Below are 245,006 nucleotides of genomic sequence, written 5' to 3' on the forward strand. Positions count from 1 at the left end.
ATGCTATCGAATTAGGATTGTTCTGTTATCGCAACATCCAGTTCGATTAGGCTACTCTATCTCCGTTAAATATTTTTGTCAGAGGACGAAAGGCTAAATTTATGTAGGAAGCTACATAAATGCACAAGCTGGAAAAAACTTACCATGTATGTAGGAACTGACTCAAATATCGAAAGCATTTTGATATTCAAACACAAATAAGTTTCCAGCCGGTAAAAATAAGATATTACGCTTCCTAACTGTGCAAGGTATACGTAGAATAGGAAGGACCCTGGTTGAGTTGTCTATGAAAGTCCTGTATAAAATATACAAGACCATATTCAGCCGCTTGACTTCAGCCTATTCCATTTTTCCATCCCGCGGTACAACTGAATGCGATTTAAGTTTAGTTTTCTTTTATACTTTCCCATTTGTTATTATTTTTCTGCAAAATCGGACGTATAAGGATTTAGGTTTTTCTTTTTAATTAAAATGTGAACATGCAAACGTCCGAACTGAAATGTTGATGTAATCTGAACAACCTTGCTTGCAGCCTACTTACACTGACTCAAATTAAGCATATGGGATATGGTAGTTGGTTCTTAAACATACGAGTTAATTTTAATGTAGCCTATGTTTTCGATTGGCCCAGACGGTTTTGTGTGCGATATGGGATACATTATTTACATTATTTCAGTGGCTTTCGGTGATAGGAGTCGATTCAGTTCACAAATAGCCTATTCATCTATTGAGTCGTTGTACTTGACGAACGTCTAGAACGACTCGATATGCAGCCAGCAAGTAGGCTGAAATGTTCGGTGATCCGTCAGGTTGCATGCATCATAGGGCACGCGTAGAGATTATAGTAAATGTAAATTTTGTAGAATAATCAGGAAATATACACACCAACAACCTCTGGAGACGCAATTGCACTGTATAGGCAGCTTTGGGGTTAATTTAAGTGCATTTTCTTGCTTGGGACTACAAACCCACACATCTCTATTTCACGGTCACTGAATGCTCGCTTTCGACCACCATTTCCAAACCTTTGTTGATGGCTTTCCCATAGTTCTAAATGCAGGTGTCACTGTTTTTATTGAAACACTAGCCAGTTGAACAGTCTTTGTGATTGAAGCTCCTGCCATCCATACCCCAATAATGAATCCTTTCAGTCGCTTAGATCTTTTCCTTTTGCCATCTTGATCCAAAATAGTTTAGCTGGGTCTGCTCAGCATTATTATACATGCCACTGAGCATGATAGGATGTTAATTGCTTAACTGTATCAGGCAGGTCCATCTGTATAGAAGCATCTGCATTTATGTTTCTCACCTCATTTATTCAGGATTTTCCCTTTTGTCACCCATTTGTATGTATAATGCAAAGTTCACTGCAGCAAAAATGCAAAACATTACAGGAAGACACCAAAAAAGGGACAAATAGAAAAGGAGCCACATCTATGGAGTTTGACTTGATTGCTCAAAATTCACAATTTGGAATTTTTTTTGTTTGGCTGAAACAAACCAAAAATCCACTGTCGTTGTACAATCACACCATTAGCCACAGATTTATGGCTATGACAATCTATCAAAATGGAAATTATTTAAACATGTAGCCATGTGGTGTATTGCACCTTGCTGATTATACTTGGCTATACACATTTTCAAGTTAATTGAATGGATGATTAAAAGAAAGCCATTACACCATCTTGTTCAGTCATTCCTGAAAATGTTTTTCACCCCTCAATCAAAAATACATTGTTTTCATTAAAAAGATACACCTACTGACAACATTACACTTCCCAGCTGAATGAAGAATGTACACAAATACAAACCATGCGCTGCATGTCTTCACGCCTTCAGATTTTTTCTGCTAACAAAGGTGATCATTCTCACGAAGAAATATGCAAAGCATGCGGCAAAATAATTAATAGAAAACTTTATACAAAATAGTTTACAAATATAATTTTAATACAATAATCCATCTTTGAAGGTCCAACTTTAACTAGTGAAATCTAGCACCCGATAAATCACAGCAACCTGTGATATCGAGAAACTTAAACAAGTCCCATTTAAACCACTACAGGTCTCCAAGCATCCTCATTTGAAATCTGTGTTGAAATCATATGCATCATCATCCTTCTGTGCCGAAGACAGGTCTATGGTGATAGGCTTGGGCTGGAACTTGACTTTTGTAGGGTGCTCTGTCACACAAACAAGAAAAGAATTTAAAACGTTACAGCATGTCATGAGACCATGATAAATATGTACGACGTGGCAATAAATGAGAAGTTTATCGGGCTGCTCTCTAATATACCTGCAAAACCTGGTGTTGTCTCTTGTGGCTCTTTTCCATTTTGAGATTGTTCCAACTGTCGTCCTTCAGCATGCACCAAGTCAGGCTGCAACAAGATATGACCCATGTTGCAGTGTAAGTCTTTGATTACAATGAGACCAAAATATTGTTCTTACCATTTACGGTTTCTGTAGGTCTCAAAAGCAGAGGGGGTAGGCCAAAAGGGGAGAGAAAAGTGAACGTTTTGTTCTTAAGTTTCTTAAAGATGGTTTGTGTTTTTTTCTCAAAAGTACCCATGGCCATTGCTCCAAGGTTACATTATGGGTGTCAAATATGTGAAAGATCCGAGGTCAAGATTGAAAAGGGGCCATTTCCCCCCAGAATAACCATAAAAATCAGACACATCACCCATCCACAACCACTTAAGAATTCTTGAAAATAGGCTTCTGCTGCAGTTTTTGCAGTCTAAAAATCAGTTTATGGGCCAACAATGTATGACTGCACTTTAACACTCCTCATACAACTGCTCTCACCTCATTATCAATAGCCTCTTCCTGGCATTCTTCCTCGTCCCCTAACTCCTTGGTCTCAAGGCCTTCGCTTACACTGAGGAGTCCAGACGTGGGACCCATGGAGCTCAGGATAATGGCAGTTGAATATCTGTGTAACTTCACACCTGGACAACAACAAGACCAGAACTTTCACAGCAACAAATCTCCCATACTGAGCCACCTTACCTTAATGGGTGGTTTTAAATTAGCTCTCTGTATGCCATCATTCTCTGAATGTACTTACTTTTAATGGTGTCTGAATTGCCTTTCTGCAATTTGTTCAGATCCCACCCCTTCTTCATTTCTGTTACCGTTTCATCCGAGAGATATGAAGGAACGTTGGGATTGTCGGGGGGTTTGGAATGATAGCTTAGTTTAGTCCTAGTAGGAAAAGCCGAAACAATATCATTCAGTTGATTACATAGAATGAGCAAAAAACACAGCAAAATGAAACCATTTACAATAATTTCAAGGATACATCCTTGAGAACGCTTAAATTAGGCACAGAATCCTTGGGAAACCTCTCACCTTTCCATGCAGTAATCCAATTCATCAATATGTTTACTGATCAGTGCTGGATGCATAAAAACATCCCTCTGAATAGACTGAAAGTGCTCAGAGATCAGGGTTGGATTAAAGTCTTCATTGTAACTCAAGACTTGTATTATTTTCCTCATTTCTCTGAGAGCCGCACGGAAGGCAGGATTTGACCTGGCTTGATAGCGAGTGATAATTCTTACCCGGTCCAATCGCTTAGAAATGTCTCAGCGGCTTGCGCAGTGTTCGGAACACCGCCTTTCTGCATGAGTCCCCGTTTCTTGGCTAAACATGTCAAGAATTCCAAGGAGTTCCTGAAATCAGGAACAGTGTACTGAAGCATTATCTAAAAGAAAAGAATTCAGTTATCAATTATAACTCAGTAACAGTCAGAGAAATGTATGTGCATGTAACAAAATATATTTTAAATGTAGTATAATTGCATTGTATAAAGAACAAAATGTTCTTTAACAGACATCCTGCGGTGGAAGTAAATTATATTTCCTGACCACATAATCAAACTTTATTACCCCTAGGGTACTGAAATATTTGTACTAAATTCATAAAGTGTCCCTCGAGTGTTACCTGCTGTTTGTCACAGTGCTTAAGTAAGGCTCTGACTGCATCCAGTGCGTTCCCCCCTTCCCCTGGTGTCGGCAGACTCCTCAGAGCCATGGCAAAAGCAGGGTTTGATGGCGCTGCCATTATGCTAGGGCTGTCGATCATCTTGACATTCTTCGCAACGAGCACTTCTTGAGTGCATCTGAAAGGAAGGTATACAAACCGTTTACTTAATCACATCTGCTGCAATGCAGCAAAACGGTTGTAAATGCAAAACACACAAGAACTTCTATCTACTTCCTGAAGCATTTCAAATGCAAAATAAAAGGGATTTTCAAGGATCCTCAGACAAGAATCGCATTTGTTAACGGACACATTCACAATGGTCAAGTAAATGCTTAATTTATACACCCTTGCACCACATCCAGTTCATTCACAGGTGAATGACAGACCCCAAACATGCATCCTACACCTCACTTAAACTGCTAGACTCTTACAAGAGAAATTCATGCTAAACGCCTCCCCGCAGAGTTAAACAGTGGTGTCTCTCATATGACAGGGACCACACTGCTGCTATTCACTGTGGTCCAATTGAACACAGAAATGAGAAATCGAGCAGCAACCTCTCTTTGCTATGCACTCACTTTGTTAATCCTCCCTGTGCTCCAGCGTTGCAGGCCCTGACGCCCTTCAGACTGTTGATTAGGCTGCTCTTCCCCACATTGGGAAAACCTGAGGGGGAATCATAAATGTGAGAGGCAGCATGGTCACGTACACCTCAACAGCCAGCAGGCGTGAGTTTTACTGACAAAACGATGAGATCAGAGTTGGATTATTGAAGTCTTCACTGATTTCAGAATCACAGAGTCATCCTTTCTCATCAGACCTGTATTAAACGTCACTGTATTGATGTACTGCTGGAAAGGCTTAATTACACTGTTAGGCTTGTCATGCTGTCTTTTAGCCTTCATTTTAATACTGAAAAGTAAGAAATCTGCATATTATCACAATGTTACCAGGTAAAATTATTCAATAGGAAACAAGTTAATCTTACCAACAATGCCAACTTTGAGTGTCTTTTCACCCTCCTGGGCTTCTGCATAATCCTGCAGAAACTGCAGAAGACAACTGCTCCCAAAGGATTCCGTTCCTTTACTCTGGTCAACTGCTCCTTGCCCAGCTCTTTTCTTCTTCTCTTGCTGTAAATCCATAACTATGGTAACTACATCAAATATTCCTTGATTTCACATAATGAATGAACAACACATGCAATTCACACAATACCTTGAACATAGAATGGTAGCAATCACTACATGTAGTTTTTACAAAATTCACAATGTTGCCCAATACCATGGTATACGTGATACCGTTTATGGTAAACACAGCAAGAGGATTTTGTTGTTAAGTGACAAACTGCACACACATACCACTGTTTTGTCTTGCAGATATACTGATGCTTTGAAGGCGACTGTAGGAAACTCATGCTGCAGGTAGCGTAACCACTTCTCCGCATTGCTTTTTGGTACAAGATCTGGGGGGGGGGGGGGGTGATTTCAGAGCAGTGAATAAAAAAGCCTTCCAATAAACGTTTCACTATAATTTGTACAAACAACATCTAACCAAAAGTGAATTGTGCAAAAATATTTCCTGGCAAAGTTTCTTTTTAAAACTGGAAACAATATTAAACATCTACAAAGATATAAAACAAGCCAAAGATGTTGACACAAATGAATGGTTTACCAATCTTATTCAAGACCAAGAGAAGCTTCTTGTTTCCTTCACTTTTCAAAACGGCTTCTTCCAGCTCTGGACAGCGGCAACCCAGGGGATCCCTGGCGTCCAGAACCTCAACAATGACACTGGAATCACTGATGACCTGTTGGACACAATATATATATATATGTTCACTGCAGTGTTGGTAATTAATGTAGGCATAGGAGAAAATACTCCTTTGGAGTTTTTATTTTGTGAATGTCCTTCACAATAAATAAATAAATAAAATAAAAAATCGAAATATTAATTATTTTTAGATGAGCTTTTGTAAGCACATTTACTTTCAGTAAGTGGATAGATATAATAGTCCTTCAATATTCCTGACAAAATTTAAACAAATTAATCATTGCTTCAGGGATTGCTTCTGTGAGGGAGTTCATTATGGAACACTGAGCTCCATTCATTGTGTAGACATACATTCTCAGGCATAGCAAAACAGAAAACAGAGCAAAATGAGGGAGACCATCTCTGTTGAACCTGAAGGCATTACTGTAAGAGTAAGCTTTTAAGTCAATGGTCATCCTTCAGTGCTGCAGCTACCGACTGGTCTGGCTCAGTCACTCACCTTGTTCAGCTCATCACAGAGGAACTTTCTGGAATATTTATCTTTGCCAGATGACTTCTGTGGACGATTCAAATTCCCCTCCTGCCAAAATTGAATGGCGTTTTTAAACAAACTTTAGCAGACATGAAAACACTCATGGCCTGTAAAACATACAAGAGAGTTTACTTCTCTTCATTGGTTCTCACCTTTTTTACTTTTTTGGCCTGGGTATTGGAGTCACTGCTTGTGGCCTCTCTCTTTCGCTTCTGTGCTCGCTCTCGCTCCTGTTGTTTCTCAAGTCTCTTTTTCTGTTTAAGTTCTTCTAGCTGGGAGGTGAAAGAAGTGTCAAATATGCATACAGTCCCAAAATGCTCTGATGCAGCAACTAACTAGGATAAGAATGATAATACTCATGCTAAGGCTACAATACCACAACAAAAGAATACCACAAAGCATTATCAAATATTAAAGTCAAATTTAAAATTTGTGCATTTTTACATTTACATTGATGACATTCTGTAACTGAGTTACTTGGATGAAAATGCCTTTGGCAACATTATTTTCAAAATAAAAGCTTGTGAATCCGCTCGGCAGTTACTGCTAATCACTTTTGACGAAAACATTATTGAAATATTTGACCAGGATACACAAAATTAAGACTTAATAGGATAGGGTTGTAAAAAAATTAAAATAAATAATGATTCTCACCTTCAATTTTCTCTGTTCTGCCTCCCGCAAAACTTCTTCTTTGAAAGGTGCGATATTAGGAACCCCAGGATCCTTCTTTACCCGCTTTGTTATACCTTTCTTTTTTGCTTCCTTCCGTAATTTTCGGTTGTGCTCCCGAACCTGATTTACAAAATAAAATAAAGAATGCATGTGCCAATAGTAACACAGTGGTATTAGATAATCAGTTAAGAAAAAAAGAACCAATTCTTCATTTAATTGCCAGCGCTACAGTTGAAACGGCTGGTGGCTACTGACGTATCCTTTTATTCTAATTTAGAAGAGCAGACCGATAGTTAACCAAAATATTGTTACATTCTACATTCCCCTGTTACATTCGCTTTCATGGGCCTGACATGAATTAATTAATACAACGATGTATCCAACTAAAATAACCCACACATAACACTGCACATTCAGGCCTACCCCACATGCTAAATAGCTTCACACACTTAACATTACGTCGCACGTAACTGATACCTAACAATAAGGTTAATTGCTGTGAAAATGCACTTACCTTTTTCTGTATTTTGTACCGTTTTGAACATGACATGCGTTTACTAGCTTTCTTCAGCTCTGGGGAAAAATAACATTGCTGTCATCGGCACGGTAGAATAAAAACACATTTTATCACCAAAACACTTGATACATGTTTAGAAAAAAAGTAACATTACTAAGACGCTCCTGATATTTCGACTGAGAGCACATTTGCAGAGTTAAATTAAAAGTAGCTGAACTGCTAGATCAGCTACTTACATTTGATAGAACCGCAGGTAGGCTAACTAGCTAGCGCATTGCTCATTTTTCGCTGGTAAAAAACAAGATACCCACACTGCAATCGTAAATTTAAAAAAGTCAATTCCTCAACAAACCATTAATCCGACGTGAAAAAATATTAGTTACCGACACTTGAACTTACTTGGGCGCTTCATGTTTTCATACAGGACACCTTTCTCCACGTGGTGCTACTAATCGGTGCCACAAGCAGAAAGGATGCAATGCGGGATAACATGTCGGACTTCCGTTTCCGCCACAGCTAGAGAGGGGGAGGAGCTAACCAGCAAGCTCTCTTAGCCTAGCAATCTAAAGCTAACACTATTGTCGAGAGTCCAGGTAAACCTTTACTAATTTGTGATCTAATTACATTTTTAGACGAATCATTCTGTTCTGTGTTCAGCTGCGGGTCAATGAAATATTTAGCTTGTTAAATTCATTCTGAATTATTGGTACATTAATTGCGATTTCCTGATTGCTTGCCAATACATTTGGGCTGGATCTGGATGCAGTTAGCTTCTTCAGCTGCCTTCCCATTTGTCTTTGTTTTTGTCACTAACCCGTCTGGTGGAGTTGTGCTTTTAAGAGCCGGTAGATAGCTAACGCTAGCTGAGTTAGCTGGAGACCAGGCACTCGCGATAAGAATGAACTAGCTAATGCTACACTAACGTTTCATTGCTATGCGCAAAGGTATTCGGAACTAATGTTATGGTTGGCTAGCTTTCCACGTCGTTGGAGTCATTAACTTAGGATGTTTTAGCGCGTTAGTTAGCTATCCATTTATTTGGAGTATTGAGTATAGCTCCCTAGCTAGTGTTCGTTTAAACCACATTGTATAATGTAGCTAACCGATTAAATGGAAGAAAAGTTCTTATCAGTATATCTATATGTGTTCTGGCCAATCGTGTGCGTGAAGCAACTCACACGAATAACCGCCTGTCAAACATACTTACAAACTTACTTTGTACTTAGGCTAATACAGTAGCCAGTTAGCTGGACAATTTAGCCACTTTGTTGGTCAGCTAAAATTATCTGAGTTAGCTAACCTGCACTAGCTGTGTATGAATGTGAAGTCCAGTGTCAGACCTCTTGACTGTTAGGGTTATTAGGTAGACTACACCTGTCATAGTGTAGCGAGCTTATTTCATGGAATGCATTTCGTTGTTTTGTTTTAATCAACTACGCGTCTTTTTTACGCGAAAATTGTATTAAACGACGCTGCTTCCTTTATCCACAACCATTTGTTAGACAGTATTATTTTTATGTGGTGGTAATCGCGAGTAATCTTGCTATATAGACGGACCATTGGGGACATTAGCTATCTGGCTTGCACCCGTAACGGTGAAACAAATGCACGTTACGTTTCATATCAGGGCGCAAAGTGGTAATCGAAATGCGTTAAACAGTCAAGCTCATCTGCCAGCACGGCCAAGTACCCATCCCGGTTTCTAAGTAAACTTTATGACTGCCCCTTGTTAAATCTTTTTAAGGCACTGCTCCGATGGGTTCCAAAAGACGGAGGGCCACTTCTCCTTCCAGTAGCGTTAGTGGCGGGGACTTTGAGGATGGCCTGTCGTCCTCCTCCACTCCCGTAAACAGCCGAAAAAGAAGAAGAGCTTCCAGCGTACCCACTGTAGATCCCGTAAGTGGATTTCCTAATATTTTCCACTTTTCCCACTGATAGTCATAACAGCATGATAAATATCAGAGTATATTAAGCTATGTGACCTAGCCCTCTAATAGGCTCATGCGAGTGGTACAAATGTGTGCTCCAAATGTTCGCCCAGTACCGTGAATGGTTTCCAAATATGTAGTTTGCCGCAATTACACTCTTATTTGTATTAAACTTGAAAAGAAAAAAAACATTTGGCTTATCCATATGACGTAGAAATTACCTGTATGTCTGACACGTCTTAGTTGCATACCAACCAGATAGCTGCAATCCAGAAAAAAAGTTAATTTTGGTGGGCAATGACAAGTGACAAGTTAACTGGTGATCGCCGGATGTTCTGTCGCTTAACATTTATACTGTTGTTATTGCTAATAATATCTCTAATAGTAATGGTTACTACCAGATGAGCCAGACACACTGCTGGTATGCCTGGGGCAACATGTTGCACATCTCAGGTCTTTGTTGGAGTATGTTTTTCTGTACATAGTTATGTATGCATGCATATGTTACTGAGATTGTGTCCTTATCGGCCTAGATTGCAGTGTGTCATGAGCTGTATAATACCATAAAAGATTACAAGGATGACCATGGCAGACAAATCTGTGAGCTGTTCATTAGAGCACCAAAGAGAAGGTACAGAACATCTCATTACAATCATATTGTCCGTGTTCAAATTAATTGACTTATCACACCAATTATGACACACAAGAAAGAGATCCCCTGTATTCATTTGTTTGTTTTCCTTTTGAAGAAACCAACCAGATTACTATGAAGTGGTCACCCAGCCCATAGATCTGATGAAGATCCAACAGAAACTGAAGCTGGAGGAGTACCAGGATGTGGAGCAGCTCACTGCTGATTTTCAGCTCATGTTCAACAATGCCAAGACGTACTATAAGGTACCACCTTTTAGAAGCTAGGCCTAAGTTTGCATCATACAAACACTAATTAGTAAAGTGTTACGGTGAAGGTTTATTCAAATTTTCAGTATAAGTAGCTTTGGTAGTCCAATGTTTATTTGTGTTTTCTTCATCTTCATTCTGTGCAAAAAATAATTCAAACATGTTTCCTGTTTACAGGTTGAGAGCCCAGAGTACAAAGCTGCCTGCAGACTGTGGGAGCTTTATCAGCGCACAAAGAATGAGTTTGTACAGCGAGGGGAATATGAGGAAGAGGATGAAGATGGAGAGGACACACTGGAAAACCCTGGAACCTCCACAGAAGAAGAGGTGGAGTTATTATTTTTCTCTCCATTGAAGCAATAATCTTACAGCTGGCAATTCACAAATTGCTTGTAATTGAATACTTTCTTGACCATACTGTATACATACCTGGTTAGAAAAGAGGAAAACTCTGACATGGAGAGTTAATATTTCTCACAATCAGTCCTGGGTTAATAGTCAACAGTTTCAAAAGTAGGTGACAGGTGGTCTTTACTGGGAACATTTGTAAACTTAAATGTGTTGTCCCTACATGTCAAAATTGCCAGGGGATTACCACTGACTATATAAAGCAATGTTTACACTTGGCTCATTGGATATCTTATTCTGTTGAGTGCTCAGGACATTTGATTAATATCTGGGTATTTCCCCCCATAATTGTGTCCATTTAGTCATATCTGTCAGACCATTAGTGTGATGCATGTGTTATGCCAGATTTACAGAGCCTATATTTGGCACTCGTCTAAGTGAAAACAAGTAGGCTTCCACTGTCTACTTGGAACCAGACATACCGTGTTTAGTTTCAGTGTCTGGTGGTTTTCTGTTCTGTGCTGTTTCTACCATTGTTGCCAAAAATACAAAGTAGGGAATTAAACATGGAAGGATCATGCTGCTATTGCTCATCAAAGCGAACTAAATTGCACAATTTCTTGCAAAAGTACATTTGAAATTGAGCTTTAGAAGTAAAATTATATTTGATTTGTTGATGGGACTTAATATACTATGGCTGTGGCAGTTGGTAATGCAATTGAGCTGTACAGCTAGCTTCACTTAGAGCTCTGGCCAGCCTCACTCTAGTGCTACAGTGGATAACTTTAATGAGGATAACAGCATTACTTTTTGTAGTCTCTTGTGGTCAGTTCCTATGTGTTCATGGTTTGATTGGCAGACTCCACCTAGTTGCCTGAAGGAGGTCCTGGAGCAGCTCTTAGAGGCCATTGTGACATTCACTGAACCCTCAGGGCGTGTGATCAGTGAGCTCTTCCAGAAGCTGCCCTCCAAAGTGGTGAGAACTGCAGCTGTATATATTACATGATGTTGACTTTGAGCAGTCATCTCATTATGCCTTTTTTTGTACATTATCTGATGTGCACCAGTCTTTAGTTTTTGAAATATATAGATTTCTTTGTTTCAAATGTTTTTTAAGTGATTAGACCATTATTATTGTTATTATATATTTTTTGTTATCTTGTCCTCTACAGCACTACCCGGACTATTACGCCATAATAAAAGAACCAATAGATTTGCGGGCAATTGCTCAGAGGATACAGGTATGCAGCAAGATGTAATGTGCTTTGATTGCTCACTTAAGCATGCACACACACACAAATTCAGATGCCATCGCTCTCTTTCTTCCCCTGCTACCCTCCTTCCCTGTCTCTTTCTCATAACACAAAAGCAAATGATCTATTGCATTTGTGTCCATTCTGTTTGAATCGTTTTATAGATTGGATACTACAAAAGTGTCAGTGCCATGGCCAAGGACGTAGACCTTTTAACAAAAAATGCCAAAACCTACAATGAACCTGGATCACAAGTTTTTAAGGTATTTCAATGCTTATGTTTTTTTTTTTAGACATTGTGTTTTAATTTTTGCTTTTTGTTATTTCTGAAACTATTTTCATATTTTGCGTACTGGATTGAATGATTTTTAGTTTGAGGATATTAAAGTCTACCATTCTTTTCATTATTGTAAATTAGGATGCTAATACCATCAAGAAGATCTTCCTTCAGAGAAAGACTGAAATTGAGCATGCTGAGCCCACTAAATCCAGCCTTCGCATAAGGTACTGTTTACTATTTCTGAAATCTGTTTTTCGGTTTATTTTTCTGTTAAAGAATTGTTGTATATGGAAAATATAACAGATTTTTCTGTTGAAACCACATGTTGTGTTTGTGGTTGTGTGTCAGGAACCGGAGGTCTGCCCAGGGAGACCGCCTGTCTGCCATCACCACAGCCCTGCAGTACGGATCTGAGAGCGATGAGGATGCCCTGCATGGTAAGCCTCACTATTCAGTCATTCGTGCATTTATTATGAAGCATTTCTCCACATGAGCGCAATTTGACGTTAGCAGTTAAAGGCATACTATGCAGAATTTCTTTAGCCTTGCTGTGGTCCTGTGTTTATAATCAAACAAGTCTTCTCCATCTTCACCTTCGCCCACTCAGCTCCGAGTACTGAACAGAATCGCTGATGCGCAAATTCATTCAACTACTGTTAAATTTATCTCATCAATTACTCAGACATTACATTGTAATTTGTAATAATTAAACTGAAGCACTTTGCATTAAATCTCGTACAGTTATGACAAATTCCAAATCCTAAGCATAAAGGATTAGTGAATGATAACAGTAGGTATTGTTTCTATATCATATGCTTTTCATTGATTCAAAATATTTGTTCAAATCTGAAAATTGAGGTCAGATTCTAAGGCAGATGAAATCACACAGTGTTATGAAATAAAGCCCCTCTGTCATATGAACGGTGTTCAAAGAAAAATGTTCCCAGTCTTCTTTTGAAGCTTTTTGGTTCTTATTCTTTCTTGCCATCGACAAATATGTGTCTGCGTGCGTGCGTACGTGCGTGTATTTGCGCATATATTCACGTGCGTGTGACCTTCGCAGGCACTGTCCGATACGATGAGGGCGAGTCCGAGGCAGAGTGCTTGCAGTCCTGCATGGACATGAGCAGTCCCATCTTCCAGCTGTACGAGGCGGTACGAGGCGGCCGCAACAGCCAGGGCCAGCTCATCGCCGAGCCCTTCCTCCAGCTGCCCTCCCGCAAGGAGTATCCCGACTACTACCAGCAGATCAAACAGCCCATCTCCCTTCAGCAGATCCGGTATGAATGTGTGTGAATGGCAGAACCATTCTTGGACACACACTTGCATTATTATGTATTCAGAAAAAAAAAAAAAAGCAGGGCTACTTAATGATGTGCAGACATTTAGTTTTTGGTTGCACGGGGAGAATTTCTATATTAACAGTGGCTATTGACAGTGCTTTTTTGTTTTGTGTATATACCTTGAGTTTGGCAAACAAAACAGCTATTTCTTTCCGCAGGGAGAAGATGAGGAACAACGAGTATGAGAACGTGGAGCAGATGGACGCCGATCTCACTCTCATGTTTGAGAATGCCAAGCGCTACAATGTCCCCAACTCGGGCATTTACAAACGTGTGCTGAAGCTGCAGCAGGTCCTGCAGGTTAGTGGATTGCAGGAAGCAAAGCAGCACTTGGCCATGGTTAAATTGTTTAAATCTTTAGTTTTAATTTTATTTCAGTCCATTTGTTTTAATCCATTTCTGCCCCCGCTTTAAACCATTTCTCTATTACAAATAGGCTTCTATATATATTGTTTGTGCTGGTTATGTAAATGCGCTTTCTATGTGTGTGGGCTGTTTCCCACGTATGGAAAAAAAACAACAATGTAGTACAACACTACAAAAATATGCTACTGCCAGATGTCTATGTTTCACACTGAATGCCGCACGTGGCAGTGTGGGAACATTGCTGTCATCATTATGAGGTAATTATCAACGGGGATCACTGAGGAGATGTGATAACTGCCTAAATGTGGGATCAAATAAGGCTCTATTGACCTCATGCTGAGGAATGACTAAAATGCAGGAACTGTTTTGGAAAAAAATTGTGAGCCTACTCATTTCCCATCTACCAAAGGTATACCTGGGTAACGCATGCATTAGTGAGTTTATGTCTATGTATTGCAGCTGAAAAAGAGGGAGCTGTTGAGAGAAGAGGAGGATGGTGACAGCATGCTCTCCTCCACCATGTCTGATGCCAACAGCGCAAAGAGGAAGAGGTACGCTCCCTCCCTCATCCCTTTATTCTTAGTGTACAGACTCTCATTGTGCTGGCCTGGACTCTTGACTTCCTGCCAAAATGTGCAGCTGGTGGTTTGAAAGCAATTAATCATTTTGAGCTACATTAGAAAACAGAATCAAATGCATGCGCCTACAAACTTCCCTGAAAGCTGATCTACCTGTTGTGTGCATATCATTCATGGTTATTTGGACGGAAGCTCATTACTGAATTTGTCCTTCTTTACGCTAAACAAATTCGTGAATGCTTTTGAATGAATGAATGTTAATTGAATGTTAATGCCTGGCTTTGTGATGCAACGATTGCAACAGCTAAGACAAAATTGGTGAAAATTTTAAAGCGTATTACAGCACCCTTGGCGAGATGCTAATGGTTTGGTCTCGTCCCTGGCAGCCACAAAAAGAACACGAAGAAGAACCGGATGAAGGTCCTGTACGCCGCGGTGACGGAGGCCAGGGACGTGGCCACCGGCCGCCGGCTCTGCGACCTCTTCATGGTCAAGCCCTCCAAGAAGGACTACCCCGACTACTACAAGATCATCCTGGAACCCGTGGACCTGCGGACCATCGAGCACAATATCCGCTCCGAGAAGTACCTCAACGAGGAGGCGCTGATGGACGACCTGAAGCTCATGTTCCGCAACGCGCGTCACTACAACGAGGAGGGGTCCCAGGTGGGTGGCCAACCGGAGAGCAGACTTTCACAAGTAGCTCTTGTGGAAAAAGGATGCAGTGTGGTTTCAGCTAGGTACCCGGGTTTTAGTAATAAGCCACTTCTTGCATCAAGTGTAGAAATATGTATTTTATAGAAGTAGTGCTGTTATGGGTGTTCTCCAACAATATTTTCTAATGAATGCATTTTCTTAAATGCATTTTGCTCAATTTGTATAGGCTCTGCTGTGATCACTGTTAGGGATTCCTGTATTAAAAGATAAATTTGTGAAAACATGTTATGTTTATATTTGGAAATGGTTAGGTCTATAATGATGCGAACATCCTGGAGAAGATTGTGAGAGACAAGAGGAAGGAGCTGGGGCCCCTTCCTGATGAAGATGATGTGGCTTCACCCAAGCTCAAATTAAGTATGTGCATATATAAATTAGCTGGTGCTGTAACTAATCATTATTCAAAAAGTAGTTGAAATACAACATTCCATCTTTTCAAGAAAGATCTTCTTCAGGATTAACTGTATTTCTCAGGTCTGTATGATTCTAAAGCTGCTTCCAGAGTCAAGGTTTCTCCTTGCAGAACTTCTGCAGACTCTACAAAAATTCTAGTTGTGTTTTGTTTACAATAAAATTGGAAGACAAATATATTAATGTGGCACACAGATGAGATCCTGTCCACGTACAACCATTTGTTCATCAGGATGTTACCACACACAGTTGTGCAAGTGATAATTTGCTTTTTTTTGTACTGAACTGATTCCCCAGGGAAGAGCGGCATCTCCCCTAAAAAGTCCAAGTACCTGACCCCCTTGCAGCAGAAGCTGAACGAGCTGTACGAGGCAGTGAAAAACTACGCCGACAGCCGCGGCCGCCGCCTCAGCACCATCTTCCTCCGCCTGCCCTCCCGCGCCGAGCTGCCCGACTACTACATCACCATCAAGAAGCCCGTCGACATGGAGAAGGTCAAGAGCCACATGATGGCCAACAAGTACCAGGACGTGGACTCCCTGGTGGAGGACTTCGTCCTGATGTTCAACAACGCCTGCACCTACAATGAGCCCGAGTCCCTGATCTACAAGGACGCCCTGGTGCTGCACAAGGTGCTGCTGGAGACGCGGCGGGACCTGGAGGGCGGGGAAGACAGCCATGTGCCCAACGTCCCGCTGCTCATCCAGGAGCTGGTCCACAACCTCTTCGTCTCGGTGCTGAGCCACCAGGACGACGAGGGCCGCTGCTACAGCGACTCGCTGGCCGAGATCCCTGCCCGTGACCCCGCCGCCCCAGCCAAGCCGCCGCTGAACTTCGAGATCATCAGGGCCAACGTGGACCATGGCCGCTACAAGAGGCTGGACGTCTTTCAGGAGCACATGTTCGAGGTGCTGGAGAAAGCCAGGCGGCTGCACAGGTGGGAGAGTGAAGCTAAAATAAATCAACAGCTCTATCTCCTGCACTCTCAGACCACTGAAAGCAGAACTATGTTACTATGTCAATATTACTGTTACTAATAGTAATTACTAAGATTAATAATATTGGTAATATTATTGTAATATTTCAGTTATATCACTATGTCTCAATATAATTGTTTTTTCATAATTTTTGTGATATATGTTCATGGGCGGGGCAAGAAACACTGTCTTCTTCTTGGTAGTGAACATTGTCATTTGAAAGATATTTTTAAATCCTAAAGCCAATTGTAAGACCTGTTCCATTAGGAAATAATTTAAAGCTAACACTGGTACTGTTTGGCAGCAGTGCTCAGATTCAGTCTAACTGCAATGCAACTTCCCATTTCTTGTGACTGAGAAGAGTAACCCTGTGGTGAATTCATTATGTCGGCTTGAGATGATCGGTTGTATGGAAGCTGTGCTAACTGCGCCCGTATCTCCTGCCTGCAGGACGGACTCCGAGATCTTCGAGGATGCTGTTGAGCTGCAGCAGTTCTTCATCAAGATCCGAGACGAACTGTGCAAGAACGGAGAAATCCTTCTCACGCCCGCGCTCAGCTACACCACCAAACACCTGCACAATGATGTGGAGAAAGAGAAGAAGGAGAAACTGCCCAAGGAGATAGAGGAGGACAAGCTGAAGAGAGAGGAGGAGAAGAAAGGTGAGTTCTCATCCACCAGCATTTTATCACCCCCACCCTTAAACAGATGGTTGAGCTTTCAGGGCTGGTCTGGGTCAATATTTAAAATACTTTTAAATCAAAAAGCATTCCAGCAGATCCCTGAGAAATTTCAACAAAATGTGTTACAAAACAAAATATACAACAGTACAAATGCAGGATTCTGTTCTGATGATTGGTCAAATATATCTTCCAGGACCTCTACTGGTATCTAAAGGGTTACAGTATTTTGAATATTTTTTCCATGTCTGTTTCCCTGCAGCAAGGACGATTATAAATAAATGAGCACAAGTTATGTTTGACTCAGCAGGGCTCTGAGGAGCACACTTGGTTATGAAGATGTATGCTTTCATTAAGTGCAGGCATAATTTTACACGGTCAACACTGCTAGTGAGGAAACAGTAGAATTTAGTTGGTTCATTACTGCAGTAGATTCATGCAGTCCGATTAATACCTGACCAAGTACAACTGCAGTCATTTGTAATAGTATAATTATTGGTTGATCCATCAAATTTGTTGCATCATTTAATGAATGTTTTCATGGGCTAGAATTCAGCTTGACTGCTGTTTTGCTGACTGATGAGCTGATGTTACCTGTGACTTGCAGAGGCAGAGAAGAGCGAGGACCCGGTGGGCGGGGCTTGGTCGTCAGGGCTACAGCGCACGTACAGCCAGGACTGCAGCTTTGAGAACAGCATGTACCACGTGGGAGACTACGTTTACGTGGAGCCAGCCGAGCAGAACCTGCAGCCGCACATCGTCTGCATTGAGCGCCTGTGGCAGGATGATGCAGGTAACCGAACCAGCACCGTTTCGCATCCTCCGACACCACGCAGGCCTCAATGTATGAAAAGGGAAGTTAAAGTGTTGAGTAGTTTTTGAAGTTATGGGATACTCATAAGTGCATAATGTAGGGGCCACTGTGATTGTATACACTGCCATATGCACGTAATGTGCAAAATATGGGACCATAACAAGCTGTGCTCCATTAAATGGATATTATGTATGTATCCAAGGATACTCCTGCAAAAACATCTTTTATAAAATATAACAATCCCAGTGTGACAATAATGGCAGATATAAATTTATTTTGTGTTTATTTTTACTTGATATGCTCTTTCCTAAAAGAATATGATTGTAATTAAATCCAGCCTAATTATATCTCCCCATTTAGGTGAAAAATGGCTGTATGGCTGCTGGTTCTACAGGCCCAATGAGACCTTTCATTTAGCCACACGCAAGTTTCTGGAGAAGGAGGTGTTCAAGAGTGACTACTATAACAAAGTCCCCGTCAGCAAAATACTGGGGAAATGTGTGGTTATGTTCGTGAAGGTACAGTCTCTATTTCATTGAGCCTACACAGTTTGTGTAATGTCACTGTTGTTTTTATGAGGGTGAACTGCATTTTTGGGAAAACACTGGGCTGAATTTTTTTTAACCTTAACCAAATAACATAACCTATAATAACACTGCCTAAATCTTGCTAGAAATGCTCATATTGCTGAAAGCCTGTCTTACAAACCATAACATCTCTTTCAAAATGCTGTAGAGAGCCCGTCTGGGGTTGAGACTAGAAAATATTTGCATAGGTCAAATAACAAACTTAAAACTTTCAATGGAAAGAGAATCTTTAATGATGTCTCAGAAGAGCCACTTACATCGTCATGTGATTCTCTAGGAGTACTTTAAGCTCCACCCAGAAGGCTTCAGGCCAGACGATGTCTTCGTCTGCGAGTCACGCTACTCTGCCAAGACCAAGTCCTTCAAGAAGATCAAAATGTGGACAATGCCGGTGAGCTCTACCAGGTTCGTCCCTCGCGACGTGCCACTGCCGGTGGTCAGAGTGGCGTCCATGTTTGCCAATGCCACCAAGCATGACAACGAGAAGCCCTTGGATTTGGAGGACGACAAGTCGTTCGACATCAATCGCGTCGTTGACAAGGTGAGCACTGGGGCAAGAGCAGAGACAATGGAATCATACTGCTTCCGAGCCAATTTTGTTGCTCGTTGGTTCATTTTTTTTTTTAAGATATGAATAGCCGGCAGTGCTATGCACCTTTCCACAAGATTTGTTTTATCTTGATCCACAAATAACACTTGGACAAGGCGATTGACCAGTTATGATGGAGTTTAAGTATGTGAAATTTAAGATTTCACATTATCAAAGGTTCCAATCAAAGATTCCAGCTGAACACCACCATACATTGAGCTCTATGTTTGTAAAGGCCTCTGTGCAGGTTCAGCGCACTGTTAGCGGGTTCAGGTAAAACAGATGATTCTACTGATTGTTTTGGTGTGTAGAAGAGAGAAGATGTGTACAGTATAATGTAGGATGTATATTGTAGCAGGCCTCTTTCCTGAGATTATCTGCTGATTATCTGTCCTGTGCAGGAGAAGGAGGACGTGCCTGTGGAATTGAGCAACGGTGAGCCGGGCTGTCAGTACTACGAGCAGCTCCGCTACAACGAAACATGGATGAAAGTTGGCGACTGCGTTTACATAAGGTCACACGGCCTAGTGCGGCCCAGAGTGGGCAGGTAGGTAGTTTCTTTCGTCAAACTTTTGTTTGTATTTATTCATTCATTCATTCATTATTTCATTAATGAAGAGTCTTTTAAGCTGGAACTCTTACTGGGCGTGTAGTTTGACGACCCCCACATTGACCAATCCATTTATACAGATGAATCGTTAGTGCAGCCAGTGGGATAAAGTGCTTTGCCCAAGGGGTTATTAGCTGGATATCTCTTGATTTCAACAGTCCTATATTCAGTCCCTGTGAAACTAATTAAGGTATTCTACAGATACCCATAGGAATTTTTGTAGTTTTGCAAGAGCTTTGACCACCCACTCAATTTGTCTAAGAATATTTTTGTTAAAATGGACATTATGATATTGTTCTTGTTTTTCCAGTTTGTCATATAAACTCTTCATGACGTTCATTTATAAATGGAGGTAGACTGGGTACCTGGTAGCTTTTTTTGTGTGATGGCGATTCTTTGTTTAATGGTCACGTGACTAAGCATGTCTGGTACTTGCTAGGATCGAGAAGATGTGGGTAAGAGACGGCGCGGCCTACTTCTTTGGACCCATCTTCATCCACCCAGAGGAGACGGAGCACGAGCCCACCAAGATGTTCTACAAGAAGGAGGTGTTTCTCAGCAACCTGGAGGAGTCCTGCCCCATGACTTGTGTCATAGGTACATGCCTGCGTGTGAAACATCCCAACACCTCTCTCAAGGGGCTAGAAGTCATTCAATCACCAGATTACCCCTGTCACAGGCATTTTGTGTTGCTATTATTTGTCGTAGTTAGACCCAGTACTTCATCTTGAGTGAATCTTAGCCTGACACCGTTGCTTGTTTAATATGTATATTATGTACATATGTGTTTGTGAGCTGTATCCTATACCAGTAAGTTTTGAAAACATTCCTCTTGATCCCTGAGACTTTTCAACAAAAATTAATCAAAGCTTATTGGTCAAAATTTTGGTTTCCTAAAATTAAACATGTAAGTAAGCGGAAAGAATTTTACTAGTGTCTAAACAGTTATTTATGTTATATTTGTCCCAGGTCTGTTGCATATACATATTTTGATTGAAAATATCTGCTGAAAAGTTTGTCCTAGCATGTTTTTTTGTAGTCCAGCCTAAAGCTCATTTTCTCTCCTTTCTGTCCTATTTGTTGTGGCATTAGGGAAATGTGCAGTCTCCTCTTTCAAGGACTACCTCTCATGCCGACCCACTGAGGTCCCCGAAGAGGACGTGCTACTGTGCGAGAGCCGCTACATCGAGAGTGAGAAGGTGATGAAGAAATTTAAGGGCCTGAAGCGCTTCTCCCTGTCCGCCAAGGTGGTCGATGACGAGATCTACTACTTCAGGTTAGCTGCTCCCATAGGCTGCCATTCAAGGAGACTAATTTCACACCCTGGTCCTAGAGGAGTCTCCATCAGCTTATATGTGACATGAATGATTATTGTCCTATTGTGCAATTAAAATGGGGGATTTACTGACCGCCTTGATGGAGTAGATTATGGATATCTTGTACAGAGGTCATAAGAGATGTACTTGGCTCAAGAGCACTTTTAGACCAAATTTAGTGCCTGTCCTCAAATTCTGCTCTTTTCATCCGCCACTTTCCTTTGAGACGGACAAATGGGACGGTTACACAACCAAATTGTTATGAACTGAATTTCTCTTCAGCTGAGGTGCAGTGAAAATCCACTTTCACTCGTTTCTCCCGTTCAGGAAGCTGATTGTACCGCAGAAGGAGCCATCTCCCCTGCTGGACAGGAAAATCCAGGAGCTGGAGGCCAAGTTTGCGGATATGGATGGGACGGAGGAAGACCTGGACGACCAAGGGGACGAGGATGGGGACGGGGGCGATACTCCTTCCATGCCCCAGATGCAGACGGCTATGTCGGGAGACATGGACATCATGCCCTATACCCCACCACAGGTTACAACCCGTACCTTTCCACACTAAAATCTGACCTCGCCGATCCAACTTTGATCTCCAAGTCTAACCTACAAGAATCAACCATTCATCTTTAAATCTCGCCTAGAATTTATCTCTAGTCTTGACTAGTGGAGTTTGCTGCTCTTTCCCAGATCTCATATCTCTGCTGTAACAGACCTACTTTACTTTGGATCTCCTGCACATCTATACAGACCTATATAGTGTACCTGCATCCAAAATTAAAGACAGCTGGTGGCTTTAAATAATCCACAGTTGTTCATTGCACCAAGTCCCACATTATTTGGTTAAATCAATAAAATGGAAACGTGAATGTGCAACCAAGATTGAGTGTCTGTATTGAGAGGAGGATTCCCAATGACTTTGCTTCACTTTGACCAACAGTTGACTCCAAAGTCAATAAAGGGGCTATCCAAGAAGGAAGGAGCAAAACGGAAGATCAACATGAGCGGCTACATCCTGTTCAGCAGTGAGATGCGGGCTGTCATCAAAGCCCAGCACCCCGACTTCTCCTTTGGAGAGCTGAGTCGCCTGGTGGGGACGGAGTGGAGGAACCTGGAGACCACGAAGAAGGCAGAATATGAAGGTGAGACATGGATTTCCCAGAACATCTCCCATTTCAGCTGGAGAAATGTGTGATGACCAGGACCATGGGTTAGAGGAAGGCCAGTAGCTGGGTTAGAGCATGATGTTAATTATGATAAAATGACTTGTACATTATTTTATGGTTTGATAGGACTATTGATTCCAATTCAGAAATAGACTACAAATACCATTTTCACTGTATAGGTAGAGACACTTTAAGTCTGTAAGCTGTAAGCTGTAAATGACATCATGACTAAAAAAAAAAAAAAAATTTCACTGTGAAAGTGATGGTCATGGATTCTGAAATTGTGCCAATATTGCAACGTTAATAAATCGCATTTGTGGGCAATGGGAGTTCGGATGTGGACATGTGACTGCCAGTAAATTTAGAAGCCATGTACTCACTGGTCACTTTGTGTAAGTTGTGTGTTTATGTGTTTTGCAGAGCGGGCAGCCAAAGTGGTGGAGCAGCAGGAGCGGGAGAGGGCAGCCCAGCAGCAGGGCAGTTCCCCAAGAGCAGGTACCCCAGTAGGGGCGCTCATGGGGGTGGTGCCTCCCCCAACCCCTATGGGGATGCTTAACCAGAACATGACGCCTGTGTCAGGTAACCCCTCACGGAAAAAGTAGAACCCTTTGGTGACTTTGGAGCGGTAATAAGAAGCTGAGCTGCTCAAAACTCCCCATCTCTTATACCCCTGCCCCACTCCCCTCCATCCACTCCAAGTTCATGACTCTGGAACCTCAGCCGTTACACCCCTTCCTCTCTTAATCGCATCCTCTGAAGCTGAAGACCAGCTTAGCATTATTAATCATCTTTATTTGGAATGTGTCAAATTTCTTTGAATGCATATGATCAAGCCTGTATAATCAAATCATCAACTGCATGAACATAAAATAACCATGTTTACTTTTGTTAACTTTAAGCACTCCTTGTGTGCGCATATTTTGATTTTTTTGTCAGCATGTCTTTGCACATAACCTCCGTCTACTTTATTACTAACTTTACTTGGATTTGATGTACTCTCTCTTCACTCATGGATAGTGCATGACTTGCAATAGCCAGCTGCATGATACTGATGCATGGATCTGTTGTGTTGTCCCCCCCCCCCTCCAAGGCATGATGGGTGGCTATGGCCCTCCCATGATGCCCATGCAGGGCCCTCATGAAGGCATGGTCGGTATGGGCAGCATGCCACCGCATCACATGGGGGTGCCTGTATTGCCCCACCATCTCCAGCCAGGTATGCCCGGGTTCCCTGGCATGCCATACCCGGGTAAGGACACCCCTACCATCCCCCCTCCTAGCCAGGCCCACGCAGTCGCTTCCTGTCTGCCACTCACCCGCTGGAGGGGCTACCTGTACCACAGGCTTAGGTACTAACCAGGCCGTGCCGTGGCCCGGGCAGGGTCAGGTCAGAGGTCAATGGCGTTGGCCAGTCGGGCCATCTCTGTACCTGGGGCTTTGACCTTGCTTAGCATCGGAGTTCAATTTGCACAGTTCCCCCCTTAATTTTCTTCCTCTGAGATCTTAGAAGGCATTCATTTGAACAATCGCATTAACTAATTAATGGCCTAATCCATTTGAGAGTGATAAATGTCCACCACTAACTTCATCACAGTTATTAACTTGGTTCACCCTTGAGTAGAAATTACATTTTATTCCACCAATTCCACTCGATGCTTTATCATATTTGCACCCCACATGTTTGCACATGTGTACAGGTAGGTATGGAATAATTTTATTCTATGATTGCATAGCTATAAATGCTAAAGCTAGTTATTTGCCATACAGTTTTTTTCTTTGTCTGTTGGTCAGTTTTTGATCATTCTACTACTGATTCTGGTCATTTAAATTAGCGTACGAAGATATATTTAAATGGTCTCAGTTAGGAAAAGTTAAATGATTAATTTTATGCATGGGTTCATCATTTAGCAGCTGACTTTAGAAGATGCTGTATGTGGTTTGATTAGCCTTAAATAGGCAGTATACTCCAAACGACGTACAAACTTTTTTTTAAAAAGAAAAAAACACCAGCAAACCGTGCCAGGAATTTGAGGACATTTTGTTGTCTTTAAAATCTCTGTGTAATCGATCATAAAAATGAAGATATTCTTGCAGACGATTGAGGAGTTCAGCAACTCTTCGTTCAACAGTATTAATCTCAAAAGTATCCACAACAATGATGCTACCACAGTCATGTCCAGGTGGGACGCAAGAGATTTCAGCAACTGGTGTCCTATCCGATAGGTTTGCCACAATAGAAGTTAAATTGAGGACATTTTTACCTTATTTTGTCAAACTGAGGATAAATCTTCTGGACAGAAAGGTAGCCAAATAAAAGATGTCTTTCTGTTTGTCTCTTGTTCAAAGCAACCAGTTATTTTCCATTTTGAGTATACTGGCGCCTTTGCTTTGTGTGTGAGTGCTCTGATGAAATGAAAGCCCTGTTACCTTTTGATCTGCAAAAGTGGCAATTAGGGCTCTTGTGAGGTGTTCCTTTGTCTCTTAACTATGGTTACTGTTGCTGTAGGTGTAATGGGGCCTGGTGTGAACGCAATGGCGGGAAGTCCTGGGGCTGGAAACCCCTACGGGCAGCAGGTAAACTCTTTCATGGTTAATGAGGCAATAAGATTTGTGATTTGATTGTTTTTTAAGGCCTCATATCAGGGTATCCCCCTCGTTGAAATGTCTTAGGCAGGCCACCTAAATGTTTTTTCAACTGTCTATAGGAGAAAAAACCTGCAATACAATTTTTTAAAAACCTGTAAAACCATTATGAATGGTCCTCAAATTCACTGGTACAATTTTCTCATGAATGATCCTGCATTTGAGGTTTTTTCAGTTTTGACTGTTTTTAAGTTTACTTTGTGATCAACATAGTTAGCCTGGGATTTTTCCTTTAAAAATTCAGCGTGTACCTGAATACTTGAATATGTGAGCAGAATAAAGGTTTCCTTAAAGAATGATGTTAATTTAAGCACACAATGGATATTTTATTGAATGTGTGACATATAATAGTTTTTTTGTGTGAATACCACCGATAATGCCCATTTCCTTCAGATGGGTATGATTGGTCAAGGTCAGCAGGCCCCACCACCTTACCCAGGACAGGTCTCACTTGGCCAGCCTGCGCTCCAACAGCCTTCCACACCCATGTTTGTGACCCCACCCCCAAAGACCCAGCGCTTACTCCACTCAGAGGCTTACCTGAAGTACATTGAGGGCCTCCAGGCTGAGTCTTCCACCGTCAGCAAATGGGACCAGACTCTCACGGGTGTGTGTATTCGTATCAATCCATTCATTCAAAGATACATTTTATTTTAAGACTGTGAGGAAATGGGAAAATATTGTGTCAGTTTAGCCAACACAAATACCACTGTATTTATTTTAGCTAGCTCATGTGCATGAGCTGAAGTTCAGCTTTATTTGAACTAAATTGGATTAGTAAAGCATTTGCAAGTTGGTAGCTACTTACAGAATGGTTTGAATGTGACACTAATGATATGGAATGCTTTCCATATGGCTTTTATAATTATTTGTACATTGAATATTCCCTCAGCTCAAAGGAGAGACGTTCACCTGTCCAAAGAGCAGGAAGGCCGTCTGCCTTCCCATTGGCTGAAAAGCAAAGGAGCCCACACAACCATGGCAGACGCACTGTGGCGACTGCGTGACCTGATGCTGCGAGACACACTGAACATCCGCCAGGCATACAACCTGTAACAGGCCTCGGCGCACATCCCCTCACGCTCCCATAATAAATTGCTAATTTGTGAAGAACACAAAAGGTCATGAGAAGCAGTAATATTTTGGTGTACATTAGATTTTCCAGGGTTTTTTTCTCCCAACATAGCAAAATAAGCTTAGTTTTGATGTTTTATTTTACTTTTTTTAATGGTTGTAAAAGATTTTGGTGGAAATTGGTCTAAGGCCAGTGTAAACACTTTCTTATTAAATTTGATTAGAAAAGTTATGTGGTTTCTTTACTTTTTTTTCTGTTCCATGCTAATGTTTTGCAAGGGATGCTATGTCACTTTTCATGAAGCCAACTGAATATTTGTGGTCAGACATATAAACCTTTAAAAAAATCATTGTTATATTTTTTTAATCGTGGAATTAAGTACCTTTCTATATTATTTTTCAGCATAGATTGACCTGAGGGTTGAACTGGAGGACAGGTTACATTAACAACTCCAAAACTCCAAACAATACAAACATCTTATTTAGAAATTAATCGACACTGCTCGGATTATGTATGAGGATCGATTCCTCTGATTGTTATCATCAGTGAAGTATAAACCCATGCAGTTAAAGTGAAACTCGAGCTAAAATAAGCGCTATTATTATTTCTTAATTTGCTAATTGTAAAGATGTATTGATAGAAAGACTGCATGTGTGCAGAACATAGAAATGAGGTGCAGTAACACTGCGACACTGCGCATAACAACGGATATGACATCAAAGCAGAGACTCCCAATCCAGTTTGCGGCTGCGTAGTGATGTAACCGCGCTGTTAACTGGTATTTTTGAAAGCGGGTGAACTAACGTTGGCTAGCCGCTATATTGTGGACGGTCTCTCCCCACGTCGGTGGCATTTCGCATAACCATTCAGTGCAAAAGGTAGGAAACTCAAGACAATTAATTTTCCACAACAACAGTAAAGGTTGTTATTCTTCTACAGATTTACATTTTTAGGCTGGTATGATTGCTAGTTAGCCAGACAGCAGTCTTGCAGCATAAGGATTCGACATAACCCAAGCGAACAGCTCTGTAATTTACTGGCTAATGTGTGAGGCTATCAAACAGTGTAGAATGCATCCCTGGCCTGAGGTACAAGCACACAAGCTAGTAGTGTGATGCACATAGAAAGCAGTAACGTTGTTAGGCGGGTAACTAACATTTTCACTAAGCAGAAGGATCTGCCCAAACTTGCCGGCAAAAGTTAGCCTCGTGCTGCTTTAGACTAGCTAGCTGAGCTTATCGAGCTGGCTAGACGTTCATACATCGGTATACCCCAGTCGGTTAGCTAGCGTATGCACCCGGGCCATTCATAAACAGTGGACATGTTTATACCCTTACCTTTCTATCCTTACACACAGTATTTGTACATTTATTTACAAAGTGGTTGATTTTGAGGAAAGCTAGCGGTAGCTATTTGGTCAGTGGTTTGCTTTGGCGTTTGAAGTATCGCAAATCGCATTGTTGGGCCTCTTTTGGGGCCTGTGCAACTTGGCCAGATAGCTGGCTAACGTTACCGTTAGTAATGTACTTGGTTCGCTAGCTAGGCATTTGTCAAAAAACCCGCCGTATAACTTCAGCCTTGTTTGAGCTCTTCCAAACAAGGCAAGTACATGTTTGTTAATTTAGTGATTAGTGTTTTGTCAATGGGTGTTCTCCATTCCATGACAATTGCTAATCTAGCTGTGACTCGCAGATTCAAATAGTTAGACATGAGCGGCGTATAAGTGAAATGTTTCGTCAAACATAATCGGAATGTGGTGTAAGTTACGAATCGTAGGTAAATCGGAATGGTTAGTCAAATTATCTACATTTCCATGGTAGAGCTAGTTGAAAACGCAGTCCAAAAATGACTGCCCACGCTTTACGTTAGTGTTCTTACAACATTCTGAGGGTGGGGTAACTCATAGTATAAACGGATTTCGTTAAATGAATCGTAGCCACGCTGATAAATCTTGCCAGCTTTGTTGAAGCGTCCTGCAATTATTTTAGCCAGCTATTAGTATCTGCTAGAATTTTTTTTTTAATATGCTAATTTTGCATGTTGTTGCTAAATCTAAAATTTCGCCATTCATCTCTGAATATCATTAGCTACAGCAGGTATGTAACTGTAGCTAGCATGTTGACAGTTATGGAGCAAGTTAAAACTACCTGTTCTTAATGTTATAGCAGACCTCGCCGTGCAGTTTGTATTGTTTTGGCCCGGGCGTGTTAAATTAGGTAACTGATAATTAAAGCGCAAACAAAATCGTCACCATACCTCTGGTACATCTAAATCGTATGGCACGTGATGTAGACTAAAGAGAATGTAGCTTGTAGAACCTATGGGTATGACCCAAAAAGTGACTAATCAATAGTGCCGTTTCTGGCTCCGTATATTATTATGCAGTGCATAAATTCTCTGTTATTGTCACTGATACAAAATGTGATTATTATGCGGGAATAAGTCGCACTTTCCTTTGCCAAACTATTGGGTCATTCTAACATGAGCAACTGGGTGAAAGTTTTCCAGGTTTCGGCATACTGAAACTAACAGAAAATAACGGTGCATTATGGTGTAACGTTACAGTAAACACGTTTTCGGGTTTTCTTTTTTTTTTTAGTCACTGAAAGATTCGTTTATTTATGAACAGTTATAGAAACAGTGGGCTATCGAAATGCCTAGTTCCGAACGAGCACCCAATTCCCCAATGGATCTTATATCTCCAGGATATACTGTACATTAATAAGGCTGAATGCCCGTAGTTGGCAACCTAGGAATTGAGGGTGGCAGGGATCTACAAGATGAGAAAAGTACATTTGCATCATAATTTTGTGACTGCATTATGTATTTATATTTATAGTTATATTATAGTGTAAATACATTTTTCATCAGGGGGCCATGGAGCTGACTGATGCCAACCTTCAAACTCTGACAGAGTTTCTGCGGAAAACATTAGACCCCGATCCAGCCGTCAGACGTCCAGGTAATAAAGGGAGGCTCTATGGGATGCCTTTTGAAACAAATTCATAGGACCTTACATTTGACATTTGTGAAGTGTGCTTCATTACCAAGCCTCTGAAATATGAAAGAAATGTGGGATTTGCTGTTTTTTTTTCTCCAGCTGAGAAATTTTTGGAGTCTGTGGAGGGGAGCCAGAACTACCCAATCCTGCTGCTAACACTCCTGGAGAAGTCCCAGGACACTGTGATCCGCGTGTGCGCCGCCGTAACATTCAAGAACTACATCAAGAGGAACTGGCGCATTGTGAGTTTATCTGGGGGCAGGTTTTTGGCGCAAGCTCTGCATCTCATTCAGTATTAACTCAAGAGAATGACTTGTATGCCTCAATACGTGTAACCTTTTCTGTTGCAGGTAGAGGATGAACCAAACAAAATCTCAGAGGCGGACCGAACTGCCATCAAAGCCAACATTGTCAATTTGATGCTGAGCAGTCCGGAGCAAATTCAGAAACAGGTTTGACAAGATGAAAATTTGTCTTTTCTCGTTGTGGTTGCAATTTAATGACTTGTCAAATACTGGTGAAATTTAGGAATAGGCCGCAAAAAGACCGATGCAGTGTTATTGGAAGACAATACCATGACCTGCAGACACCAGAGCCTTCCAGTATTTATTGGGTCATACAACTTTATTCTGTGTAACAGTCCCCTCACCCCCATCCGTTTACTTTTGCAGCTGAGTGATGCCATCAGTATTATTGGCAGAGAGGATTTCCCGCAGAAGTGGCCAGACCTGCTGACTGAGATGGTGAACCGCTTCCAGAGCGGTGACTTCCACATCATTAATGGGATCCTGCGCACAGCTCACTCCCTCTTCAAAAGGTCAGGGGTGCCCTGGGCAGAACCGCAGTGTTCACTACTGTCGGCCGCAGTTTAATTGGGGCTCGTGCCAGGCCATGGCTTCACAATCAGCGGCAAAGTCCCTGTGGTGTTTGAATGCATCTGTTCATGCATGTTTTTGTTGGGTAATTCAATTAAATTGCAGTTGACATGCATATGAGTAATTTCACAGGCCCCAGGGTATGGAAACCCACATGCTGTTGAATCCTCTCAAAGAAATGTTATGATGCAGATACCTTTAACTCGCAAAGGTCTTTGTTGGGTATAGCTGTTTAGTGTTGAGCTCTCAGTTGGATACTGTCAGCCTAGTAGTTTTTCAGTGCTCAAGTTATCTTTTTTGTCTTTGAATCCTTCATTATCTACCAAGTGTTTGTTTTCGTTGTCATGTGTCCATACTTTTGCTAATTATGAACCAACTGATTCACTTCCATCTTTAATTTGATAGTGTGGTACTGTCCAAGTGATTTGGCTTCTTACTGAGCCTGTGTTGCTCTCTCAGGTATCGCCACGAGTTCAAGTCTAACGAGCTGTGGCTGGAGATTAAACTGGTACTGGATACATTTGCTCAACCGCTGACAGAGCTGTTCAAAGTGAGTAATGCAGACCCTGCATAGGTTAGAAACAACTAAGCATCAGTATCATTTGACCACACATTTGTGATATTGCATTGTTTTAATGGCTGAAATCAGTAGCCTAATTAAGGTGCTTTCGCACTGCAGTTCAGGTCCCTTCACAGTTCATCATTTATTGAAACCATTGATCACTTATCTTTCAATAGCTTAAAATTTTTCTGTGTAACTGTTGGTTGCCCAGTTTCCCAAAAATAAAATTTAAAAAAAGTATATATTGCCAGTTTCACATGGAGATTGGAGAATGGAGATTCTCCATACAAAACTCAGTTTAGTCTGGGACTAAGCTTGATCGGTGTCTGTGAAACCAGCCCATTGTTTCAGTTTTTTTCACCCTGAGTTCATACCCTAACTAACTCATTTTGCCCATCTCGCCTGACACCAACAAGCACACACAGATGAGTCTAGCCTTCCATAGCATTACTGTTAAAATCAATGGGCCCACAGTCTTTAGTATATGCTACATAGGGTGTGAGAATGTCCTGTCCAGCATTCATCAAATCGCACAAGTCCATTCAGACCACAATCATTGGTGTGCCTTCACAGAACATAATGGCAAACATTCTAATGTTAGTGCCTCTGCAGTATGGCTTCGGTTTTACATTGGCCAGATGGCCCTTGCTTTGGAATGGCAGTTGGAAAGGGTTTGGTTATGTGAAGTCAGCTTGGTTTGGTCGTATTTATTTTGCCTTTTGGCCGTTTATGTGGTTATTCAACTTTCTCAGGCAACCATCGAGCTGTGTCATACCCACTCCGCGGACGTCAACGCCCTGAAGGTCCTCTTCTCCTCCCTCACGCTCATCTCTAAACTCTTCTACAGTCTCAACTTCCAAGTGAGTTTCTCCCTGCAGTACGTTAGTGTCTGTCTGTCTGTCTCCTGGAATTTGCTGGGAGTCTCCTGCTTGCTAACTGGCACAGTGCTGTGGAACTTGGCAACATCCTTCGGCTGTAACTGAAATATCCTGTAATGCGGATAGGGATTTTTATTATAATAAATGATGTCATTTCTTTAAATTAATTTGTTTGTAATTGGTTCCTTGCATTATGTCATGTTTTCTTGTATTTATTATTATTATTTTAAAATGTCATTTTCAGGATCTTCCAGAATTTTTTGAAGACAACATGGAAACATGGATGACAAATTTCCACAATTTATTGACTTTAGATAACAAGCTTCTCCAAACAGATGTAAGTGTACTAAAATTTTTTGGGGTGGTTTTAATATAAAATAGATACATAGATGGTGTATATTTGAATATTTCTCATGGACTGTGCCCCTTGCTTTTGCCGTGTTGCAGGTCAAGAACCTTTATTCAACACGTTGTTCTTGCAGTTTTTTAAAAGATGGTTTTTGTGTTGCAGAGTTGAAATGGCTTGGGCTGCGTTTCATTCAGCCCGTTCATTTGTTTCAATTGCCCCCTCCCAACTAGGATGAAGAGGAGGCTGGCCTGCTGGAGCTGTTGAAGTCTCAGATCTGTGATAATGCAGCCCTATATGCTCAGAAGTATGATGAGGAGTTCCAGCCCTACCTGCCCAGATTCGTCACTGCCATCTGGAACCTTCTGGTCACCACTGGGCAGGAGGTCAAATACGACTTGGTGAGGTCTCACTCCTTCCCTCTCTCTTTGTTCATGTCGCCGTGCTTTCCTACATTTCGTTCAGTGTGCAACAAGGACTGACGAACGTTGTTAAGCATTCATGTCCATTCTGTTTGGGGTGGTTCTCTGAGGCAGTGTTAGAGATACAGCTGGAACGCTGCCTTATTCAAGCCTTTTCTTTTCATGTTTAGCTTGTGAGCAATGCCATCCAGTTCCTGGCATCGGTGTGTGAGAGGCCACATTACAAGCACCTGTTTGAGGACCAGAACACGCTGACCAGCATCTGTGAGAAGGTCATCGTTCCCAACATGGAGTTCAGGAGTGAGTGTCGATGGTATCACTCAGCACAAGACTCGGGGAAATGGCACGCTGTATGTCTGCTCTGAAAGCAGGCCACTGGGAGATGCACACATGTTTAAATGCACTGTGCCAGCTTTTTTTGTTTACTTTTCATATTTTTCACCTGATTATCATGAAACTGACAGTAAGATGATGTCATTTAAGGGGCATCCTACTAAAATAAATTTTATTGGCATGCTGTTTTTCTCCCACAAATTTTAACAGTTCATTTCTTGTCTGTCTCCTCCACAGGTGCTGATGAGGAGGCTTTTGAGGACAACTCTGAAGAGTACATCAGGAGGGACCTGGAGGGCTCAGGTAACACAGTGCGTCGCTATGGCAATGCAGCTCACACCTGTGGCTTTCATTTTTAATTAATTTATTCTGGCTGAGGATTATTATAACATTTGATGAGCTTAACACTGCAATAAAGGAAACAGGATAGCAAATTCCAAATAGTCAGGGGCTTAGTGGTGAACCGAATATGCTTCATGACAGAGAGGACTGGATTGTGTGCCATCTGCACATTGATTCTAAAAATAATTACTATGCAAGTGCGGTCCCTAAGAAATGCCCTGTAGATCTAGTGTCAAATGGACCACATGGTATACCCTAAGTGTGTGTGCATTCATTAGAATTTCTTCGTATTTTTATTTTCCCCCTGACTCACTTCCAACACAAAAGTGATTATATTCTCTGGATTTTGAAGTTTTTTTTTTATTTTTATTGGGGGGTTGTTGTTTGTTGGCTCCCTTTTGAAAATGTTGAACGTTGTTGTGTTAAACTGAAGCAAGCCTTGTCAAGTACATACACATTCAACATAAGCCGCCCAGATGTTTTGAGGAAATGGCAGTGATTGATGGGTTCGGTACGGTTTCTCAGTTGTCCTGGTGCTGTGTCCCCTCTGTAGACATTGACACGCGGCGCAGGGCAGCCTGTGACTTGGTGCGCGGCCTGTGCAAGTTTTTCGAGGGCCCTGTCACTGGAATATTCTCCGGTTATGTCAACTCCATGCTGGTGGAGTATGCCAAGAACCCCGGGGTGAACTGGAAACACAAGGATGCTGCCATCTACCTGGTGACATCACTAGCCTCCAAAGCCCAGACACAGAAGGTACAGACAAGCTTTGGGGGAGTTAAAAAAAAAAAAAAAATTTAAAATTTTTTTTGAATGCTCAAAATAAGGAATGCCCACGGTCTTCTGTTTACCCAACATAAGGTTTGGTCACATGGGTTATAAATAGACTATAATAGTTTTTCAGTTTGCAGAAGAAAATGACCATGAAAAGTCAAAACACCAGTTCAGGGGTTTTATATGATGTGGACAATATTTGGTATTCATTTAATCTCTATATGCCTTTGTTTTCCAGCATGGGATAACACAAGCCAATGAGCTGGTGAATCTGACAGAATTCTTCGTTAACCACATCCTCACAGATTTGAAGTCATCCAATAGTAAGGATGCTTTTTACCCCCGGGACAATAAAATAAGAAGAGCCAGGTCTCTATTGTTTATGGGTGGTTTTCTTAAGTGCCCCATTTTAAATTTATTATTTTTATTTTTAAAAAGGTGCAAAGTTGCAAGCATTAAGTGACAAAGAAATGAATAGAAAGTTTTTACAGAAATTGATTGAAATACATAATTGTGGGCTAAAGGTTCTATTATGTATTATAAATAGATCTTAAAGGTGTGTTTTTGTCCTTTCAGTTAATGAATTTCCAGTATTAAAGGCAGATGCCATCAAATACGTCATGATCTTTAGGAGTCAGGTAAGTGGGTTTGTCTTGGGTCCCTCTTTGTGCGGGGGGGAGGCTGGCTAGCCACATCTTTTAAATGCCATGGTACATTTTAAATTGTATTTGACTGTAGAACATTTTTCTTAAAACTTAAAAAGCTGTTGACTTGTTTGAATGTTAAGTTTCCTCCTTTTCCTCTTTCTCACTCAGTTGTGCCTTTCCCCCCCTTGCTGTTCTCCCTCCCTCTCCTCCCCTCTCAGCTCCCGAAAGAGCAGCTCCTCCAGGCTATCCCACTGCTGATAGTTCACCTGCAGGCGGAGAGTACAGTGGAGCACACTTACGCTGCCCATGCCCTCGAGAGGCTCTTCACCATGAGGGGCGCCAACACACCTACACTGTGAGTACTGCGCACTGTTACATAGTGCACTACTGCACACTGTCGCATAATGCACTGCTGCACACTGTCATATAATGCACTACTGCACCCTTTACACATCTACACTGAGTACTGCACCTTGTCACATAGTACAGTGACTACTGAACCCCCAGCACGTCTGCATTGTGTCAGATATGTGGATTCCAGCTGGCCTTTGACCTCCTGTCTCTGGTGTCCTGCAGTATCACAGCAGCAGAGATGGCCCCCTTCACAGAGCAGCTCCTCACCAACCTGTTCAAGGCCCTCGCCCTGCCTGGCTCCTCCGAGAATGAGTACATCATGAAAGGTGCCCCGCACTTTCTCCGTTCTTTATACCCAAATCAGTTTTTCATTTTTTTTTCCTAATCTTCTCTCCACCTGTTTTAAATTCACATTTCAAGCTGGTTCTCTTTCTCCCTGCAGCGATCATGAGGAGCTTCTCCCTTCTACAGGAGGCCATTGTGCCTTACATCCCTACTCTGATAACCCAGCTCACACACAAGCTCCTGCTGGTTAGCAAGGTAGGCCACGCCCATTTGCTCTCGATGTCCAGCATAGCGTTTCTAACCATTTACTTATCAAACAAGTTTAGGTGTGCTGTGTATAAATAAATAAAGAAATAGGTTTTTCTCGTCACTTGGCTGAAATTTAGATCACTTAATTAAAACCCCAACAGTGTATTTAGAATATTGGCTTTTCTTGATCGCATCAAGTAGCTAGATGATGTGAGTTCAGACTCTTAATTAACCGCTTTAATTGATTACGTTCTGAATACCATTGTAAACCAGCATATTCTATACCTCTCCAAAAGTAGGGTTGGTCACCCTTAGCCTTGAGCAGGGGTGTCAAATTGAATCCCGAGGAGGCCGCAGTGTTTGCAGGTTTTTGTGTTTTCCTCTCACTCAGCTGCCGATTAAGGCCTTGCGAACACGGATTCCTTAGCCAATCAATGACTGAAAGGAAACGCTTGTGCCAAGAACACCCCAAAAACCAGCCAACACTGCGGCCCTCTAGGACTGGAGTTTGACACCTGTGGCCTAGATGTAATTTAGGCTGGGTTGTCGAGAGAAGGTAGCTGCTAAAGCTAACTGGTTTATTGTGAACCTGCATGCATCTCTTTCAGAACCCCAGCAAGCCGCACTTTAACCATTACCTGTTTGAGTCGCTGTGCCTGTCAGTCAGGATCACCTGCAAGGCCAACCCCGCCACCGTGGGCAGCTTCGAGGAGGCGCTCTTCCCCGTCTTCACTGAGATCCTGCAGAACGACGTGCAGGGTAGGGAACCGCAGCGCGTTCTGCACCAGCGCATGCCCGCATATCGCAGCCCAAACATGCAGACGAGGCTAGTAGGAGCAAACAACTTTTATAGGGAGTGTGCCTGGTAAGGAACTGCCTTGTACCATGTGCAGTTCGATTCCCAGAACGACTGCGTTGTACCTGGAGGAAACCGCATTGCTTCAGTATTATCCAGCTGTAATGGATACAATGAAATGCTATGTAAAAATTTGAACGAAAAAGCGTGTAAATCCAAAGTATATAATGCATTCCCTGAATTAACCTTAGAAACCATTTGTATGCACATTTTTGCTTTTCATCTGTCACCCATGAAGATTTACTGGATTAAGTGAGAACCAATATGATCTGTACTTGTGTCCAGTAATGTTGTATTCATCAAATGAATGTCTTTGTATGAAATTATGAACAGAGGATAAAATGTATTGAATGCTTGTGTTTCAATGTTTAGGGCACAGTGGGAATGGTAGGTGTCATGATATGGAGAATGATTTATTAATGTAATTTATATTGGGGACTGTAAGCTCCAGTTTGTATACCGCTTTAGTGTGGTAGGAGGTGGTGCATTGAGACCAGCTGGAGGACTCATTTGCTTGGCCTGTCGTCCTTCTGCAGAGTTCGTGCCGTACGTGTTCCAGGTGATGTCACTGCTGCTGGAGATCCACTCGGACTCCATCCCCGCCTCCTACATGGCCCTGTTCCCCCACCTCCTGCTGCCCGTCCTGTGGGAACGCACCGGAAACATCCCACCGCTGGTCCGCCTGCTGCAGGCCTACCTGGAGAAAGGGGGTGCCACCATCGCCGCCAATGCAGGCGACAAGATTGTGAGCGTCCCCTACCTTGTGAAGGGGTGGGAGGGACAAGTCGCATATCTGCCATTGTTGTTCAGTCCTGCTCGTTTTCTTTGGTTTAGTCTGGAATAAATCCTGAGACAGACCGGATTTTATCCTCCGCCCCCCAAAAAAATGTTATGTCTTGATTACACATTGCTCACGTAAACAAGTATTCAGTAAGGTTTCAAATTAATCTCTACTTAAAAATGCAGACCAGAGTTGATCGGCTAAGTGGTAGCTCAGTATCTTGTGCAGAATAGCATGTTTCAGTTCTCGCGTTCTCTCCACCCCTCCCACAGCCTGGACTTCTTGGCGTATTCCAGAAGCTCATCGCCTCTAAAACCAATGACCACCAGGGTTTCTACCTGCTTAACAGCATAATTGAGCACATGCCCCCGTGAGTGATGAGATCATTCAAAGTACAAACTGTAAACTCCTTCAGCACACTTTCACTGGTGAACTTCACCTTTCACGCTCACACCAATGTGCTTTACCTGCCACTTTTATCCTGACAAACCTGGGATCCTTTTTCAAATTAATTATGAGAATAAATTTACCGTACTTCAGTTTTCATACTGCATAAATAATGCAGTGAAATAGATTTCATGGAAAGTGAACATCTTGAAGGATGTGAAGGATGTCCTTATGGAGTAGCATTTTATATTTAACAGAAATTTGCTGCCAGACATTTAGCATTTTGTAATCACTGATGTTGCATCAGCCATACTGTGGATACACAGTGGTCTTAAAGCCTTGTCCTGTGTCTGCAGGGAATCCATCACTCAGTACAGGAAACAGATCTTCATTCTGCTGTTCCAGAGACTGCAAAGCTCCAAGACCACAAAGTTCATTAAGAGTGAGTTCATTCTTAATGAGGAAAAGTGCACTTGTCTAGCCTGGGCTTGACACAGCATAACGACTGACAAAGTGCAGATGTAGTGACTGGGCATTTTTTTAAATGTATTTGGGGTTGAAAGGAAAGTACGTCATTAAGTTTACACCATTGACTTGAAACCATTCCAAGTCCAGTTGGCCTGGCAGTTTGCCACAACATTGAGCTCTATGTCATACTTGATATATGTGTTTTTGAATGTCAGTCTTCTGTTTGCACTGCAGGTTTCCTGGTGTTTATCAACCTGTACTGTGTGAAGTATGGAGCAATCGCACTGCAGGAGATATTTGACAGCATACAGCCGAAGTAGGTCCTTAATGTCCTGTGTTCCATTGCACAAATCTGGCCTTTCAGATGGTGCCTTGTGCTCTTATTGAGGATAATTCAGACTGCAGCACAGTACTCTTGCTTGTCCTGTTTGGTTTTTGTTTTTTTTGTTGGTGCTGAGCAGTGTGTGATTGTTGTGACGCGAGCTTCCTTTCTGTCTGCCCCGTCTCAGGATGTTTAGCATGGTGCTGGAGAAGATTGTCATTCCGGAAGTGCAGAAGGTCTCTGGCCAGGTGGAGAAGAAGATCTGCGCTGTGGGCATCACCAAAGTGCTGACGGAGTGTCCAGCCATGATGGACACGGAGTACACCAAGCTCTGGTGAGGGAATGGTTTAGCACTTAGCGGGCAGTAGCAAAAAGGCGCATCCCCATACTAACAGGTAAAAAGCGAGTGGTCACAGCAGATTGAATTGCGTGATTTTTCTCATGCTTCCATGCCTTCCTTATGCGTTTTTTCTCTGGTGACCCTCCTGGTAAGGGACTGCATGTGAGCACATGCATTGTGGGTTGGACACAGCAATTTGAATGCAGTCTGTATCGTTGACAGTCTGGGTTGATGATCATCACTGTTTTACAGGACTCCCCTACTGCAGGCTCTGATTGGTCTCTTTGAGCTGCCACAGGATGACAGCATCCCTGACGATGAGCACTTCATCGACATTGAGGATACGCCTGGATACCAGACTGCCTTCTCTCAGCTTGCATTTGCTGGAAAGAAGGAGCACGACCCCATTGGAGATGCTGTCATCAACCCCAAAATTCTGCTTGCCCAGTCCCTGCACAAGCTGTCCACTGCATGCCCAGGACGGGTGAGTGAATTGACCCAATCCCACTCAAGTAAAAACAGTCTGCCAGCACAAGCTGCACATGAAGTGTACTCCTCCAACACAATGACTGTGCTGCTAACTGCAACATGAGAAAATAGCCTAACAGACAGTACAACTCAGTAATTTCTTGGCAAACAATTTGAAATAATTTGACTATTCATGTAGCAAAACAAGTATAGTTAAATACCAAAAGTTGGCTAACTAGTAGATGGCTGACAAAACGCTGGCGGTACCTTTTCTGTGTGGGAACAGGTGGATGTGGCTACTGAACCTGTGGTTTGTGATCGGATTTCAGCGGAGTGTTTACTAGCTCGCTAGTTGCTGTAATAGTAAATGAGACCACAGCAATAGTTTAAAAAATCCTGCATAGTATTCCTTTAGGTTTCAGAATATGCATGCAGACCCCACTGGAAAAAAAAACTGGGAATGCAACTAGGCTACTTAAACTGTCCTCCCCAATTAAATTTGCATAGCAGTGCACTAATTGTAGGTTATAAACAGGTTGAGCTCTCTCCATGGCGACTGTGTGTATTCAGGGAGTGATACCACAAAACTAGCTCATGAGCACACACAAACCTCGTCCCCTCCCATTTGAAGTTCGTTAACAAAAGCTAGTCAAGCAAATTGTTTTCAGTTGGCTATAGCTATTTTCCACATGATTGTAGCTATATGGGTAGGCTTCCGAATGCGAATAATATGGAAGAAATTTAGACTGAACAAATTTGCATGAAACACTTTGCCGAATATCGTTCGGATTCGGGAACTTCCCTACTGTAATGAGTTTCGCTCCTCCAACACAATGACTGCAGCTTCATTCCTCCAACACAATGACTTTGCAGTTTAGTTCCAACTGGTGGACTGTAGGGCTGTCAAAAAATATTCGAAAAAATGTTCGAAAACTATTCGGACGGAGTGTAGCACAGTGGGTAAGGAACTGGGCTTGTAACCGAAAGGTCGTAGGTTCGATTCCCGTGTAAGGACACTGCCGTTGTACCCTTGAGCAAGGTACTTAACCTGCATTGCTTCAGTATATATCCAGCTGTATAAATGGATACAATGTAAAATGCTATGTAAAAAATTGTGTAAGTCGCTCTGGATAAGAGCGTCTGCTAAATGCCTGTAATGTAATGTAATGTAATTCGAAAATCTTTTTTTTTTTTTTTTTTTTTAATTTCGAACCTAAATTTGAACATTCGAATATTAGTTCTGGATCCCGCGTTTCTGATTCCGCGTTTTGTAAGTAACATAAATATACAGGCTTTAATTTCATGCTGCAAATCATGTTCATGCAGGCAAAGTTCATTTCCTGTGCTAACGTTACTGGTCAGCTAACAGTTTAGGCTAAATAGTGTTCCCATGGCAGGCTGTTTTCTTTCTGTTCTGAAGATTTTGATAAAATTGGATAAAAGAAGTTAAACAAACTAAACCGAGTAAGTAATTTATGTTGTTTTAGGCTACAGGTATTAGCCGTTTGAATAGTTTTTGTGTGCTGAAATGAACAGGGATTTCCTATAAACAATCATTTCCCTATTATTGTGATTAATAAATGCCGAGTTGTGGCAAATTACATCCACGGGAAAGTGCTTCATTTGCAAATTTATTTGCGCATTAGGCTATAGAAACTGCAGGGGGCTTATTTATAAAATGAACTTGCGTGCATACGTCAAGTGAAGTCCTGGCGTAGAGTCACATCCGTTTCCACGGTCAAATTGAGTCATGTTGAAATTTTATAAATCACTACTTAGACGTGATTTTCTACGTACGCGCCACACAGTTGATCTAAAATACGTTTTATAAATGAGGCCCCAGATGTAGTAACCTAGTTTGAAAGTTCACCGATATCCTCTATTCTACTGCCCGCTTGTGGAAAATAACACGCAGGCCAGTTTAGAGGGAGCGTCACGTGCATATTGCGCCCGACTGTAAGCAGCTTATTTTTGTTAATTATAGGCAAATGATATTCGAATATATTCGAACGCTAACTAATTACAAAAGCTAATATTCAAACTCAATTTCATGGCACTTTTGACAGCCTTAGTGGACTGTAGAGAGAGGCTGTGAATGGCAGAACGTTTTTGAGGAGTGTGCTGATTTGGTCCGCACACTTAAATTAACAGAGGGCAATTAGAAAGTAAATACAATGTGACATTCCAAAGCTAAGGAGGAAAGAATGTGTTTTATTTCACATTTTAAGTAAATGTGGATTGCCTGAATTTTAATGAATCATTTTTTCTGCATTGTATTCATACATAATGCGTAGGTTTAATGCGGTGTGCTTTGGTGCAGTTTAAGAGTTGTAACGGTCTGTGTTGGGTATTCTGTTGCAGGTCCCTTCTATGTTGAGCACCAGCCTGAATTCCGAGGCCCTGCAGTACCTTCAGGGTTACCTGCAGGCCGCCAGTGTGCAGCTGGTGTAGCGAGGAGCGAGCGCAAGGCCCCACTCCACGGGGACCTCGTCACGGAGAGAGGCAAAGTGCTGTGCCACTTGGGAGGCCAGGGCTACACGGGACGCGCAAACGATCGACTGACTGACCAAACTCAGAAACCGCAATCATGGTTCACTCGGTTTCATTGGAACTGTGTATTTTTAAGGTTTTTAAATTAAGTTGTTTAACTAAATAAATACACAAGAAGGAAGCGGTAACTTTCTTACAAAAATGCTTAAATCTTTATCAGTTTCTCAAAGTACAGCTGTCTTTGTGCTCTCCTGATTTGGCTGGAAAATTTGATTAATTTGGAAGGGTGCAAATATGACAGAGCAGCAATCAGTGCATGCTCAGTGTGAGCTCCTATGCTGCAAGTGGATTGATGTCATCACCTATACATCTTAGCGTTGAAGCAGCACTTGGAAAAAACTAAGCACATCAACCCATTTTCCCAGCACTTTGGGAAAGGGTCCAGTATTGACGGTGACGGCGACAGTGAATTTTGGACTTGTTGGTCCCCTGGCCTAGAACTGTCCTGCACAGCTGTCTGCAGAACGAATGGGAAGCTGTTTTTTGTATGTTTCTCTGGTTATTGTGAACATCCGTTTTACGCCATTTGGAGGGCTTTAGTTGTGGAAAGCTTCTTAGCTGGGGAAGCATTTCCCCTCCCTCATCTGTGTTCAGCCAGCTTAGATATACTGTCATTGCTTTGTTTCGTCTTATTTTCTGCATATGTGAATAAATAAAAAAGCACTTGTATGAAGTATGTGGTTACATGTGAAATTGTTGTGAAAATGGTCTGTAGAATTGCACAATCACAATGGCACAGTAAGGGTTTATCCACTTTAACTGACAACTCCGAGCAGTACTTCAGTTAAGGAAATATATATTTCATACGCGTCTTGCAAACTGCCTTTGTAGTATTATCTGATGCCTTTGTAGTATTATCTGAACACCCCCTCCCCAGCTAGGAGCTTCCTTTCGATGTGATGTCACTTCCTGGAAGGGCGGCTGTGAGGCTGGGCCATTCTCTTTAGTGTTTGCCCTGTCTGCCTTTTACTCACCAACACTCACAAACATTTTAATTCCAATAATACGGGAAACGCTGCAGTCGGGGAGAAATCAAATGCAAGTACCCCAAGACCTGTAGCCCATGGAGTAATTAACAACTGGACTGAAAGATTAAAAGGTGAGGTTCAATATGATGTTTTCTAGGTCGTAAGCAAGCTACAGTTCATTGGTAGCAAACTGATACAGCGTTCTAACATTTTGTGCAATGCTTGTGATTAATGATAGCCAGCTAACGCTAATTGTATCACCAACAGGTAAAATACGACAGTTGTTAAGCACCTTCTCAGTACACGGACATTTTGTCAGGAGTTAAAATTCATAAACGTGGCTAACCATTGATTGCTGCTAGCCGGGTAGTTAAGGCTGCAGATTTTAGCTACGTGACAGCTAACGTGAGCGTTTATAAGGTATTCAGTTATTTTTACGAGCTAAATAGCTATGAACAAAAAGCTGTAAATCGGCTTCGATGTTAGGCAATTGCTTATGTCTATCTTGAAAGTTCCTCCATAGCCATAGTCATTTCTGGAAAATAAAGTGATTTGCAAAATGAAGTGCAAAAACCCTCCCCAAATTATTTATCTAGCATGCTCACTGTTGCCATTGCTAACCAGCACAGATTACAGTAAGGTTTGCTTGCCATTCTAGGTGCTAGTGTTATCGGTTTATGAGACTGATTTGTATGCATTTATGTCTTAATAATTTCACTTGCATTAGCAAGCTAGTTAAAACAAAGTATCGAGTTAGCTTGTATAATGGACTGTTTGTGATCTTGTCTCAATTTTCAGTTCTTTCTAGCGAGCAATTATATTGCGTGATTTATTTAATTGTGACTTGGCTAGCCGGCTAGATGGATTTTAACTGGCAAGAATTTTGCAAAGGTAGCCAGTGCTAAGTAGGTAGCTGGTTAATTAGCTAAAGATCCTCTTAGCAACATGGGATCATATTGCAACTGCCAGAAATGTTTTTTCTCATTTGTATCTATGATAATGATCATATCTAACGTTAGCGACTTCGTTATTTATCGGTTAAATCGTTTTGTGTAATGTATTTCTCCTTGTGGAGCTGATGTCTGACTGGAACAGGCTACGACAACAAATCTTAGCGTTCAGCGTTCATATTTGTGTTGTCTACGGCGATCAAGATCACTTGCCAAGCTCGGTGGATTTGTTAGGCCCCTTCCCCCAATCAGTCCTTGTCTTTGGGGTCGACCTAGCTGGTATATGAACGGGGGTCACCAAGTTGAGTAAAGAAGATGGTGTGCATCTTCTGGAGGCTAATACAGGCATACGTCGTTCTTATTTGGACACTGTATGTAACACGATTGCAGTCTGTAACGGGAATTCAGCATATTTAAATTCCAAGGAATCAAACTTTATATTGATTTGAAGATAGAGTTTTCAAGTTAGCATTCAGATGGCAACATCTCTCGATTGGCACCACCCCTGTTGCAGGGACGTTTACTGTGAGATTTATCGGCCTGCTTGAAAACGATGCAATTTACAAATTAATTTGCAGACAACCAGTGATGACCAATAATTTCCTCTGTCTTTGTCTTCCAATGAAGGCCTTTTCAGTCTCACCCCACACACGACTGCGCTGCTGCTCTGCACTCAATAGTCCCTCCCAGAACCCAGCCACCAGCCCATAAGGATGTCCCAGGTCCAGTTCCAACTGTCCCCAGGCGGCCCACTGTCTAGCACTGCACCCCTGCAGCTCCCCCACCCCGGCTACAGCATCCCCTGTGCCTCTGGGACCCTGCCCTCCGAGAGTGCCAGCCACCCCCTCCGGAGCTCCGCCCTTCCCTCTGCTTCGGCAACACCCTTCAGCGCACCCGCAGGTACAAGCTCATTGTTTTCTGAATGCTGGTCTGGTGGGATCTGGGGAGGAGCAGAGGGATTGGATACTAGTGAAATGCAAGTGAGGTTTCATGAGCCCACAATGGGTAGAGCTGCAATGAACTGCCAATCACTGACTTGCTGCAACAAGCAAACTTTTTTCTGTTCACAGTATCCCATAATGATTGGTTCCCTTCAGTGAGTCACTGATTTCACCACCCACTGATAGCCCCACGCATTTTCTCATTCTACCGTCATCAGTCGCGTTCTATCATCAGTTGTTGATGCTCTGTTCTGAGTTGACAGGTGCTGTGAAAAGAATCAGATTTTTATTGGCTACGTAAGTCTGCACATATAAGGAATTTGTCTCGATTTGTCTCATCAAAGGTCACATTGAAGAATGCGCAACAACAACCACAGTAAAAACTTTTGGAGTAAGGGTAGTTTAAATAAAGGAAAATAAAGTATGTAAAAATAAGTAAAAGTAGCTAGTCAGTCAAAAAAAAGCTCATCAGTAATCATGAGAATTGTGTTGTCACTTTCAGTACCTAACATGGCAAACCCTAAAGAGAAGACCCCAATGTGTCTGGTGAATGAGTTAGCCCGTTTCAACAAGATCCAACCTGAATATAAGCTGCTTAGTGAGCAGGGACCAGCTCACTCCAAGGTTTGTTATCTCTGTACAGATTTGTAACAAACATGTAAACAAGGAAGAACTAATGTTTTGATGTATTTATCTTAATTTTTATTTTATTATTTTTTGAGATCCTACGTGGATTCAGTGTCTGCAGTAGGTAAACTGGCATTATGTAACATGGTTGGCATTATTAGACTTAATGAACTGATGTTTGTGCTGAGTGTGCTGTGTTTCACTTTGAATATTCAGGTTCTTAGTAATCAAAATCTGTGGCACTCCAGTAGTTGCTAATGTTACCTGCTGTTCTATTGCAGTGCATATTCATTCATGTGAAACAGATTAATAAACATGTCAGCTGAGGTTTACTGTTGTATATTCTTCCCTGAATCTCATTTTAATGATCGTCTGTGACCCATAAAATGCGTATGGGACGTGTGAATGGGTAAGGTGAGAACTGGTGGTTGTATGCAGCAGTTGGTAGTGTGGTGTTCCTCCATGCTCTCTCTCTTCCCCGTGTACAGATTTTCTCAGTACGCTTAACGCTGGGCGATCAAAACTGGGACGCTGAGGGTACGAGCATCAAGAAGGCCCAACACTCTGCGGCTACCTCAGCCCTGGCCCAGACCGCGCTTCCCAAACCCAGTATACGCAGCCCCCGCAACACAGGCAAGAACCCAGGTGGGCTGTTCCAAGGGGGTCTGTGTGTGCGTGCGCCTCTGTCTGTCTGTCTGTCTGTCTGTCTGTCTGTGGGTGTGTGCCCGTGCTGACTGTAAGGGGGATGTCTCTCTGTTGGCTGCTGGTATATCGGATTCAATGCGATGTTTGTCTTAAATTTTTATCTATCACTTTAATGCAAGTGTTATTTATGTAACTTGCGTTTACTTAATTATTTATCATGAGCAAATGATGATTTTCGGCCTTGCACTAGGAATGATAATTCTTTTAAAATAAGCCGTTCAGCCTCTGTTGTTTCTGCCTGAGCTCTGAAATGGCCAGTTTCAGTATGAAAGACTGATACGTCATTTTCTGCGGGCGTGCGGAGCAGGCATCATGGGAGCACTGGCAATTGTATGTGTGAATCAGCAATCGAGTGTGTAGCTTTCCCTGTCTCTTTGATTGTCTTCTTCTACTGTCCTCAATTTCTGTTCTGTTCAGTATGAGTGTATCTGGTCTATGTTTTGAACCAGTCATTTGCTGCAATAGTTTAACCAGATTAGGTTTTTATCATAATTGTATAACTTGCATAGCCATGTATGTTCATGATTAAGATAGGGTGTTTATTTTATTCAGTTGTGTAATGTCCTACTGCCAGACAGGAATTAAATGTTTGTGGTACGCTGTAACAGAACCAGTGGTCTATTTGTGTTTCTTAGGCCTAATCCTTTTGTGGCCATGTTGCCCCCATGTTCAAGCTGAGCAGCATTATAGCTATATTTTTGTAATGCTGATGTACTTTTTTGATTCATGGTCATTGGTTTCTGCCATGGTCCTTTCTCGTGTGTTTAGACAGCATAACGCACACCGTAGAGCTAAACGCACTTTGTATGAAGCTGGGAAAGAAACCAATCTACAAGCCCATTGATCCATATCCTGGGATGAGGCCGAGCTTCAACTACAGCGTCCGTGCCCCCGGCCCTTACCCGCGGTACGTTCAGCCCAGCAGGCGCCGCCCGCTCCTTTAAAGATGCTCAAAGCTGAACAATGTTCACAGCTTGATTTTGATTTCATTTTCCCAACACACACATCACACACGCACCCACACACATACACACACACACAAACACAGCGACACACACGCACACACGCACACACACACACACAAGAGTAGTTATTTATTACCAGCAATTGTACTGTACAGTAAATCAGGGGGAGATAGTGCTCATTTATGAGAAGACTTTTTTGAGGCGCTAACCCTTGGGCAGCCGGGCAGTAAATTCACCGGAAAATTCTCTCCCCGGGGGCAGGTACTACTACCCGTTTCCACCGGTAGGGCCGGTCCTGTACCACATGGAGCTGTCAATCGGCGGGCAGCAGTTCCATGGGAAGGGGCGCACGCGGCAGGCAGCCAAACACGACGCCGCCTCCAAAGCCCTAAAGACCCTTCAGAAAGAGCCGCTACTGGAGCAGCTTCCACAGGCAAGAGCCTCCCACAGCCACCGCCTGCTGCCACACCCCTTCACCTACCCTGCTGTCACTCCCATACATCTCCCCTATGTACACACCTATACACCTACTGCCACACCCCTGTACCTAATACTGCCCCTACTGCCACACCCCTGTATCATACAGCCAGACTGATGCACTCTCTACTGCCTCATCACTGCAGCTCACCGTGTTAAAAGCCTAAAGACCTTCCATCTATATTCTGCTTTTTCTTCATTCAGTGGGTCTGATTGTAGAGTAACTCCTTTTCCCCTCTCAGTATTCAAAGCTGGAAATAGCTTGTTCATTTGCAATTAATTATTACCATTTGAGCTTGTGTACTGCCATTTTTAATTCATTAGGGATATGAGATATACAGTATATGTAAATACATATGTAACTATGTTTTGCTGGATAAATCTTAGCAAACTTGTAATAAGAATCTAATGTATTACAGATGAATGGAGAGCCATCAGAAGAAAACCTTAACAAATCAGAAATCAGTCAAGTTTTTGAAATTGCACTGAAGAGGAACATGCCTGTGAACTTTGAGGTACAGAATGTTCTGCCTGTGGGTCTGAGTCTTTGAGAGTATGACTGAATACAGTGAATAACCAGTGAATAGGTCTAATCAGAACGCTTGCATCTAATTAGTAGAATAATTTCAATCAATGTGAAGTTATTTTTGTCTGCAGTTTCCTCGTTTTCATTCCTGCTTTTCGTCTCTTTTCCTTCTCTCTACTCACTCTTTCTGTTCCCCTCCTCGTTCCTTCTCTCCCTCCCTTCAGGTGCTGAAGGAGGCGGGGCCTCCGCACATGAAGAGCTTTGTGGTGCGGGTGACGGTGGGCGAGTTCTCAGGGGAGGCTGAAGGGAAGAGCAAAAAGATCGCCAAGAAGTGCGCGGCGGCAGCGGTGCTGGAGCAGCTGCGCCAGCTGCCCCAGCTCCCCCTGGTGGAGAAGCTGCAGCCGCGCATCAAGAAGAAAACCAAGTCCATCGTCAAGGTCAGGAGGGGGGAAGGGAGGATGGAGCGGGTGGAGGATAAGGCATTATGTAGGGGAGATGGGAGGATGGAGGAAGGTGGAGGATAAGTCATTATGTAAGGGAGACAGCAGGATGGAGGGAGGTGGAGGATAAGTCATTATGTAGGGGAGACAGCAGGATGGAGGGAGGTGGAGGATAAGCCATTATGTAGAGGAGGTGTGGTGGGCTGGAGCATGGGAATGATAAATAATTGGTCAGATAGAAACGTAGCTGTAAACAAGGTGTCTAGACTGCAGGGTGGTGTTCTCGGTTACTGGCAGCAGTGAAAAGGAAGGAGGAGTTGGAAAACTATTGGCATGGGGACAGGTCAGGCGCTGTGAATATCACCGTGGTTAGATGCAAGAGGAAACAGGATATCCGGTCCGCATGCCAGGAGGGAAAAGGTTACTCTGCTGAAGGATGACCGCCATCAGCTTCCCTGTAGTGGTGCACTTTGGTTTCACCGCGACTGTGGCTGTGCTCCAGATCCCTGGTCGTGACACGCCCCCCTCCCCCTCCCCCTCCAGCTGCAGACCAGCCCGGAGTACGGCCAGGGCATGAACCCCATCAGCCGCCTGGCGCAGATCCAGCAGGCCAAGAAGGAGAAGGAGCCCGAGTACAGCCTGGTGACGGAGCGCGGGCTGCCGCGGCGCAGGGAGTTCATCATGCAGGTGGGCAAAGACGCTCAGCAACAGCCAGGTGCCCAGCTCCTGCTTCCTTGCTTTTTCCATGAAAAGTGGGTCCCTGAGGACAGAACATCTGTGCCACAGGGTGTTTCTTGGTCATACCTTTTCGTGAACATTCATAAACCACCCACTCGGCCCTGACTCAGCTGTGACGCGGCTCTGACTCAGTTCAGTCTCGGCTTTGACTCGGTTCTGACTCAGTTCAGTCTCGGCTCTGACGCGGCTCTGACTCAGTTCAGTCTCGGCTCTGATGCGGCTCTGACTCAGTTCAGTCTCGGCTCTGATGCGGCTCTGACTCAGCTCTCTCTGCTCCAGGTGAAGGTGTGCGGTCAGTGTGCGGAGGGCATGGGCCCCAGCAAGAAGGTGGCCAAACGCAACGCTGCTGAGAAGATGCTGGAGCTGATGGGATTCAAAGTGCCTCAGCCTCAACCCCCCAAACCGGCACTCAAAACCGACGAAAAGGTAAAAGTGGCAGTACTCTCCACTCTGGAGGCCTGTCAATCACAACAGGGGCAAATGCACTTCCATTTCTTAAGAATTAAAGCTCCTTTCCTTCTGCTTACTATTGGAGTACAATGCACTGTATCAGGGCTGCCAAACCCTGTTCCTGGAAATCTGCCGTCCTGTAGGTTTTCATTTCTGCCTTGATTTGTTGCACCTGATTCTACTAATTAGCAGTTCAATGAGACCTATAACTGTTGAATGAGGTGTGCTTTGTTAGAGTTAGAGTGAAAACCTTACCGGATGGTGGATCTCCAGGAACTGCACTGCATCCTAGTGCAATGCTGTATCACAGAGACCTTATTGTACAATAATGTGTGAAGAATCTCTCAGTACTCATTTGTTTTTTGTACATCTAATCAATTTGGGTGAAGTACCCAGCTCTTAGTGCACTTTTCATATTCAGTCTTTTGAAGGTTAGTTGCATATTTACTTTTGCTTCATGCTTGTAGCAACCATCATGATGCGTGTGTGCCCCCATGTGTTTTTTATATTTAAAGCCGCCAATGAAGAAGCCAGGGGATGGGCGGAAAGTGACCTTCTTTGAACCTGGCTCAGTGGAGGACAGTGCAGTGGGTGAGCGATTGAGGCCTGACACAGGAAATTGATTTAAGATCAGGGATCTATTACATCGGTCTAGACTGGAAGCACTGCGGCAATTAAACTGAAGTTCAAAACTGATACCAATTTGAGAAGTGCATTTTTATATGCTATTTTTACTATGAAATTGTCATGAAAAAACTGGGCTGTAATTGCCTTAATTACTTAACAGTACTGCACCATGTTTTGTTGCATACTGTGAAATGTGTTATCATTTCCCACAATTCCACAGGTGCCAAGGAAGACGAGTTCCGTCTGCCCTTCCTGAGTCATCAGCAGCTACCTGCGGGCATCCTGCCCATGGTGCCAGAGGTGGCACAGGCAGTTGGGGCCAACCAGGGTCCCCACGCCAAAGACTACAGCCGTGCCCCACCAAACCCGGCCAAGGCCACCCTCACTGCCATGATTGCCAACGAGCTGCTGTATGCCGGCACCTCCCTGACAGCAGAGACCATCCTGAAGAGCAACAACAGCCTGGCGCACCTGCCCCTGGGTCCCCTCACACGCCCATCTGAGCAGCTCAGCTACCTGGCTAATGTACAGAGCCTGCAGGTACACACACACACACACACACACACACGCACACACGCGCACACACACACATGCACATACACACACACACACACACACACGCACGTCTGAGCAGCTCAGCTACCTGGCTACTTTACAGGGCCTGCTGGTACACACACACACACATGCACGCACGCACGCACATGCACGCACACACACACATACACACACACGCACACACACACACGCGCACACACACACACACACACGCCCACACCCACGCCCGTCTGAAGCACCTCAGCTACCTGGCTACTATACAGGGCCTACAGGTAAACACACACACATACACACACGCACACACACGCACGCACACACACACCCGCTCAGCTACCTGGCTACTGTGCAGGGCCTGCAGGTAAACACATACACACACGCACACACACGCACGCACACACACACCCGCTCAGCTACCTGGCTACTGTGCAGGGCCTGCAGATACGCACACACGCATACACACACTCTATAGGGCCTGCAAGACACGTACATACCCATAGATACACAAACACGTACACACACTCATCCATCTATTTTGGCCGCCTACCACCTACCAACTAATATAGCTTCTGTGTGTTTTTTGCTTTTTCAGGTGGAATACAAAGACTTTCCCAAAAACAACAAGAATGAGTTTGTGTCTCTGATCAACTGCTCCTCCCAGCCGCCCCTCATCAGCCACGGGATTGGGAAGGACGTGGAGTCCTGTCACGACATGGTGAGTACAACTCCCTGTCCTGTCACGACATGGTGAGTACCATTCCATGTCCTGTCACGACATGGTGAGTACAACTCCCTGTCCTGTCACGACATGGTGAGTACAACTCCCTGTCCTGTCACGACATGGTGAGTACCATTCCATGTCCTGTCACAACATGGTCAGTACCATTCCATGTCCTGTCACAACATGGTCAGTACTATTAACTGTCCCATCACCAGCTCTCCAACTGCAAGCTGTATTTCACTTCACTTTTATGAATCAATATGCATATACGGGGAAATAAAATATGTTTATAATTCCCTATCAGTCCAGTCAGTGTATTTGTTTTGGAGTATTTTTACAGTCTAACTATTGTATGTCAAACTGCAGACTGCTGAGCTGGGAGTGTTTGTGGTGTGCTATCATAAAAATGTGAGCTGTTTACATGTGTTATATGTGATTGTGCAGACTGTAGCATGCAGGCAGGATGTGTGATAGCTTTTAGTGTGCTAAACTACCTGGATAGCTGTAGGCCATTGCTGTTATGTCTTATGCTGTGTCTGTAATCTGTAATGGCTGTTTGCACTGTACCATGGACAGTATCTTAAGTTGCTCCATACAGCGATGTCCGTAAAAGAATAAAGAATTGAGTCCAATATTGTTGTTTTATTTCTTTTGAGGCAGTTATTTTTTTCAGAATAATGATGAGTGATGGAGTGGTTGAAACCTCTCTTCGCAGGCTGCGCTGAACATACTGAAGTTACTGTCAGAGCTGGACCAACAGACCAATGAGAGGACGGGCAATGGACCAATCTCTGGGTGAGTTTAGACATCAGGGGGGTGGCCACATCGGAACTCAGGGATGTTCAGGATCTGGTCCATAATCTGACCTTCTGGATCACGTTGATATTGATGAGCATGTTGTAATTCATTTATGAATTTCCCTTTAGGGAAGCTCATATCAGATACACAGGAAAAGAGGATTGTCCTATTGAGTGAGTCCAAGAGAGGATTGTCCTAGAGAGTTGGGGTGGGGGTGGAAAAACCTGGTCCTTGTCACAGTTTTTAATGTTTTTCTGCATGCTTTAAGATAGAAAAAACGAAAAGGGTCATTACTTTAATGTTTTCATCACAGTTGGACCATCATCAGAGTATTATACTAATGTTCACCTAACGAAACTTAATTTAACTTTCCTCCTGCTTTAGAAATTGCCAGACAGGCTTGTACCATCACTGCAATGCTGTGATTTGAGAGAGTAAAGACTGGCATGCATGTACTCTTGGTACGCTGTTGACCAGAGGGGCACTGTTAAGGAATGAATGGGGCATAACCTGCTGACTGAGATGGGATTTAGTCATGTCTATCAAAACATTTGACCTTCGTCCAGATGTGCAACCCCACGAGACCAGTGAAGTGGAGTTTTAAGTGTAGGTAATTACATGAGAAGTCATGTTTGGGTTTGCCAGGGACTTTTGAGGCACCTGAAGCCCTGTGTCCATTTTGGGAACATGTGATAAACAGGTCGAGCAATACTCGATCAGTACTGTCATGTGATAATGTTAATGGGTGATCGTCAACTAATACGAATGTATTCTTTTTTTCCCATAGATGTGGCAAGCAGGAAATTGAAGGTGAATCTCTCCTGAAACAGGCTAACTCAAGCACGCTGGGACAGACTCTGGATGGCACTGTGTAGACACCGTTTGGGGAGGGGGGGGGGGGGGATTTGGGAAGCACCAGAGAAAATCACACTGTGTTTCTGTGTAACTCCGCTGTTTTAGAGGGCTACAGTTAGTTTGAAGTCACTGTAGTGTCTAAATCATCACAGTTGCTGTATGTTACAAAATGTTCACAGTTAAACAAGATTGATTGAAAAATATCCTTAATGTTGTTTAATTGTATACATTTTTTTTTCTAGAAAATAGTTTTAAGAAATTCTCATTCTCATTTCCTTTTCATGTTTCTTGAAGAGAGAAAGAACACTAAAAAAAAATTGTGTAGGTTTTGAGTAGATTGGTTTGTTTCATTAAGAATCAAACTGAAGTTTATCTCTTTTTTTTTTGTTTGTTTTGGGTTTTTTTTTTTTTTTTTTTAAACCCCAGTGTTAAGTTCCAGGAGGGGCAGATTGTGTTAGCATGTGTGCAGTGCAGTAAGACCCAATGGAAGGATATGACAATGATTGCAAACCACTGTTGATTTTCCTTGAGTGCTTTAACAAGAAAAGCAGTGTTTATCTACATTTCCATGTAGGGCTGAAAAGGTCTTGTGACTTCAGTGTACTGTGTGTAATGTCCTGTGATGTTGCCCCCTTCCTTGATGTTGGGGGGGGCAATAAAAGTTTGTTTGCGTACGGTCCAAGCACGATTCCCTTCGCTTCAGTCCCCCACCCCCGCACCCCGCCCACAGATGCTTCTGCTCATCATTGTAAACCATCAATTTTCTGCTCCCCATGGAATGTAAGTAAAACTTGTGTGCTGCTATGCACTGTATCAAACCCTCTGTGTTGTGTGTCTCTCCACTCATCCACACCGGAGTAAGGCTTTCTGCATGTAACAGGTTTCAAGTGCAAGATATGAATGGGAGCTTTACTTTCAAAACACGCAAAGAGTAGGTCTGGGGGTTGGAAGGTGTGACCCAAGGTGAAGCATCTGGGCAGGAACTTTAGTCATTTTCAATTACATTTATTTGTTTGGTTTAGAGTACATCAAGAATGATGAAATCTTGTGATCTGTTCACTGTTATTTTCATTAACTAGACACATATTTCAGTTGTACATCATAGTCTGCTGGCATGAGGGCCAATTAGCCAGCATGACCAAATGGTGCTCCAATCACGGTCTCCCTGTACAAATCCTTGATCATGTCAGAAAGGCCCATTTGGCAAGATTTTCAAGTTTCTTAAGTTATATTTTAAATCGAAGCAGGCTGGCACAGCGATTTAGGCTGCATTAGCTTGGCCAATGGCCACACGCTTTTCCATGGTTTTGATGAAGGAATACATGCACCTATCAGCTCCCATGAAACGGTAGGCCGCCACGTTGGCATCCCATGGCAACAGCCTGCATAGTGAAAAGGCACGGTTATTCCATGGTGAGAGGTCGAAGGTCAGAATGACCAGGGAGCTCTGTCAAACTGGGCAGAATGAGGAAGGTGTTATAGTGGATGGTGAACTTTTACTGTGTGTGCTGTTTGGTGCTTGCATTGGGTAAGAAAGCAATGTTGCGTGTCTATCATGATCTAATTGGGCCATTTACCGACAGAAAATGGTGCGTTTGGAGACTGAACACTAGTACTTACGCTCGTGACAAGAAGGGCAGGTACATCATGCGTGGAATGCACACCAGGGGCTGGTCTGTCAAGATGGCGTTCATGGCCTGCTGGATACAGTAATTGGGCTCTAGAGCTGGGAGGAAGTTCTCCAACTCGTTCCTGAGACGGTACCAGGGGGTAGAAATGAAAGGTCAGTACTTAGCTGAAAAAGGCCCTGTACTTTACACCCCCGAGCAACTGATCCAGAATCAACCACAGCCCTAACTTAAAACTATTGTGTGGAAAAAGGCTGAAGCCAATCTATGACTAGGGACATAATTCATAATCTATACATGTCAAAAACATGACACATTTGGGTCAACGTAAAAAAATATTTTTAAAAACTCTGGGCTCCCATTTTTGCTGTGGCTTTTTTGTGAGATTATGCCTTTTGATAGCAGACTGGGCTATTCATGGCACAACAAGCAGCTACATCCCATCTGACTTCATTGTTATTACATTCATTCCACAGCTACTTTTAAAAGCACGTTTGCGATCAATGGCAGGACGTGGGACAGGCGGGTGGACTCACCGAATCTTACACCCGGCAAACATGCCAGTGTCCACCAGGTAAGGGCAGACCAGCGTTGTCTTCACTCCTTCAAGCTCATCTTCTGTCCGCAACTCGTGACTCAGCGACTCGTGGAAACCCACTGCTGCGAACTTGCTGGCACAGTAGTCCTATTGGAAAGTAGGTTAAAAGGACTGCAGACGCCCAGCAGGCACTGCCTAAGGTAGTGGCTCCCAATCTCCAGTCCTGGGGACTGCCTGTGTGTGCTGATTTTCCCATTTTAACACGTTGCTATTAGTTATACGTCTTAATTTGATGCTTTTTGTGTTTTTTGAGAGATTATTTACTCTCTTAAGCCACGTGAATTAATAGGCTCCTAATTAAGTTGTTGAACGCATGTTTAAGTTTGTTCATAATTGTTTCTTTACAGTTAACACAATTATTATCATTTGCTAGGTCTTTGAATTCTTCATTATCTACCAAATGGTTAATTTTAGTGGCCATGTGTCCACACTTCCACCAATTTAGGGGTATATTGCTTTACCTCAGTCTTTAATTTGATCAGTTAATTTGTTACCTCTATTTATGTAATTGTTTGGAATATAACACAATAAGCACAATGTGAGCATGGGATTTTTGTTCTTAATGGCATGCATAGCTGTTTCTGACATAATGTGGCTTAAGAGGGTGAATAATCCCTCCAAACATAAAAAGTACCTAATTAGGAAAAATTAACAGCTTGTTGAAATTCTTGGATTGTAACTGGTTGGAATGAAAACCAGCATACACCGGCGGTCCCCAGGCCCGGAGGTCCACTGGTGTAAGGAACCCAGAATGCAATATATAAGTCTGCTGGTTATCAGAGTGATCTTGGACCCTTGTATGAGTACATTTGTAGCCGGGTTATGTTTCACAGCTGAAGACCATTTACTGAAGAGTGTTAGAAAATTTAATAAATTGTTCTTGTGTGCTTGTGTCCACCAGTGATTGCCTTCTGTGAATGCAATTGAGCAGCTATGGCATTCTGGGAATTCTTCACCTCCCCCCCCCCCTCCCCCCCATTCCCCACGGCCTCTCACCTCCACACAGGCAGTACTGAAGAGGCCCAGGGTGCTGGCAACGGTCACAAAGTGTCCGTGATTCTTAGCCTTCATCTGGGGCAGGAAGGCCTTCGTCATCTACTCCGAGACACAAAGAAGGGAGGGTGGGGGAGGGGAGGGGTGAGCTCGGATAAAGGGACTGCAGGCAAAGCAAGCAAGGTGACCTACAACTGCTATCCCAGCTGTTAAAAATAAGCCTGGAGACCACTGTTCCCAATAGGGTTTATTGAAGACATCATTAAAATGAAAAGAATGTAACTTTTCTGCAAGAGAATCACTGTTTAACATTATCTAGCTGTCAGGAATATCAATAATAATTTATGAAATATTGAACTATCACAGAGTTTGGGTTAGTTTTCGGTTGTGCTACTACGTAAGCTAATTTCAGTCTAATATTTTGAAGAACTATTGCTACGGGGTGTTGTTTACTGAGACAAGAAACACATTATAATGGGATGAAATCCCGGTCTCCCATCCTGGCTAAGCCAGTCTACACACATGGGGACTCTTACTACAGTAAGAGGATCAGGGGCAAATCACGTTCCCTTGTAATTGGTGGGCTTAACTGTTCTTTGAGATGGAGCGAGCCAAGTGGATCAAAACTGCACGTGCCTTTATGACTATTAAACTGCCAACAAAGACCCAAGCTTGCTGATTAGGGCTTGTGAATTATTAGAATTTTTTCTTAGTGTTTGAGAAATTGCTTTAAATAAATCTGAGTAGACACTGCATTCTCATTTCTCTGTCAAGTTCCCACATTTAGCTGAGATGTCATTCATTTCTAGTGCGTCCCACAAAATCACCTCATCTTTAATTTGCGTCATCTAATTTATTATGCACATCATGCAGCACACCTATTGCTACAGCTGTTTCATGCACGCACACTTACATTACATTACAGGCATTTAGCAGACACTCTTTATCCAGAGCAACTTACATTGTATCCAATTACACAGTTGCATATATACTGGAGCAATGCAGGCTAAGTATCTTGCTCAAGGGTACAACGGAAGTGTCCTACCGGGGAATCGAACCTGGGACCTTTAGGTTACAAGACCAACTCCTTAGCCATTATACACTGCCACCCACTTACTGTTGTTGTATTCACTTTAAAGTCAACATCTGCATGACACAATAGCATCACGTTTTGCCAGCCTTTACAAACTGCTGCAAACCTTCAGTCTGTCATACCAAATCTGCCATGCAAAAACACAGTGGTCTCACCCAGAAAAGGGCGTGGCAGTTGATGAGCAGGGTCCTCTCCAGCAGGGTGTCGGGGCACTCCAGCAGCCGGCGCCCCGCCACCACACCGGCGTTGTTGACCAGCACGGTGACATCGCGGCCCACCTCGCTCCGCACGCGGTCGGCCGTCTGGTAGATGGCGTCGCGGTTGGTCAGGTCGACGGTGTACGCGTGGGCCTTGACCCCCATCTCCCTCACCAGCTTGGCTGTCTGCTCGTTGGTGGCCGAATTGCAGTCCCACAGCACCAGCTCTGCGCCGCACTTAGCGAACTCCAGGGCAAAGAGGCGCCCCAGTACCCCACCCGAGCCAGTGATGAGCACCAGCTCCCCCTCGATGTACTTGAGCCGGGGGGGCATCACGGCGTGCAGCGTGGAGCGCAGGATGTGGTACGTCACATCCAGCAGCATCACCAGGAGGTCAACCAACACGATCATTGTGCTCAGATTGCAGAAGCTTGCATTTTGGTACTTATCCGTCTACTTGCACACGATTTGAGTACGTGTGTCTATGGGAAAGCACTACTTGGAATCCTGACAGCCAAGCTGGTTTTCCTCATCTATCCGAGCCTGGTGCAAAGTCTTTCTGAATTTATGCATTCTTAGCTGACTAGGATTAGTGAAAATTACTCAGAATCACCAATAGGAACCCTTCTGTCAGATTAATGTGGGAGCAGTTAACAAGGGCTTACTCATTTGAGAATGGATCACAAAGTACAAAAGTAGTGTTTTTACTTTTGTGAAGTAATGTTTCAATAGGGTCGATATGTCCCTACTATTTTAATGCTGTTATATTTCCCCTCTTGTATGGTTATGTTTCACAAAATGCTGTGCTGGTAGGTCGTTGAATATTTCTATGCATGTGGAGGATTTTGGTAAAATTAGCCCCTCTGACAATTTAATAGTGAATTGCTTCACATCCTTGCTCAAATCATGAAACAGATTACTCAGTTCTTCAGTGAGAAATTAATTTATACTTAAACCACCAGAATCTCAAACAAATGAACAAACAAATAAATAAATTCTCATATGCCTCTAATGAATTAAACACGAGCCCAGTTTTTAAAGTTCCATTTGAACAGTGGAAGATGAACTTGTGGAGGTACTATTGCGGTTGACATTAATATATTACTAGTGTAAAAGAAGAAACGTTTGAATTTGGACATTACTTGTCATAGTATTAGCACATCATTTTTGGAGCAACATACTTCAGTACCAAAATACAGTATACCTAATTTAATATGTAATGATGATACTACCTAAACAGGAGGTGACATCTGAGTTCTGAACAGTGGTAGTGTTGTGATGTGATGTGCATATTGGCACAGTTTTGACATATGTTGTGAAATGTTTCCATATTTAGCACTAGTAAGACTGCAATAGTTTCAGTCAATAACATATAATCTACATCTAATTAAGTCTGTTTTGGTTTTGCTAATAATGGGTCATAGGGATCACATGGACTATATGTTTTTAATCCGGCTTTGCCATTAAAGGAGGTTTTCGCGCAGATTTACATAATCACACCAATGAGACTAAATACTGGGATTCAGCTGAGATCAGTGGGTGAAGCATTACACAAATGAGAAGCGTACTCCACTACTTTGAAATATGTTAATTATTCACTCATTTATTTGAAATATTGCTCAACTTTTACTTGATTTTCACATTCCAGGTGACCACTGGATTCAGTCTGATAGCGGAATTGTGGCCCTCCAGGAAAAATGTTAAATATTGCCTAAGGACAAATAAAGTTATATTGCATTGTGTGACAGTAATTACAGTTATACTGCAAGTTAAATTGTGATGAATCTATTCTCACAGAAGCAATTTCCCTGTGCTGTCTAAAGCTACCGCTTAGAAATGTGCCTATGCATTGATTTATATAGATCTTTCTATTTGCCTTTATAACTATATGTTTATGTACTCTATTACCATTTAAATGCTTTTTATTATCCAATTATATGAAATCGAAATATCAAAATAATCCAACATTCTCTAAATTTCTTTATTGACTCTGCATTTGCATTACATGGACAATGAGACATAGTCACTGATAAAGCCAGTAACTGCTTAGCTTGCTCAAACATAGCTTTTTAACACTGAAAAGTATGACCCATCTGTTATTGTAGATCAATAACTGTTTATTATCAGTCTAAAAAAGCCAAACAGCTAGGAAGATCATTTCTTTAACTTGGCTACAAGCTCACTGTTTTTGCTAATGTTAAAATCCAATGATCGCAAATGAGTTTCAGCTCTTTATTTCACAGTTCACGTAGATGAAATTTATTAACTATATGTGTATGAATGTATGAATACAAACTAACAATTTTTATTAACAATGCCATGCTGCATTTCTAAACAGTGTTATTCTGATGATTTTAAAAAAGCTTTGATCAGACTAAGATGGAACAATTTTCTCCATAATTACACTGTGTACTGAAAAAACTTTGTTTTTTTCATGAAATTCGAGTTTTCAGTTAAGGGTTAATACACTATACTGAGGACAGAAAATAATTTTTAAAATATGCTGTGCTTCCCAATGACTAAGGCTGATGCTACTGAGAGACAGGACCTGGAGACGGTTGCTAATTAACTTCCCACTGAGCGAGAGGCCTCCTCTTAATCTTCTTTCATAAGAATAGTGAGAAATCCAAGAGACGTGAATTCTCAAAAACATGACGGATAAGTAATAAGATTACTCCGGAGCTGGGACAGGACGGCTAAGAAGCAGGATTTGTGCGTCTGTAAATTCACTTGCTTCTAAATTCACTGAATACTTGAATAAACACTGCCTGCCTTGTTGTTCCTCTCCCCTTGCAAAGAGAGCAAAAATTGACATAACCTCTGCCAACACAGGTATACGAGAAATGATTCTGTTTTATTGTTAAATACATTGTTTTCTTATAATAAGACTTGAAAATACGTCTAAGTGGATTCTATAGCTTGTATCTCCTGTTTAATTGATTTTTTCTTATTTAGCACTGAGAGTGTAAAACACTGAATTCGAACACTTATCAAATAATTTTGTGCTATAAAGGAACAAACATTCCCCTCTGCATGAAATGGTAATCTCACATTGCCCTGTTCTGTGTCCTATATAGTATATCAGAACTGACATCTCTTCTAATAAGCCAAGTCTTATCTGATGACATTCTTAAAACTGTAAAACTTGACTCATATTGAGATGAAAAAGTCTATGCTCTATAAACTGGTCCAGATATTGCAACAATGCTCTGTGTATAAGTTTTTCTGTACCGGTTCTATTACAGATCATTGTCGCATTACAGATGCTGGTATATCTTGGCCTAATGTCTGACTGTGCATTCTCCTACTACCAATGAGCACTAACATCGGTTTCTTTGAATGATAATGTCATCAGGCATTTTGCTTTATGTGAAATTTATTCAAATGGAGTATAAATCAGCCATTGGGCTATATGATATCTTTGTGCCATTTTGGCATTTAATATTTAATTATATTTAAATATCTTCATAAGTCAAATCTAATTTCAGCCCTTGGCTTGGGATTCAGCTGGTTTATTTTAAATGTCAGTCTCCCAGAGGCCTGACCATTGCCAAATTCTTTGATCCACACTAGAGAGCTTCCTGTACAGCTCAGGTTGAAATGCTTTAACATTTGATGAACCATAATAAAGAGTAACACATTAAATATCCTTAAATATATCAAGACATTCATGTGATGGCTGGACAATAATTTGGTTGTGAATTTGCAGATCTGTCTCACTATATTAATTTGCTCAATGGAATATGAACGCTAAGTGAAATTAAAATGTGGACAAGGTAGGACATTTCAGAATTATACCTGAATGGAGCAAATATTCCTGGCAGCTTGTGTTGATCAATCGGTTTTGGCTGCAACAGGCCAGGTTCAATATACTATGGCTTGAAAATACAGTTTGGAAAGTTTTTTTGGGTGATTGCTAAGCTTAAAAAACAAATGCTTCAGTTCAGAGCTCCCAAATTTTTCAAATTCTAGAGGAATCTAGGCATTCCTTTTAAATTATTATTTATAGGGTAATCAATGGCAAATCCTGACAGCTATGAGGACAGTTAGGTGTAGAACAGTTTGCGACTACAGTGCAGTTACAGCAGAGAACAGTAGAAGGTGCTGCTAACACACTCCATGCATTTGAATAAAGCTGTTGAGATTGGCGTGTGAGTGCAGACTAACAGGTATGATTTTGTGCTTCTTCGAAGTTTGTTTATCTGATGATACTTTCCTCTGAATTAAGTCTTTCTAGGTCTTTCTTAAGTCTTTTCTAAGTCTTTCTAGTGTCTGACGGCAAAAGTTACTTTTGTTTAATCATTCTATTTTCCATATAATGTTTAAAATGATTTTATATCACAAATTACTGTCATTTGCTTTTGAAAAATTGACCAAACTGCAACATATAAAAATATATTGTTTTTACTTAAGGTAAATTAATGATTAATAATTACCCTTTAGTATGATTCATAAATTTGAGTACAGGCAATGACTGTGTCTCTGTAATTGCCAGAATCAGATTTATTATAATTAAAGTCATAATTCAGACCCTGATCCATAAGTCATTGCCATTGCAACTTGAATTGTACCTGTGCACAATGAACAGGAATGAAAGTAACTGGATATAACAACAGAGTGAAAAATAAACTAATTCAAGGAGGTTCTTCCTACACTAAAATACATAAGCAGTGTTAAGAAATATAATACACTCTTTAGCACAGAGGAATTATCTTTCTGTCTGAGAATAGAGGTGTTATCTTTCCCAGAGCAGATTTCCCATGATCCTTCCAATGCCTGCCAGGATATGAGAGCAGACTCTGAAATGGAAGACACTGGGATAACCTTCACTTTCAGGCCCGCTCATTCAGTCCAAACCAGAAAACCCTACATGAGAACACTTTTTTTATTCTGGCACTCAGATCTTAGTATCAACCGTGCCATTTGTAGCTAGGCAATCTGAATGAAATCTCCAGTAGCATACTGCATCTGCCTGCCGCAGCTTGAATTAAGAGCAACCCATCGCATCATTCCCACCCCATCACACACAGACAGTAAGGGCAGGGGGTGTGGAAAACATGGGCAATCATATTCAGCTGGGAAAGAAGTGCTATGGTAATACTGAACCATGCATGTTTTGCATAATTAGACCCTTGCAGTACAAATCACAGCACAGAAGAATTCCTAATTTGCCTTCTTCTCATTTGATCTGTGACCCCAGCAAAGTGGTTTGCGTGTGTGTGCGTGTGCATGTGACGAAGGGCTATTTTTACATCTTACGTACTTAAGTATGTAAGATTTAACAATAGCCTTGTGTCAGCATTAACGTGATTCCATTGGGTCCTTATATGGTCATGCTCAACAATAGGGGGTAGCGCAGTGGCCAATCACAAAGTTTGGTCCCTAGCCATTGACAAACGAGCTGGTTTCCATGGCAACATATGCTGTTGACTGAGCAAATTGGTCAAATTGTTTCAGCTCCTTACAGAATGTGTGCGGCCATTGAGTGTGTGCCTCTGTGCACTCAAGTCTATTTATAATCCTCTGTTCACATCCAGCTGTGCTGTCGCCATATAATCTCGCGACAAATTAATTTAGCAATACATGAAGCAGGAATAGATATTGTTCTGCAAGGCAATTTACTGCTTGTCTTGTCTTTCATAGTTAAAGTTAAAGTGAATGAGTGGTGGTATCATAAGGGGAGGCAGCAGCCTAGTTATGTAGTTAAATGTTCACCGGAACAACTCCAAGTAATTCAGCAGTATATGCAATTGCTGTAGATTAGTTAGTAGTATACACCAGATGTAGAATTCATGACCCTTCTGTCATGATTCTAGCACCCAACCATAATCCAAAACATTGTTTCCCAAATCAATTTAAAAGCATTGATACTTATGTAGTGTCACCTGTTATTTTGTGCAGTTAAGCAGTATTTCTTTGCTTAGACCTACAGACACTTATCTCAGTTTCAACCTCTCAGTATTTTGTTGTATTGTTACCGTAAGTGCTCCACTATTAGTAGAAGCAATTTCATGAGGGAAAAATTATAATTATCCAGTTTGCAATTTCTTTATTTGAGTATAAATTACAATTATGTTTGCAATATATTTTTGCACAATGGATTGGGTGACTTTCTGCTTATTCATATGTAATTAATCAGCTGTATACAAGTAGGTACCACAGCAGCGCTTGAAAAACATTGTTAACTGTCAATATTGCTGAAATGCAAAAGCAACTTCACTGTGAATTTCATGACCACATAATTTAATGTAACCTAATTATAACCTTACTGTGAGTTCATCGTAGGAGTATTAGGAGCATAGTGTTCTTAGTCCCCATTTCATGGCAGGCTCTGATTTCAAGACTGTCAAACATCTTCCAAGCTTTCCAAAATCAATGTTAATGCAGTGCAAACAATCAAGACATTGACATGTATTGATTTGGTTAGGTGATCTTGGAACCTAGTGAGCAAGCTGAGGAAGAAGACGAAGACCCCCGGGCCAAACACCCCCCGCCCCCCCTCCCTCAGTTATTGATGAGCAGCAGAGAGAGTGGCAGCGTGTCAGCACGTGTAGCCCTGGGGAAATGTGGGGATGTGGTATCCCCTTACAATAGTTATACTTTCACGTGTTTACAGGTAGGAATGGCTGGAGTTAATGACAACTCCCAGCGCTATCGCTGTGCTGAATACTGACCGTGTTGTCAGAGGGTCACGATGCATCGGAGCCTTGCCAGTGGACAGTACAGTGTGTCTGTGTTGTGGAGGTTGGGTAGTCGTGTCAGGTCCTGGGAATCTGTTGAATGGCCATTCCTGCAGCTATGCTGCCCTTTATTGTTGTTTCTGCATGAATAGCTGTGAGCGGGAATTAAATTAATCCACTCTTTTCACGTGTTTGGACACAAATGGGCAGTGAGGCCAGCTGCTTAAACCAACCCAGTTAAAAGGGAAGGGCCAAGTAAAGCAAACAGTCCGTTGAAACTTCTATTAATTCAGCAGGCAAAAATGAACATGTGACCCCTGTGTGGACCATGGTCCTGAATATGTTAGATGGGATTTACAAAAAATAACACCAGTGGGTGAGAGGCCTCTTCTGCTAGACTGGAAAGATGCACACGTGCACACGGTACACATACTCACATGCTGGCATTTATACAGTACACGTTTGCATGAATATATGCATGTTCACAAGTACATGACTTACAATTACACACACGCAAACTCACATGCATGTGCACACACACATTAGTTTTGTATCTAACTAGAGCTCACTGTTGTTTTGAGCAAATGTTATATTTAAGATAAGGTTGTTCAGCAGTCAGAGGAATGCTATATATACAGTTAAATCCAAAAGTATTGGGACAGTGACAGAATTTTTGTTGTTTTGCCTCTGTACTCCAGAACATTGGATACAAAATAAAATGAATGAATGTAAGGTTAAAGTTCAGACTACTAGCTTTAACTTGAGGATATTTACTGTACATCAGATGGTCACTGTAGGAATTACAGCCTTTTTATACATACCCACTAAAAAAAGTCCCCTACAATTTGAAATAAATCTTCGTATTTAATGCTTGGTTACAAATCATTTGCATTAGATGACTGCCTGAAGTCCTGAAGTCTGTGATCCATAACCATCACCATATTCCCTGGTGAGGCTCTGCCACAGCATGTACTGCAGCCATCAGTTCCTGTTTGTTTCTGAGCGATTGCCTTCATTCTTATCTTCAGCAAGTGAAACGCAAGTTCAGTTTGATTCAGGACAGGGGATTCACTTAGCCAGTCAAGAACATCCCACTTTTTGGCCCTGAAAAACTTCTTTTCAATAATGCAATTAAAATGGTCTGGTGACCAGATTTGGGAAAAAAAGGCTGAAAATGAAGATTACAAAACAAATATGTTTTCACAAACATAACACCAGACACTTTTGAGAACATGAATGTTATGCTTATGGTTTTCTTGAGAATATATTCTAAATAGGCCTAGGTGTCCAAGCTCTAGATGTAATGAGAAATAGTTTGGCATCATGTCAAAAAACTTTTATTTGTTGAACCGTAACAGGCGGCGACAGGCGCTGTCTCTTTAAGGGAGATATGGCGTTATAATTGACAAGCGATGTGGGAAAGGTTAACTGGCAGAAACTGCCTGTTGGCACTTTGTCCTTCTGGGGTCCAGAAAGGTGCACTGTGAAACTATTCCAGTGAATGAACGAGGCTACTAGCTGACCGTATGCGAAGCGAGTCTTGCAATACTCTTTTTTTATTTTATGCGGCGTGTTAAACAAAAAACATCTAAAACTGAATGATACAGCTGCTTCGATCAAGCGACTTGAACATCAGTGATGTACAGAATTCTTTTGCATATGGGTATATGAGCGCCGTACGGGACTGCACGATAGTTTTAAGAGGGTGAAGCGCTCCGCATATTAGTTACAGATATGGCCTTACCCAGATGTGTATGGCTGTTGGGTTTGGTCACGCTGTCTCTTCAGGTTGGTAGAGGCATGGGAGGGTGTCAAGATTTGGGATTGTGCTGCAGTGGACGGGACTTCTCTTGCGTTAGCAAAGGATGGAAACCTGACCGTTCGTATGGCACCTGCTACTGCGACCAGGCGTGCACTTCTGCACTTGACTGCTGTCATGATTACCAACATGCTTGTCCAGGTATAGTTTTGAAACCTAACGGATTGCAAGTGTTTAGGTGAATTATACGACCGTTGGTTTATAATGGACTGTATGGGGACTTAAAATAAGTAAATAAATTGCGTTGTACTTCGTAAAATAGTACGGATTCAAAGAGGTTGTCGAAAAGTCTAAACACTTACCTCAATTTCTAGTCGCAAAACACATTTTGAAAAGATAACAGGTCACATTTTATTTATACAGTTTATTTATACTTTATTTGAACACTACCGTGAGTGCATGCTCTAAGTAATTAAAACAACTAATTAACGTTATGTAGGCTACTCGTTTTTAAAGGAGCTGATTATCTAAGAGTGTTTCAAAATAATCTATCCATTACATTTAGTAGCCTACTTTGTAATTGTAAATGGTTCAAATATTGTAAATTGTCCATTTCAGTTGCCATCAAATACATTTAGTTTTAACCATATTCTCAAACACAATACAATATTAAAAGATCTTGAATTTATTAATGATTATTAATCTGAAAGTAATCTGAAAGTAGCCTAATTGAAACTTAAAATTTCTTTATTCAGGTCTGACTATTGCTTAACAAAAACAAAATTACAAAAAAAAGTCTTTATTTGCAAGAATTATATGAAGAGACCAGTTGAAAGTTAGGGAAGTCGTGGTAATTGATTTTGAATGCTTACAAATTAAGCTTGAATTCAGTCTCATGGATCTAAACTGCAGTTGTACAAAATCATCTTTAAGGTGTTTGGTGGATACCTAAAATGAAAAATGTCTGGTTTTTGCCTTTTGGATAATGTGGAAATTTGGTTTTGTTTCACTGGCAAAGCTTGATTTTTGCCTTGGATTCTAGCACAAATGATCACAACCTGTATTTCTGCACAACTCTATTGCTATCATTCTGTGCGTAGTATTTAATGTTTATTTTTGTGTTGTTTTTGTAAATCAATGTGATCAATCCATTTTGTGGAACTTGTGCAAAGTGCATCAGGAGAAAGCTGAATAAAGGCATGAGTTGCTGGCGTTCGCCTTTCCTCGCCTCACCCCCCCCCCCCCTTTTTCTGTGCCCCAGCTGAGCCGTGTGTGGTGAGTGAGTGGAGCCACTGGTCTGGTTGTGCCGAGCCGTGCCGGGTGGCGGTGCGCATGCGGATCCGGGAGGTGCTGCGGGAAGCTCGGAATGGCGGGAAGCCTTGTCCCCCACTGCAGGAATTTGCTGGCTGTGCAGAATACTGGGACCAGTACGGGCAGTGTCGCAATTCACTGGGTGAGATCCACTCAAGATCAAGTTCAAGGCCAAACTAGTGTTATTGGCGTGAATCTCTTACACCACTACACACTTATGTTGCCACGCATCATGTGAAATGACACTAAAGCACATTGAAAAAAATGAATAAACCTACATTTTTACTTTAGTTTGTTACACCCATATTTTCTAGGTTTTCTCAATTGAAAATATTTAGGGTCATTTCAATGAACTGAGAGAAATTAAGATTAATTAAAATTAATTAGAAAAAATATAGGAGTAAATTGCATTTAAATTGATGAGGCATTATTTTCAGTTTGTGCTTGCAATTATTATTATTATTATTTATTTATTTTTTTTAGTAGTAGTAGTAGTATTAAGACATGCATAGTTAATAACAATAATTTTCATCATCATCATCATCTTCATAATCGTCATCATCATCATCATTTCTAAAGTGACTTTGCGCTCACTCTGTCCTTGTCTGAGTGCTGGAGGTTTGTATTAATGCTTTAGTGTACTATTATACAGTAGTGTAGTGTATTGTTTAAGGAACTGTTCTTGTAACCATGAGGTTGTGGGCTTGATTCCGAGGTGTGGTCCTATCATTGAACAAAGACCTGATTTGCATCAGTAAACTACTGGCTTCCAAAAAAAGTCCAGCTTCCACAAAATCTAAACTGCACAGGAATATTAATCTATTTGGGTTGACTGTGTAGCATAAGGCTCAGGAAACCGAGCTTTTATTTGGTTGTACGTAGGTTTGATTCCCAGGTGGGGCACTGGCATTTTCCCTAGCGAAAGGTATTCAACCTGAACTGCTTGGGTAAATATCCTGTTGTATAAATTTATTGTATCTACAATAATGTAAGTTGTGTAAGTCACTCAAGATAAGCGTGTCTGCAAAATGCCAAAGGTCATATAATCTTTGCTTTTGTGGGGACAATGTGGTGATGTCATCATAGAGATGACTTTCGTTCTCCCTTCAAATGCTTGCTTGTAGTACTGTGTGGGTCTAGGAATGTGCTGACAGTATAATTCTTTGTGTCTGTAGTTCCTGCCCTGATCACCACAGGTGGCTATGGCAATGCCAGAAAGAAGAGGGATATCTCCAGTAGCTCTGATGTCACAGGGTGAGAGGTCATGTGAGAATAATTTTATGAACGTCCTCCTGTACACACTTTTATTTTCTGAACACGCCTGGCTGATGTATATCCTCTCTATACATGACTGTATTTATTTCCTGTCTATAACTGACTACATTTTTATGTTGGGCACACCTACATGTATTTATCTTTTGAAGGCATGACTGTATTTGTCCTTTGCAAATACCTATCTGTATCTCTTCAAGACACCTGACTGTATTTATCTGTATTTAATCCATATCCTTGCTTACTGTTTTCAGCAAAGGCTGTGGGGGGCGGGGGGACCTAGCATGATTCCAAGGGCCCTGACTGACAGGGGCCCACAGAAAATACTAGAACATAGGATTTTCTGGGGTGGAGGGGGCCCAATGTGAGATCTTTTCACAGGGCCCTAAATCCCTGGTGGTGCCCCTGCATTATAGAAGCGCTACTCAACCCCAGGTCCTGTGGGCCACAGTGTCTGCAGGTCTTTCTTCCAACCGTGCACTACACCACCTGATTATTTTACCTCCCTGGTTCAGTAAGTACGCTCATTAGTGAAATCTGGTGGTGTAGTACACGGTTGGAGTAAATACCTGCCGACACTGGGGCCTGTAGAACCTGGAGTTGAGCAACCCTTTTTTACAGTAATTGTCTACAATGCAGGGTTACTCAACCCAGGTGCAGAATCGTGACTTTTCACTCCCTGTGTGGCTGCAGGTACTGCGTGGAGTTCCAGCTGACCTCCCTGACTGCAGGGTGTCTGCACAGCTCTCAGCCGCACACGCGGTGGATGCAGTACCTGCGTGAGGGTCACAGGGTTTGTGTGGAGTGCCAGCCCCCCGCCCTAGCTGCCGGACATCAGCATTGCTCAGGCGATGGGGAGGATGATGAGGAAGACAGGTGAAGATAGAGACAAGGTTTGGGGAGGGGACATATGCATTAGGTCAGGTAGGTGGTCTGGTCAGGTTGAGCAGGAGAGGAGATAATACGTAAGGGTGTAGTCAGGGTCTGAGGAGGAAATGGGACAGACATGTGAGGGCTATAGGGCTCATTCCAATAGCTTATTTTATCCGTCCACGTCCCCTCGATCCTTACATGACCCGGATGTCAATCAAGGTCCGCCATCTTTAAATCTGATCTGTTAAATGCTCCATGGAGGAGTGAGGAGACTCCCAGAGGATGCTTCAGCGACGATACAGAAGTGCATCTTTTCCAGAAGTATTTTTTCAGAATGTGTGAGGTATAAATGATATGGTGATCAGATTATTGTAGAAAATTGAGGAATTCTTGTGTATGGATATTACCAGATTAATATTTAAGTCAAGTTATTCCTAGCTGGAGTTCCTAGCCAGGAGGTAAAGTAACCTGGAATTTGCCGAGATTGTTTAGATTTCAATTAGTGTGGATCATACTATGGATTTGTTTTTTCCTATATAGACTTTTAGCTTGCTAACTATTTACAATTGTGTTTTTTTTTTTATATTCACTGCACATAGTGAATTAGACAGGATTGTTTAACCACATTTGCATTTGGACCGAAATGCATTTGGACATTTGGGAAGAGTGTCATAAAATACTACTTTATTTCAGTGAAGGACACAATGTACAGTCAGTGCAGTTATATGTTCTTCCAAGGGAAATACTGAAAGGTTAATATACAGTAATTTCCAATATGTGCAATAATTTCCATATTTAGAAGCACAGCAGTGGAGGTATTCAACCTGGTATGCTATAACCTATGGTGTGTTTTCAGCCAAGACTAAAGTAGCCACAATTTTAACCAGCTCTTGTAATATTCATTTAAAGATGTAAATTTAAAAGGCACATGTCTGAAATAACTCACACATCAGCATCAGATCTGTTGTTTATGGCCAGACTGACCAGTGGATTGTAGATTGGCCCTGTGGAATTCAGTCTTGTTTGTCTGCTATTATTCAAAATTCTCTTTTGTTATATTTTTCAATATGAATCGATTGGGGTTGGATATGCTTGAGGCCACTGGCTCTCAATGGTTAATCTGAGTTGTCAGGATGAAAGGAAAATCAATGTTTTTCCTAGGTCATTTGGCCATTTCCTTGAGGGAGAGAGAGAGACTAAAGCCTTTAATCAATAATGTATTAATGTATCATTCTTTCAGTGCTGTTGTGATTGCACTCAATCTGGACATTTGTTCACTATCTCAATGTGTACTAACCATTTTAGTGCTATTTCCCTTTTTTGTCATTATAGTTGATGTCAGAGTTGTAGAAATGACATGAAAATCATTTTAGGGTAATTAAAAAAACTATATATTGTGACTCTGTATTTTCAGGCATCAGTTACAGTGACTGTTCTGTCCTTGCGTGCTTTTTAAAGATGTGCAGGCAGAGGAATGTTAGTGGGGAACTCTTGCGTTTATTTCTCCAATTCTTTTCACACAGTTCACATAATGGGATTGTTACTTTATTTTTTTGGGATTGTAGAAGATCCAGTAAAGGTCAAGCAAGATTGAGCTGTTCCTGTGTAAGAAATGAACACCATTGACAATTCATTGACCCTTGTCATTCCCAATACAAAATATCTATAGCATGGAATGGTTTTATGTTGCCAGACTGGTAATCATTTTGGAGATAAAGCCCTACTCTGCTCTCCTTACTGATTTTGCTGAGATCTATTAAGTCCTGTTCTGTTGTTGAGAAGTTCCAATGATTAAATATTTGATTTGATGAAGTATACAGAGGCCATATTTTAGGAATGGATGTGTGAGCACTAGGTGGCGCTGTGAGACTGTCTGAGTTTGCCTCTCCCATCCAATTCTCTGCTGTGGTAAACTGACTTAAACAAGTTGGGAAAACAGCATGCCACATGTGACATTGACTGAAGAGTTTTAACAGGCTCTCTCTCTCTCTCTCTCTTTCAGGGAGCTCTCTCTTCAGTGGCAGGCAGTGGGGAACCCAAAGTGCAGGGGGGGTTGGAGGCGTGTCCGGCGACTGGACTCTTGCTCCTGTCCCACTGTCCACAGCTTTCTCTTCATTTAAAGGCATTTCCCTCAGGGACTCAGTCACATGCTAACATGCAAGCACACTTTGCTGTCCTCACAGAATTACATGGATTCAAATATGAGGCTCAGGGAGATGGAGAGGCGATGAGCTTCTCCACAATGTCAGCTTGTGGCTGTCTTCTGTACGTTTCAGTATTTCTGTTATTCGTGGTCATATGATTGTGCCGTTTCATAGTAACAGTCTTTTTACAGCACAGCCTTGAATATACCTTAGATGTTTACCAGGCTTTACGCTCTTATCTGCCCTTCGATCTGCATTATCCCATCAACAAGAGTCTTTTTGTGAAAGGCGTCTCATGAAAGCTGCATGAAGTTAAGTGAAGTTGAAATTTGTAAACTATAAATACATATTTATTTGAATATGAGTCATTGAGTTAAAATGAGGAAATCTTTTTTTCAATGTAAGATGCACAGTGTAAGAAAGTCACTTCATGTGCAAAATAAACATTCCTTATGTGTTGAATGATGGAGTCTTGAGTCAGAGATGCCTTGAGAGATGCCGCTGCCAGGTAATACACAATGTCATTAATAGTGTGCTAATAATATATCAAAGCATGTAGGGAATGTGTTCAACATCCTGGTTACCAGATACAATGAGTGTCACAGGCGTGGCCTTTCTGGGAGTTCCCGCAGTATCGACGTTATCTGCACTGAGGCCAGTCATTTGTCGATCACAATTAGGAAAGAGAATGAGCTCAGTTGCGAGATATCAATAATTCATGTAATTTCAGTAATTTATTTCATTTTAATTTGACCATGGGGAAACGTTGCTTTAAAAAGAAATAAAAATATCTTTAAACATTTAGACACGTTTTTTTTCCACAAGACAAGGTACAGGGTCTGTGTTTCACGTACAGTCACGGCTCCATAGTACAACATGCATCGAACGACAGAACGCCATACAGAAACGACGGCATAGAAAGTTGACAGGTAGAAACTTTACAAAACAAACAGCCTCGAGACCTACAAACAACGTCATAGAAGGGCAGGACGATGCAAATAGTGATTTATTTTAAAATTCCCTGGAGATAGAAGGATGTTGGTTTACAGTGGGTCTGGGGACATATTTATTCATTTACATTGCATTTGGCTGCACCCTTAATAATTGTTTTTTTTTTTTTTTTGCATTTTGTAATTTATGTATAAAAAAGAAAAACATAACAAACCAAATGAGCAAGTCACTTGTTTGTGCTTTCTGTTTGAAATATGACATTTACAAACCCTCTTTTTGACATTTACAAACCCTCTTTTTGAAGAAAAAAAAAACTAAATACTTGTTAAAGCTCTTTGTACTAATAAACGTGAAGCTCAGTACCGCCAATCGTGCTCTGAGGAGGATCGTGAGATATTTCAGATTTATATAAAGTGCCCTTAACGAAATCAAACAGACTGACACACGACAGCAGCAAAAAGGGTTCAGATTAGTTTTCTGTGGCCACAAAATCATCACAGTTTGTTGAAAAACAGGACCGAGTTTTTCCTCACCGGTGGGAAAACAGCCTTGTAGGTCATTGTGAGTGCTGGAAAGTTCTGTAAATACAGTGAAATTAGACTGGACTATTAAGAGTTGTCACCTACAGGACTGATTGCTCACACACATTACTCTTGGAATGAGAAGATTGGAAATATTTCTGCTTCTGGCCTGTTCCGTGGAGCCACAGAGAGGTGGGGGTGATCCTCCAGCTAGTGCTCCACTAGCTAGGAATACACTAGTGGGGATTACACGTGCTGATTAACTGATAGATAGACTTTCAGCACTTCAGCACGGTATCTGCATTTATTTCTTACTCTTCTACAGTCCCCCTCCTCAATGAGTTGACTGTACATATTTAGAAAAACAGAAAAAAAACAAACAAACAAAAAAAAAAATTCAAGGAAAGACGAACTGATTGTCATTTCTATTTCTAGGTTGCTGTGAAACGATGCTCGTCCACAGCCAGGTACCATGGTGTGTTCTGATACAGAAATACATCTGAACAAAACAAATAAGACAGCATGGAAACATGGAACGATACATGCAGGACACCATTGAGAATTCAGGTAGATGAATGAACAAAGGAACATGACACTACTCAGTTAATTTATTCAATTCGTTTCTTGATGTTGTACAAAGACTTTATTTGTTTTGTCACCAGAACTTGAATTAAGAATCTCACAATAGACATAGTGAGCTAAGGAATTATGTGAAACCTGTTTTGTAATAATATCTGAGTAAAAGGTTTCCTGTAGAGGTTAGAATCACATTCACACAAACCCCTTATATCTCCCCAGTCTGTTCAGCCTGACATGAAGAAAATCATACAGAGGAAGCTAACACCGCTTCAGTTTGAGTGAAGTTAACATTGATAGTGTCACACTTACCTGCACATGTTTGGTATTAGTGGAGTCAGATTGTGTGGTTTCTGTTAGAAGTGACCCAAGTGTTGGCTGGAGCAGCACCCTACTACGTCTCACCGCAGCAATCAAAACCCCCAAATTTAAGCCTGCAAAAGTTCAGGGACCTGGACACAGCCACTGGGTTTTCCATAGACTCTGCATTTAATGGAGTGGTTTAGGCAAGGCAGCATTGTCTAGGACTGCCACAGTTACTATTAGGAGTGTAACTGGATGGTGAATTCCATATTCTTAATACTCCATATTCTGTTTCCCTTCCATTAATGCCAATACATTCCAATTTCATGCATTTTGTGAAAATTTGTGACCAAGTGCACATGACAATTTCAATAGATTTCTTTTGGAAACTTCTGTTCCTGACCAGAACTAACCATTTATGCTTAGTAGATGATTCATTCCTATGCAGAGTCAACCTTGTAGTTAGTCCATAGCAATGTCTATGGTACTATTGCTGAGGTGCATTGTGGGTAAACGTCAGCAGCGTCAGCCGTGATTTTGTGCTGCAGCACCTCCCCTGCATTGTGTCTCCTCTCGGATTCTCTCAACCCTGCTTCCTCCGCCCTCCTGCCCCTTCATGCTAGGCCATCTGACAAAGTTAAGTTTTCAAGAACTCTGGGACACAAGCTGAAACTGAGCCCATCTGGGAGGGCCGGCGCTTCCTCCAGGCAGCCCAGGCCTCTATTTATAGAACCCAGAGCTGTATCAATAGAACAGAAGATACATTCAAAACCCGCTTTAACCTCTCTGCCATTGGCGCATTGTAAAGGCCCTGAAGAGGCCTGGTATGACTGCACACAAACACACTGACGGAAACATGGACACTTGCTCGAAAGCATGCACTCATGCTTATACACACACACACACACACAAACTCAATGCAGAGAAAAAGACTTCCATAGCATCCCCGGACATTGAAATTGAACATTTTTAATATCCATTGTAATTTTGTAATGTTTGTCCATCTAGGTACTGAGCAGACTCCAGTGAAGGCTGAGTTTGGAACAGGAAGAAGGAAAGTACTTGAAATATCCACAATCTTCGAATGCCCACAGCTGGATCCAACAGCTTTAGTTGCTCCCTATTAGATACCACAGTCTTCCTGTAGGACATTCCCCACAAAACCAACTATCGAGTGAAATTCCAAAGTAGGGAAATAAGGTGGGAAAAGGGGGCAAATCACACTCTTTTTAACCTGTGAGCACTAAGCTTTCACTGCCAGCAGTGGCAACCACCTTCCGAATTTCCTATCGTCAATATTATTATTTTGAGCGAATTCTCAGATGAAAATATGTGTTTCCTCCTATGGCACTGGGAACTGACCTCTGCCTGTCTCTCCCGCACAGGTGGAGCAGCGTGGGGGCTCGCAGCCCTCCCCCCCACTGATTTAGCGTCATTAGCCATCAAGCACACAGTGCTAATCAACAGCACACCACCGAGTTGTGCAGGCAGACCCTCCCGCAGTCATTGCTATTCTCTCCACTCCCCAAGTCCGCTCACTCACATCCAGCTGAGACTGGAATGAACCCCGCACTCTCCACCCCAGAGACACTGAATTCTATCTGAGAGAGCGTGTACGCGTCTAGGGAAGCATGCCGGCATTTGTATGCAGGTTTCTTGTGTGCATGTGTGTGTGTGGGTGTGTGTGATTGTGTATGTGTGTGTGTGTGCACAACAAAGACAACATACATACATGTTCATACAGTTTTATGGTAATGCATTTGCCTCCGTGTGAGGCATCGCTGTCTATTCTTCACGAGAGAAAAAAAGGAAAAGGTAGAGTGTTAGTGCATAAGTGTGTGCATGTGAGTATGCATGTGTGTGCGTGTGTGTGCAATTGGAAATGTCAGTCTTTACCCCGCCCCCCCTTCCCTCCCATCCTCACACACCTCCTCAATTAGACCAGCATTTGCTGCCAGAGCATCAGAATGGGGCTGCTGTCACCATGGAAACTGGCTGTAGTATGGGGTATACACACAGTCCTCCATACCTGCATGTATGTTATCCTCTGTGCATACACGGGGTTCTCTGCTGATCTGTTAATCTCTCATAGCACCACCAATATGTTTCTCTTATTATGTTTTTGTGTGCATTCCTTTGCAGTTAATGACAGGTCTTCCAAAGCATAAAAGATAATCACAAGTTAATCATGAATAAAGGCACATAAAATCAGCTTATATACCGTATACCATTCAATACATATACTGACCATGTAAAGAGCCAAAAATATTGAAAACAGTACAGCTAATTCATACAGCTAATGGTTTTCTCCCATTTTCAATTTAGTTTTTTTCTGTCCATTGAATATCCCTGTATATACTTAGAACCGTTCTAACAGCAAAGTAAATATCACACCTGATAAAGTGCTCGAGGAAAGCCGACATAAAGTGTAATTAGTGATGGATGTGCTCTAAAACAGTCAGACAGGGGGCATGTGGCAGAGGAGAAGATGCCTCTGTCTTGACGTGGATCCGGAAAATGGCAGCACAAGTGGGGGGAACGGCATGCTCCCCACCCTGCTCGCAATTACACTGTGCATGATGCAGAAAGAACTGCGTGCGTGTGAGTGTGTGTGCATGTGTCCGTATGTGTGTGCGTATGGTGTAAGTGTGTGTGTGTGTGTGCATGTGTGTTCGTAAGTGTGTGTGTGTGTGCATGCATGTGTATATGTGCGGTGCATGTGCGTGTGTCTGTCTGCGCATGTGTGTGCATATACATGTGTGTATGTGCGTGTGTGCATGCTTGTGTGCATGTGTGTGCGAGGGCTACCCGGTAGGAAGGATGTGCTGGACCACCTTTCTATCAAACATTGCCGGCTACTGGCCAGTGAGATGATGAATAATTCAGTCTCTGAGATAAAGTGCAGATTTCTGTGCTCCCTGTCTCTTTCTGTTCCCCCCTATTTCACGCACTGATGTGTCTGGTCACCCACGCCCACCCCACCCCCATCCACCTCGCCTGTGAGCATGGGCATGAGCCGCCCCCCCCCCCCCCCGCGCCCCCTCCCACTGTCGTCCATGCACCGCTGTTCAGCTGAGTGCATTGTGTGCTGAAATGACCACAGATAACCGCAGAGGTTCAATGCTATGGATGTATGTGGGTGTGGCGTGTGCTGTTATGCCATCCCCACGCCCCAGGCCTGGGCTACCACTGCCTACCCCAGCCAGCTGAAAGAATAGTCTTTGGCTCTTCACATAGAAAGAAAAATGATGCAGGAGGGAAGTCGGCAACACATACATTGGGATACAATGGCGAACAACGTCAGTCCCTTTCAACAATCTCTGGTACGTATAATCCTTTAAAATAAAGCTATGTATGGAAATGCAAAACTATGAGATATTTTGCTAATCTTATTTCCTAGAAAAATCTTAAAAATATACATTTCAACTCTATTTATGTCATTTTCCATCAATTTGTTATCGTCTCCACCATCATCAACACGTGATACAATGTTTTCATTGATGATACAATGTTTTCATATATATATATATATATATATATATATATATATATATATATATATGCAGTTCCAAATGATCTGAAGAAAGTGAAAGGCTTTCAGTGTGTCCCCTCATGAGTGTGTGAGTTCTGGGGGAATCGGAATGGAATGGAGGAAGAGTGACTCTTGTATGCATTTAAGAATTTCAGCAAAACATCTTTGATGATGGCGATTTTGTTTCTGATTCCTATGCATTTCTAGTGGTGGTTGACACCTCCTCCATCTGAACACGCCACAAAACAAAACAAAAAGCAAAAAACAAACAAACCACAAACAAAAGAGAACAGCAAAAGTATAAAAATAAAAAATAAAAACAGCCTGTTGTGCAGTCTGCACATGCTGAACATGATTGAGATAAAACGAAAACCTTTTGACAGACAGCAGAAAACCTTCTGACAGACAGCAAGTTATAGTGACTATGTTTCCCTCTGCTTCATCTGTCCACTGCCAGGATGGGATAACATTGAGTGGTAGTTAATTCAAGATGGAAGGAAAAGGAAAATAAAAGAGATATCTATAGATACTCTGTTATTAAAAAAAGTCAATCAATGAATATATTATGCGTACACATATTGGAGTGCATGTATGTGTACATTTCACTGTGAATCATTAGATATACATACACAAAAAAAAAAACGTATGTGTATATTTGCATATAATTAGGGTCATGAGTTTCTTGTGACCTGTCTGTTTTTTTTTCTGTCGCATTTTCATTCTCCACCTCCTGTTGATCAAGACAACTATTTGATTATTTTCGATTTCCACAACTCAGCTTATTTAATAAGATTTGGAAGAGACATCATCAAACTGTCAATTGATAACAATTTCCTTAGATTGTCAGGTTTTGCTCATCTACCTGATGGCGCTAAAAATAACGCTCGTCTCCACTTCAGAGCCACCCAGGAAGTATTTGAGGATTACAACTACATGGCTGCTTTATTAATAATAATAATAATAATAATAATAATAATAATAATAATAATAATATAATGATGAAATACACTGTACTATTGATGTTTTTTTAAGAACCTGATATATTTCTGCCTAGAAAGTTGATTGTCTTGATATACACTAGTGTTAGGCAATAAAACCCCCAAGATAAGAAGATGCAGTTTTTATGCATCATTTCAGTTAATGAAAACACATCATGCTGTCCACTTGGATTTAGTTACAGTGATCAAAGATTCAGAAATGTATTTTCTGAATGGGGAATTATAAAATTAAAACAATACGCCATCCAGAACGTACTGCATATGCAGATTATGCTGAAAATAGACTACTGGTCTTTGGGGTTCTGCGCATATTTAAATATCTCAGTTATGTCCCAAATTTTCTTTAATATGACCCTCCAACTCACAACTTTTAAATATCTTGAGGGTATAATCATCCTTACTTAGATGTCAGCATTTACATAGACAATTCATCTCTAAATAGTTATAGAGATCAGAGTTTAATTAACTGTTCATTCTAATGCCATGGCTACAGACAGGCCCGGTGGATATTTTGTAGGTTGCATCTTGAGAAACAAGGTCATGGAAAACTCATGACCCTAATATAAATAAGGCCAGTTATGAGGAAAACAAAAACTAGGCAGTAAACCTCTCACTTGAAAACCGCCTCAAACTCAATGTGTTTCTGTAATGCTTAAACTACAGTGAGTGATGGGGCTCGGTACAGCAGTGGCGAGCTTTCCTCAGGGGGTGGGGTGGGGGCTGCTGTCTCGTTCGAGCTAACTCGTGCTTATAGTTCTCTGCCTACACACTGACCGGCTCAGTTTACTTGGGATGTTCTAGGTCTCCCGCGCAAGCCCTGCCCCGACCCCGCCTCTCCCTGACCTTCTGCAACACTGCATGGCTATGCACAGGCACAGCCCTGCCCTGGGGTGGGCTCTGTTTAATGGGTGGGGAAAATGGAGGGAGGGGAGAAGTGGTTTCTTCGCAGCAAACACTTCAGCAGCTGTCTTCAGCAACACCTCATATCTCAACAGAACCAGTAGCTATTACTTGGATCCTTATTTTGTTTGTTCCATTGGCTTAGTCAGGCCATTCTACGTAGCTGTTGGCATTTTGGTTTAGTTTTTTCAGTCCATTGGTGTTACTCACTCACCCCTCCCTCCCGTCCTAGCTCCCCCTCCAGTCTGCAGGCCCTCCTGATTCAGATGCGGTCTTCGTAGTTGGTGGAGCGGCTCCTCTCACCCTGAGACATACGCAGATCTTGGGCCACATGGTTTTCCTGCCCATTCCCTGGCCGGCCTTCCAGGGGGAACACGCAATTCTGACCCAGCATTCTCTGAGACACCTCCAGATGGTTTATCCCCCGCTGGTAGCCGGCATTGATGTTGAACTTCGGGCTGCTGTTGTCCAGTAGGCGCTTGGAGGGGCTGGAGTTGGAACCATCCTGCAGGTGGTCCTCGTCATCCGTATCAGCATCGATGTACTTGCTGATGGACGCGTCATGGAAGGTGAAGATGGCAGGCATCAAGCTGAGACTCTCAGGAGACTTGGGAGGAGTCTTGCTGCTGGCCGTGGTGTAGATTGACACCTCGGGACTCAGGAGGGAGCGGTCGGAAAAGGCGGAGCTGTCTGACAGTGGGCCAGTGCCCATGTGCATGGTGGCACCGCCAGAGGAGGAGGAGGTACCTGACTCCCTGCCCCGGAAGTTCACCTTGAGCGATTGTGACTTCAGCGGGTTGCTGAAGTGCAGGCCACGTGGGCTGTCTGAGAAGAAGCTGTGCTTGGAGCCTTCCGGGTTGGAGATGAACTCCAGGATGGAGCCCTGCCCTGGTGGCTTGATGGTTCCACGAGGGGTCAGCATGGGCTCATGCTCCAGGGTGGTCTGCAGGCCGGGGTTGGCACTGACCCTCCCTGGAAGGGTCACGATGGGGCTATGGGGGAAGCGGGAGCTCTCGGGGAAGTCAGTGGCGCAGCTGATGTAGCTGTCAATGCTGGACAGGCTCTTCATGTCAATGATGCCCTCGTGGGCAGACAGTAGGGGGTCCACAGGCCCTGGGATGCTACCCATCTCAATTTCATCCCTGTGCTTGGCTTTTGAAGATGGTCCCCTCTCTTTGGTGTTCAGGTTTGGCTGGGACTGCGTCTTCGCCATTTTGCTGTACATCTCCTCCAGTTTCTGCACATTGAGGTGCTGCGGGCTGGACGTCCGGGTCTTCTCAGGAGAGCCTTGTTCATTTACATTGTAGGACTTATTAGAGCTTGTCTCTGAAGCCATGTGTTTGGGTGTCCATTTCCATCGGTTGGGGGAAAGGTGGTTGACCTGCACCTTCTCCTTCCTCTCTCCACCCTTTTCCACCACCACATCCATCAGCTCCACACTGCGAGCAAAGGCATCCTTCATGTTCATGGACACAATGCTGCCATTCCTCTTGGCCCTCTCCAGGGCCTCCCGGCGCTTGATAGCCTTCTCCTGCCTCTTCTGCTCCTTGTAGAACTCAGAGAAGTTGTTGACGATGATGGGGATAGGCAGAGCGATCACCAGCACACCAGCGATGCAGCACAATCCCCCAACAATCTTCCCCAGCAGGGTTTTGGGGTAAATGTCCCCGTAGCCCACTGTTGTCATAGTGATGGTGGCCCACCAGAAGGAGGCCGGGATGCTCTTGAACTTGGTGTCCTCTTCGTCCTTCTCAGCAAAGAATACCAGGCTGGAGAAGATCATGATGCCCATGGCCAGGAAGAGGATGAGCAGGCCCAGCTCATTGTAGCTGCGCCGCAGTGTGAACCCCAGCGACTGTAGGCCTGTGGAGTGGCGTGCAAGCTTCAATATGCGCAGTATGCGCATGATCCGGAAGATCTGCACCACCCGCCGCACATTCTGGAACTGCAGCACGCTCTTGTTGGACTCGGTCAGGAAGATGGTGACATAGTAGGGCAGGATGGCCAGCAGGTCAATGACATTCAGGGGCCCCTTGAAGAACTTCCACTTGTTGGGTGAGGAGAGGAAGCGCAGCAGGTACTCCATGGTGAACCACGCGATGCACACAGCCTCCACGTGGGCTAGCTGGGGGTTGTCGTTTGAGTGTCCAAGCTCATCTATGACCTGCAGCTCGGGCAGGGTATTTAGGGACAAGGCGATGGTCGACAGAACGATGAAGAGGATGGAGATGATCGCCAGGATCTAAAAGATAAACATAGACAAGCAAGTTGATAAGTCTTTCCCAGGAGCTACAGTATTTTCACTTTTGAAGTCTGTCATAATCACAGTTGATAACGGTAGAGAAAGTTCTAGTTTAACAATACTTCTGCTTGGCTGAAAATGGCTGGGAATTGTAATTAATTCACAACCCATTTATCTGACCACAAAAGCTTCCTCTCTCAGTGGGAAAGCTAATGCTAACTTGGCAATATAGTCAGAACTGACATTTAATACAACATAAAGGTCAAACAATCTGAGGAAACAGTGAGTTCACAGGCACGAGTGACCCTTGAAGAATTTTTGCAGCAGATTTTGATTTAAGAAAGCTCAGTGGAAATTAAATTATAATTTTAATAAAATATACTTGGCATGCACTTGTTTCATCTCTACAAACGTGAAAGGTCTTAATCACAAGCACAACCCCTTGATTTACCCAGCAAGCACTTCATTTCACATATTTATAGAGATGACCCAAATAGTGAAGCTGTAAAAATGAACATGCACTGTGGATGACTACTAGTACCTTTCAGTCTCACTTGGTGAGAATATAGTACTGTACAGATCCATTTATAATATATGCATAATGTACTCCTGGCACCACAATCAATGCCCATAGGTCAATGATATATCCCTCAGCTGCAGTCCTAACCACTTCCGATCCTGTAGTAGTGCTTTGCTGGACCCTACAGTCGAACACCCGCAGAGAGATTAAAGGGCTTTTCAAGGAGGGGAAGTGGTGGGAACATTCAGGGGGAAAACGCAATAGGGAAGACAGGCAAGAGAAAAAATCCCCTCAATGTAAAATAAGTTATTCCAAAAGCAAATATTTTACAAATATGAACATGAGCACAAAAAAGTATCCCAAAAATAGCTTTCAGATATACGACAATAGTAATGAAACAGCAATAATCATGAAAAATACTTTATTAGATACAATTGGCTTCTTTTCTCTCTGTTGAAATCGATAAACTGGTCAAGCTGTCTCAGACATAGAGATGGGCACAAGAGGACATACAACCCCAACAGACATCATCATTGAACATGATCAGAACAGATAGAACACTATAAGGTCAGAACCCCAATACCCAAACTTTAGCAGATGAGAATCAGTTATACTGCAAAAACCGAGAATGCTCCACAGTTTGTAGTTTTTGCTGTTCAGAGCCATATTTACACTGGCTAAATGTACCGGAATTTAGTGCTCTATCACTTGAAACCTAAAATTAGTCCTATAACTGTTGGTATATACTGAACATTATGTAAATAAACTCATGACCCTAGCTTTTTAAACACAAAAGCAGATCTCATTGAGTTCCAAAGAAATTGCATTTATGTGGCGAGTTGGAGACGAGTGGAACAAAGACATTTCTTTGATATATTATATTTATACTTCCTGATAATGGCATGATTAAGTCAAATATAAGTACAATTTCTACATTGCAATTCCAGCAATATCAGAACCCTAAACACCAGCCTGTGCAGAACCTTACAATGAACACAGGTAAGGCAGTGCAGGTGTGTATGTCCGGCCCACCCCATGTCTCCACTGGTTACCTTTGCACTTCAGAACATATTGTATCCATGGTAACCTAGCTGCAGTGCAAAGAGCTCTGCTTGTTGCTTGGGACTGAATGGTGACGTGAGGCAGTGTGTTTGTAAGAGAAAAGGGATGGTTGATGTTAGCTCTGTTTGTTGACACAAATGACCTTCTCACAGCCAAGCCCAGACATGCTGCATCCCAGAGAACTCTGCTCTATTGCTTTCTAGCCATGGCACTTTTCTCTCCTTCATTACAAACTTTTGTCCATCAGGTCTGACCAAAAACACAGCTGTGTTGTCTTTGGCTCCCTTTCTCTCTCACACACTTCTCTCTCTCTCTCTCTCTCTCTCTGTATTAGATGTATTAAATAGTGGGGAGTGTTCCTTTTGCTCTCAGGTAGAAATGGTAGTTTACATCTATTTACAAGATGTGAGCGGTTAAAGATGCTATGACAGGGCTTGGAGGACGTGTGTAGGAAACTGTTGATGGGGTTTACTCCTGAACTATTTATGAATGATTTTTAAATGTTGTGTGTTAGCTTGCTTGTGAGTAGAATATGCATATCCAGAGATGGTTTAATACTTTGAAGGGTTTAAGAGAACCTGATGGTTTGGGGAATCTATGTTGGGGGGTACATGTGTTTGATACATTTGTCATGGTTTTGGGTGATTACAGCAGTTCTTTTCCATCCTGCGTCATTCTTTTTTTTACCACGGCCATGGTTTTTTCCTGCGCCTTTTCTTCAGTTATTACGGCCTTTTAGTTGTCTTCTTTTCCTTGATTGAATTATACGTGTGCAAATCTCTTTTTACGATTTGCACCTGTTGGTGTTCTATTTAAACCCCTAGCAAACCGATAAGCTTTGCTTTAGTGTCAACTTGCGCTACACGAAAGCCGGTAACTTGGTCTGTTTTGGTAAAGTGTTAGTTGCTTGTTCAGTACTAGATCAGTCCCTCTTCTGTGTCCTTTGACTTACACGAAGAGTTACTGCGGAACTGAACTTTGAGGTTATTGGATTGTGGGCTACAAAGTTAGCACTGCTATCTTTACTCATTTCTACAACTCTCTCTTGGTTCTTTTGACAGTCCTCTGTGCGAGGGCTGTTTTCTTTAAGTTCTCACGTTACCACTCTTTTCAGACTGTTGTGTTTTGTTCTAGTATACTCAATACTCCATAAGCCTTAGTTTTTCACCTTGTACTCAGGTCATTAAAGCTTTTTCTTTGGGATAGTCTCCCATGGGAGTATTGTTTTTCTTTTCGTTTATTTTTTCCCTATCCTTTTGTCTCTAACGAGACTTAGTGGTTATTGCGCCCCAGGTGGTTAACTTAAAGTATCCTGCTCAGTCGCGTTTGGTCTCCCTAGTTCCCCACTCCCTCACAACATTAGGTGTCTAGAATTGTAATTTTTCGTTTCTTTTAAAAATTTTGTTTATCGTGCTTATTTTATTTTGTTTTTATTTGTGAAGTGTATGCATAGGCCTAGTTGATGGTCTGATTGGTTGTAATAAAAAAGTATCAAAGGTCTCCCTCGCTCAGCCCTGAAACAGAACATAAAATACAAATACTGTCTCTCTCAATTCAGGGGCAGAAAACAAAATAAAAATACCATCAACACTGAAGCAGAACATAATGCAAATATACTGCCCCAATCAACCCTGAGACAGAACACAGCATACATATACTGTGATGGTAACAGATACCCAGAGCGCTTATAGAGCTATAAAAATGAAATTTCGGTCGTGAATGGGGCTCTTTGGAAAGGTAGCTACATACAAAACAGACATTCTTTGTTTATTAAAAATACTGTCCCCCTGCCCCTGAGGCAGAACACCGTGTACACAGTGTGCATATCCACTGAAACAGAACACATTAGCGCTTTGTAAATGTACTGCCCATCATCCACACTGCAAGCAAGCCAGAGACTCCTAAAAGTGGGTGGAATTATCTGTTTGTAATGCATACGAGGACGTTAGGTGAGGAAAGGAGCCACAATGGCAGCATAAATGGCGACTGCATATCCAGGTGGATATCAGACACATATCAGCGCGATGGGCTGCCACACTTTGGTGTCTTTGCTAACAGAAGACGGGCCCATCCAGCCAGTGCAAGGTTGCAAAAGAGTCAGTGTCCCTGGTCATTTCAGTGTGACATTATTCCCTGGACACCACTCAGCGCTGATTAGCTATAATTAATGTCCCTAAAAAGACCTGCCATGTCATTTGAGGCCAAACACTAGCATTGGACATGTGGTGCTGACACAAAAAGCTAATATTAGGAGATACTAGAATAATGAAACCCATTGCTTACCATTACATGGCAGAAACACATAAGAATAGAAGAGAGGATTGCAGAGATGTGGTGCAACTTTGCATTGAATATTCATTTGTAATAATTAATCAGGCAACGATATCCTGTGTGAGAGAAGTAGCTTGCTAGCTTTTTTTTTTAGCAAATTCAGCAAATACAAGTGGAGTTTGAGTAAATGTTAAATATAATTTACTAAACTCCACATTTGTACAGATGTAATTAATGTTTTGTAACATGTTAACTGATGACATGTATTATATAAATGCAATAGCAATGTTTGTTTTCTCAATTCTGGGAGACTGTCCTAAATTGTGAGTACTTGGATGTGTGAAACTTTATCCAGCTGATTGGATAAAAGCGAACAAATGCAATTTTTGTATTTATTGTGTCATTCTGGCACAGGGATCTTTAGTCTAAGGGACATTTTGACCGATGGTGTTCGACATAGAGTTCTGTTTCACACATAACAGAGTTTGGCTGTGCAAGAATTGCTGTTGTTAATTAATCTGTTTATTGCCTGAAAGTTTGTTGATGGCTATATTTGAGTGGCTACTGCACAATGACAGAGGATTCCCTAATATACAGTAAGTATTACACACAGATCAGTTCTGCTCAGATCACACCACTGTGCAGAACCAGGAAGGAACTACAGAGGACTGTAAATCATAAAAGCAATTATGAGGTTCCCTCTGCAGACATGCTAGTTAAACATGTTAATGCACCCTCAACAAGAGCTTCATAGAATACTGCATGTAAAAACCCACCTTGTCACCCTCACTCTCAGTATCAATAGAGCAGGTAGAGACATGACAAGCAGGGGGACAAATGGTAAATGGACTGCATTTATATAGCGCTTTTATCCAAAGCGCTTTACAATTGATGCCTCTCATTTGCCAGAGCAGTTAGAGGTTAGGGGTTAGGTGTCTTGCTCAAGGACACTTTGACATGCCCAGGGCAGGGTTTGAACCGGCAACCCTCTGACTGCCAGACAATCGGTCTTACCTCCTGAGCTATATCGTCCTGGGATGGGGTTTCAGTGAGCTTCCTGTCCTCTAAAACTTCCTGTCCTGCATAGGTCTATTTAAATGAATGAAGTTTTCTCTTACACCATGCCATGCGCTAATTAAGAGCTGGAGCATTTAAGTCATGCTGCGTACTCGAATGTCCCGAAAACCGAAAAACCCTCCTCCTCCCTCCTCTTTCTCCACCCTGTCCTGGTGGCTTGTTAATTAGACCAGAGCACTTCCCCTGCTGCCAGAAGCCACCTGCATATTTAACGTCCTGCTGGAGAGCACTGTGAGGAGTGATACAGAGCGTGATGGGGCTGGAGGCAGAACAGCTCGCATCCCCACCATCATCACCACCCCCCCTCCCCCCCACCACCACCACCACCTGCACAAGACCATCCACGAGGCAGATCTGTGGGCCAAGGGATCCCCCCCCACCAGCCAGTCAGAGCCGGCTGAGCCGTCTGCTGCCTGTCCCAAGCCCCTTGGAGACAGAGAGGGAGAGGGGGGGAAGGAGCCCACTGTTGCCATAGCATTGTGGCAGAGACACGGTCCCTATCGGACTATATCGCCGCTCAGCTTTGCCTTCGTCTATGGGCTCTGAAATCTCACAACAGGATCATAGCCTCAGTCCAAGCCTCATAACCAGGAGGTCAACCCTTTGTGAGACGGGCTCGGGCCTGTCTCTCCAACCGAGATTCAAAATGAGCTGGCAATAAGGACAGCCTATTTACCACAGGGAACCTGTGCGCAGACCAAGTGCTCCATTTAGTGCAGCTCTCAGGGGCACAGGGAGGGATCTGTGTCAACAGCCTCCTTGTTTGTGCATTCTACAGTAATACAAAGAGAAGGACAAATCAGCAAATTTATGCATAGCAACCAAACGGGAATCAGAGATTGAGGGCAAAGTGAGGAGTACTGTGTGCATGAGAGAGAAAGAAGGAGAGAGAGGAGTGAGAGAGTGAGAGACAGAGAGAGGGATAAGGAAAGGGGATGTGTGTGAGAGAGAGAGAGAGAGAGAGATATGAGGTAGAAATTAGACCCAGGAAGCATGACAATTACTGGAAAGCTGAGGACAATAGAGGAGAATGAAAAAGGATTGTCTATATAAAGCTTGCTAAGACCGGAAGTGGTTCTGTGGGCCTCTACCAGGCCTTGGATCACAAACCCGCTTGTGCTAATGGCTCTGAGCTGGCAGGGAATTCCCTCGATTCTCTTCCGCCAACAAGCAAAATTTTCCAACAGAAGGGTGAACAGGCAGAGGGGTGTGAATAATCCTGTTATGTGTAGCAGTGCTGCATTCGTCTGATAAACCCTTTTCATTTTCCGTCTTTTCTGTACTTGACCCCAGTCTTTGTTGCCCTTAGTCTGCACTACTTTGTAGTTAAGAGGTCATAAATGACAGTGAAACTTCCCAAACTTTTACTCCTGAAGCGGAAAAAGCCACAGATGGCATCTCATACAAGGGCGTGGCAATTTGATATGACACAACACTTTTTTGTTGAATTCAGAGTTCCAGCCGGCAGAAAGCCCAAGGGTAATGGTGATAAAACAGTCTGCTTTAAAAATAGCGCCTTTGCCTACGGTGGTCTGGGTGTAAACAGAGGCAGGCTGTTGCTGTAATGGCAGTTTTCTGCTGGAAACACACTACGAAACATCCCTCCCTTTCTCCCCCCCCCCCTTCTCTTTCTCTCTTTTCCCTCCCTTCTCTGTCCGCTGTATGACTGCAGCCTTCAAACCTGTGATCTCCTGGACAGCCTTTTTGCAACCTTTTAACACCAACACAGACAAGTGCAGCAGTGCTGAGAGAGAGTGAGCAGGTACAAGCCCAGCTCACATTTCGGCCACTGCTTCCATAGTCAGATTTTCTGATTTTCTGATGCTTTCCAAGTATGTTGAACACTAGACAGGCCACCCTTGTTTGCAAACAACACAGCCACAGGCTGTCACTACAGTTAGTTGCATCTTGTACGGCCTCTCAAACAGGCAGTCCATCAAAACCTGACAGTTTAATGTGAATTAGAAACTGTGTCTTGTCACCAAAGCCTCTAATTCAATATGGCCACAATGTGTCACATTTTAGAGCTATTGTTTCCGAATGCAGCAATAAAATCTCTACAAATCATGTTGAATACAAATCATATATTATACACTACATTGATTTAACTGGCAGCTGCTTCAGAGACAAGACAGTGAAAGCGAGAGAGAGAGAGAGAGAGAGAGAGAGAAAGAGAGGGGGGAGGGGACATGAGAGAAAGAGAAAGAAAGAAAGCCTGTTTGAGTTACTGAGATGGAGGGCCTTTACCCTTAAAGATTAAAAATAGACAGGGCACAGGAAGATGATTTGGTGTTGATACACCAGAGTGGCAGCACCAAACAGTCACCACACACTCCAAACTCATTTCTGGAGGCACAAACTGTTCAGATGCCACACAAGGAGAACCCAGGCTGCTCTTAACCTTCATGTTGAGCAAGGTTGCATGAAGAATGACATTTGAATTAAGCAGATGATTCGAGAGGCAATCAAAAATCTACACTCACAGAAGGACTCAGAGTGCCCACAACTCTCTTCATATTGGCTAATATCATAATCTGCATGTAATCCTTTGATTGTCTTTAATTGGAAACATTCTTTGTGGGAAAAAAGCTGTTAGGGGGAAAAAGCATTTGTAATAATTCTTTTATTTCAGCAATATGTAAAAGTTGGCACTGTTATGTAAGACCTTTTCAATTCTAAATATAAAACCAGGGAGGCACAGACACTGCCTTGTTGTCACACTTTTCTCTTCTTCCTAGATTTTTAGAATGCTTACTGTCTCCTTTGTCTTGTTCCATGAATGGTCTTCCAGAACCATCAGCCATTAATCTCACAGTTTTGTGTTGCTGTCAGGATAGCTGGCTTGACTGCATGATCTCTTACTCAGACTCCAAACAGGAGCACAGACACTGCAAACAAAGCCTGCCTCTCTATTCCCAGGTCTTCATACACCTCAAGTCTCAAGCGCCAGGTGTGTGGCTCAGGTGTTGAGGACAAATATTTTTGGGTGCATGGGCTTACATGCCCAGCTCCCAAAAATATGATGCATTTCAACAAAAAGCAAAAGTGCTGGTTTTCTGGAATATAGTTTGGTGCTTCCTTAATTCCAACTCCTGTGTATGTGCATGATAAATATGCAAATGTATTCTTCCCCTCGATGAAAATAAAAAGGAAATTATGAATTAATTGGAGAAGCCCAAGTGTGAAAGAATCCTTTTCACAAGAACACCATATTGTAACATTGTGGATTCTAGCCAGATCAATAGCAAACATTTCACAAATATTCGCATGCTATTTAATTATGCAGTTTGAACGATATGGTTGAAACATCTGCAGCGCACTGGAATATGAGTTGAACTTTAACCTCTGAGTCAGACTGCTGGTGCCGTAGTGAAGGCACTGCAGGCACACACGCAAATGCAGTGGATAGCAGACTGGAAGCTGAAGCCACAGTGATGCTGTACACTGAGGGATGCACTTCCTGGAGAGCCATCCAGCAGTGTATCCCAGGTGGCCATGCAGGAACTCTCAGAGTCACCGTGCTCTGTTCTCCCAGGGAATCCTCATTAGCTGTTACTGTGGGGTGTGCCAGTCAGACTGATCCTACACTCAAATGCTCCTTTCAAGGAAAGACCCACCTGGCACCATACATCCCCGCAGGATAGCTGTTTGTTGGTAGAATTGTCTCTGGGGGTGTCTGTCAGGTGATGATATGTATTACTTCATTTACTTATCAAGGTAGGAACTGCTTAAAAATGGCTGACAATTCTTGCCGTTTTATTGCGTTTTCTAAACATTTTCGATATTGCATTGTAAACCAAGTACCGTAACTCATATGGGCCTCGTGTCGTAATTCCTTTCGGGTTCGTTAGCATTTTCAAGACTTCCAGATCAAAAAATTAGACAGACTATGGGAGAAAAGAATGTCGTTTTCCTAATTCCTTCAAAATAATTTATCACGTGTATTGTCATTTTATGACGTTTGTTTGTATATGAAAAAATACTTTTCACCCATTTTTTATAATCTAAAAAATAGATTCTGTGTAATGAAAAAAAAAATTTATTTGCCAACGGCTAAGTGGTTAGCAACCTGTCGCACAATTACAACATCACACACAGGGCTATATTTCCCGCTACCATTCACAAGCGAGCCATTCGCTATTCTCTGTTAGTGTAATAAATGCTAAGTTTAAAAAAATATATATAGTTTTGTATATTGCTGTATCTTTATTGTTGTTATTGTCACTCTTCTTATTGAAAAGCTGCCAGGCTACTTGAGATGTTAATAACATTTGCAGCAGTGTTAGGTTGATGTTAGCAAAATAATTATATTGGTTGGAAAGCAGCATCGAAATTCAATGGATCCAGTGGCATTTAAGAGAGAAATGTGTCCAGATAAAAACGTCAGTTTAAATCACAGACTGTGACAAGGACAGTTATGTGAAACTCCCATTTATTTTCTCTAAAGAGAAATTACCCATTGATCTGGAAATCCATATAAGGGTAAAGGTTTTGCTCTATGGTGCCTCAGACTTCTGAGGCCTATTGAGTTGTCTTACATTCCTTTAGAATGTCCTAGGCAGTAGGGTGGTTCTTTCATGTAAATGTGAATATTATGTAAATCATGATGTGGTATTTATTTTAGTCTGTTTATGGCTCTAATACTGTGACATTTAAAAGTGAAATAGAAATGCATTTTGAAAAAATGCTGTAGCTTCCCCTTAGTAAACCAAGGGCCCAGATAGTGAACTTTTTTGATACAAAAAATAAAAGTAATGCTAAAGGTGATTTTTTTTTATGGGTTGAGAAAAGAACCATTCATAAGTTTTCTCTGCACCTATTGTAAGAACAAAGTATGCATTGGTAGCCTGATAAATGTAAAAAAAATGTATTAAATTCCATTTAAATGGAATAAAATGGTTGACTCAACACAATGAGAAATTTATTCAGCCAATAACAGGCCCGGATTGTCAGTAGTTTGTATTGCTGCTCATATGCTAGAGCTGTTTATGAAGATATTGTATATTCACGCAGGGTACACTGCTGCATTTATTTGATGTGTTTCGCTCACATTGTAAAACGATTTCTGTTTCTGAAAACACGGTTTTACGGGGGAGCCAATGTCATATGCATGAAGAACAGAGTGAACTCATGCGTGTAAACACCCTGTTTCTTCACCCTGTCAATATCTTTTCTTCTGCTGGGGAACTAAACGTGGCTCAGTCTTCCCTATCGCATGTCTGCCAGCTATATGTTGAAAATGGTCTGTTGTCACGGTTTCTGTGCAGGTAGATCATTTTTCTGTGCCTGCACCGGCTCAGTGGTTAGCATTCCGATTAGCCACTCGGCTAATCGTTATTTTGGTGTGTGGGGACGATTAGTTCGAGCTTGCAGATTAGCCACTCGGCTAATCGTTATTTTTGGTTCCTGTGGGAGGATTGTTCCTGCTTGAACATTCCATGCATTCCTGCAGGGTTACCTCTGATCTGTTTCACCTGTGGGTTGCTCACTTCTTCCGCTGATTACCAGCCACACCTGTGGCTGGGTATTTAAAGCGTCAGTAGGCAGTGGAACGGTGCTTGAGTGTAACGTGTTTTGCTCTAGCCAGTTCCCTGTCGTATTTCTGAGGAAGGTGTAAGGATTTTAAGAACAAAGAAATTTAAAAGAATTCTGACTTCAGTTTGTTTGTTTTTTTTGGAGAAAGGTATTAGGACGGTATATGTCCAGATTCTGAGGCTGGTGGTTTTAAGGGGTTATTGTGTTGCCGTTGGGGCACAAACCTTTCTGCCTCTTACTAACCAGTTTCCCCCCTGGTTTTAGTTGGCCTCAGAACTTCTTCTGTTTGTTTTTTGAAAAGACATTTTCTTCCTCTCTGCTTCGGGTCGAAGTCGTTTTCTTTTCTTTTCCCTGTTCCTTTATTTTCTTTATATACTCCTTCTTCCTCAGTTACCCGTTTAGGGGTTTATTCATTTTTTGGGATACGTCCCTTAGGAGTATAGCACCCCCTTCTTATTTCGTCTCTCACAAGACTCAGTGGTTACTGGAGTGCCCCTTTGGTAACTTATAGGCCTAGATCCCCTGTTTGGTCGCGTCTGGTCTTCACACTTCCCCTCCCTCACAGTCTGTGATGTTTTTCTTGCAGAAACCATTATATTTTTTACACTACTCAGAGAGAATGAGACCTTCGTATAGAAGTCTCCAACCCTTTCCGGAATAGTGAATGATATATAAAAAAGAACTAGGATAGCTTTTGTTTGTTTTTTAGTGTCACTGCGTCTCCATCTGTGATCAATGGCCCTTTGCCATGGTCACCAACAGATGGGTGGTACAACAGTGAGGAAAGAAGTATATGAAGGATTGGTGAACACCATAGCCCAACCCAGGATAGAACAACTGAAAAGGAGGCAGGCACAGTATCAGAAAAGGATCCTGTACACTTGCATTTGATATTCAAGCAGGGCCTGTAAAACTGATGCACACACTGGCAACTTGCTTAAATAAGTTCCAATAAAATATTATTCTTTGCATATTTAATTTATGTGAGTTGAAAGATTCTTCTGTTGGTTTTAAATAGTGTTTTCCTTCACCACTGCAGATGGTGAAATTTGTGGATTGTGACTTCAACTGCTATAGTGTCAACCGGGGTTACAGCAAGGTCTTGGTGTTTGTTCAGAAGTGTTTGCTGGATGATACCAAAAAACAGTTAATGATGTCAGAGGCAGACTCTTAAAATGTAACCAGAATGTAGATAATATGCATCTGTTAAACATGCAGGTGCCTTTACAACGCTTTGTCTAAGTAACACTGAATTTTAATAACAAAATCTGCTGACTCCACCACAGTGAAAGGTTCACTTGTTTCAATTATAAAACACCCCTCAAGAAAAGGAATATTTTGATGAATGTCAATAGAAAAAGGTTAGTCTTTCAGACACCTGTGACCTAGTGAGCAATGGAAATCAGCTGGTTGAATGAGGAAGGTGAAAATGTCACAATTATAATAAATAACTCGAAAGAACTTGAAAGTACAAATCAATTTGTCCTTCCATTTGTCATCCGTTGACCAATCAGTGGTTCACCTAAAACATTATATTCAGATACCCCTTTATTCACGTTATTGTCCTCCATGATTTTCTCAGTTCAGGGGCTGTGAACAGTTCACATTCACATTCAGGCACACATGGCTAAAGGAACTGAGGACTGAGAATCTTAAAGAGACAAGTCTCTGCAGCAGTGTGACTGTGAGCCTAGCAGTTATCATCACTAAGGATTGTCTGGGGACTGGGGGGTTCACATCCCCGAGGATGTCAAAAAACATATTAGGGAATTATGAACGCAGCCCAAATAGAACAAATATGGCGGTGGCGAGATTAGGTCTCCTTTTGTGTGTGGCGGTATGAGCCTTGCAGTAATGAATATAAAATGGAGACTGTCAGAAAGTGAATCTTAAAGCTGTCAAGCACCAATGCAGTGGGCTGCTGCCGCCTAGCACAGGCATGGTGAGGGATTGGTCTTGAGCCAGTCAGTGTGGGTGCTCCTAGCATCGATGGATGGAGCAGAGATGCAGTCTGACATGCACACAGACATTGCTTTGTACTTTCGTACAGATTACCAAACAGAGCTGTGTGACATGGAACCAGTCTTGTGTAATCCAGATAGTGTCTAGAGAAGACAACTCCAAATGGCTATGAGTGTCTTGAAAGAGCTGCAGTGACTAGAGGTTTCTGTGGTTTAATTTCAATCTGCTGCACATTTAGCCAATTAGGAACTTAGCTGAATCACTCAAGCTCTAAAAATAACAAAAAGCCAGCAGACACTGTGGCCCACCAGGACAGGAGTCTGACCCCCCAGGTCTAAGCAAGTCAGGCGAATAACCAATTAATATACATCCAATTATTCTCTTGATGGTTCTCCACAGTTTGGGAGCTCAGTCCCTGGCATGGTTTGATTATCTTTTGGATGACCTTTAGCACACATTGACAATCTATAACCCATACAAGGCCTGGGAGGCCATTGGATATAGAACGAGTGTGAGACCCCCAAGCTCAGTGCGTCAATAGTAGGGATGTCCTCAATTCAACATTTTGGGATTGTCACAAATCATCAACCTACATAACATAATAAATGCACTAAGTGAACCTACTCAAATAAGTAGGTCATGTATTTATTTTATAAGTGTATTTTCCATAGTTTCCATAGGGCAGCAGATCGAGCATTGCGAGTATCTTTTGACTGCTGAAATTGTCATCATGTGTGGGGAAAGATGCACATAAGGAAAGGCTACAGTGCATAATTATTGCTACCTTGATCAGTAGCCACTACTGCCAACATAACCAGCCACCATCCCCTTTAGAGGGGAGTATATTTCTGAGTCAAGCTCCGGTTTCTTCACCGAAGCACTTAATGAAATCTGTGGAAGGCAGGGAAGCTGATATAATAGTACTGCATGCCTTAATTCTGAAAACTGGAACTGCCCAAAAAAGAAAAAGAGCAAAAACCCTGCCTGAAAATTCCAGAAGGTGCTGCGACCTTGACTGTCATTCAATAAATGGACAAAAAAAACCCATTTCAAATCACTGAGAAAAGTTAGCTGTTATGGCATCTTTTTTGGCTGGACGGCTACAGTGAGGCCAGCCCTACAAACGCAAATGTCTGTGACTGAGTGACTGAGTGATGAAGTTACGCCATTGGTCGGCCGGATGATGTGTGTTGGGTCCAGCCATATACTAGGTTTTGACCTGGTCTTGTTATGTTTTATTATGCCTTCTTATCCTTTATTGAAATTTGTATTATTTTACTGTTTGCACATTGTGTAGTAACAGTTACACCTCTGTTTCTGCACCCCCCAACACATCAATGTGACTAGGGTAGGCTGCCTGACTGAAACACATTCAACGTAATGTCACCTTACAATTTTACATAGGACACAACAATTAAATATGTATCATACAATTTATGCAGTAATAAGGCCGGTATAAAATGTTACATTTCCACACAAGTGCATCCACAGAAATGGGATTTGAATGGTTCAGTGGAAATACTCCAAGTTGCATTTATGCACAGCTAGCTAGATATGAGCTTGCTTTCAGAGCTACGCAGTATTTACTCAAACAGGGAAAATACTTTAATCTCGTTTTTATGATTATGAAGCTTGATATTGGGAATGCCACAGAAATGATAAGATGCACAATGGATGAGGGCTTTGAAACCTTGTTGCACCAAACTTGATGCCCGTTAACTTGTCCTTGTTTCTCATTGCACACTCTTCACAATCACCAGGCCGTTGTCCAGTTTAAAAAAAGGCAATGTCACTCGCATTGCTCGATTCTTGTACAGAAACCTGCAGAGCAAGGACAGACAGCTGCTCTGAGAAGTGACCCACCGGGTTTTTTTTAGCCTGAAACTGGAGCAGCGTTCCCACGCCACTGTTAGCCTCCTGTCTTTGGTGTGACTTTGCTTTGACTTCGCCGTGCTTTGAGGAGGGCCGAACCCCAGCACTGTGGGGATTTACCCCAGAGTGGTTCCTCCTGAGGCGCAGGCTGTACGTGTGGCAGGTTTCACCGACTGAACCGTAGACCGCGTGACCATGTCTCCTGAACTGAGGGGCACAGAAAGGCACCACTGCATGCACTGCTATCAGAGAAACGATCGTCAATGTAACAAGGGTACCCCGAGCACTTTCCCACGGCCTCACATGTTGGCTTGGGATGGGTGAACTCTGACCTCTTGCAGTCCCTTCTCCTGTTCTACGACCGTGAAGGTTGCAATGTCAAACGTGTATTTTGTGCTTCAATTACCACCGTGCTGTTGTCATGGCAACCCCTTTGCTGAACATGAAGTGGTGATTATGTGGAGTTGCCTGTCCAGAATAAGTCTGACAGTCTTTCTTCTCTCTTCCTGTTTTTTCCAGCAATCTCAACCTCCCCCTCTCATTATATTTCTCTCTCTCTTCCCTTTGTGTCTTGAAGCCTTGTTTTAACATTGAATACTTGTCGCTTTGAAGGAACAATTATTTTCATATTCGCAATTCAAAGGGTGCTATATTGCAATTGGTGTATTTAAGGGATTGTCTGTTAGACCAAATTTATGTTTCGACCTGAAAGAGTAACATTGACCTGCAACCTAGGGACATACCCATTGATGCTTTGTTTTTAATTGTATAAAAATGCCCTGGGTGCCACCCTTAGCCTTTGTCTCTGTTTTGAGTGTAAATATGCTGTACAGCCAAACAACTGTACAGACAAAGATAGAAGCCAAATGCACTGATAACTGCAGATACCGTGGAAGAGTCTGACAAAGCATAGCACACCAGCCTGTCTGCCACTCTGGAAGGAAGGAGGTTACCATGGTGATTGGAGGTAACCTCCATGTTCCACTCTCTCTGAGATACAGAGCATGTACACACAAACACACACACACATATATATGCACACCTGCACACTTTACACACCCACATATAGATGCACACCCACAACATTCACACACACACACACACACACACACCAGGGAATGCTGTTATCACATTACAATAGCACTTACTGTTGCATTACTGAGTACAGGCAGCCAAGGGATTGTCTTTGCAGTAACAAGTGTCATCGTTTGTGGATCAAGTGAGCCAGAGCACAGGGAGATGTGCTGCTGAACACTACCACCCCTTGGGCTGAATGAGAAATAGCTGTGACCAGGACGATAGGAGACCATCACAGCAGAGACTGTACTCACAGCAGCAGTGATTGGAGCTGAAGGCAGTATGATAGGGACCAGGGATTAGGGACATATGATTTTTCTTCTCTTTTTTTGTTCTGAACAAAATCAGTATAATAAAATTTTTCATTCCAGCATTCAGCCTGCATAAATAAATGGAATAATAGTTAGAGTAAAATTTTGATAATGAAATAATGAAGATCACAATGACATCTAAACAAGGAAATTGCAACATGACTGTGGAAGTGTTTTCATAGCTATAGTATGTGAGCAAAGGGAGTGTATAAGAGATAAAATAGGTGCATTGTAGGGACCTCAGCTCAGGGACAAAACATGAGACAAAAATTAAAGGTGCATTGTAGGTACATGCTCCATGAGTGTAATTGCTCAGTACAGGGCCCAGGTGGTCCTGTAGCTGTATTCCTCAGACTAGTGTCTCCTCCACTCACAGACTGCTCACAAAATAACTGGCTTGAGCAGGTTATACAGATTGATTGCATTAAAACAAATATAAGAAGCTTTCACGTAAGTGTGAGAGGACCGTAGCTTGCGTGCTGGAGCCAGCCCATCACTCTAACTGATTTTGTCTCTCTTTCACAGGCAACTTCCTCCAGCTTGTAATGAGGAAGATTAACCCACGCCGGCTGGGCAAAGCCAGCCAAAGAGGTCTCGCAGTGCGGCCTGGCCGCCGACCAGCTGACTGATTATCACTCCGTCTCTCTCTCCCTCCCTCTCTGTCCTCCCTCCCTCTCCTCCCTCTCTAGCGAGCCGCACAGAGGCACACTGACAGCATGTCAAAAAGCAAGCCAACCACGCGTGCTGACAGCATATCGGGAAAAAAAACAGCCAATTGCACGCATAGTCTGAATATTTCATCTTTGGAAAAAAAACGCGCATCTCGTCTCATCTTGCCACCCTTCTCGCTTCAATTATTCATGTTCTGGAGATAATAGCAGAGGAGGAAAATCCAGGCTCAGCGGCTATATTTAAATCCCAGCCTGCCCATCGGAGTTATAAATAGCAGTGAGGGTCTCTCTCCTGGGTGAACTTGATCTAATCTGGATGGCAATTACCTCACTGCTTGTATGAATACCATTGTCTCTGTCTATGAATAAGGTCAAAGGTCAGAAAACAAAGACTCACAAGCTGGAAGGAATCCTGGGAACGGCAAGGAGTGCAGTGCAGGCAGAGTACTGCTAAGCTTCGCCAGAGCTGTTTTTCAGTATTTACACAATGTGGGCTGACTTTATGTTCAGCTGTAGCGTATTACAGGCTTTACTTTGATGAGATCATGTTCTCTTAAATCTAAATTGAACATTGCGAATGAGATGCCTGATTGCATGCCAGGAATAACTGCAATGTTCTTCCGTTTCAGACATGCAACAAATGGGCAGACCCCTCCCCTCCAATTTTCACTGGTCTGAGAGGAGGTTGCAGGTTTGAGCATTGTCCACCAGTGCATACGTGACTAAATGTGTAAGTGAGGGTACATGCGAGGCATCAATTGTAAAACGCTTTGGATAAAAGCGCTATATAAATGCAGTCCATTTACCATTTACCATTACATGTGTACACGGAGGTGTGTGTGTGTGCCTGTGTATATGTACATGTGTGTGTGTGTGCATGACAGCGTGCGTGCGTGTGTGTGTATGTGTGCTCGCAGCTGGCCACAGAGGAGCTGGTGTCAGTACCAGCCCTCCAGCTTTGCGCTGGTGAGGGAGGGTGACAGAAGCAGCTTTTTGAACTGACCTATTTTTCTCTGTGAAAGACTTTACAAGAAATGCAGCTGACTAAAAACTAGAAAAAAATTCCTCCTCCTAAAAACCTAAATTTACTGAAGAAACTATTTCATGCTTTAGCTATGGCAATAAAATGACTAGAGAAGATAGATAGAAATAGAGAAGAGCAACAATAAAAAGTGACAATGGCCACCATAATGATATGGCATTACAACAAGGGTGTGTGTGTGGGGGGGAGGGGGGGGTGGTTCAGAGAAAATGAGTTCTAACAGAAAATAACAGACAGGATGTGTTTTGTGCAAAGATATTAATGAACTAATGTACCCAGAGATGTTGATTTTCCAAGGAGGAAATAATTAAGACTGAAGACTAGTTAAAGACTAAAACCAGGTTTTCCTTTGGTGGTTCAGGCCAGCGTCTAATGGCAGGGGAAGGGGTGGGAGAGGCATGTGTTCAGTCAAACATATGGTCATACATGGCTGAACGCCTACAGTTGACAGACTTGTGTTCAGCAGAGCCATGTCAGTGGGATAGCCTGATGAAGACACAGCTACTTTGCACAAATATAAGACCACATGTCCACTTGTCCAGGTGCATATAGTATTGGGAAGTTTTTTGCTATATATTTTACAAAATTCTTATTCCATGATGTTCCAGACATGGGTAAGCTTTTCTAGTCTTGCATAAATTCCTGAGTTTAAGCAATTGGCACATGCACATGCTCCATATTTGTTACCAGACACACTCGTGCACACATGCACACACAGTCTGACTCTGAAGGACACCTGTTCTACAGTCAAAATTGTATCATAGATAAGGAATGTACTGAGAATGTCATTGTTTTTAAACTGTGAAGGTAATCTAGCCTGGCACTACCTGGCCATATAGGACCCACAATAGGTTGGTGCCTTTTAAAAATACATTCCATGTAAACAGAAATGATGAATATACATAAAACATTCAAATTATGCGAAAAAGGTACATTTTTGACATAAAGAATACGCAAAATCCGAATTTGGCATATGCAAACATACATAAACTCATTCACACACACACACACACACACACACACACTCATAAAGATGAGCAGGCACGAGCAGACACAAACACGTCTTGGGGAAGACGGGCTGTATGTCCGCACATCACAGAGCTGACGGTTGCCATGGAGATGGCAGGCTTTTGTTTTGCTTTGCATTGCGGAGACAGCAGGGAAAAGGGAACGAAGGCAATCAGAAAAACAAAAACGTGAAAAGAGCGGTGCGTGGAGAGTCGCCAGCAGAGAAGCTGAAGAGGAGGCCGTGCGCCTTCCACACGGCCACCACGGGAACGTGAGGCGTGCGAGTATTAATGTGCCGCTGCTTTTGTTAGCTAGCGGCTGCAAGCGCGTTAGCAGGGCATCGGAAACTTTGCCTGATGGGAGATCTCTGGGTCACGAGATCTTCTAGCAGAGTTATTGGGTGATTAAAACCCTGGAGCGGGATGAAATGGAGGGATTTGATTTCTCAATCCACAAACAGCTCCAGCTGAATAATTAATAATTAATAATGGCATTGGAATGGTGAGCAGCGACGCCTCTTGAGCCAAAGGGACACGCCCCATTAGATCACAGCCCTGAAAGTTTATCAGACATGAGTTTCCATCATGGTGAAAATCAGGGACTGGATGAATCACTCATTGCTAATGTATGAGAGGAGTGCGACCTCATCACCGTGGTTCATATGAGTTGGATAAATGTTTGGAAAGGAATGGAAAAAGTATACAGAGTGTGAGCAAATTGGGAAGGGAACAACCTGACCTTGTCTTTCATTTGTGGCCAAAGATAGTTCCAGAATGTCTCTCACATACAGAAACAGACACAGTTGTAAGTACGGAGCCCCCCCCTAAGCACCCTAGGTGTAAAAAAAACAAAAAAAAAAAACATTTCAACCGCACTTTCTGTTTTGCAATCTGTGCGCTCAGTTTTGCAATCCATACCCTTGGTTTTAAAAATCCATTCTCTCGGTTTCGCAATCTGTGCACTCACTTTTGCAAGATGTGTGTACGGTTTTGTAATAGAAGCTAGCCAGCGTTCTAGTAAACAGCTAAACAGCTAACACAGTTTGTATGTAGCCAGTTAAAGTAAGGTCCAAACAAGAAATTATCGTTGCTTATAACTGAATACAACCGAATGACGTTAAAACAATATTTTTAAAATTGTTGTGTCTTTCTTTGGTGAATTATTAAAAGATGTATATATATTCACTGTTTTATATAAGCGATATGACACTCATACCCCTGGTGTACCATGAATATAGCGGGAGGCTAGGTGGTTTGCCAGGAACTCCACATCAAGTTGTCCCTCACATCAGCCCCTAGCTGCGCCAAAATTCATTATATAGGCTACCATGGGTTATAGTACCGTATCGCTTTAATAATATCCCATTTCCTCGTGTGTGAATTGTAGCTATGATGCTTTGTGTCTCAGTTTCCTTAATTTACAAACGGATTTAACATTGAAAATCTGAGTGATCTCACTCAAATCGTGTGCACGGATTACAAAACTGAGGTTACGGTTTGGCAAACCGAGCATACAGATTGCAAAACTGTGCGCACAAAATGCAAAACCGAGAGTACAAATTTCCACTTTGAATTTTTTTTGTTTTCCTAGGGTGCCTAGGGGGGCTTCGGACAAATGGGATCCGTCTCTCACTTTCTCATTTACTGCTTCACAGACCTCCCTCTAACCCGGCCAGCTCACGCCTCTCCTGCCCTTCACCCGGCACAGAGGGCCCAGTAGCACACGCCCACCACACTAGCAGGCACCCGCAGTAAAGTGGTTTACTGCCCGTAATGAGGAAGCAATCACTGACTGGCGAGAGAACGGCCGGCCTAATTTATGAAGCAAATCAATCAAGAATCTTTTCATCCGGGCCTGCAGTTCCATCTGCAGTCCCTCAGGACAGAGACCCACAATTCCCCTGTCTAGCTCCCTCAGACGCCAGGATCCTCAGTAAACCGGCAGCCCCTGCACGGAGTGGATGTGCAATGAAAAAAACTGCCTGTGTACAATTGGATTACATGCTTTGTATGTATACAGGCCCTCATCTGAAAGGGGCTGTATAAGTAACCCCATTGACTCCATCTGTCAAAATCCCACACCACCATATACTGACAAGTGACACTATGCCTACATCAATTTATAATTATGCATGGATGGAATGGATCACCTTTGTTATATGAAGTGCAGTGCAGAAGGGGGCAGCAGTAAAACATTACATGGTTGTTTCGTTTTTTAATTAAAGGGGAAAAGACAGTCTACCCCCTTTATGTATTTGGAAAGCAAAGACGGTCAGAGATAGAGATGGGATTACAGTAAAGTGCTATTGCAGTGACTCAGGAGGCTACAGGGGAATCTGTATTTGGGTCGAGACAGACTGTGCTACACAGTCTCCCCAGGATATTGTTAGCAGAACATATGTTTCATCTATACTGCCATTTTCCCTGTACAGTAAGTGAATGTTAATTTGGGAACAGATTGTCTCTGTATGGGAATGGCTAGAGGGGTGGCATCCCTGACAATTTTCCAAAACTGCGATCAGGCATTGGAAACAGTAATTCTATGACCAAATGGACAATACTGCGTGATATCAAACATCTACACGGCACATGCTGGCCTGAACATCCATGATGAATGTTATCCCACGCTCAGAACTAAATGATACTGTAAAACATCTGCCTAATGACATTCAATCCTCACAACTAGATCCTGGAAACTAGACATATATCAAAGCAGAACCAAAACAGAATCATGACAGTTTTTCTGTAGAATTACAGTAACAAGACATTTTTATGGATAGTGTTACATTCTATTTCTCAGAGCACACACCTGGAAATGACATTTTGTTTTAGATATTATAAAAAATACTACTTACTAGACTGTGGCCTGTATATGAGAATGTGTGACTGTTTGGTCTCTTATAGATCTCATAGGTTTGATAAGGTAATAGCGTTGGTCACACACCAATTTCTCTCTCTCTCTCTCTCTCTCTCTCTCTTTGTCTGTCTCTCATGGCATCATGTTTGATGGATGAGCTTCTTCAGGATGTTTTCCATGTATGCGACTGGGGGGGGGGTCTCCCCAGTGAATGGCCCGGAAGCCGCAGCCAGGCAGAGCCTTTTGCTCCTTGTGCGTTATCATTCATATGTGATTGCGGATTGTGTTGGTATTGATCACGTCGGCCCCTTAGGAGAACCCTGTGGAAGACACCATGACGATGATACACATGTGCCACCAATGGCAAGGAGGAAGCACCTGGGGGGATCCTTGGGTCTTAATGAGACATGATGTGGACTGATCCCATCTACCTTCGCTGTCCCTCAAGTCCCTTTCTCATGGCTCACAGAGGAGCAGAAAGAGACTACCAACCTCATCAATCGCTGCCATTCTTCCAAAGGGTGGGAGGGAAGGGGGGTTAGGGAGGGGGGGTTGGGGGGGGGGATTGACTGTACTGTAGGCAGACCTGGAAACATCCAATCACAGCTTCTCACCCCTCATAGAGAGCCTCCAGTGCATGCAGTGTCCATCTCCCTCTCCTCACCACGCTCTCTGATTTCTGTGATGCTCCACTTCCTGTGCAGAGCAACCCCCAGAGGCTATCCATCCCAATCCTCATTCCAGCACTCCAGCTGTCAGACCACAGCAGCCCTTCCCTTTGCCTACTACATTATTCAGCCTCTGAGGTTGATGGGAGCGGGGGGGGGGGGGTCAAATGATGGAGAGGAGGGAATGATGAAGACAGGAGGATGGACTCTCAGGAGTGTAGGAGGACTGCCTGCTTAGCTGCCCAAGACCGAAGGCAAAACACTCAGAGAAGTTGCATAGAAACTGAGAACATCTCACAACACTGATGTACAGTACAAATAATTTGCACAAGAAACAGCATTGCAATGGCACTTTAGGGGGCGGAGGGAAGAAAATCTGTCTTTCTTCAAATGTACAGTACTTGTCTGTTCCAATCAACTCTGTCAGTGCAAAAAGATGCATCTGTTCATATTGAAAAATTTACACCAAGCATTGTCAACGAGTGGCTACTGTCCAAATATTGACCATGATTAAATTCAATTACAAAGTCTTCTATATTCATTCCTGTTAACCTATTTTAATCCATTTATTTTTATTAACCTACCCTTTCTGCAGGTGATATGTCGCAACAACCTAGCACAACACTATAAAATATGCTGCTGCCACATGTCTGTGGGTATAATCACACCACTGAATGCAGCATGTGGCAGTGTGGGAAGATTGCTGTCAATAAGTGATAATTGACATATCATAACATAAAGGAATGGAAGGTGTAATATGGTGATTGACTAACACGTGAGATGAAAAAAGGTGCTTTAGGTCTCATTCTTAGTGATAATTGAAATGCTGATGAGAACGCTACTTTGTTAATGTAATGTCCATCAGTTAGTGTCATAATTTCTAAGATTGTACAAAGCTCATCATTATTGGTTTTCTTTAATTAATCACTGCTTCATCAGAGCCTATGACCTTTCATGTGTTCAACTATACAAGCAATAGAGACATGCAGTGCATTTCCACTGAATGACAGACAATAAATTCAGGACCTAACTCGTAAAGCCAATGTTCCAGGGCACAGGAGTCTACTACAAAGGTTTGTTCAATTCTAGGAATTAACACATGGGTATGATTTGTTGCCTCATCTGTAGCTGGTGGTGTTTCTAGCTGAAAGTTTTATTGTATGGTCAAAAGGGCTGTGGGTTTCATAACTGCTTGTACCACACCTATTGCACCAGAATTTTATGGGTAATCATTAAATGGCTCTTGGATAGTACTAGTGATAAAATAAACACTATAGGCATCTATCAGACATCAAATTGCTTTTTTATAATAGCTGATTCATTCATCAGACATCCTTGCAAACAGTATTTATTTATGTTTACATTATACACTTTTACTGTGAGTAGAATTAATAGACCTGGCACTAGTTTGAGCCCTGGTCTGCCGGGCCCAGTGACTCTAACAATGTCCTTGTTGAAAAAACAACCAAGGCCTGATGATGCTATGTCCTAGTATCACTAAAATAGCTGAATAGATATATAAAAGCAGGAAAACATTGTTTTTTGAAATTGTTCATGTATTCCTATTTCAAGCATCTTTCTGTCATTCCTACCTTTAAGAATTTATAAATAGAAATGCCTGCCTTATAACCGAGCTTCAAATAGGTTTGGAATCAGATACAGTATTGTTTTCTTGTGCTAAACTATAGACACATTTATTACCCGTTTAACTCTCTCACACACAAACGCACACACAGAGCTTGTGATGCATATGAAGTGTTAATCCCTAGCAATGGCCCGATAGACACATCTCTCAAATCATCCATTTGACCATTCAGACACACCACACAAGACAGACGCATCATGGCCGATGTGTGCTCTCCTAAACTCACATTTCATCCATAACAACACCCAAAGAAATTATCATTCCTGTCAGGTCTGTGTGTCTCTGTGTGCGCATGCATGTATGCGTGTGTTCTCACAGAAGCCTCAAGGGAGAACATGTCAGTACAAACAAGCATTGAGATATCTCAGGTAGGCTACTAAGGTGTCTAATCAGCTTATACTGTACACAGCATCAGTCAAATGCAGTCTTCATTATAATATTCCCTATTTCTTTACCCTACAGCAATATTTTATTCATTGCTTGCCAATCCCACAGTGAACAATGATAAGATATGCTCTGTGCAATACACTATACACCAATACATTTTAGAGACAAACTGATTACACTGTTATATTTCTTCTTACACTGATGGCACTGTTATATTTTTTTATCTAATTTTTCCTTCATGTTGCTCACGTTTTACTGTGCTCTTCTCAGGAGTCCCTACTCCCTTATTCCCACAGGGTTGACACCAACATATAAGTGAAGCCAGGAAATAGAAACTATTCTACAGTGCACTTTGACTCATCCGACTGTTACTTCCACACAAGCAAGCAGAGCATCACCGTGGAAACGTTTGTTCATCAGTCTCTATGGCAACTGCTGCTCTGCCTCTTGTCTGTGGAGGTGAATGGGAACAAAGTGATCAATAGGAGAATCTCTCGCATGGTTGCCAGCATCTGGTGCTGACATGCGGCTTGCAGCCACGCTGGCATTTAGAAGAAACACCAAGAGCTGAACTGAGACGTGGCTACCACTCGCACCTGCCCATAATGGGGAAGGGGACACGCAGTTCCCACAATCCACTGCACGGAGCCAGCGCTGATGGGTGCTCACGTTAAAGATGCTCATTTGAAATGGTCAATTTACTGGCAGCAGGCCACAGGAGCATATCCGTCTCATGAGCTACTGTACTTACATCACCTGTATCGCTTTTCAGCCACAACACTGTTATTTTCCACCCTGCTCTCTGTAAACTGAGACGGCCTGTCCCGCCCTCTCCACCAGTGGCCTTCCTGCACTGGTTTCTGGTGAATACCTTATCCTTGTTTGTTTTAGCTCTGTTTATACAAGAACAGACGCCACAGCGTGCGCCCATCTGGACAGCTATGTGTACAACTCTCAGCCTCACACTTGAGTCATGAATCTACACACCTTCTTGAATCTTTCCTCGGCCTTTCATTGTGTGAAATATGGTACTGTGTTCCTGCTTTAAAAAAACCAGGCCTGCAATGAAGTATTTTATGCTTTGTTGTTATCGTTGATGGCAATACAATATAACACAATAAAGAGCAAACAACATTCAGCTCTGACAAATTCATGAACAAGTAATACATTAATATCTAAAATAAAATGTTTTCAGATTATTCCTAGTTTAAAAAAAATCATGTTTTGTGAAACAAAAATTTGACCTTGGTCATTTATTAGTAAATATTTGTTGATTTGAGTCAACTGACAAATACTAATGAAAATTGCTACAACACAAGAATATGCATAGCTAATAAAATATCAGTGTCTTTGTATGAGAAAAAGCAAAAGAAAGGGATTGGAGCAATAAAACAAATACAAAAGGTTACTGGTACGTTCAGCCTGAGAAAGGGGACACACAATACCATAGCTGCTTTTCCATGGGGACTGACTTAGGCCAGACAAAGGCAGTATGGAGGCAATGCTAACAGACATCATGTGATATTATATGTTCAGATGCGTGGTACTCCAGCGCTTCCAAAACCAGACTAAAATGTCTGGAAGGATAAATGGGATACAATAAAGCATTTACCAAGAACGCCATAGCCGTGGATCGCACATCACAGGAAATGTGCTGAAAAATGTTAATCCATTTGATCCCATTATCCTGAAATATCAAAAAGGAAAGAACACCAAGCATCACCGCAGTGTTTTTGGAGTAGGCAGCGATGCTCTATATTAATCCCTCACACTTCCCTCTCACCAGATGCTCCTGCCTCCTATTTCAGTTTAAAACCAATACATCCTGTCTATACGTCAGCTAAAGCAATTAATAAGAAAGCCAAAGGTATTCCCAGTGCATTTTATTCTTAGTTCATGACAAAAAAGGTGGATGACAAGTCATTTTTGATTATGTGCGGAAACGTGCTGGGAGTCTGCGAGAGCCTTTTTTTAAATGGTAGGGTGGACAAACTCAGGATTCTCCCTGGCATGCTGCCACAGCCTCCCGCTACAGCGCTGAACTCTTCCTCCCCCCTGCACTCTGCTTTACCCTCAGTCTGCCTCACCTTCTCACTCCCCCACCCCCAACCTCCCTCACACGCAGCTCCTTCCTCACCCCACCTCCTTCACCCTGGACTCCCTCCATACACATGTAATAGTAGTGATGACCTGGTATTTTCCAACCACATTGGTCACATATAGCATTTACACTTTGTCATTTGTATCTGTGTTGAACTGGACATTGCCCTTCAGATTACACAAGCAGCGTTTTCAAAATCTACCTCCAACTGAATCCAAACTTTGACACAACTGCAAGAAGATGTTCCAGGAGGGACACAAGCCTCCCAACTTACTTGGCCTGGATGCATGGGGTAGCTGGTGTATACTGTACCAGTTCTCTCTTAATAATGAATGAAGCATCTGAGGAGCAGATTGACCTCTGCCTCTTCACCACTGGCCCCTCACTTGCTTAACTGTCACCTTAGAGTTTTCCAAATTTAAGTGGTCAGGCTCACTGTCCGCCTTGTCCAGCCATGAACAATGATGGTGGTAACTGAGACCCTGTCCACCACGCCGGGAATGAATAATGTATGGGAGTTTTGGGGTGGAATAAGACATCCTTCAATTCAATAATGGGTTCTCCTCCACCACCAAAATGTAATGGTGGGTCACAAATGACTCATGTACAGTCCGTGCATTGTCTCAGCAAAGCTGGGTCTTAAATAAGTTAGAGAGAGGAAATGGGTCAGGCTATGGAAGTTTACTATTGCTTACATGAAACCTGCCCCTGGGAGGGAGTGAACAGAGAGAAAGAGACCACACTCGCGTGTTGTCATTACTTTATTATCTGCTGTGTGTGTGCATGCTTGTGTGTGGGTATGTGTGTGCTAACATGGATGCGTGCATGTGTGTGTGTGTGTGTGTGTGTCTGTCTGTATGTGTGTCTCTGTGTGTAAACACCTTAGAAGGTAAGGTGAGGCGAGTGGTATAATTCAACATGTGATGTAATTCAAGTCATTGCTTGTAATTTCTCTCTTATTCCCATTGCCAAGCACACACAACCACTACCCTTTTAAAGTAATCTCACATTATCTGACCTGTATTTACATTAACAATTTTCTCACAAGTGCTTACAGTTGCTGTTTCAGATTGTACTAGAAAAAACTGCACTCTCAAGCAGGGCTGGCATTGCCCCTAAATCATAATGCAGCACAGTAAACTCCACATAGGTGGAACCTACGGTTAGATGAGATTGTATAGTCTTCTTCTGCCCTAGTTACATTATAAGGGTTTTTCTCCAAGTAATGAGTTTATGATGGTCACACATGTTCCCTAGCAACAAGAACAGACCACTGCGCTCTCTCAGTTGCCAAGTCCTATTCTTGTGATTTAACACCGCCCACGGTGAAAGGACAAACTTAGCTCCTGAAAGGCCATTGTGGACATTGTGTTTTTGACAATTTAAGTGGCCAAAATGGACTACTTAAAATGGATATGATTATTGGTACCTTTCCAGGTGCTTAAAAGTTCAACCCTTGTCTTAATTGAATTGCAGACTTCATCAGGGTAATTATGCAGGCGGTTTTTACATAATTAGGCCAATGAAATTTAAGACATTTTTTCACACACCTGTAATAAAACACATTTCATCTGAGCTACGCAGTGCATCACTCAATGTAGTCAAATGAATTGTGATCAGCAACGCAGAATGATTTGTGCTAAAAATATAATTCTTACTTAAATATTTTTGTTCCCAGTGGTGTATACTCTTTGTTGTGCAAGAGCCTGATATATTTATAGCAAGATTGATTTAGAAGCAATGCAAAATCACTGTAGAATGTGAGTGCATTAATTGCTGCCTCTAACAGACCACCCGGGGAATAGTTACCACAAAATACTACAGAAAAAGGTTTCTCCACAGTATCCACAAAGTTCAATCTGGGGACAGTGAACTTTTTTCTTAGTTCTTGTCTTTCAAAGTTCTGCAATTAGGGTGTATAATTGCTACATTATTCAAATTTTCTTAAACAAATTTCCATGACTTGTACCAACTGGTGAACAAATATTCCGAGAAACGAAAAGGTGTGAAATTTTAATTACAGTTACAAAAAAAGTTACCCCTGGTAAACCCCTCAGTGAACAGAATTTTGAATAATCTTAGTAGTACAATACTGCTTAATGTCATCCTTTGCAAAAGTTTTGAGAACTGGCCTCAGGCAAAGTGAACCTGACAGGTTTCATAATGCAACACAACGTGTTTCATAACCTACTCAGTCTTTGGTGCTGTGATGATGATGTGGTTATGTGATTGATCAGAGGCATGCCTCTTGGGGAATTTTTATAGTCTGAACTTTTGTCCTCCATCTCTATTTTGTTAATTGCCAATTGATCTGACTCAAAGACATTACGCTAAATCAATAATCTATAAGGTGAAACATTCCCTGCCGACTAGTGAAACAAAACGGCGTGCTATTTGGAAAGCGTCATCAGAAAATTTTGATTCAAATTGTGCATACATAATTAGTTTAGTATGATAGTGTTAATGTAGTAGTGTTAGACTGAAGGACCCCAAGCTAAATTTACATGACAGCAAAATTTTCTTAGACACATCAGATACTGCAGAGCTGCACTGATAGCAGCAGCAGAGATGTAGGCAGCGCGGGTAATGTGGCTGCACTGGGGCCCATGGTCTGGGTGAGCCTGAGATCCTCTCGCGGAAAGCTAGCCCTACATAAAAAAGTCTGTTCTTGCATGGACCCTTGCATTAGTGACACTTGTTAAACCTCTGAAAAAAAAAAAAAAAACATATGTTTATCTCAGTGCCACCTGTTTTATATATTGTTCAATAAGCAAACTCATCTCAATCACTTTTTTAGCTTTCTTTGCACAGATGTGATCATGCCAAACTTTTCCTATATGCCCATTCTACAGAAAACATATTGTTTAGATTATTATTAATTAAATAATTTGTGGTCATTTCTTTGCACAAGTGTTATTTTCTGATATGGATTGCCGGTAAATATGTCTGTGTATGTTGTCGTCCAATGTCAAGTGTCTTCATTTGATGATACAGAATGGCATAACTGTTAGCTAGTTTTGGATGTGAAATTTTGAGTTCAGCTAGCTAGCTGAGGAAGTGAGCAAAGAGGAGTCCTAGCTGCAGCTAAGCATGTATAAACACAAAAACTTGAATCTCAGAAGAGAAAAGAGAGAACGAGCCAGAAAGGTAGGTTCTTGAATGGAATTTTTTTAAGCAATTGCCAAACCCCCAACTGTATCAAAAACGTTTTTTCGACCACTATGATAGGGATAAACAATAACCTTCCCTGCTCAGCTGCCAACATTCAGGACATGTTTTAAAACTGAGATTGCTCAACATGTACCTCAGTCTCCTAGCGGAAATGCTAATGGTGGAATACCGTCCGGTAATGTCTACCTCTGGGGAGCTGTGTAGAATACTGCTGTTATTAATGGCATTGCCTGTCACCTTCAAACCAGCAGATCATTTTCATTTAATCATTTCTAAAATGAAATTAAATTACAATTATCAAGAACTACCTGAGGAGCAGCATTGGGCAGGAGAGACTGAATGGCCTGGCTATACATTCTGCTGAGAGGATCCGAGCTCCGGAGCTGAATTTGAAGGAGATTGCTGATGATTTTCTTCAATGTACTGTAAGGCTCCTTGGATGCCCATAAAATGAGTGAGTAGATAAAGTGCTTTTTAAGGGGATCAGTGTCGTGTTTCTGATGGGCCACTGTACCAGCCTGTTATAGTTTGAATCACACAGTGACTAAACTGTTGTTTTTGATTTATATAGCAAGGCCACAGCACTAAACAGTAAACCATTATCATAAAATTTTGGCTAAAGATAACCATAATCCAATTGCATTTCTTGAAGTGAAAACACCAGATAATTTTCAAGATCCAAAACTGTAAGCAGGAAGGATTAGGGTGTTTTAATAAAATAAACTCGAAAATTAACATGGATGAGATATGTTGTATGATGATGTTTTAATTATTCCTATATTTAGCCATCTTGGGGGTGTTTGTTTTTTTTTGTGATCTTGGTGTCCAGTAGTCAAGTCAAAGCAGGATTCAGCATTTTTTATGCAGATTTTTAATGCTAATTTCTGCAGACGTAAATACACTGCATTCAATAAACACATATCTACAGTTTTTATTTAGTTTTACAACAGACGATGACCCAGACATAAATCACAAAAATTACTCATGTTTCTTTGAGCTAATCATCTCTCGATGTCAGACATTTGCATTGTTTAATGATCATCACAGCTGATTTTATTTACATAGCCATTGGTAGCACCGTGAGGTTCAAAGAGAAAGCGCTTATTTTCTTAATTTGAATGAAAAACATTATTTGTAGCTTATTCCATTTTGCTAAATTGGCTGTTTCATCCTGCTTCAGTTGTACGTGTCATAAGAAAATTATGAATGACATACATTTGTGTTATTATTTTTCTCAGAATGCAAGTGAATGTGAATCTGTAAAATGCAGATTTTGAAATGTCCTGTGTTCCAAAGAAGCAGCATTCCATTGGCTAGCACGAGAACTGTTGTCGTGGATTCGGGGATATTGATTGTGCCCTGTAGCTTCTTAGATTTTGAGGAGAGTCAATAAGGTCAGGTCAGGTTATGGCTGTAACAATACTTGCTACCTCGCTAGCTGACAGGCAAACTGCTAGCACAGTGATGAGTTGGAAAAGCTGTAAATTAATAACACACAATCTAGGCATATGTGTAGTCTAGCCTACTACAATGTGAGCGGCTGTGCCCGACCGCACCTCTTTTCTGTGCTTTTTGTTCTGTTGTGTTGTGTTGTGTAATCCTAAGCAAGCCATCGACCTAGCCAGTTCGGATTTTGTTTGTTTTGGTGACCGTTTGTTAATGTCTCCACCAGCCTGCAGCCGAAAGCTCTCCAGGCTGAGGGAGAGGGGGTTCGTTAAAAAAATTGCACATGGGCGCATCATAACTAGCTTCTGCCACTGACTGATAGACATTTCCCTGAAGCTGAAATTTTACAGTTATTTCTATCTTCTGAAAATTAATCAAGAACTGTCCTGTAATTCAGCACCAGAAATGCTCACTACTCACCAGAACATCATTAAGAAGTAGGGAGGACTGAAAGAATGCAGCAGCTGACCTTTAGTTTCTCTGCTGATATTGAACCTAAAGGTATAGCTTGCCTGTCAAGACATCATGGAGCACCTAGTCAGCATAGAAGTCAGAATGGACTTGATAATACAGTTTAATCATTTTATGTCAAGGCTGACTTGTTGGCCATCCAGGACAAGCAAGTCATGCAAGAAAACACATCTAAAAAGCAAAATGTACTGCACTGGAAACAAATCTCTATGCTTGGGGAGAAGGTAGAGCCCCCAGGATCATTCAGTCTCATAGGTCAAATAGAACATTTTCTACTTTCAGGTGAGTGATCAGTAAGTAGGGCATGTCTGTTCCACATAGGCTTAAAATAGGCAGTGACCGTGGTGATGAGTGATGTTTTGCCCCTCAAACATGGGCTCATTGCAGATTCTGTCAGCCAATACTATCCTAGAAACCATTAGAGGAAGCTATGCCTTCATGTTGGAGATTTCAGTACAGAAGTCTGCCTTAGACTACATGATTTAAATGTAAGCAAGATCGTCGTGTCTCTCTTTGACTGGGGTAGCTCAGTCAGCAAGCCACCAGCTCTTTCTGCAGTCCAAATATAAATCTTTCCACTTATTTGCATGTCATATCCCTGAGGTCAGCTCAGAGGTTCTATGAGGACAGCAAATGACACATAGAATTATCTATGTAACTTTCCATACAAGCAATGTAGCATACACTAAGCAATGCAGAGATAAGGAGGTCATGGGCGATTGGCCAGCACTCAGTTCTGAATTGTTATTTGCCTGAGACAATCAAAGCAAAACACAAAGGAAATCTTTAGAGAGGATTTTGTGCAGGCAGCTAGAGTGAGTGAGTGAGAGAGAGAGAGAGAGAGAGAGAGGAAGAAGAAGAAGAAGAAGAAGAGGAGGAGGAAAGGCCATCACTATTTTTCCAGAAAGTTTGCTTTTAAAACCTGTCTGGGTAAATAACCCAATTGAATCAGCAAGGTAACAGAGAGGTTTTCCCATGGATTTACTGCAAAGCTGGTAAGAGCAAACTGTTTCTGTTAACTGCAGAAAGTTTGATGACATGCAATTACAGCTTGTACTAATAGGTCTGCAGAATAAAATTACACCTGGAAGTCAGCTTGTCCAATTCAGTTCCCACAAAAAATGTCAATTAACAGCAAGGAGAAATGTTTTCACCATTATATCTTGGCCACAGGATATAACATATACACATACAGTGAGCGCCATAATGGTTGGAGCAAAGAAATATTCTTTCTTGATTTTCTTGATCTGTGCTCCATAATTTTAGATTTGTAACCAAACAATCCATGTGTGGTGTTCATATTCTAAGCCTTTGATTGCCTTTGGAGTCTGTTAATGGTGTTTGTCTGCATAAGGAGCAGAGTTGTGCCAAAGAAAGTCAAGGAAGCCATCATGAGGCTGAGAAATATGACAAAGAAAACAGTCTGAGACATAGAACTTACCAAAATCAACTCATTAAGGGGAAAGAGAGCACTGGTAATCACAAAGGGTAGTCCAAGGAAGACCACTACAGTCTCATTTGTCAACAAGACCTTTTTCTATAACTCTGGGGGGTCTTTTAGGTTCTTCTTAACAAACTGGCACAACTCTAGTCCTTATGCTGACAAATGCCAATAACAGTCTCCAAATGCAGTCAACAACCTAGCATCAAGACTAGATACTGAACGCTCTCATATACTGCAGTAAAGAAGAAATTGAACACACATGACAAATCAGAACCACCTGTGAAGCCATCTGTCCGAACATTATGACGCCCTGAAATGGAAGGGGCTATGTATAAAAAGTGCCCTTACTTCTACATGGTGAAACCAAAATTAATTAAAACTCCCTTTATTAAAAGCTGACACTCTGCACTTTAGCCACATATTAAATATTTTTTACAAATTTAAAATTATGGAGTACGGAGCAAAATCAAGATATAATGGTTCTCACTGTATATACATTGGTTACTGTTTGATCATATCATTTCTTGATATAACATTAGAGTTTGCAAAAGTTGTTTGTGAAAATGACAATGCAATGAATAAAACATATTTATTGAAAGAGAAACAGTCAAGGCTATCTAATGGACATAAAACAGATAACCTGTTTATGGTGTGGCACAACAGTACTGTTGCACAGAAAATGAATGACAGTATAAATGAATGACAGTGTATGAGGAAAAGAAAAAGCTGTGGTTATTTGCTTGAATAAGGTTATCCGCTAAGCACATGAATAATGTAATATAATGAATAAATCACACGCACGCGCGCACACACACACGGTACACACACAAATCTTGACTCTGACAATAGGGCTATTTTTTGCATTCCATTATTTAAAATGCATGACAGGCCATCTGCTTATATTTACCAAGAGGATGTAGAATGCATTCAACATACTGGACATTTATAAGACATGATCAGCATTTAAGTTTGCTTTCTGAATGCAAGAAAATGTAGCCAGGGAAACTATTGCTGTGCTGCTGAAATGTTCTTTGTTCGAGTAATAATGTTCATAGATAAATGTAATTAACTTTATTTCAAAATTGAGTGGCTGCAATGAGGTCACTTCATGTCATTTTAAATGTTATACTTGCTCCTTACAGTACATGAAAACAGAGTTACTCACAGCTATAGGAAATACGTATGTATGTATTTTATGTACATCTGTGTGTGTGTGTGCATGTGCGTGTGCGTGCATGCTTGTGTGTGTGTGTGTGGGTGTATAAAAACCACTTGGAGATGCATTGCAGACAGCAAGTTTTGAATGTGCTTTTCAGTCAGAAATAATCTCATCATTGAATGCTGTACACCAAAATCTAATTTTGGAAGGAGACAGAGTGGCTTCTCACTGAAAATGTGAGGGTTGAGGGAAGGACCAAATCAGTCCCAGAGCCTCATCTAGAATAATTAATGTGACATTTCCCTGACATTTAGCTGAAGGTGTTGGGACCAGCCTTAGAGGGAACCAAAGTCCATGTGAATGCTCCACACTCTGAGATAAAAAATGACAGCAGGACAGTATCTACGGTTATCTTGAGCTAGTTCCCAACACGCAAGTGCACAAACACATGCATGCAAACACATGTACATACACGCACACAAAAAACCCCATGCATATGCATAAGTACATGTACAAACATGCATGAACATGCGCACACACAACACACATACAGTCCTGCCATACTTCATTTTCCTCAGATAATGTTGAGATTATAGTTATTTGTGCTACACTTTAAAAAACAGTGTAAAAAAAAATCAGTGTTTTCAAGTAACTGTTTACTTCACTCCCTGCTTCGCTGGCAGCATTCTGTTCTCAGGTCCTCTTAGCCAGAGTCGACACGTCTAATGTGGACTGGAGAACCAGGTGACATGCCAAATCACACCTGTTTTGGACACAGTCTGAGCTGAGCGGGATAGGCACTCTACTGGAGCAGCTCGTTGTTAATGATGCATCATACAAGATTTATGAAGATGTGATTGTGGGAGTGCCACTTACAACAATGCTTAACCTTACAGGTCCCTTTATAACTCTATCAAAATGTCTGAACCGCTAAATCTCCTAAAGCTCTTATGAATGGCAATTTGCAATCTTTACAGTGCTTGAGAATATGAAACAAAGCTTTATCCTGCTATAGCCCACTGAATACTAGGTGCAGTAAAATGTTTAAGTCTTTAGGTAAGAATGGAGTTCCACATATTCCTTTAAAGTCAATTACATATTGATAAATCAGCCTGCGTGATTGTGTAGAAACTGTTTTGTGGGATCAGCTTGGCATAGAAAGTGTTCACCGACAGAACTTGGGGTGTACAGGTTGCTCCTTCTTACCAAAACCCTTTTTTGTACTTGTATTAAAAATGTGAGAAACTCACCACCACTGTTGTGCTGTTAATCAAAAACTAGAATGTGTCACATGAAGGAAAGCACAAAATACTGGCAACAGCTGACATTGCAGTTTCTGAGCAAATTCAGCCAGTGCAATTTTCATAAAATGGAATGAGAAAATTGATAGGAAATGATGGGTTTCTAAGTACAAACATCAAGGGCAGGTATGGCTCCGGGAGTGGAGCTGTGAGTACAGCAGACAACAATATTAAAGCTTCATTCAAAGCCATAATCCTCCATTAACATAAAGAGCGCAATATGTATTGATTTTACTTCTCATGGCTAAAACGCTTGAGTGGATTATGCTAAAACACCCTGCTTCACAGCTCTCTGCTGCTGGTGAAAGAGACGCAGATGAGATTTGCCTGGAGGAGCTGAGCTTGTGGAAAGGTGGCCACAATTAATACACTGGGAGTGAATAACATCAGGCTTTTACCACACGTGCGGACTGCTTTAAGGATGCGTACATTCAGAACCCATGTACACCCTGCATCCCGCAGACCTTACTGTACAGTATATAGTGCATCTGAAGGAAGATCTGTGCCTCTCTGCGGTGTCAGTATTTCTGGCTTCTGCTGAGAGAACAATTAAAAGAATGTTCCATTCCCTGTAATTACACCTGGTTGTGTTGAGGTCATCAGCCTCCAGTTGACACAAAGGCAACCTGACTAGTGTCGCTCATGTTGCATTGTCAATACAGCCATCTGCTCATCTGCAAACAGGAGCAGGCGTCCACGTTGGGTTTGCATTCTGATCTGCCCTCACAGCTCACACACAAAATTTGACATGTATTTCTAATTCAGAAAGACGTTTTAGATATACATACGACTGGGTGTTACAAGCATGTAGTCTGTAACAATTCTGTGCATGTCAATGTCGAGGTTAATATTACAATCGTATGCCACCCCATGATATGATCCCGATTTTTGGAACACACTGGTCAGATATTTATAGCAAAGGGTAATATGCTAAAATGGTCTATAACATACCTTTAACTGGGTCTTTTCTGACAAGTGTACACAAGCTGTAATTAATTCAAAAATAAAAATGAATATGTTGCCAAGGAAGAAGAAAGATTTAAGAGGATTCATGGTTTAAATTATACGTGTTGAATCAGCTGTGGACCTGGACCGTTTTGAACTCATGTTGAAACTCCTGTCTGCGCAATGAGTCGGATATAACCCTAATCAAACCTTTCCTCAAACATCCATTTTGTTGGACTTGTCGCCTGCCTTAAAATGTCTGGATTAGCACCCAATTGAAAATCTGTGGGTGCCGCCCGCCTGGAGGCACGAACAGAAGGGTGAGCCAGCGTTCAGGACCTTTCTGAGGCTAAACGTTTGAGCTCATATCGAACCGATTTTTGTGTCCGTCTCAGAACAGCGGCATGGAAACAGCGTGAAGTAATCGTTTCCTGTGGGTCCAAATAGTCTCGGCCCGAGCCTTCCAAATGTTTGCTGTTTGGACATGACTCTTTGTTCCTTAATGAGGCTATAATATATAATATATATAGCTTAACTTTTGAACTGCATACTCACATGTTGATTGCATCAGAGTAACATGTGATCTATACTACTGCTAATAATGATAATTATATTTGTACTAATAGCCTAATTTAATTTTTGTCGTTTTGGTCATGTCAATAATTTGTGCAGCGTTGGCTTTGTGTTTCACATCTAAGGCGATTTTCCTGCTTCATGTTTTGTGTATAGACGGAAGTGCAAAGAGTGGTGGTACCCAACACAGAAGGCTTGCGCATGCAGTAGTGCAATAAACCCTGAGGACAAACCTAGGGACTTGCGCAAAAGTAGGCCAACACTCCTCCTTCCGAAGGAGCCCTTTCATTTTTAGTAGTTTTACAATTTATAAAAGAACCCACATAAACATGTCAGTTAGTTCTGACGATTACCGATGAAGATGGCCTCAATAACTGGATCAAATTAAGTGTTAAGCATTAATCAAGAATTTGATCCTTGACTAAACGCTATCCAATGACAGGTAGAAGATGGAAATCCTGACGTCTTGTATCTCAGCCAAGTACTCAGGATTCCCCAAGTCAAGTCAAGATATTATGCTTAGTGCTGGGTTAAAACACATCAGAAAACGTACCTTGGCTGCAACTGACGAACTCGGCTTTTCCAGAAGATCCCAAAGCTTCTTTCTTTTTTCTGAACAACATGTGTTATCAAATTCCTCTCCTTCTCTATCCTTCATATTATCAGCTTCACGTTTAAGCTCCTCGTTCATCTGTTCCTTTTTCTGGTGGTACCGAGCTTGACAGCACGACTCCAGGTAAATTTCATCGACTCCCCAATAGTCCAGTTCTTGACTGAAAGATAACGCGCACATCTCCTCCATCATGTGCAACTTGCCGGTGCGGTAAAAATTCAGTATAGAAGTGAACGCCCCCGGATGTCTGTCAAAAAAGTACTCATTTTCTTCTAAATTGTAGTCGTCGCAAATGTCCATTAGTGATTCGTGTGTGTTGCAATCTCTTAATTTCCCCAGTCGTGTGCGAGGTAACCTGTCCAATGTTCTCCACAGGACTTCATGTGGAAGACCCCCGACATTGAGTCTCACTCGGCGGTAGCACGCCTTGCTTCGGATGATCTCCACCGGCTCCGGGGGTAACGAGGAGGTCGATCGGAAGTCCGATTTATTTATCCCTACGGATGATTTTTCCATTTTTGAATAAATAAGGCCAGAGTTCCACTGAATTCAGTAGATCCAAAAGACAGAATGTCTGGGATAAGTTAGGGTCTACATCTGTGTTTGTTTTCTTCCATACCTGCTGCTGTGAGAGAAGAGGAGAGAAAGAATGTCAGCACCACTCACTAAAATGGAGACCAAACCCGGATGACCTACAGCACTGTGAACGAACATTTCTCACGCGGTGTCAGGTGGGTTATCCACTAATCAGAGTAGCAAATAGATAATTGAATCTGCTTTAGAACGCCCAGCAGCTTTTCTGGCTCTCGCACAGTGCAGCGGGTGGGGGATGCACAGCCCGGAAAGCAAAGCTCCCGATTGACCGCTGTCCACCCGAACAGTGCTGAAGCGGTAGCCCTCCCTGTTTTGAAACTGAGCTCACGCCGTCCTTCTTGGAAATAATCCGTTTGTTTCAGCGGCGTCTTGCTTTTTGGTGGTAAAATCATTTAAACTCTCCAGTTAAAGTGAAAGGTCGTTATTGCAAAAATGCAAACGAGAAAGAAATAGACAGCCAATTCCTTACGATTCACTTGCTATTATGTATTCTCGTACTTCTCGATCCCTCCGAAACATAAATATTTCTATTAAAACTCAGTAGGCATCTTATACTATAATAAGTAGAAACGCCTCCTACACGAAGGAGGTTTAAAGCGAGGAGCCGTTTGTTTCAGTGGGTGGTTCTGCTCAACTGGTACTGACCTGTTTTGTAACGAAAGTCACCAAAAGACTAAAGAAGGAGTGAGGTTTAGACAAAAACATCGAATACAAATCGAGTCAAATGTTGATATCTCTCATAACTGTAATGGTACTCTGAGCAAAAGGCGTAATTGTTCCCTCCAGTTATGATTGGTAGCTATTCAGGCATTTTGATCGTAGTAATGGCAGAACATTAGTTCTGCTCTTCGCGTTTTTGTTACAGCCTACCACGAACAAATCGTCGATAGGCTACTCTCTTTTGTATTTGGAGTACTGAATCTAAAACGTTGGGAATAATTAGTTAGGCTACTTATAATTTGCGTAAAACTGTATTATGTGGTCGATTACATGCGTAGATTCGACAGAACCAGTTTTGCAGCAATATCGCGGTCAATATGCTTGTGCAGAACCTTCCCTGACACAGGCCTATCCACTTTGTTTTGAGACGACGTAATCATTGACAAGCCCAATGGATTGCCGCCATACACAACATTTATTTATCCCATCATCGGTTGTAAACTAATATCACTTTATACCAGAAAACTTTTCCTCTAATCTCAGATTATTTATCATTTTTGGTGCCTCCGTTGGCTTCCAGAGCACCTGTGTGTTGTGAAACGAACTACTTGGAAACATAAGAAGCACAATCTGTTTACTTTTCAAATACCACACTTTTAACATTTGTTTTTGTTTACAAATCTTTTAAAAGAAAAAATATAATATAAAAAACAAACATGACGGTGTAGATTTTTGTAAATGGTACATAAAATTTACGAAATGGTAAATGGTGTGATTTTCTTTAAGTGGGTTGCATATCAGTATATGATTGAACCATTGTCACAGGTGAAACATATTCATACAAGAGCGAGAACATCAAATGGTAATTTCAAGGAATTATGACATTTCTGTTCTAGTCTATCAAGGGAACAAACCACACTGATCTGACAAAGTCATCCGTGATGCAATTCAATAGATATTGAAACATTAATTGGGATACAATCTTATTTTCAAAACTCCTGTATAGAGTAGCTTGACACCACAATCATGACAGTGGTGCTGATTTCAATAACCAATTTTTCAGGTCAGCCAATTGTTTTCTGGGGTGATTTCTGTCCTATGCATTGCATTTCACTCTGGATAAGGGCGTTTGTGAAGCACTAGTCTTTATCAACAACAACAGCATCAACAAGCACAACAACAACTAGGCTATTATTAGTATTATTATTATTATTATTATTATTATTAATAATAATAACAATAATAAGATGGTATTGTGTCCAGCAAGCCATAAAGCATGAATCATTTTCAAGAATGCACATACCTTTTTGGTAAGCTCAGTGAAGGAGGAGAAATTTAGTCACTGGTTTATTATTCCATGGATCGAGTTCCGCTTTTTCAGCGCCTTTCTCCGAATTATTCCCGTCTTCTCCAGACATCTTTGAAAGCGGTTGCTATATCGTTATCTGTTATCGCCAGTCCTCCTATCTTGTCGCTGCTTTTTTAACAGAGGCGATCAACAAGTTGACAAATGTTGTGAATCCACATGTTTTTCTGTACCTGATTTCACCAAGCTCCGCATGACGGGCGACACGGCTGCGTTCTGCGCAGAAGGCTGATTCGCTGCAGCTCTACCGAACGGCTCGAGCACGGCGACGTGTTTAACCCTTGCAGAGCAGGAACCAGCATCTCTCCAGAGAATTGGGCGCCTCCCAAACCCGTCCTTGACCACATATAACAGGTTTACCAATATATTCATCTGCCAATATGTATTGTACTTCCGGTGAATGTAGATATTTATCTCAATGTACAGCTGTAAAATAGGTTATAGACTGCAAACAGTGCAAACCGATATTCATTCCCATACCAACACTTATGGTATTACAAGTAAAGGCGTCCACATATTTCAGCATAGCTGTAAAATAAGGTATAAACAGACCAAAACAACAAGAAACACACATTTAAAGTTATGCATTTCACAGGGTACTGACAGAGGACCACCAGTCTCGTCTGGAAACGGCCTACTATCACACAATGCAACTGCTATGGAACTTGTCGGGAACACATTATTTTGGCATTTGTATTCAGCCAGCATAGAACCAATGTTGAGGAAATACTGAGAAAATAAAGTAAACAATATTTACATTTATTCACACAGTCAAGGGTGCCAGTGCAGTACAATGGTTTGAGAAACGGGGTTGTACCCTTGAGCAAGACACTTTGAATTGTGTGATGCCAGGTGGGGTGAGGCAGGGGACAGCTGCTTCTGCATTCATGGAAACATTGCCCATTCAGCACCTATAGTGATTCAATTACCTACAGGACCATGGACAGCACTAGCCTTACTCCCAGACAGGGTGCCAGCTGTGGCTAATTGACAATCACGTAGCTACTGCCCATTGCCTCATTACAGGCTCTATAAAAGAGCTTTGGGACCTAAAGCAAGATTATTTTCCTTTGCCCCCTGGACACTGACTGAGTTTGTCGCCTGACATGCCGACATTGTTTTTTTTTTTTTTTTTTTTGACAATGCATGTGTTTTGATTGTTTATTCACTCTCTTTTCCTGTGGCCTGATTGCTGGATTTTTCTCTGGCTTTCCTATTTACATGTGGCACAGTGGCCATTCCCAACACTGTGGCACAATTACTTCAAAATATCAAGCTGTAAATGATCTCTGTAAGAGAATCTGCTCCATACTGAAATGCAACGTGCAGTGTGCATTTAGTCCCTGCTTGTTTGTCATGTGGAGAGCCAACAATGTGCTTTCTTCTGCACAAACTTTTATTTTTGGACTACTTAAAATAGTACTGCCTTTGCGAAATGCATATTCTGTTGTAACAGCAGAGGCGACCATAGTATCAGACATATGGGGTACTAAGGTAAGAGTCTTATTTCAAGATTAGTAGCAGATTCTGAAGTATCCATTTATGGTAAATGAGGTGGGATAAGTGTCTGGAATGCTTCTTGGCTCAGTCATTTCCCTGTGACTTGTGTTCAGAGAAACCTGATTGTTAGTTTGATTTGTCTCAGCTCAGCTGAGCTTCAATGTGTATTCTTTTCATGGGGACGCCACACTATTTTTCATGTTCAAGTTTAATATTAGGCAGTGAAATGAATGAACAGATTGTGGAATACTCATTAAAAGCTGCCTTTCTCTGGCTTCAGAAAGGGTGCACCATGCAGAGACAGCCTGTCAAGTTCCAGCAACAAGCTTGCTCTAAAAGGAGCATGTCATGCAGCTGAATTACACTCTGCTTCTATGGTTGTAATAAAATGGACACGTCAATCATTTTGTCAATCACATCAATCATTCAGCTCAGGAGGTAAGACCGGTTGTCTGGCAGTCAGAGGGTTGCCGGTTTGAACCCCCGCCCTGGGCGTGTCGAAGTGTCCCTGAGCAAGACACCTAACCCCTAATTGCTCCCAACGAGCTGACTGGTACCTTGCATGGCAGCCTTTCACCATTGGTGTGTGAATGGGTGAATGAGAGGCATCAATTGTAAAGTGCTTTGGATTAAAACTCTATATAAATGCAGTCCATTTACCATTTATTTTGTTAACCAAAAAGGCACATTGTTCTTGGTATAACATGGCATAACAAACATTTCACCTGAAATAAATCTCTCAAAGATATATTTCAGTATTCTCTTAGAAAGTGAAGCACTGTGTAGTGGTTCTGAACTTCACTTCTGTTTCATACTGGATAATTATTGGAGGAAAATGGTCATCATCCCATTAACAATGTGTGCAATGTGATGTCTAATGGTCTATCCTCTAGTGACAAGATGCTAATAAAATGTCATAAATCCACTCATTCTCATTATCATTGTAGTGCATGAATTGTCTCAATTACCCATTTAATGATTGGCAATCCTGCTGCAGTTGCAGTTGCTCCCTAGGGACCAAGTCTTGCACCAACATGCACCTGCACCTGGATTTTGGAGAGATGAAGTCCAATCTGTCCCTGCTTTTAGGCTTCTGAGGTATGTTCTTCTGGAACTTCCTAAGCTTCAAGAACTTTTTAATGAAATATCAAACAGAAGCAACCTCGTTAATTTCTGAGGAAACAATTTAATTAAATTCAACAAGGTGATAGTTTATAATTAAAAAATAGTTATTATTTCCAGATGAAGATTTAGTGTATGGAAACGGATTATTCTTGTTTCAGATTTTTGAGTTTTATTAAATTCAAGTTAGAAATATGTGTATCAAAACTAATACACAGGGGACAATCAAAGCAATCCTGTATTGTATTTGATTCAATTTCTTGTCTTTTATCTTATAAATATCACTTTAAAAGATGCAACTCACAATGGTGTTATTCTGAAGTTAATTGAAATGTATATGTAAATTTATACACACACACACACACACACACACACACACATAATGCATTTAATTATACAGACATGTATATCTATATATCTAAATATAAATAAATAAATACATAAAACATGCCAGCAACCAGCTGTGAGACGAGATGGCTTTCTCCCTTATCCTGCATGGGATAGTACTCTACTGTCTGAAATGTGGGACATACATCTGTGTCTGAACAGGAAGAGGAAATGCTTCTATGCTTATCACAATGCCATGTAAAGCTGAGGCAAACTTATTCATGCAAGCAGACCAAAGAAATAACTCCTTTTTTGTGACAGTTTGTTTTAAGGATTATGGCTTCCATTCATTAGAAATACCTAAATAGAATTTCTGGTAAGAAAGGAAAACAATCTAAATTTACTTGCATCTAAGTTTACACACTGACATTGTTGCATTTAAAAAAAAATCATTTTACTTCATTTAATGATTTGATAGTAAAAGAAATGGTAAAATAAATGTATGTCCACTTACATCTAAAAACACGTTTGCTTCAAATTTTGATCAATTCAGCAGACCAAATATGTTTTGTGGTCACTTTAACTGAAACAAAGACAGAAATGCCTACTGCCTACTTAAAAATAAAAAATAAGACTATTTACTTCTGAAGCATCCAAAAATGAGCTGATGTTGAAAGAACTGAAATCTTCTTTTTTGATATATCAGGCTTTATAGGGTTAAGACGGCAACTACATGAACTCACTGACTTCATGACAAGGTATGCTTTAGCCATCAGGATTACTTCTGCTTTAGTTAACTTGATCAGCGTTTATGTTCGTCCCTCTGTCGTGTTCCTGTGTCTTTTCATCCTGTAGAGGATCTCCAGGTCCCCGTCTGGCTGAAGCATGCCGAATCCATAGCGGCTGGGGTTCACTGGTGGCATGCTGCAGTCCGGGTCACACAGCTCCAGGTCCAGGCAAGTCACCACCATAAATATGAACCTTCAGGGCAAAAAGAAAATGTCAGACTACACATTAACACACGGGCATCTTCAATGCTTACAACTGATAAAGGACTCCCACTATATTCTGTTTTTCAGTGCATTATTGGTGCTAATTTGGTTTCTATAATTGCAGCACATCTGCATAGACGCAGCTTTTAGTTTCCCTAACCTAGCCACAAACCCTTATTTCCAAAATCCATTCCAAACTCCTGCTCCCCCCTCTTTTTATAAAAAGGTACTTCTGTACACTTTAAATAACAGTTGAGTTGCAAGGTAATAGAAATAACACAAGAAGAAAAGCCACACCCAGTTTCCAATTGATCTTCTTAATTGGTGAAGACCAAGTGTTTAGACTACATCAGCTTGATTGATAGAGAATAATTAAGCCATGATCTTGTGGTTTTTTGGTGATAATTTACCCTGAATGTTTGTGACAACACGCAGGTTCTTTCCTTTTTTCTCTTTACATACATATATATATCAGTAGACTGGAATTAAATTGACATGCATGTCAGGGACAGGATCAAGAGTGTGTCTGTGGAAGTTGCATGTCAGTGCTCAAAATCTGTCATTTGGTAAAACATTTATTTCTTTTAGCCTTCTGTTTGTCACTCTTGATTTTTGGAAACTTTTCCTATCAGTGTGTCATCTCAGGCAACAACATATTCAAGATATGCAAATGTATGGTGATCACTAGTTAAAAATATATCCAAGCGTATTTGCAACATGCAAAGAATGAACGCCAATGTGCACCAGCCACGTCAGGGATATGCAAAATACACGACATCCGAATCACGGAATGACTCGCAGTATACTGTAACTTCTTGCACGTCATCTGAGGACATAGGATGAACTGTCTTTCTTAATGGCTTTTTCTCTTAGTGAGAATGAGAGGATTAGATTCTAACCTTCCTTATGAACCCAACTGTCTGCCATTAAGCCCGTCTCTGGAGACTGGGAGTGACCTCACAATTTAGACTTGGATCTGAGGGCACAGGGACGGGTGGAGGACTTGGGGACACTTACTCTTTGATTCCACTGACTGCAAAGTGCCTGCCGACACAAGTGTTACTCCCGGCACCCCACGGCATGGTGTAGTATTTCAGTCTCCTCCCGTTTTTGAAAAAGTCTGTCTTCTCTGTCCCGTCTGCGTTCAGGAACCTGTCGTACTTGAATTTCTACAACCACAAACATTCGCACCATGAAAGGTCGGTAGGAACTGGCAATCGTTCCCTTTTGAAATCATCCACTGACCTTACGAATGGAAATTAATATTGCATTTGTAAAATTTAGTTTGTCCTTATTGGTTTCTGTGGCCATGTAAGGAGTCGTAAGCGTGACGGGGATAGCTGAGGCCTGTGACGCAGCCATTCAGTTCGCTTTCTCACACCTGTTATCTCCACTCCTATTAGAGAGGCACCCAGCTAATCCCACGGTATCCTGCAGTTTAACTTTGAACCTTTCTGGCCGTAATCCCAGATCTATTAAAACTGTTCTTGTTTGTGTGCATAAGCAATGGGCTCGTGTTATGTAAAAGCAATCGGGTCTTTTGCCACTGGGCTGAGACTGATGGTGCGTCTCTGTGATCCTCGGGTGGGGGGGGGGGGGGGATGTTGTTATAAATGCTGAGGTATCAGAGACAGACTGAGAGCCTGGGTTAAGACGCAGCTAACTTGCTTTAACTCCCGCTGTCCTGACATGTCTGACCTCTTTGTCCTCCTGTTGGCCGTTGGGGTGCGGTGCGGTGCTCTGGGGTGGGCCCGGGTACGTACCTCTGGCTCCCGGTGGATCTCGGGGTCCATCTGGGGGCTGAGGTAGGGGAAGACAAGTACGCGATCCCCGCGCCTGAGGCCGTACTCCCGGCCGTCCGCCAGGCGCAGAGTCTTGGCCTGCAGAACCTCTCTGTTGATGGTGACTGCGGCGGTGAGCCTTAGCATCTCACTCAGGGCGCTGTCTATGAAGCGGACAACAGCATGCTATCAGGTCTCATGCCAGAACACTTATTTATTACACTGTTTTCAGGGGGAAGAGGAGAGTCGCAGGGAACAAACAAGTCTAAGGCAGTGATACAGTCCTGCAGGCCCACAGTGTCTGCAGCTTTTTGTGGGTTCCTTTCTATCAACAGCCAATTCAGCCCTCGGAAACAGCTTATTGTCACTGTGATCTTCTTTACATAGTACACTCATACAAAAAAAGTACTCAACAACTTCTATTTAGCATGATGTTTAGGAATGAGCTTTGCTCATTATTTTCTACAAACAATAAAGTTCATCTTTCAGGCCTGAGCAGCCTTATGGGTAATTCTGCAGTGTAAACAGCAAATGCGTAAACTGCACCTGACACCTACTTCCATAAGCAGGGATCAGTTTACCTCTGAGACCTACATTTCACTGCTGAAATGTTCTTATCCTATGACATCATTTATGGCCTTATGACCCTTTTTTGTACATTACTGGCTTGGGTTCCCAAAGTTATGGGCCCTGCTAATTAAAGGTGATATACTCATCTTTGCAGAACCCTAGATTAACCACAAAAAGAGTATCTTAATTATTTTAACACTTTTTAATCTTGTCTAGAGGCGAGGCCTTTTCATGCAGGTCAAACCAGGCCCTTATGGCCGGGGGGTTATTCAGTTTGGCCCTTATTTACTAACTTGAACTAGCTGTTCACAGCAGAGACTGAGACTGAGACTGAGACTGAGACTGAGACTGAGACTGAGACTGAGACTGAGACTGAGACTGAGACTGAGACTGAGACTGAGACTGAGACTGAGACTGAGACTGAGACTGAGACTGAGACTGAGACTGAGACTGAGACTGAGACTGGCTGGGAGCACTGTGCAACAAAAAAAAAATTGGTGTACCCTTATGATGTGCTTAAAGTGAAAAACTCAGCAAATGGCTTTTTAGACAAGCTACTGGTCACCCAGCAACTGAGCATATCTTAAGTGAATCTGTAAAAAAAACACCATCTGCACCATGGTTTCACAGCTTCTTTAACTGTCTGCCACAGCCCCACAGGAGTGATACCCATGAGAACAACACATTATGATTATTAGGGAGGTAGAGATGAGTCTCACCAAATACTGGTGTGTTCTGTAGTTTGTCCACGGGGAGACACGGTTGTGTTCCCGCCAGTAGCGAGAGGCTGTTGATTTCCCTCATCACTGCATCCATGGCCTCAGGGTTGGTCAGAAGGAACCCCAAAAACCAGAAGGCAGCAGGCCCTGCATTACACTGACAACAACACACAATTATGTCGCCTGTTGCAACCTTCCGAAACACTGAGACACACTATCCACCGTTTTCTTGCCTGTCGTTGAATAAATCTAATTTCCAGCATTATTATTATACATACACTATACTGTATGTAGGTGCTTATGACCAAGATGTGACCTTAGGCTGTAGAAAAAGATGGACAAAGTCACTGTGATGTCATCCATTGACTGTCCAAGGGCTTGGCGAAAAGTGTTTTGAAACCCGAGAAGTGCAGTTTGTGTGTGCTGCCATGTTGTACAAAATGGAGCCAGAGACGGAGTAGGGACATGAAGTCAGGTCATCCACTAAGCGCATGAGATACAATGGCTCGGTAGTGAAGCAAACTGTCCCTGACTCGTCCACAAAATAGTACAGTCTTGTCAAAATAACACAATAGTTTTACAAATTGGCACATATTGGGACTACATTTTCTTGTGAAATATAAAATTGACTTTATATTTTGACCGTATTGTTACCACGGACTTACATTGAAATGGGTGGCTGAAACACTTCTATTGGAGCCAACCGCACTGGTGCTCATGAGCAAAGTTTCTCAATAAGACAAGGAAGTGAGCTTTAAAAATGCAGCCAGGTTTTTTCCGCTTGGTCTTGACTAATACGAGACCAGTTTAGCACTAGTTTTAGGACTGGTTCCAATATCAGTATGGGTGATCACAGTGTCAAATAATGTTAAACAGCCCAGTATTTCGCAATGAACTAGCACAGTTCCCTTAGTCACTGAAGATGATGCATGTCTGAACCGTATGCCGACTGTCTATGTGAAGTGTCCTGGAGACAGTCAGCTGAGGAAGAATGAAAAGGATAATAAAGCAATGAAAACACTACGGATAAAGAGCAAAAAAGAACTGTTCTAAATCTCTCTCTTATAAGAACTACAAGGTATATATAAAATGCTTGGAGGTCTCTACCACTGACAGAAATGAAGACATTCCTTCACTTCCCCTTTGACTCTTTTTCACAAACACTTGTGCACAGCACCTCAGACTGATGGCCGTATTGTGTAATTGTTGACTTTCAGGTTTGTTCTCCATCAAGATAGTAGTATCAAGATAAGCATTGGACTTTTTTGGGTGTGTGTCTGTGCTGGCTGCCTCTGTATCTTGACTTCAAGTATTTCATTTTAGTTCATGGCATTATTGGTACTCCAAAAACAAACCATTAATTTCGATTTTAAAAATTTGTATATTAAAAATGGATGTCTGGACACTAGTCTGGGGGTGCACAGTTGCATATTAATGCAAACAAGGACTTTTTAAATGCATTGTATTTTTTGAAATGACACACCTTCTCTTTTTTTCTGTTTAAAGCAGGTTATGAGGGCCTGTTGTTACAAGCTGATAATTAAGCAGTTCTCTTGTGAGTTCACACATTTCTGAAGGTATGTGTTTCCCCACTGCCAAAAAACATATTGCACTCTCATTACATTTTTTCATTTTTCATTACATTGCAGCTATATGATTTGCAGCAACATTATGAAGTCGCTTGGAGACTGTTTGTGTGTGAGTACATCACTGAAACAGAAGCCAATACTGCACTCTTGTGGCAGACACAGTAATTGTATAATGGTAATTCAAGTATATCAGACAATAAATAATAAGAAAAGGCATTGATGCAATACAGTACAACTGTGATTTTGTATTTACTGCAATTTGGTGTCTTTGTGTCATTGCACAGTATGTGATTGACGTGTGTGTGCATCTGTGTAAGTGTGTGTGTGTGTGTGTGTGTGTGTTGCTCATGAGTTCATGTGACCTTGTTCCCTACATCTCAAACTACTGTTACTCACAAATTTCTTAGAACTTAAACAATTCACATTTACAAGTCAAAACAAAGCACTTTTTTCACTCATCCTGAGTTGGTCCAATCAGTGTTTAAAGTCTTGTTTGCATTAAATATATCTTATTTTTTAAATTCTCCTTTGGAATGTTGCAGCTGTTACTTCCTCCTCCAGCTATCTTATCTTAAGTACTGTCAAATTTATGTTTCTAAGAGATACTGTTGATGGGGTGAAGAAGGCAGGCAGCCAACCGTTGCCTCACTGAAAGGTGTGTTACACAGAAATACTATGACCCAGCATAGGGGATCATTTCACACAAAGCTTACACAGCAGAATATTATGATGTCATGGAAACAAAAGCCATCGGTGTCAGGTTTCACCACTCACACACAGAGCTGGGACATGAAAATTCCAGAAACAAGAGGCCTATTCATTTATCCACCGAAAAAGGGCGGAGGGCATTCCAACCCTCAGCAGAGCCGGGAGGAGGCTCCGGGAGGGCCGACCTCCTCCATTTATGAAACACGCGCGTACTCCACCTGTCGGAGGCTGGCGCGACTCACCTGTGTGGTCCAGAGCTGCAGCAGCATCGCCCTGGCCTGCGTCTCCTCGTCCGCCCCCTCCTCCCGCAGGAACTGACGGTAGCTCTGCTGCCAGCAGCCAGACTTCGCCTTCCCTGCCAACAGCCGGAGCCACAGCTGCTCACGCAGTTCACCGACCGTCTGCTTTTCACCTGGAAAAGGCAGAGGAGGAGGAGGAGAAGATGGGGGTCAGACAGGTATGATCTGAAGGGTCGGATACCACTCCTTTACACTGCTGGCTATTCCCCTGGATTGCGCTCCTTGCACAGCTGTGGCTGGTTGACCAGAGGAGATGCCGTTGGGCAATTAAGCAAGGAATGCCCTGCTTGCACCCTCCTCAGGCAACATTACAGAACATCCAGCTGTCACCTGAAGGAACACCTCACCGATGTTGGAATGGGGGGTACATCACTAGGCTTCAGTTGCACGCTCTGGAAGCTATAGGCCTATCTTTAGCTGCACACTTTTTCTAAGCTGGAAGGACAGACCAGCTCAGCCTTTACTCATGAATGAAGTAAAATATTTTTTATTCATATATGGATATTTTACAGTTGGAATATACTTATTCATTATGCATTATTATACCTGACTTAAGCGTTGACCGTACAATCTTTACCAGCAGGCTGTCAAATTTTCGGTATTCCTTATAGACTGCATTCAGCTCGTCACAGTTGTTGCCGTGTTCCTTGCCAAACAAGGTGAAATATCCAGCCCTGAAGAGAGAGAGTGAGAAAGACAGGAGGATGACATTGGGTTGAGCTTCCCATACACAAAGAATTTCCAAATTTCTATCATTAACTTCTATACAACTTAAAAACATCTTTTATGAACATATACATCTAAAACACAATGCATATACAGTATATATTATAAACCAAAGGCTTTTATGACTGTGACTAATCCCATTGTTGCCAGGCAGATGCATGTATTACTGTGACAACATATGAGTCTTTCCATATGTAAATATTAAAAATATTCACTTATTTTGCTACAATAAAAAATTAAATGGAACATTTTACCCTCAATCACATTTGCTAATTTCTTTGCCGGGTAAAACGGTGCACAAAATAAATATGATTTTCCATTTGAGTATGTGTAACATACATTTTATAACTATTACATTGTATATGTTAGTTATAAACATACAAATAAGTGTTTATTTGTTATTATTATTATTATTATTATTGTTTTATTATTTTATTTTGTGAAAGTTTATTTTCACGTGTATGCTCATTCTGTCAAAAACCAGTATGTGCTACACACAGTTTGATTCAGACTGTGTGCACTGACTTCCTGAAAACAGTCAGTTCACTAATTCTGAATTGGGAAAAATTGTTCAGAGATTGACAATCTCTGCAGCCCTTTGGCAGATGTGGCTTCTCTGGAAGGGTGCTGGAAGCCACTTCTGAGAAAGACCAACATTAAATCATGCCTGGAGTTTTTAGAATCCATGTGACAGACCCTGTGACCTTCTGGAAGAAGATTCTGTGGTCTGACAAGACTAAAATTGAGTTCAGTGGCCTGAAAAAAAGCCCTATTTTGGAGCTACTTTTCAGCAAGAGGGACTGGCAAGCCTGTTGACATCAGGGGAAAGATGGATAGAGCCAAACACAGGCATATCACTGAGGAGAACCGGCTGCTTCAGGGCGAAGCTTCATGCTCCAACAGGAACATGACCCAAAGCATACGGCGAAATTACAAAGGAATGGCTTCAAAGCCGAAAAGTCAGTGTCCTACAATGGTGGAGATTTGAATCCCATAGAAAATCGTTGGTATGACTTGAAAATTGTAGGAAGGAATTTTAATTCCAAAATCTAAACATGTAAAGTTCAAACAGACATATCTGAGAATAATAGCTGCCTAATAGCGGCCTTTAATGGCAGCCAGAGGCCTATGTGCAATAACTCTGGGGTGAATATATTTGTAAATGAGCTGGTAAAGGGGGAAAAACAAATATTACAATGCATAAAAATTATAAGTTCAAGTGGGACAAATACTTTCTGAAGGCACTGTATATTTTTTTTATAACTGACCCTAACTGACATTATGAATAGTACATAAACTATATGATGAACTCACTACAATAAAATACATATTTAAAATGAGTTATGTGATCAGCTGAGTAAGGCCATCATTGATACTGGCTGCACTGATAAAGAACAATGACTGTGTTTTATAAATAACAGGAAGAGCAGATGCTTCCTGTATCCTGACACATTAAATTTTTACCGTATCTGGCCCGAGATCTAAAGAACACTATAAAAACATCAATGGCAACTGCTGCCCAGATGACAGAATTAAACTTTTAAAAGTGTAAACAGCACAAAGATGCTTTGTCCTTAGATTTAAAAAAGCTACAAAACCCAAAGGTACATCTGCTGCAGCTTTCAGTTGGTTGCACAGCCAGATATATTTAACTTGAATTCCAACTTCTGCTTTATTCAACAATTTTTGTTTTGCCCACATTGTTTTACCCAATCTGTGTTTGCTGACAGTAAGATTTCTGAAGTATTTCCCCGGGGGCCTAGACTCAAGGGAGGTCATACTTGAAGAGCAGTCTATAACAGAAGCTGAAGAGGCCCTCCTTTTTCCAGTCCGTCGGGTTCTGGAGAATCTCAGGCGAGGAGAGCAGAGCACGGACGTTCTCTTGCATGATTTTGCCCAGGCGAGCCAGACCTTCTCCTTCAAAGTGTCTGAGTGGCACACACACACACACACACACACACACACACACAGCAGTGTCACCTTCTTGCGATTTTTACTGTCAAGCTGTATTGCGCAAAATTCCTCCTGACTCATTTGTCCCCATACAACCACAGAGAATGTACACTAGGTTGCCTTATTTCCATACGACACATAAAGCCATTTAATGTTATGCATTCAAATGTTGATGTTGTCTCTGTATGTTAAACAACGTTGTTTGATCTTGCACTGTTGTATTGTTGGATCAGACTAACCCTCCTATGTTCTGTAATATGAATGGCTAGCATTGGATAAATGACATTGTCAGGCTTAAACAATACTTCTGATATTCCAAACAAAACAAAGTATCTTTTCTCTTCATGGGAGCCTGCTCATTGTGCTGCAGTGCAAATAGCATCAAATGCAAAACAAACAAAAAGACACCATGCAAAAAATATCTGTGGTATAACCCCAACATGCACACGCGGTGATTGTTCCGGAAGGACCTGCAATGCCGTTTCAGACTCATGATCTAGACACCTACTGCTCCATCCAGGCTCTCTGTGCAGCAGCGCAGCTGCTGGGCAGACGCAGGCAGAAGACTTTCTGCGTCAGCACCTGGGCATAGCGGTGAAAGTCCAACGAAACGGTGTCCTGGAGGACAGCATCGTAAGAGCTTGGGTCCAGCAGCACAGTCACATAGTGCCCAGCAACACACACCTAGGGAACACAGCACTCTTATTATTATTATTATTATTATTATTATTATTATTATTATTATTATTAATAATAATTATGTCATTATTACTGTAATGTAATTTTATGAAGATAATAATGATGATAAAGATAAATATTTTTCACATCTTTTTATTGCAGTTAGTTTTGCAGGGGCGATTTAAAAAATATATACAAACTCAATCACATGCCGCATTCAGGGTTTCACTGTGACCTCACTGCAAATTATTCAGTTACAGGAACCAGGATTCGGTGGCACTCATGATTAATCTCCTTTTAAATAGTGTGAATCAACTAACGAAACTTCATCACTGAATGATGAGCAATTGATTGTGCAAAACATCAGATGGTCAGGTCATGTTTCTGTTTATTCTATTTCCATTCAGTATTAAAAGTCTGAAATAAGCATAAGCAAATTAAAACCTTAAAAATAATTTTGAACATGGTCAGTAGGTTGATAACAGTCAAGTGAAATGCATAGATCATAGTTTAATTCCAGCTGTGTTCTTACCGTGAAAATGTCACCATGTTTCTCCTTCATTCGCGTTAGAAACTTGGCAGCATCTTTTCCAAATTCAAGCGCATGGCCCAGCCAAGGAATACGGCCTTTGTCTAAAGGTGGTTCATTCTTTGATCTGGTATTAATAAGCAAATCAAAATACTTTTGAAATAAATGCAACAGCAACAGAGAACATAGCAGGTGAACAAGCATCATATCACAACTCTGAAAACTAGCTCTTGTTACAGAGGAAGACAGTATATTTTTAAATCAGTGTATATACAAAATTTCATATCAGTTAAAATACTTGTGACATGACAGCTTATTGTCAGCACATCCTCCACGTTGGACAGCTTATTTTTGGCCCCGGCTACTGTACGAACAACATACGCACCAGCTAAAACTCGAATCACAATATTCCAAGTCTTATAAGCCTTGTAATAGTAGAACCGCAATTAACTAAAAAAGAACGAACAAATTGCCTACTCACCTCGACCGAGTGCACGCAATTAAATAGAGAACGAGGAGTCCCGAGATTAGGATAAATGTCATAAAAATCATAATGCTATGCCTGGAAAAATATGCTCTGTGTGTGCTACCCTTGATAACTGAAATGTAAACTTCAGAAGGCGTCTATTTCATGACAAGTTAAGGAGGTGGGGTTTCAGCCGTGAGGTGTGGCATCTCGTTTCAGTGACTGTTCGAACAAGTCAAAACAAGTCAGAACTGCAGTAAGATACTATATTTCGCACGTGGTTTTTACATGGTGAGGTAATCAAACTTTGCTTTGTTTTTCCCATCCACGCTGTCGAACGCTGGTTTTCACGACAGTCAGCTATGAAGCGACACGCCTTCATGTGTATGTCATTGCGCACCTTCAAGATATTGTGGAATTGACAGTAGCTAATGTTATTGGCCCACCAGCGTATTAACGTTAGGTAGCCTAAGCTAACCCAATCAAAAATACGGTGTTATACCAGGATAATAATAAGGAAAATATTACTTCTAATAACACAACACAGTTAACGCAGTTGTCCGCAGAAAACGTTATAGCCTATTTCCGAAACTTGTGGTGTGTGGTTTGCGGGAAAAACTCCACTGCTTTGTACATTTCCCATTTGTGTAAATGACGACATCCACCCTAGTCATATACAAAAGTGAAGTTAGCTAATTAGACGGTTTCTGTTCCTTTTTTTCATTATTATTATTATTGTTATTGTTATTATTATTATTATTATTATTATTATTATTATTATTAATAATAATAATAATAATAATAATAATTGTTTTATTTTTGTAATCTTATAGCAGGAGTGACTAAGAAGTTATAAAGGTGTAGGCTAACGAAAGTATATATTTAAATTCATGGTGGGAAATCCTAAATTTATTTAAATCCATATATTAACAACATGTATTAAATATATTATATATAAGTATTATATTATTATATGTAAGCACATATAGGTCTATGTAAATAGCTTAGTACATGTCATAAATATGCAAAAGTGGTAAACTCATTTTTACTTTTTTAAGTATGCTATAATGTAAAAAAAAGCGCATTTCTAAAAAATATATATACATTTATTAAAATACATGTAGTACATGTCCTATATATTTCCATACATATTTCCATATATTTCCGCGTGGGTTAGGCAACGTCTTGTCAACTTTGCATAGCCAGGTATGTGCATGTGTAATGGTACTACTGTACTGTAAATTGAGAAACAATGTTAGAATTTTAGTCCGCTAATGTGGTTAATAACTTATCGATCTTCCCGGGGAACATTTTTGTGGTGAAGCTGGTGAAACACAGTCTAGATGTTCAGGTGAAAACCCAGCTGGGTCAACAGTGGGAAGTAAAAGTTATCTAGCCGACTAGTTGTAGCCTGGCTATATCCAGGTAAAATCTGAGCTGTACTGGTTAACCTCATCCCTTTAGCCTATGTCAAAATTTCTCTCAACCTAGATTTATTCACCTTTAGATATCTACATTCCTTCTTGCGCACTGGGTTCCCTCTGCTTTCAATCTTCACACAAAGACATACTCTCAGTCCAGGGAGTGATTGGAGTCGTGTTTCCATTAAGCTTACTTTAGTTATGTAGAAAGCAGTCTCTAAAGTAGCTTTATACTCTCAAAACAGATGTGTTAAAAAAACACATAATTTGTCTTTTTTTTTTTTTACACACCTCCACGACTAGTTGAGGACAACATTTTGTGGTACTTTCAACATAGTCTGCATTAAAGCATCACTTTGTAACAAATAAATTGCAGCCTATATTTGTAACACAAAGGTAGCAGCCAAACCATGACACAAAGCATAGGTTTGATATCGACACATCCTTTTAGAGAGTGTAGTTGTTTTTTTGTTTTTTTTTTAAAACAGTGGATATATGGAGAGCACTTTTTGCTCTTTTGGAGTGTGCGTGACAAAAAGAGTATAAAAAGTAAAAAACTTTTGTGACTTGTTTGTTTTAAAATGAGGGGGTGCTACAGAAGGGGATAAATGGCATTTATTTTGGTTTCACCCTGTAGAAATTACAGCACTTTTTATACATAGCCCCCCATTTCAGGGCACTATAATGTTTGGGACACATTAATGTTATGTAAATGAAAGTAGTCGTGTTTAGTACTTTGTTGGCTATGCTTTACATACAATGTTTGCTTGAAGTCTGTGACTCATAGACATCACCAGGTACTCTGGTGATTCTCTGCAAGACATGTTCTGCAGCCATCTTCAGCTCCTGTTTGTTTTGGGGGCTAATTGCCTTAAGTTTTCTGCATGTTCAATTGGATTCAGATTAGGTGACTGACTTGACCAGTCAATTTTTCAGTTAGCAGTATTTTTGGGGTCATTATCTTGCTGTCGGGTGAAGTGCAGTCCAATAAGTTGAGCCATTTTCTTGCACTTGAGCAGATGTTTATGTACACTTCAGAATTTATTCTGCTGCTACTATCAGCACACACACACACACAGACACACACATGCGCGCACGTGCAGGCACACACGCACATGCACACACTTGTTTGATTTGTGCAAGTTGTAAATACATCCTGATTCTTTATATATATATATATCAATAGGACATTGCTGTGTTCTGAAATTTCAACAGGGGGCGATAAAAGACTGGAATATTTCTCTCAGATTACTGAAAGAAAAACATACTCCACAATAATTCCCCCTGATGTATTCTCACATAATCAGCCTCCATTGATATTTTCATACTACTTGTCGGGAGGGTGGGGGTCAAAATAGTGGTATGCTTATTTCTCTCTTGTGCATTTTTTTCATAGGTATTTAAGTGCTAATGGATTGTAAAAAAAAAAAAATACATTTGTGTCTTCAGAAGTGAATGTGTCTTCAGAAGAGTGTGACCATATGCTATATCTGGGTGTCTTTTTTAGTGTTATGTCCCAATAAAAATAAATTGTGAATTAGATTCCCGGTACAAATGATTGTATTTTGTTTTTTAAATTATGTGCTGAATTGAATTTTCAAGTGGGCCTTATGTCATTTCACCATTATAACGTTTAGACTGTGATCCTCCTTCTAATTTTTTTTTTTTTTTTTGCATTATTTTCTATGCTTGGAAGTCCCAAGTGAACTCTTCCAAGCAAATATGTTTCCATTATTTTGGTACTATGGTGATAACCAAGATATTCTCAACAGTCAACATACAGAGACTGTATGGAATATATAGACTTAGAGGTATTCTTATGAACGGAAATCTTCAATCTTTTTTGAATGTCTTGTAATCCACGTGGCAGGGGACTGTTTAAACTATTAATATATCTAAAACCTTGGGATGATATACAATCTGTCGGAACTAGTCAGAGCCCAAGTACCTGGCTTTACTGATTCATCTATTGATTGGGCTTTGTTATTCTAATTATGCGCCTTGGCCAACACTGCTACAGGTAAACACAGCTTTAGAGACATTATTAGCATTTAAATAGGGAGCTATAATTAGTTTGCTTGTCCATGCAGTGCAGAGTGATTTCAAGGGGTAAATGCACGTAAGATAATATAAAATAACCTTCTTTAATTTGTGGTTGAATTCTACTTCCTGGCAGTTTCTTTGGATGCTTATAATGTTCTTTTGAGATAAGAGTGTCCAAGAACATAATCACACTGTGAATGCAACCAGTGTGATGAAAAAGGGCAGAATTTTTTTCTCCTGAATCCTTCCAAATATAAATACAATGTGCATTATTTGACAACCCAAATGTGGTTTTAGGATAACATTTTGCCATGTCTTGATCCCAGGATACAAAAGTCTTCACTCTGTGAATGAGCTTTTTAAAGGCTAACACCATGCAGGAGCACCTGAACCAATACCCCTTTATTGATTGAACAATTGGTACAGATCTTGCATTAATTAAATTAGCCATAATTCTTTGGTTCTATCCACCACAGTTTTAAACTGCACTTTAAAAAGGGCACATGTTATATTAAAAAGCAAGTCCCCACCTGGAGACATGAAGGTATTGGTGACTATGAGTCATCACCAACCTTAAGAGATCAAGAAGTGTCAAGTCTCAAGGACTTCGGCAGGAAAATTTGATACCACTCTTTCCCAAGAAAGTATGTCAAATCATGCTTCGTTGATAAAAGTTGGTAGATGCTGGGAAGCTCTTTTTTATTTAATGGATAAGTGATATCTTTGTGACAGCTTCATTGTGAAGTGGTGACTTCAGATCTGTTACTGTTAGAACTTAAAATAAATCACTGAATGTGATAAAAGCAAGGTTAGATGACCTGATCCTGGATCAGTGTTGCGAGACAATAAATACTGCTCTGAAGTTTTGGACTATAAGACTCACATTAGATTACTTTTACTTACATAGAGAAAAGTTTCATGAATAGTAATTTAAACCTGTGTAATGATTATTAGATTGCAAGTCTACAGAAGTTAGCCAACAGAAGTTGCATACCTGCATGTATGCAAACACTGACACACACAAATGCAGGCAGATACACACAAACGCATATATGCACACATATACATTACTGTAATGGTGAAGCATGTTCTTTAATTGAAGAAACAATGCCTAGAAAGCCTGAGTATGATAACAAGGGAAAGACAAGCCCATGCGTACTGTAAACCTACATTTAAAGAAACTAGCCATACAAAAGCATGGCTCTGAAGGATATACAGAGGGTGATTGCTATTTTTTCCTGTTAAGCTTATTAAATCCTTAATCCTGACCTCATCACACATCATTTCTCCCTAGAGCTAGTGAGAAATTATAAAAAATGCTCACTTGGCAAAATTAGTGCATAATATTTTTAAAGTGTGTAATTATAGGTTAACAAAAATAAACTAACATACATAGCCTTCCATGAAATACTTTATTTACATGTTTACCAGCGGTGTATACACATAGATTATGTAAAGAGCTTTTTGCACTTTTTGCACTTTTTGAAAGCTTGTGTCACATTGCTTGTTTTTCTTAGGCAAAAGACCATGCCATACCAAATACCTAGTTGGAAACCATTTTGTTTCAAATGTGGAGGAAAAGTAAATGGAAAAGAGGTCAGTAGCTTCAAAAACAAACCAAGCTTCTGCCTGGGCACTCAAATAAAACCCAGCAGAGCCAGAAGAGAGGGACAATGAGAGGGTTAAGTCATCTGTTTGTTTCTTGACTTCCCACTTATTAAAAATGCAACAAAAAAAGAAAGGAATAGCTCTATGTCTTGCTGTCCCTTATGTCTTCCTTGAGCTCCGGCTATAAATATGGAGTATAAAGATGATTTGAAGGGGGAAACTATGCAGTTTTCATGCAGTAATTAGCTGCAAGGCTCTGTGTCACATGACTTTCTGGGGTTCTGTGGCCCAGATGGAAGAGAGATTGTTGTTCCATTGTGGGTCGGGGGGGGGGGGGGGGGGGGGGGGGGCAATAGTACTAACACATGACTCCTTCTCCTCTGTTTTTAGCATGGAGCATGGCACCTTCACTGCCAGACTACACATGCTGAGTTCTCATCTCTCCTGCATGCTTGTGATAAAAGCCCCAGAGGTATAGTGGGGTGCTGCTTATCAGGCCTTAAGGATTCATATCACACAGCTCTCTGAGTAGCAAGAGCCGTGTGTTATTCCTTAAGTGTGTTTTATAATTAAGGGAAAGTGACAGACGTTGCCAGGGAAAGTTACTGTGGCAAGTTACTGGAGTGAAGAGAATGATGCCAATGTTTCTACTCTGCTCACCAAAAAGTCACTCAGCTCAGCAAAAATAAATGTTCTCACTTAAGGAACCAATAATGTTTATTTAGATCTTGGATTATATACTTTGTATTTGAGAATTAAAAATGACGGACTCAGGTCTAAACACCCAGGAATACTTGAACATCATTCTAAGAATATTGTACCAAAACAGTATTGCAGCCTCCATTCTGATGCAGCTGGTAAATCCAACAGAACGTACAGCACGCAAAGCTGTGCACAAATGGCTACTGATTCTCTTATCAGAGAGGGGAATCTCATTATCAGAGTTTAAATTTACTAAGAGCACCTACATTATAATTGCATTCTGGTTAGTATAGCGCTGAATATGTGTTTGGGGATAGGAAATAATGTGCTGGGATTTGGATGGCTGTGAGGGAGTTGGATGGCTGTGTGTTCCTCCCACCAAGTGCAGGGTGAAAACGATGGTCAAATAACAGATCAATGCTTCAGACTAAGCTGTCACCACTGAGCCAGTGGTAATGAAACTGGTTCTCCATTTATATATTAGAATAATATATTAAATAATTATTTTAATTGTGATTACAATACATTTGAATGTATTCACTTAGCAATTTATAGTAATAATATACATCATTAGATGGGAGGCAGGCATGGAAGTGTCAGTGACTACTATCAACAGAAGACTTCACGCACAGAAATAAGATGCAAACCAGATGCAAACCACTAGTTAGCTGCAAAAACAGAATAGCCAGGTTGCAGTTAAGTACAGTTAAGTTGCTAAGAAATGCTTGAAAGGGCCTGCCGAGTTCTGGAAAAAAGGGTCTTGTGGACAGATGACACCAAGATTCACATCTATCAGAGTAATGGAAAGAACAAAGTGTGGAGGCCAAGAAGAACTGCCCAAGATCCAAATCACCCCCTGCATCTGTGAAACATGGTGGTGAGGGTGTACGGTCTTGGGCATGTATGGCTGCCACATGTAGGCTCCTGGGTCACTTGTCTTCATTGATAATGTACTGGCTGATAGCAGCAGAATAAATTCTGAAGTGTATAGAAGCATCTTATCTGCTCAAGTTCAAGCAAATGCCTCCAAACTCATTGAATGGCACTTCATCCTGTAGTAGGACAATGGTCCCAAACATACTTCTGAAGCAACAAAGATGTTTTTCAAAGCCAAAAACTAGAAAATTCTCAACTAGCCAAATCATTCACCCGATGAATATGCACTTCATGCTGATGCGAATATTGTGACAGGCAACATAGAAATGTGTTTTCTTTCATGAGGTTGTGAATTCGTATAACCTGTTCTGTAGTTTATTCATACTTTCATACTGTATCCATAGAGGAAGTCCATGCTGAACACCCTAGTTGCTGTAGCAGTGATGGTATCTGTTATGGATTTATTGTTGGGGTATTTTTTGGTAACAGGGAACTTTTTCCCATCTTTGTTGTAATGTTTCTCTGATTTATCTTGTTTTAGGACAGAGAGAATCCAAAGACAGCCTAAATTTGGTCCCCTCAGAGTGGATGGGTGATTGAATGGGCACTTAGATAACAGCTCATTTATCATTAGACAGAAGGCTCTGCATACAGAGTCAGGGTTTGTCCTGCTGTGACTTTGTAGAGAATGCACAGTTCAAATGCACCACACATTTCCCTCACTCAAGATCAATATGTGACGGCTGCAGTTTGTGTATGCTTCCTTCTCTGTTCTGTTTGTTTGTGAAGTTCATACTCTTACTCCAGAGGTCAGGAAACTTAGAAACACAGACAAAGACAAATTTAAGTTTAGCACTCAAGTGATCGATATGGCTCTGAAAGAATGTCAATTTATGACTGTGGAGTGTCAAGGTGATATAGTTATAAAAAAAATCTAAAGGATACAAAATCAAGAAAGGTAGGAGGAGTAGTAAGACACAAACACGTCAAGAATACAGTTATACAAAAACTAGAAAGAAAGGAACAAGGTTTTCACTGATCTGTTTTTTTTTTATGGGCAACATCTTTTCACCAAATAATTTGGTGGAATTGGCTCCCACCTCTCCCACAAAGCACCCTTAGCTCATCATCCTGAGGGAAATTTAGACTCTGTTTGATTTCTTCATCCTAATCCAATCATTACATTGTCTCTTCTGCCCACAGCAAGCAAAGGATAGATTTTTATAAATGGCTAACTAATAAAATGAGGACAAGAAGTAATTTATTGCATACGTGCATGTTGAAATTATCTCAAAAACTCCCGCAGCCTTTTCTCATTATTAAAATTTTTCAGTATCGCCAAAAGCGTGTGCCTGGTGGAAAGTGCTGTTCTTTTTTTCCGAGCTGCTCTCTGCCCTACCAAAGATCAGAGATTATCCCATTAGCAAAAGCAAGCCCCAAAACGTCGCCTCTGAATTAGCAATGAGAAGGATGGGGCAGAATTGGAGTGCACCTACTCAAAATCCTTCTTTGTACATCCCTTAACGTGCTCTTCAATTACTGAGATCTGCTCAGAAGTCCCGATAAAAGGCCATTTAAAGTGAGTGCTTGCTGGCACACAACCCCTATATCCAGGAGATTAACTGAATTTCAAAGACATTCAATGGCAGTGCTTTTCTTATTCGACACGCTTCTGAGTTTGTGTGCGACATCAATGCGTGGAATCCTGGGGTGAGAGCTTGTTCAATAGGAGTCCTCATCACTTTAAGGGTGAGAAGGTCCACACTTCTAAGAACAGATTAAAAATGTTGTTAGCACTGTCCCTTTTTCTCTCTCTGAATTCAACTGCATGGCAGCCACCAGCTCAAATATCACTATATAGTACTGTATATAGTAAGTGTATTTGACTCTGCAATGTTAATGGACTGAATATAACAAGTTTCTGAATCTAAGTGAGGTATAGAATCACTTTTATTGATGAGAGGCCAGCCAAATGGAACACTGTAATACTGAATGCCTGGTTGAGGGATAGTGGGTGCCATATTTAAGGATATAGCTTATTGCCGTAAGTGAACTGGTCGCCTTCAGTTCAGTTCATTGTATTCAGGGCAAGACCATTAAATCAATGACTCTTTATTTTTATTTACTTACTTAAAATAAGCATTTTCTTCAGGCACAGTAAAAGACACTCTTTGATTTACTCCAAAAGACAAAAGCCCAGCCCCCATTTACATCTCACATGCTTACAATGGTACATGCTCATTGTCTGAATGAAAATATTATTATTTTATATTTTATTTTATTATCTTTAAGTATATGAAACATATACTCAGAGAAAGTTTAGTCATTGAAAGCAAAAATCAAGTGCTTGGTCAAAAAAGATACATGACTACTTGATGTGTACATGTGTTAGTATTATAATATTATACAGTTTTCATGCTCTGGTGGGGTCAAGCTGGTAGATATAGAATTAATACTTACATACATGTCTCAAGGTGTCCAGTTATTTACAGTAACAAATCAGATAGATTATTTCTTGTTTCTTGCCATCTCATAGATACTGTACAGTACTGCTTGATATCCATCTCAGAAATTTGAATGGACAGTGAAAACCTGAGAATAATTAAGGAATTATTATCCTAACCCTAACCCTAACAAATATCAGAATTTGTAATCTCAATTTTTGTGGAATTATGAGTTTCTAAGATACCAAATCCTATTTTTTCATAGATTTTTGAATACTTTTGTGGCTTTGGCTGGAATGATTTTCCTATACTTTGGTTTGTCAGGAGCTAACAGCTCTTGCTAACATTCATCCATGAATTACTGAGGGGTATTTACAATAGATCTTTGTGCCTAAAAACAGTGAAGTCATCGTTTCCCAGGCTTTTCCCTGAGATGCCTACCAATGAGGGGAGATGGTGGAGGACCATGCTGACTTTTTGTTGTAAACAAAGGACAGAAATCCCTCCAAGTGTCACAAAGGGCATCTGGAGGCCTATTCTGTTGTCTCAAGCCTCAGCTCAACTGTTACAGGTGAATTACAGAGAGGGTTCTTTTATGAGTTCATCGGGACTGCTATAGTTCGCAAGTTTGTCACTACTAAGAACAGAACAGAATCAATGCTCTGTAGGTTACAGACATATACGGGGAAGAAAATGTGAGAAACATTCACTGCTTCACTAAACTTTTTAGTTTTGAGTTTAACTTTTAACTTTAAAAATTTGCGTTCAAGTTATGCCAACATTAGTTCAGAAAACTCAATTTTAAGCTTTTCTAACAATGAAATGCAAGTTTTCTAAACAAAATAAGTAATTAATTTTAGCTGGCAAAATGACTGACTATTATTGGCCTTTGTAGCAAAAATTTGTTTTGATGAGAAAGCCAAAAACATTATTTGTAATGTTTTGGCTTTCATTCTGCTAATACCGCTAGATTCTGTAAATAATACTGTTTATAATATTATGAATGACATACATCTATTGTGCTATTATTGCGAGTAGGCATATGGTAAAAATTGTTCTTTTTCTCAGAATGCAAGCGGATTAGTGTATTTTCAAATGTCCTGCATTCAAAGAGGCAGTATTCCATGGGCTAGCACGAGCACTGGTGTCGTAGACTGGGGATATTTATCGTGCATTACCCCCTGTAGCGAACTGTTGCTCAGTGATGAGTTGGGAAATCTGTAAAGTAATAACATACACATTGTTGGCCTATACATAGCCTAGTCTACTACAATGCAAGCTGTGCCCAACCATGCCACTTTTCTGTGATTTTGGTCTGATGTGTTGTGTTGTGTCAGCCTAAGTAAGCTATCGGCCTGGCTAGTTATTATGTTGCTTCTTTCGATGACCATTTGTTAAAATTTCCACCACCCTGCAGTCGAGCACTGCCTGGGCTGTTCATGGTACTGGTGCGTTTGCGGGCGTCTGAGAGTGCAAGTGGGCCCGTAAAAAAATCTTTCCGGTATCTTTTGTGTTTAGGTTTTTGTCCTTTTAAATGAACAAAACAAATTGCTCAAATAAAAATAAAACACAAAGCCAAGAGAAAAGGCCTGGAGACTGGTCTGGTGTAAGAGGACAGCTTCCGGTATCTGGGTTGAGCCCTCTGTTTCTTTGTTTGGATTGTGGAAGTTACTTCACTGTAGTTTTCACTTCTTTTATTGTATAGTACATATTTGTTAGCCCTTTGCTTTTTGGTAGGAAACCATTGCGGTACACATCTTTAGGGTCTATAAGGAGGGTAACACTATAGGCAGGCAAGAAGCCTCATAATCTTAGTGTATGTTCTTTTTTGTGTTCATTGTACAAAACCTGTCCAGACAACTTTGGACTGGAGGGGTACGCCTATTATTAGCGTGTGCATTATTTCTGTGAAAACAAGAATGTGAATATCTTCCTGTGGTTAAAGAAATGCACCCAAATAGAGGCAGGCCAGTCATGCTGTGGCCAGGATGACTTTACTGTTCTTTCTTTCCTTAACAGGATCATATTTATTCCTCACCCTTGTGTCACCCACCACACCTATCATCTCTGATCTTGTTATTAATATGCGCTGGGGAGTTGCCGCACTACATTTTTCCAGTATAAAAGAAATATGAGTCACTGCAATTAACCACTGGTAGAAGTCAGCGGATCTAACTATAGTTTATACCCATATTTCATGGAATGATATTGTGTATTTATAAATACGTATATTTCTGAATTAATTGGATCACTTGTTTCTGTTGTAAAATAAATGTTAAATGGGTTTCATTTGTTGGATGTTCCATTTTTACACCATTGATCTGAGCCAGCAGTCAGCAAGGGCTTGTGTAGGCCAGCATCTCTTAGATTTAATGCTGCTGATTCTGAAAAGAGCCCAGCTAACACAAGCAGTAACTTTATTATTACCCTACATTTCTAAAATTCTGACTTTGCTCCAATCTCCAGATCTATCAGATCTGCTTCACACTGCCCTATGGGAGAAGCCAATTGATTAAAGTGGTTCCTAAAGGAAAGTTGCTTTGGACTTGCTTGAATTGTATTTTTTATTTTTTTTGCTTTAGACTTCAAACTTCTGAATGCCCCTATACCAGCCATTGCAAAGCCAGCAGATCATCAGAAACTTCAGTGGACAGCTGAAATATCCCTTGTCACACAACAAAACTGTTGGTCCCAATCAAAAATATACACTAAATTCACTAAAAACTGTCTTGGGCATAGTAGGAAAAAGGCAGGCCATGGGAGGAGATGACAGAACCTACAGACTTAGTATGGAGAGGGGTGTGTGCCATGACTATGAAAATAGAGCCCTTAGGCATACTGCTGTGTGATTCATCTGTAAATGAAAGTATACATTTACAGAGAAAAGTAACATATACTTACACATTTTGGATTGTTCATAGCATGTGAATTTGGTGAGATATTATCTTGGTCTTAGTCATGTTAAGTGGGTGTGGTGAATATTTTCACTGCCTCTGGACTAAGAAAACAGAATATTAAAAAAGAATATAAAAAAGATTAAGGCAATGTAAATTTTCTCTGATGAGTCTTTTTAAAATCCAGTCACCACTGCATCACGAAACAGCCAAAATAAAATTACATTCAACAATACTAAATTATTGCATGTTTCTTAGTTCAGTTGTCTTGTCCATGTTAACCCTCTGCCTAGTCTGATGTAATTAATGTCCTTTTTTTGCTGTGACATCTGAGAATCTAAAACAATATTACAAGTATGTCAATATGCCATGTCATTCTTATATTTTTGAGTCCTCTATTTTCTGTATTTTTCAAATTTCTGTCAGGGATTATAGTCATGTTCCTTCATGTCACATTTTCACTCCTTTCATGTGGACTAGCTGCTGCATGTGCAATAACTAATGGGGATGCAAATAAATTAAATTAAGCAGATATACAAGGCCATTCTTGGCTTAAATTACAGTGTGGGAAGAGGCTTATTGCAGTTGCATTTGTCCTATAAATGTGTGGAGTGAAATGCACAGGCCTATGTAGACTTTTAAAAAACTACTACTGAGACTACTGAGGTTGTGCTTCTGCTGTAATAAAGCTCATATATTTCTAGATGGATATTTTTATTCATTTTTTTTATTTTTATTTAACCAGTCTTTAAACAGGCAAGTTAATTGAGAACACATTCTTATTTATAATGATGGCCTGACAAGGGGGGCAAAACACAGCAGTCAGATAAGACAGCTACCCAGAAAGGCAATTGATACATATTATCCCTTGGCATGGCAGGAAGGCTCATTGCTCCCCTGAAAAGCCTTAATGGAGCAGAACATCTTGATAAATGATTTTTCTCTTTATTGGACAAAATGAAAATAACAACCAGGGGATCATAGATGGCATCACAAATGCACAGCTTTTGCCTCTGGTGTGTGCTTACTCTGAACCCCGGTGGCACACATTTACCATTTACTAGCTATATTTAGGCTGTACCCCGCAAGGTTTTGCGAAAAAAAAAAAAAAAAAGGTTACACTTTGGTACATTTGGCAGCCAACTGGGAATTTTAACGCAAACGATGAGAATGAATTTCAAATTTTATGAGATGAGCAGAAAGGAAGGAGAGGCATAAGGGGCGGAGTCTGGTGTGACGCTCGTCTCATATCATCTTCATTCTGCTGCAGAAAAACTTCAATGTGCAGAGCGACTGTGAAGAGTAGTGGTTGCAGTACTTCTGTTCTTTCAGACGCGGGCATTTAACGAAATATAAATAAACTAAGCAACTGTGTGGGATGTATGCAATCAGATCCTTCGCAAAACATTTATTTTCTTGTATTAAACAACGATTTTTCTCCGTAGCGTTTGATGTTTTCGGATGGCAGGCAATCGCAAGATAGGAGGAGCCCTCGTTTCTTACAGCGCCGACTAGCATTGCTTTGCGTGTAAGCATAAATAGCCTAGAATCCTAACGCAGGTGAGCATTAAAATTCATCTGCGAAGTTTATTCCAAACACTCGCGATTTTCTGTTTTGTTGTCAAGCGGAAAATGTAATGTTTGTACAACCTATTAACTGAGAATATAACGTCTGGTTTAACAGGAATTCCCTAGGCTTGGACATCTCACTACGCTCACCCGTTCATACCTCAAGAAACATGTCATCTCAAACTAAATATAAGAAGGACAAGGAGATCATTGGGGAGTACGAGACACAAGTGAAAGGTTTGTAGCATATTCCGCTTTCATCCTTTTTGTTTATTTCTGCGGTCTGGACTATTTGTGTAAGCGTTCGTGAAACACTTCAGAAATATAGCGTTTGTGTTGAAACTTCTTAGAAACAATGATGGAGCTCAAAGTCATTAGCAAACGGAGGCAGCCACTACTCTGGTTTTCGAGGCTGCATTGCAGAGTCGGGATTCCCAAGAAAAAAGCACAAGGGGATGGTGTATTTCTGCAATAAACCTACTACATCCCAGATTATGGCAGTGGAGGCATCAGAAATATCAGCTAAATCGCTGTACTCCAGTTACGATTTTTCTCAAATTGAGTGGAGGAAATCACTGTGTGGTTAATGCTAGTTTGATTTTGAAACCATCGTCCCAGTAAGCAGTCATGTTTTTAGCGTAGGCTACTGGCATATAAGGCAGGGCGACCTTTCATTCAATTTGAGGAAGGTAGAGAAGACCTTAATTGTTTTTGTTGATTAGGCCTCGACTATGTTGATTGCAGATGATCTGTAGACACACTGCAAAGTACGACGCCATAAATTGCAGGATTATATTGAGACGCAGGATAGAATGAGGAAATATAAACGTTCTAATAGTAAAGTGTTTTTTCATGCCACCAAAATATGGTCTACCTAATGCAGGATTTCAAATTGTTATAACGGAGTTATAAAAGTTAAAGGAACTGCGATATTTTGCCAGCTAAGGCACGCGCACGATTTATATTTCTCGTGACTTTAGTGGTGAAATCTGACAAATATGTGTGTTAGAATAGTGACAGAATAGTGTTCACCGAATATAGCCTGCACCACTGAAGGTACAATTTGTCAATTATGCGAGCGTCATGCTGCTCGCGCACGCTTTGTTCAGGGAAAGGTTCTTTGTAACGCAAGGTTGAGCGTGCGGACAGATGGGATGGGCTTGACTGGGAGATTTTAAATGCCTTCATAGATGCCTTCCAGAAATACGGGACGAATAAGAAATCAGATACTTACTTACTTACCTCATAGGCACAGTATAACTTTAGCGGTCTGTTCGTAAAATGGATGTGAAAACAATCACAAATTCCAACAAAACAGCCGCATCTGGACAACAGCTGTAGTGAGTTGAAGTGCTCCCTTAGGTTATTACGCCGCGAAAATTGTTTATAAATCAAACATCTGCCAACAAGGTCTCAGCTGAAACGTACCATTTGGTCTGCTAATGACAAACATGAAATAACATCCAGTTTTATCTCCAGTTTATTTTATATGTGCATGCCTATGTATATAGAGGCATACATGTCTTGTAAAATATGTTTAAAATGTAAAATATGTTCCCAAAAAGCATAGGCTATGTATGATGTGTACAATATAGCTACTTTTATATTCAGACCCATCTCCCATATCATATAAAACAATATATCATGAAGTTATGACCCAGGGGAAAGTAATATGGTATAAAAAAGTATAAAATGCTAACTCAGCAGTTTTGTGTCAAACTTTTGAGGCAAAGCTTTGATTGCCACAGAGCTTGATTGAAGTTTCATAAACGAGTTGGCAGATTTTCCACTATCTTGAGTGCAGATACAAATACCCCGGCTTTGCAATAAGCTATAATTGTTGACAGTGTCCTCAAGAAGAATGATACAGGGGCTCTAGATATTGTGTGGCTGAAGATTTATTGCCTCAGTTATATCAATCCTTTGGACTGTGAATTGGCAGGTTTAGTAATGGATAGGTTATGACCTCCTCCTTCACTACTTGCAGATATTTGGAAAGTCAAATACCTTAAAAGCTGCAGTTGTATTTTTGACACATTGCTGTCATGACATCAAACTAAATCACCTTTTTGTTTTCGTAGAAATCTCATACACTTTGTCTGCGCTACAGTGAGCTCAATGAGTTTATGGTTGAGTGGGAAAATTGTGCAGCTCAGGACTGTTTATGAAGTAAAAGCTTGCTCATTTCACAGAGCTGACAGGAGACAAAAATTGAAGTTTAGCAATTATTTAATGTCTAAGTGTGGACATCACTAATTTTCATTGATTCAAAATGTTGCTTGACGCTTATGTAATGAACTCACTTCAGTATTCGGAAAATATGCATGTTGTCATAATCACATGGTTGGAATAGTTTTCATGTCATTAAAGTGGCTTCGGAGTTTTCAGGTCTTAAGTTTTTTTTGTAAGTACAGGGTCTGGAAGTTCACTGCGGCTCTCCACATTAAGTAAATGGCTTCTGACTATTCTTCCCTTTGATACAGATAAATATAATCTTATAAAAGACTCCGTGATTGCCCATAATGCCCATCAAAGGTTAGTTTCCCATGCCAAAAAACATTTTGTTTTATTCTACGGACACCACCTTTAGCATTCCTTTGGCTGGTTGATATTCCAGTAGTCTTACTTGTCAGGTTCATAATCTTACAGTACTATGAGCCTGTCCAGGTTGCTACTCTGATGTGAGGTAACTCTGCCAAACTTCTGGGCACATGCTTTCAAAATAAATCAGTGGTCAGTTACATCTTCTGTCAAATCATATTTTTTTGTAGGTGGGGCTCCTTATGAAGGTGCTTGAAAATATCCTTTGACATATAACATCAATATAAATATAAAATATAACATAGCCTACAACTTTTTATGCAACTTGACAGACACAGTCTTGCAAGCATTTTCAAATGGAAAACAGATAGAGCTTCTGGTACTGGGGGAAATTTGTCAGTTTTTGATTCTACTCTGTTGAAACCTTCCTACAATTGCTGCAGACTAACTGATGTATATAAGAATGCATGGTTTGATTGAAGAGAACAACTTAGTCACTCTGGGGTTGTGGGGGAGAGACTTCTCATTGTTGTTTGGGAGATATTCTATAAACAGTGCTGTCCCATGGACCCATGAGTCTTTGTGGAAGAAAAGCATAGACATAACAGTTTAGCATACAGATGAGCTTGATGAAGTTCAGATGAAAAGGGAACTGCGCTCTTAAAATTGTCATGAATTATTTGTATTTTCTTCCTGTGAATTATTGGTCAAAGTTTCCACACTGACAAAGTTAAAAATGATGTTAGGACTAGAGAAGATTTAGGCCAATGGCACATGTAACTTCCTTGTGTGTGGAAGGCTCATGGTGCCTGGCATCAGCCTGCCAAGCAGCACTCGCATATAGCTGCTTGAGTAATTTCTTTCTTTTTCGAAAGAAAGACTAAAGGGGAGAAAAAGAGGAAGTTTTTTTTTTCTCAACTCAGCAGAAGCAGAACGTGTTGGATATTTCTTGCTTGTTTTTAAGTATCTACTATAAGCTGACAATTTCATTTAGAAAACCTGATGTTGCAAATTTATAGGTTTGCAGGCAAAACGGCGCAGATATTTTTATAGTAGAGCCAAAGTATAGCCAAATCCCATGATAATGGTTTTGTGCATTCCCATGCGGTCAAGGGTTTGGGGTTCAGGACCTTTACAGACTGTTATCTTATTTCTACCACTAATGGTGTGCACAGCAGGTCATTAAGGCTGTAAATAAGCCTGTAGTCAGAATGAAATAGGGATCTCAGTCAACCTCTAAAGAAGACGCCAAGTTGAAACGTCTCATTTTAAATGAACATGCTCCAGTGTCTACTTCGGGTAGTCTCTCTGAACAGCCTGGGTATACAGTTTTGTTATAAGCCTGTAGTAGTCAGGGTTATAAAGACAAGTTTGAATTCTAAGAATGTTCTATGCAGTTGCTTATTATCCCCAATATTTGCAGTGTTCTCCTACTCTTGTTTTTCCATTCTATAGATAAAATAAAATATTAACAGTAGACCAGCAAAAATACAAGCATATTGAGAGTTAATATTTCAAAATCATAAAATCAATCAAACAGCTTGAGCTCATGTGTTGTCTGGTATGGTGACCAATTAACAGGCCTAGATTTATATCACCAGGGTTTCCCCCAGAAAAGTTGTTAGGCCCGGTGGCAAGTATCTTTTGACAGGGCCCAGCGGCCTGGCGCGGCCCGCTCGCCAAGTGTCTTTTTTGATGGGGGCCTGGCGCGGGCCAGCGACAGACTGATGGCAGCATTAAGGTAGGGCCCTGTAGTTTATGTGATAACAGAATCACGGACGGAATCGCGGAATTGAGAATTTAAAAAAGCTATAACACAGATTCCATAGGGCCCTACATTAAGTCAGTGCTAAAAGCTGACTGGACATTTGAAAATATGACTACGTAATGTGAATGTTGTTATAAATAAGTCATTTATTCAACACACATTTAAAAAAATCAACAACTATTTACAGCATAGCAGAGTCTTACAAAGAATCTGACAACAATGTACAGTCTTGGAATGCTGTGGTTTCAACAACAACAAAATTAAATTAAATTTTAAAAAATAAGTTTTTGCACTCTACAAAAAACTTGAAAAAAGTCCTGATTGGCTACTGATTATTACAGCCTTGGAATGCTGGGCACATTTCAACAACAACAAAAGAAATTAAATTAAAATAAATAATATCAAGGTTTTTGCACTCTACAAAAAACGTGTATTCAAGTCCTGATTGGCTACTCAATCTTACAACAAGCCTTGGAATGCTGGGCACATTTAAACATTTAAAAAACTGTCTAAGGTTTTTTGGCTTTTACAGTAGGCTACCTTTCCTCCTTGACATTATCCCTAAATGGCACAAAGTAAGTATCTGTGTTACTGACTGTTTGGCTAGCTAGCTAAGTTAGCTACATGACCACGTTGTCATAAAAATTTTTGCCAACCGTGATAACTGCCTGACTTGTTTACATTTTAGACAGATGTGGTTCCTCAGTAAATCTATTGTTGTTTCCGTTGCAGCAATTTAGACACAAGCAATATAGAAAAAATCCTGAAATTTCTTCTTATCGTGAAGAGTGCCTGACCCTTAACCGTAGCATTTTTTCCCTAAAGATGGTATTTCTAGATATAGCCTAATTTTGCCGCTGTGTTAACACATACGGTTGCCGGTCAGGCACTCTTCACCATAAGAAGAAATTTTAGGATTTTTCTGATATTACTTGTGTCGAAAGTTCTGCGATGGAAACAACAATGGATTTACTCTGTAGCCACATCTGTCCAAAATGTAAACAAGTCAGGCAGTTTTCATGGTCGGGAAAAATTTTATGACAACGTTGTCCTGCACATCAATGTCATCAAACTAACGTTATTAATAAACAAGTGAAGTTGTTATTTCGATGCCGATTAATAAGTCATGTAATGTTACAATATATCGAACGTTACATTCATGCTACTATTTTAACGTTACCTACACACTGCTTAAGTTAATATAAAAAGAATGTACTTACCGACGAGATGAAGTGATAACGCAGTTTGTAACAAGGTTAGTTAAGCTCAAGGCTGAAGGGGCATATGAGGAAGCGTAATAAAATAATAACAACGCCAATTCATACTGCCGTATTTTTATTTAGTTTCCTCCGACTTAACATCTTTACACAGAAATCAGACCCGGCTCTGTTCCACCTATATCCCGGCTTTATTCCGATCAATATATTGATGAACTTGATGGAAATGTAAATAACTAAGGTTAATGCCAGTTCAGATCAATGATTCGCAACGAGACAAAACCGTTTTAGAATGTTGCAGAGAAAATTGCAGCGGTGTGAACTGGTTAGTTGCAGAGCGTCTGAAGCCGTTGCATGGGGTCTCAAAAGACCCACCTTGTCAAATCGCCAAGTGAAGTTTTAGAATGTTTTGCATCCAGTCTCGTTGCGAATCATTGATCTGAACTGGCCTTTAGTTAGTTACATTGCAACGTTGCAACAAGGTAGCATTGCATTCGAGAGACAGTTTGCGAGGTCAGTACCGGTTGGTAGCGTTAGCTAGCGTTTTTTCTAATTGTTAGCTGACATTAGATTGTGTTAATTACATTAGCTAGCTAGCTAACGCAACGTTACCTGATATGAGAGATGGATACTGTGCGCAACGTAGTCTAAACTAATGTTGCCTTTCTTGACATGGTCCGGTAGCTAGCGTAAGCTGTGCAAATAGCTATGTAATTTAGTAACGTTACATTGTCATCAAATGTAATACAAAATCTATATCAACAAATATGACCTCTCATGTTACACAAAAACTTTTTAGGGTTCCATAACCCCCCCCCCCCCCCTTTCTCTGTTATTGCAACGCTAGCAGACACCGTAAAAAACAGTACGCCGCTCCCACACAAGTGAGTTGAACAGCGAGCCTGTTGCGTTAGCTCCGCCTACCCTCTCTGGCGGAACAGCCACTGATGGGTGATGGAAAACACGTCACTAACTATGCGCCGCTTGTGAATTTTACCCGGGAATGTCGCCACAGACACCCAGTTCTTTAATCATAAATTATAATAATAATAATAATATAAATTAATATAATAATAGGCTCAATCACCATTGTGTTACCTAATTCAGCGATAGATAGTGACTTAACAGACATTTATTTTCATGAAAATTTTCAAGATTATTACTTTAACTCTGTTTGTGAAGAAAAACTAAGCACATGCATTTATTTGTAAATCAAAATGAAGGACTATTGCAAGAGTTTAAGCCTTATTTTCTATTGAATGACAGGCATTTGAATGAAAAGGTGACTGAAAACTAAAACTGTAAGCTAGCTAACATTCACACCTGCAGTTGGCAAGTTTACCTGCTTCTGTGCCCGTGGCACTAATGTTACCTGACATGTGGTACTCTAGCTGCTTAGTCCCATTATGTGGCTGCATTTGACATAGGATACAGCAACTCTGTCAATTGCAGTCATCTATTGGGCTAACTGCTATGTGAACTTGGCTAGCTAACCAGAACAATAGTCTCTCCGTATTTTGATGCAGCAAACTTACTTGTTCTAGCTTTAAAAAAAAAAAAAATATTAATAAGAATAATGATATGATAGTAATGAAATGTAAAGCCTCTTTGAGCTGAATGGCAGACACACTGAAATCACACACAAAACATCTTTTACATAAGTGCAAGATCTCACGGCTGGATAGTCCAAACACAAGAGCGATCGGTAGTTGAGTGCATAGATGCAGGCTACGTCAGTGGGTGGGATAATTTGATTGACACTTGTTGACTTGAATTGATAAGTGGTATTGAAAGCTGCATCAAATTGATAAACGTGGTGGCGAAAGCAGCAATGCACTGATAAAAGCGGTGGCGAATGAAATAGCAGTGCACAAATTGATTACTGCTACTAAATAAATAAATGCCATGGTGGTCAAATACAATGATAAAATTATTTTTATTTAAATAATTGTACTTCATCACTGAGGGATTATTTAATTTGATAGAATTTTAACACATCAGTATTTAATTTAATTCCTCCCCTCATATCCAGCAGTGCACAACGTATTGTGTCACGCTACAGTACTCAATGAAGACATGCTGCTACCAAAAGCTAGAGGATGACGAACAAGAGTTCTGATTCTTTGGCAGAATTATGCTGCTTCTCTGGCCCCGACTGTTTGTCTCCACCCAGTGTGTGTCTTCTTGTATATACTACATGAATTATGATTACTTTGTATTCGCTCAGAATCGAGGCACAATGGTAACTTTTGGACTCCCCAGATTTGGAGAGAAGTGTTTAGGATTGCATTACTGGCTTGCACCCAACTTGGCTCAATGTTCCAAACCCCTGAATAAGGCAGCAGTTGGATATTAGGGACAGACCCAACCACAATGAATCACCAGTCATTCTTTGGTCAAGCATCATTAACATTTCAAGTTTATGAAATTCCTTCGATTTTGAGGTATGGCGTGGAGTACAGTGTTCATATTTCATTGGTGTAGCTTCATATGTATAACGTACAGTACTTAAGAGCATTCAGAGGGCAGATACTATTAGATCGTTGAAAGTTCAACTGTTACATGATGCAATTTGCAATAATGCAGGAGAGTATGAGCCTGAACTGAGTTTTCATAAACCTGTAATCTTAGATAGATGATAAGGAGGTGGATAAATGCATTATTGATCCTCGAGGGGGAAATGAGTTGGAAAACAACAGCACAACAGAGAAACAATAAGACAAGATATATAATACATTTTATTATTTAATTCATATAAAAACAGTGCACCTCAATGCCTCTGAAAAACATCAAAACATACAGAAACTAGAAAGCCAGCCAAAGGTTCAGTAACAACAACAAGGCTAGTAAAATGGCTCACATTACTCTGATTACAATATCCCATCAGGTTACAAGTCCCACAATATAGCGAGCTTAACTAACAGGTAGTCCAGATGGCTGCATAAACAAACGGTAACAGGAGGTAGCTGAATATGGCTAAAATACATATGCTAACCAAAAACACGTTAACATAAGACAACTGGTGATAATTACAGGGTCACAGATCAGGTAAGTGGACCACACTTAAAATATTTATCGATCGACAACATCACGGGTAACTAGAAAATAAGGATAAACGTCAAAATTTCTAATGACCCTTATAAAATAAATTTGCATAGTATAATGCGGGCTAATTAAGGTTAGGTATACTGATGTTTGCTAACTAAGGCCTTCTTGGTGAGTGGTTTAGGTTACTACTGTGTGAGCCCACCAGCTTACCTTGCCTGATATAGAGCTATAGTGTCCATTTCACCGTATAGTGTTCCGGTTTCAAAAGGTGGTAATACATATGAGCTTGATCATGGCTTATGAGTTACGTGTTTATCAGGGGCAAAAACTTTCCTTGTGCTGCTGCCAAAACAGCGGTGTGAATAAAAATGATCACAGAGGGAATGATTTTGCTATGTGGCCCATAATTGTGTTTTTCAGCACTTAATGTGTCTGGGTGTGGCAAAATTACAGACAGGTTCTGATCAGTTATCCTCTGATAAAAAACCACAATGACTGAAATGTCATTGTTAAAGGGAGATGCAAATAGTGAAAAGGAACTCATAGAGGCAGTGAAGCATCTGAAGTTCTCAGAGAGAAACAAAGTGCCAGGTACTGTGCATACTTAATGGGAAAATGGTTGTTAATAATGTAAGCTATCTGCATGAATAATATAGGAAAGGAGATGACTGTAAGTGGTAGCGACAAGCACTAACCAAAAGGGGCCTTGAAAGGCCGCTGAAAAACCATGCAAGTCATTAACCCTATCAGTGTTGCTGAATGGAAAGTTAGCTATGGGTTTCTGCCTGCTTATTCTTTTCCATATTATTCCATACAGGATTTCCACACTCATAAGAGCTGAGCCATAAAACTGACTCCTTACAATTAAATGTAGCCTCACTGAGTCTCTCCCCTCAATTTAGCCTTACTTGTCAGGTTCATGTACTTATAGGGTGTCTGTCCAGTGAGTCTTCCCCCTCAGTATAGTCAAACGTGTCTTACTTTTACTGTACTATGAGCCACATCTACCTCTAATGTGTAACGTTATCTATATAACTTGATTTATCACTCTAATTTTGCTGTAATTAGGCCTTATAACACACACACACCATCTGATGATTCCAACAGTAAAACCCGTGTCTTATTTGAACCCTTTTAAATTCCAAGCTGCATTTTCAGCTCTGCAAGTTTCTGCAAGTTCCACTGTGTATGTTACTGAAGGGGTCGCTGCAAATTGGATTAGCTTTTTTTGCACAGGGAAATCTTATAGAGGAAGGTTACTGATTGGTAGAAGAGCCGTTGCAGTAGGCTTCAGTTATTATCAGTCTCCGTGTGCTGGTAATTACTGGTAAGACATTTTATTGACCTCTTTCACTCTGTGTAGACAAGGGGGTTGTCATTTATGAGGGCCCTTCTATGCCAGCCGAGGTCACAATGTGTTCTTACAACTTTCAAGAAAAGAGTGATGCTTAAAAAGTGCATGTAATCACTTTAAACAATCTTTAAGTACGCTGTCGTTCCTTGACCCAAGAGACACCGACATCGTAGCAGTATAATTTCCATTTGCATTTCCCCTTCCACGCAGGGCTTTTATAGCTGACTTGGGTAAATCTGGCAGATGATGATTCACGTAATTGCATTTTTGATCAGTCAGAACTCGTCTGTGCTGGCTGGCACCAGCTGCCTGATACGCTGCTCCTCTGACAATAAGCATTTTTGCTTAATGGTGCAACAGTTATGCCTGCATTATTGCATTTCTTACCTGGTAGTGCCGTTACATGCCTTCTCTGCCCACTACGGCTGCTTTATGAATTGAAGCTAATTTATTTCTGGTGCTCGTGACGGTTTAACGGGCAGTAAAAGCATCGTAAACCGGTTTTAGATTCACCCCTGAGAATTAGACCCCTGTGTAAACCCTGTGTTTCATGCCTGGCACACCTAGGCAAAATTTATTTTAGGTAATAATTGGTGAGATGAAGCTGCTGGAATGCTTCTTTGCTCCTTTAAAAATGTAAAAAGGGTACCCTCTTGGACATTTTGCCTAAATATCAGAAGCATGACAAAGAAGATAGTCAAGGAAAGGGAGTACTTTTGGGGTCGAATACCAATTTGTTTTGGCGCTGCTTGCCTCCATCAGGGTGCAGTTTAAAATGGGTTGACAGAATATATCTGTGACTGTACAATCAACTAAACAAACTGTCAGCAAAATGTTTTGCAGATGTTTTCATTAGTCATGCTGTCTCCTCAACCAAAAGCAAATAGCTGTTGGTACCAAAACACAATTAGGCTTTTTACTGTTAATTTGTATTTTTGAATACAAAATATTTTTACTAACATACAATTGTTAAATTAGTGTTATATTAGTGCAGACCAGCACACTTGAATGATTTGACAGTTTTTCCACATTGCTACAGCATATTTCCTTGATATTGTACTTTTTCATCTTAATGAATGCTCACTTTAATCATGTTCTCATTCTGTTATTGCTAGCAAAGTGATATCACACTTAATTTAAGAAATGTAATCAAATTACACCATCAAAGTTCTGCCAAGACACGTTGAATTTGGTTTAATGCTGTTCATGCAGTCGCACGCTAATCCTCGATCATCTGCCTTTAGCAGCTAAGCACAAAAATTAAGGTAGCCATTTTTTATATTATACTCAAGTTCTGTCTTGGGTGCAATAATGTGAGATTCCTTCTCTCCTCCAACATGCTTGTAGTTCCAAATGAGAAAAAAAAAATCACCTTCCATGTTATTCATGACATGTATTGTACTCTATCGCATTAACGAAAGAGCAGCGTTAGCACTATGTTGTAACTGCATTTTGCTTCACCTGTATCCCACTATGTACGTTGTTTTGCTCTTACATTGATTTCATGTAAGAGCAATGTTGCCACTGTCATAACCACATTTTGCATGCATCGTCTGCATACTGTCATATACAGTGTACATTATTGCGGTAATATTCCTACAGTGCTCTGAGAGAATAGAATGAGGAACCATCTAAATCCTGTTATTTCCCCCATACTGCAAATGTAGGTCAGTATTACATGATTGAATGCCAGAGAACACCCCTCTTCCCTGCTTACAGTGTACATAATGAGTAAAGAATGTAATGGAACTGCAAGTGCTTCAGTGTACTAAGGCTACAGGGCTTCACACAGACTGACAAAATGCATTTTTTACTCATAGTGTCACATGAATCGCAAATTGCAGTGACTTTACGTTAGTTTTTCCTTACACAAGTGTGAGCTGCGGGAACTTTTAAATGGTGCACTGGAACTGATCACATGATAGGAATTCTGTGCAGTTCTCCTCTTTCTTTTCTATAAATAACAAAAAAGGCATGGAAACAAAGGTGTTGATAAATAGTCATGGGAGGGGATGCTTGCTGCAACTGCTGTTCAGATGAAATCAGGGAACTTTTTCACCTCTCAGCTGAAACGTGCTATAATGCACGATTCACCTCACGTGAAATGGAGGGAAGTGTACTGTTTGTGTAACTGGCACAGAAATGTCTGCTTGCGTTAGCCTCCCACCAGCATTAGCTTTTAAATAGCATTTGATGGCGCTCCCAGGTGCGTCTTAACATTCGTGGAACTTGAGTAATGACGTGGTTTCAGAAAAGATGTCTGTCAATGTCCTCCATATACTGTATTTTTAATGTCAATTTCACTAAAAATGTCTTGCAGAAGGTTCAAACAGGGTGTGCCACATTTGGTGTGACTGAACATGCCTTGGGAAGTCTTTGAGTTGATATTAGTGATTCAGGGCAGTGTTTCTTCTTGGCTCTATCCTGAAAGTTATCCTGATGGGTAATTTTCCATTAAGCACTGGGTAAAAAAAAAAAAAAAACTCAGATTTTAATCCTCCCCCCTTCTCTGAAGAGAAGAAAGGCTTGTGGTCCTCTCACATGGCATGCACATTACTTATCACAGTTGCATTCTATTAATATTGCAATATGTTGTAAGGTGTGGTTGAGATTGCATGATGTACAAGCTTAGTGTGGGATAGGTTCTGCCTTCATGGCTCATTGTGTGTTTTCCACAGTTCCTTTTACACTGACGTGCGATCACAACTAGTCCCTTTATGGCAGAGGCTTGGGAAGTGGTGTGATGTTTCTGGAGTAGAAAAACTCTTCACTGGAGTTAAAGTCAGGCTGTATATAGCATGGTGAGTGGCCTGGTCATAGCATGTTGTTTTCCCACATGGGTCACTGCTGTTGGATGTGTCATCTGGCTTGTTCCATTTAAGTCCACTATATAAATGAAAACGTGTGGACTGAGATGTACAATGTAAGACTAGCTAGCACTGACAGTGCTGTTGGTTTAGGAAAATGACAAACGGCAAATAAATCAACATGTTCTATCCTGTTACAGTTTGGCCACTGCTGTGGAATGTCTGACAGAGTTCATACATTTCTAATGGTTCGGAGTGATTACAGGACTTGTAAGAAAGGCCATTTGTATTAAGGGAAGTGACATCCATTGACAAGAGAAAATAACTGGTAATCCCAATGCGTGGTTGAAGTTCACTGGATCAGTGGATAACAATGCCAGGATTGACTGGATATGTCTAGATTTAATTTGAAGTGTTTGCACCGTGATGTTGTTTCTGTCACTGCTGTTCTTTCTAATCTCTCTGAAGCACTCAATTGTGCATCCTGGCCATATGGTGTGCCTCGCACGGCACGGTCCCCGCTCATTGCATCGTTTTATTAGATCTGTCCATTATTCATCTTCCACACCCTGCTGAGACTGGCATGAGGACAGCAGGTTGCCTGCCCCATTGGCTGTGTGCCCTCAGGCAGGCCAATCAAAGCCAAGCCTCTGTAGAAGGGTTGTGCTATAGGATTTCTTCATCTCTCCCGCATTGTCAGCCAACTAAAGACTAAAGTCTGTTCCCCAAGAAGACCTAACAGGAGACATTTTGTTGTTTGTTATATCTTCATGCATTTTATTTTGTCCCTTGCACATATCTGAAAATCTCTTTACCACACTTTTTTTGTTTTGACTCTTTGCAGTGGTTTGTAATTATTGCTTACATTTTCGTTGTGTTAAGTGTTTTCATTTGTTTTGCTTTTAAGACCGTAAGTAACCAGGCTGAATTAGATTAGACTGGGGATTTGTGGGAATTTTGACTGTACGTTGACTTTTTTAATGACAATGCATGGGTCTTTTTTTACATTCTTTAAAGAGATAGCTGAAGTGTATATGTATAGGCAGAACAAATAGCATGCATGATGATATGAACGCAAAGGCATCCTACCGTCCCAGCATGGATATGGAGAAATTCAGCATGGAGTCATCTCACCAGTCATCTTTGACCGTTGCTCAGAGGAGATGCGATCCCCAGTGCTCTGAGGTCATTGCACATAGTCCCTTCTATGTGATGCTGTCCATTAGTTTCTCTGAACCACAGTACATTGTTCCCAGGAAGCAAGGTTTACCTCATGCCTTGAAAAACTGAAATCAGATCAGCAAAGACTCAGATCAGTGTGCTTGTTTGTTGGTGATAGGCTTAATGGTCCTGCTGGTGATACCCTTTGTCCTTTTTGGCCACAAAAATATGACTGTATGACTGTTGTCCTTTGGCTGCCTGCTGGCACTGATGGGACTCTTACTGAAACCATGGCCTTGACTGTAGTTTGACTTGGAGTCCATTCCAAGTGTTCGGTTAAGAGATTATTTAGTTGAGCCCCAGTACTTAGCTACTAGACAAATAGCTGACTTGGTATTAGACTGTAAGTCTCATAATAAGGGAATGACTACCCTTTTTCAATTGGCTATGCTTGAACAGGAAGTTCTTGCTATTGGTCAGTTCTGATGCCACATTCAAAACTTTTAGTTCTGATGTCACACAGTAATACTAATTCACAAGAAAGCAACAAGAATGCTACATATGCTGGCAGTCAAGTCCAGTTTGTCAAAATACACTGCTTCATTTATTATACACGAAAAACTGATTTAAATCTCTTTGCTTTATTCTGTACTTTGATCTTGACATCTCATTATTGGCTGAATGGGAACTTGATTTTGTTGACTAAGCAATATAGCCTCAAGCTGTTTTCCTTTAAGAGAAAATACACAATGCATAATCATTCCCTAATTGCTATTCTCAGAAAATGCAGTTCTACTTTATTGAAATATCATGGGTGTATCAACATGAATTTCTATTTCATATAGGCTAATTTGAATGTTCTGCAATACAGAGTAACAGCACCATGAACAAGCAATTCTAAGGATGAGCATCCTACATATGTCCTACTTCCTGAGAATGCTGACTAAACTAACCCTGACTCTAAGTAACTGCACTTTTATACTTTTTGTCCACCTAACACAACACACAACAGGCCATTCAGCCCAACATTGCTTGCCATTTTCCTGACAATACTGCCTACAAATTTCATGGCAGTACCTGCTCTGTTTTCAGTGTTCTGAGAGCACGACTGCAGTTTGGGGGAAAAGGGAAGACTTATGTGCTGGCAGAAGAGCGAGAACTAGTTTTCAGGATGGTTGCAATGATGATCACTTCACAGTACACAAACCTGATTGTGTGAGCACCAGATCAATGTGAACTTTTTTCTCTCTGCTCTTCACCACTGCTTAACTTCTTACCCTGCAGTGCTGTATTGTCAGGTAGTTTATTCATTTTTCAACCTGAATACTTTTTCTCTTTGTGGAGAAACTCCCAAAGTTTTGTTCATGCAATTATGATAAATAGTGATTTTTTTTAAATATCACTTTTGGAAATATGTGGTCTTTGTGTCATCCTGTACATGGCAATCCGAAAACAAAACGGAGGGAGGGAAGTGTCTAACTTTGTTTGAGTGAGAAAGGTACTAACTTGGGAGAGCAGTGGAGGAGTAATCACCATATTTAAGAGGCCGCACGCAGGGCTAAATGTGATGTGATTGTGTGTGTTTTAAAGAGTCCCCTGCAATGGCACTGGCCAAAGCACACAGGAATGCACTGCTGTGTTCACTAACGACACTGTTTCAGCTGCACCAACAGCTTTTCTTTTCCTTTGCAATTTAACAGCCATGCTATAAAACTAGGCTGAAAAGTGACCATTCAAAAGTGGTTTATGGTTCAGTCCATGTTTTTGTGCATTTTTTCAAGTTAACAAGACTCTATTTCATTAAAGAAATGGCTTAAAGTTGTGCAATGAATTTTATTTGTCTTTAGCAAAGAACCTATACAGACAATATCATTTTTCTTTTTTTCTTTTTTTTGGGGGGGGGGGGGGGGACATACGGTACACGTTAAAAATCAAGATTGGCTCAATGATGGATGATATTACACAATTTAGTTTTCATAAACAAAACGCATAATGTGCATTAATGTCCATACATTACACTGGGACATTCAAATCATAGTAAATTCCTTGGGCGCTCCAAAGGTACTGATTTAGATAAATTTCTATGCACATAAAAATATAAATAATGGTCCCTGTTTTCTAGCTGCTAGGTTGTCAACTGAGCAGCATCTTTTACAATTCAATGCAGTAAGCAAGAACTATTGAATCGCTCATCTTAATATAGGCTACAACAAAAATGAGTGTGGGTCTTTTTGTGTCATTTACATATCAGGCTGCTTTCCTTGTTACCTAATGTGTTTTCTTTGTTGATGATTCTTTGTGATTATGGGTTTGCGGGCAGCTTTGAAGCAAAGGAAGAAAAAGGAAAAAGCCCTTTTTACCTCAAAAAGAAACAAAAACAAACCACATCCCTCAGTGAGCATGAAGATCTGACACAGCTGGAGCTCGCCATGTGCAGCAACCCATGTTGTGCTTTTTCCCGCCACATTGGTCTCCTGGCCGATGGGTTTCCACAGGCAACGCAGAAGGGCTTCTCTATTGTTTAACTTCGCTGTCACCAGGGGCTGTGTGGAGACTGGCTTGCTGTGAAACACAACTGAACCCATACTGCCTATGAAACATATGAACTAATGTTCCAGGGGGAAAAAGCAGTGGATGTTAAAAATCATTAATAGGCGCTTGGTAACATCTGGGCCTATCTAATGAAATGTATTGTGTGCTAATATAACCCATTATGATGTGTCCCAGTGTACAGTCAGGCCAGAAGACTTGCCTGCAGGCAGGGAGGTACGTTTGATATCCCTGGAGAGTGTAAAGAATAAAGTTCCCCTGAGTCACGTTTCTTGTAGGTGTTTGGCAATAAGGGTTACTCCATATCTCACCCCGAACAGACTGTTTATTTAAGCAACCAGTATGATTGTATGTAGATTATCCAAGATCTCTTCTTCAACAAACAAGATTTATTTTCATCCCAAATGAAGTTCATTTCACGACCAGACTCCAGTCCATTTTGGTTTAAAAAAAAAAAAAAATGGAATAAAAATTATAGTGCCATAATTCATTAAAGCCGTTTCGCCATGCTGTGATGATGGAATATCTGAGTCATTAGGCAGCTTTCAGTGGGATATTAAAATCAGGTGTTATCGCAGGCCTGGTGCGGTGAGCTTGATTGACGTTTGGGTGGTGGACTTGCCAGCCTGTGTCTTATTGACATGTGCAGACCTGGAAAAGACTCGCGTATGTTAGGATCCTGTCATTCAAAGCTTTGCGCAAGCTTCCCTTTCCGTCTGCAGTGGCTAAATGGTCCTGTTGGGCGGCAGTCTGTACATTCCTGCAGACTGACATCTGGTAAGAGTTTAGCTGGGGAACTGCTTGCTCTCTCCTTAGCCCAGCTATCTGTTACCCAGGTCCTAAGTCATTCTTGGAAAGAGAGCTGTTGTAAATAATTAATGATGCCTTGGATGTGCAGTCTGTTTTCCTTAACAAAGGATAAATGAGGAATGAGCGCATATTTTTTTTCTTTCCAAATGACTCTGTTGTGTAGTATGACTGAGGAATTTGCCTGAGAGAGCAGTTAAAAAAAAATTGAAAATAAACAAACAGCTATTGCTGTGTTAACTGAATTCAAGAATGATGGAGGAGTTCCTATTCTTGATTAGGATATGTGAGTCTTCTGGTGCTATAGAGAAAAATGTTTCTCTTTTCTTTGTGTATTTTGTTTGCTTGTTTTTTGTTTTTTTTGCAGTTTGTGAGAAATGCCTTGTCGTAAACCAAGGTTGTCTTTTAGTTTGTTCATCACCTCTTTAATGTTGTGAGATGTACTGGCTTGCTCAGATGTGTACAAGCTGTGAAGATTTCTGATGTCTGACTTGCTTTTATTTTCTGGTCCTTGTTTTGGTCCCCTCTGATTGGTCTGGCTAATATATTGTTCCACAGTGTGGTCGGTGTTACTGTGGCCAGCCAGATCCCTTGATCAGTCTTGGAGAATCACTGGTTCAGTGGGAGGGAGAGGCTGGTATAGCACAGATAAGAGATGGAAAAAAATCTGAATTCCCAATAACCAATAAGGCTCACAAAGCCTTGCTCCACTTCTACAGTGGATGCATACCCCAGTGTCAAAAAACACATTGAACTGGACTATACATTTTAAGCAATACAGTCACGTAGCATGCAAAGCCTATATGGTAAAGCTTTACTTTGTGGTGTTTGCTGAAATTGCGAAAGGTTATACATTAAGCCATGAATGGAGACACTACTAAATGGCACAATATTGGTTTTTGACATGTTGGTTTGTACTGGATGTCAGTACATCATGTTTGTGTGAAGATTCGTGTTCTGGTTCTATCTGGAGTGATTTTCTATGTCGGTATTCTCAGTGTTTTCTACCAGGCCCTTTCCTATTCAGTGTGCTGCCGGGTGAAGGCTTTTATAGCTGTTCATAGGCTGGTCACTGCCCCTACCCCCACTCCACCCCCTGGCGATCTAGCTAGAGTCTGGGGCTGGGGCACTATAAATTAAGTTTTAATGGGTAGTTCATGAGCAGGGGAGACATCTGGCTGCCTGAAAAATCCTCGTAATATTGCACTGTGGAACAGTGGCTAATGAATATGTATCAACTAGACAATTGCATATTTAATTAATTTCTTGATGGGACACAAGCCTTGTCCATGGTATTTAACCAATATTTCTACAGTATATAGTTTTGTAAATTAGCAATGTGTAAAATGTGAGCTATAGCCTGCCCTCGTTTCAGGCATGTGTAAAGCAAATGAATATCATTAATAGACAATGTTAGTCATCTTTTTCAACATAAGCATATTGGTGTGCATGTGCTGTGTGAAGTATTTTTGAGAACCTGTTGTTCCAGGTGGTAAGGGTTCTGTTTGGAATCTCTTGCCTGCGTGTATCTTGGCTCTAGCCGTAAAGTGCCATGGCAATTTAATCGGGGCCCCAGTTGAAATGGCAAGCCCCAGGAGCTTTAACAGATGGCCTGCGCTCTGTCCCTCTAATGCGAAAGCCAGGTCCTTTCCCACATGCTCTCGGCTCGGCATGATTCCTCCATGTAGAGGGAAAAAAGGCTGGAGGCCTTCCTCAATGCAGCTTCATTTACCTGAACAGAAGCACGGTCTGCAGTGAATGAATGGATGATGCGACCATGTATTTGCAATTCTGGGGCAAATGCCAGTGCAACTTGAGGTGGGGAAAAATGTGTTTTTATGAAACACAGGGAAAGTATTCTGGTGGAAGTATTGTACCAAGCACTTCTTAAACTTTTTAAGTGGTATTCACCCTCTGTGTCAAGCTCAAATAAAATGTAGCCTATATCTTAGATGTTAAAATAAAAACTATTTTTTGAAGTGCCCACTAAGAGGTGGCACTTAAAGTACACAGATTATTTAATTAGAAAGTAAATACATCTCAACAGAATGTTCAAGAAATGCTACAGTAGTATTGTTTAACAGCATTGTATAATATAGCCTATATATTTACTGTAGATATTGTATGATGCCAAATCGTGTCACGTCATGTAAAATGCAGTTTTAAAGTTGGTCACTGTACTTTCTGTGAACACAGGGCACGCTGTGTCCTCCTAAGCAACATTCTAAAGGTGTTTGGCCTCACTGGTTTGACAGGCACCATGCCACTTTAGTAACACTGCTACTGAGCTCTGTAGTAACAGTGTGTAGTTAAAGTGCAAGATGCCATATTTTTCTGTGAAAGAAAAAAGAAATGGTAAAAAATACACATGCCATCTCTCTGCACGAACCCTGTGAGCACAGTCTTGCCTGGCCCAGCCTCAGCTGCGAGGCCTTCCCAAGGTGGGGGAAGGGCGGGGTCAGGGATGCAGAGGACCGTGCTTTTGGGGAGCTGACGCGTGGTGATCCCACTGTGGAGAACCCTCCGGCAGACGCTTCCACCGCACGCTCGGTCAAGGCCCACTGATTGATTTAAAGGCTCTGGTGTGCTGGGGGCTTTGGGTTGCCTTCAGCATCAGGCTTGTGTAACACGCTGTAGCGGTAATGATGATCGCATAGGAAAAATATCAAAGCAATGGAAAGGCCTCTGGAAATAAAGTCCTGCTCATTTATCCTTTCATAATGTGGATGCATTATTCCTTTCTGCCTCTGTGAGTCATTCAATCTGAAAGAGTGATTCTGGGTTTATATACGCTCATCATGCTAATGCAGTGCATTAAGCGAGGTACTAAAAAAATGTTTAAACTCTCTGTAAGTGGGTGTGGTTTGAGTCCTGATATTTTAATTGGTTAATTATGCTGGATGTTCATTTTGTTCTGTCAACAAAACATCTTTCCCAATTTAATTTACTTTTCCATTTTTGCTTACAGTATGTTCTGCTCTTATTTGTTGAGACCCAGGAACAGTGTGTTTCAATATGAACTCCTACATGCGATTTACATCATCTGGATCTTCCATTGCTTCAGTTATGTTTAATCACAACTAGTTAATGTGCAGTTTTTATATTTCTCTGTTGTGTGACACTGCACTGCAGTGGTGAAGCCATAATAAGAACAGGGAAGTCAAAGAATAGGGAAGTTAGATTTGGCAGTAGATGTGGCCTAAAATTCATATCACAATATTTTGCACTGTTATTGTGATAGCAGTGTGAGGTTAAGACATGACTCTGTGTACTCAATAATATATTTATTGTGAAATCGTTTTAAGTTCTCAACCAAAGCTAACATAAAAAGGATTTTTCTCATCCAATCAAGTTTAAATAAAAATTGATTTTAAAAAAGTGTTTTCAACATTTCAGTTATCTTCTTTCATCTTATTTTTCAGTTCAAATTTTTTCTTTATACTCTAAGTGCAATGAATTTATAATTCTGTGGCAGTCTTGTAGTTCATTCGCACTCTTCAAAAATTATGTACAAGGAACACAAGTCTGTTCACAGCTTCAGGTTTGAATGCTGGCCAATGATTTCATCACCTTACTGCCAGCAATGAAAGAACTTGTGGCAGGGATACACAAGGATATCTTGGCCAGACAACTTGTGTGTTATGGCAGTATCAGTCCTCTTTAGCAGGCATTTTACAGAAAGCAGGAACTTAAAATTATGCTACGGTTTGGCCAAACAATAAAAGTTTAAATGAACTTAATGGATACCAGTTAGCTATAACAAAAGCTTACAAAGTTGGACCTTGTGTTATATTTTGTTATAGATAGCTGTCTGGATGCTGTGCTTCAAATGATTTGCTATTTGTAATATGCATGCATAAGCTGTTTTGGACTGCTCAATGTTGTTTATTACTAGCTTTCTCGGAATATGAGTAAGCAAACTATTAATGTTGTAGCTGACTTCCCTTATTATTTATGGCTAGGTAGTGCAGTTTGAATTGGAACATATCTTTCTGGCCTGCCTTGCAATGGTAGGCAAACACAATGCCAATACAATGCTGATTCCCAAGCTTTGGTTTTAAGGTACTACCACCAAAGTAACATAAACAATTTTTTATACTAAGCACAGTATGCCATTATAACTGCAATATGGAAAAATCCATAACGTGATACTGTGTCATACTGTTATTCACATAAATACCAGTATTTGGCCTAATGATTTGTTTAGAGTTGACCGGAATTGGCACCAAGAATCCTATGCTTGGCCAAATTGATGTGTAACGGTGTGTGATCACAGATTGTGAACGTGGGAAGATGACATGAACTTCCCATCCTTCTCTTTGAGTGTGATGCAAAAGGAGAAGAGATGGAACAATGGAAAGCATGCAGTTATTGGCATGTGCAGGCCCATGCAGACACAGGGAGAAGGGTGGTCTCATCCTAGCTGTGGATTTCTTGATCCAGTCCAAGTTTTCATCCACTGTATTTAGATATTTATCAAAATCTCTCAAAACCTTACAAGCATGTAACAGTAACTGAAGTGTGCTCCGTTAACAAAACTGTACATTGTGTCTATGTACACTACTGTGTATGGGGCTGATTTGAAATGTCAATGCTTTTCTGTCTTGCATATCAAAAGGCCAATGAATGTGGTACATTTACATTTTTTTGTAAATCACTTAAAAATCAATATCTCATAAACCAGTATTGAAATGCTATTTAACGACTTGTAGTTGAACTTCGATTCAGCTGCTTTATTATTTCCCGTTTTAAAGGCACAAATAAAATACTGAGAAAATTCTTGGATTTTCATTGAATTTAATTACAATGGAGTGCTTGTATAGTCTGCATTGACTGGTGGCTCTTAGTCAGTACTTTCCCTTGGTAAAGATTATTGCGTATCCTTCTGAAAGGCAGAATCGCACGAAGAGCTGCTTCTCAATCCTGTCATTTAAGGTCATACAGAATGAGCTGTGAATCAGCATGACACAAATCCTGTCACCAGCTTCCTCTGAGCAGTGCTACACTGTTTTGTGTGCTGTGTTAAACAAAAGATGAATACATTGTACGTATATTATAGCTTCATTCAAAAATTTGGAGATGAGAAATTCCAGCAGCCTTGCTATGATGTCACTTGGTAGGTTTAGACTCCAATACAGCTGAATTTATGAATTGAAATATGCTAAAAATGCAGTTATAGGGTACAACAGGGATGAAACAAGTTGTCTGAATGTAGCAGAGGTTGCATGTCTAAAAGAGTTCACCAAAATTAGATTTTTTTTCTTTGCTACTATGCTGTTGCCAAGAGCTGAATCCAAGGCCAAGAGCTAAGTGAATTACAGCAGTTCTCCACATGAGTAAGGGAAGAAGGGGATGAGATGAGGTACATGCAAATGCATAAATCTAATTTCCTGAGGTCAAAGGTCATATAAAAAGAAGGTCCAGATTATAGTTACTTGCCTTGGCCAAACAAAGGTCATTTTGAAAATATTCAAGTGAGCACGAGAAAGCTAATCCTTTGGCAATATTTTAAACACTAGTGTGCTATGATGTATTTTAGGCCCCTACTGGCTCCTTCTAAAGCATTCTTCAAGGGTTGCCATTGGAGCGTGTCATTGGGTAATTTTTGTGTCACTACGTTGGTTTTTGTTCTCATTATAACGGGCATATGGAGAACCCACTAACTACTAGAACGTATTGGTGAAAAAGATCAAATACCCTTTCTGAGGGAAAAGTAAATGACGTTCAGCCAAACCTTTTCTTCCAGCATACACACTGCAGATTTGTGTTGACATGGAATTGAACAATATACAGCCTTGTGTAGTATTTTATTCTCCAGCTGTTGACCATTTTCCCTGTGAATGTAGGAAACCACAAAGGAAGATAAAAACAGCCCAGATTAAGTGAGATTTATTACTTGAGGGAACTACATTGTAAAGTCTTGGATTAACTCTTTAACAACCTTGGGTTGAGTCTGACTGTGCTCTATTAGCCAGTTAGGCCTCATGAGAGTTACTGCATGAAATAAACCCAGTGGCATTTAGTATGCTGATTTCTGGCTTTGGATATCTATATCCTGACATAATTGATTGGGTCATTTATAGTTCTGATTTATTGAAGTAAGAATTTGTGGCAGTTACTTTCACAGTGATCAATTTGAATCAGAATGGTATTATTGCCCCAAATTCTCATTTTTATCCATTTCATCGTAGCATGTCTTTAAGTCTTATGGTATTTGCAATTTCTAATGACTGCAGAAAGTGTGAACTATCACACCTAACATCCTCTCTTCTTTTAGATAACTGTATGATAACTCTTATCAAAGCCCAAAACCTTTGCTTCCTTTGTATGCCTTCTTTTTTTCTACTGCCTTTCCCGCTAATGTTGAAGAAGGCTTTTTCCTGGCAATGTGGTTATGCTAATGAGAGTGAAAGTAGGTGGAACTGACAGGAGGAGATCCAGGGAGACTCCTGCTTCCCAGCAGACACAGGGTCATCGTCTGTCTGAGGGGTGGGGGGGGGGGGTACATTTCCTCACAGCATTGCAGCACCAGTGCACACACCAAAGCTATTTTAGTAATACGTTTTTCATCCACACAGGAGAGGCATTCACATGTAAACAAGAGTTGTTGTTTTTTTGGAGGGAGAAAAATCTTGCCAATTGATGGGCTTGTACAAAGGCTTGACTGTCTGCTACTGAATTATGGAAAAGGCTGGCAACTCTCGAGGCATTTCGTTTTCAAATAGTGCTGCATCATCAGTTTTTCTAAAACATTCTAAATGCTAACTTTATTTGATAGACACATTGGTATTTTTTCTTCAGTTTAAGAAACTGAAAATACGACTTGTGAGCTCAATTTTTTAAATTGTTTTTGTCTACATTGTAGCAGAAGTTAAAAGGCTCAGAGTCAGACCATGTGATGCCGTGGAGCCTTACGTGTATCTGTTTTGAGAAGAGATGGTAATTATGGTGTTTTGAGTATGTGTCCCGTGTAATTGCCCATGTTAGTTCTCTCTTGCAAGTCAGAAATGGAATTTATGCTCCACTCACAGTGTGTGGTCAGTTGTTAATTGTAATGAGGCTGTGCGGTGGAGGATAGGCTTCCATGGATTCTCACTGTGTGGTGGAGGAGCTGGGTGGGGGCACTGTGAGAAGGGCTGCTTCATAACCAGAGGAATTGTCCATAACCACAGAGGGTCTTCATCCATAGCCCCCAGTTTCCACAACTCTTATTCTGTCTTCCCCCCCCCCCCACTCTCTCTCATAGTTCATCTGGCTTTATTGGCAGTTAGCCTTATATTTGCATGTTGCTAAATCGTAGACTGAATTGCAGATGGCCTTATTCTGCCTGTGTATTGCTCCTTCCCTTCCCTGCCTGGCTCTGTGCTGAATGAGGAGTTTCGTATTCCCTGCTCTGTCTCAGCTGGCTGTGGCCCAGGTGAAGCTGCAGAGGGAAGGGAGAAGGGAAGCGTCTGGCAGAACAGAGTATGACTGCGGCTCCGCCCCTCCTCGCCCCCAGATGGACCGCTTATCCCATCACGGGGCCTGTCGAAGTAAACCCAGAGCTAACGAAATGAAAACATTTTGTTTAAGGAGATGGAAAGCTTGCCCACCCGCACTTTCTCAATTGATTAAATTATGAAAAGAATGGTGGCTTCTAAATTTCAGGTTGAACTTTTGGCCTAGTCAACCATGCTACTACTATTTTCCTTGTTAAATTGTTAACCTTGCAGCCACTCCTGTGCTAATAATGCAAGTACATACAGTATTGGACAGCTATAGTGTTTGCTGTTAAGTTTATTTACATATGTCTACCTCTGTGATGGTTGCCATGCATACAGTAAAAGCAAACAACTTGATGAATTATGAAATCAAAATTTTATCTGTCCTCTTAGTGGGGGGTTGGGAAGTTGAATCTAATTCTCCTGATCTCAACCAATTTCAAGTCTCACATCCACCTGAAAAGAAAAAACAAACACACACACACACATGGCCATAACTGCAACTTTCAGACAAGAATTCACAGGATTTTTTGGCTCTCTGGGGATGAAAGTAACCACAGAATTTCAAAAAAGTTAGCCACAGAGAACTTGCTATTTCAAGAATGCAAAGTATTTCTAAATGATTTAAATGATTTCTTAAGGTTTCTCAGAGCAAACGCCTCCACAGGCTGACCTTTTTTGTCAATTTTTATGAATCTTCCTAAGAGATCTTCTGGCTGACATTCATGTGAAGGAGTGTGTATTTGACAGGCATGGTGCAGAGTGGTTCTGTGCCCTCTGTATTTCCACTGAATACTTGTTGAGGTATAAAATAAAGATGGAAAAGAATGGCTTTTTGTGGAAAAGTAGGGCTTTGTTGTAGGGCAGATCATTTGTAACACTCCTGGGAAGCTGGGATGGTCTTGGTCTCAGGGACATGATTTAAAAGTGGCAAGCATAGTTCCATATTCCTGGGGGATATGGAAGCCCTTTTCATGTGGAAGAAGTGGGAATGTTATGGTTCCACAGTGGTCTTATCACACTGATTTAGTGCACACCAGTCATGGACATCACATAAGACTGAGCTTCTGAGTGGTCCAAAATATACCACTTACACAGCTTATGCATTGCTGCAATTTAGCAGCTTTGTAATTCTGCACAAAGACTCATTCAGTCAGTATAAGCCTATTGAACATATTATGCTCATCCAACACATCTTAAATGTAATAACATGTAATATATTGTAGCAATGTAGTGAGAACTCATGTAAACTAGGAGGCCAGAACTTTGTTTAGGATTTGTGAATTCTTCACCCTTTTTGTGAATGGTTTGACTACTGAGTTACTGACTGGATATGTTACTGAGCTTTCTGTCATATGTTGCAAATTGTTCCAGATGCTGGGAATTTGATGTAGAAGAATGCATGATTCATGAAAATCATAAAATTATGCAAAATATGTTTTCATAACTGCTCCCTGGATGCTCTCAGTCCTGCTTTGAATTTAGAGAGGATTTAATCATCTTTAATCACTTTTTAGTATTCTTGATTGGCAGATTGTTCTAGTCAGTCACAGCATGCACACTGAGGAGGGGAGTACATCTGAAATATTAAATATGTAATGGTATTTCCACTGTTAACCTGTATTGCTGAATTGATTTATGTGTTTTATTGTAATGGGTGGGCAGTTTTCTTTTTGTGGACGGGGTTTGGCATTTTCCAGAAAGGGGGAAGTGTATGGTTCCTTTAAAGGGGCTTGTCCTTGGGTCCTTGACAAGTGCGCTCAAGGCATACTCTGCTGTCTGACATTTGAGCACATGATTGTGTGCCTCTTATGTGAGGAGCTGCTTCTCTGTTTGCTGAAACTGTAGACAGAGTTAAGCACGAATTGGAAGGTGACTGCAATAACAAACAGTATTTTTTATTTTCCAACTCCTTGTTCTCATATGCTGAGAGAACTTCAATGTCATTCTTTGGGGGAGGAAGCAAAAGTGAAACTGTAAATTTCAGATCAGGCGAAATGCACTTCAAGCCATTTGGAGATGGTATGTTCCTTATTTCCATGGCATACACAGAATGTCTGATTGGAATGTTACTCATTTTCTAGAAAAAAGAATATATTAATAGTTGTTAACATATATTCACATTTCAAGGTTTCTTAATGACTAAGATTTTGATAGTGAGCCTACATTTCTGCAAGCCAGTAATCCAAATAAAAAAGTTAGTAGGTTGTGGAATGCTCTGTACTGGGATTTTATTTTTTTACATTAGTTCTGAAGAAGCAGATTCTTGGTGCTAATAAGATTTGACTACTCCGATAATCAGATGCCATAGCTGGAAAAATAGCATGCTAAGGGTTGTTCTATATTGAATTACTTTTGCCTGCAGCAGCAGGCCTAGTGGTAATGGATCTTTATCTGCTATGGTTTTATTAGCCTATATGTTATCAGATCAGTGGAAGCTATAGTAAAATATACTCCAAGTATTGAGTATTGCCTTACTGACCATCAAGATTTAATTCAAATTATTGCTAATCTTTCTGAACCAACTGGATATATTCTGAGCATGAGTGCTGATAGAATTATTTAAATATCAGTTATTTCCACCTATAAGCTTTCTTGCAGATTGTTATCTACTTAATTTTGGCAGCTCAGCTGTTTTCTGTTGGTGGTAATGTCATTTCGCATCTTTGGGGCGCATTTCTGTCCCAGATTAAATGGACGCAAATGAAAGATAATGCAGTTCCATATTGTGGAGTGATAAGTCAAGAATGCAAAGCTCAGTGCAGAGGAATTTGTTCATTCTGTCATAGTGGATTGAAAGCCATTTTTCTTGGTAATGTTAGCAGCCTAGCCTGCTTGTCATGATTTCCATCTCTGATGAAAATGTGCAGTTGTTCTAATTTTAGTAGTGAATGGGGGGTTGCCTGTGTGCTGAGTCTGACTCAAGTAGTCCTTCTCATATTGGGCAAATCTTATTTTTCTTGCAAGACACACAATAGCGAGAGACCAATTACATGCTAACCAGTCAGTGCACCCAAACAATTTTTGGGTGAATATGTTTGTGTGCAGTATGTTTCGCTGATTGCTGTATCTGCACCAAACTTCCTGAATCAGACTTTTGATGGTGTTTTACATTATATTTTAAATACAGTTCAACCCATTTATGATGAAATTAGTTTTTCATACATGATCAGGGGTGCAAAGTAAAGTACTACAAAACGTAAAAATTCTAGGGTTGCACGTTGTGCTTCCTGCTGCATGCATTGTGTATGTAGCACTTTTTGTAAGCCCTCTTATCTGTGTGCCTTTGATTGCCAGAGATCCGGAACCAGCTGGTGGAGCAGTTTAAATGCCTGGAGCAGCAGTCCGAGTCACGCCTGCAGCTGCTGCAAGACCTGCAGGAGTTCTTCCGGCGCAAGGCCGAGATCGAGCTGGAGTACTCGCGCAGCCTGGAGAAGCTGGCCGAGCGCTTCTCCTCAAAGATCCGCAGCTCCCGGGAGCACCAGCAGTTCAGGTAAGGAAACGGGGAAAAGGCTAAATAAATAAAAACATTTCAATGAAGGAAAACTAACCTAGCACTCAACACACGGTCAGCTTTGCTGTTCTGTGTGCGTGTGCGTGTGGGTGTGTATGCTTGTGAGCATGTGCATGCATGCGTGTGTGTGTCTGGTTCATTTAGGTTTGTTTGTATCTTCTGTGCATTATTACTCAAGGTTAATGCAATTGCAGCTGTCTTGTCAGAAGACCAGTTTTTTAATCTCTTCTCAACATTCCTCCTCTGAGTTATATGTGCAGTATGGATGGTTCCATTTTTCATTTTCTGAAACCCATCTGAAGGAATTGAACTTACAGATAGGATTTATGTTTTATTATTATCCCTGTTTAAAGGGGCCTTGGTATTTTAGCAACATCTGTAAAGGCAATGTCCAGTAATCGTGGGGGAAATATCCTCGCAATATTTTTACAACACCGTAGTATCATTATTTTCCTGCAAGGTCTGAATGATGATTTACTGTCCTAGATTTGGCCCTCCACATTGTCCTTTGCTGTCATAGCTGTGCATTTAGGAAAAAGGGCATTTAATTCATAAACACTTCTGACAAAACTGACAAAGACTTAATTTGTCTGTATGTCTTACTAGTTTCTGCTTCCTGTTTGAGGGTACCCTCATTTCTTTTCTTGCTTCTTTTTTTCTGATGGGCACAGTAGGTATAGCAGTCCCCTTTTGGAAAATGCTTGTCTAAGACTTTGAGCTGGGTGCTGGCTACATAGGCTTTTTATGCTGCTGAACTGTTTAATATATGTAATCATTATAATATATGTTATACATGGATTTCCTCTCGCCCTATGTTGCAGTCGTTTAAAAAATAGTTAATTTCATTGTTGTTTTATTAAATTATTTTTTGTCTGTGAATGAAAAGGTTATTTAAATTTTGAATGTGCTCATCTGATGGACATGTAATCTAATGAAAGTAAAAGAGTTCATACTATTGTTTTAAATTATAGCATTCTGATTCGAGCTTGAGTTTAAGATTAAAATTGGCATTTTCTGGAAAAGGATAATGACTGAAAAATATTATTCCATGGAAATAGTCATGTGTTCATTACTTTATTACTAACTATACACATCACATCTCTTTAAAATGGCTGCTTGCAAATGCTTAAATACTTTCTGAAGAGCCTTCTATGCTGATTCTATTTGGATGGCTCTGATACTGTGTTGAATACAGTTCCTTGTTCCCACTAGTTCCTTGGTCCCATGGGTTGCTAAAGAAAGGTTTGCATTTACATGCAGATTTGCCCTTGACACTAGGGTGGTATAGGTGGTATCAAGCGGACCTTGACTGCTAAATGACTTGAACTACAACGGCATGCAATCAATCAGGGGATAAATCTCAGGGGTGGAAGTGTACCTGGCCAGTCACAGTGCTTCAGTTTGCTGGACTCAGCAGATATTCTGCCCACATTATGATTTTTGGTTACAGATACTGTAAACTGTAAAATACACATTTTCTGTCCAATTCATTTCCATCCATTCATCCATCCATCTATCCACCCATGGATGGATGGATGGATGGATGGATAGGTGGAGTTCTGAGGCACCAGTGTATAAATCAGTCAAAATAAATGAGGGTTAACAAATTATGTAAAGAGATGCACTGCATCCCTTCTCTGCCTTCTCTGAGCTCTGCCACTTATCTCCCTGGTGCTCTGCACCCTAATTTTCTACATATTGCGTTAATGCCATTGTTATCCATCTCTTTGATCTCAACACCCATACTTTCTTCTGTCTTTTGGACAAAATCAGAATGAATGCGCCTTGATTAGAAATTCACCTCAGACTGTTCATGACTTTTGAACTTGTGAAAAATGACTTGGCCTGGCTCTTGCAGTTGTCATTGGTATGTTCACTGTATGAAGCAGCCACACCATCTGCTGTAAAGACACTAGTCAGGTGAGAGCTGAATGGAAAACATCTGGTGAAATGTTCTTTTGCCAGTTTTGCAATGATAAGCAAACGTCGACAACACAAAAATGAATGTGATTCGTGTGCTGAGCTAAAGATTAAGATACCCAGCAATGGAAAATAATTGCATTCTTATGGTTTCTCGAAGTGCGATGTCAAATATTGTAGCCGATGTTCACGTTAACTTATCTCTCTGAGATTCGCAACATGTTCACACTCAAAGCAAGTGTTCTGTTCTGCCAGCTATTCAGTAGTAGGACGCTGTGGTAGATATCTGGAGCTTTTTAATAACAAAGCATTACACGTTTATTGCTGCCAACTCATTACAAAATAAGTTTTTTTTTACTGAAATCCTGACTGATAGCTTGATAAACCACAGTTAGTGTATAAAAAATCAATGTCGTGTAGAGCCTAAATTATGGCAAAAAGGAAAGCTTTTTGTCGCCAAATGGGTCTGAATATAATCACGCTCTGTTTTGACAGATTAGCCGTTCTTTTGAAGGTGTATAATATACAGTAAGATAAATAACTCACACTGATAAAGGGCAGTGTCTGTTATGATGGAGTGTAACTAACAAAAATGATAAAGTAGCTTTGTGATTCTAATACTTCTTCCCTTTCAGTCTCACAAAAGCTGCATAGATTTGCTTTCAGACCACAGAAAATATGCTAATGCAAATCCACACTTATAAAACATGCTAGTTTAGAAATCTGTGCTTGTAATTCAGGAGAAATACTGCACTTGACTCAGAGATAAGATATTGTTTATATTAATGAATTAAATTAGGCCCTGATCTAATGACAGGAGGAAGGGATTAAAGACCGCTCTTTATCTCTTGGTAGCAGACAGAGTCTGACTGCTTAATGCTTGTAGGAGAGGAACATTCTGTTCAGATATCTCCCTTTTTTCCCTGTATTCTGAGGTTTACCGAGGGATCTCTGTCTTTTTGCATATGTCATTATGCTGAAAAGCTGAAATGTTGGAAACGGATTGGGACTGAGCCATGGAGAAGTCCATATTTACAAGCCAGGGGAGCTCACTCTCCATCCACAGCACGCCCATAATAATACATTCAGGGCTATTTAGTAGATCTGTTTTATAAATTAATCATTAGTTTCTTTTATTATTTAAAGATCACTTTTATTAGAACATAAGAATGTATTGCACACAGAAATAAAGGCACAGTGAATGTACATTTTGTTCTTTAGGGAACAAATTTGCAAAATATACCTTGAATGTACAATGGTGTTCTATTTGGGTACTAAAGTACATTTTACAAGCAAAGAAGGTACAAATAAAGTATATTGCTGGCTAGGGGTATAATGTACCCCTTAGGGTAGCGCCCCAGTTACAAGCATTTGTACCTTTATAGATACTTTTTCATACATTTTTATGATAGTGTATGAAGAGAGTTATTAGATAATTTAGCCGATCTAGTCTGGCCACCTATACATCTATATAAAGTGGTAAATATTAAAATGAGGATGGCACATTTTAAATTTACTTAATCATCCATTGTTTTTTCTGCCTTCTCAGTCCAATAATTCCAGCTGTATATTAATAACTAAGATTTATGTGGGTTTATGCTAGCACACTACGATGCATCCTATTCCCTCATACAAAGACACAGCCTTTTTCCCAAGACATTTTTTTCCTTACGCTTGCTAAGATATATACTTAGGAATGACTCCATCATCACAGCAGCACTAGTTATTAATCATTCTCCTGCTCTTAACCACTTTGACAGGCTGACCAAATAGATTAACATAGCACTGGTGATGTATGTTTTTCAAGTATACTCAAATAAATATCAAATCAGGGTTGGAGTCTGACGAACCTGACACAGGCTTCAATTGCAGCTCCTCTATGTACAGTCCCTATGCCACGGCATGCATATAATTTTCTGTTCTCCTCTGCTAATTTTCAGCCACTTGCTGCACTATTTTGATATGTTATTAAATGGTTTTAGGCTGACATGAAATGTGAATGGGGGAAAGTGCTGTCTGGGAAGAAATGTGTGCAGCAAGCTAGTTGCTCTTATTTGGACTGCCTTTTGGCTGATAACATCCAGAAGGGCTGATGCTCTACTGCTCTGCAGCAGCTGACGGGCTTTTGTCCAGGCCCACGGCTGTAGCCAGAGCCTGAACATCCTACTATGACCGATCTGGTATTGAGTGGTGTCCGTTTTGGATATTTTCCCCTCTACGTTCATCCTGAAAGTCTGGGTAATTTATGGGACAGGCCAGGGGGCCCAGAGGCACAGATCACCATGTAAACAAATAGAAGCAGGACTGTAATTCAGTCCATTGGGCCTGAAATAGTGGCAGCACGTGCCAGTCCTGCGTTTCACTTCTACTTTGATTTTCCCTTTGAGACCAGCTCTATCTCCCACTGGATCACAGATATGGTAAAGCTTGCCACTAGAGAAGATCTTAAGCTTTTTTCAGTGGCATCTTGCTTGAAAGTGAATACTTTCACAAGCTGCTGAGGAGTTCAAGCTTTGGAGTTCAGGAATTTTCATTGAACAACCAGTGACAAAAGTGCATTTTTTTATCCTGCCATTGCATTCTGCCTGGATCAGGATCCGATCTGAACACAGAGGTTACTGCACATGACCCACCATACTTGCCTTGGGGGCCTGCTGCCAAGCAGTGGTTAAACAACTGAGCTTTCAGCTCGAAGGTCTTGAGTGCAGATCCCAGGACGGGGCACTGCTATTGTGCCCTTAAGCTAGATGCTTGTACTGAATGGCCGCCGTACATATCCAGCTGTGCCAATGTGAAATGGGTACATTCTAGGCTAAAGTGAATGTGCCTCGGAAGTGCCTAATGGGACAGTAGGATGGTTGTAGTTCAAGAGTAAAGCGGAAAAATGAACCTAAACTCGTTATTGATGAACGAGCTCTGGACTGCTCTTTCAGTAAATGCCCTCTGGGTCCTTTGCCTATTCTTTCAACCAATCAATTAATCAATTGGCAGTTATTTGTTGTCTCTGTTCATAGTACAATGTTGTTATTGATCACAACATAAGAACTGTTTGAAAAAGTGGACATGAGAACATTTAACATAAACCTCTCAGAATCATGCAGTTCTGATGTTCTTTGCGATTTTTTGTAATTATTTTTTTGATTATTTAATTCCAATTATGTTATTTTTCATATCTGCATTTATGTTCTCAAACCTTGAAATACAAAAGGGAAATTGTACAGTACTGAGGTTTTTTTCTGAACCCCCTGCATGGTGGTATTATGTTATAGGTCATACAGTAGTACCGTAGGTAACCTGAATTTTAGACCTGAAATTGAAACGGCAATAACGACTTGGTAAGGGATATATCTATACTATATCTACACTAATCAGAAAAAGAACCATTGTGTGCACAGAACAATAGCTCATATGATACACTCACCATTTCTGCAGTTGAATGCTGTGGGTTCATGGTTATCATTTTGTGGAACTGTAAATACAGTATCTTCCTCTTAGATTTCATGTGTCTTGGGATCTTAATCAAATGAAAGCTGGTAAATATCTAGGTAAATATCTAAATATCTATCACACATGTTGTTTTTAAAGTGCATATGAAATCATTGAGTTTAACAGAACAAAATTAATCTACAAGTCAAAGAGAAATGTTATGCTGCTGTTAAATTCTACATGTTTTTAATTATTGGGATGATATTGAATGCTTCATTACTGATCCTAGAATCCTTCTATCATTTTTTCGGAAAATCTGTCACGGTTATTGTCAGTGTACAGTGTGGCTAGAACATCATGATGCCAGAACAGTAGTCTTTAGTCGGAAAAGTATTTGATCTCATGAACTCCCTGCAGTATCTCTTTTAGATCCAAAAAAAGGCTGAGCTTATTGGAGTTAAAGGCCGTTGTCGACTGGCAAATGGTTATTGGTATTTGCGTCCCAGATCAAGGCTCAATGCTTACTCAGCATTTTACTTATGGAGAGATACACTTGCGAATTAGTAATTAGTGAGGGAGGATTTTAACGACAATGGCAGTTTGGTCATAAATTGTACTAATGTAAGATATTATGGCCTAAATGCTGTGGCTGCCTGTATTCACTTAGTGCTTTATCAGATGACGATCAGAGCAGTTCTGTGGCGTGGCTGAAAAGTGATATTTGATTGCTGAAAGTAAAACATAAGTATTTTGTTTCTTTTATGACTTATTTGTTTGCCTTCTCCTTACTTTATACAGCTCTCAATGAGTTTGTGGAAACCATTGTGGCAGCCCACACCGAATTTGAATCAGTGACTTTTAGGGTAGAGACATCCCGAAACGCAAGACAATGCGATTGGTCATTGGACTTTCAGTTCACTTGTGCTTTTTTCAAATGGGAAGTCTACACTGTCATATCAGCAAGCAAAGCCCTCTCTGTTTGATGTGAACATGCCCCATTAAAGACAAGATCTGCACTTACAAATCTGTATCTTTACCATCTTTGCATTTCTGCATATCTCACTTCTTCTTCCTCATTTAAAAAAACAGATGCCTCAAAGGTCAGCTGGTTTTCCAGCTGCTGTGTCAGCCTGTTTGCTGGAGTCAACATACTGAGCTTGTCTGTTTTATGTAAGATTGAGTGTTAACCTGCATTTGCTGTCTGTTAGATATCACGGTCACCTGTGTTGATGTATCTGAAATCCTGTGTTCCTTTTGCTGATAAGATGTGCCTTGGTGATATATGCATTGCATTATTTTCCTGTGTGTTACTTGTGTATTTGGGTGAGCATGTGTTTGCTGCGACGCAGCATTTGTTGGCCGCATATTTAGGTGTTACTATGGCTACATAGACCTTCTGCATGCAGCCGTATGTCAGGAATGGAAATTAAATTAACGTCAGCTAAAAAATGAATGCCATATTATTTCTGTCCTTATCTGTGTTTGCTGTGTCTTTATGCAGGGCTATGGTTATGATAAAAAAGAGGTTATTCCACATTCATGGTCTGTCAGGTGCTGGGTTGTTTGACCTGGGGGCATGTACTGTGCATTGTAGTTTGATGCGAGTGTGTGTGTGTGGGTTTGTGACATGTCTCTATAGCCTATGTCTAAAATTGGAGGGGAATCACCGTCAGTAAATGACTACCATGCACTGACACAATGTCAGCCATAGTTAAAGAGGGATGTTTGGAATTTCCTATGCTTGGTTAAACGAGGAAGCCCCTTGTGTTCCAGTTAAATGCTTTGTGTTCCCCTTGAACCCTAAACCTGGCATTTTAAGCTAGCCCCTATGGAGATATGACACAGACTGGCTGAGACACTTCAAGTGAAAGAGGTCCTTGAACACTGTTTATATTCAGCTGATAGCAAAGTCACATTTGGTACTATTTACCAAAAGTTATGTAATAGATGTAGACCGCTAAAAGCAGTGAGCCGTGTGTCTGGTTTTAATCAATCCTCAGTACAGAGAGAACTAGGGAAGTTGAGCTGGAATGGTATTATTGGACAATTGTTTGTTGAATTGTGAGCTATGAAACCAAGAAGTGGCAATGTTTTCAGTAAGACAGGTAACGTAAAGAAATGATCTCCTCAGAAATTACACTCGGTCATGTGCCCATGAAGGTGTATGCCCCTGCTCAGCAGCTGTCGTAAGGTCAAACTTCGCACAGGAAATGTCTGTGTTCTTCAGTCGCTTTGGAAAGTATCTCCAGATGCAGGAGGGTGAGTGGAAACAAGCTCTCAGTTTTGTGAAGTGAGAAAAATCAGCAACATTTAAAATGGTTCTTTATTGGCCCTGGCACGCAGAACAGCGTTCAAGACCTAAAAACCTAAAAATATGTTTTTTTTATCCTCTGCCCTCTCTTAGGAAGGACCAGCACCTCCTGTCCCCGGTGAACTGCTGGTACCTGGTGCTGAACCAGACGCGGCGCGAGAGCCGGGACCACGCCACGCTCAACGACATCTACACCAACAACGTCATCGTGCGCCTCTCCCAGGTGGGAGAGGATGTCATCAGACTCTTCAAGAAGGTCAGGCCTGGGGAAATCACCATTTAACTATTCCACTTGTCCTACTCCTCATTAGGGATGGGACTGTTCATTTGAGTAAACAAGGGCTTGCTAGCAGATTCTGAAATGTTTAGGAAAAAATGTCATTAGGAAATGTGGAATCTTTTTTTTTTTTTTTTTTGCATCTTTCAAAAATAATTGCTGTAGAAGTACAGTCTGAACATTTCAGTAGTCCTTTAAGTGTTGCAAATGTGTATAAAAAAATGAGACACCAGTTCTAAATTCAGACTTTTCTGGATTTCAGCTGAGGAAGCAATGCTTCTACTGAGTTAGGTGTGAAAGTGGGAAGGGAAAGAGCTTCCAGGTCTGTGTCCTGGCCTGCTTATAGCAATGAAGCACCTGCTTAACAAAGCTCGGTGACATTATCATGCTTCCCCCCCGGGCTTGTGCCCTTCCTGCAGGGTGACAACACTGTCAGCGCACTGCAGGGGTGACTGTGGAAGTTTACCAAACACGGCTGGGTGGTTTCTTCACCTGGCTGGGCATTGCGCTACAGAGGTGACAGAGTGCCAAGCTCGGCTATGTGCTGTTTTCACCTGGCTGGGTTTCGCTATGAATGGCTTCTCTCTGCTCATCGGCCTTAAACTGTCCTCCCCCACATCTCAGTGCAGTACACCCTAAATCAAGCACGAACAGGGACATAGTGGTACACTGCTCAGACACAGAGAAATCAGAATGTTACAACATGCCGTTGAGCCCCACACCCCATTCCCCCACCCCCTCATTTGTTTTTATTAGATAATGCTTGGTGTTCAGGTATAAACATGATTGGCAGACTTGCCCTTTCACGTGGAACTAAGGATATGCACTGTAATTTTCCTTGTAAGTTGATGTTTGAACTGAGTAAATTAATGTCACCACTGCTAGAAGTGCTTTCGGAGGTACTACGACTAGTCTAAGAGAATAACAGAGCTATTTTAGTATGCATTATTATACACTGCCCAGTACATGATACATGTTACGTTATATACAGTTAGAGTATTATGTCCAGGTCCATGATGTTTATGCCAGCATGTTTAAATATTTCCTGTATGCAAGTCCCCTCAATATTGTGACTGTGGTTTGGTGATTGACACAAACACATTTGAGATAAATTGTATCATAAAGACATTCTGTCTTCACATGTTCTGGCAAGTGTGAATTGACAATGGGATTAACAGCAAGCTCAGATAACCCTGTTAGTAGTAGTAGGGTAGTAGTACCCTAACGGTACTGAAGCAAACTATGGGAGAGATACAAAATGGCGAGCATGGCATTTATGGTGGTGCAGGCATTGTTGTAATGGCTCTATGTTTGTGGTGAGCAGTACCAATTCCATAGAGATGGTGGCAAGAATTTCACATGTTCATTCCAAGTACATGTAGTAATATTTCAGATTGCAAAACTGTGATGGCATCTATTGAGAATGAGAGAGTGAGAGTGTGAGTGAGAGATTTAAAGGGTACCTGATATTTTGTGAAGGACAGATTAGCTATTCATCTTACATTGCCCTGTCATTTAACATAGGCATTTGATTGAAGGTTGAAATTAAGTTCTCTCAGAAACCCCAAGTATTGTATAATGAACTCCAAAAGAGTTTTAGTTAGATGTACCAAACACAAGGTATTTTACTAGTTCTTGTAAGGCTGTTATATAAACCGGTTGTTATGCCCAATGGGACACTTGTGCTGGGGTTTTTTTCCCCACAAAAACACGCTATATGCACCTGGTATGTACCTGGTTACTTAATTGAGTGGGTAGTTTTCTGCCAGTTTGCAGTTGAACAACAGCATACATGAAATGATGCAAACTGTTAAAAAAAAAAAGGTGTGAACAAGGTAACAAAAGACACATTTTTAACTGCCTCTACCTCTGAGAACACAAACCATAAATATGAATATTCCCTCTACTAATTCTCAGAAATATTATTACCACTGCATTGTTTGTCTTCTGGGGAGGTGCAGCTCTACACAGAATAATTGACCTTCAGAAAGTTGTTAAAATGTTGAAAGTTTTTTTTTTTTTAAACAAGCAGCCCACAGATGGGAGGACCTTTCGTTCTTCCCATCTGTTTGGCAGTTATGCTCAGTTTTTGTCCTTCTTTTCAAATGAAATGCACAGAGTGAACAGTGCCAGCTTTTATTTCGCGTATTTATTTATTTTTGTCGTTGTCCTTTGTGTTGGTCTAAATCATCTAATGTCCAACTGTCCATAGTGGCCTGACATGCTGGAGAAAAACTGACCCGTGGGTCATTTCCAAGAGTCCAGTTCACCTTAATTATAGAGAAATGAGATAATTATATTGTCTCAGTAATTATTTTGAAATAACACTGAATTATAAGTAAGTGCAAGTGTTACATTTAAGTGCTTGTGCTTTATTAAAATTGACCTTTCAGGGATTTTTGAACTTGTCAGTGTTTGTGAAGAAAAAAAACTTTTATTTAAGAATCGTACGTGGCTTAAGTTTTTTGAATCCCACCAAAACATTTGCTGATTATTTTGCTCTAAAAATGCAGAGGCTGGGTAGAAAGGGCAATGTTTAACTCCCTCTTCTCTGCAATTACTTTCAGGACTGATACTAATGAAGGAGAATGACTAGGTTATTTGAGGTTATTAATCTGATCAAGATAGAAGTGATGGTCTATATATCATTTTACAGGTTCTACCATAAATGTATTTGACATTTTCACAGCCACACTGCTAAATGCAGAAGCGATTTGTGCATAATAGAGCGAAGACCATTGTGAACATAAAACCTATGACCCCAAACTTATTCCTTCTTTCAACAGCTGCATTTCAAAAAGAAAATGATGAGGGAAGTCCAACCATTGTCTGTTATACCACACTCCCAAACTGTCAGAATTGAAGAGTGCTGACAAAGTTTAAATTTCACTGTAAAATGTTCAGTGTTGAATAAACTGATATAATACATTTGATCCCTCTCGACCTCTGCTAGAGTTAAATACTGTGCAATTTACTGTGTTGACTTGATTTAACTTCTGGCCAGCAGAAAACCTTTATACCTGAGAAGTGGAGGTGGACTGAAAGTGATTATGCAGTCAGTGAACCATAGAGATTGTATGTGTACTGACTGCCACCAATTTACCGTTCATGTCCTTTGTGAATAGCACTGGAATACTGAATGACCAATTGTCCCTCTCTAGGATTTTTTATTTAATTTACTTTTTTCATGGGTTGGGATTGCATGGTGTCAAATGCCATGGATAAGTAAACTACATTTGATAAGCAGTACACATGTATTAAGAGGCCAGTCATATATTGTGTTCAATAGCCAATAACTGCTTTCAAAATTCCATATCTTTGCCCTTCGTTTTCAGAGCAAGGACATTGGGATACAGATGCACGAGGAGCTTGTGAAAGTTACAAATGAACTCTACACTGTGAGTAAACCATTTTCCTTTCATTTGCCGTTGGAAGGGATCTGAAGCGTCCCTCCGTTTCCTCCCCCCAACGCTTCTTCGCTCCCTCCATCCATCTCATTCTCGCCGCCTTAGGCCGTGTGAAAAAGCAATCTCTCAGCCGAGCCTTTCCATTTGCAGTGAGATGAGCTCCTGTGCCCGTGCTGGGGTGCCGTTTGATGATGACGGGCAGCACTGTTGCATATTTCTTGTCAACTGAATTTAACCCAGACCAGTGTTGCACAAGATCGTTGTGCTTGTCCAGACCTTGTGTTTGCAGAGACACAAATATTACCTCCTGTACTTGGAATAGTTACACATCTCTGGTACTGTATTTGGCTCATTGGCACAGGTCTGTGCTTTAACTAACTCTTAATCCAGCTTTTTTGTTGTTGTTGTTGTGGTTGCTAACTAGTTCCTGCGGACAAATGTTGATTGAATCCAGGCCTTTGTAGATCTCTTCCTCTTTTTTCTTTTTGTCTGTACTGGCTCTCTTTCTCTCTCATTCTGTTTATGTCTTTTTTACTCACTACCTCGATCCCTCTCTCTCTCTCTCTCTCTCTCTCTCTCTCTCCCAGAAGAGCATTGTACTATGATTGTGTTTCATTTATCTGAAAATGGATATTTCAGAATAGCCTTTGAATGCCGTCTCCCGTTTTACCTCAGCAAACCAACCGAAAGCAGAAAGGGCTGCTCCCGATAAGGGCGGGAGATTTAGCGCACGTGTGTGTCCGGTCATTCAGCCAGCCATTAATTCCCTCAGAAATAGCGATGCATTATTTATGAAAACGCCAGCCTAAATGTATGATGTTACACCGCCGTGCGTTCCTGGGTTAGCCTGCGGGGCTGGCAGCCGTTCTCATTTCAAGGTTGCTATTGAAGCTCGGCGTAGGTTAATGCTCCTGGGATCGAGGGACCAGCAATAGGCATGTTATTATTTCTTTTCTTTTTTCTTTCAAAGGGGTCTTGTTAAATATCCCTAGCCACGGAGACCAAAGTGAGCTTGTTATATTAGAGGTAAGCTGGCAGCAACTACGGAATCTCATGCCTTCTTTCCCTTATGCACACTGAAGTTGTATACGGATGTCTGGAGCAATTCCAGATCTGCAGTGGCTTACATCTTTCTTCAGGTACATTTTGGTGTGAGTTCAATCAAGTGTTTCTGGTACACTCTGATACACTCTATAGTTACTGTATGACACCATTGCCGTAGTAATGTTATTGATTTTAAGATGGAAGGGATTTCTTGCCCTGAGTTTAATTATGTGCCGAGGCTGAAATGAAAAACAGACAAAGAAAGAAACCGTTACTGGATAGGGAATCCTTTTCCTGCCTTAAATGCTTTCTCTAGATTTATTTTTTGTAGTGTTTAATTCCCTCACAAGGGCAGCAGCTCAAGTTCTTAAACCATTTTTTTGTCGTTTTTAAATGTAACGCAGCAAGTCGAAGCTGTTTAATATTTTCCTGCTTAGACAAGATGTGAAAATGTGCAGCCCCCTCTCCAGTAATGCCCAAGTCCCACAAAGGCATAGCTGTCCAATTTGGTGCACTTCTGTGTTGTGACAGGGAACAGGCAATTTGTGAAATGGACGAGCTGGAGCTGGGATCTATTTCTGGCTTGCCGTGGCATACGTCTTTTTGACAGACAGTGTAATGGCTTTATGTACTGCTGGTGTTTGAGAGGAAAGGATGAAAAACAATCTGCTGAGTAGGACTGTGCAGGACTGGAAACGTAATAGTGAGCTTGCAAAAACGGTTCTGTGGCCTCAGATCCTTTATTCATATTTATATTTATAGCTATTTGGGCTGTTCATTGTGTTTCCAGTGGTAACCTTTAATTGTTAATGTGCAATGTCACACCTCAGTCATAAATCCCATATATGTTAGTGCTACTGTTTGTAGAAGTCATTGTGGCATATATCAGCTAATATAAGGATTTATGCAGTGCTTCTCTGTACTTTGCAGTAGCTTTAGAGTAGTAGATAGATTCTTTAAAAAACAAAACACATTTCAGCCTCAGTAACTGGAAGCAAACCAATGCTGAAGTGCTATTGTAGCCATTATTGTCAGATAACAAAATGTTATGATCCTCCAATCGAGCATCTGGTTTAAGAATTGTTGTACTGCGTTTCATTATGTGTACTGAACAGAGAATAAGGGACATAGGCCCATCAGACGTACTCTCAATCACTGCTATAACAATAGTGATTTTGAAATAATATTCATTGTTGTTGCCAATTTATGAAGTAATACAGTGTTGAAAATGTTAAGATGTTTAATGTTTACGCATTTAAACAGATGTCTAAATCCCAAACCTGAAGATGCATCTTATGCTTACATCTCACTGTGCTGTGCTGTTGCAAGTTATGAAAATGTGTAATACATGGGCTGCTGGATGACTCATTTGGATAAGGCTCCACGCTGTGGTGCATGGATGAGCCTCATATCCTCAGAGCTAATTTGGGCTGTGCCAGTGCCGACTGTGGCCGGTAATTCCATAGAGTATGGGATAGTACAGTCAGTTAGGTGTCCACGCTCATTGCTATCTCGCGACCCCTGCTGGTTGATCTGGTGTCAGTGGACTGTGCACTAAAGCATGCACATGAAAACCTCCAATGTAGCTGTTAAAACCTCCAACTCAGCTGTATACGAGCATTGCCGTATTCTGCGCTGTGAACAGACACAGCTGGTGGCACCACGCTTCAGATAAGAACCATGGATATCTGCGCTTTCCGGAATTGGCACGGGGTTTGTGCATGAACACGGCTGTGGTTACAGACGATTGGGCATTCCAAATTGGGGTGGGAATTGGACATGCTCTGCACCATGTTGGGTGCCAGGTTTCTAATTGATAAAAAAAGTGTATAAAACATAATTTGGATGACATTTAATGTTTCCCAGAATGACTAGTTTTCAGATGTTTTGAATGAATGCTATCAGGGGTTGTTTTCTATGAGAGAGATCTTTGCTTGTTGAGCTGCTTGATCACTGGTTTGGCCTGCCTTTGGTAGCAGGTAGAGTGAGCATGCCCCTTCACAAATCCTCAGTAAGTATGCTTTAGAATGAGCCCACATACAGTAGCTGCCAGTACGGAGTGCAGAACAGGATTATGGTACTGGATGTTTTACTCAGAGATTGGGGATGCTATTCTGACCTGGGACACTGTCATTGCAAACTTGATCCATAAGTAATTTTGCCATAGTAGAAATTGTGATAATTCATAACATTTACATGAATGCCAATTACAGCCAACTAAACCAGAGCTTCAGCCTCGGGTATAAACATCTGAAGCGCCTGAGTGGTTTAAATCTGAGGACTCCATTGTTGCTTGCAATTGCCCAGAACTGTTTAAAGGAATTTACCTATGTGTGTTACATCATTGGTCATCATTGTATATTCATAAAATATGTGGTGAATAGCAGATCAGCTTGCAAAGACATGCATTTCATTGGAAAGCTAGCATCCAGAAAGAACAGCCCATTTTAGGGAGATTCTGCCTGGCATTTGTGCAGTTTCTTAAACAGTTTGTGTCTGTCTGCTTTCAGGTGATGAAGACATATCACATGTACCACACGGAAAGCATCAGCGCTGAGGGCAAGCTGAAGGAGGCGGAGAAACAGGAGGAGAAGCAGTTCAGTAAGTCGGGGGATGTCAACGTCCACCTCCTCCGTCACGAGGACCGGCCCCAGCGCCGCAGCTCCGTCCGCAAGATTGAGAAGATGAAGGAGAAGGTGAGGCCGCGAGGTGCAGGGATATGCCAAACTTTCATGCGGTTTTCTAAAGGATTAACGCATACAGTTTGGATTTCCACGTTGTGGAAACGCATTACAGGATGGGATGAATTAAAGATTAAATGGACCACATAACCTGTTTCAAGTTGTCAGCATTGTAAGAGATTTTTCACACCAAATTTCACACCAATACCTGAAAGTATTTTTAATAAAGGTTTTGTTTCAGGAGAGAGCCTTAGTGGAGAAACTCGTTTGATTGTTCAAGATCAAGCTTGATCAAGCTTGTGGTATCTGTGTTCTCACTATCAAACACTCAGATGTTACAATGAAGCAGATATCTTCTTTTTTTTTCTTTGAATCACACTCTTTGGTGGGGGCAGCATTTGAAGGTGTTTTGTAACTGATGTACAAAATAAATTTTGCTTCTAGAGTTTTAACTCCTAGTTACACTTTGCAATAGTATGCACCCTTATTTGGGGTGACTGTGCACAGGTAGCTGTACATGTGAAGCAGTTCAGGAGGTAGCTCAACAGGTCAACCACAGTGTCACACCTGGGATTTCAGCTTGAAGCATTCAACATGTAAGCCCTGCCCTAGTCCATACTGCTTTCCGGCTTACTGTGGGTCTTCAGGTGTCAATCACTTCCACTGTGCCTACTAAAATAAATAAAGCCATGCAAATATTTGGCAGGCTTGGAGGGTCCAGAGTGTGGCGCACAGCATTTCCTCCCGCTCAGATAGGGAAACTTATGGTAGAATGGCGATAAACCTGCAACCTGCACCACTCATATTTATGGCACCTCTGTCACCATGCAATTTCGTATCTTCCTATAAAAGCAGCTGACCTGATTTTCACATTACAGGAGGTAGTAATGGCTAAATGATATCAAATAAAAAGTTGCAGATGAAGCTAGAATCACGTAGAGCTTTAGAACTCTCTCTGTCAAATTGTTAGAGTATATCTTTGCCAAATTGTAAGTTTGAAACCAGCTTTATTTGCCCTTTTGGGTGTATTGTTCTTGGAATATTGTGTTGTCAAGCTTGTGCTTCTGCAACTGCTTATTTTACTCTTCATTTTATTTATTTTCAGTCTGTTGGGGTGACTAGTGGCAACATGATATTTAAAGACATTGTCACTTTTCAGATGGGAAGAGCAGTATGTTATTTAATGCTTCACAACTTCTTTTGTTTGCAATGTGTAGTTATAGTTTCAGCATAATATCTTTAGCATAATTTCTAGGCAATCACTTATTTTCTTCTGAATTTGGAATGAAGTAAACACAATATGCATTTAGGTAAATTTTTGTGTGAATTTATATCTGTGCTTGGCCTGGTTTCAAGTTAACATTTTTCTTCAACTTTGACAGTTAAATTAAGTTAAGTGTTTTTCTTTGCAAGTCATGCTCAGTGATTTTAGCGATCACCGAATTTAAAGGAGTGTGTGTGTGTGTGGCGGGGGGAAATTTGTTTGTGTCGATAGCGAATGCACTCTGCAGACCTGTACACATTAATCATTTAGATTTCATTACCCACTAATGGAGGGAGGCTAGAAGTGCATACTCAACTGCACACCATCACCACCTTTACTTTGTGTTCAAGAAGAATTTATTCTGAGCTGTGACATTTAATTTCCAGTTCTCCTTTGCTATAGAGATTCCTCACCTCAGTGGTACTTCCTGTTGGAATAAAGGTTAAATAAAACACAACATTCCCTTCAAGATCAGTGAGAAAAAAAAAAAACATTAGCTGTAATTGCAAAATATACCTATAAATGACAAGACAGTTCACACAATCGTGTGTTTTTGGGATTAGACATTGTATTGTCCAAAAGGGGGTTTTTGAAATATCGAGGATGCCCAGTAATTCTTAAAATTGTGTCTGTCCATAATAGACAGAACCAACTGATTCAGATTTACCCTTATCCAAGATAGCTTATACTGCTTGCATGTAAGATATAGCTGTACATTTATCCTGCAGCATAGTTATTGATTGAGTTTGGCCCCATTGCTCAAGGGTACGTCAGGGAAGAAACCCTGGAACCTGCTCTCCATTCTCTGCAAACCCGTGTTCTTAACCACCTCGCTGTTTCTTTAGCAGAATTTCATTCACAATGAATGTTTCCACACATGTTGAATTTCCACTTCTCTTTTCCCCTCCAGAGGCAAGCCAAGTACTCTGAAAACAAGCTGAAATGCACAAAAGCCCGGAATGACTATTTGTTGAATCTGGCAGCTACGAACTCCGTTGTGGCAAAGTATTACATCCACGACGTCTCCGATATGATAGATGTAAGTGTGTAAAATATTACGCCTGTTACCTCATCCCGAGGCTCTGCAGCTTTAACCTATCGTACACTGGAACAGCTTTTCATTTGTCTTGGGTTATGTGGTAGATGCAGAGTATGTATTACAGCTGTTCTCTTACTGTTTTCAAACTGAATCACTTGGTTTTTGTTAAAGTATTTCAGCTCTGCATGTTTGTGTTGTGAGATATACAAGAGTATGCAGAAGAGTATTCCTTCAATGCAGTAGCTGTTGTATTGCTGATTTATTTTAATTCTGGCAGGGGATATTGGAATTCAGTTTGTGCGTATAAGAAGTCATTCAGAAGTGTGCTCCTTATCAGACCTCCAAAAGAAAACACTGTTGCTGACAGAGCGTCGTTTGATGTATCTGAGGGGTTTCGTACATGTGTTTAAGATGTGTATGTTCAACTTTATTTCAATTAACTGTGTTTCTGTACTGACAACTGGTAAAGACGTGAGTACAGAAGTGAACAGGACTGGGGGGAATGGAATGGTTTAACGAGTGTTTGCGGAAGCCCTTTCTAAAGCTGAAGTTCACTGGAAATAAACTGCTGTGATTGGTCACTTACTCTTCACTGGCCCTTTCCTTGTCTGGAGTTAATATCAGTGTGTATTCCCAAACTGTAAATGGCTACAGTGAAAGTGTTAAAAGAGCCAGTGGCAGGGTTATACTGCTGTAACCACAGTAATCACTGAAGCTCTGCAAAGCATATCAGTCTAGTGCTGTGAAGTAATGTTCTGAAGTTTCTGTTATTGGAATTAGTTTGATCGGTTATCATAATAATATGAACAATCTTTGCAGTTCTTTCATGAATATGGGCCAAAGAACATTGTAGGGGCGACAACTCAGGAGGTAAGAGCGGTTGTCTGGCAGTCGGAGGGTTGTCGGTTCAATCCCTTGCCCTGAGCGTGTCGAAGTGTCCCTGAGCAAGACATGGCATGGCAGCCTTTCACCGTTGGTGTGTGAGTGTGTGTGTGAATGGGTGAATGAGAGACATCAATTGTAAAGCGCTTTGTATAAATGCAGTCCATTTACCATTTACGTTGTTTGTCATTTAAGCATTGGAAATTAATACATTCAGACTTGGCAGTAAAATATGCCATTTTGTAAAAAAAAAACTGTGTCATTAGAATTGAGTCTGAGGCTTTGTACCACACTTTTCTTTTCCTTGAGCACTGGAGAGCAGGTAGATTTGTGTGATTTACCAGTTCAATTTGTCTCAGAGGCATCTGCTGTGGTGTCTTTAGGGGGCAGATTTAATGACCAAGTCAGAGTGCTGTAGTAAATCTGGTGATTTACCCCTTTAATAACTACAAAGTACGAACGGTAGAGCCAGACCAACCACTGGACAGCATCGTGTTCAGTCTCTCATTGATCTTTCTAAAATGCTCCAGCAAAGGAATTTATTACCCAAGTGGGTTAACATGGTCCCAACTGTTTCTGTTCATTTAAGTTTAAAGCTCATTTAGTGAGTGAAGGAATGGGGATTTTGATACCCATAGCTCATTGGAATGGAGAGCTGTGCTTTGAAGTACTCTTACATTTCATTACAGTACATTAAAATCACTTAGCGGACACTCTTATCCAGAGGGATTACAGTAAGGAACATTAATGTTAGTCACAGAAATACAAGTGGGATATCACCTAGTGGTAGGGCCCATTTATAATCATTAAGTGTCAAGCTGAACTACCAACAGTCAGTATTGCAAACTGTACCTCTCACATTATTCCAAAAGAAGCATCAATTTTTATTCAAATCCTCTTACAGGTTTTATATCTATAATAATAAATGTAAGAATAAAATAAATCTCCACTGATTGGCAGTTAGTATTATTATTCTTTAACTACCTACCACGATATCATTTTAGAATCACAGCAATACAGTAAACCAGCTTTTTTTGGAAAATGAAGATTTTTGGTATATTCTTCATAATTTCTCATTTTGTTCATAAGGAAATCTTTGAGGTCCTTAAGTATGATATTGACTGCCAGTGAAAAGCTTTGGGCCTGCATATTATTGAACCCTCTGATTTCCTGAGACTGCAGTTTTTTATGGTGCCAAGGTCATATCTCAAGCTGAAGATATCTCCTTCCTCTCCAAGTGTTGTGACCTCGGTTACCATGCCAGCCTGGCCCGCACCTTCAGGACGTACTTGTCGGCGGAGTACAACCTGGAGACGTCCCGCCACGAGGGCTTGGACATCATCGAAAACGCCGTGGATAACCTGGACTCCCGCAGTGACAAGCACAAGATCATGGACATGCACAGCCAGGTCTTCTGCCCTCCTCTCCGCTTCGACTACCAGCCACACATGGGAGACGAGGTGAGTGTACTGTAGCCACTGAAAGACATATGCAGGTCATCTTGTACCATGGTTATGGAATCCTTTACACAGAGTTTAATGCTGTTAATGGGGAAGGGATGGGTTTTTCCGTGATATGAATGATGTTGTCATGATACTGCCAATCCATATTTATTTTTGATATAGTTAATACAATTTATAATGGAATGGAATTTATCTACTTTTTTTACTCAGATACCACAATGTTTCTGAAAAGTAATTTAGATCAGGCTAAATGTTTCTCTCAACTAATGTGTCCTTATTTTCCTGTCGTCATGGTATTCCCTGTGGAAAACTGTCAGAACAGCTGTGCTTTCCAGGCCCTGTGTGGCTGGTTTCATGTGCTCGTGCATGCTGTCCCCTCGCCCCCCTCCCCCAATCTCAGGTGTACCAGGTGAGCGCCCAGCAGCCCGTGCAGACAGAGCTCCTCATGCGCTATCACCAGCTGCAGTCTCGCCTGGCCACCCTGAGGATCGAGAACGAGGAGGTGAGATGGTCCGGGGGGATCGTGGAAGAGCTGTGGGGGGCGCAGGGGGGGAGGGTCTTTTCAGTCAAAGCTAGTGCTCTGTGTAAATGAACAGATATTGAAATTCTGTGGAATTCGGATATAGCCTACTGCTCATATGGTACCAGTACTCAGTATTGCCGATGGTGGCCTCTCTTCATCTAAAATTGATTCACGGTGTAAACAGTTTCAGGCAAAGGGTAGCAGCGTACACATATCGAGACATTAATGGGCTTGATCTTGTAAATGGCTGGTAATGGATGATGCCGTGGCATGGCTGGGGCAGGATGTTTTTGTCTCGCCGTAGGAGAGGCGTCCCCAGCAGCTGCAGGCAAACAGCCTGGACTGCTGCCACACTGCCTCCATATTCACCCGTTAGTCTGACAAATGTCTGACCCCAGGGGTCATCTCACGTTCAGCCACCGAATGATTACATCGCCTTCAGGGCACAAAAGGCTGACGAGGAGCCAGACCAGGATATTTAAAGGTCACATAACTGCGTTTTATGTGACTTTTATTTCCTCCAGTTCTCTCGCACACTTCCTCTCTATTGGGTACAGTTTCATTCAGACCTGGAGAACCAAGCACAGGAGAGTGGGTCAGATCGGTCTGTTTTTTGTTCATCGTTCACTCTTATCCAGGGCATATTACACAGCTTACATTTTTCTTTTCTTTTCATCTGTGTATGTAGCTGGATATTTACTGAAGCAATTCATGTTAAGTGAGGTGTTTAAGGGTTAAGTGACATCCAGCCTGCAGGTCCATTGAGTTGCAAACGTAGTCCTCTTCACTATCGTTTTAAACTGTGAACCTTTGATCTGAACGGTATCCCGGTCCTGCGTAGGTACGGAAAACTCTAGATGCCACCATGCAGACTCTGCAGGACATGCTGACGGTGGAGGACTTTGACGTGACCGACGCGTTCCAGCACAGCCGCTCCACCGAGTCTGTGAAATCCGCCGCCTGCGAATCCTACATGAGCAAGGTCAACATCGCCAAGAGGAGGGCCAACCAGCAGGAGACCGAGATGTTTTACTTCACTGTGAGTGGCAGCACTGCAACTCAATCAAGCCAAAATGCTTTGTTCAGTGGTGAAATTCACTACCAGTCATTGTCAGAGGTGCACAGATCATTGCCTTCTGTCATATTCTAAAGCCTTTGCTTTATCACCCATTCAGAACTTTAGATGAGCTTTCCATCTCTTATCATTCTGCAACTTACTGACTGGCTTTGATTTGTATTGGCTTGCTACATTTCTATGCTACATTTTCTTCCAAACTAAATGTTTTATTCAAATGAAATATATCATGTCTTATTTTTGTGGTGCGCTTATTTGTATATGGGATGCTGTATATGCGGATGTATCCTAAATCATCTGCAACTTGGTTATATTGGAGGTTTTGAACATGAAGTCCACATTTAACAGGCATATAGTCCTTTTTAAGCATATACTGTACCATGCTTGGCATTACAGAATGGGAGCATTTGTAATTTCTCTTTATTTTTTTAAAGTACTGATATGAAACACACCAGAATCCTGGTATATATGATTTGCTTATAGTCATTACAGCACATGGGTTCACTTGTACCTTCATCTCTTCACAGAAATTCAAAGAATTCCTGAATGGCAGTAACCTCATAACCAAACTGCAGGCGAAACACGAACTCCTCAAGCAGACGCTGGGGGAAGGTAAGCGCATCATGCTTATCGTCACCATCCTTGCCATGTCGCTGTGGAATTTCCCAGCGATGGTGTGTTCTCGGTGCTCTTAGGGAATGTGTTGACCAATATTCTGTGTGAGCAGAGACAAAAGAGGGAGGGTGTGCTTTGTCTTTGGGGAGGGGTCGTTTTATGGAACAGAGGCTCGTTCCTTTGTTGGAGAGAATAGAAGTGAAAACTCACATGGGTTCCTGTTTCCACCCTCCAAAACTGGCTTCATTTGTAATTGACACCTTGCCCTGTGCAGTTAAGGCCCAATCAATCAGAGGCCATTACAGAGACCCCTCAGCAGCTGCTGGGACACCGGGCCCTAATCTAATGGTGAAGGACTATGGGTGGGACCAGCTGGGTCCTCACAAACAGATGCAGTCATCCTCGCCAAGTAGGACTTTCCCCCCATCTGGTCAATTAGCCACTGTCTCGTCTCATAGACTGCTAAATCCTGGACATCTCTTTTGTGTTACAGCATACTCACACTTGCCCTAGGCCAGTAGCTAATAGGAAATGTGGTTTAATGTTAGCTCAGAATTCCAGTAAATATTTTTTTAGGTGCTTGCACAACATCGTGAGGTTGGTAGAATTCTAGGCTAGAATTCTAAATCATGGACAAATTACATTGAGGCTAGACTGAACAGAAGTGGTACACCTGCTGACAATTCAAACTAACATAAATGTTCAGTTTTAATTTAAGAGTTGTGCGACCCGGATGGATGAAATGTACTATCAAAATGTATTTGATTTGCAATGAACATTACTGTGAACAAAAAGTTGGAGAATTCAGCAGTGTGCGATTATTGAAATAAACAAGGTTACATTATTGTTTAAACAGAAGCAGCTAGCTGGCTTTGCAGTGTGAGACTCTGCTCTAGCCCAGTTGAGCTGACATGGTGGATTTTGAGAGCTCATCGCCCACCAGCCTCACGTTCTATGAGGCGCTGAACCCTGTTCTTCCCGGACGTCCTCTCAGGTCCTTTATCGCTCCCGCTCCATCCGCTCGGCCTGGGACAAAGAGCTCAGTGAGATGCAGCCGGCATCGCTCAGTGCCACCAGGATTAATTCCCCTGCTTGGCTCCCTCCCTCCCCCGGGGGCCCCCTCTTTCCGCTCCGAGCCACACTGCCTCCCACCAGGTCCCTTCTGAGGTTTCTACGGCGACCGCTGAATGTCATTGTGTCTGGAACAGTGCGCCGCTTGCGCCATTCACTGCCTTTCAAAAGTCTCCTGATTTTCTCCATTATATCCAGCAGGACGTCCTCCGGGCCAAGGGCCCGAACGTGGTGGGAGCGGTGTGTACTCGCCCGCTTTCCTAATGCCCGTCTTTTCTCTTCCTCTCCCTTTCACTCACTTTTCAGGAGAGCGGGCAGAATGCGGAACAACAAGGTAAGACGTTTAATGAAAATTAAGATTTATGAAAAAAAGGTCCTGCAATTTAAAAAGTGGAGTCATCTACAATAAGCATGCGGTATTCTTTCAGCTGCCAACTTGCAAATGCAGTGGAAGGTATCAAAAATATACTTTCGGCCCGTCTAAAAATGCCCTCACAATTAAGTATTGAAAGGTTCCCAAATGCTGCGGGCCAATCTGACTACTCCCTGTCCCAGTGCCACGAGAAGCTATTTATGCGCTGTGCCTCAGAGTTTAACGGAATAATCATATCATCAGTTCACTGCAGAGACACGGCGGCATGTGTATCAAACCTCAATTCTGTGCTCACATGCAGTCATGAGATATACTGTTGTCAGTAAAGTAGGATTTAGTCACAGTTTAAAGTGTGGGTGCTCTGAATCCAACTCTGTCTGCTGTTCACTATCCCCACTTAGCAGGTTGCCCCTCTGAATAATTACCCAGCTGCTGTGATATGTCTTTCGATATGTATAACTTCTCTGTGCACTTAGTAGGTACAACATAACATATGTGATTTTGAACTGACAAAAAAACCTCAGAAAACATAATTTACCTTAAACATACTTTTCAAAGAGTAAAATTAGAGGTATTGTTATTGTATGAAAATATATAGCAATTTGTGGTTTTGCTGTTTGAAATATCATCGTGATCAACCGGCTGTCCTGATGGAAAGCCACGCCTCTTATCCGAAGTCAGAAATGCCAAATGTTTGTTTCAAGTGAACAGTGAGGGGAATGTGTCACTGATCTGCAGTTAAACGTGATGAGCAGGTCCACAAAGCAGGAAACAGCAGCAGACGGTGCTTAGTGTGTGGTCAGCCTGTCGAAAAAAGCCAAAACAGTGTTGACTGCTCCGCTTCCAGCCGAAGCGGATGTGTGACTGGACTGAGCTCTGTAGCTAAGCACACCTCGTGTGCGAGCTGGATGAGGAAATTAATCGCATCTAAAGCAAATGGTGTGGGAAGAAAGCGGACATTTGCCACTTATTTCTTCAGTCTGTTTCTTTGATAGCCGAGCCTCTGTCTGTGACATCCTTCTCCACGCCCCTTAGCGTTAGTCCTTTCTGTGAATAAACTTGTTTTGCATCAAGTTAATCTGTTTTGGAGGGCAGTATCACCACACATCCCAACTGCATTCCAGTGAACGTTTCAAATATGTTGTGGCCTATTTTTAACCTGTGAATGCATTCATCAAAAATGCATACATTCACAGCTGCTTCAATGGTAGTCTTCAGCTTGTGAAAAGACTGCTGTCAATTGTAGTGAAAACAAAAGTTAAAAATATATCTATAAATATTTCTAAAATTACTGAAATACTTAGTTACTAGAACTTTCTTCAGCAACTCATACCACAAGTTGACCTACCCATCAGTTTTGTAAGGGCTTATATGGGCTTATATATAAGTGCTTATATGTATAGAGTTAAAATATTGAATGTTGTACATTAGCAATGAGAGATTTACTTTAGCATTTTTCCTTCATGTCAGTCCATAGTCCTGCTTAAACGGTATTGTTACCCTTTATGCCTCATTAACTAAAATAATGTTTTCCATAACTCGGGAGAAAGGTCATTATGTGGAGGCCCTGCTAAATATTTACACCAGGACCTGCAACGGTTATTATGGGTTAATTAGGGGTCAAACCAATTTGAAATAATAACAAACTGGAAACTCATTCTGAGTGCTGAGCCTTGCCATCAGCTTTCGACAAGCAAACAAGGTGTGTGGGGCACAGACGTCATCTGTCTCCTTGAGTTTGAGGACTGTGTGGATCCTGTTGACTGTGACTGGTGTTTGTTTCCCTCCTCCCTCACCATCTCCCCAGGCCCCCCACTCTCCCTCCTAAGCCCCAGAAAATGCGGAAGCCTAGGCCTCGCTCAGTGTATAACCATAAGCTGTTTAACGGTAACATGGAGACCTTCATCAAGGTACTCTCCCCTCCAGTGTGTGTGCGCGAGAGCCGCGAGTGCTCGACGGACTCTCTTTCATCGCTCTCACACGCAAGCTCGCTGCAAGCTCTGATTAATCTCACCTTGGCTCCTCACTTCCCTTTTTTCTGGCTCGGATGGTGCAGTCAATCAGGGTGACAGCAGGGGAGTTATAACACCTGAGGGGGGATCCGAATTGCAACAAGATGGCAGTTACAGTGCAGTGGAGATTTACTTATCTTTTCCCCTTTACCTGTACAGAATGAAAATGCACTCAAATGCTGTCTGGCCTTTGACACTCACTATGCATTGCACTTAAACCCTAACCAGTGACTTTTCTCAGTCTGTTGGAGTCTTGCCAGCATTGTTAACACACACACACAGCAAGGCCTGTAACAAACATAAGTGGCTATCATTTCTCCCTCACTGCAAATGAGTGCATATGGCCCAGAGTTTTGAGTTCATGCACAGTGGCTGCATTTTCTGTCACGGCTGCATGCCTTGTGGGATAGTCAAAATGGGTTTCCTGTGGGACTCCATTTGTTCCACTGCATTGTACGCCTGCAATCTTCCAGCTACCCTAAGCATCCTGAACCTCGGCTATGACTCTGGCTGCTCCGATGGGTGGGGTCTGTCCAGTTTGTGTGGTCTCCGCGGTAGGCGTGGCTTCTCTGGTGGGTCTTGCCTTTCTGCCGGCCGTGGCCTGTCTGTTGTGTGTGGCCAGTGATGGGTGTGGCTTCTCCTCTGGGCGTGGCCCCTCTGGTGGGCCTGTGTCCTGCTTTTCTCTAACAGTTATGGTTCTTGCTTCCCTGCCTCTCTGCTCGCCCGCTGCGCTGCTTTCTGTCCCAGGGGAAGACGGAATGCTCGTACCCGGAACCAGGTACTATCTAAGGGAGGAGAGGGGGAGGGGGGCTGGTCCAGAGAAGACCAGGCTTGGAACTTGTACACTAATGACCTCTATGTCTCTGTTTTTCCCGCCTCTCACTAACAAAAATAAAGCATACACAACTGCAATCTTAGTCAGCCCATCTGTTTCTTGGTAGAAGGGTGGGTTGCAAAAATGCATAGCTTCATTTTTGTTAGGAAAAAAAATCTAGATTTATTTCCCATAAATGTAAAGGTTTAGTGTGAAATTATTAAAATAATGACTTAAAAAATCAGAGAGCAGTGGTGTTCATATGATATGATAGTACTGGTACTGATCAAGGCCTGTTTCATTCAGGATTCAGGTCAAGCCATACCATTGGTGGTGGAGAGCTGCATTCGATACATCAATCTATATGGTAAGTAGACAACACTGTTTACACAAATTATTTTAAAAAGTTTTTTGTCTTGTTTTGTACGGCCTGCCTATTAAAGCAAACCAAATATAAATTAAAGCAGAAAAATGTATTGTGTGTGTATTGTGTCACATTATTTTATAGACATGAAGCTGGCTTGTATAGTATTGCGACAGGACCTTACTAAAGTAAAATGGGGAGGTTTGTGTCTACAACAAAATCTAATGTAGCATGCAGTCTGAACACTTGAGAATTGAGTCAAGAAAGTCCAAGTTGTCGTTCAAACCTTTGGGGTTAGTATGCACATATGGATCTACCATAAAATCAACATTAGGGCAGAATCATTTTGTGGGCTTAATGTGCTGCAGCCAGTTTGAAATTGAGCTTATTCCCACAATGCAACTGTTTGTAGTTTAAGACCCCCTGAGGGCTTGATAAACAGCAGTGTGACCACATGCTCAAATACAGCTGGGCTGTGGAAGGATGACAGTGTGATGGATTATTGGAAACCTTACAGCAGCTATTTTAGTATGAAATTCAGATACTGTTTGAAATCTTCCTGGTTATTTTGCTTCTGTTTTTCGTTACACCTTTGAGAAGAGGTTTTAGTGAGAGTAGATTGTGTTATTATCCTCAAAAAAAAATAGTCTGTCCACAGATTTTGTTGTTATCCCAAACAATTCTCCACACGATTCACAGAAATAAATCAATTTATGTTACACTATAACTGTGCTACAGTAGCCTATAGTGGTTATGAAAGTATGAGAGCCAGAAGTACAATACAGAAAGGCAACATAACAGTAATAACCGTAGTACTGTTTATGACCTTTGTGAACAAAAAAGTAAACCAAAGGTCTTTTATACAGGAGGCTTATAAAAACTGTGGTGAAGATGCAAGCTTACTGAAGTTTACTTTTTTGCAGTGTAAGGTATACTGAATTCTCAAATGTAATTTTTCATTAGTTGTGTGCAGGGTTATACCCTATAAGCTATTAAACAGGCTTCACTGCAGGGGAATTTTGGAACTATTTTGGTGCTGAGAGTGTTGATTTTAGTTGCATCTTGTTTGATTTGTTATAAGAAGCCTGGTTTGATTAGAAACAGACAGGTTGTAAAAATAACAAATTTCCGTACACATATATTAGCTCTGATCTGTTTCTTAACTGAAGAACCATTGGATTTAGGCTACGTTTTCACCACCTGGTAAAAGTTACCCAGTTCCGATTTTTTTGCTCACGTGGCACAGATCAGATATGTATTATGAATAGGAACAAAGCACATGGAATCGGATATCGAGATCCATTTTGGGCCACATTCATATGTGGAAATAAATCCGATAGTAATCTGATGTCTGCTTATGCGACTGTCATCCAAACGCACAGATCGGAATTTCTCGGTCATTGCGATTCGCACGTCATTCAAAATCCAATGTTCTCATATTGTTTTCGCATTTGAATGACGTGTAATGAAATTAGACACACAACCATTCTTTGCTGGTAATGTTAAATGTTGAGAGAAGTTAAATAGTGGATGAAGGCTTAGGCCAGTGGACGAATGCCTTTTAAACCTGTGGGGTGAAGAGTCGGTACAGGCCAAAATTCAGGGGATTTTTGTTGCGGACCTAAGATGCTTTGAAAAGCAATAGCTTTAATTATTTTTTCTGTCTCGCTTTGTGTCTATTGCGGATGGAAATATGGCTGTGGCAGCGTGGTTATTTACTTTCATTTGGTTAACCAAACCCTTGTACACATGTGGGTTGTTTCAGGTGTAAACCATGTTAACACTGGTATCGGATATGGGTCACTTTTAAACGTAGATAAAACAGGCGTAGAATAGTAAACAGGCGTTCAAAAAATAGGAATTAGGCAAAAAATCGGAACTGGGCAGGAAGACCTGCGGTGTGAATGTAGCCTTAAAGTGGAAGAATATTAATACTTCCACAATATATGAACATTTAAAGCTGAGGCACATACTTTGGATTTTCGCGTAGGTCCTTGATGCTTCCGGACATTTCAGTTGGTTCTATAGCAGAAATTCTGCCACGTCATCTGTACCTCTGCTGGGTTTAGTGGTGAACTGAAGAGGATACATGGGGTGAACTACCTAATGAAAAACCTGTGAACCCAGTCCTCAGTTATTTTTCCCAGACGTTAATTCTTTATAAGGTATTTCATAATAGAAGACACAAGCTACACCAGCATATGGGGCCTCAGCTCAGTTGGAAAATTGGCCATCGGCACGAGAGCGGATGGTTTCCTCAGTGTGGGTATAGAACCGTAGCCGTACTAAATGATTTTTATGAGACACTGGGCTTCCGTGCCATCTGGACCTGGTGCTTTGTAGAGGCGAGTCACATTTGTTCTGCAAATGATAAGTGGCAAAGCTAAGTGTACTGCAGTCCTCTATTCACTGAATTATCATGCACTGGAGTAGAGATAAAAGCCTTTTATTGTGTGGGGTATCTAAGTAGTTGATGCGCTGAGGTGATTGTGCTTCTCTTGTTTGCATTTGTGCTATGAAGAGTTCGGGCTGTCCTCTACAGGGTCATCAGAGTCAATGAAGTAACTTAAGGCAGTTTTGTAGCAATCAATGTATTAGTTATTTTCAGAGGGAATCCAAGTGAACACAGTAGAGCTAAGAACATCTGATTCGCTCGGTCTTGTATTAAGAATAGTCATTGAACGAACATTTGCAGCTACCCAGACAGCAATACTTCATAGTTTAAAGTGTGGTTCAAGCAGAAGACAAGTAAGCAAACTGTGGGACACTCAGACTGACCAGACTAGCATGCCACCATGTTTCTTGCCTGGTGTAATTGAGCCTGCCAGTAGGACCAGAAGACGGGGTTTGCTCATTTTGAGAGATTTCATTGGTTCCAATACACCAGACAAGATCAGTAAAGCGTAGCGAAGTATTTGAATCAAAAACAAATACGTATTTGACCAAGGTCTGTTTATAAGTGAGAGTTTAACACATGGCTTCACTCGACTCGCCGGAGATTGATAACGGGAAACACTGCGCAATGTTTAGCTCTTTTGATGGTAGAAGGTGAAGTCTTGTGTGAACTTACTTCACAGCTGCCACATAGTACAAAAAAATAGGATGGCGGTTTGCCTTTGACTGAGTCCAGATTGTATGAAGTCCAGGAGAATGAACAGGGCGTATGGTAATGAAGACCATGTGTTTCAACAGGCTCGCTTCAACAACAAGGGGCCTCTTTTAATGGACAACATTTCCTGTCCTGTCGTGTGCTTTCAGGTCGCTGTCATGCAGCGAGCACATCAGTTTGAAGGTAATAATGGGTTTTGACGTGAGCTCATATTTCTCCTCCTCCAGGGCTGCAGCAACAGGGTATATTCCGAGTTCCTGGATCTCAGGTCGAAGTCAATGATATTAAAAATTCATTCGAAAGAGGTCAGTCCCTGTGAGCCCAACCATTTTCTCTCCTAATTGTTTTGTAATTGAATTCCGTGTTTGTCTACACCAGCAACATATTTCCTTTTGGACTGTCAATATATATTAAGTACCAGGCCTCTGTTGGGTGAGTAAAAATAAAACACAATAATGAGAGAGTGGTAGGTGAAACAGAAGCTGACATTTATTTAATGTTTATGTACATTCTAAAGAATACTGGAATTTTTCAAAAATATTCAGCATTAATATTGGCCATACTATGCCTGGCAAAATAAAATTTAAAATATTTCATTCTATTGGTGTTATCATATTTAGAATCAAATGCAGTTGTTGTATTCCATAAATATGCACAAGGATTTTATTTTTAGGTGTAATTTTAAAACAGGTGATTGACAGGTTCTGGTCGCTGGAGCAGAGACTTAAATTATTAGCATATCCTGTGTCTGTTTCCCAGGTGAAGACCCCCTGACGGATGTTCAGAGTGACCATGATATCAACTCTGTGGCTGGGGTCCTGAAGCTGTACTTCAGGGGCCTGGAGAACCCACTCTTTCCTAAAGAGCGCTTCCTGGACCTACTGGCAACCATCAGTGAGCTTTCTCTTTACCTCACGTCACGTTTTACATTACATTTATTTAACAGACGCTTTTATCCATAACAAAGTACAAAAGTGCATACCAAAGGTAACTGGAACAAATACAAAACACAGGTCCGACAAGGTACAATACTCATTTACAGCTATTCATAGCCAAGAACACAAAGTCCAGTTCACAGAGTGAACGTTATTTTATTTTTGCTATGTGGGGATCAATGCTTATGGATAACTAACTCAAGCCCCAGCCACGAAGGGGTCCTGTAAATATCTGCTCAATTGCTCTTACAGCCCTGGGCCTGAAGTCCCGAGAGAAACTGTGGTCATATCTGAGGACAGAAAGAGAGGGCAAGAAATGGAGAGATGGAGAGAGGACCAGAAAGCTTTCCATGAATTTGCTGACAGTGGTTAATTTCCTTCTGCCCTGAGGAATATAATACAATAAGCTGTTATATAGCGCACTTCATGCAAACATCTCAGTGATTACATTACAACAGCATTAACATTATAATAAAGAATTGGAATTAGCTGAACTCCTAAACTAAGAGTAATAGACAACTGAGAACACGTCAGTCTTCAACCCATATGTAAAAGACGAATGATAACTGCACTGACTGCATTGCTCTAATAGAGAAAATGGAATTCCAAAGAACTGTGTTTAAATTTAAGTGAGGGATCATCAACAAGATTTAGACTGTGAGAGGGAGCAAAGAGACACCTACAGTATTCATTCATGTATGGAAAACGTGTATGTGCATGCACTTTTGTATTGTAAGTGTGAATGCGTGTATACAAATCAGCAGATTGTGGTATCAAATAACAGTGTTAACAGTGTCAAATAACAGTTTCAGTGCAAATGCTGTCACAAAAGCTTGTGATTTGATGGGAAGGAGATATTCAACACTTCACAAATTTTCCTCAGATGCAAATCACACTTAACAGAATGTCGAAATCTATTTTGATAAATATTACTTATACCGGTACTCCACTGTTTGCTTTATGAACAACTGTAACAGGGCCACCTTTTGATGCAGCTTTCTCCATTTTCTACAGCCACAAAAAAGTTGATGCTTGTATACCCCAAGGAATTCAAAGACAGTGCAATTGCTGTTCTACTTTAGATTGAAGGTGCATACTGTATGTGTTCCTATACGGTGTAGACTAGAGGGGCATTGCTCAAGGGTGCAGGTTACTAGGTTACGACACCTTTGACCTTTTTCAGAACTCGAATCAGGTGCCGAGAGAGCTCATCACATCCAACAGGTCGTTGTGACTCTTCCTCGTACCATCATCATTGTCATGAGATACCTGTTCGCGTTCCTTAATCAGTGAGTCTGACATTTTGTTTCACTTGCTTTGATGCTACAGCTGTATTTGATGCATAGCTCAATTTGCAAATGGATGGACATGGTGCCAATTGAATGTCTGGTGTGATTAATCTAGGGTAACAGCATTTCTATTCAACTCATTCTTTTTAAGAAAAGTCGAAATGCACGCACGCTGATGATTGAGGAAAAAATGAATCTCAGCTTGTTTGCAGTGAATCATTAAGATGATCTCCCTCCTGTGTGTAATGTATATGCATCTGTCAACAGAGGTTTACAGCTTATTTGTAAGCTGTGAAGCTCATTCTTCTTGTATGTAGTATACCTGTCATTTTTACTACCCTGTTACTGATGCTACCTCTGTGCAGTTTTTACAGTGCAAAGGATTTAATTCCCGCAGTTTTTCCCAAGTGTTTTTTTTTAACCATCTGTTGAAATGTATTTTTTACGACAGTCCTCCAGTCAATCAATCAAATCTAATTTTATAGTTTTTTGTTTTTTCCAAAGGAGGCTAATTGTCTCACAGTTCAACTCATTGCAGATTAACAGTGTGCTTTAACCGTGCCAAATAAATCACATAGAGTGATAGTAAGTATTTAGGTCTTAATCTTTAAAGGCCTCTTAACATTTTCTGCGGGGTATGGATACACATTGGACTTTAAAGAATGCAGCAATCCTATCGCAGTACAGAACTCAAAGACTTGTTCCAACTTAGGCTTTACCCGGTGATTAACAAGCCCCCTGTTCTCTCTATAAGTTAATGCGGGATTTAAATGAAGTGTTTTCAGTGGGCTTGTAGAAAAGCAAAAGTCTTATATTCTTTGAGGAAAACAAACATCTCTGCGCTTTGTCCCAGTTTGTCCCAGTACAGCGATGAGAACATGATGGACCCCTATAACCTGGCCATCTGCTTCGGCCCCACCCTCATGCCTATTCCGGACGGCCAGGACCCAGTGGCCTGTCAGGCCCACGTCAACGAGCTCATCAAGACCATCATCGTCCACCACGAGGCCATCTTCCCCGGCCCCCGAGAGCTGGAAGGGCCGGTCTATGAGAAGTGCATGACTGGAGGGGAGGAGTACTGGTTAGTGGGGCTATTCTAAGTTCTGTCATGTGATGATTGGCTATAGAGACTCAATTTGCAGTTTGCTTGCCAGGTGATTTGATCTTTGATCTTCATTTTGCCACCAGAGCAGGTATGAGAGAGTTTTCTGTATCTATTCTTCATTAAGATGAAAGAGTGCTCGTGAGCTCCGTAATAACAAAAGGCCTGGTGGGCCAAGGAAGACCTCTACAGTTGATGACCATAGAATTCTCACCATAATGAAGAAAAACTTCCTAACACCTGTCCAACAGATCAGAAACACTCTTCAGGAGGCAGGCGCGGATGTGCCAGTGTATAAAAATATACTTTAATAAAAGCTGTGATTCTGCACTTGAACCACATGCAAATTATTTCATTACAAATCTAAAACTAGAGCAAAAAAAAGGCTTTGTCCCAAACTTTATGGAGCTCACTATAGCTTGTGTTCCACCTCAGTTTCTGCATAGATAATTGGGAAATGTATTTTCACTCATTTGAATCATCAGTCATTTTAGCTATGCGTCAGTTGATAGGAATCTCCACATTCCGATGGTGAGTGTTTTTCCTGGGCTATGACCTTCACTGATCTAGAAAATAAATGTGTTTTCAGTCCTCTAACCACACTCACCCCCCTCTCGTTCCTTCTCTTTCCCTCTGTCTTTTATTTCAAAGAAATGGGGTGCGGGCTGGAAGCATTTTTCTATCTAGGGGGATAGTGCAGTGCAGTTTTTTGAATGACCGAATAAACTGTTTTGTTTGAACTCAAAATTGCTCTGTCTCTCCTCCCTCTTCCCTCTCTCTTCCTCCCTCAGTGACAGTCCTCACAGTGAGCCTGGCACCATTGATGAGGCAGACAATGGCACCGGGCCACACACCAGTGATGATGGTGAGTCCAGGCTTCAGCTCGGCGGCACAGGGGAGGTCACATTTCATTATATTCATTAAACAGACTCTCAAATCCAGAAGGACTTGCAGTGCAAGAGAATTGAAGTCTGTTTAACTGAGTAATCTGAGCAACAATGCCTGACGTGGCTAACGACTTTCCCAGACTAGCAATATGCAACATCACTAAAGCACTAAATGTAAGTTTCTAACTTATGACCATAGACATCCATGACAAGCCATAAAAAACCATAAAAATGTAAATTGCACATGCTTCTGCTGCATTGGGTCTTGTGTCATTCCTTTTACGGTTTCAAATTGGAGAGGGGAAAAAGCAGCATGGTCTATTTCTTCTCTGCCATTTTCTTCTCCTCTCGATCTTTGGCTCATGTGGTGACAGGCTCATTTAGTTAAAAGCCCACTGAAACTAGACCTGCATGTATGAAATGGCAACATTTGCATGCACTCCTCTAGTAGATCCCTGAGAATTTTCAATAAAACATTTTACCAACCAAAATGAGCATGGAATGTTCTGAACAATAGAAAATAGTTATTTATTTATTTATTTATCCAATTGTCTATAATCATCTGCCAGATCTGTACTGGTATATAAAGGCATTCAAAAGTAGATCAAGAGGCATTCAGTATGCCTCAGAATCCAGTTAAATTATATACAGCCCACTTAAAAACAAACAGGCATGTCTAGTATCTTTTTTTGCCCTTTTTCTTCCTAATTTGGAAATCCCAATCATGTTCACACTGTAATGCAGAATTCCACCTCTGTTGTCCATTGGAGAAAGCGCAGACAAGCATTTGCTCTTTTCCAAAGCATGTGATGTCAGCTATTGCTCCTTATCACACCACAGTTTGTGAGGCAGGCTCGCGCAGATGTGACTCGGTGGAAGACTTCATCTGCAGCTCAACAGATGAATGTCCCATTGCACAATTGACCAGCAGGTGTCACTGATGCACGATGAGACGCTGTCATCCTCAGCTGACTGAAACCTTCCTATCCCAGGGTGACGCTAGAGCCAGATGTGCATTGCACTGCAGGCGCCAGCCATAGTCAGTAATGGCATGGTCTGGATTTGACCACGACTTACCAAACCGTGGGGCCCATGCATGCTCTAGAGCAGGGGTGCACAAACCTTTTCTCCGATGACCCAGTCACATCAATCAAAAGCTTTTCACAACCCTATACTGATGTCATTTTCATTAATGACAATTCATTGATAATTAATAGTTAAACTGCTGACACTAGCCACATTTTAAATACCTAAAAGCTAGATGAAAGTACAAAGTTACTGAAATCAGCAGGCAATTAATCACAGAAAGCATAGTCAAATTAACAGAATTTAAGCCTTCATCGATGAAGCATAGTATAGGTAAAATGGTCAAAGCTGCCAGACAGAAAACCGTAGGAGGAAACATTTCTTCTCATTAACATTGCAGTCATTGTCACTGAGCCTGTTTGTAATGGGATGTATCAGCCACTTATCCATTTCCCAGTGGGAAATTTTAAACAAATTTCTAATGCTTATATTTCTAAATACCAAATTGTGATGATCAGCTAAAGCTGTTAACGATCTTACATAGTATGAGCAATAAACAAGTTCATTTGCTAGAATCGGTGCTATCTTGTGGAGTGGAGTAGAAATGATGCACCAGTCAATGTTAAAGCAGGCATTTACGTGATCGTATGAAACACACTGTCAATTGCAAACAATAAAAAATGCATTTTGTCTTGTTTTATTTTTTCTATTTAGCATTTATTTATTTTGACTATTATTGTAAGCAGTTTGGCAGAGTGCAGTGGGAATTACGTGGGCCGACTCTCTCTCCAATGAAAATGAAAGGCTTCCAGTGAGAGCGCGTTGGGAATGCTGTGTATGGTGTAAATCCGGGATAACTCATATTGATTTCACGACCCAATAAATATCTCCCATAACCAAAACTTGGGTCGCGACCCACAATTTGTGCAACGCTGGTCTAGAGCAGACCCCTACCTAATATCTTTCAATATAATACTATGCTTTTAAGTGTACCTTTTTAATGATGTTTAATACTCATTACACATACTCATTTAATCCGTAAAATAAAAATTTTACCCATTTCTGTTTACAGTGACTCCCCTAATGTGTTTGGGTATTTAAGTTTTAAGTGTTACTTACACACCTCTGATGAATTTCCTTGTTTTGGAGATGTGTTTCTTTCACTCTGTAAGCAATTTCACCCCTCACTGGAGGTCTCAATAGAATGGATTGGGCTTTGAGGTTGAAATTTCCTGCCCAGAGACCATTCACACATGTACTTAAAACCTTCTCTGATTCTCTCAGGAGACTAATTGGAAACACTGAGGCATGAAAATGTGGGTGTTCAGATAAAGGCCTTTCAGAGGGTGCTGTTTCCAATCAGGGTCTCTCAGAGGGCTAATCAAGGAGCCTTGTATGAAGGCTTGTGCTCACGGATGAAAGCTGCAGTCTAGTCTTGTGTGCCCATATGAAATGTTTCACTGTGGTCTTATCTACTAGTGTACCAGCTTCGGTGTATGAAGCTAATTAGCTGAACCATGGTAAATTGTGGGAACAGAAACCTGCATATACTGTACACTGGCAGTTCCCTGCCACTGTATGTGAACGCATATGCATATTGCAACACCGTGTTGCAAGCTGCTTAGAATAAGAGTCTGCTAAGCCAGCATGAATGATGAATGTGAATGTACACAGAGGTGGAGCAGATCGAGGCCATTGCCAAGTTCGACTACACCGGACGCACTCCACGGGAGCTGTCCTTCAAGAAGGGGGCATCGCTGCTGCTATACCTTCGCGCCTCAGAGGACTGGTGGGAGGGGCGGCACAACGGTGTGGACGGGCTGATACCTCACCAGTACATTGTGGTCCAAGACTTGTGAGCTCACGCCTTTTCGCTTTTATTAAGCTTTACTTTTTCCACCAAGCTGAGTTGACTATCAGTTCCAATTCAATTCCATCAGTTCACAAGTAGGAAATTCCTGACAGAATGTTTTGGCATTATGGCCACTATTCAGTTGTGTGAACTGAATTTCAATTAGTTTCCTGAATTGATTGTATTGAACTGAAATTTCCCACTGCTATGCTGAAACTGAGAACTGTACTGAGGGGACCTGTGCCAAGACATAGCAAGGATGGGTAAATAATGATTAAATGATTTGGGCGATCTAGTGGTTTACAGAGCTACATTTCACTTAGCTATTATAGTGTGGACCAGTGGCCCATGCTCTGGCTTCCAGACCATAATGGTATATTTTCTCAGTGTGATGCTGCGATGTTTTCTTTTTAGTGTTGAGGAACATATATTCCCTCACCTACACTAGCAAAATGTTAGGATTCCCTAACAATGTGGAATTACTCTTTCATAATGACTCTGGCAAAAGAATATAAATATTGTTTAAGGTAATTCATTTTAAATAAATGCATTCTGAAACTAAGGACGACAGCCAAGGTTAAACCTTAGCTAAGGTCTACCCTGCCATCCATCTGCTCCTGTCTAATGCTCCTATTGGTCATTTATCATAGTAAAGCCAGAATAATTATCTGCTAATTGAAATACATGCTTGTCTTTGCCTAATTTGAAACCAATTGATTGACATTGCGCAGGGTCTTTTGAAAGCCAACAAAAATGGCTTTGTGTGTCCTTTTTAATTAGTCCTGACAGAACAGAAGATCAGATTCAAGCCATGACACCATTTGTTGTTGTTTACTCATTATGAAGTCCAAATTAATAATAATTTAGTATTTTTGTAATCCTTCATGTCACAGTCAGCAGTGACTCCATGTCATCTTCACTTAAAGAGAAATATTACAGTTATTCCTACTATGAGGCTTCCCTGAGCCTCCTATTACAGTTTAACTGTTTTTCTGTTATCATTTATTTGGAATATAACACAGGAACATTTTGCTTCTTGTTGTATTGTCTGCAGAGTTCGATCTTTACTTAAAGCTCTCCAGTTGAATGAATATCTACATTTTTATACAGCACAAATATCTATAATACTGTCCATAATATTCCAAAAAAGTGGTAGAATTACCTGGGTTCTGAAGGATAATACATCTCAGGCTAATTTCTTTGTTTATTACTGTTTTAGACATAAAACAATTGATGTGCAAGCTAGAGTGCCATGTGATTTCCGCTCACTAACCAGACACATATTACACACCTCTCTTTTTTCTGCCTCTCTCCTTTCCCCCCTCCATCCTGGGCTGCTCCCACAGGGATGATGCTTTCTCAGACAGTCTCAGTCAGAAGGCAGACAGCGAGGCTAGCAGTGGGCCCCTCCTCGATGACAAGTCCTCATCTAAAAATGACATCCAGTCCCCCTGTGAGCCCCCGCTCGACTACAGCTTCGGAGGGGTCCTGGGACGGTGGGCTACCATCACAATCCAATTTCTCTTTGCCATTAATGCTTCTGAGAGTTTATCGATTTTTCACTGATTACTCTGATACAATAGAATAAGACATGGTCTGTTTGTGTACTGTGTTTGTGAAAACACTCTTTGAAATCAGTTTTCACAGAGTAGTGGATTATAAAGATCCAAATCCTTCCTGGAAAGCAGTTTGAAATTATTCCTCATTTGAGCTTGAAAAATATCTGGAATACCTCTTTCTAGCAATGTGCTACATGCATGTGAAATCAACCTTCAAACAAAGGTGCATTCTGAAACCATTGCCACAGAGATGTTCTCTTTCTCCCTCATTCTGAGTGAACTAATCCAGAATTTAATAGTCCTTTCTTTTTTAGTAACATTTTACTCATTCCTAAATGAAAAGGCGTGACTTAGGGTGAAGCTAAAAATGCAACATTCTTGCTGCTGCTGATGACAGTGTGACAGGTGTTGATGCCCTTCGTGATCGCTGGGTCCCTTCGCCCCGTCTTTGCAGGATGAGGTTACAGTCTGACGGAGCTGTGATCCCCCGCTGCCGCGGTGGCGATGCCGACACCCACAGCCCCTCCAGGGGGTTGGATACGCCCCCGCGGGCAGCGGCATGCCCCGGCAGCCCGCGCAAGATGGCTGTCAGCAGGGGGCGCCTGGAGAGTCCCGAGAAGCGGCGCCTGGCCATGTTCGGCAGCGCGGGCAACGTGAATTACCCCGAGAGGAAGGCCTACCCCGAGGGCCACCCCCTGAGGCCTGCCCCCTGCGCCACCCGCCACAGCAGCCTGGGTGATCACAAGTCCCTGGAAGCAGAGGCGCTCGCCGAGGTAGCCTCGCTTCTCAGGGCCATGTGTGTGTAGTGCTGTGGGCGTCACCGTGTTTACAGTGATGTGACTGATTGTCATCCTTGCCCAGCTTATGGGCATGTGCCTTGCTAATGAACCATCATCATCAGTCTTTCTGTGGATAAGTCAGTCAGCAGCACTCTGGAGGCTGCTACTGAAGTCAGCGCATCCATTGACTCATGATATAGCACTGGCTAAAACATGCTAGAACCATATTTCAGTAATCAAATGAAATCAATTTTATTTGTATAGTGCTTTTTACAGAAAACTGTCGCAATGATTCAGAGTTGCAGAAAAAGAGCAAAAACAGAGCAAAAGCCAGACATGAACCCCCAAATAGCAAGCACAGGAGGCAAAAAAAAAAAAACTTCCAGTGGGGAGTAAAACCCTCAAACAGTGCCGAGAAAAAACTCCTAGATGGTAAGAAATCTCTGGGGGATCCCAGCTATACAGGGGGAGCCCATCCTCCTCCAGTTGGCCTGGTATAAAGTAGCAGTAGAATAGATGTAACAGAAATGTGATAAGGGATCACAGCAAATAAAATGGGTTAAGTAGGTTACGGGTGAGGTAATAAACTAATTGAAATAGTAGAACTCGAAATTGTATAGTTCAGTATAGTGCAGTTTAGAGTGGCAGGGTGACGCATCTGGAGCTCCAGGCTGCGTCAAGGGATTGGCATGAACCACGGGAGAAACAGGGTTGCATTGGTCTCACAACCAAAGAGCGAGAGACAGGACTGGAGGGATCCCGTGAACTCAGGGCAAGGAAACAAGGCTGGATCAGTCTTTGAACTCAGGCCAAGGGAGGGGCTGGACCCCAGGGATAAAGACGGAGAGAAGACAAGGTTAGGCAATGTAAAGATTGTCAACACAATGAGTAAATGTAGTCTCTTTGCCAAAAAACTAGAACAAACACTTGGATAGAAGCTCCATCCAGCTAATACACAATCCTTGGTCACCAGTGTATAACCTATGATGACTACAGCAGCAACTACTGAGAGTCCTACTGGAGCCCCAACCCAATTTCAATTTATGTTTTGGCCTTGCAGGGCCAACTCAGACCATACATTTGTGGATTAGGCTGAACTTCTTTAATAGCTCTGTGCCTTAGCCCACAACAATGCCCTGGGCTAGGCTAATAAGCAAACATCTGGTCCTGCTGGCTTGTTACTACATATCAGAAAGGTACTGCCCTTTCAAGAATCAGGACTATCGCAATACCAGTATTCTAACAATGCGTTTAGCATTATATGTCTTCCATCCGTTCAAATATAGTCAAATACAGTTGTATTTCTCTGCTCTGAAAGAGGCGGCATCGCACAGTGTGAGATTGAGTGTGATTATGTGTCATGCATAATTGGATAATATTTTGAAGATGTGTCTACTGGCTGGAAGTGCATTTTCATGCATTCCATCTCACACTGTAATAATGAAGTGGGTGTCAGCCCAGAATGAATTGTGCCGGTTTTTAATAATGGCCAGGTCGGGCAACATCCTTGGTTAATGGAAAACAAATTTGCCCATGCGATGAGTACAGCTCGTGATAGCATGGAATTATAATCTCAGAGCTAATTAGAATATTCTCCGTTCTGCAGCGTTTCCGGCCAAGATGTGTTTTGTAGCGAAGCTAAGAGCCTGGGAAAACCGGGGCGGGGGGGCCTAGCAGCCTATTTCTAATCGCTAATTACTTTGTGTGTTCTTTGTCAGTCACTGATTAATTAGGTATTTAGATGTGAGGTGTTCTGAGGGAGTCTCGTTAAAAAGCCATATTTCTGAGAGCCCAGTGTCCGTTGTCCCTGGCTTTAAGAGTGATTGGGACAGCCTTGCAGGAAGGAACTCGCGGAAACCCAGGAATGAACGGACAGGATGCGGCGAGTGTGTCTAAAATGACTCAAACCAATACAAAGCCGAGTACCATCTCTAAATTGCCTAAATGACAGGGATTTTTACTGACCTCAGGAGAGAGGCTAACATTTTATTGAATTATTTGTGGCGGATTGAAACTTTCTGTCGGACCAGTGGTCAGACTGCCATTGTCTTTGCCATAACGACTTCATATTGTTGTTTTCTTTTATTTCATTTATCCAGTTTGACCATTGAGTAGTTTGTATGAATATCTTATGCCTTTCCAAACCATGTATTCCTGTGAAGTGTCTGGAAAGATTTGTTTAAGTGCATATGCCGCCATGTAACTGATTGTCCAGTAAGGAGGGATGTTGGCCTAACCCTCCCCTTCCGCTCCCTTACAGGACATTGAGAAGACCATGAGCACAGCGCTGCACGAGCTGCGGGAGCTGGAGAGGCAGAACACGGCCAAGCAGGCGCCCGACGTGGTGCTGGACACGCTGGAGCCGCTCAAGCACCCGCCCGGCTCCCAGCCGGCCAGCCCACTGCACACCATCGTGATCCGCGACCCAGATGCCGCAGCGCGCCGAGGCGGTGCCGGCTCCGCCCCCGAGACCATGAGCACCTTCAAGCCGGTCCTGTCGGCCCGCCTGGCCGGCGCCCAGCTGAGGCCCCCTCCCGCCAGGCCGGCCCGGCCCGCGCCCGCGCAGCTCCGGTCCAGCAGCTCCAGCTCGTCCGGCGTGGGCAGCCCCGCCGTCACCCCCACCGAGAAGCTCTTCCCCAGCAAGCTCTCCCCCGACATGTAGCCCCCGTACCCATCGCCCCACCGCCGCACCACTCTTAGTCCCCTCTGTCCTGAACCCTGTCCAGTCGCTGGGGCTCAGGGCTTGAGCCCTTACATGTAGTCTAGATATATTTAGCCTTACTTAAGATTTGACTTGAATTCATAACCGTGGCGACCAGCCCAGGAGAAGGTCAGTTGCCAGTAGGAGTACTGTAGCACAAAATTCCTGGCGCAAAACCACTGAGAGACACTGGAATTGAAGAAACGTGAAAAGAACAGAAAGACAATTTTCTTAGTTCTTGTAATTAGTTTCTTTTACCTCATAAAAAAATGACAGCATAAGATTTGTCTGTAGATGGCATCCTACTGGGATGAATGAACTGTAGATCTGAAGTCCTGCAGTACAGCCAGTATTCATTTCTACCCCGCACTGGTCAGCCACTTGACTGGACCGCGTTATCTCAGACTCCAGCAGCGGTCTGTTTGCAGAATGACCGTGGGCTATGCGCTGTCCTGTCGTTATGTTACCGGATGGCACATTCAGTTTAGCGGCTGTCCCTCGAATGCTGCGAGCAATTATAACTTGCAGCTTTAGGCTTGCAAAAAGATGCGGTGTGCTTACTTGAAGTGATATTTCTTCTGTCTATAGTATAAGGAATATACTGCGGAATTACAATATAACAAACAGAACATGGTGTATCGAACATGCAGACTGTAGTATGAATCTGAAATAAATGTACAAACTAATAATAAGGAAAATGTGTTGTACTTGTAGTTTAATGTGTATATTATTGATAGTCCTAACATTCTTCTAATCTTGTACAGTCCAAGACTTAACAGGCAAAAAATGAGAGCGAAATATGTTTAAAATCCAATCCATTAAAACATGCAAAAAAAAAGAAACGTAAACCCAATATATGTGTTATTATGTCTTCATTTCTGTTGTGCTCATTTTGCATGAAGTATACACCATACATTTCTGCGTTTTTTTTTTGGGTAATTCCATAAATTCACTTGTGCTGCACTGAATAGTTGTCTTTGCCAAGTGGTGGCATTAGGCAGGGTAAGGCAATTTACACAGGCAATTACTGGCAACTGGTTCATTGACCTATTCCTGGTGGCAGCCCTGGAATATTTGTAGCACATTAAAGCTCCAGGAAACTGAAATCTGTGAATTCTTTGCTGATGTGTTTTAATACTTTTTTTGCATTCACAAATGGCCCTGAAATATTTCAAAATTATTCTTGCGAATAGAAAAGCCTGTTCTGAGATTGCCTTGATTTCCCCTTTGGCTAAATGCAGAGTTCAGCAGGGTGCAATGTACATCTCTAAAACCTCCAGACCAGTGAAATTCTTTTTATTTGTATGGTGCTTGCGGCTCTTTTGTGCGAGCAAGCTAAGTTGGAAATAGCTCAGCATCTTCTCTGAATGCAGAAAACTAATATGCTTTTTTCTTTTCCAAAAAGTGAAGAGACCCGCAAGAAATGGGTTTCATTCCTGGAGGTCCGCGGGCAAAGCAATACTGCACTCGTACAGTTTATATTTGTAGTGCCCATTTTCGTGAGGAAGACTTCACCAACTATCTACAATAACAATGTAGCTTTGCCAAAAAAAAAGCTAGCGCTGGTCCATGATGCAGTGCCTTCTCTCCCTTCACCTCCCTCCCAACTGTTGCTGTCCAGGTTGCCGCAGAGCTGACACCTGATGGATCGGTAAGTCGGCATACCGTTAGCTAACAATACATAAATAGATTTCAAGCTGTGTGAATTCAAAGCCTTTCTTTATTCAGGTGTAATGTCCAGAGTTTGAGATTGCTGTCGAGTCTAATATTAGTGCACAGTAGGTCAGTGTTGGAACATTGTTACAGTACACACTGCAGGTTTGATCTGCAGGTTTAACTATACAATGGAAAAGCCTAGCTGATGTTGCTTTCTTTCGTGTTGTCCGGCAGTCCAAATATATGACACTGGACAGCCTGCTGTAACCTAGCGATGAGAAATGGGTGAACATAAGATATGTCTTACGGATATTAATATTAATGAGCGCGTGATTCATGCCCACCCTATCGTTATCTGCTGAAGAGGTCACAATAAAATAATAGTATTTATTACAAACGGTTATAATTTGGTTAAAAATTTGAAAGAAATATTAAGAAGACAATCAGTTCACTTCTGGGGGATATGACCACAATTTGAATCCAGTTTCCTGGACCTTTACAATTTCCACGTGTTTTCCCACATAAATCCTCTCCAGGTGGCATTGTTTGGGACACATCCAGCTGATCATTGTTACTCTCTAATCACAGGTGATGATCTTCGCTACCTAGCTACTCTGGTGTGTAAGTTTATCCTTCTTCTGTGTTTGTTAGCTTTAGCCAGCCAGATTATGAATTTGTGTCACTGCAATTCATCCATAGTCTGTGTTCCAGGAGAATGTAAATCCTATATTTTTTATTTTTTCTCTTTATTTTGATGCCACTTACTGCATTTTGCTTACGCAATACGCTTCTCAACCTTTCCTAAAATTGCTTAACATAGCAACAGTAACCCAGGAGGATCTGGCATGATGAATAGGTCCAGAGAGATTGTTTCCTTCCAATCCAATTCCTTCAAAATTATTACTAATAATATTAGTATGTTAGAATGCTCATTAGTTAGTGTCAGTTCAAACTGGTTAAATGGTTAAATTATGCAAGGATTCACACAAAAATGTTTTGAATTTGAAGTTTGCCTCAAACTGATTAAATTTCTTAATACCTATTAAACTTTGTTTTATTCACATTTCATTCATGTTTAAATTTTGTGTTTGTATGTATATATATATATGTATGAACTACAACATGTCACAGATACACAAAAATATATGTCACAAAAGGCTGGTGAGTGGAGAAACCTAACGAATGCAGATGCTTCCATACAGGTGTAGTGTACTGCATGATACAGTTAAGCAGTTGACAATATTTCATGCTCTGTGGCATGTACAAAAATGCTGAGCAGGCCCAGTTGACCTTGATTTTGGATCAACGTGGCAAGAGGAATATTGTAATTGGCACAGTAAATTGATGGGCCTACAAGTTGTGGAAAAACAATATATAAATTTAGAGAATGTAAGAATGAATTCAGTTTCAGTTTCCATGTTTATTTTTAATCTAATATTTGTAAAGTCAGCAAGGCCTACCCAGTTTCAAGTTTTATGCTTGCTCTTATGAATTGACATTAATGTAATTTGGAATTCACCCCAAGTCAACTGCAATTACTTACTTCTATCTCTTGCTTTTACAAGTGTGAGCATTTACTTAATGTGAACAGAGTAAATGTTCTCGCTTGCTTCCTGCTTAAAATGTCATATTTGCACGTGAATACTTTCTTAATTCTTTTAGCTTATGTCATTTCAAAAGCAATGATTTAAATGGCATTTGTTTACACTCTTAATGGGAGCTATTTTAGTGATAGTTGTAGTGCAGACATGCACCGGCCCATCCTTAGCCAACTGAATAAATTTCGCCTGCACCTGATTTTGGTCTACGATGAAGGGGGTTTGCATGATTGTGGGTTAGTTGTCACAACAGAAGGCATGCGATCTTCTGTATTTAAAAAAACATATCCAAAACTCTACAACATGCATTTGTTAAATTAATATACCGTATATGTTGGCCTACAGTAGAACTTGTAAGATGAAGATACATAAAGATATAAGCCTTATATAACTTTAATTTGAAATGAATTCATATTAAATGCATTTATATGAGAAAGCAGGGTGGGATTAGGGTATTAGAGAGAGCCCAGACTTAAGTTACCAACCAAACATTCTGCAATAATACAGTAATCTTGTAATCCATAGCAATAGTGTATCAATTGCTGCCACTTTTTTTGTCTTACCTGTAAATTTATGATTCATAAATGTATTTTCTGTTTAAAATATGTTGAACATCATATAATACAATTTGTAAGGATCTATTCTTTTTGCATAAGCATATATTCTAGCATGTATTCATACCATTTTGCCACTTTCATTTCAAGCATATTAGGCAGAATTAAGCTATGCTTTCTCGAACAAACGGAAAATTAAATGTTAATTCTGTAATATCAACATGTTTAGCATGTGGTATTTATAGATCATCATATGTTAAATATTTAAAACTTTGGTAATGTGCCTGAATCATGCGTGGTATTTTTGAAAATCTTGAATGCCATGTGTGGACATTGCCCTCCATAACGTTTTGGACTAAGACATATTTCTGTTTGATCTGGCTATGTACTCTACAAGTGTAGATCTGTAAACCACAAACCACTTGCATGGGATTAAAGAGCAGATTCTCTGCTTTTTATGAAAGGGTATTTTATACATTTTGAGGTTTAGTCACTTATATTTAGCCACTCATATCCACCACATTGATGTCTAGTTATGACAAATGACAAAGATGGAGGAAGCAGAACATAAGGCTATTCTACCATCTGGTGGCGAACATTGGTATTGCATCTTTATGATGATCTGAGCAAGGTGCCAGTAAAATCAACTTTTTTTTTTGTTTTGTTTTAACTATAATTACTATAATTATTTACTATTAAAATTACTGTTATTATTTCTATCATTAACTACACCAATGCGGGTAAGTTTTACTTTTTTTGTGATGACATTAATTATAAACTGAATTGGAGTACACTGTTTACGGCTTACATTATCATCAATGGAGTGTAATTATTTACCATAATATTTCACATATTTTGGCTGTTCACTGCACACATTCCCATTACTTTATATTTGCACCTGAGTGCAAAAACTAAAGCAACTATCATGTGAAAAAAGGCCTATACTGTGTCCTGCTTGGGTGGCTAACTGAATTAAAAATTAAATGAGTAAATTAATAATTAAATGAGCTCCATTGATTTGGCTCTGTACTGGACACACAATTTGAGATTTGTAATCAAGCCATTCTCGTGTGGTTAAAGTACAGATTCATAGCTTTTATTAAGGGTATTTTATACATTTTGGTTTAAACTCTGGTTTAAAGCACATTTCGTACATAGTCTTGTGTAAACTTGTGTACCATAATGCTTCATGAGTGTTTTTTGATTAATCAGCTGTGTTTACTTTACTGCAAGTATTAGTGAGCCATCAGTATCTAGTCTTGATTCTAGACTTTTTATTGCCTCTGGAGTCATTGGTGTTATTGGTGTTTGTCATGATCAGAGGATCAGAGTTACGCCCATGGAAGTCAAGGAAACCATTATCAGGCTGAGAAATAAAAAAAATAAAAATAAAAACTGTTAGGCATAGGCCAAACATTAGGCTTACCAAAATCAACATTTTGAAACATTATTATGAAAAAAGAGCGCGCTTGTGAGCTCAATAATTGTTAAAGGCCTGGTAGGCCAAGGAAGAGCTCTGAAGGAGACTTCTCACCACCTTCTCACCATGGATTATCACCATAATGACAGAAAACCCACAGACACCTGTCCAACAGATCAGAAACACACTTCCGGAGGTAGGCATTGATGTGTCATTGACAACTGTCTGCAGAAGAGTTCACATACAGAACTGCAGAGGCTACACTGCAAGATGAAAACAAGTATTTAGCTGCAATAACAAGATGGTACAGGTTACAATTTGCCAAGAAGAACCAAAAAGAGCCTGCAGAGTTCTGGGAAAAGGTGTTGTGGACAGATGAGACCAAGATTGACTTGTATCACTGTGATGGCAAGTGTGACGGCCGAAATGAACTGCCCAAGATCGAAGACGCCCCTCTCATCTGTGAAACATCATGGTGGGGGGGTTATGGTTTGGGCATGTATGGCTGCCACTGGCTCACTTTACTTCATTATAGATGTAATTGTTGATAGCAGCAGCTTGAATTAATTCTGAAGTATACAGATGCATCTTATCAGGGCTGCGTTGGTGGCTCAGTGGTAGAGCTCCCGCCTGCCATGCCGGCGGCCCGGGTTCCCAGCCAATGCCCCAAACCCAGCCACTGGGGATGTGCAAGCCAGTGCCTCCCTAGTGCCGGTCCCAAGCCCGGATAAAATGGGGAGGGTTGCGTCAGGATGATCCGCTGTGGCGACCCCTAACTGGAACAGCCGAAAGAAGAAGAAAAAGAAAAAGACAGATGCATCTTATCTGCTCAAGTTCAAGCAAATGCCTCTAAACTCATTGGACGGCTGCTTCATTCTACAAAAAGACTGATCTCAAACCAAGAACTGGAAAAATCATGACATTGTCATTCACCCAATTAAACATATGCTGAAGAGAAGATTTTAGGCTAACAACCCCCAAAACAAGCAGGAGCTGAAGATGGCTGCAGGAGCTGAAGATAGTACAGACCAGGCAGAGCATCACCAGAGGAGACACCACACCTGGTGATGTCTATGGGTCACAGACTTCCAGCAGTCACTGCATGCAAAAGATATGCAACAAAGTACTAAGCGTGACTACTTTCATTTGTGCCACATAATATGTTGCATTATTACATTATCTTGCCCTGAAATAGGGGGCTATGTATAAAACGTGCTGCAATTCCACATGGTGAAACCAAAAGGCCTTCATGTGAGGTCTGAAAAAGAGTTTCATGTATGCTATATGCTGGAAGTATGTGATTTTAATTATGCATTGCCCAGGAATTGACTTTGTGTCTGTTTGCTCTGAAAGTAGATTCTTAGCCAGCGAGCCAGCCATTGACAGGTGGGAGACATTGAAAATCATATAAGCAACTGAAGTAACAGTCTAGTTTGGGCATGAGCTCCCAGATTCAGACTTGGGGCCAGACTGAGGCATTGCTGTTGTCATGCCTATACTGTAAGGCAGGGACAGACTGCTGGTTCTGCTGTTTGGTTTTTTCCGAAATTGTTGCTCAGTTGGGAAAAAATTCAATGTGACATTGTCACTGAATGAGGAAAGATTTAATTGAGATCTGCCATCCATATAAATGTAAGCTCTGTTTGTTTTCTCAGTCATTTGTTATCATGTGTTTCCACCTTAACCCCCCCCCCCACCCCCACCCCCCACACACACACACACACTACTCCGTGGCAGCAATAACAACACCAAATTGCACGTCGTGTTAAGCCTCTAGTCTCTATTTTTTCTTGCTGTTGTCTGTCACCTCTGGGTTATTCACCTACAATAAATTGAGAAGTAATCCTCAAACAGCTTTTCTTTCCAAGTTGCACCAGAGTGAATCAAAACAAAACACTTTGAGTGTTTTTTTGAGTCCTACAGCAGTTTCAAGCATAATGCTCCCAAAAAGATAAATTGACTGACTTTAACAAACCAGGATAAGAGAATATTTCTTCTGTTGCTCTGAATTTTATATTTATGGAAATATTCATTTATCTCTCTATATCCAGTAGCTGCTCTCTTTCAGAGCCTACAGCAGAATCCATGATGCACCAGGTGTAAACATGGATAGCAGCCTGAATGCAGAGAAAATCTATCATTGAATGAATTGTGCACATGCGTGCATGCACGTACATACATTTAAACAAGATAGATGCTGAGTACATTTGCTAAACTAGACTATTTTTTTTTCTTTGGACTTTCTTCAGGCTGCAGGAGGAGAGCAAAGCCAGTGGAGCTGGTGCGTCTCTGTGGGGTGAATGGAAACCCACAACGACAGCTCGAGCGTGACTCCCACACCCTGAGATCAGCCAGGTGATATTGCGCTACCGACTGCTCCAGCTCATTTCCCTGAATCGATAAACAACTTACCTTTTATTTTTCATATTTTTAATAAAAAGCTTTTTGTACAATATCATTTACAGTCACATGGTGGCACAATTTCATCACCGGGAACTGTTGTGGGTTCAGAATGCACAGTAAGGCATGTCACGCTAACGTCATGTGAGAATCAACACACTGAAGTATTTAGCATCAATTTTTGGTAAATTTTACAGCAAACACGCATTCCTTGTATGATTGTCTTGTATAGTTTATTGCATACTTCCGATTTATCACTTGCACTCATTATAAATGATTTCTGCACAGGCCAATTATTTGGTAGCATTAAGTAACGCAGTTGTAAAATTTGCTTTAATCTCCATAACAGATTAAGCTGGCAATTCTTTCTGTTTCATCTCCAGATGAAAGCGACATTTTATATTTCTGTACTACCACTTGTTCACTGGCTCTGCACTGGTTAACAGCAACCATGTTTAATCAGTTTGCCTATGTTTCCTGGAGATGAAAGTGAGAATGCAATTAGATTATGTTCCTGGCTGGGCATTCACCGAAGCCCCAAGGGGACAGGCCACCCAAGACTAATACCAGGCTGGTCAAGCATTTGTACACAGTTCAAAGGTTGCTGCAATTAATTATCGGATGTCAGCCCCGGTGGCAGAATCAACATGGCAAGTAACCCTCGAGGCCTCTCGATGTCCTAAACTGGTCATGTGACGTTGCGTCATTGTTCACACTGACCAAATACAATTCTAAACTGATGCATTGTCTTGGTCGCACCATTCCTCTCCCCTCAGGTTACAATAAAACTGATCAGACAGAAACAGACAGAATCACCTGTTTTCCGTAGTGTCAGACATTGTTGCAATGGCATCTTTTAAATCTGTGATATGGTGGATGTTCAGATCCCAGTGGGTACCGCCCACACTGGAGTCAGCTGACAGGAGTGTCCTGAGTCTCCATGAGGAGTGCGGTTTATTTATATCTCCAGACACAGGTCACTCCACAGGAGTGCACGCTGCAATGCTCTGGATTACTCCTGAAAGAGGAGATTGTCTCCCTCAGGGCCAGAGGGTCATCCACTCCTCTCTAAATGAAGGAGGGCTGAACCACAGAGCAAACAGAGCATATGTGATGGGAGGGGGGTTGAACAATAAGGCTCATCCCCAAGTACCAAAGAAAAAAGGGCTCATAAGTGAGGTATGGTAAAACTGACAGATGCTACCAATGAGAGCGGAAAGTTTAAAAACGGCTCTGCTCACCTGCTAATCTGCATACTGCTTAACTCTTCCAACCAGGGGAGGTGCTAGGGTTTTAGTACAGGGGAGCAGAACACTTGCGGAGACACCCAAAAACGTATTCCTAAGTTTACAACGGATTGTTTTTTCATGATGTCATGAAGATATTAATTATCATTTTGTTCAGCAGTGTACCCAACCAGAGACTATCCTCTCTGACTTAAGGCCAAAGATTTTCAGTCACCTGGATCTTGGGATCTAAAAACACATCATTTACATATTATAATATTTCACATATTTATTTTCTTCTAAAATACCGTAACAGTAGTTAACAGTAGCCATGGTGGAGATCTTAAATCATCAAAGTGCATAATGAATTTTTTTTTCCTTTTTTTGTCTATGCAGTACCTATCTCTGTACCTGCCCACTCACATGGGTTATAAAATACTCATATGCAATGCACGTTTCTTCCTTGTATTTGGAGCGCTTAGCGACAGAATGGGAACTTTTTTATTCAGTCATTTAGCAGATGCTCTCACCCAGAGTGACTTGCACATCTTACATTTAATTCAGTCCATTTATACAGCTGGATATTTACTGGAGTAATTTAGGTTTGCTAAGTACTTTGCTCAAGGACACAGCTGGCATCTGGCAGTCCAACCTGTGACCTCTAGGCTGCTACACTACCACAATGATTAGGGAACTGGGCTTGCTTGACATAATTCAGAAGTTTTGGGCAAACAGATCAGCTGCAAATGTAACCAATGGCAAAATGTTTTTTTTTAGCTCGGTGACTGGCAAAGCCATCTGCTGTTTGTGTTGCAGTTTCACCATCAGTGTCCATTTGATAAAAATGCCATTGATTCAGCCAGAGCAAGTCACACTGCACATCCATGGCTTAGAGGCAGGAATCTCTGAGATGGTATTAAAGGCCGCTCCAAAAAAAGGTGGCTGAATTTTGGGGATTGGAATTGGATACCTTTCATAGTGCGAAAGTAAAGCCAACCTCAATGGCGAAGTGACAAAAAGGTTTTGGCCTACTGTCCGGTTGCAGGAAAAATATTTTAGACCTGCTTGCAAAGGACTGGAATTACCTCCTTGATATAATGACTGTTGGAGAGTGGGCCGAGAGTGTAATAAGAGGCGTTCATAGGGGAACCCTTTGCTAATTAGAATGGCACCATTCGTCTCCAGGATTCAGAAGTGTCTTTCCAGCAGGGACAGGACAAAGGAAATGAGTAAGAAGAGAGACTAATTTTTCAATGTGTTTGGAGTTTCGCCTGAGCCTGTGTAGAATAGTTCCATAATGAGAAAAAAACCCATACATCATCCTTTTGGTTATCCAATCTTCACCAAACACAACCAGAGAGAAAGGTCAACATTCATAACAAGAGTGGAGAGTTGAAAAGAAGCATTCATGGAGAATCAGCAGAGATTCCTTTTTTCCTACTCTCCTAAATCTGGGCAGAATTGGTGAAATGCTAAATCAACTGAAAATCCCAGAATGCACAGTGGAGTTCTACAGCTCTGACTTAGTGTGATTGTTTTACAAATCTTGCCCCATTTATGAGCTGGCAAGAATTGTGGGAACAAAAAGCAAATTGCAGTTAATTGATGGTTAAAAATCATCTGGCAGCACTAAATCTCTGAGGTCCAAAAACTGCGTGCCTGACATATCAATTTGAATGCAAGAAAACACTCGCTATTTGATTGAATGTAATTGCCTTTTGGTATGTTGTTGCAGGAAGCATTATTGTAATTTCAAAGATAAATGCATATTCCTTCCAAACCCACACTGACCAGAAATATGAAACATCAGAGAAAATCAGGAAACATAGTGAGTGGAATAAACTTAGATTAATAGTGGCATTAGCTATAATGAAAACCCTGTCTCAAAACTATATGAAACTATTATATACCATGTTGTCAATCCCCTGGGGTAAAACAAGGGCAAGGGGAATTTTCATGGTGAAACCATTGATGAATAGTGGAAATTTGTTTGACATGGTAATTCCCTGACCAAACTGTATCTTCTCAAGGTGTGTAATGTGATATAGCAAAGGTGCTGACATCAAAGCTACCAACTGACCAGCTAACTGAACAGGTTATGTATTATGTGTATTGATGCTTAAAATAGCACTTTTCTACACAGCTTTGCTCATTCAGGCTTCACATTCAAAGCCAGTGGGTAGCAGTGTAGCAGGTACAATCAATAAGTATGAGTATAAACAGTAGTATGAATTTGTGTAAGATGTGTGTTTCTGTAATACAATATTTTTTTAACTTCCATTCACAAAAGGCTTGTTGATTTTTCTCAATGCGACTCCAGCCAAATTGGAGTGTGTACAACAGGAGAGGCCAGCCTACGCAATCGGCAGAGAAAGGGACAGCGGGAATCCGCCTTAATCCTTTTTTTCCTCACCTGTGATTTTTAAACCTCAGCGGAGGCCTTGCACTCCAGTAGCGAAGCACAATATATTCCCGGCGTGGTGTCTGACTGGCTCTCCATCTGCTTTGTGAGTTGATGAATGGGTATGTGCCTGTGCATCCTGACAGCTCCCTCCAGATTGGACGTGTTGTTATTGATCTGGGACTTTGCAGCAGACCGTGACCGTGAAGCGTGAAAGTTTGCGTTGCAGGCCGAGGTGGCATTTACTTCAACAGGGTGGCACTAAAAAAGAGATCCACTGATTTAATAAAATCATGCATTTAAATGGGGTCTATTTGCTTTTAATCTGCCAAACGCGTTAAGAGAAAAAGAGTGACATTTCCGCCAAACAGTGTGACTTGAAGTAGGAGCGGCGACTTAGAGGAGTTAAGTGTGGAAAGGGCAGTTGGGAGCCTAAGAGCCCTGCTGGGAAGGCCAGATAATAGGCTGTTTGCGTGCAGAAAAACAACTGGTATTTAAGGAACTAGAATACACAGTGCAACTCTTTGGTATTGTAAGCAAATGCATGATACACCTAAGTATCAGGTCAGTTTTTAAGTCAGAAATTCATAGTATGCATTACCACCTGTCTTCAGTCACAACAACCTTCAGTTCTGCTTCTGTCTGGAACCTTTTCCTCCCATTGTTTCATGTATGGCTGCTGTTGTGTCTTTTTCCCATCCTGTGGGTCTCTTGGTGCTTTGCTGAGGTGCCACTGGCTAGAAGCAGCATCTGGAATGTGAACTCATTCAGTGTTCATTCCGTGCTCACGTCTTATTGGAAAGAAATTGAATCACAGCATGTAGGAGCTGAAGTTATTGTGGTTCATAAGAATGTGAAGTGATTGTGAGTTATGTTTAGATCTGTCCAGAACACCAGGCAGAGGAGAAATGTGAACTTGCAACATTTGGAGAAAATGTACTGATTGCTTATGTCAAAAAGAATTTTGTTTGCTTTCATTTACTTGTGGTAAATTCAAGCACGCAGATTTTAGAATGAAGTGGATAATTAAAGAAATGACAAGTCAACCCAGGCCTTCTTAATCTCACCCTGTATGAAATATTCAAGGGCTGGTGGCAGATCTTAAAACAGAATCAAACAACAAAAACCCAGATGATTGCTGTAGCTCTAGACTCAAACAATCCCTTGTGCTGCTTCCGTAATACAGCATAGCAGTCAAAAATGGTTATGCTTGTTAACTTATGCCCAAAATTGAATCTTGCCTGGAACAAGATTTTATTTTGGTGACTTGACACAAACTTGAACTGCACCAAAGAGCAACACAAGTGAAATTATGTGAAAATGTGAGTAAATTTGAAGTTTACATTTATGGTTTCCTTAATGAACATGTGGGAAGTTCAGCTGATGTTCTCTAAGGTTTTGTTGGAAATACTCATGTTGATGGTAATAATAAAATTTAAAGTAAATTCAGTCCAGATCCATATCACAACTATATCCTCTGAAGCTATTCACCAGAAATTGGCCACTGTTGTTACTGGCTGAGACCAGATTCAATAGTTGGCCATGGGGTCATCCACACACTGGAATAGTGCTTTAACATGATGAGCTACCCAGCTGCCTACCATAGTTTTTCCCATAGATCTGCATAGAATCAACTGTGTCCCAGTGGAATAGATACTAATTAAAGAATAAAGGCAATCTCAAGTGGTGTGATTAATAGCCAGAGTACTAATTTGAATGCACTTTGTAGCAATTAAACAGATGGACTCCTGCAATATTTACTTAAATGGCACACTATCTGAACAGAGAATTCTACACATAATTAGAAGAGAATCAGGACATTTTGTGAACACAAAGTTATAGGTATATGGTCAGCAGTTATAGGCGATGATTGGCCCAGTGTCTATTTTATGTTTATTTTTTAAATACATATTTTTGGGAATACAACTTTTGCAAAACTCTATTTACTCTATTGTTTTTTTGTTTGTTTGTTTGTTTTTTCAAAGCCTCCTGTGGACAAGTGATGACAATTCGCATGTATGCTAAAACACTTAAGCAATGCATCCGGGTTGTCCAATCTAATTGTGATGTCCATGTCAAATAAACTTAAACTTAACTTAAAAACAGCTCTAGTCATGATTATAGGTTTTTGATTGGCTCTGGAGTCTTTTATTGGCATTTGTCAGCGTAAGGAACAATGAAAGTCAAGGAAGCCATTATGAGGCCTTCCTTTGCCTACCAGGCTCTTGACAATTACTGAGCTCACCAGGGCTCTCTTTTTCTTAATGTTATTCCAAACAGTTGGTTTTGGTATGCCTAAGGTTTGGCCTGTGTCTCTGACTCTTTTCAGTCTCTGCTCTTAATCTAAAAAACCATATTCTACTATGCTGAAATCTACACCACAAGGAACATTCAATAAAAATAGAATAAATTATATTTTTGAAAATATTTTCACTGCAACATGTTCTTGTCATTCAAGACACTTGTATTATGTCACAAAAAACTCTGCCGGATCTCTGGAGGATATATACTTCCATATATTCATTTTCCTCTATCTCCTGCTTGCATAAGAGGAACCAATAAAAATAAATCAGACAGTGTTTTTGCAATGTCTGAGTGTTTTCCTTGTGATTACGGTAATTTCTTCCTGTGTAAATAAGATTAGCTGGTTATAACGTCATCCATAACTGGACCTGATCCAATCTGAGGACCATTGTTGATTTCTTTGTATGCTGTACTGATTGCCTCCATGCTTTTATGCTGGGAGAGTAATGTGCACCAGGTAATGTGTATGGTTTGTGATTGTGATGATAGAAAGGTCTAGAATGCACCTTGTGTCCATGTGAGTACAGGAGGGACTCAATTCCCATTGAAATAATATAAGTAATTGACCACGAGTGCATACAAGGTGGTGTATTTTTGCCACCAGCCAAGGCAATCGATTATGACAGGTGATGTATTTAGTGTGCTGTAAGTAGGCTTTTAAGCAACAAAAAGGGTAATGAGCATTTTAAAGTCAATCATTGCATATTTAATAATGACCTCAGATTTAGCGCTGTTTTGTGCAGAGGTAATTTACTGTGAAGATAGGGCTGCTGGCAGCCACAATGTGCTTCATAGCCAGCGTGGTATATAACAATTACCTCTGCTACATTAACCTAACTAGGGTGGCTAATGGATACCAGTTACATCACTTGTCTTTGGGGCATATTGCTGTTATGTAACAACCATTTCAACTGGCTGCATGGTGCCTGAAAAAACTCAAGATGAACTGCACGCATCAGTGTTATGTTGTACAAATGTGAACAAAATCCTGTCACAACGGTGATGTTTTCTGTATATATGTATTACAATCCTATTATGAGCGGTTTAAAAATGATCCTTTGGCTTTTTACCAGCAAGATTCAAAATGAGTAAGTAATGCATTGCAGTTGCATGTCAACATAAAAATTACAAAAAAAAATGTATTGAGTGTAAATGAAAAAACATCAGCTTGCAGGTGTAACCTTGAAATGCTTATGCATTTCATATTTAGAATTGGACGAAATTTGGAACTGCTACATGCTACATGGCTGTTTATAATGTTGTTTAAAACGCAACCTCCTTTGAGAAGGTTGCAGGAAGGTACTTTCCAAAGATTGTTTGTGCACCACAGAGAAAGCATATTGTGTGTCTGTTCTTTGAGGTACTCAAAGGTTCCCTAATTATTCCCTTGTCATGCGATTGTAAGATTTGCCTGCTTTTGTTTTATTTTTTTCAAAGTGCATGCGGTTGTTTACATGTCAAAGTTAAATGGTGAGTCTGCAGCTCGGAGACAGAGGAACAGATGGTAATTTTGCAAATTGAATCTGAGGTTAGGACATTGCCTGCTGGAGTGAGCAGGCAGCCCCATGAGCGGGCGTCTATGATCCTGCATCATAGGCAGCATCAGGGGGCTGGAGCATGGTCCTAGATGTGGTGAGAAAGCATGAACCACATAATCCCTCCCTGTCCTCATTAATCAGCAACTGGGCAAGGGGAAGCCAAGCACAATAAAACAAATGAATTCCGAGGCAATAAATGACAGGATGGGAAAGATGGGTGCATGACAATGGAGTGATTCAGCATAGACAGACTCCCAGACTGACAAGTGTGCCTCTGTCTCTCGTAAGTGAAATTAGCAGGAACACTGGGATGCACTGCATCTGGATGTGGTTAAAGACAGGCGGGAGTTGATGATGCGAAGGCTGTATACTGTACACATGAGGAGGTAAAGATTCAGAGGTTGCTTCCAAGGTTCACTGAAAAATATCTCAACACAATAAGTAATGGACTGAAGGACAAGTGACAATTCTGAACTTGAAGATACAAAATGTCCATTTTTTTCAAGCAGGAACTGAGTAACTCATGGATATGTGCAGAATACAGCATGAATGTGTCTTGTTGCACTTCATAAATATTCCCACATGAAACAATAGTGTTGAATGTGTAGGGCTTGCAATGTATTCTACAGCCTCTGCCAATGCAGTGGGAAAGTGCATTCAGTATTAACTGTGCAACTGACCAGGAAATTGCACCAAGAAATATAGTGTGTGTGTGTGTGTGTGTGTGTGTGTGTGTGTTCGTCTGTGTTTTCTATAATGTGCATATGACTGTGCATGCAGTTCAGAAATGGGATGAGTGTGCAACTCTCTCATATGCAACTAAGCACCAATCAAGATAAGTCCCTGTGTGGGGTTGAGCTGATGTATGAGTCAGAGACGAAATGCAGATATGGAGTTAGTGTGATGTTTCTTCTTATCTCGAAGCAGAAATGGAGAGAGGGGTTGGTCTTCTTATATTAGAAAAGTTTAGGGAGGGGACATCTCTGGTTCACAGTGGGCTTGTCATGTCAGTCATTTGCCCTTTTCAAAGCTTTGGTCAGGATTGATCTATTTCTCTTGCTTCATTAGGCAAACTCTTGCTTAGTGAGGAAAACAAACACGTATCTTGCATAATATGGCTATGTTAATGACTCAGGACCAGTTTAAAATGTTGATAGATGAGAGTGATGGTGAGGTTAATTGATTCTGAATCAGTGTTTGGATATTAAAAGTAGTCTGAGCCAGGTTTGGGAGTTCTCAGAGAAGCATGGAAATCATATTCATGGTATAGAAGCCAGACAGCAGAAACCCCTGTATTTTCTCAGTAGACCCACAAGGTATCCACTGAGACATTCTGCCAGTATCTTGCCACCCAGTGCATAATATGAATAGATATACCTTTTCAAATAAATCAACAAATACATTTTGTTCATTATGTTTATTAATAAATATGATTATATTGATATATTGTATTATGTAAAATAAAATATTGCTAAATTGTGTGTATTATAAACATGAAAAGGAAAGACAAGACTTTCCCATTTGTATTATATTACAGTGCTATTTATTCAAGTTTCTCAAAACTGAAGGTAGCAATTGGGCCTAGAGAAATAACCTGCTTTAAATACAGCATGGTAATACAGTCTGTGAAATATTTTGGCCTGTAAGTGATGTGAGGCAGATAAGAACTATAACCAGATTATATAAGGGGGTATCTCTGTATTCCCATAGTGGATTTCTGGAATCTGTTACCACCATGACAAGATTTGATACATTTAATAAACAGCAATTTCATGGGTATCAAATAGAAATTTTCCCACAATTGGTTTTGTATTCTAAATTCCATGCCTTTATTAAAGATGGCCTGTTTGTTTGTTCACCCTTTTCATAAGCAGCCTATCTTCCTGTATATATTGTGCATAGTATATTGCGGTGCATATATCTGTTTGCAGTATACACACACACACACACATATGCAGACACGCACACACAAAATAAAAAAAATACCCCCCTCCCCCCGCAACAAACCAAATCTGTTTTTCAGTTGAATGCGTTTTGGTGGCTGGTGGATAGGATTTGATTGATGTCATGTAAGAGTAAGAAATGGACTGATTCCTGGCCAGTGCCCTACAGAGCTATGTAGCGGAAAGAGTGCAGACTGCAATGTGATTGAGCTGTGGTGCCATGCTTTGTAGTGATGCAGGAGCCACCGAGAAATACCACAAAGCATTTTTAGGCACAGTAGTCCTTTGCAGGCAATGTTAGGTGATTGTGTTCTGACAGTTTCACCTGAAGCAAATGAGCTCTAGGTGTATTTGTCTTTAAACAGGTGCAATGCTGTGCCTTACACAGAAGTAATAAGCAATTCAAAACAAGTGCAACCCGCATGCTCTAGAACAACGTGGAGGGACTGCAATATTGACATACTTAAGCTGCAAAGACTGGAAACATGATTAACTATAATAAATGGAGGCATAAAAAAATAGGCAGGCCGTGTAAGTTTTGTAATTATGCCATTTTTAAAGTCATATTTCAACCTTTCATAGAAATGACATAAGGGAGCTGGAGTGAAAGCTGTTTGAATAAATTAGCATTTGCCCTTTATCCAAGTGACAAGGGATATCATATTAATCAAATTATAATTGTTCATCTTTTTATTTATCCAATTGATTTATGAAATGTCAGGGAGGTAACATGAACAATAGTGCAAGGTTTTGTATGTCTGTAACAGCACATCTGGATTTGGGGTAGTGTGAATACATTAGATGCATGTAAATCACAATGCAAAGGTTCATGCCATCTTCAAGGGAAATGTGTTTACACATTTTTATTGCACATGGTTTTGGCGGACACACCATTGATATAAACATGACATGTTAATGTCTATTTTCATGTTAGTGAGGAACTGATATGTGCAATGGCATTGTACTCACATTTCAAATTATTATAGAAAATGAATTATTCCAGTATATATTGTACTTTCAGGTTAAATCTAATATATGCGCGCCAATCCACCCTCTCATATTATACTATGCATACACTCACAGTGTATGTATGTGATGCAGACACATTTTCTCCATGCAGTCTCAGGAGGGTAACAAAAAAACCTAGAGGTGAAAAGGTAATGGCTTCTGCCATTGGTCAGTTCTGCAATTCTACAATTTTTTGTGTTCTGTCATTATACTATAAAATATAAGAAACCAGTCTGCTCATTCTGATCATATTTCTTTCGAAGTCTAATTTATGGGAATTGCTGTTTAAAATTAGAACATTCTGAGAAACCTGACAGATTTTGAACATTTGAAGCTTAAGAAGCACTACAGGAAGATGCTGGTGTCTGACATATTAACTGTTGGCTATTTTTGATGTAACTGATAAAATGCAACAATATGTCCAAATAACACAGCAGTTCATTGCTGAGTTAAAGTACAGATTTGATTCAGAAATGTATTTGTTCCCTTTACCCATGATAAAAACAAATGGGTTATCGGTTCAGTTATTAAAGGTCCTGGGATGTAATTTGATAAATAATGTGACTAGGTGGGATACATATTTCCACTCACTGAAAATATACCAAGAGCCCTGTTTTGAATACATACTCTTATTGCAGGCAAGGCATAATCAACAAGCTCTGTTCAAGGGAATTATTTCTGAATCAATACTGGTGATACTGTGCACTTGTAATGATTTTGAGGTGTGACTGTACTGGCTAATCAGGACACCTTCTGCATCATTTTCCCCTCTTTCACTGAGGATTATTATTTTGCATGCAGGCCGTGTAGGACCTATTCTGTGCCGCCAACACAAAACCTATCTACACAAAGAGACAGCTATATTACCACCCAACCTGTCTCTAACAAAGTATAATTTTAGCATTACCTCAGCTTGTTCACTAAAACAGTGTGTCACTGAAAGCTAATGATTGGTTTGTTTGCAGTCATTGGTTCCATCCAAGATACAGTTTCATAATGGTTAGTAGATGTATAAGTTGGCCTATACAGAGATTTAATTAAACCCAGGATATCTGGTGAACTCGTATGCATCATAAACCACCTGGATGTTGATAAAAATGAAATCGAATTTATCGAAACTGCACTTTACACTTTTTACACATACACATTTTGACAGCACCCTCTCCTGTAATATCCAAGGTAATGCTCATGTCTTAATGTAGGGTAGGACAAATTAAAAACTTCTTCTGAATAAATTGTCTTTTAGCACTCTTATTATCTATCTCATTCCTGACTTGAACCCAAAATTCTTCCTCAAATCAGTTTTTCTCTCTGACAAATTGTTGAGCCAGCTTTAGTACTTGGCTATAATTATATCACCTCTGTGATCCTCTTGTCTGCTAATGCACATAGTTGCTACTTGAATGAGCATGTGCTAATTTTAAATTCCAAAATGCATCTACAGCTCAGGAGGAGCCTTTATCTGAAGGGCTTATCATCAGAGCCTCACCCCGTGGTGTCCTGGTAATTACAAGCAATGAAGGAGGCAAAAGCTCCAAGGCTTGCAATACATTTGTGAGCGCCCTACTCTCTGACAAAGCTCTTCACACTGTTAAGTGCCATCAAAAGTTGCAGTATCCAACTGTAAAGTATGGTTCTCATCCAGAAGTTTTTCATGTAGCGGAATTGACTAGTACATTTGAAATGTACACTTTTGTGTGGGAAAAAGCTTTCCAATAAATAAATAAATAAAAGATCTCAACGTGAAGGGGCTTCTGGATGATTTATAATAATAATAATAATAATAATAATAATACCTTTCACAGACCGGCATGTCTTTATATGTCATCCAGCATTAATAGTTGGGAGAGCATCATTGATCTATTGAGCAGTCATCACAAGAGAATGAAATGTGGCCAAATGATTAGGAAACAATTTCAGGAAGAACATTACAAGGATATGCCTGTTTCTGGTTGCACTCTTGCTTAATTAGCTCATCACTTTTGAGTGGAAGGAGGATACACTATCCAAAAAGTGCAGAAGCAATCTCATTACTGTGATGATTTTCTGAATTATAATTCCCTCATGAATAAAACGTTTTACACTTGACGATTTAATATCTTCAAGGGCAGGTAAATTCCTGTCTCAGGTTTACCACAACTATTTGGACCAAGATTCATGATGTATGTACAATAACACAGTTGAATATGTTTATGTTTGCATCATATTCGGTAAAATCTGTTACATCACAATATTGAATGGCAAAGTGAGAGCTCACTCCAAAGATTATCAAATCAAAGCCATACAAAATGTGCATAAACACATAATTATGGAAAATACTATAATCCTAAAATTACCGCATCATCTTATGGCTTTTGACTTTCGAAAATTAAACTTGCATGCTCAATAGTATGATAATTCTTCAGAGCTTGTGCTTTGCAGCTTGGCTTACAGAAGGGGTTGGTTGGTGGTCTGTGCTACGGGTGCATCCCTCCAGCATATCCACAACTCAGATGTGGTGTGGGAAATATGTGAGTCATACCGATGACTTGATGTGAAATGGAGAGCATCCAGACTCACTCTTGCTACTTATCACTTTTATGTTGCCAAAACTGAGTTATGTTAAACACATAAAGGCACAGAATGAAACGTTTCACTTTAAAAAGAAGTATATAAATAAGCAACTGCCTGCCGTTTAACAGTCTAGCATGGAGAAACTTGAAAATATTTTTAAATTATACACTATGCTTTGAGGCAAGCTTTTTGTCAGAAGAAACAGTTACTATTGTATCATCTCAGCACCTTCCCAATAAATGATACTTTGTTGGCAATGTGAAAATCGAAGACACATATCACATACACCACAAGTATCACAGTGCTCACATACTGCCATGGACACCCCATATGGAAAACCTGTACTTGCATTTATTCTTGTCAACACCCAGATTTTAAAAAAACATTTTTTGTGACAATACGTTTTGAATGTCCCATAATTGGTGGTCTGTGGGCGTATAACTTGTCAGTTCATATGCGGCATGTGTATGATGTCTGCTGTTCTAGGATAAGAATAAAAAGGATCCTTTGTTAAATTACTGAACAATGCTTTCTATATATAAGCAGATTTGGTGTTCGTTCGTTTGTCAATTCACCATTTCTCAATTCTGATATAATTCTACTGATGACAATGCTTTGAGTGTCTCATTAGGCATCTCTTTTATGCAATTCCTTCCCTTTCTCTCCTTTTCTCTTCTGCAATAACCATGCAGCAGACCTCACCTGTGGCACTTGAGGAACACAGGAAAGTAAGTACCCACTTGCTGACCTACCATATCAAAATCTTTCACAAAATGAATTTTGGATTATATATTGACATTACCATTGATGAAAACAAACTAAAAAAAAACATTGTGAGTGTTGTAGAGCTGTCGATTCCTTGCAAACCTCCATAAAGTGAAAACAACTAACAAGCAGGTATCGCTAAACACTTTGTCAGTGGTTTTCATTGAGCAGGTCCCATTTAAGACTGTCTGATATGCAAGTGAATTGCTACGTTGATTTCCCTAGCAACACCATGATTATACCCACACCTGTTAAATGAGAGAGAAGAAACAAACAGAAACACTGATAAATGTCTGAATAGTCATTGGTTGATATGCTCTATACATCTGGCCTTAGATTTCATATGTATTATATAATATTATTGATTCTGGTGCGTTTGCTTATATTTAAGTCAATACAACCATACAATAATCTATACTGTAAAAAAACAAACAATGACTAATTCTGCAACTTCATAGCTGTTTATAGCTGTTTTCCTCTAGGATTTGTACTGAATACTAAAATATTGTGACCTGAGCAATAAACCAGCAATCTGTGGAAACTACAATTTGTTAACTATTTTGTTGATTTTGTTTTGGGGTATTGTAGTTTCTGCACATTAGCACCTAAATATTTCTATTTATTACATTTACCTATTACATTTAGCTCACTGTATATATATATATATATATATATATATATATATATATATATATATATATATATATATATATATATATATATATATATATATATATATATATATATATATATATACAAAGGGCTGATTCTCAGCTTTTATAAAAGACAGAGCTAACCACCTTTTGTCAGCATAAGGACCAGAGTTGTGCCAATGAAAGTCAATGAAGGCATTATAAGGCTGAGAAATATGGAGGGGGAAAGGGAGAGACATAGGCTAAACCTTAGGCTTACTAAAATCAACCATTTGGAACATCCTTAAGAAGGAAAATTCTGGTGAGCTCAGTAATTTGAAAGGTCCTGGGACCTACATTCCCAGTTATCAGATGAGCTTTGCTTTGAATAGTGCTGTTAGCCCTATAGAAAATCAATGGGAGGCATAATCTGAGTTTGCTTGCAAACAGATTGTTGCTTAGCTTGTTTTCACACTCGTAATAAAAGCGCTTCTATTTTTGTCTGTGTGTGACGTGTGCACCCATCTTGCAATTGCATCAATAGAGACTGTTACAATATGTTTCTTTCTTTTCTTTTTTTAAGTGCCCACCACCACCACCCCCCCAACTTTGGGGGACAACTTCTTTATTAATATATATATATATATTTTTTTTTTTGTGTTTATCTGTATGAAACAAAGAAACAAACACCCCCGTGGTCCCAACCCCCTCCTCCCAAGTGCATGGAGCTAAAGAATGGACCAAAAAATAAATGAAACTTACATCTCCCCCGTGCATAAGCAGCAGAGCCAGGCGTCATTACAATATGTTACCTGTGAGGGGTGGTTTTCAACCCATGGCCCATGTGCTGCATATGACCCAAGTTACATAAATGCAGTTCGGTTATCTACAAACAACTATCAAAGTAATGTTCTTTGTCCTGTCCGTTCAATGGGAAAAAAATCCAATGGCACTGCACCAGACACCTTCAGGGTAATTTTATTTTCCTTTTATTTATTTATTTATTTATTTTTTTAATTGACAGGAAAATAAATGGACCTGATTACCTTGCAAATCAGACTGCCCACTCATGCAATATGTTGACTGAGAACCATTTTGCATTTTGCCAAGGAGTCCCAATCATATCATTTAATTTGTTAAAGGGACAGGGACCAAACTTTCAATATAAGTATTCAGAGTCTGCAGGTTTTGTTAAGGTGAACAAAGCTACATACTAGAAATACACCGAGAGACAGAGAGGGAACACAAACAAAACTATTACCAGTGGTATGTTTAGAACATAAATATTTTTGTTTGCTATCAGTTTCCTTAGGATGTTTTTCAATGCAGCATTTCATTTTTCTTATCCATCCATTATCTATACCCACTTATCCTGGGCAGGCTTATGTGGGTGCTGGAGACTATACCAGTGTGCATTGAGCAAGAGCAGGAATGCACTCTGGACAGGCCGCCAATATTTCGCAGGGCACATACACCATTCACTCACACACTCATACCTATGAGCAATTTAGAGTATCCAATTAGCCTACCTGCATGTCTTCGGACTGTGGGAGGAAACCAGAATACTTGGAGGAAACCCACCTGAACACGAGCAGAATATGCTAACTCCACACAGAAAGGCCCAGGTTGGGGTTGAGCCCAGGACCTTCTTGCTGTAAGGTGACAGTGCTATTATTATCATTATAGTGCAACCAGAATAAGGTACAGTACAAAACCTAAATGGGGGATTGAACTGCAACAGTTTTGTCCCAATGCACAGACACATACTCTATCGTATCAAACAGGCCCAGTGAATGCTCAACCTTTTTGGCACTCCATCACATGTCTCGCGCCCCTGTTCTCCAGCCTATCAACTGCACTTTGTCCATGCATGGAATCAATGTTTTGAATAATCCCTTCTTTTCACTTGTGGCTTAGTGTAGTAGAATGGGTAAGAAACTGGTCTTGTAACCTAAAGGTCACAGGTTTGATTTCCAGGTATGACACTGCCATTGTATCCTTGAGCAAGGTACTTAACCTGCGTTGCTTCAGTATATATCCAGCGATATAAATCGATGCAGTGTAAACGCTAAATTGTGTAAGCGGCTCTGGATAAGAGCGTCTGCTAAATGCCAGTAATGTAATATACATGGTTATGACAGATAGAGCAGGAATACCCTGTGTGTGTGTTGAGGGTTTTAGTGATTTTGTGTCCACAGAGGATGGACACCATTTTGTGATGTGGACTCAGAGATTTAGGATGGATTTGTAGCCCCAGTTAATTAAATCATGCTGACCACATTTTTCACAATGTACCCATGCTAACTTTGGTTCACAGAAAGCAGTTGCAATTTACATGACGCACATGGACATGTTTCCTTCAAGGCATGTGCAACAGGCTGCAAGAGAGAGATAATGAAGCAATTAAGGGCATTTATCTCATTAGGCCAATGGGAAAATATGGCAAAGCATTATAGAGAATTCAATATAGAAGAGAAGCATAGCAATGCCCTTATATTGTTCTGCACACAGTGAGTAGGTAAAAAGTAATGACTACTTGTTTTTTTTATATGCTTTTCCATACATCTCTGTTCAAAAATAGTTAATAAGTAAAAACTCAATAACTCGTTAATAATAGTCAACTATTTGACTGATTACTAGACCCACTCATCAGGCAATAGCCTCACAATACAATAAGCATGACAAGGCGAACTCTGTTGTGAGATAAGTCTGCCCAATTTTACGGTGTTTGCTTTACTAACAAACAGGTGGTTAGTTACTTCTACTGACAAAACATGATCTTGTATTGGCGATGGCAATCCAAATGAAGGTGACATTTCAAGCCGACTCGTCCATTGACCAAAACAACAGCTAATACTGGCAAGAAACAGTAATAATATTACAGGAAACCAACCTCACTAAAAGGTGACTTACCTTCCCAATTCCTCTATCTAGAATCTGGGGATGAGACTAATCAGAAGATAACTGAGCAGTATGCTTTACCACAAATTTTCACAACAGCAGAAAAAAGTTAGTTGAGTTCTTGAAGACTTCAGATACATTACATTACATTACATTACATTACATTACATTACAGGCATTTGGCAGACGCTCTTATCCAGAGCGACGTACAACAAAGTGTATAACCATAACCAGGAACAAGTATGACGAAACCCCTAGAGAGAAGTACCGGTCCAAGTACAGGGAACAACCGCATAGTTCAACTTGGACCCTGATGGTTAAACTGATTAACACTAACAACGAGAACGGCAACAACGCAATCTATGGAAAAATAAAAATAAAAATAAATAAAAATACAAGTAGTCGTTAAGACAGTTGATGCGCCTAAGTCACCTATGAAACAGCTGCCTAGTTACAACCCTAAGTTTAGTCATTTACAGGGGGGAAGGGAGGGATGGGGAGAGGTGCAGCCTGAAGAGGTGGGTCTTCAGTCGTCGTTTGAAATGGGTCACAGTCTCAGCTGTTCTGACCTCCACAGGGAGGTCTAACTTCCATTTTAGAAGTATTTGCACCTGAAAATTGATGTCTGCAAACTGGAAAATAATTCTACTAATTGGAATGAATTAGTGCGCTGTGCTCCTAAATTATTCAACTTTGGCGCACATGTGCTCCTTGGAAAGAACATTTGGGTGGAGCCCAAATTTTATGAATTTATGGTGTTTACTTTTTGAAACCTTTTTGAAAATGTTCAATGCCAAAAATCTGAATTAAAAGTAACATTATTATTTTTAAAAATAAATAAATAAAACTTACATTTTTTACCATCAGTTTTAAGCAACAATGTGGGAGCATTAGATGTGCTTAGCAGATCCACTAATTTTTATATTTAACCTTTATCCAATCGGCCAAGTGAAAATGATTAGCTACAGTATGTGGATGGCATCCACTGATGATATCAAGATCGATGAATCTGCTGGGCCTTGTTTCACAAAGCAGGATTACTGAATTAGCTGGATAACTGCACTGAGTAAAACCCGGAACCCTCCCAAATCTGGAACATAGACCACAGTAAAAAGATCTGTTTTGGGTTTTACTCAGTGCTGTTATCCAGCTAACTCAATAATATAATAATAATAAAATATGTTTTACGCGTTCGATATTGGGATGGCAGGTATGCCATCCGCCATACAGCTTTGCGGGGCATGTCCCATACCTATACAGCACCGAGAGTTTGCTAATTATTTACATGTGATACAATTTATATAAACGCCTATACAACGATATCAAATGTGAATCGTCTTGATTACAAACAGGTGTTATAAATAATTACACATAAAGTTACTTCTAAAGGACAATACGATCTATTAACATTAAATATATTATCAAACTTCATAATAAAATTTCATAATTAGTGGGATGATCTAAAGGATTATTTTCTATCATGGTTTTTCTCATCCTTACACTTTACCTCAGTCATATC

General features: G+C 41.0%; 9 protein-coding genes, 1 long non-coding RNA gene and 1 other non-coding gene across 21 annotated transcripts; 6 read left to right on the forward strand and 5 right to left on the reverse strand.

Annotated features, from left to right (window-relative positions):
• Window positions 1-1,926: 1,926 nt before the first annotated feature.
• Window positions 1,927-8,022, reverse strand: gnl3 (G protein nucleolar 3). The gene is made up of 15 exons (XM_064298777.1): window positions 7,884-8,022; window positions 7,482-7,540; window positions 6,947-7,087; window positions 6,445-6,564; window positions 6,260-6,340; window positions 5,662-5,797; window positions 5,349-5,452; window positions 4,976-5,120; window positions 4,566-4,653; window positions 3,946-4,123; window positions 3,564-3,706; window positions 3,068-3,204; window positions 2,806-2,948; window positions 2,294-2,378; window positions 1,927-2,180 (listed from the first exon to the last, which is right to left on the reverse strand). Exons 1-15 carry the CDS (start codon window positions 7,894-7,896, stop codon window positions 2,077-2,079), a joined length of 1,677 nt encoding a protein of 558 aa, XP_064154847.1. The 5' UTR covers window positions 7,897-8,022; the 3' UTR covers window positions 1,927-2,076.
• On the reverse strand, window positions 3,433-3,505 carry LOC135235412 (small nucleolar RNA SNORD19). Its single transcript, XR_010324381.1, has one exon. It is a non-coding gene; the product is annotated as a small nucleolar RNA SNORD19 (small nucleolar RNA).
• On the forward strand, window positions 7,946-26,294 carry LOC135234304 (protein polybromo-1-like). 5 transcript variants are annotated; one of them, XM_064298772.1, is made up of 30 exons: window positions 7,946-8,077; window positions 9,229-9,380; window positions 9,946-10,043; window positions 10,162-10,309; window positions 10,490-10,639; window positions 11,520-11,636; window positions 11,833-11,901; window positions 12,078-12,176; window positions 12,332-12,417; window positions 12,542-12,630; window positions 13,257-13,473; window positions 13,695-13,836; window positions 14,362-14,453; window positions 14,867-15,146; window positions 15,449-15,554; window positions 15,906-16,545; window positions 17,036-17,247; window positions 17,873-18,058; window positions 18,440-18,597; window positions 18,944-19,207; window positions 19,657-19,802; window positions 20,305-20,462; window positions 20,958-21,141; window positions 21,509-21,719; window positions 22,122-22,323; window positions 22,768-22,926; window positions 23,438-23,596; window positions 24,854-24,921; window positions 25,384-25,597; window positions 25,883-26,294. In XM_064298772.1, the coding sequence occupies exons 2-30, from the start codon at window positions 9,240-9,242 to the stop codon at window positions 26,044-26,046; spliced, it is 4,959 nt and encodes a 1,652-aa protein (XP_064154842.1). In that variant the 5' UTR covers window positions 7,946-8,077; window positions 9,229-9,239; the 3' UTR covers window positions 26,047-26,294. The 5 variants fall into 5 exon arrangements, with proteins under 5 accessions (XP_064154842.1, XP_064154840.1, XP_064154843.1 ...); XM_064298770.1 differs by lacking the exon at window positions 7,946-8,077 and adding an exon at window positions 8,222-8,428; XM_064298773.1 differs by lacking the exon at window positions 7,946-8,077 and adding an exon at window positions 8,222-8,428 and having other exon boundaries at window positions 22,768-22,842.
• A 490-nt stretch (window positions 26,295-26,784) lies between these two features.
• LOC135234305 (exportin-2) lies at window positions 26,785-41,978 on the forward strand. Its single transcript, XM_064298776.1, has 25 exons — window positions 26,785-26,943; window positions 28,937-29,027; window positions 29,166-29,308; window positions 29,417-29,518; window positions 29,738-29,883; window positions 30,401-30,491; window positions 31,256-31,363; window positions 31,626-31,718; window positions 31,961-32,128; window positions 32,320-32,449; window positions 32,720-32,785; window positions 33,378-33,580; window positions 33,837-33,921; window positions 34,175-34,236; window positions 34,464-34,600; window positions 34,822-34,925; window positions 35,042-35,139; window positions 35,742-35,892; window positions 36,526-36,734; window positions 37,043-37,140; window positions 37,514-37,599; window positions 37,860-37,941; window positions 38,135-38,281; window positions 38,540-38,771; window positions 41,117-41,978. Exons 2-25 carry the CDS (start codon window positions 28,943-28,945, stop codon window positions 41,204-41,206), a joined length of 2,916 nt encoding a protein of 971 aa, XP_064154846.1. The 5' UTR covers window positions 26,785-26,943; window positions 28,937-28,942; the 3' UTR covers window positions 41,207-41,978.
• Window positions 41,979-42,194: 216 nt separating this feature from the next.
• stau1 (staufen double-stranded RNA binding protein 1) lies at window positions 42,195-53,327 on the forward strand. Of its 2 annotated transcripts, none has more exons than XM_064298779.1 (15): window positions 42,195-42,404; window positions 43,851-44,123; window positions 44,667-44,788; window positions 45,280-45,436; window positions 46,265-46,403; window positions 46,723-46,894; window positions 47,358-47,453; window positions 47,689-47,901; window positions 48,448-48,591; window positions 48,922-49,068; window positions 49,608-49,683; window positions 49,940-50,259; window positions 50,864-50,986; window positions 51,708-51,787; window positions 52,578-53,327. In XM_064298779.1, exons 2-15 carry the CDS (start codon window positions 43,937-43,939, stop codon window positions 52,663-52,665), a joined length of 2,064 nt encoding a protein of 687 aa, XP_064154849.1. In that variant the 5' UTR covers window positions 42,195-42,404; window positions 43,851-43,936; the 3' UTR covers window positions 52,666-53,327. The 2 variants fall into 2 exon arrangements, with proteins under 2 accessions (XP_064154849.1, XP_064154850.1); XM_064298780.1 differs by lacking the exon at window positions 42,195-42,404 and adding an exon at window positions 42,672-42,693.
• A 302-nt stretch (window positions 53,328-53,629) lies between these two features.
• Window positions 53,630-57,761, reverse strand: rdh20 (retinol dehydrogenase 20). The gene is made up of 5 exons (XM_064298781.1): window positions 57,113-57,761; window positions 55,868-55,966; window positions 54,810-54,958; window positions 54,266-54,397; window positions 53,630-54,027 (listed from the first exon to the last, which is right to left on the reverse strand). The coding sequence occupies exons 1-5, from the start codon at window positions 57,563-57,565 to the stop codon at window positions 53,907-53,909; spliced, it is 954 nt and encodes a 317-aa protein (XP_064154851.1). The 5' UTR covers window positions 57,566-57,761; the 3' UTR covers window positions 53,630-53,906.
• Window positions 57,762-65,213: 7,452 nt separating this feature from the next.
• On the forward strand, window positions 65,214-71,655 carry si:dkey-7k24.5 (somatomedin-B and thrombospondin type-1 domain-containing protein). The gene is made up of 5 exons (XM_064298783.1): window positions 65,214-65,794; window positions 66,855-67,046; window positions 68,080-68,158; window positions 68,870-69,052; window positions 71,052-71,655. Exons 1-5 carry the CDS (start codon window positions 65,569-65,571, stop codon window positions 71,167-71,169), a joined length of 798 nt encoding a protein of 265 aa, XP_064154853.1. The 5' UTR covers window positions 65,214-65,568; the 3' UTR covers window positions 71,170-71,655.
• A 3,994-nt stretch (window positions 71,656-75,649) lies between these two features.
• kcnb1 (potassium voltage-gated channel, Shab-related subfamily, member 1) lies at window positions 75,650-121,256 on the reverse strand. The gene is made up of 3 exons (XM_064298782.1): window positions 120,962-121,256; window positions 118,345-119,029; window positions 75,650-81,216 (listed from the first exon to the last, which is right to left on the reverse strand). The coding sequence occupies exons 2-3, from the start codon at window positions 118,918-118,920 to the stop codon at window positions 79,237-79,239; spliced, it is 2,556 nt and encodes an 851-aa protein (XP_064154852.1). The 5' UTR covers window positions 118,921-119,029; window positions 120,962-121,256; the 3' UTR covers window positions 75,650-79,236.
• An 850-nt stretch (window positions 121,257-122,106) lies between these two features.
• LOC135234314 (uncharacterized) lies at window positions 122,107-131,149 on the forward strand. Of its 2 annotated transcripts, XR_010324068.1 has the most exons (6): window positions 122,107-122,518; window positions 122,805-122,962; window positions 123,522-123,622; window positions 124,829-124,929; window positions 129,545-129,612; window positions 130,225-131,149. It is a non-coding gene; the product is annotated as an uncharacterized LOC135234314 (long non-coding RNA). The 2 variants fall into 2 exon arrangements; XR_010324067.1 differs by lacking the exon at window positions 122,805-122,962.
• On the reverse strand, window positions 124,021-135,622 carry ptgis (prostaglandin I2 (prostacyclin) synthase). Of its 2 annotated transcripts, none has more exons than XM_064298785.1 (10): window positions 134,999-135,622; window positions 134,521-134,644; window positions 133,819-133,994; window positions 133,139-133,285; window positions 131,178-131,305; window positions 130,575-130,744; window positions 128,036-128,192; window positions 126,729-126,910; window positions 125,983-126,134; window positions 124,021-124,954 (listed from the first exon to the last, which is right to left on the reverse strand). In XM_064298785.1, exons 1-10 carry the CDS (start codon window positions 135,067-135,069, stop codon window positions 124,783-124,785), a joined length of 1,479 nt encoding a protein of 492 aa, XP_064154855.1. In that variant the 5' UTR covers window positions 135,070-135,622; the 3' UTR covers window positions 124,021-124,782. The 2 variants fall into 2 exon arrangements, with proteins under 2 accessions (XP_064154855.1, XP_064154856.1); XM_064298786.1 differs by having other exon boundaries at window positions 134,521-134,670; window positions 134,999-135,620.
• Window positions 135,623-148,211: 12,589 nt separating this feature from the next.
• On the forward strand, window positions 148,212-219,441 carry LOC135234315 (SLIT-ROBO Rho GTPase-activating protein 3). Of its 4 annotated transcripts, none has more exons than XM_064298787.1 (23): window positions 148,214-148,531; window positions 148,656-148,777; window positions 176,572-176,767; window positions 184,539-184,701; window positions 188,058-188,120; window positions 191,684-191,869; window positions 194,029-194,157; window positions 196,278-196,499; window positions 196,903-197,004; window positions 197,867-198,064; window positions 198,628-198,712; window positions 200,093-200,120; window positions 201,967-202,069; window positions 203,292-203,352; window positions 206,686-206,763; window positions 207,218-207,352; window positions 208,577-208,682; window positions 209,536-209,763; window positions 210,576-210,649; window positions 213,372-213,552; window positions 214,896-215,045; window positions 215,563-215,881; window positions 218,148-219,441. In XM_064298787.1, the coding sequence occupies exons 2-23, from the start codon at window positions 148,711-148,713 to the stop codon at window positions 218,547-218,549; spliced, it is 3,276 nt and encodes a 1,091-aa protein (XP_064154857.1). In that variant the 5' UTR covers window positions 148,214-148,531; window positions 148,656-148,710; the 3' UTR covers window positions 218,550-219,441. The 4 variants fall into 4 exon arrangements, with proteins under 4 accessions (XP_064154859.1, XP_064154860.1, XP_064154857.1 ...); XM_064298788.1 differs by lacking the exon at window positions 201,967-202,069 and adding an exon at window positions 202,919-202,949; XM_064298789.1 differs by lacking the exons at window positions 208,577-208,682; window positions 209,536-209,763; window positions 210,576-210,649; ... (2 more) ...; window positions 215,563-215,881; window positions 218,148-219,441 and adding an exon at window positions 202,919-202,949 and having other exon boundaries at window positions 148,212-148,531.
• The last annotated feature ends 25,565 nt before the right edge of the window (window positions 219,442-245,006 follow it).

The sequence above is a fragment of the Anguilla rostrata genome, chromosome 11 (assembly GCF_018555375.3).
Source record: "Anguilla rostrata isolate EN2019 chromosome 11, ASM1855537v3, whole genome shotgun sequence".
Classification (NCBI taxonomy): Eukaryota; Metazoa; Chordata; class Actinopteri; order Anguilliformes; family Anguillidae; genus Anguilla; species Anguilla rostrata.

Excerpts from the sequence above, each read along its gene's own strand:
- gnl3 (XM_064298777.1), bottom strand. Across the intron at positions 3,707-3,945 it reads AGCACTGTGACAAACAGCAG|ATAATGCTTCAGTACACTGT; the intron begins GTAACACTCGAG and ends CTTTTCTTTTAG. Across the intron at positions 2,949-3,067 it reads CAATTCAGACACCATTAAAA|GTGTGAAGTTACACAGATAT; the intron begins GTAAGTACATTC and ends GTTGTTGTCCAG.
- LOC135234304 (XM_064298770.1), top strand. Across the intron at positions 15,555-15,905 it reads TTCACCCAAGCTCAAATTAA|GGAAGAGCGGCATCTCCCCT; the intron begins GTATGTGCATAT and ends CTGATTCCCCAG. Across the intron at positions 18,059-18,439 it reads CCTGTGGCAGGATGATGCAG|GTGAAAAATGGCTGTATGGC; the intron begins GTAACCGAACCA and ends CTCCCCATTTAG.
- LOC135234305 (XM_064298776.1), top strand. The coding sequence starts at position 28,943 with ATGGAGCTGACTGATGCCAACCTTCAAACTCTGACAGAGTTTCTGCGG. Across the intron at positions 31,364-31,625 it reads TCTACAGTCTCAACTTCCAA|GATCTTCCAGAATTTTTTGA; the intron begins GTGAGTTTCTCC and ends TGTCATTTTCAG. Across the intron at positions 32,450-32,719 it reads TCCCAACATGGAGTTCAGGA|GTGCTGATGAGGAGGCTTTT; the intron begins GTGAGTGTCGAT and ends TCTCCTCCACAG.
- stau1 (XM_064298779.1), top strand. The coding sequence starts at position 43,937 with ATGTCCCAGGTCCAGTTCCAACTGTCCCCAGGCGGCCCACTGTCTAGC. Across the intron at positions 44,124-44,666 it reads ACCCTTCAGCGCACCCGCAG|TACCTAACATGGCAAACCCT; the intron begins GTACAAGCTCAT and ends TGTCACTTTCAG. Across the intron at positions 48,592-48,921 it reads GCAGGGAGTTCATCATGCAG|GTGAAGGTGTGCGGTCAGTG; the intron begins GTGGGCAAAGAC and ends TCTCTGCTCCAG.
- rdh20 (XM_064298781.1), bottom strand. The coding sequence starts at position 57,565 with ATGATCGTGTTGGTTGACCTCCTGGTGATGCTGCTGGATGTGACGTAC. Across the intron at positions 55,967-57,112 it reads ACTGCCACGCCCTTTTCTGG|ATGACGAAGGCCTTCCTGCC; the intron begins GTGAGACCACTG and ends GTCTCGGAGTAG. Across the intron at positions 54,028-54,265 it reads CTGCCCTTCTTGTCACGAGC|GCTGTTGCCATGGGATGCCA; the intron begins GTAAGTACTAGT and ends TTCACTATGCAG.
- si:dkey-7k24.5 (XM_064298783.1), top strand. The coding sequence starts at position 65,569 with ATGGCCTTACCCAGATGTGTATGGCTGTTGGGTTTGGTCACGCTGTCT. Across the intron at positions 65,795-66,854 it reads TTACCAACATGCTTGTCCAG|CTGAGCCGTGTGTGGTGAGT; the intron begins GTATAGTTTTGA and ends TCTGTGCCCCAG. Across the intron at positions 68,159-68,869 it reads AGTAGCTCTGATGTCACAGG|GTACTGCGTGGAGTTCCAGC; the intron begins GTGAGAGGTCAT and ends GTGTGGCTGCAG.
- kcnb1 (XM_064298782.1), bottom strand. The coding sequence starts at position 118,920 with ATGGAAAAATCATCCGTAGGGATAAATAAATCGGACTTCCGATCGACC. Across the intron at positions 81,217-118,344 it reads GTTCGTCAGTTGCAGCCAAG|ATCCTGGCGATCATCTCCAT; the intron begins GTACGTTTTCTG and ends TTTATCTTTTAG.
- ptgis (XM_064298785.1), bottom strand. The coding sequence starts at position 135,069 with ATGATTTTTATGACATTTATCCTAATCTCGGGACTCCTCGTTCTCTAT. Across the intron at positions 134,645-134,998 it reads ATTGCGTGCACTCGGTCGAG|ATCAAAGAATGAACCACCTT; the intron begins GTGAGTAGGCAA and ends TATTAATACCAG. Across the intron at positions 126,135-126,728 it reads AGATCCACCGGGAGCCAGAG|AAATTCAAGTACGACAGGTT; the intron begins GTACGTACCCGG and ends TTGTGGTTGTAG.
- LOC135234315 (XM_064298787.1), top strand. The coding sequence starts at position 148,711 with ATGTCATCTCAAACTAAATATAAGAAGGACAAGGAGATCATTGGGGAG. Across the intron at positions 176,768-184,538 it reads CGGGAGCACCAGCAGTTCAG|GAAGGACCAGCACCTCCTGT; the intron begins GTAAGGAAACGG and ends GCCCTCTCTTAG. Across the intron at positions 194,158-196,277 it reads ACGTCTCCGATATGATAGAT|TGTTGTGACCTCGGTTACCA; the intron begins GTAAGTGTGTAA and ends TTCCTCTCCAAG.